Source organism: Mustela lutreola, chromosome 17 (genome assembly GCF_030435805.1).
Source record: "Mustela lutreola isolate mMusLut2 chromosome 17, mMusLut2.pri, whole genome shotgun sequence".
NCBI classification, from domain to species: Eukaryota; Metazoa; Chordata; class Mammalia; order Carnivora; family Mustelidae; genus Mustela; species Mustela lutreola.
In genome coordinates, this window is record NC_081306.1 from 41,497,751 (window position 1) to 41,741,543 (window position 243,793).

Consider the following 243,793-nt stretch of genomic DNA (forward strand, 5'->3'; position numbering starts at 1 on the left):
CCCACTCCCTTTGCAGGGGAGGGGGCTGTCAAGGAGCTGGACACCTCATTCTGACTTTGGGGGTGCCTGGAGATGTGTGGGAGCAGGGCAAGGGGTATGGCGTGTGGTTGTGCCGTTGATGGCTTACACGAAGCCCCTGGCCCAGAGCTGAGAGGGGCTGGTGTCCCCCAGCTCCCACTCTCCAGCCTTCTCCTTGGAGGAGCAGGGACTCTTTCCTCACCTAGATGGTGGCCTCTGCCTGCCTTCCCCCTGGAGGGACAGTCCTGAGGGCTGGATCTGCTCAGAAGGCCCGTCTTTCCACACCTCACAGGCGCACTGTAAGGGCTATCAGCCCTGGCCTGGGGAGGAAAGGACCGGGCATCCAGCAGCTTTGTTCTTGCATGGGGAGAGCTCAGGGGTGCCTGGGGAAACCCTCTGGTTAGTAACAGCTGAAAGGCTGAGGGGGAGACGCAGCCTCTTGTTGAACCTGTCACGGCCATTTCTCTGGGAAGCAACCAGTTACAAGCTGATTTCCTGTGGGTTCCCTCACTCGGAGCTGACTTTGTCATCCCCAGCGCTGGAGACCAGGAAAAACCGGAGGGAAGGTGTGGGCAGGACAGTCACTGGAGTGAGGGGTGCTAGGGGAGTGAGACCAAGGTCCCCGGTAGAAGAGGGGACCCTTGAAGGCCCCATAGGGTCGTGGGGGAGGGGGGTTGAGGGGGCAGGAGGGTGGGGAAGGGAGTTTTGGTGCCCTGCAGGGCGGCAGTGAGATGACCCACGCAGGGAGTTCTGAGACCCCAGTCATGAAGGCGGGTCCTCAGGTGCCACCTGAGCCCACCATCTTGCCCTCACGTACCGCCTTCTTCTCTACCCAGACACGTTCAAGGCCCAGCAGCGCAGCCCGAGAGGGGCTGATGGGAAAGGGTGAGGGGCTATGGGGGAACTATGTGGACTTAGGGCATGAAGAAAGAAATTCTAGATAATTTAGCTTTAAGGTCAAATACAGAGACTAGGAAGCTGTGGCTGGGTTCAGCCTTGGGGGGGTCCAGCCTGTCCCTGTCCCCAGGCAGACTCTGGGCCCCTCTCTGGTCAGGCTGTCACGGGAGAGGGAAGGGGGTTGTTGATGATGGGGATGAAGGGCCCCACTGACAGCCAAGTGTTGGCACCGTGCGCCTTGCTGTGAGGTAGACAGAACCGCCAGTACAAGCAGACACCCCTCTTCCTAAGGTGCTTGGTATTTTTGTGAAAAAGAACACTGACACCTGTGAGCCCATTAGCATGCCAGAGTCAGAAAGCATCTATCAGAAGTGGAGAGATCAGGCAAGTAGGGCAATTCTAGAAGACTCCAGAAGGTCTGATGGTACCCAGAGGGCCCCCCACCTTCTACCCACAGAGGGCTATGCTTTTCACAAACTCATTTCACAGCAGGTAGCTCACACTGTGTAAGGAGATGTAGGCAGACAGGAGATTGAGGTTCAGAGAGGGTGAGTGACATACCTGTGGCCACACAGCAAATAATTAATATGATGTCCCCCTTTGACAGAAGGTTTGAACTGCCCCATCCCTGCACTGGAGGACCTCACCCCTCTGCAACGCCCTCCCCCCATTTGTATTCTGGGTCTTCGGGGAGGGGTTCAGATGAAGGTTCAGGGACCCTGGGTGACATCTGTGATTTTCTTTCTAATTGGCACTCTTGTCTTGGTATTCTGTGAGGACTGATGAGGTTTTGGACAAGCAAACAGTAGGGGTAAAGAATGCCAACCTGAGGAGGTAGGAAATCACGGGCAGGGCTGTGTTGGGGAGATGACCTATAGGAATGCCCCAAAGGTCAGGGGTCATGTAAGGGAGCGCCCCTGGGAGACCAAGGCATTAGATCCAGGTGGAGGCTTGGAGACCTCAGAGGACCTTGGGGACTGAGCAGGGGTGGATTGACCTGCCAGGGCAGACCCTTATGTTGCCCTGGGAGCCATCCTGGTGTGTGGCTCTAGCCGGGAGCCCCACTTTCCTTGATGATGAGTTGTGTGGTCACCAGGATACACCATCCTAGACCATGTATGAGTGGTAGGGCAGGAACATCCTTCTGGTGGTTGATGGCGGCCTTCTGGGAGACCTGTTGCATTTGAGGGGACCATGGAGTTTCTGGGTGCAACAGTCCTGCAGGCCTGGGGCTTGGGGGTGGATGTGAATAGGGCACAGGCTTGAATTCTCCATTCTCCATGTGCTACAGGGGCCACAAAGACCAGACACTGCTGTGGGTCAACACAAGGACTGGGGCCTGTGTCCTGTTTTGTGTGCATGAAGTTCTAAAGAGTTCATGGGTGGGGAGGGGGAGGGGAGCTTCTCAGGATGGCAGGGCGACAGGGTAGCAGTGTCTGCCCCGGAGGGGCTGGTCCAGGGGCCCGAGGGTTCAGAGCTCTGGGGCTGAGCAAGGGGGAGGCGGAAGTGGAAAAGGCTCCAGCGCAAAATCAAGAAGAGTGTGGTGAAGACGAGAGTGATTTGTTCACAATAGACAAAGGGACAACCTTTGAAACTTGCAGAGTATAAATTTAGAGCAATTAAAAGGAAGTGCTGTTTTACACGGAAAGTAATAAACTTACTCATTCAGCAAACACGGCAGGCCTGACTCCTCCTGGGCAGGTGTTTGGTACTCTGGATGAAGAATGCTGAATAAATCAGTTGATAGTCAAGTTTACTGTGTGGAACCATGGGAACAGTACAGGAAGTACTAGAACCCAAGTGGGTGTTGGAGCTCTGAGAGGGGCCAATGATGGAGGAGAGAAGGCGGGGCCTCAGAGTCTGCTTCAGCCCCCCCCCCCCATCCTGCCTTTTGGGGAGGCCGCAGGGAGAGGTGGTGGCATTGCAGTTTGGTGGCTGTTGAGGAGTTGGGCCAGAAGGAAGTATTTCATTTCTTTTCTTTTCCTTTCTTTTTCTCTTCTTTCCTTCTTTCTTTTATTTTTAAAAAATATTTCATGTACATATTTGACAGAGAGAGAGCATAAGCAAGGGGAACAACAGGGAGCCCCAGTACGGGGCTCGAGCCCAGGATCCTGGGATCATGACCTGAGCTGGAGGCAGATGCCTAACAGCCTGAGCCACCCAGACACCCTAGAAGGAAGTATTAATAGATACTCAATGGCCTTAGATCAATTCTGAACCGAAAAAGTCATATATAACTATGGAGAGAATTGGAATATTGGTAGGTATGTGCAGCGGGGAAAGGGAGAGAGCCTGGCGTCAGCTCTGTGGCCACTCTCCCAGGTAGAAATGGCCTTACAGAAATGGAGACAGGCCCACACCACTGAGCTCTTGTGTGGCAGGGCTCAAAGTGCACCGGGGCCTGGGGGGCCGAAGCACATCCCAGTGGCCCCCACACTGCTTCTCTTACAGAATATTCTAGAGTGAGCAGTGTGGTCATGGCAAGCATCATTGGTCCCCATTTTCCAGGGAGAAATGGAACACACTAGATCCTTCGGTTGTGCGATGACTTGGAGGCGCTCTTGGGCCCCACTGACACCCCAGCATTCTGGGCCTTTCCCAGGGACCCCACTGACTGAGTTCACCACAAGCACAAATGTGTTTTGGAGGTGGCAGGAGGAAAGAGCCTCATCTCGCAGTGGTCGTCTTCAGACTTGCTTTCTAGAGCTTTTCCCCAAGGATGTCACCAAGTGAAAGCCTTGTCCAGCAAACTGGCTGCCTCACTCCAATTTAGATTTTAGAAAAAATATATACATTTTAGAAAAAATCTAAATACACGTTTTGTGAAGAAGCAGTAAAAACCATCAACAGGGCAGGAAAGTAGGGAATTTGGCTTGTTAGGCAGGAGAGCCTCTGTCTTTGATGATGAGTACGTGGCTATAACATAGGCAAATACAGTTGACCCTTGAACAACAGAGGGGTTAGGGGCGCTGACCTCCGTGCTGTCGAAAATCTGCATATAACTCTTGATTTCCCCAAAACATATCTACCCGTAGCCTTACTGTTGACTGGAAGGAAGTCTTACCAAGAATATAAACAGTCAATTGACACATATTTTGGCTGTCATCTGTATTATACAAAAAAGTAAGCCAGAGAAAGCACAGTGTGGTTAAGAAAAATCATAAGAGAAGATACATTTACAGTGCTGTCCTGAAAAAAAATATGCATGCAAGCGGACCCGCACAATTTAAACCTATGTTATTCAAGAGTCACCTTTAGATCATTTTTTAAAAAAGATTTTATTTATTTATTTGACAGAGAGAGATCACAAGCAGGCAGAGAGGCAGGCAGAGAGAGAGAGAGAGAGAGGAGGAAGCAGGCTCCCTGCTGAGCAGAGAGCCCGATGTGGGGCTTGATCCCAGGACCCTGAGATCATGACCTGAGCCGAAGGCAGCGGCTCAACCCACTGAGCCACCCAGGCTCCCCTAGATCATTTTTCTTGAGCATTTTGACGGCGAGGGTTTGGGGAATCCTAGCTTGGGAATCATTAGCCGTGAGTGATTTTCCCTGCATTTTCTAAGGCTTGGGCTACATCTAACCTTTGGCTTTTGTGGCTTGTATGTTTTACACATTAGAACACGGATACATTTTTGTTGAGAAACATTGAGAAAGTATTGGCAAACAAAAAGAAGAAAATTTCACTTAATCTTACTGGTCAGAGAAACACAAAATTTTTCTCTTATTTCTGAATACGTATTTAGATTTATTCTGTGGGCAATGTATTTTTTTTTATTAACGTATAGTGTATTCTTTGCCCCAGGGGTGCAGGTCTGTGAATCATCAGTCTTACACATTCCACCGCACTCACCAGAGCACATACCCTCCCCAGTGTCCATCACCCAGTCACCCTAACCCTACCCTGCCACTCCCTGGCAACCCTCAGTTTGTTTCCTGAGATTAAGAGTTTCTTATGGTTTGTTTCCCTCCCTGGTCCCATCTTATTTCATTTTTTCCCCCTCCCTTCCCCCAAGGGACACTCCCCCCCCCCTCGCCCTGACTCTCAAATTCCTTATATCAGAGAGAGCGTATGATAATTGTCTTCCTCTGATTGACTTACTTCACTTAGCATAATATCCTCTAGTTCCGTCCATGTCCTTGCACATGGCAAGATTTGGGGTTTTTTTTGATGGCTGCATAGTGGGGGCAATGTATTTTTAAAGGAAGATTTATTTATTTATTTTAGAGATTGAAAGAGAATGCTTGAGCCGGGGAGGGGTGGTGGTGGTCAGGGCAGAGGGAGAGAATCTCAAGCAGACTCCCCACTGAGCGTAGAGCCTGACTCAGGTCTTGGGCCCCTGAGGTCATGATCTGAGCCAAAGTCAAATGCCTAACGGACTGAGCCACCCACGTGCCCCTGCTTAGTTTATGTTCAGTATTCCGTTCTATGGAGGATCATAGTCCTAAGTCTTTTAATCAATTTCTTATTCTTCTATTCTTGGCCACCTTTAGCCTATTTTTTGTTATAATAAATAATGACATAATAAACATTCTTGTATAAAAGCTTAAAAAAAAGTCTGCCACAGGTTGCTTTATTTTAGAATCAGTGTCTAGAAATGAGATCATTGAGAATGGTATGCGTCTGCCCATGGTCCCTGGCGCGTGTTTTCAAATTCTCCTTTGGAAATCTGATACCGGGTGCAGTCCGTGGGCATCCTGTGCAAATGCCCCCAGCCAGCTGCTGCTATCATCATCATTTACTATTGGGGGGGGTGCAGTTTGGTAGGTAAAGATCAGTAGCATCTTGCTTTGTTTTGAATTTCTTTGCTTACTGGTGAAGGTTATTTACTTCTCTTACAGGCTTGTTGACCATTTGGGTTTCTTTCCTTGGAGAATGGCTGTGCTTTTCTTTTAAAAGCTCAGCTTCTCAAGACACAGTGAAGCAAATTAAAAAAAAAAAATCCCTGAAGACTGATTAGAGACATCATCACAAAAAACTACATTTATAAGCTAGGATTTGTTATATGCAAATATTTTCTGCCTCTTCTTTTGTTCTGTTTAAAACAGAACACTTGTCTCTCTACCCTCTTGGATTCTAGCCTACCAGCTGGTTGAACTTGGAGAGAGAGTTTACCCTGGGAACTCCAGGGTGTGTGTGAGACAGAAACAGTAACGCCTGCCTTGCAGGGTAACATTGAAACATTAGGAAAGAGTCTGGGGGACTTTTCACTACTCATTCACTCATTTGCTTCAGAAGTGCCCCCTGAGCACCTGCTCTGGGTCTCCGAGGTCGTGGAGACTCTGCTCTGAGTGGGGGAGGGGGCTGTTGGGATTGTGTGGGCTGTCCCCACAGAGCCCCTGGGTTACAGTTGTGATAAGGTTCGTATGGGACGCTGATAGGTGGCCAGTCAGTGCCAGCCGTCCCCACCCCTGTTCATTCGTTGTGATTCAGTTAGACACACGACCATAAACTGCCTTTTTGTGTCCGCTCGTTGTTTGACTTGTCAAAATAAACAGTCTACTTTTGTGAGTTTAAAAGTCCAATAAAATTTATAATGCCTAAATCCACAAAACCGTTTTTTTAAAGAGGGGGGAACGGCAGCTCAGATATTACTTCCTGGCTGTTCCCTCCCTCCCCACACCGCCCTCTGGGGTTGCTCCCACGTCCCGCCATGTGGACCTCGACCACCCCCACCTTGCCCTGGAGGGGCCGGGAGTCCCAGCAAGGGCAGAGGGCCGAGTGGTCAGCCATCCCAGGGCCCGGTATGGTCTCAGTAGTTACAAGGACAGGGGTGGGGCAGAGCTGAGAAGTGGCTCTCCCATGGGCACATGAAGGTAGGGAGGCTGAGGACTGTGGTCACCCCATACACAGAGGGCTTCAGAGAGGTGAGTGGAGGAGGCACCCTCTGAGACCAGGAGGGCAGAATGGCCCACCACTCAAGGGAAAGGTGAAAAAAAAAAGAGTAGGCAGCTCTGAGGTCCTACAGCCAGGCCTGGCTTTACTCTGAGCCCTGCCACCCTGTGCTTCGTGTCGACCAGAGCCCCTGAGCGCGGCCTCCCTCTGATCCTCCTCATACCCATGACTCAGGGATGCTCCCCGCCTCGGCAGCCTCCCCAGCTCAGCCTCTCTACTCCCACCATGCCCCATCAGACAAAACCGAATTCAGAGGCAAGACGATTGGATGAAGCAAACGTGTTTACTGACTTAAAAAAATCAGCCAAGCGAGCTTTTCCGTCTTTCTCATTAATGTAGAATTCCCAAAAGTCTTAGGGGTTTTTACACCTTTGACCTGAACTCATTGATCTGTGACTTGGTAGTGCTGTTCCTTAAGTGTTCCGACGGTGGTCTGCCAAACCAGAGATCTGGAACTGTTGGTGTGAATGATCTGCCTTGGCTCATTGTCCACTCCCTGTTTACCCTGGTTTCCAGTCCTTGTCCAACTCCTGGTCTTTCCCTGGGACTGTCTGTCAGGACCTTATGAAAAGGGAAGCGTCTGGAATGACAGAGGGTGACTCTGCTCTGAAGGCCTCCGTGGTACTTTCTGGCAGTGGCAAAGGTCCATCCTCATGAGAGCTGAGGAAGAGGCGGCTCCAGGCCTCTTTGGGGAGGGTTGGGGTCCTGGCAGGAGGGACAAGAAGCCGTGTGCCCTGCCCTTTCAAGGAAGTCCCCTTGTGCGATCCTGTAGAATTCCTAGTACTCCCTACCTTTACAGCACTGTTGTCACAAAGATTCTTTTCATCTTTGATCTTCATCTCATCGGCTGAAAAGAGGAGCCAGGATTAAAGTCCCACCTTACATAGGAGAATAGAGTCCTACACATGCAACCCCATGTTCTAAGTGGCGAGGGGATGACAGGAGGAGACCTCCAGGTGCAGGGCACCGTCCCAGCACTCTTCCCCTCCGACAGCTGTAGACTGTAGAGTTGGCTCTGGGGCCGAGGAGTAGGAGGAGCTCACTTGGGCCGCAGGATGGTGGCCGGGTAGAGGTGGTGGTGGGGCTAGCTCTCCAGTAAGTGTGTCTGGAGAGAAACGCAGGTGGCGAATTATCCACGGAAATGTCCCTTAGCTCCCCTGGGCCTCCTGGCTCTGTGAGAACTGCTAGGCCAGAGTGTGTGTGGGCATCGTCTCCCACCTGAGAGATGGCAAAGAGACTCTTGTCGGACTGAGTAACAGCCAGATGACTCAAGGTGACTGTGTGGCCTGCAAATCACAGAATGTGGGGAACAAAAGTCCATGCGTTATTTGCGTGAGTGCAAATGTCCTTTCAGATTTATGCCAGAGTGCCCAAGTAAATAAATACGTCCCAGAGTGCTAAGGGAGGATGGGGCAGGCAGTTTGGGGCGGCATCCCTGTGTTTCTGAGCGGCCATATGGATTTGTCAGCATCTGTAACCTTACAACCAACGATCTAAGTCATAAATCTCAGGCCACATCCAGAACCTTATCTAGCGACAAAGTAGTATATTCCAGAAGGGACAGAAGGCTAGATCGTTGCCCTCTAGACAAACTAGAGCGTTGCTGGAAAATTGTCCAAATACAGAGTTTCCTCTGATATTTCCAGTACCTCTGAAGGGAGAAGTTGTGCTCTAATATCGTAGGTTGACCAGCTATCCAGGACAGATTGTCACTAAATTCAGTGACAGATTCACAGACCACAGCATCATGTCTGATTTTATTCATTCATTTATTTATATTTTTTAAAATTTTTTATTTATTTATATTTTTAAAAGATTTTTATTTATTATTTGACAGAGAGAGACAGTGAGAGAGGGAACACAAGCAGGAGGAGTGGGAGAGAGAAGCAGGCTCCCCACTGAGCCGGGAGCCCAATGTGGGGCTCGATCCCAGGACTCCGGGACCATGACCCGAGCCGAAGGCAGCTGCTTAATGACTGAGCCACCCAGGCGCCCCAAGTGTCTGATTTTTTTTTTTTAAACCCACAGGGTCCTGTGCAACGACCTCTACCAACTATGCGTCCACATTGACTTCCAGTGACCCCTCAACCCATTCAGCCACATCTCCTTCTGTGGATCCCACTGTCCCCACTGACGGTGCAGTGTCACCAGATTCTACAGTCTCTGTTCATTCTACAAGTTCTTCTAATTCCTTGAGCCCCGCTGGATTTCCTACCACAACCATCAACACTGGTCACAGCATGACAGCTTTTACTGAACTGACCTCTGTCTTTGCAACCAGTCCTGAATTGTCCAAATCAGCCTTTACCTCCCCTCCCTGGGAAGACAGAAGTGCGTTCCATTCAAGGCCTGGCCATCCACCTACCCCCCTTGCAGACTCAGGCCTCACAGAAGGACCCACTGTGTGTGCAGGCACCAAGCCTACAATCCCCTCAGACAGCGCCCTGAGCACAGGGGGTGGGATGCCCACTTCCTCATTAGGGCCCCTGGACTCTGCCCACCCGCAGTGATCACGGGCAGATGACCCCATCTTTGTCTCAGGACGGGACCTCAGGGGTTTCCCCACTGACATTTCCTATGCACCGTTCCCATAGCACAGACAAGGCAGGTCCGGCTTCCCCGACAAGCCCCGGTGAAATCTACACGCTCACCACATATGGGGAACAGACGGCCACACCTCTCACAGAGGCGATAACCACCTCTACCACCATCTCTGATTTCACCCGTTTCATCTGAGCCTTCCCACACGGCAGACCTAGAGAGTTCTGCAGCCGCATTGAGGCCTGGAGACTTCTGTACCTGCCCCGTTGGTTCTGGACCAACTATGATCACTTGGAAATCCACAGACCACAGCCCCATCTCTGATTCCCTTCAGTCCCTGGACTCAGCGGTAACCGCTTGCTTATACCAGGGATGACGGAAGTCCCGGGTCTCCATCAGGTCCCACGGAACCTGTAGCCACCTCTCCAGGGTCGGGACCATCAGCCTCCCCCAGCGCTATGGAGTCCTCATGCATCTCAGAGTCACCCGAATACACAGTGTCTTCCTATACTCCCGGTTCTCCAAGTCCCTTACGCTAGGATGGATTTCCCACTACTTCCCTGACCACGGGACGCAGCGCCACAGCTTTCACGGATTTGCTCTCTGTCTCCCCAACTGTGTGTGATTAGGTCCCCAACGACTGTTACTTCTGGAACCTCCCATACCGAGGATGACGGAAGTGCTGGGCCCCCTTCAAGTACTGGCCTACTGTCTGCTGACCTCTCTGTCTCGGCACAGACAACCAAGGGCCTCTTGGGGGGATCCAGTGCTTATCTGGGCACCCCTCATTCATCAGATCCTACAGTTATGTCAGATGGCACCGTTAGCGGAGGAGATGGAATTTCTGCTCCCATGTCAGGGACCGCTGACTCCTGGAGTTCCCCGGCCAATGGCTGATGAACAGCCGCGTCCTTTGCTGCAAGGTCCACTCTCCACGGTGCCCCCTCAGCATCATCCTCACCAAGGTTCACCACCCAGTCCTCCCACGGCACAGATGGTGCGAGTCCTGCCTCCGCATTGAGCCCCCGTGAGCTCTCTACCCCCATGCTGGTCCCCCGCCAAGCGGACTCAACTCTCACGGGGGAGGTGACCTTCCTTGCCACCGTGCCAGCATCATCTGAGCCCCCAGGGTCATCCCTACTTTCGCATGCCACAGGCACTGGGAGCTCTGCGGCTCCGTGGAGCCCCGGGGAGGCATCCCGCAGCCCAGCTGTCTCAGGAACAACGGCCGCTGGTATCACCCAGAAACCCACAGACCACAGCACCGTCTCTGATTCCTCTACACCCACAGACTCACCTGTAGCCACCGTTACCGAAGAGGATAGCAGTTCCGTGTCCACATCACGGTCTGTTGAACCTTTTGCCACTTCCGGTGATGACCACACAACCTTTGCTCCAGGATCCACCTCGAACACAGTAATCTCACCAGCGTCCACAGCAACATCTTTCCACCCTTCCTGCAGCCCAGACGAGACTAGTCCTGGGTTCCCATCAAGCCCTAGTGACCTCTCACACCCAAGTCTACCCTTGGGACTAGCCATACTGATTCTCACAGAGGAGTCAGTTGTGTATACCGTGTTTCTGACTTGTCCAAACCTCCTGTTTCCCCTGAAACTTCCTTTATCAAATTTGAAAGACGTTCTCCATCCTTTTCAGGTTCTGGCCACCTTTTTACCACCATAGATGCCTCACAACATACATCCTTAAGTCTAAGTGATGGGGCTTCTGTCTGGCACCGCCGATATGCCCGTATCGACAGTGATTTTGGACAAGACTTTCCAAAGAGATCGCGGGTTCTGCTTCTCCTTCAAGTTCAGGTGAAACTTTCCCCACTACGGGTGGATAGCAGGAAACACCCACATCCTTCACTATGGAATCAACTGTCTCCACAGTCAGATGCATCAAATCCAACAGTCCCCAGATGCCTTCTATACCACTCGTAATGCAAGTCCTTCCTCGCAGCTGGTCCTGGCATGTTAACTTCCCCCACTCTGGTCTCGTACGGAGACTGTTGTGAGTATATGGGGGAAAGGTCAGATTTATAGACCGTGGGAAGCCCCCCTCTCTCTGCTGTCTTGTCTTCTCCAGTCTTGAATGAGTATCAGTACCTAGCTGGCCCAGAGGGGACCCCAGCCTATTCCTTTAGTCATTCATTTATCCTTTGAACAAGCTTGTACTGAAAGCCTGCCCTGTGCTAAGTGCAGGGTACACCGTGGTCCAGGTCTCCGTGGAGCAAAGAGTGGCAGAACACAGCAATATGGCTGTGCGATATGGTGAGAGTTGATGGTAAGAGACACACAGGGTCCCGGGGGAGAGGTTGAATGCAAGCTGGGCGAGGTAGGGGGAAATCTTTCTGGAAGAAATGACAACTAAGCTGAGGTTTGATTCCTGATGGGGAATAAGCGAGGTGGAGGGAATTGACGGGGAGCCTAGAGGTGCGAGAGAGGAGGCTGGATTCCAGGGACATACAGAACAGCTGGCAGCTTGAGGTCATGCTGGGAGAGGAGGTAGAAAGATGCCCCGTACCAAGTCACTCAGTCTTTAAACCTCAGTAGTTTGGCTCCCTGGGAAAGTGTCTGATTTTCACTTGAGACGGCTCAGTCTGGCTACAGGACTGGGAGTGGGCGGACAGGGGCTGGAGACTATAGTGACCTGGACCAGAGGGGCGACAGTGCAGAAGAAAAGTAGTCCAGTGTAAAAGGTCTTTAGAAAGCAAGACCAACGATCCTAGGGATTTGATGGGTGTTTGGAGAGAAGGAGGAATGACACCAGATTTCTGGGCCACTGGAGTGTGGAGTGCCCTTTGCTGTTACGAGGGAGGTTAAGAAGGTGGGGGATGGGAGAGAAGATTTAGGTGGGGGGTGTGGTTTCAAGTGCCCAGGGCCCGGCCACACTGAATGGTCGAGGAACGCAGCGACGTGTGGTAGAACGTGTAACAGACAGTGTCTGCGGCAGACACTGGTGCTGGTTTCCCTGGACGGAAGATGCTGGAAGCCCTGGGAGTAGACCAGATGGCTTGGGAATGGTCATAGCACAGGGGCAAACATTTCCCAGGAAAGACTCATGGGAGGCCCCAGCATCTAGGGCACAGGGAGGAGAAGCAGAGCCTCCAAAGGAGAGTGGCAAGAAGTAGACAGAAGCATGGCAGGAGAGCCTGAAGGGTGTCTTGTCCCAGCAGGGAAAGTGGGAGATCCAACCTGTCAAGGACCCATGGGGCTCCGTGGCTCAGCGTCCTCTACCCCACTGTCACCCCCTGCCCAGTACCCGTGGCACAAGGTTTTGGTTGTTTTTGTCCTTCTGTGTCCTGTTCCTGACTTCTCTGTCACAATGGCTGTGACTGGTGTTGCACCTTATCTTAAGATCTCTCAGTGCTCTGTTGGTTGTCTAACAAGGAGCTTCTGGGTTGGAATGTTATATTTCTCTCTCTCTCTCTCTCTCTTTTTAGATTTTATTTATTTGACACAGAGAGAGAGAGATCCCAAGTAGGCAGAGAGAGAGCAGGAAGCAGGAAGCAGGCTCCCTGCGGAGCAGAGAGCCCGATGCGGGACTCGATCCCAGGACCCTGAGATCTCATGACCTGAGCCGAAGGCAGCAGCTTAACCCACTGAGCCACCCAGGCGTCCCTGGAATATTATATTTCTAAAACGACCTCATGTTTCTTCATTTCTAAAAGCATGCTCATTTGGTCTTCAAAATATAATCCAACAGCCTCTATTTAAAAAATTTTAACTTAAAAATTTTTCTTGAAGATTTTATTTATTTATTTGACAGACAGAGATCACAAGTAGGCAGAGAGACAGGCAGAGAGAGAGAGGGGGAAGCAGGCTTCCTGCTGAGCAGAGAGCCTGATGAGGGACTCGATCCCAGGACCCCAAGACCATGACCTGAGCCCAAGGCAGACGCTTAACCCACTGAGCCACCCAGGCGCCCCTAAAATATTTTTTATTGTGGTAAAATACCTGTAACATTTGCCATTAACCATTGGATGAATCATTTTAAGTGTACAGTTCTGTAGCATTAAGTACATTCCCACTGTTCTGCAATCACACCGTCACAGTCCATCTCCAGAACCTTCTCATCTTCCCAAACCGAAGCTCTGTACCCTTTAGACAATAGCTCTCAAGTCCCCCCCCCTCAACCCACCTGGACAACTCCCATTCCACATTGTGTCTCTGTGCGCTGTGTATTTGGACTCATGTAAATACTCAATACAGTATTTGTCCGTTTGTGACTGGCTTATTTCACTTAGCACGGTGTCCTCAAGGTTCATCCACATCGTAGCACATGTCAAAATTTGCTGCTTTTGTAAGACGGAATAGCGTTGCACTGTACCGTGTACCACATTTGGTGCATCCATTCATCCATCCATGGACACTCACATCATTTGCTTCCGCGTTTTAGCGGTCTCGAAGCATCATGAAGGAACATGGGTGTACAGCGATGTCTCCAGATCCCTGCTGTCTGTCCTTTTGGGTGGATTCCAACAGGTGGAATTGCTGGGTCATAGGGTAATTCTATCTTTAATTTTGGGGGGAGCTGCGTACTGTCTTCCACGGTGGCTCTGCCCTTTGCCATTCCCACAGCGCCCAAGGGTTCAGTCTTGCCACGTCTTCACCCAGAAGACTTCCATTTTTATAAATGAACTTCCCCCAGTGGCATTTACTGCAATCACTGGTATTTTGGAACGTTCGGATCATTTGACCCTGCAGCTTCCCTCTAGGATGTTAACTGGTGGAGGGAAGAGTTTCGAGTCTGTCCTGCCTCTGGGTCACACAGCTCCGGGTCACACCCCTCTTGCTTTGTGGGCCCCACTTTCTGGGAGGGTGGGTGACCCAGGGTGACTGATGCATCACTGGGTCCTCGTTCTAGCCTCACTAAAGTCATAAAGGTCAAGATTATGAATGAGGGCGCCTGGGTGGCTCAGTGGGTTAAGCCGCTGCCTTCGGCTCAGGTCATGATCCCAGGGTCCTGGGATCGAGCCCCGCATCGGGCTCTCTGCTCAGCAGGGAGCCTGCTTCCTCCTCTCTCACTGCCTACTCGTGATTTCTGTCTGTCAAATAAATAAATCAAATCTTAAGAAAAAAAAAAAAAAGATTATGAATGAGACCAAAAGGCTCTCTGGTGATTCTGAAGCGGGCAGAGGCGGGCCCGCCCCAGGACCCCTTGATGGTGGCGGGGAAAGGATGGGAGGGGTCCCAGAGGGAGGTCTCAGCCTCTCCCTGCCCTCCATCTCTCCCCTTTTCTGGAACTCCAGAGGCCTCCCTGTAGGGATCCGGAAGCCAGGCCTGGGTGCCTTCTCCAGCCTGCAGCGGGCGCAGCAGCTGTTCCCAGTCTCGGCCTCAAGTGATCCCCTAGAGCCCGGGTCCAAGCCTGCTTACAGACCCAGCCGCATCTAGGGATGGGCCGAGCCCTGGCGGGGCAGAGGCCAGTGTCTGTTTCGTGTTTTCTACCATGCTCGGTGTCACCTCTGTGCCATGACGAGGAGGCCACCACCATCCTGAGCAAGACAGGGCAGGGCTTTGATCTGCAGGGTAAGCGGCTCCGAGGAGTGCTGGGCGTTGGGGGGGCAGAGTGTGGGCGTCGCATGGGGGCTGGGGGCACTTCAACCAGCCCGATGCTTGCTCCCCACCCTTCCCCCACAACCCAGAGCAGGGCTCTCAGAAGGAGATTATGCCCAGTTCTACTATGTGGACGAACTGGACGGGAAGCTGGTCTGAGCCACCGCAGGGACGAAGGTGCGACGGACCTGTCATGAGGGTGAATGCCAGCTGCCACCGCGTGGCCCCCGCTGCCTGTGAGTGTCCAGCCCCTCGGAGGCCCCCACCCTCTCCGGTGGTAGGGCGGCACTCTCCACCGCAGTCGTGGAGCAGGGGTGAGGAGGGGGAGGCAGAGGGGGTCAGGCTTCCTCCCCCACTGTCCCTCTTTCTCCCCCCTGGCCGTCCCTTCACCCCTCCGCCCCCACCGCGATAAGCACGTGCAGCTTACAGACGTGGGCATCCTAGGACTGAGCGAGCCGCTTCCCGAGACAGTTCTAGTTCCCCGGTTTCCAGATCTGTATCTGTAGATCTGTCTCTGCTTCCTTTTCCTCTCGATACCCTAGCACAGTGCTAGGGCATAGCACCTCTAGCTATAGCTGGGCACGAAGTTCAGGAGGTGCTAGCCAGAGCTTAGATGGGTGGACATCGAGGGTCTGGGACGAGGCATCCAACGCTGACTCTGAAGCCTGCTCTGTAGTAAGGGGACCCCCACCCCTCGCTGCCCCTTAAGTGCTGGGGAGCCTCCCTGCCTGGGTCCCTCCTAACTGGTGCCTGCCCTGGAAGGGAGAGCCAGTTTCCTATGCTTTGGCATTCATTTTTTTCTTTTGGGAGACTTTTGGGTATAAGGGACGCTAGTGGACTGGCTTGCTCTCATGTGTGTCCCCAGATGCCCGGCCTCAGGCACGCACTGGTACTGGGGAGAGACTTGTGCCTTGAGTACCAGCAAGAGCCTGGTGTCCGGGAGTGTGGGGGCTGTGGGAGCACGGCTGGTGGTCACGGTGGCGGTCCTCACCGTCTTCCTGTGCTGGTCCCAGAGAAGACTGCACAGGTGAGCTTCTGGGGCCAGGCCCAGGGATGGGGGACCACAGTTGGAACCTGCCAAGGCTCTGTCCCTTTCAGCTCCGCGTTCAGGGGCCTGATGGCGACCCAACCCCACTGAGCTCTAGGAAACAGCAAAAGGCAGTCTGCTGATCGGATCTGATCTGTTCCGCAGAGAAATACCTCCAAAACCTGGGGGTCTGAGATTGGATTCTTTAACGACAGTACCTGGGGTTAACCCTTCGGCGGCCACAGCGCCCCATTGTTGCACCAGGACACCGGGGATGAGCTGTCCTGTGTCGCTGTCCCAGCTGTAAAGTGGGGGAAAATCGATGGACACAGCCCCTCTGACCGTCAGAGGGAGTGGCTCTGGCTGGGTCTGGTGCTCCCAGCTCATTGATAAGGGAACGGAGGCCCACTGAGGGAAGGGCAGGCCGGGTCATGGTGACGCTGTTTTGTTTTCTGCTGCTGCTCTGGGGACAGGCCCGTCCCTGACCTAGGGCTTGGCTGTGATAGCCCTTTCTAGAAGCCAAGGGTCAGGGCCCTCTAGGCCCCCTCCTCCACCTCCCTGCTCCCAGCAGTTCCCCGTGTTTCTGTGGGCAGGCGGGAATACAATTTGTCTCGCCCAAGAGTGGCATGGAAATGTTCCTGGCAGCTTCCAGAACACAGGCATCTGGGAAGGTGCTTCTCACCAGGGGCAAGCTGGTGGGTGGAGAAAGGCCTAGAAGATGCTACGGCCAGCCCCAGCGTGGCTGTGGGCCGCCAGGCTCTGCCAGCCACTGCGCAGCCTCCTGACCCACAAGCCCCCACAGAGCCGCTGCCAGGCCTCACCTTTCCTCTCTATCCGTCCTGCCTGCGTGTGGCCCACGCTCAGTTTCCCTCCTCCGTGCCAGCCTGTACCACTGTCTGGAAGGTTCCCCTTGCTGGGGGCTCTGCATGTCCCAATCCTGCTCTGAGACCTGGTCTGTTGGCCTCATCCTCTCTCGGTCCGTTGCTGTAGGGAGCGTGTGCTGGTGACCCCAGAGCAGCGGCTTCCTCCCGTTTCTACCCTTCCCCAGGTCGCCAGGGCGCCTGCTTGGGGCCATGACTTTTGACCCCGAGGCAAATCAGGGGGCTGCCGTTCCCTCCTGTCCTCTTGTCACACTGGGCCAGCTCCCCGGGCGCGGGCACGCTGCGGAGTCCCGCCACAGACAATGAGTGGTAGGAGGTACTTCAGGGAAAATGCGGGGCCGCTCTTCAGAGCTGTCCCTTTATGGGACAGGGCCCCTCTCTGTGTCTCTCCAGCCTCCCCTCAGCCTCACTGAGCCCGGCCCCTCTCTCTGCAGGTGAGAATCTGAAGCGGGACCCAATCAGCCTTGAAAACATCTACAGCCACTTCCAGCCCTCCCTGGAGAACGTTGACCCTACCACAGAGGCGACTCGGGGGCCCATCCGCACTAGGAGCTGTGCCGTTCGTCCTACCCCTGCCACCCACCACCCCGGGGCTGCCTGGGGAGGGTGGGCACCCGTGGTCTAGGGACAGGTAACTGAAGGGCCCGCTGGCCTCCCCTCCAGTCTCCCACCCCCAGCTCCACATCCAGAGGCCCAGGGTGGTGACAGCGGCACGGGGAGTGAGCCGGGGCCCCCGCCCCAAATCCAGATTTGGACAACAAGACAGCGGCAGACGGAGCCCACCACAGTGCTACTCGCCCACCTCCCCCACTGCTCAAAAGGAAACAGGCATCAGGGCCCAAGGTGGTCCTGCTCAGAGCCGGTGGACTTGGCCCGGACCCCTGCTGTGGGCTCCCAGCTCCTTCCTTGCCCTCCGTCCAGGAGCCCCAGGGCTGCCCAGACACCCCAGCTTCTTTGTTTGCTCCAATGACTCTCCACTCTGGAATTTGCCTCCCAATGAAAGAGCAAAGCTTAAAGCAGAGAGCAGTGAGTAGTTTCCTTCTCTCCCTGCGGGGGGTCTGCATCCCCACCTGGGGCTCCAGGGGGCCCTTCCTGGGGAGAGTACTCCTGCTAGGATTAGAGACCAGATCTGCACAGGGGATACTCACCGCGCTCAGCCCCTTCCTGTGACCACGTGGTGAGCAGAGAGCGTGGTCCCCCTTTTCTGCTTCAGGCCGGGGCAGGATCAGGTCCACCTCTGCCTGAGGTCACTGTGGCAGAAGAGCCTGGGATCAGCCCTTGGGGGCTTAAGTCCCCGGGAGTGAGGCATGGCAGCCCACAGAACGCGAAGGAGTGAGCGCTTGGCTTTGCTGACCTTGGGTGGGGGCAAGGTCACTCCGGTTGGCCATGGAAACTTGTGCTCACCTGTGAACTCAGAGATCGATCTCTGGACCCGCACATCCGAGGATGCAGCCATCCCAGAGCTGGGCACTGGCCCAGGTGTGGCCATGATTTGCATCCTGGTGGGGTACACACAGGGCCAGTAAAGAGAGCTTGAGAAGAAGGGAGGAGTGTCTTTACTGGGAGTTGAACAACGGGCGCCCTTCTCCTCTGTGGTTCAGGCCCGGCATCTTCTCTTCCGCCCTGGTCTCCCTCCACAGGTCTTCCGGCCCCTGCGCCTGCCCCTCTGTTAGGATGAAAAATCTGACGGCTGATACGCTCGTGTGCTGCCCGGAGAGGGAAGGGCTCCCCGCCCTCTGCCCTTTGGCCTGAAATAAAATCCATGCCCACCACCCCCCCCACTCGTCATGGGAGAAACTCATACACTGACTCAGGTGGGCTGGCCCCAGTCTGCCAGTGTCTCAGGGATCAAAGGGCTCTGGGGCTCATTTATTACTGGGGTTCCTTGGCTGACAGTCATTTTGCCCGTTCTCCCAAGGGTGGATCGCAAGTGCGCTGCCCTCCGAGCTCCGATGTCAAGACCGGCAGCCTTAACGCTCTGCCTGCTGCCTCTCGTCCTCCACGTCCTGTCATACCAAGCTGCTACCGGCCATGGTGAGTGAACCCCGGCCTCCCCTCCTCTCCTGGATCTGCCTAGGCCCAAAGGAGGGCTTCTTCCTGGGGGGCACAGGTGGGGGCACCCTCTGCCTGGAGCTCAGCCTCATGCCCATTGCCCTCTCCTTTCTCCCCAACTACGTTTGGGAGAAGAGTTGAGACTTTGGGGTGCCTCCAAGTTAGTCTCTCGGAGCCTCCTTCCTCTCTAAGAAGAGGATAAGAGCTCAGACTGGCCAGGGACCCTGGCATATGGCAGATGCTTGGCCGACGTTGGGATCTGTCCTAACCCTGTGGATTTGCCCCTCCAACCCACCAAATGTCCAGGTTTTGTTGTCATGATGGGGACAAATGCCTGAAGTCTCCGCTCTCACATCCTAGCCTTTTTTGTGTCACCCCATCCTGAGGATATCCCAGGGATGTCAGGCCTCCCAGAACCAGGCAGGGGGCCACTGCTGTAGCCAGATGGGTACAAGATGGGGTTTCAGGAGCCCCAGATTCCAACCCTGCATTGAGACAGCTGTGCACCACGGGACAGCTCCATTCACCTCTGGCCTCAGGGTCTTCTCTTAAAGGATACGGGTTGGATGCCGGACGGGTTCCATGGCCATGGGGACGGGGCTCAGGTTGGCAGAGGTTGACGGGGGGTCCTGAGAAGACCCTGTACAGGTTCCCTCTGCCACTCGCCTGCCCCCAGAGAAAGAGGAAGGGCAAAAGGCAGGAACCAAACTGCCGGCCTCAGGCTCTCCCTCCCTTGAGATGTCCTCCTGGGATGGTCCGGGTGGGGTGAGAAGGGGACTTGGAGGCAAAAGCGGGGAGGCTGATTCTGGGCCGATAGATGGCATTCAGACTGCCGTAGCCTGGGCTCTTGTCCTGCGTGAGCTCCCTACACCGGGAGCAGTGGGGGCTCCTGGTCCCCTGACCCCAGAATTTGGGCAGCTCTTTTCGGAAGAAAGAGGTGGGAGCAGAGGAGAAGGTACCTGGCAGTGCAGTCCCGGAGCCTGAGGCCTCTTTGGACCCCCCTCCACCGCCCCCACAGGAGCAGGGCCTTCTCTGGGGACCAGCCTGAGGGCTGATGGGCCAAATGAGAAGGGTGACATTCCGGGGCAGGGTGGGGCAGTGCTTGGCTCGGTCTAAAGGGCTGGTTCACTGACCCGAACCCTGCCATCTCTTGGCACAGACTCCCAGTGTGACAGCACCCAGAGCTGTCACCTTATTAATTACAGGAACGACACCCTCAGAAGGATGAACACCTACCATTTACACTGACGTGACCGAACCGGAGGGGATGATGCTAGGGAAACGCACTGAGGGCTGCTGGAGGGGGGCGGGGGTACCTGGGTGCTGGGCGTTAAGGAGGGCCCGTGACGTCATGAGCACTGGGGGCTGTGTAACTAACGAACCCTTGACCACTACATCAAAAACTAATGATCTGCTATCTGTTGGCTAATTGAACTAAAAAGAAAAAAAAGAGTGACACCGTCTTCCCAGGCACTGTCTACGCTGTCCAGATTCTTAGTGACTTCCCTCTAACAAAGCCATTTGAGGCACCGTGATGTGCCTTAGCTGGGGAACATGTTTCTAGCTCCCTCTTCCTCCGCCCCTTTCTGCTCGGTTCCGGCTTTCTGGCCCGCCTGTCCCCTCCCTCTTCCTCTCTTTGCCGCCTTCTTTCCCTCCTCTTCCCTGCCCCCAGCCTCTCCCACAGGCTGCACAGCTGTGGCTCATTGCATCTCTAGCCTCAGTCTCCCCCTCAGTGAAATGGAGCCTTGCAGACTCTGCTCCTGCTCTCTGGGATCCCGGGGTCCCCATTCTGCATCTGGCATCAGCTGGTCTGTAAAGCTCTGGCCAGCTTTGAGCACACCTGACTCTCCCGTGTGCCCTCTCCGGGGACCCAGTGCCGCAACCCTTCTCAGGCTGCTGGGCTGGGGATGACTGAGTGGGGTGTGGACCGCAAGGAAGAGCCTCGTGGCCTTCAGCTGGCTCTTCCTGGCAGGCACACCCTCTCATGGCCACCTGGTCCCTCCTTCCAGCACGTTCTGGTTATATAGTGCTTATCAGCTAAACAACATCCTGCATCCAACTGTGGCAAGTGCCTCTCCCCTCCCACGGCCAGCACAAATATGTCCAGTGCTGGGTGCTCAGGCCTCTCCCCATGCCCTCTCCCCGACTGCCTGTCCTGAGTGTTTTGTCTACTCACGTCCTCAGCACCTGTCCCACTGTCAGCCTCCAGAGCGAGTCTAGAGGCTACCTTCCTCCTCCCCTCCAGCAACATGGTCCGCCTCCTCCAAGAAGGCTTCCTGGGTTTTCACCACGGACTTCTCTCCCCTTGAACCCACGGCTGCAGCCACAAGTGACCAGAAGGAGTCTCGCTCCCTTTGCTCCACCACAGCAAATTAGCACGACCTGAGTGGCTTAAACAACAGGGAAAATCCTGACTTACGGGTCTGGAGGTCAGAAGTCCAAAACCAAGATGTCAGCAGGACCGTGCTCCCTCTGAAGGTGGTGGGGAAGGAAGGATCTGTCCAGGCCTCTCCTCTGGCATCTGGTCGCTGCTGGCAAGCTTGGCGGTTCCGTGGCTCACAAGCACGTCGTTTCTGCTTTCATGCTTTGCCGGGGATCTCCCTGTGCGCATGTCCCTGTGTTCAAAATGCGGACACGGGTCCTTCTTAGAAGGATACCCCTTGTTTTGGATGAGGGCCCACTCTATTCCAGGGTGACCCCATCTTACGTAATTACATCGGCAACAATCCTAATTCCAGATGTAACGTTCTGTGGTCCTAGGGGTTAGGACTTCACCATACAGATCTGGGGAGGGGGCCACAGTGGGGGTTAAAGCACAGAAGTAACCCCACACGTGTGTCATGAAAGGAACCCTCTAGCGTCAGCGTGTAGGAGTCCTTAGCGTGGAGGCCTGGCTGGGAAGTGTGGAGACGGGGCAGGAGGCCAGGTGGGAGTCCACAGCAGTGCTGATCCAGTGGCTTCAGGAGCCATGGAAGGAAGTAGACACATCTGGGATATGCTCTGCAGGGAACACCAGCATGCCTGGGTGATGCTGCAGAGGTGGGAAGCGATGGGGTGGGGGAGAAGCGGTGCCCTTCAAGGGCTTCAACAGTCCATAGAAGAAGGCTGCTTGCTCCAAGGGATCTAGCAGAGAACTCAGCTGTTCTGTTTTGAATGAGTCTGGCATGTCTACTTAATGTCACCTGAATATGTCCGGTCAAAATGGGAATCAGCTTGCTGTTGGGGTGGGGAGGACAGAGCAAGAGGCACACACACGGTGTGTAGGGCTGTATTTCCTAGGACCGAAGTAAGATCTTCCTGAGTTCTCTGTCCCATCCCCTGAGAAGTACAGGTTTTTCCACTTTGGCTGGTGGGAACAGCACTGTGTCCCTACATGAGAACTGGTCAGCTTCCTTCTGATCTTTTCCAGTGGCACTTCCTGGATCTTGGGGAGTTGTTTCCTAAGCACGCTCTGGTCGGTAGTGCACGTGGCGGATATCCAGGGGCCCCTCTGTGCAAGTCTGCCTCCCCAGTCAGTCTGTTCTGTGAACTCCAGCTGCTTTGGTCTCTCAAGACACTGATGTGCATCTCCTCAGCCCAGGAGATGGGCTGGGCTCCAGCTGGTTGTCCCTCCGGGCCCTACTGTCTGCAAGCCTGGGCCATCACAGGGCTCCCCCTGTTGGTTTCCTTGTGTGCCTCTCGGGAACCGCTGTCCTCTGTTGCCTGACATCCTTCGTACTGACAGCCATCATTTCGTCTCTTGTATGGTGATGTGGTTATCTGGGGGCTGGGTGTGTTCTCAGGGAGGAGGGTGAATTCCAATCCCTGACACTCCTTCTTGGCCAGAAGCAGAAGTGTATCACTTTGAGAACGACCTTTGATTGGTGCGTAATCATTTTACATACTTGGCCGATTAAATCACTTTTCAACCTTTCAAGTTACACTTATAAAATGAATACATCACTTTTCCTATTGAAAGTCTTTCATGGTTTGATTAATAAGGAAACCTTTCCAAGTATTGAAGAAACTCCACAAATGTAGTACATTAAATATAGATTTTTTTAAAACTCCCCCCAAACCTTCAAGTCTAATACATTGTAATTATCTGTGTGGTAGTGTTGGGTCCGTTATCAAAGGAACGAGACTGAGACAAAGTTACGCAAAGCCTTATTCTATGCCAAACACTAGAAGTCAGACTGACCCGCCAGGGCCACCTCCGAAGAGAGTGACGCCCCTTGGTCTTACAGGCTAGTTTTTATAGGGCACAATCGCAGACATCTACATATGTGGCTTTGTCTGATTGGATATCTCCTACCTGTGTGTTTTAGTAACGGTTACCTGGAACCGATACTAGTAACTGTTGAGGCATTTATTAAACAACAAAATGGCCTTGTTTTAGGTGTGTGTTTTAGCAACAGTTACCTGGGACTGATACCAATAACTGTTGAGGCATTTATTAGACAACAAAATGTCTACAGGCAACAAGGAATCACTATGGCTAAGTAGGCCCAGGCAGGCCCTAGGAGTTTAACATGTTTTAACATGTTAAACATGTTAATTGACCCCAACAGTAGATATTAGCTTCTCTTAAATGTTTTCGTATTGTTTATAGTCTTAGTGAGATTTTAATGTAAAATGACAAGTCTAAATCAATCACTCAATTATGTTACAAATTGAAACTACAGGGTTGGCACTTTAGGCCAAATTCTCTTAACACTACAAGTATCTTAAATCACAAGGGTGAAGCATTATTTAATACAAAAGGCTTACATTTCTTTTTTTTTTAAAGATTTTATTTATTTATCAGAGAGGTGGGGGGGAGAGAGCGAGCACAGGCAGACAGAATGGCAGGCAGAGGCAGAGGGAGAAGCAGGCTCCCTGCTGAGCAAGGAGCCCGATGTGGGACTCGATCTCAGGATGTTGGGATCATGACCTGAGCCGAAGGCAGCTGCTTAACCAACTGAGCCACCCAGGCATCCCAAAAGGTTTACATTTCTTAAAGATAATGAGAGCAAGTATATCCATTCCTAGAGCTTAAATGAGGCTCTTTCTCATATTATTAGGATATTTTGTATTTTCTATAACAGATATGCCCCAAATATGTAATTGCACAACCAAAAAAGATTTTTTTCTTGCTCATTTAATAAAATGAGGCAGATGTTCGTGTATGGCAGGTAACATTCCTTCATGTGGTGACTCAGGGACCTAGGTTCCTTCTTCCTGAGGCTTCCTCTTCTCTTGGGCCTCCTTCCGATTGGCCTCCAGCTAGAAGAGTAATGAGGGCCACGATGAGAAGTTTCTGGACTGGCCTGGAAGCAGTATGCTCAGTTGTGCTCATGTTCCATTGGAAGGGCTCAGTCACATGGAAACACTTAATTTCTTGAAATCTGACTACTGAAATGGGCAAAAACTCCATTTCCTACTGCTCTACAACATGATGTCCCTTCGTCTCAAAATATTCCATCCCCTCAACCCCTATGCCTTGCCTGACCTCAAGATCTTGAAACAAGCAAGATGGTGCATTCCACAAGAGACAGGGCTGGAGTGTGTGTGGGGCGGCGGTCATAGAGGTTTGAGAGAAGGAAGGATCTCAAAAGGGAAGGAAAGTTATAGATCAAGGAGACTAATTTCCGGTTCTGTCATTCAGGTCTCCAAGGACAAAAGGCTGTATGGGATGGAGGAGGGTGTGAGTCACAGGAGAACCGCCGTGACCCTAAGTGCAAGCAGATAGAACAAATCAATGATACAGGAGAGGCACAGCAGCCCTGGAGCGCGGAGAAGGAGCACCTTCATGCAAAACGACTGGAAAAAGCCTCACAGGCCGTCAACCCCCTAGACTTTTCAATGCATGGATCCTATGAAGAAGCCAGAAGAAACATGTCTAAAACAAATGGACAATCCGAAAGGACTCCAACTCCCACTGCCACAGGAAAAAGGGAACAGAATAACACAGGAAGCATCATCGCTATGACTGCCAATGCCACTGCCAGTAAAATGAGGGGAACCAACACCACCACAAGAATCAACAACACTCCAAGTCCCAATGCCACTTGCACCACGGAAAATGCCACCATCACAGAAACCACCACCAATCAAACTACTACGGCCGGTTGCACCACGGGAATCACCACCTCCACCACAGGAACCACCAACACTACGACTCCCACTGACAGTAGCACCACAGATACCACCACCACTCTGACTCCCACTGAAAGTAGCACCACGGGAACCACCACCACCACAGGAACCACCACCACTCCAACTACCACTGCCAGTAGCACCACGGTTACCACCACCACATCAGGAAACACCACCACTCCGACTCCCACTCCCAGTAGCACCACGGTTACCACCACCACATCAGGAACCACCACCACTCCGACTCCCACTGCGAGTAGCACCACAGGAACCACCACCACTCCGACTACCACCGCCAGTAGCACCACGGGAACCACCGCCACCACAGGAACCACCACCAATCCGTCTCCCACCTCCAGTAGCACCACGGGAACCACCACCACCACAGAAACCACCACCACTCCGACTCCCATGGCGAGTAGCACCACGGGAACCACCACCTCCACCGGAAGCACCACCACTCCGACTCCCACTACCAGTAGCACCACAGAAACCACCACAACCACAGGAACCACCACCTCTCCGACTACCACCCCCAGTAGCACCACGGTAACAACTTCCACATCAGGAACCACCACCACTCCGACTACCACTGTCAGTAGCACCACGGGAACCACCACCACCACAGGAACCACCACCACTCCGTCTCCCACTGCCAGTAGCACCAGCGCAACCACCAGCACCACCACCACTCCGACTACCACCGCCAGTAGCACCACGGTGACCACCACCACATCAGAAACCACCACCACTCCGACTCCCACTGGAAGCACCACCACGACCACCGAAACGACCACCTCCCCGACTACCACTGCCAGTAGCACCACGGGAACCACCACAACCATCGAAACCACCACCACTCCGACTACAACTGCCAGTAGCACCACGGGAAAGACCACAACCACCGAAACCACCACCACTCCGACTACCACTGCCAGTAGCACCACAGAAACCACCACCACCACCGGAACCACCACCTCTCCGACTACCACTGCCAGTAGCACCACGGTAACCACCACCACATCAGGAACCACCACTACTCCGACTACCACTGCCAGTAGCACCATGGTAACCACCACCACCACAGGAACAAACACCACTCCGACTCCCATTGCCAGTAGCACCACGGGAACCACCACCACATCAGGAACCACCACCACTCAGACTACCACTGCCAGTAGCACCACAGAAACCACAACCACCACAGGAACCACCACCTCTCTGACTACCACTGCCAGTAGCACCACGGGAACCACCACATCTCCACCTCCGACATCCCGTAGCACCACAGGAACCACCACGAACACCAGAAGCACCACCACTCCGACTACCACTGCCAGTAGCACCACAGAAACCACCAGCATCACCACCACAGGAACCACCACCACTCTGACTCCCACTGCCAGTAGCACCACAGGAACCACCACCACTCCGACTACCACCGCCAGTAGCACCACGGGAACCACCGCCACCACAGGAACCACCACCAATCCGTCTCCCACCTCCAGTAGCACCACGGGAACCACCACCACCACAGGAACCACCACCACTCCGACTCCCATGGCGAGTAGCACCACGGGAACCACCACCTCCACCGGAAGCACCACCACTCCGACTCCCACTACCAGTAGCACCACAGAAACCACCACAACCACAGGAACCACCACCTCTCCGACTACCACCCCCAGTAGCACCACGGTAACAACTTCCACATCAGGAACCACCACCACTCCGACTACCACTGTCAGTAGCACCACGGGAACCACCACCACCACAGGAACCACCACCACTCCGTCTCCCACTGCCAGTAGCACCAGCGCAACCACCAGCACCACCACCACTCCGACTACCACTGCCAGTAGCACCACGGTAACCACCACCACATCAGAAACCACCACCACTCCGACTCCCACTGGAAGCACCACCACAACCACCGAAACCACCACCACTCCGACTACCACTGCCAGTAGCACCACGGGAAAGACCACAACCACCGAAACCACCACCACTCCGACTACCACTGCCAGTAGCACCACAGAAACCACCACCACCACCGGAACCACCACCTCTCCGACTACCACTGCCAGTAGCACCACGGTAACCACCACCACATCAGGAACCACCACTACTCCGACTACCACTGCCAGTAGCACCATGGTTACCACACCCACATCAGGAACCACCACTACTCCGACTACCACTGCCAGTAGCACCATGGTAACCACCACCACCACAGGAACAAACACCACTCCGACTCCCACTGCCAGTAGCACCACGGGAACCACCACCACATCAGGAACCACCACCACTCCGACTACCACTGCCAGTAGCACCATGGTAACCACCACCACCACAGGAACCACCACCTCTCCGACTACCACTGCCAGTAGCACCACGGTTACCACACCCACATCGGGAACCACCGCTACTCCGACTACCACTGCCAGTAGCACCACGGTTACCACACCCACATCGGGAACCACTGCTACTCCGACTACCACTGCCAGTAGCACCATGGTAACCACCACCACCACAGGAACAAACAACACTCCGACTCCCACTGCCATTAGCACCACGGGAACCACCACCACTCCGACACCCACTACCAGTAGCACCACAGAAACCACCAGCACCACCATCACAGGAACCACCACATCTCCGCCTCCGACATCCAGTAGCACCACAGGAACCACCACGAACACTGGAAGCACCACCACTCCGACTACCACTGCCAGTAGCACCACAGAAACCACCAGCATCACCACCACAGGAACCACCACCACTCTGACTCCCACTGCCAGTAGCACCACAGGAACCACCACCACTCCGACTACCACCGCCAGTAGCACCACGGGAACCACCGCCACCACAGGAACCACCACCAATCCGTCTCCCACCTCCAGTAGCACCACGGGAACCACCACCACCACAGAAACCACCACCACTCCGACTCCCATGGCGAGTAGCACCACGGGAACCACCACCTCCACCGGAAGCACCACCACTCCGACTCCCACTACCAGTAGCACCACAGAAACCACCACAACCACAGGAACCACCACCTCTCCGACTACCACCCCCAGTAGCACCACGGTAACAACTTCCACATCAGGAACCACCACCACTCCGACTACCACTGTCAGTAGCACCACGGGAACCACCACCACCACAGGAACCACCACCACTCCGTCTCCCACTGCCAGTAGCACCAGCGCAACCACCAGCACCACCACCACTCCGACTACCACCGCCAGTAGCACCACGGTAACCACCACCACATCAGAAACCACCACCACTCCGACTCCCACTGGAAGCACCACCACGACCACCGAAACGACCACCTCTCCGACTACCACTGCCAGTAGCACCATGGTAACCACCACCACATCAGGAACCACCACCACTCCGACTACCACTGCCAGTAGCACCACGGTTACCACACCCACATCGGGAACCACCGCTACTCCGACTACCACTGCCAGTAGCACCACGGTTACCACACCCACATCGGGAACCACCGCTACTCTGACTACCACCGCCAGTAGCACCACGGGAACCACCGCCACCACAGGAACCACCACCAATCCGTCTCCCACCTCCAGTAGCACCATGGGAACCACCACCACCACAGAAACCACCACCACTCCGACTCCCATGGCGAGTAGCACCACGGGAACCACCACCTCCACCGGAAGCACCACCACTCCGACTCCCACTACCAGTAGCACCACAGAAACCACCACCACCACAGGAACCACCACCACTCTGACTCCCATTGCCAGTAGCACCAGCGCAACCACCAGCACCACCACCACTCCGACTACCACCGCCAGTAGCACCACGGTAACCACCACCACATCAGAAACCACCACCACTCCGACTCCCACTGGAAGCACCACCACGACCACCGAAACGACCACCTCCCCGACTACCACTGCCAGTAGCACCACGGGAACCACCACAACCACAGGAACCACCACCTCTCCGACTACCACCCCCAGTAGCACCACGGTAAGCACTTCCACATCAGGAACCACCACCACTCCGACTACCACTGCCAGTAGCACCACGGTTACCGCATCCACATCGGGAACCACCGCTACTCCGACTACCACTGCCAGTAGCACCATGGTAACCACCACCACCACAGGAACAAACAACACTCCGACTCCCTCTGCCATTAGCACCACAGGAACCACCACCACTCTGACTACCACCGCCAGTAGCACTACGGGAACCACCGCCACCACAGGAACCACCACCAATCCGTCTCCCACCTCCAGTAGCACCACGGGAACCACCACCACCACAGGAACCACCACCACTCCGACTCCCATGGCGAGTAGCACCACGGGAACCACCACCTCCACCGGAAGCACCACCACTCCGACTCCCACTACCAGTAGCACCACAGAAACCACCACAACCACAGGAACCACCACCTCTCCGACTACCACCCCCAGTAGCACCGCGGTAACAACTTCCACATCAGGAACCACCACCACTCCGACTACCACTGTCAGTAGCACCACGGGAACCACCACCACCACAGGAACCACCACCACTCCATCTCCCACTGCCAGTAGCACCACGGGAACCACCACCACCACAGGAACCACCACCACTCTGACTCCCACTGCCAGTAGCACCAGCGCAACCACCAGCACCACCACCACTCTGACTTCCACCGCCAGTAGCACCACGGTAACCACCACCACATCAGAAACCACCACCACTCCGACTCCCACTGGAAGCACCACCACGACCACCGAAACGACCACCTCCCCGACTACCACTGCCAGTAGCACCACGGGAACCACCACAACCACCGAAACCACCACCACTCCGACTACCACTGCCAGTAGCACCATGGGAACGACCGCCACCACAGGAACCACCACATCTCCGACTACCACTGCCTGTAGCACCACGGGAACCACCACAACCACCGAAACCACCACCACTCCGACTACCACTGCCAGTAGCACCATGGGAACGACCACCACCACAGGAACCACCACATCTCCGACTACCACTGCCAGTAGCACCACGGGAACCACCACAACCACCGAAACCACCACCACTCCGACTACCACTGCCAGTAGCACCACAGAAACCACCACCACCACAGGAACCACCACCTCTCCGACTACCACTGCCAGTAGCACCACGGTAACCACCGCCACATCAGGAACCACCACCACTCCGACTACCACTGCCAGTAGCACCACAGGAACCACCACCTCCACCGGAAGCACCACCACTCCGACTCCCACTACCAGTAGCACCACAGAAGCCACCACCACCACAGGAACCACCACCTCTCCGACTACCACCCCCAGTAGCACCACGGTAAGCACTTCCACATCAGGAACCACCACCACTCCGACTACCACTGCCAGTAGCACCATGGTTACCACACCCACATCAGGAACCACCACTACTCCGACTACCACTGCCAGTAGCACCATGATAACCACCACCACCACAGGAACAAACACCACTCCGACTCCCACGGCCAGTAGCACCACAGGAACCACCACCACCACGGGAACGACCACCACCACCAGAAGCACCACCACTCCAACTACCACTGCCAGTAGCACCACAGAAACCACAACCACCACAGGAACCACCACCTCTCTGACTACCACTGCCAGTAGCACCACGGTAACCACCACCACATCAGGAACCACCACCACTCTGTCTCCCACTGCAAGTAGCACCACGGGAACCACCACCACCACAGGAACCACCACCACTCCGACTACCACCGCCAGTAGCACCACGGTAACCACCACCACATCGGAAACCACCAGCACTCCGACTCCCACTGGAAGAACCACCACGACCACCGAATCCACCACCTCCCCGACTACCACTGCCAGTAGCACCATGGGAACCACCACCACCTCAGGAACCACCACCACTCCGACTCCCACTGCCAGTAGCACCACGGGAACCACCATCACCTCTGGTAGCACCACCACTCCGACTCCCACTGCGAGTAGCACCACGGGAACCACCGCCACCACAGGAACCACCACCAATCCGTCTCCCACCTCCAGTAGCACCACGGGAACCACAACCACCACAGGAACCACCAACACTCCGACTCCCACGGCGAGTAGCACCACGGGAACCACCACCTCCACCGGAAGCACCACCACTCTGACTCCCACTACCAGTAGCACTACAGAAACCACCACCACCACAGGAACCACCACCTCTCCGACTACCACCCCCAGTAGCACCACGGTAACAACTTCCACATCAGGAACCACCACCACTCCGTCTCCCACTGCCAGTGGCACCACGGGAACCACCACCACCAGAGGAACCACAACCACTCCGTCTCCCACTGCCAGTAGCACCACAGAAACCACCAGCACCACCACCACAGGAACCACCACCACTCTGACTACCACCGCCAGTAGCACCACGGTAACCACCACCACATCGGAAACCACCACCACTCCGACTCCCACTGGAAGCACCACCACGACCACCGAAACCACCACCTCTCCGACTACCACTGCCAGTAGCACCACGGGAACCACCACCACCTCAGCAACCACCACCACTCCGACTCCCACTGCCAGTAGCACCACGGGAACCACCACCACCTCTGGTAGCACCACCACTCCGACTCCCACTGCGAGTAGCACCACGGGAACCACCGCCACCACAGGAACCAACACGACTCCGTCTCCCACCTCCAGCAGCACCACGGGAACCACCGCCACCACAGGAACCAACACGACTCCGTCTCCCACCTCCAGTAGCACCACGGGAACCACCACCTCCACCGGAAGCACCACCGCTCTGACTCCCACTACCAGTAGCACCACAGAAACCTCCACCACCACGGGAACCAACACCTCTCCGATTACCACCCCCATTAGCACCACAGGAACCACTTCCACATCAGGAACCACCACCACTCTGACTCCCACTGCCAGTAGCACCACGGGAACCACCACCACCACGGGAACCACCACCACCACAGGAACCACCACCACCTCAGGAACCACCACCTCTCCGACTCCCACTGCCGGTAGCACCACGGGAACCACCACCACCTCAGGAACCACCACCTCTCTGACTCCCACTGCCAGTAGCACCTCGGGAATCACCACCACCACAGGAACCACCACAACCACAGGAACCACCACCACTCCGACTCCCACTGCGAGTAGCACCACGGGAACCACCACCACCACGGGAACCACCACCACCACGGGAACCACCACCACCTCAGGAACCACCACCACTCCGACTCCCTCTGCCAGTGGCACCACGGGAACCACCACCACCACAGGAACCACCACCGCTCCGACTACCACTGCCAGTAGCACCACGTTTACCACCACCACATCAGTAACCACCACCACTCCGACTCCCACTGCCAGTAGCACCACAGAAACCACCAGCACCCCCATCACAGGAACCACCACCACTCCGACTACCACTGCCAGTAGCACCACAGAAACCACCACCACCACCGGAACCACCACCTCTCCGACTACCACTGCCAGTAGCACCACGGTAACCACCACCACATCAGGAACCACCACTACTCCGACTACCACTGCCAGTAGCACCATGGTAACCACCACCACCACAGGAACAAACACCACTCCGACTCCCATTGCCAGTAGCACCACGGGAACCACCACCACATCAGGAACCACCACCACTCAGACTACCACTGCCAGTAGCACCACAGAAACCACAACCACCACAGGAACCACCACCTCTCTGACTACCACTGCCAGTAGCACCACGGGAACCACCACATCTCCACCTCCGACATCCCGTAGCACCACAGGAACCACCACGAACACCAGAAGCACCACCACTCCGACTACCACTGCCAGTAGCACCACAGAAACCACCAGCATCACCACCACAGGAACCACCACCACTCTGACTCCCACTGCCAGTAGCACCACAGGAACCACCACCACTCCGACTACCACCGCCAGTAGCACCACGGGAACCACCGCCACCACAGGAACCACCACCAATCCGTCTCCCACCTCCAGTAGCACCACGGGAACCACCACCACCACAGGAACCACCACCACTCCGACTCCCATGGCGAGTAGCACCACGGGAACCACCACCTCCACCGGAAGCACCACCACTCCGACTCCCACTACCAGTAGCACCACAGAAACCACCACAACCACAGGAACCACCACCTCTCCGACTACCACCCCCAGTAGCACCACGGTAACAACTTCCACATCAGGAACCACCACCACTCCGACTACCACTGTCAGTAGCACCACGGGAACCACCACCACCACAGGAACCACCACCACTCCGTCTCCCACTGCCAGTAGCACCAGCGCAACCACCAGCACCACCACCACTCCGACTACCACTGCCAGTAGCACCACGGTAACCACCACCACATCAGAAACCACCACCACTCCGACTCCCACTGGAAGCACCACCACAACCACCGAAACCACCACCACTCCGACTACCACTGCCAGTAGCACCACGGGAAAGACCACAACCACCGAAACCACCACCACTCCGACTACCACTGCCAGTAGCACCACAGAAACCACCACCACCACCGGAACCACCACCTCTCCGACTACCACTGCCAGTAGCACCACGGTAACCACCACCACATCAGGAACCACCACTACTCCGACTACCACTGCCAGTAGCACCATGGTTACCACACCCACATCAGGAACCACCACTACTCCGACTACCACTGCCAGTAGCACCATGGTAACCACCACCACCACAGGAACAAACACCACTCCGACTCCCACTGCCAGTAGCACCACGGGAACCACCACCACATCAGGAACCACCACCACTCCGACTACCACTGCCAGTAGCACCATGGTAACCACCACCACCACAGGAACCACCACCTCTCCGACTACCACTGCCAGTAGCACCACGGTTACCACACCCACATCGGGAACCACCGCTACTCCGACTACCACTGCCAGTAGCACCACGGTTACCACACCCACATCGGGAACCACTGCTACTCCGACTACCACTGCCAGTAGCACCATGGTAACCACCACCACCACAGGAACAAACAACACTCCGACTCCCACTGCCATTAGCACCACGGGAACCACCACCACTCCGACACCCACTACCAGTAGCACCACAGAAACCACCAGCACCACCATCACAGGAACCACCACATCTCCGCCTCCGACATCCAGTAGCACCACAGGAACCACCACGAACACTGGAAGCACCACCACTCCGACTACCACTGCCAGTAGCACCACAGAAACCACCAGCATCACCACCACAGGAACCACCACCACTCTGACTCCCACTGCCAGTAGCACCACAGGAACCACCACCACTCCGACTACCACCGCCAGTAGCACCACGGGAACCACCGCCACCACAGGAACCACCACCAATCCGTCTCCCACCTCCAGTAGCACCACGGGAACCACCACCACCACAGAAACCACCACCACTCCGACTCCCATGGCGAGTAGCACCACGGGAACCACCACCTCCACCGGAAGCACCACCACTCCGACTCCCACTACCAGTAGCACCACAGAAACCACCACAACCACAGGAACCACCACCTCTCCGACTACCACCCCCAGTAGCACCACGGTAACAACTTCCACATCAGGAACCACCACCACTCCGACTACCACTGTCAGTAGCACCACGGGAACCACCACCACCACAGGAACCACCACCACTCCGTCTCCCACTGCCAGTAGCACCAGCGCAACCACCAGCACCACCACCACTCCGACTACCACCGCCAGTAGCACCACGGTAACCACCACCACATCAGAAACCACCACCACTCCGACTCCCACTGGAAGCACCACCACGACCACCGAAACGACCACCTCTCCGACTACCACTGCCAGTAGCACCATGGTAACCACCACCACATCAGGAACCACCACCACTCCGACTACCACTGCCAGTAGCACCACGGTTACCACACCCACATCGGGAACCACCGCTACTCCGACTACCACTGCCAGTAGCACCACGGTTACCACACCCACATCGGGAACCACCGCTACTCTGACTACCACCGCCAGTAGCACCACGGGAACCACCGCCACCACAGGAACCACCACCAATCCGTCTCCCACCTCCAGTAGCACCATGGGAACCACCACCACCACAGAAACCACCACCACTCCGACTCCCATGGCGAGTAGCACCACGGGAACCACCACCTCCACCGGAAGCACCACCACTCCGACTCCCACTACCAGTAGCACCACAGAAACCACCACCACCACAGGAACCACCACCACTCTGACTCCCATTGCCAGTAGCACCAGCGCAACCACCAGCACCACCACCACTCCGACTACCACCGCCAGTAGCACCACGGTAACCACCACCACATCAGAAACCACCACCACTCCGACTCCCACTGGAAGCACCACCACGACCACCGAAACGACCACCTCCCCGACTACCACTGCCAGTAGCACCACGGGAACCACCACAACCACAGGAACCACCACCTCTCCGACTACCACCCCCAGTAGCACCACGGTAAGCACTTCCACATCAGGAACCACCACCACTCCGACTACCACTGCCAGTAGCACCACGGTTACCGCATCCACATCGGGAACCACCGCTACTCCGACTACCACTGCCAGTAGCACCATGGTAACCACCACCACCACAGGAACAAACAACACTCCGACTCCCTCTGCCATTAGCACCACAGGAACCACCACCACTCTGACTACCACCGCCAGTAGCACTACGGGAACCACCGCCACCACAGGAACCACCACCAATCCGTCTCCCACCTCCAGTAGCACCACGGGAACCACCACCACCACAGGAACCACCACCACTCCGACTCCCATGGCGAGTAGCACCACGGGAACCACCACCTCCACCGGAAGCACCACCACTCCGACTCCCACTACCAGTAGCACCACAGAAACCACCACAACCACAGGAACCACCACCTCTCCGACTACCACCCCCAGTAGCACCGCGGTAACAACTTCCACATCAGGAACCACCACCACTCCGACTACCACTGTCAGTAGCACCACGGGAACCACCACCACCACAGGAACCACCACCACTCCATCTCCCACTGCCAGTAGCACCACGGGAACCACCACCACCACAGGAACCACCACCACTCTGACTCCCACTGCCAGTAGCACCAGCGCAACCACCAGCACCACCACCACTCTGACTTCCACCGCCAGTAGCACCACGGTAACCACCACCACATCAGAAACCACCACCACTCCGACTCCCACTGGAAGCACCACCACGACCACCGAAACGACCACCTCCCCGACTACCACTGCCAGTAGCACCACGGGAACCACCACAACCACCGAAACCACCACCACTCCGACTACCACTGCCAGTAGCACCATGGGAACGACCGCCACCACAGGAACCACCACATCTCCGACTACCACTGCCTGTAGCACCACGGGAACCACCACAACCACCGAAACCACCACCACTCCGACTACCACTGCCAGTAGCACCATGGGAACGACCACCACCACAGGAACCACCACATCTCCGACTACCACTGCCAGTAGCACCACGGGAACCACCACAACCACCGAAACCACCACCACTCCGACTACCACTGCCAGTAGCACCACAGAAACCACCACCACCACAGGAACCACCACCTCTCCGACTACCACTGCCAGTAGCACCACGGTAACCACCGCCACATCAGGAACCACCACCACTCCGACTACCACTGCCAGTAGCACCACAGGAACCACCACCTCCACCGGAAGCACCACCACTCCGACTCCCACTACCAGTAGCACCACAGAAGCCACCACCACCACAGGAACCACCACCTCTCCGACTACCACCCCCAGTAGCACCACGGTAAGCACTTCCACATCAGGAACCACCACCACTCCGACTACCACTGCCAGTAGCACCATGGTTACCACACCCACATCAGGAACCACCACTACTCCGACTACCACTGCCAGTAGCACCATGATAACCACCACCACCACAGGAACAAACACCACTCCGACTCCCACGGCCAGTAGCACCACAGGAACCACCACCACCACGGGAACGACCACCACCACCAGAAGCACCACCACTCCAACTACCACTGCCAGTAGCACCACAGAAACCACAACCACCACAGGAACCACCACCTCTCTGACTACCACTGCCAGTAGCACCACGGTAACCACCACCACATCAGGAACCACCACCACTCTGTCTCCCACTGCAAGTAGCACCACGGGAACCACCACCACCACAGGAACCACCACCACTCCGACTACCACCGCCAGTAGCACCACGGTAACCACCACCACATCGGAAACCACCAGCACTCCGACTCCCACTGGAAGAACCACCACGACCACCGAATCCACCACCTCCCCGACTACCACTGCCAGTAGCACCATGGGAACCACCACCACCTCAGGAACCACCACCACTCCGACTCCCACTGCCAGTAGCACCACGGGAACCACCATCACCTCTGGTAGCACCACCACTCCGACTCCCACTGCGAGTAGCACCACGGGAACCACCGCCACCACAGGAACCACCACCAATCCGTCTCCCACCTCCAGTAGCACCACGGGAACCACAACCACCACAGGAACCACCAACACTCCGACTCCCACGGCGAGTAGCACCACGGGAACCACCACCTCCACCGGAAGCACCACCACTCTGACTCCCACTACCAGTAGCACTACAGAAACCACCACCACCACAGGAACCACCACCTCTCCGACTACCACCCCCAGTAGCACCACGGTAACAACTTCCACATCAGGAACCACCACCACTCCGTCTCCCACTGCCAGTGGCACCACGGGAACCACCACCACCAGAGGAACCACAACCACTCCGTCTCCCACTGCCAGTAGCACCACAGAAACCACCAGCACCACCACCACAGGAACCACCACCACTCTGACTACCACCGCCAGTAGCACCACGGTAACCACCACCACATCGGAAACCACCACCACTCCGACTCCCACTGGAAGCACCACCACGACCACCGAAACCACCACCTCTCCGACTACCACTGCCAGTAGCACCACGGGAACCACCACCACCTCAGCAACCACCACCACTCCGACTCCCACTGCCAGTAGCACCACGGGAACCACCACCACCTCTGGTAGCACCACCACTCCGACTCCCACTGCGAGTAGCACCACGGGAACCACCGCCACCACAGGAACCAACACGACTCCGTCTCCCACCTCCAGCAGCACCACGGGAACCACCGCCACCACAGGAACCAACACGACTCCGTCTCCCACCTCCAGTAGCACCACGGGAACCACCACCTCCACCGGAAGCACCACCGCTCTGACTCCCACTACCAGTAGCACCACAGAAACCTCCACCACCACGGGAACCAACACCTCTCCGATTACCACCCCCATTAGCACCACAGGAACCACTTCCACATCAGGAACCACCACCACTCTGACTCCCACTGCCAGTAGCACCACGGGAACCACCACCACCACGGGAACCACCACCACCACAGGAACCACCACCACCTCAGGAACCACCACCTCTCCGACTCCCACTGCCGGTAGCACCACGGGAACCACCACCACCTCAGGAACCACCACCTCTCTGACTCCCACTGCCAGTAGCACCTCGGGAATCACCACCACCACAGGAACCACCACAACCACAGGAACCACCACCACTCCGACTCCCACTGCGAGTAGCACCACGGGAACCACCACCACCACGGGAACCACCACCACCACGGGAACCACCACCACCTCAGGAACCACCACCACTCCGACTCCCTCTGCCAGTGGCACCACGGGAACCACCACCACCACAGGAACCACCACCGCTCCGACTACCACTGCCAGTAGCACCACGTTTACCACCACCACATCAGTAACCACCACCACTCCGACTCCCACTGCCAGTAGCACCACAGAAACCACCAGCACCCCCATCACAGGAACCACCACCACTCCGACTCCCACTGCCAGTAGCACCACAGAAACCACCAGCACCACCACCACAGGAACCACCACCGGTTCGACTCCCACTGCCTGTAGCACCATAGTAACTACCACCACCACAGGAACAAAAACCACTCCTACTACCACGGCCAGTAGCACCACGGTAAAAACCACCACATCAGGAACCACCACCATTCCGACTCCCACTGCCAGTAGCACCACAGAAACCACCAGCACCACAATCACAGGAACCACCACCACTCCGCCTCCGACAGCCAGTAGCACCACGGGAACCACCACGACCACCAGAAGCCCCACAACTCCGACTCCCACTGCCAGTAGCACCACAGAAACCACCAGCACAACCTTCACAGGAACCACCACCGGTCCGACTCCCACTGCCAGTAGCACCACAGTAACTACCACCACCACAGGAACAAAAACCACTCTGACTACCACGGCCAGTAGCACCACGGTAAAAACCACCACATCAGGAACCACCACCACTCCAACTCCCTCTGCCAGTAGCACCACAGAAACCACCAGCACCACCACCACAGGAACCACCACCACTCTGACTACCACCACCAGTAGCACCACGGGAACCACCATGACCACTGGAAGCACCACCACTCCGACTCCCACTGCCAGTAGCACCACGGGAACCACCGCCACCACAGGAACCACCACCACTCCAACTACCACTGCCAGTAGCACCACGGTTACCACCACCACATCAGGAAACACCACCACTCCGACTCCCACTCCCAGTAGCACCACGGTTACCACCACCACATCAGGAACCACCACCACTCCGACTCCCACTGCGAGTAGCACCACGGGAACCACCACCACCACAGGAACCACCTCCACTCCGACTCCCACTGTTAGTAGCACCACGGGAACCACCACCTCCACTGGAAGCACCACCACTCCAACTCCCACTGCCAGTAGCACATCGGGAACCACCACCACCACGGGAACCACCACCACCACAGGAACCACCACCACTCTGACTCCCACTGCGAGTAGCACCACAGGAACCACCACCACATCAGGAACCACCACCACTCCGACTCCCACTGCCAGTAGCACCACGGTTACCACCACCACATCAGGAACCACCACCACTCCGACTCCCACTGCCAGTAGCACCACAGAAACCACCAGCACCACCACCACAGGAACCACCACCGGTCCGACTCCCACTGCCAGTAGCACCACAGTAACTACCACCACCACAGGAACAAAAACCACTCCGACTACCACGGCCAGTAGCACCACAGAAACCACCAGCACCACAATCACAGGAACCACCACCACTCCACCTCCGACAGCCAGTAGCACCACGGGATCCACCACGACCACCGGAAGCACCATGGCTCCAACTCCCACCTCCAGTAGCACCACTGGAACCACCACAACCACAGGAACCACCTCCACTCCGACTCCCACTGCGAGTAGCACCACTGGAACCACCACCTCCACCGGAAGCACAACCACTCTGACTCCCAGTGCCAGTAGCACCACGGGAACCACCACGATCACTGAAACCACCACCTCTCTGACTGCCACTGCCAGTAGCACCACGGGAGCCTCCACCACATCAGGAACCACCACCACTCCGACTCCCACTGCCAGTAGCACCACCGGAACCACCACCTCCACCGGAAGCACAACCACTCCGACACCCACTGCCAGTAGCACCACAGAAACCACCACCACCACAGGAACCACCACCTCTCCGACTACCACTGCCAGTAGCACCACGGTAACCACCACCACATCAGGAACCACCACCACTCCGACTACCACTTCCAGTAGCACCACGTTTACCACCACCACATCAGGAACCACCACCACTCCGACTCCCACTGCCAGTAGCACCACAGAAACCACCAGCACCACCACCACAGGAACCACCACCGGTCCGACTCCCACTGCCAGTAGCACCACGGGAACCACCACCACCGTAGGAACCACCACCACTCCGACTCCCACTGCCAGTAGCAGCACGGGAACCACCGCCACCACAGAAACCACCACCACTACGACTCCCACTGCCAGTAGCACCACGGGTACCACCACCACCACAGGAACCACCACCACTCTGACTCCCACTGCCAGTAGCACCACAAGAACCACCACCACCACAGGTACCCCCACCACTCCGACTCCCTCTAATGGGAGCACCTCCAGCCTTATATTCTCCGTCACCTCGACTGTATTCACTAGCTCATCCACTGGTACAATGAGAAGCACCCATACTTCAACATCTTCTGCAACCACTACCCGTAAACGGTCTCTTTTTACCCTTACAGCTGTCATTTCTTTTCAGTTTCCTGCTTGGGTTCTCAAATTTTCCCCTTCATACTCTTCTTTTGCCATTAATTGTTTACCATGAGATCCGATGTCTTCTGGGCTGTCACACTTTCTCTGTCTTCTCTGTCGTGTCCTCTGTCTCTTGAGCTAGGTTTTCTCTGTCATTTAACATGCTTACCTCTCTTTACCTGGACCCCATGAGTCCCCAATGAGGTGTGTGCACAGTCCATTTCTTTATTTTTTACTCTGGGAAACTGTCCCACTGTGTTTTAAATCCCATAATCTCATGAATTTTTATCTTCATTTCAATTTTGTTTCTTTTTAAGGGTTTTTCTCATATATTTTGCTCATGCTAAAGTCCCAAGTTTCTTTTATTTTTGTTTTGTTTTGTTTTGTTTTTTGGACGAGGGTGTACCAGTTGTACTCACCTGTGCTGTTAACCTCTATCTCTCTGCTGTCATTCACTTATTTTTTCTTATTTGCTGTTCATGCACTATAGAAACCACGTAGTTTCACTTTTATCAGCTCTGAGCTCTGCTCTGTGTCCTTGAGTGTTTTCATATCCTGAAGCCTCCCTGTCTATCTCTGTCTCTATAGCTTCAACTCAACTTCTTTGCTCTGGGTAGGATGATACCTGCCCCAGTCCATACCTACCATTAAAACATACTGTCACGGGGTGCCTGGGTGGCTCAGTGGGTTAAAGCCTCTGCCTTCGGCTCAGGCATGATCCTACGGTCCTAGGGTTGAGCCCCACGTCGGGCTCTCTGCTCAGCGGGGAGCCTGCTTCCTCCTCTCTCTCTCTCTCTGCCTGCCTCTCTGCCTACTTGTGATCTATTTGTGAAATAAATAAATAACATCTTTAAAAAAACATACTCTCATTATATAATATATAATATACCACATATATTATAGAATATTCTTTTGTATTTGTGAGATTTATTATCAAAGCGAGAGAGGAAATTTGCCATACATTAAGAAAAACACACTAGTTAAAACACTTGAAGACATTTACTTGTTTAGATGAACCATAGATATGCCCAGAGAGATCCGGTCTGTGTCTGTCTGGGGCACTTCGCAATCCTGTCTTGAATTAAGGAAGATGAATTTCTTCAGCATCTGGCTACTGCATTTTCTCAGCACTTGGGAATTTTTCCTCTGGCGAATTCTTTTCCTGGCCTTTATTTTATGTGGCTTCGTTCTTTGGTCTTTCCAGTGTGGCATCGTCATGTTAAACTCTCTGGTTGTCAGGGGGAGGTACTGAGCGTTCTCGGAGGGGAGGTCTGGACCTTGCATCCCTAGGAAGTCCCACAGGGGTTCAGTAGTGAATGCATGACCGCCAGGTCCACAGCTGGTGCTGATCACCTGTCTGAGGGCAGACAGTCTCCCTTCATCTTCCTCTTAATCCCTGGAGTTTGGCTTTCCCCGTAGACCCTTGGGCAACAAGTCACACACCCCAATAGTTGCTTTTGCTGCTGAGCACAAAAGATCCGGACATCTTCGGTATCACACAGCAGAGAGAGTGAGAGAGAGGCTGATTTGGATTCGTGGATTTTTATCGTGTCACCAGGAGGGCACTCTTGACTCGACTCTTTCATTCTTCCTCAGTGTCTTGGATCAAAGGCCTGTTCACTAGAGGCTGTGTGACCTGACGGTCATGGGTCATGGGTGTGGCCCACACACTCTGTATCTGGGAGGAGTGGAGTAGACCAGGAGGCCGAGGTGGGGCTGGTCTGCTAGAGTAGGTGCTTATCTCATGTGGCTCCCTAGATCAAACACACCTGGAACACTAGTTAGTGCAGGTATAGCTCTTTTCAAGAAAAGCCAAAGGGAGGGATGTCTGGGGGTGCTCAGCCAGTTGAGCATCTGCCTTCGCTCAGGTCATGATCCCTGAGTCCTGAGATGGAGTCCTGCCTCAGGCTCCTTGCTCAGCGGGGAACCTGCTTCTCCCCCTGCCTGTCCCGCCCCCTGCTTGTGCTCGCTCTCCCTCTCTGGCAAATAAGTAAATAAAATCTTTAAAAAAGAGAGAGAAAAAAAAGAAAAAGAAAAGGAAAAGCCAAAGGGAGCAGAGCTGTCACTTTTCCAGGCAGGTTGAGGGAGGTTACACCTCCTCCCTCAAACGCCACATCCCAGAAAATAAAGAGGAATCAGGAATAGTCAGGATGGCCAACAGTTTCCCGTATGAGCTCTTCTGAAGCAGGTGTTGGAGAGACGATGACGTACTCGTTCTCAGGCTTGCTGGGATCCAGACTGGTCAAGCCCCTCTGGGTACTCCGAGTTTCTGTTTCTTCTTTTCTATTCCTCAGCCTTGACTGTGTTGTCCCCTCACTCCTGACAACACTTGGTTTCCTGTCCCTTTCTTTCCGGGGCTAAAGGAAATCATACAGAAATTCTCCAAGACCAGGTGAAGTCTGGTCTCCACACGGAGCCTCGGGGAGGTGTCTAAGCTTCTCTCCACTTCACTTGTCCCATCTCTAAAGTGGGAATGGCCCTAACTGTCCCGTCCACCCCAGGGTCTCACGAGAGTATCAGACTAGGCGTTGCTTGGGAGAATGTGTTGCGAGCCTGAAGTGTTGTGCAAATACGTGTGGGTAACCGGGGCCTTGTCCCTTTCAGGGACCTGCTTAAATGGAGGGACATGGAACGGGCAGGCCTGTATTTGCCCCAACGGCTTCCAAGGAGACCAGTGCCAGACCAAGGTCCCAAAGTGCTATAATGGCGGCTCGTGGGACGGAATCAAGTGTGTGTGCACCAGCCTCTACCAGGGGCCGAAGTGCGAGGAGGTGGTCTCGAGCATTGAGATAAGTGAGTAAGACCACAGGGCCCCGCTCTCCCCGGCGCTGGGCCTCTCTTCCTGCCCTTCTACATGCCCAGGAACATGGCCTCTTCCGGGGGCAACCATTTTACTCAATGGTAGGAAAGGTGAAACGGGAAAAAAATGAATAAAGCAAGAAGAATGGGTTTGGAACCAAACACAACCTGATACAGAATATTACCATAAAATACACTTGAGACGAGTGAGCGAGTGATGGAGGAGAAAACAAAAAGTGTGTGGTGTTCTCATGGAGAATGTAGGACCCGAGATCCCCTGGGCTCAACCCCAAAGCCATGAGGAGTGCTGTGTGCTCCCCACCCTCCGGGGGCGCCCTGGTGGGACCTGAGTGGGGGTCGTGGGTGCTGGACCCAGGCCACTCCCCTGCCCAGGGCAGAATTGCTGGAGGTGTGGGTCTCCTTGGGAGGGCGCTCAAGGGCAGGAGGGGGCTCCATCCTCAGTAAGCGGTGCTTCTGTCCGACCCCCTTAGACTCTCCGCCGCAGACTGTCTCTGCCCAGATGGAAATGACCGTGACAGTGACAAGTATGGAGTACTCCAAAGATCTAGAAGACCGGGATTCTGAAAAATTCCAGAACTTCAGTGCGATATTCACAAAGGAGGTGAGCCTGGGAATGCAGGTCCCCGCGGGCCACTCAGCTCTCCCGGAGTCGTCTCTGGAGGTGAAGAAAGCCGGTGAGGGCTGTTCCCATGTTAGAGGTCTTTGAGTTTCTCAGCTCACTCCTTTCCTCAGGGCTTGCCAGAGAGCTTGTGGGAAGACAACGCAAGGTTCCATGAAAGGGCAGTGGGGGCCCCCCGCGGCGAGGCTGGTCTCTGAGGAGGGCCCAACCCACCGGGACCGTGTGCCACTGCCAGCATGGGACAGGGAGTGCGAGGTGCAGCACGTCCGCCCGCCGTCTGCTTTCCCGAGCTCCTGGGGAAAGACGGGCGGGCTCCAAGTTGGGACCTCTGCGATGACACGGTGATCTCTTTGCCTTTCAGATGGACAAAGTTTATTCCGGAATCCCTGAGTATCAAGGGGTCAACATCACAAAGCTGTCGTAAGTATCCAGGGCTCCCGGGAAGAAAGTCTTTGCAGTGGAAGCAGCAGTCACAGTCACAAAGACAGCTGTTCTCTGCCCCTAGGTTAGCTGACTAGGGCTCCCATAACAAAATGCCGCAGACTGGGTGGCTCAAGCATTGGAAATTTATTTCTCATGGTTCTGGAGGCTGGAAGTTTACGATCGAGGTGTTTGGTGGGTTGGGTTTCTTCTGAGTCTCTCTCTTGCCTGTAGACAACCGTCTTCTTGCTGGATCCTTACAGCTTTTTTTCTATTCAAGCATGTGCCTTGTGTGTCTTTGTGTGACTGAATTTCCGTGTCTTCTCCTTTTTTCTTTTAAGTTTTTTTGTTGTTGTTGTTTTTGTTTTTTTGACAATCTCTTCACTCAGCATGGGGCTCGAACTCATGACCTGAGATCAAGAGTCACACACTTTTCCAACTGATCCAGCCGGGCGCCCCCCACCCCAAATTTCCTCTTCTTACAAGGACACCACTCAGACTGGATTAAGACCTACCCCAACAGGCTCATTTTAACTTATTTTCATCTGTAAAGACCCTGTCCCCAAATACAGATGCGTCCTGAGGGACCGGGGATTAGGGCCTCAACACACGGATTTTGGGGGAACACAATTCAGCCCGTAACACACTCCAACAATTACGGTTTCATGTATATTTTCCAATTTGGAAGCTCCTAACCACCCTGTGGGAGAGGCCAGCAGATGAAGAGACAGAGACCCAGAGACGGGCACTGGGTTGCCTGGGGGGGGTCACTGATGGGGTGGGAGGGCGCGGCCTCACGCCCAGGTCCTCTTACGCTGAAGACGCTGATACACGAGAAGCCCTGCAGGCTACAGCTTGTGTGGTGGACACCGCACTTGTCTTCAGAGATGAAGCCCAGTAACTTAGCCTGGGAGGAAACCCCAGGGAAAATGTGTCGGAGACCACAGCTGGCCGGTGTTAACTTCCACCGCCCCACCGCCCCCCCGCCCACAGGATTCTGCCTCCCGCCCTGCAGAATTTCGGCCCGGTTATCAGCCTCGGCTTTTTTTTTTTTTTTTTAAGATTTTATTTATTTATTTGACAGACAGAGATCACACGTAGGTAGAGAGGCAGGCAGAGAGAGAGGGAGGGGAAGCAGGCTCCCCGCTGAGCAGAGAGCCCGATGCGGGGTTTGATCCCAGGACCCCGGGATCATGACCTGAGCCGAAGGCAGAGGCTTTAACCCACTGAGCCACCCAGGCACCCCCAACATGGCTTTCTTTCTTTTTTTTTTTTTTTAAATTTTATTTATTTATTTATTTGAGAGAGAGACGGTGAGAGAGAGCATGAGCAAAGAGGAGGTCAGAGGGAGAAGCAGACTCCCCATGGAGCTGGGAGCCCGATGCGGGACTCGATCCCGGGACTCCGGGATCATGACCTGAGCCGAAGGCAGTCGTGCAACCAACTGAGCCACCCAGGCGTCCCATCCAACATGGCTTTCTTGACCCCCTTGTCCTTCTAGGGAAAGATGGCCTTGAGCTCCACGTTGCCCTGGTCCCCTCTAACTCGTTACTCTACAGGCTATTTGAATTCCACAATCGTGTATGTTACATGAGTATCATCATTCTCTCGTTTAACTCTGTTATCCTGGATGGTCCTACCCCTCGCGTTGCTCAGGAGTATTGCCCCCTTCCCCCAGTCTTCTCTTTATGTTTGAGCCTCTGAATGTAGTGGAAAGGAGAAAGCAAAGGCAAAAGAGTGCTTTTGGCTTCCATGATTTAGGAATCTGGAATTATAAGCATGGGAAGCTGGACTTGTTGCTGTATTTTTAAAGGCAAACAGCTCATTCTTGGGGTGCCGTGGATCCCCACCCCCACACGCGCGCGCGCGAGGTGCGGTTGGCGTTCTAGAGTAGGGGCTAGACGTTCGTTGACTTCCCGGCATTCCCGACCCTGCTCTGCACGCACAGAAGATGGACCGCTCCAGGGATGTGGAGCGGGGGGACGAGAGAAAGAAGCCGCTGGAAGCTGTGAGCGTGTCTGAAGCCACGCTTTCTTGGTGGCCTTGCCTCCGGCTGCTCCTAGCTCCTAAGCAGAGAGTCGGAAGAGACTGCTGGCTAAAATTTTAACTTTCTAGGTGTCAGAGATTCGTTTTAGAATTGATGGAAGTGTTTATGAGTAGAAAATACGCACATATGAGCTTCCAATCTGTGCACCCTTTCCTTTTTTTTAATTTGTGCACTCTTAAGAGGCTCACAGACCTTCTGCAGCCCTCCCCCCAGCAACTCGTGACTCCTGTGAGTCCCCGGTGTCCTCCTACGTCTTAAGGACCCCTTGCCAGCAGCGGCCCAGTCCCCTGCTGGAACGCATCTGATGGCACCGTGAGGACCATCTCCTGTGGCCCTGTCCCTCTGTGCATCTTTGCCCTTGAGCCTTCCTGAGACTTCCACACGGGGCTGCCTAGACGCTAACCTTTGAGACAGTCCCCTTAGGCGCAAGTCGTGGTGTGAGGCCTATGGGGAAGTGCCTAGCACTGTGCCTGGAATGAGCCTTCACCCAGGGAACCCTGGGGGGTCATTTCAACCGCCCTCCCCCAGCTCTGCCTTCCCGTCGGGGCCTTCCCGTCGGGGCAAAGGGCATATCGTGCCCGGGACAAGGGGTCAGAGAAGCGAGCGTCTGTTATGACCTGGAAGGCTGCTCACGGACATCCTTTTCTCTCCTCAGGGCCGGCAGTATTGTGGTGGAACATGAAGTCCTCCTGAAGACCAACTTCACCCCAGAATACAAGGAAGTTTTCTCGAAGGTCACCGAGCAAGTGACGGAAAAAATCCAGAAAGTAACCACGGAGCAAATCAGCAGAAATAATAGCTGCTCAAGTAAATTCCTAGGGAGGGAGGGAGCGGCTGGGAGGGGTCCTGCGGGATCTTTCGGGGGCTCAGTGGTGTGGGGGCCCTTCGAGGGTCATTGTTCTGGGGAGCAGGGCTCGAGGCTGTCCTTCCCATGTGCGGGACTGTCCTAACAGCCTCACTCCTCGCTCCACTGCCCCCACTAAAGGAGTTTGCTTCAACGGGCTCTATGTTTTTCCTTCCACAGGTATACTGTGTTACAACAACACTGCCACCAAGGTGCAAAGTTTTATAGTTGATTACAACCCTGAAAGTAGGTGACCAGCGCGGGGGAGGGGCAGGGAGTGGGGGGTGGGGAGGTGGCGCTCCCGGGTGGGTCGGGGGAGGCACACAGGTGCCTGGCGGCCTGGTCACCGCAACTCCTCCGCGCCCCGCAGAGGAATGCCAGGAGAGGGCTGGGAAAGACTACGCCGCCTACTTCTTCCTGGCATACAAGGAGGAGAAGCCGTACTGCATCACCCGCTGCATGCCCGGCTTCAACACCTCCCTGGACTGCAACTTCGGGAAGTGCCAGCTGGAGCGCAGCGGCCCTCGGTGCTTGTGAGTGTCCCCGGCCCTCCGGGACCCCGCCTCCAGGCCCAGGGACCTAGTGGGTCCTGGCCTCCCTTGAGTGTCGCCGGAACCCCGAGGCCAGGTCCAGGACGGGGCCCTCCCCGGGGCTTGTGCAGTGGAGTCAGGACTGGGACCAGCTCTGGGGAAGCAGAAGGAAAGCCTCAGCTTCGGGAAACTCCCAGTCAGGTGGGGAGGATAGAGCCCGGTTTCCAGGGGGAGAGTCCGCGGCCAAAGCAATGAGAAGGCAGCCCATCCCCACGGGGAGGGCAGAAAGCCTGTAAAAGACCAGCCGCAGGCCCTGGCTACTCAAACAAAACCAGAGAGAGACCAGGGGGAAGGAGTGGCCCATGTGCAAAGGCTTGAGTTGCTGTTCAGGTCCTGGGCAGGTTTCCAGAAGGAGGATTTTTGCAGGTTGGTGTGGGGAGGAGAGGAACAGGGCTTAGGAAGGGTGTCTCCAGGGAGGGGAGGGCGGTTTCGGAGGCACAGTGTGTGCTGGGGATCCCGGAAGGGATTTGCTTTTCCCCGATGGAAAGGGAGAGGCTGAGAACATGACGGTTGGTGGCGGATAAGAAGGTTGCCATTGGGGTCTCCAGTTCCTGGGTACAGCCCAGGGCAACACGAGAGCGGGGCTGACTGCTCTAGATCCTGGGCTGCACAACCTAAAAGTACTGGGCTGAGTCCCAGGCCTCTCTGAGGCCTGCGCCGTGGAAGCTGGACTTGGCCTCTGCCCGCCCCCTCCGGGCTCTGCGCCCCAGCGAGGTCACCCTCACCTTCTCCTCATCAAGCTCCCACGGGCTCGGGGCCAGATCTGAGGCAGGGAGGCTGTGGCTGTCGGCTGCCTCTCACTCAGAATGCCCCTCCATCTGCCCCCTCTGTCCCTCTCAGCTGCTTGACCACGGACACCCACTGGTACAGTGGGGAAACCTGTGAGTTCAGCACCCAGAAGAGCCTGGTGTACGGGCTCGTGGGGGCAGCCGGCGCCGTCCTGCTCCTCGTGCTGGGTGTTCTCTCCATATTCATGTTCCGTTCCAAGAGGGAGCTGAGAAGGTGAGTCGCCGCTGCCGCCTCCTCCTCTGGCCTCCAGCTCCCGCTCCTTTTCTGGTCCCTCTGCCTTCACTCACTGGTCCTCGGGGTAGACACTGGGGGAGCTAAGAGGGACCCAACCAGGCCCCAAATCCCGGTTCCCTGATCATCGTGGAATCTCTCTGGTGTTTCTGTCAACAGGCAAAAGTCTAGAGTGTCTCAGTTGTACATGTGGCATGAAGAAGACGGACGGCCCACACCTGGAACCTTCCGAAACATTGGCTTTGACATCAATGAAGGTACTGGAAGTCCTCAGTGCGCTCAAAATGTCTCAAAGTGTGGAGACACACATGAGAGGACATGGGAAGACGTAAAAGAGCAGAGAGAACAGTATTTTCATCTCTAAAACAGTGGGTTCCACATCTGTACCCCTATTTCCACCCGTGGCTCCCGTTAGGCCCTGGATCACGACCACGGGGGGACGCGAGGTTGCCGATGGGCTAGATTTCTCCAGCACTCAAACCTGCCTGTGTGGACACGCACAGGCCCCACCTGGCAGTGGGGGGGCTCACCGAGCAGTGATTTCCCTCTCCGCCAAGTGGCGAACTGCACATTTTGTCAGGTTAAATGTCCGTGTTAAAATTCCTACAGATCGAGTCTTTACATTCCAAAGAAGCGAAATGTAGAATGAGGAGACCATTTTCGTGAACCCACCAAAAAGCAAGAAAGGGGGAACAGATGATCAGGAAAGGGGTGACAGACAAGAAGCATAAAATAAGGGAGACCATAATCTGCCCCATCAACAACGACAATTATACGTGGGTTAAACACTCCAGCTAAAAGAGGGAATTTAAAAAAAAAAAAACTGGCGGTTTCCTGTGCATGGAAGGCAGAGCCAGGACGAAGGCAAAAGCATGGGGAAGTACACAAAGAAATTCTGGCCCTGAGGCGGGTGACGTCAGAGGGAGAGACGGGGGCTTGTCTTCTAACCGGCCGCTTCCATGGGCTCCCTTCCCTCCAGATCGAGACGACTCCGTGCACTTGGACTCCATCTATAGCAACTTCCAGCCCTCCCTGGACCACATAGACTCGGAAACCCAGGTGAGACGCTCGCCTCCCTCTGCACTGAGGCCCCGTGTCCTCTCCTACCACGGGGGGCCCTTGAGGAAAGCAAAATTGTGTTTACGGTTTGCTCGTCCAGGTGACATCTAGGTGTGCCTTGCCGGGAAGTGAGCAGTAACTTGGGGTGGCAGCAGGGGGAGGAGAAGGAACTAAGCAGCAAGGTGGGGTCGACCTGCCCGAGACCCCTGGGGCTCTAGGTGCAGAAATTTCTTTCCATGTCAAGTAGGTCGTGATGGCCAACTTAGTTAATTAAAAAAAAAAAAAAAAAAAAGGAAAAGGAAAACAGTTTTTTTTTTTTTTTCCTCCCTTTTAAGATTTTTTTTTTTTTTTAAGATTTTATTTATTATTTATTTGACAGAGAGAGAGATCACAAGTAGATGGAGAGGCAGGCAGAGAGAGCGAGAGAGAGAGAGGGAAGCAGGCTCCCTGCTGAGCAGAGAGCCCGATGCGGGACTCGATCCCAGGACCCTGAGATCATGACCTGAGCCGAAGGCAGCGGCTTAACCCACTGAGCCACCCAGGCGCCCCAGGAAAACAGTTTAAAGATTTTATTCATTTATTTGACAGACAGCGATCACAAGTAGGCAGAGAGGCAGGCAGAGAGAGGGAAACAGGCTCCCAGCTGAGCAGAGAGCCCGATGTGGGGCTCGATCCCAGGACCCTGGGATCATGACCCGAGCCGAAGGCAGAGGCTTTAACCCACTGAGCCGCCCAGGCGCCCCTTAACTGTTTTACTTTTCAAACCCACATAAAAGTCAGAATAGTGGTGCACTGAACACCCCACCTAAATCCCCAGTGTTTAACGTGCTGCCACGTTTTCGTCTTACGGCACAGCGTGTACAACTATGATACACATTCTCATCAAACTTTGCTGGAACACCTGGCAGTCAGTTGCAAACATTATGACATTTGATAAAATGATAGAAGTCATAAAACACTTCGGTACACACCCCAAATACCATTAGCATTCCCAACAAGTTGATGATAATTACACAGTATCACCCCGTATCCATTTTTCCAATGAATCCAAGAGCGATTACTAGTTTTTGGAATATGAACAAATTTCACACACTGACTTTTGTTGCGTCACGTTGGTCTTTTTAATCTAGAACCGATTCCTACCTTTTACATTTATTGTTTTTTTTTTTTAAGAGTCTAGGATGATTGTCTTAAGGAACGTCCCACATTTTGAGTCTGATTATTTCCCCATGCTGTCCCTCAAGCCTCTGTTCTTCCTGTGAACTGGCAGTTAGGCCTAGAGGCTTGATTAGCCCCAGCTTAGACGTTTCTGTTAAACATCCGTCATGGAAAAATAAAGCTACTGCACCACCTCAGGAGGTACATAAAGTCAGGATGTCTCACTAGGACTGAGACCAAGATTGGTCACTTGGCAAGAGGTGACCACTCATTGTTGCGACCTTGATTTCATTCCAACTGGATGAATGTTCCAGGGCTGAAGAAATGAGCTCATAGTATTCCCACTTCGGAAGGAGTGTGTTGGCTTCAGGCACTGTACTCCCTAGGGAAAGCCTTGGGGCAAAGACACACTCCCTCACTAGAATGCCTTTAAAGCTGCCGAAGTTGAGAGTTAAGTTGGTGGTGGGGGGAGACAGTTGATTTGTTCTAGACTCTAAGCTGAGCACTTCCCCAGTCCCAACACTTATGTTTCCAAATCCCAGGTTCCTTATAAGCCTAGCCCTCACCTGGTTCTGTCTCTCTTTCCAGATCAGAATTCAGAGGCCTCAGGTGATGATGACGTCGATTTAAGGCAGCTCCCACATGGAGCTGTGGGGTGTGAGAGTGAGCAGAGCTCACTTTGGCCAAGCCTGGTGGAACTTTTCCCCATTGAGAGCATTCATGGAACTGGATGAAAAACAAAAGCCATACCAAGGAGGAAGAGGGGAGAGTATCGCGCTGGGAAACTCACAAACAGGAAACCATGGAAACTCCGATGGGCTTGTTATGATCTCAGGCGAGGCACCCCTCCTGCCCACCCCACTTCAGCACCAAGGACAGCGTCCAACCCACCCCTTACGTCAACGACAGCTCAAACACAGGACTCTACATTATACAGAATGTCTTGTAGGATTTATTGTACTTCATTTTCATGGAAAATGCTTTAAACCATTCAGTTTCTTTGCATATATAGGATTATAAGTATTTTTAAAGTTCTAATATTTATCTGTCCATTCTGATTTTTTATTAGTCAATATAATAATATATATTTCTAATAACTAAAAACAGTGAAAGCAAATTCATTAAATTTTGCATGGTTCCCAGTCCTTTCTGCAGTTGATACCCTACACTGGCCCCTGTTTTTCCCCTGCAAAGCTCTCTCACCTCCTCTCCCTCAGGATGCAGGGTGTGGTGAATTTGCTTCTTCTTCTGGAAATGGGCTTGTGTTTCTTCCCGTAGATTTGCAGAGATGGAGTCCTGGGTCTTATTTCCAGCTTTCTAATCCACGCGCTGTGTTAAATCTGGGGAAAAAGCATATTTGATCATTCAGACTCAAACTCGCCTTTTGCTGCAAAAGGACTAGGTTCTTCCTAAAGTCCCCTTACTGCTGTCCCACTTCACATGTTCAGGGTGCTTGATCATGATTCGGGCCACGCAGCTCAGGACTTAGTTTGTTCTGGATGGTGTCTCCCACAGGAGACCCCATTTAAACCTTAAGCTGAAAACAGAGCCTAGCCTCTGCTGCCCCCTCACGGTCACTCGGAGCAGCTGCAGGCACCAGTCGGCACCCCCCCCCCCAACCATCCCCCTCTTGGTTCCTCCCCACCCCCACCTCCCCCGACCCCCAATCAGAAAGCCATCGAAATCCCCAGCTCTTAAAACCGGGCTTAGTCCATTTGGCTCGGTGGCTTGTAAACAACACACATTTATTTCTCACAATTCTAGAGGCCAAGATCAAGGTGCTGACAGATTGGGTTCCTGATGCACAGACAGCTCTTTGTTGTGTCCTGGCAGGGCAAAAGGAGTGAGGGAGCTCTCTGGGGTCTTCCGTAAGGGCACTGATCCCACTCAGAAGGGCTCCGTCCTCACAACCTAATCAACTCCCAAGTGTCCCCCTCCCCCGCCCTCCTGCTAGCATCATCACCTTGGAGATTAGGTTTCAACCTATGAATTTGTGTGAGTGTGTTGGGTGGGGGCACAGACATTCATTTTATAGCCCGGGCAGAATCCAGCTGTCTTCCTTTTCAGACCTGCTTCCTGCTTCACACAGGCCAAGGCGTCCATGGTCATGGGAGGGACCGTTTAAAAGAACCGAGACCCTGTATCCCATCTAGAACCACATTATCCACCTCAACTCCTTCCTGCTCTTGTCACATCTGCTTCGTGGACAAGCAGGCTGGTCTGGGTCCAACTTACTGCCTAAGCGAACCTGGGAAAGTAACTTCTCTCTGGACCTCAGTTCTCTTATCTGAAAAAACTGACCACTCCCTTCGCGCCCGTCACCATGTCACCATTGTATACTCTTTTGAACGCATTTATTCCTAGGACCCTATGAAGTGGGAACGGTCATTATCCCCATTGTACAGAGGAAGGGGTCAAGGCCAGGTCACACCCCGTCACTTGCCCAAGGTCGTGTAGTCAGCGTGAAAGAGGAGTTACAGACCAGGGAGTCTGGCCATCAAGCCTGTGTTCTTGACCATGAGTTATGCGCCCTCCCTGCGGGGCCACTCTTGGAACTAACCAGATTAATGCCTGTAGAGTGCGTGGAACAAAGCCTGGCACATAGAAGTTTCTCGGCAGGCAGGAAGGAACGTTGGTTACGGCTCCATCAGCATCGCCCTCACAGTTCTCTCCCCAGTGCCCCTTCCCTCCCCTTCCTCTCGTCGTGCAGCCATAGGAGAGCCATCGGCTGGACTGGGGGCAAATGAAACGCAGGCTCTGTCATCTTGCAGAAACACAAGGGCACAGAGATGCATGAAAGAAGACTGGGGCTGGGAACACCGGGTGTGAAGAAGAGGGGCTGTTGGGGGCTTAAAGGCAAAAAGGAACTTGGGAACCAGCCCTCCAGGCTCATCTTTGGCCGCCGGCATTGCCCCCACAGTTACATGGTTCCACGTCCTACCACTACCCTTGGGGGCCACTCTTGCCCTGACTTGTGGGTCTTTAGGCATCACCTCTGGCCCAGTCCGTAGCCTGGTCGGCGCCATGGCTGATGCCCCTGGGCCTCCCCTCCTGCCAGTCCTTCCTCCCTCCTGCGCAGCCAGCGGCTCCTTCCCAGTTGTGCTGTTCACCTGCTCAAGAACCCGGATGCTCCCACCCTCGTAGTAAAACCAGATCCATGCTCCTCAGTGTCTTCAAGTTCCCTAGAACCATCCCTCCCTCACCTCCAGGAGCTCTACGACCTCACCGCATGGACAGATGAAATGCCACTCTGTCCCCTCGGCTGCTGCTTCAGCCTGCAATGCCCTTTCACACCTTCCTCTGTAGAACCTGACTCATCTTGCAACACCAACTTCACCTCCTCCGGGAAGCCCCCCGTGATAGAACCCTTCACAACCTCTCCCAGCTGTGCCTCCCTGTCTTCGTCCGTGTGGGTTGCCATAACAAAATGCCAACACTGGGTGCCTTAAAATGCAGATGCTAATTTTCTCACCATTCTAGAGGCTGGAAGTCCAAGATCCGGGTGCCAGCGAGATCATGTTCTGCTGAGGGAATCTCTTCTTGGTTTGCAGACCGGCCTACCTCTTGTGTGCTCACATGAGTGCTTTTCTGTTCACACACACACACACACAGTACACCGGGGAGGGAGCAGGTCACAAAAAAAGCAAGCTCTCTGGTGTCTCCTCTTAGGAGGGCACTAATCCCATCAGATCGGTGCCCCATCATCAAGGCCTCACCTAAATGCTACCTCCCAGACTCCCTGCCTCCAAACACTGTCACACGGTGGGGAAGGAGGGGGGGCTCCCACATACGCATTTCGAGGGGACACAGACACAGTCCATCGCACCTTCACACTGTTGTGCATACCTCCGTCATCCTCATAATTTTCCCGACATATCTGTCCCCAAAGGGGGAGGATGTGGCTTTGTTCCCCTCCATCCCCCCCACCCCCGAGTGCCTAACACAGTGCCTTGCACATCAAAGACGCTATTAATGCCCGTTAAACTTAACCGAATCAAGACTCATTTTCACAAAGCTGTCCTTCCGGCTTGGGTCAACATGACATAATGGGATTCATGTTCTCTGATTGCTTCGTACACGCTTATGTCTGTTGACAAAGGAAAAAAAAGAAAAGAAAAACAAGCCCCAAATGGAGTCACTTGTGCTAAGCCCCTGTCAAACGAAGACTTAGCGCCTACCATAATTGCGTAATTGCTGTGTTAGCCTCTCCCAGGACTGTGACCTTTAACTGGCCAATCTGGAACTCTCTGATCTGCACTGGGGAGGTGATCGGCCGGACAGACCCCTGTTCTTCCCGCAAGTGTGGGTGACCTTGCCTGAAACAATCCACTCTTTGTTAGAAACTTCCTTTTTCTGTCCCCTTCTGCCTACAGAAGCCTTCCATTTTGAATAGCTCCTCAGAAGCACCTTTCTGCTTGCCAGATGGGATGCAGCCCAGCTCTGAATCATTGACTTAAGTCAATTAGATCTTCAAATTTACTCAGCTGATTTTTTTTTTAAACATTTTCTAGTCCTATGGAAAGCACCTTTTTTTTTTTTTTTAAGAGACAATCTCTCCACCCAACGTGGGGCTCAAACTCGTGACCCCTGAGATCAAGGGCTGCATGCCTCTCAGACTGAGCAAGCCGGGTGCCCTGGAAAACCCACTCTAGAGCCGGAGAATTTAGCTCAGACTGTGCACACCACGGCCTCTCATACATCCTGGTTTTCTCCTTCCCTGTCATGGCTAACTAAGCCTTTCCCTCTCTGGAGGAGATCAAGACAGGAAGAAAGGCAGCAGAGGGCCCTGGGTTCTGGAATCTATAGGAGATCCCGGTCTCTCTCCGTGGCCTTCTCTGGGTCTTTCCGAGTCACTTCCAGCCACCCAAAGACCCTGGCGGTGGGGCAAGTGTGAAATGGGTCTGGACACTGGAAGGGCCATTCCCTGATGAGAAGCTAAGACTAATGCCACTATTCCACCCTTGGAAATAATTTTCCAAGGCATTCTCCAGGGCTCAGCTCTCTTGCAGGCAGATTCTAGTACAGACGTTTGGAAAACACTAAGGCATTTAGATCCGCAGAGATTTTACTGGCTTGGGAAGACGTGACAGTTGCATTTTGCTGCTGAGGGCTGTGTGACTCTGGCGCTTAGATCTCACCCCCGGGCTGGGCAGGCCTGGTTCATCTGTGAGGATACAGCAGGCGGGGGGAGCTGGCGGCTGCCTGACAAGAGGCAGGGCTCGCTGGGGAGCCAAGCAGTGAAGGAAATTTACTGCGTCTCGTAGCCAGAGAAAGTGGAATTGGACCTGGGTGATCATCAGCCTGATTAGCTCGGGGCCTCCTAGAGAGAGCCCAGGGTGGGGGTGGGGGGGGGGAGGCAGGGCGGGGGCGGGCAGGAAGGACGGGTCAGCCAGTGGGAAGGTGGAGGCCCAGAGGCTAGGGTTTGCTGAGGTCAAGAACCGGGGCCCAGAGAAGTGTGTAGGGCAGCGAACCCGGAGAAAATGAGTCTAACACCCAGTGATCAGGGTTAAATTTAAAAAAAAAGAGACAATAGGCCCAAAATGGAGTCACTTGTGCTAACTACACAGACTCACTAGCTCGCCGAACTACAGTTTCGGCTTCTTCCAGGAATATAACCTTTAAGCCGTCCATCTGGAACTGCCTGGTCAGCACTAGTGAGGTCCTCTGCCTGACGGACCCCTGGCCTTCCCCCAGCCCAGGGTGACCTTGCCAAAACAATCCACTCTTTGTTAGAAACTTCCTTTTTCTGCCCCTTTCTGCCTATAAAAAGGCAGAATTTCCCATTTTGTAGCTCCTCCGAGCACCTTTCTGCTTGCCAGCCGGGAGGCTGCCCGGACCATGAATTGCTGAATAAAGCCAATTAGATCTTTAAATCTATTCGGCTGAGCTTTGTGATTTATCAGACCTAGTGGCCGCGATGGGAACTTCCAAGGGCTTCGAGGACAACGGGAAACACAAGCCTGGCACGCACGAACCTTCCTGAGTTCTCTCCTTTTCTTGCCATTTCCAAGGGCCGGGCCAAGTTCCTCTCAGTTCTGAGCCCCACTCTCTTTGGTTTGGGCTCCTGAACTAATCGGCTCTGCGGTCACTTCCATGATGGAAGCTGCTAGAATTGAAGCGGCGATTACCTAGTATTTTACCTGCTTTGAGTGGAAAACCCCAGTCCTGGTTCTGTCCCCAGATTCCACACTGGGAATTGGTGGGGGCACACGCAGGCCCTTCTTTGGGCCTCCTTTGGGCCAGGACACAGCATCTCTTGGTTACCGCCGACATACTAAGGTGCACAAGTTTGTTTGTGTTGTTTTGTACAAAGTCTATTGATAATGGGGATCTTGGAAACAGCCACAAAATTGGTGAGGACTGGTTGAGCATTTCACAGCTGTTAGAGGGCTCATCACCTAACCCAAAGACTCCCGTTAGAGACACATGAAAAAGTGCTCCACATCACTCGGCATCAGGGAACTACAAATCAAAACCACAATGAGATACCACCTCACACCAGTCAGAAGGGCTAAAATTAACAAGTCAGGAAACGACAGATGCTGGCGAGGATGCGGAGAAAGGGGAACCCTCCTCCACTGTTGGTGGGATGCAAGCTGGTGCAATCACTCTGGAAAACAGCATGGAGGTTCCTCAAAAAGTTGAAAATAGAGCTACCCTACGACCCAGCAATCGCATTACTGGGTATTTACCCTAAAGATCTAAATACAGTGATCCGAAGAGACAGGTGCACCCGGATGCTTATAGCAGCAACGTCCACAATAGCCAAACTATGGAAAGAACCTAGATGTTCGTCCGCAGACAAATGGACAAAGAAGATGTGGTCTATGTATACAATGGGATACTATGCAGCCATCAAAAAACCAAAATCTTGCCATTTGCAACGACGTGGATGGAACTAGAGGGTATTATGCTGAGGGAAATAAGTAGAGAAAGACAATGATCGTGTGATCTCTCGGATATGAGGAATTTGAGAGGCAGGGCGGGGAGGGTGGTGGTGGGGGAATTAAAGAAGATAGGAGGGAAACCCAATCTCAGGAAACAAACTGAGGGTTGCTGGGGGTATGGGGGGGAGGGATGGGGTGGCTGGGGGACGGACATTGGGGATGGTGTGTGCCATGGTGAGCGCTATGAATTATGTAAGACTGATGATTCACAGACCCGTACCCCTGGGGCAAATAATACATTGTATGTTAATTTAAAAAAAAGACTCCTGTTAGGATAAGCGGATTATGAAATAGGTTACATGCACCCTAGGTTACCCACCAAACTCAGAAAAATTTCTGTGCGATGAGGTTCACTGTAAAACACCACAGAATCCCTAGCCCAGCCGCACAGCCCTTTCAGGTATCAGTTTGGCTCTGAGAGACCTGAAGGCTTAGCCTGAGTAAGTGAGTAAGTAAGTAATCCCCCAATTCCGAAGCGGAGCGCACACACTACCTTTGGCACACCTGCTTATTTTTTTGTCCAACGACTATGGTTCTGGAAGCTCTAAGTAGCTACAAAAGTGGCGAAATCTTACAAAAGTTAACTAGAATCATAATGGCCATTACGGGGAACGTTCAAGCGAGACAAGATCATTTAAGAAATGCACTTGAAAGGAAAGCAAGCATTGCCAAGTTCAACACCAGAATGGGATATTCGTTTTAACTGGCATGCACAAGCTTCCAGGAGCCTTCAAGATTCCAAAATTCCTCCATTTAAATAATTCATTGCCAAGGCTAGTGAAAAATTAAAGACACACGAGATACCTCAAACAACAGATGATAAAACTGGTCTGTCCCCACCATCAGTTACCGGAGGACTCACATTCTCCTCATCCTGTCTCTGAACTACCTTCCCATTCTGAAAAGACTGTTGATCAATTAATTACCTTATCAACTAAAACCATTGAGATTTCAGGAGACCCTCCTCAGGTATCTTTGCCTTCTTGGTCAAAGACCAAACTAACAGCCGGAGTTCAAGAATTTCCTAAACCCAGGGAAGATCCCCGAAAGTTTTCTGTAAACTTTATAGTCCTCGTCAGAGCCCCTGACCCCAGGCTGCCAGATCTCTACCAGCTTGTGCACGAGCTGGTGGGACCCAGTGAACCCCAAAAATGGTGCAAGGAAGTGGGTGGCCTAGCGGGTTGGGCCTCTGCTTTTGGCTCGGGTCATGATCTCAGGGTCCTGGGATCGAGTCCCCAATCCGGCTCTCTGCTCAGCAGGGAGCCTGCTTCCCCCCCTCCTACCTGCCTCTGCCTACTTGTGAGCTCTGTCTCTCAAATAAATAAACAAAATCTTTTTTTAAAAAAATGGTGCAAGGAAGCAGGCTGACATAACCCTGAGGAAGATATCCAAGATCGTCGACCTTCAACATGTCCCCTTGTGGATTAAAAAAAAAAAAGGCTTGCAAAATAGCAACTGATCTTCTAAAACCTCCTCCCAAACCTTTCCCTTCCCTTCCCTGACCCATCCGTATGGGTCTGTTATTCAAACACAGAACCACAAGAAAGATGTATTTGTGGCAAATAAACCCAACTGGAAATTGTCTTCCGAAAGCACGCAGGTCCCATACAATAAAAAAGGTCGCCGAACCTGCTCTAGCTGTTCTTCCTGTAAACTGATTATCTTCTGAGATTAGTGGATTGATAAAAAGGCAGAAAATAGAACAGAAAATCACCAGTCTGACTCAGCTTGTGACTGTCCCTGAGCACTTTGAAAGGACTTTGGAACAAGATTACAAACAAGCCTCTGCCAAGCTATTGGCCTTACGGCCCGACAGCTCCAAGTTCAGGCACCGAAAATAACTCCTGAGCACCCACATCGCACCCTCCTAGGGGGTCCACCATCAAAACATCGGCCCAAGGGTCAATATTTCATTTGTAATCCATTAGGATGCTGGGGGGGATGGGAAGTGTCCTCAAAGACCCTACCCAAATGTTTCAAGGTCAGCTAAGGTTACTATCTCTTTGGTCCAAAGCTGATAATCAGAACCTGATAAATTATTTTTAGACCTTCTCACCTAAGCTAAAATAAAACTGTGTACTTGGCGGGGGGCAAAAACAAATCTTTGGAAGCCCTTCAGAAAGGATTCGGAAAATAAAAAACCTTCGGAAGGATTTTTGGTGGGTCAGTTTATGAGGTCATGTAAGTTGCAACCCAATTTCTTGAGGAATTAAAATCAACTGTCCTTAACTTACAAATCCTTACAAGACCAAAAGTAGCTCCAGAAATAATTCAAAGTCCGCTTTCTTCTCCCCCCCCCCCACTCCCCAATCCCCAAACCTCCTCGATTTACCTCAAAAGTCTCATAAGTATGGTGAAAATTTTACCTTTAGGAAACCAGTGTCCTAACCGGAGAGACTTGCGTTCATTCTCAATGTCTTTGAATGTAAATGTTCTACTTCAACCTTGCTGGAACTCTTATCTAGACCATTCCTTTAAGATTCCGGCTTCTAGCACCTTCTTAGCTCAGTAGGCAGCGGGTCAGTCTCCTAAGATCCCGTCTTCCGGGGAAGAGGGGGAGGGGTATTTAAAAGTTTACGGGGCTGGGAAATGCGGGGCCCCTGGCTGGCTCAGTCGGTGCAGCGTGTGACCCTGGACTCATCTCAGGGTTGTAAGTTTAAGCCCCATGTTGGGTGTAGAGATCACTTAAAAATAAAATGTTGGGGCCCCACAATGGCTCTTAAGTGTATAACTCTCCATCTCAGCTCAGGTCATGATCTCAGGGTCCTGGGATCAAGCCCCGCATCAGGCTCTCTGCTCAACAGGGAGCCTGCTTCCCCCTCTCTCTCTCTCTCTGCCTGCCTCTCTGCCTACCTGTGATCTCTCTCTGTCAAATAAATAAATAAAATCTTTTTTTTAAAGAAAAGGTGGTTTTATTAAAGTTTGGGGACGGGACCCATGAGCCAAAGAGCGGCACGGGGCTGGTGATGGGTGACTGATTACATACTTTCAAGTTGGGAAGGGGTTAAGGAGAGCCTACGTCTCTAAGGAATTTTGGAAGCAAGGTCTCCAGGACCTCAAGGGGGCCTCGCTGTTATTAAGAAAAGGTCAGTAATAACTGTCTAATAGAACCTGAGTCATGAGACCCCTCAGATGTATCTCCGTGGGCCATATGCTTGGAGGTTGATTGCCAACCTGTATCTTGTGGGGGTACAAATAAAGGAAGTTTCTTTCTTTCTTTTTTTTTTTTTTTAAAGATTTTATTTATTTATTTGACAGAGAGAGATCACAAGTAGGCAGAGAGGCAGGCAGAGGGAGAGAGAGAGAGAGAGAGAGAGAGAAGCAGGCTCCCTGCTGAGCAGAGAGCCGGATGCGGGACTCCATCCCAGGACCCTGAGATCATGACCCGAGCCGAAGGCAGCTGCTTAACCCACTGAGCCACCCAGGCGCCCATAAAGGAAGTTTCCAAAGGATTTTTTTTAAAAGATTTTATTTATTTGAGACAGAGAGCAAGTGGGGGAGGAACAGAGGGACAGGGACAAGCAAACTCTGCCTGGAGCATGGAGCCTGACTCAGGGTTGGATCCGAGAACCGTGAGATCATGACCTGAGCCATAACCAAGAGTTGGACACTTAACTGATTGAATGACCCAGGCCTCCCCCCAAAGGAATTTTTATGTATTGCAGTTTCTAGAAGAATGTCACTCTGCCTGTTTCAAGGACTCGTCAATGGGCTGGGAGTGGTAAGGACATTTAATTTTTTTTTTTCTCCTGCCTTTGTTTCCCGTATCATAAGAGCTCGTCCATAGTTGTTTACTTCTTAATCTTCACTTGAAATTAAGATTTTTTAAAAGTGTTAAGAATTCTCATATAAGTAATGATGACGGCTAGGAATAACAAAGGAAAAGTCTCGGTATGCAGGACAAGTAGGCTGTGTGTGTTCAGTTAAGAGGAGGTATGACAAACAGAGACACATTTTTGTTGAGGGAAAAAGGAATAGTGTTGTCTGAAAGTGAGGCTGGTTTTTTCAGAATGGAAAGGAGGAAACACAGGACAAAAATCTGAATGTGAAAAATAAAACTATAGGAGGTCTCTGGAAAACAAATCTTGGGAGGAGGACTTTTTATTTTATTTTTTTAAAGATTTTACTTATTTATTTGAGAGAGACAGGGAGAGAGAGCATGACTGAGGAGACGGGCAGAGCGAGAAGCAGACTCCTCGTGGAGCTGGGAGCCCTATGCGGGACTCGATCCTGGGATCCCGGGATCATGACCTGAGCCGAAGGCAGTTGTCCAACCAACTGAGCCACCTAAGCGTCCCTGGAGAAGGACTTTTATGTGTAGTCAGGATGGCTAAGATTGGATTAAATTTAAGTAAAAAGAATGATGAGTTTTAATATCAAAAGTACATTAGCGCAAAATTAGAATTGCTTTCTCACGGTTGGAAAAAACAGTTTTCTTGGACTTTCAGTTTGCTTTTGGCAACAGCCTGTAAAGTTTCTTTACCTTTTAAGCAAATGTACACAGAAAGTAAAGATTCTGTGTCCACCAAAACAATTAACTGTTTCATGGCACCCTTCTTTTTTTTTTTTAATTGTTTATTTTTTATAAACATATATTTTAATCCCCAGGGGTACAGGTCTGTGAATCGCCAGGTTTACACACTTCACAGCACTCACCAAATCATGGCACCTTTCTCATCACATCTGTGATTACTTAAGAAAACTGAGTCTTCTCTATTAAAAGAGCTGAGTTTTTTTTTTTTTTTTTTTTTAAACCACAATTCAGGGCACCTGTGTGGTTCAGTCATTAAACACTGGCCTTCGGCTCAGGTCATGATCCCGGAGTCCTGGGATAGAGTCCCTCGGTGGGGAGCCTGCTTCTCCCTCTCCCACTCCCCCTGCTTGTGTTCCCTCTCTTGCTGTCTCTCTCTCTCTCTGTCAAATGAATAAGATCTTTTAAAAAAATTAAAAGACACAACTATTTAACTCTCTGTATTTGATTGCAAAGTCTTCAATTGTCACTATGGTTAAACAGGTAAATATTGGTTCAGAGTAATCCGGGATACTATTTGACCAAGTGTTTTTGTTTTGTTTTTTTTTTAAAGATTTTATTTATTTATTTGATAGACAGAGATCACAAGTGGGCAGAGAGGAAGGCGGGGGGGAGGGGGTGGGAAGCTCCCCGCTGAGCAGAGAACCTAGTGCAGGGCTCGATCCCAGGACCCTGAGATCATGACCTGAGCCAAAGGCAGAGGCTTTAACCCACTGAGCCACCCAGGCGCCCCCTCTGACCCCAAATTAACTCTGAGATTTTTAGGAAGGGTCCTGGAGCATCTCAAAAGATTTGTTTCCTCTCCTTGTAGAAAGAGATGTTACACTAGTAAGATGTATGCATCAAGTTAAATTACGTGGGAAGCACCATCAAATAAATAATACTAAGGGATCGAGCCCCGCTTCAGGCTCTCTGCCCAGTGGGGAGCCTGCTTCCTCCTCTCTCTCTCTCTGCCTGCCTCTCTGCCTACTTACGATTTGTCTGTCAAATAAATAAATAAAATCTTAAAAAAAAAAAAAAGTAATACTAAGCCTTCCTTACGTTGCATTTGTACAGGAATTTAAGTGTTCCAGAAATTATAAGAAATTCCTGAAGTCTGATACGTCCTGGTATAATGTTATCATCATAATTCCAGTTCATTTAAAAATGTCGTGTGCCCCAAGAATGACCAAGTTTCCTTGTCAATTTCACTATAAGGAGCTCTCATCCGATCTTCAGTAGTAGGCATTTTTTTGTCTTCGGTCATTTACGGATCGTTATTGTTTGACTCAAGCGCTTTTGCAATAATGTCCCTCCCGAAGTACGTCATCTTTAGGGAAATTTATAAAGAGGACTTTGATAAGTACAGGTTGACGATAACTTTAAAGTCATAAAACTGAACCGGATAAAAATTTCTACAACAAAAAAAAAAAAAAAAAAAAAAGGAAAGAAAAAAAAGAATTTCTCCAACTACTGGAAAACATGGGATTCAAGCCAAACATTAGTCACACAGAACTGAGCGAGTGGAGGACAACTTTTTGTTTGAAACATTGCTTGTTTTGGGATACTGTGGTTTCCATGATTTAAGAAAGCTTTTCTTCAGCTATGACCTGAGACAATTTGGTAAAGGATACCTCTGTTACAAGATGAAACATTTATCTTCTCTCCCGGCCTGATTCCTCCAGAATTCAAACTCTTGAGGAGTCTTTTCATGGCCATATAACTAGGTATTTGCATAAGTTCAATAAAAACGTGTTCTCCATGAAACAGGACACAACTGGAAACACTGGCTAGAGTCAAGGCTTTGGCTGGAAGGCGTTATTGGAGGGAGATGTGTACGGACTCAGAGAAGCCGGATAGCTTTCAGAAACTGCTTGGAAAGGTCAGCCTACTACTTTGCTTATAGGGTTTCCAGCAGCCTTACCAGGGGAATAAGGAAAGTCACTCCCTGGCAGGCCCACGAATGGCTCAGGATATTTGGGGGGAACCTCAAGAAGAGAGGAATTAACCCAAACTATAGTATTGCAGGTAAAAATCTCAAAGCGAGTCCTTGGTTTAGCTTCCTGGTCTCGGGGGTTTTAAGAGCTCGATCTGCGATTACTTATGAAAATCCCCAGCAAAGCATTCTTAGAGAAGAGTTTATATGACCAATCACTGATCTTGCTACACTTATGCAAATAAACAATCAGGCCAAGTTTAATGCAAACAAACTAGCTTTACTGTTGATTATCTGTGGTTAAAACAAAACAAAACAAAAAGAATGGGGCTAATAATAGAAAGAGAAATTACACTTGCACCTTCGGAGAGTTTAGATTTTAATCTTGTCTGTTGTCCTTGAGTTTCACATCAAGACTTGTTACTTGAACTAAACATAAAACCGTTTAGTCTTGGGGCACGTGGGTGGCTCAGTGGGTTAAAGCCTCCGCCTTTGGCTCAGGTCATGATCTCAGGGTCCTGGGATCGAGCCCCGCATCGGGCTCTCTGCTCAGCAGGGAGCCTGCTTCCCCCCCTCGGTCTCTGCCTGCCATCTTTAAAAAAATACATTAATATGTATAATGAATTGTCACTAGATCATGTTCAGCAATGGCTTGTTCAAATATTCCGTTTCAGGATTAGGCTGAAGATAGGTATTTCCTTGGGAGAAAGATACAAAAGGAAAATTGCGATCTGGAAGGCCAAAAAGACTTTAAGGCAGAAGCGTTATAATATAAAGGCTTGGCATGTGATGTTAGCATAATGGTAAAAATGGTCAATTAACTGGAAATATATAATAATTCTAAATGGGGGGAGCCTGGGTGGCTCAGTGGGTTAAAGCCTCTGCCTTCGGCTCAGGTCATGATCCCAGGGTCCTAGGACTGAGTCCCACATCGGGTTTTCTGCTTAGCAGGGAGCCTGCTTCCTTCTCTCTCTGCCTGCCTCTCTGCCTGCTTGTGATCTGTCTCTCTGTTAAATAAACAAAATCTTTTAAAAAAATTCTAAATGAGTATAGATTTAATATAGCTTAAAACATATAAATCACAAACTGGCAGAATTATGAAAAGGAATGGACAATTTCATAGCCTTCGTGAGATATTTACAAGAGCTTATATTGGTGATTAATAGCTCAGACAGAAGAAAATATTACACGGAGAATACAGAGGAGTTGAATAAGACAATTATAAGCTTGTTGTAATGGACAGAAAATAAAATTCTCGTCCCAGACATTTCAAGAACATACACACACTTTTCTCAAACACACACATGAGGCATTTGTAAAAACCTATGACCCTCTAGTCCGTAAAGCACATTTCTGCAAATACCAAAGGGAGGCAAGAATGAAAACAGGAGGCCAATGAGGAGATGGTGGTAGTAGCTCAGGCAAGTAGTAGGGAGAAGAGGTTGGATTCAGGCTAGACTTTGAAGGTAACACTGATGATGTTTGCTAATGCACTAGACGCACAATGCAACGGAAAAAGAACCAAGACGGTGACTATAGTTAACAATACTTTGAAAGTGAGTAAAGAGAGAGTAAATCTGGAAAGTTCTCATCATAAGAAAAAACACTGTAGCTATGTGAAGTGATGGACATTAAGTAAACTTATTGTGGTAATCATTTCACAGTATATACATGGACCAAATCATCATGTTGTACGTTGTCGGAAATCAGACCCAGGCCCAAAATGGAGTCTAAGACCCACGGCACCAAACCAAGACTTAATTGTGGTTTCGGCTTTCCCAGAAATAGGATCCTAATTAAGCCAGTCGATCAGGAATCACCTGATCAGGACTAGTTAGGTCATCTGCTTGACTAAAGGAAAGTAACTTTCCAATAGTCAGCCTACTTTTTTGCCCTTCGAGAACTTCCTTGTTTTCAATTGTTGAACAAAGTCAATAAGATCTCTGAAATCTACTCAGTTGAATTTTTTTTGAAGGGGGGGGGCGGATGCAGAGGGAGGAGGGGGAGGAACCTGACATAGGGCTGGATCTCACCACCCTGAGATCGTGACCTGAGCCAAAATTAAGAGTCGGGCACTTGGGGTACCTGGGTGGCTCAGTGGGTTGAGCCTCTGCCTTCGGCTCGGGTCATGATCCCAGGGTCCTGGGATCGAGCCCCGCATCAGGCTCTCTGCTCGGCGGGGAGCCTGCTTCCCTCCCCCTCTGTCTGCCTCTCTGCCTACTTGTGATCTCTGTCAAATAAATAAATAAAATCTTAAAAATTAAAAAAAAAAAGTAGGACATTTAACCAACTGAAGCACCCAGGTGCCCCTCAGCTTTGTTTTTTAACAACACCTAAATCTAATAGTATGTTCTATGTTAATTGTATCTCAATTTTTAAAAAAGAAAAGAAAAATGGAATCAAGGATGATTATAAGGTTCTTGGTCTCAACAATTAGAGGATGGATTCCTATTACAGAGGCGGAGATGCCGGGGGTGGAGGCAGCAGGCTGAGTTGGGGGGAGCATGTCAGGGACAGAAGTCTGTTCGATTGACAAGTGGAAATGTCCAGTGCGGCTGTCGGGCACGAGTCTGGAAGTGAGCGGAAAAGTCTCGTCTGGGGCCGAGGTTTGGAAATTGCCATCCTATCAAGGATCTCACATCATTGGGAGCCATGGCCCTGGGTGAGACCACCTCGGGAAGCTGTGTGGACAGAGAGGTGGTCTCAATGCGCTGTGATGTTTAGATTCCAGAATGACAGGAGAACCCAGAGTAGACGCAGGCATCGAGGTAGGAAGGCAACCAAAAGCGCTAGGGGACCAACCCGCCAAGAGGAAAGAGTTTCAGGGAGCGGGTGATCTCCTCTGCCCAATCTGAGAGGAGCACCAACAAGGTTCAGGTCGTTGGTGACCTTGGCCAGCCAGCTTCCAAGGGCGTGTTGGGAACAAAAGCCTAATTGTAGTCAGTTCAAGAGAAAGAGGAAAACAAAGCAGAGAAATGATAGTCGGGGCGTGTGAGGTCAAGCAGGGACTGATTTTCTTTTGTTTTAAGACAGGAAACACGCTAAAGAAAGACCCAGGGGGGGAGAGGAATAGGTGACCTTGCGGGACAGAGGCCAACACAGAAGACAAGTCCTTGAGTAGGTGCTAGGGGGTGAGCCCCGGCAGTGCAGGGCTGAGCCGCGCGGAAGCCAGAGGCCAGAGGAAAAATCAGCAGTACTCATTCAGTCCTTACTCAAAATGTTGGTATTTTGCTCATTATGGATTTTTTTCGCATTGATTTTGATTTTTAAATATTGCACGAAAATATTATTTATGTTGATTATTGTGTTCTTTGGTGCTTTTTAAGATTTTGCACCTGAAGCAGGATGGAGGGGAACCTTTGGCGAGATTTCCTAGTAGGAGAAGGAGGTTTGAGTGGGGGCGGGTGTATCAGAAGAGAGGGCACAGGGCCTCTCTCAGGATAGGCAGGAGCAGCCCCCAAAGCAGAGCCCAGTAGCCCTGGTTTGTGTGGGCGGCTTGGTAATGGGCCGTGGCCCAGACTTCAGCGGGGACAGAGCTCCCTCTGGTGGGCCTGGGTGGCAAAGACAGCTCCGAGAGGATGGTGCGGGAGGGTCTGGGGTGTGCAGGGGTGCGGCTGACCCAGGAGGGGGCAGAGGTACAGAAGCTCTGGCACAGACCAGAGTGGTCAGAGGAGGAGGCCAGGCTGCCACCGCCGGCAGAGGAGGGTGTTTTGAGAAGGGAGCGACTGATCCATGGTTTCAGATGTCCGAGAGGCCTCGTTTAACTCTGGCCAGGTTATTGGCCACAAGAGGCGTGAATCAACCCGTGTACGTCTCTCCAGACATACGGTATTTTCCAAACTAAGAACGAAAAAATGATCTCTATGTGGAAATTTCCTAAAGGAGTTAAGGCTTGAAGTTTTAAAAGCCTCTATTATTGTTCTTCTACCCTGAGTATAGGGCCAAGGCCAAGAAACTCCCTTGGTGCAATTTCACCTGTAGAGCCTGTAAGGCAGGGGAATTCTCATCTTGGGGATAGTCCTGACGTTCTGAAGGTTCTGACGATCAAGAAGTGCCCTTCTTTACAGCTGCGAGGCTGGGACCTTAAAAAAAATAATAAACAGCGCGTCCAAGAGGCTGGGGCCTGTAAACGGTAAAAAGAAGCTTATGTCAACCCTGGGCCACAGGGCAAGCTTTTCTGTCACTGGGGTCCTGATCCTGGGGCCTTTGTCTCCGGGCCATGAGGGCTGGCTGGCTGGCCGGTGACAGGATGGATTTTTTGAGTGACTCAGAGCAACTTTGGTTCCTACTAAGACGGACTGAATTCCAGCTTTGTGCCAACAAAAACATCAGGACTGAGTTCTCCAGCTCTGTTATCCAGAAGGTGGGCCGGAAGTTGGACGCCGCCGCTCCCGGTCTCATCCGGACAGCCGGAGGTAGGAACGATTTCTCTAGAGCAGGAGCTGTGGACAGTCATGCTTCTCATCGGAAGTGAGCACATCCAGCCTGAAGGGTTCTGGAGACACATAGACCTGAAGCAGACATCAAACCCACATTGTCTGCTCTGCTGAGTAGCAGAAGCACAAAAGCCAGGGCTGCAGGCAGGATCTAGCCCTATAATTTTGCCTTTAAGTGAGTGTCACACAACCACTTCATTTTAAACTATTTTGCAGCATAGCTGCCTTTAGAATTGAATGGTTCTTTTTTTTTTTTTTTAAGATTTTATTTATTTATTTGAAAGACAGAGAGTGAGTGTGCCAGAGAGAGAGCATGAGCAGGGGGGAGGGGCACAGGGAGAGGGAGAAGCAGTCTCCCTGCAGAGCGGGGAACCCAACCCTGGGGCTCCATCAGATGACCCCTGGATCATGACCTGAGCCAAAGGCAGACACTTAATCGACTGAGCCACCCAGGTGCCCCTTTAGTGGTTCTTTTTAATGACCCTTGTCTGGGATATAAAGATTGCTGAGAATCCCGTGATGCCAGCATGTTGGTTTCCTCCAGGAAACTGAGGCATCCCAGCAGAATATAAAAGCGGAGGAAGACGACAGTACAGCCTACAGTCTGGCGATTTGGCAGAAGGTAGAAGCCTTACAGGGTCTGGATACATGAACGAAACCTCTGCCCAAATCTCTGACCGACTGACAACTGAGCTATGCAGACACCAGGAGATCCCAAAGTTAGACGAGAGAGAATAGGAATGGAAGAACCAAGTAGAGACCACACACGTCTGGAGACACGAAGTCCAGTTTAAGTCAGCTAAGTTGCTAAGGAAACAACCCTCAGCATCGAATGCTCCGGGATGCACAAAGGGATAGGAAAGCGTGCCCCCCCGCTCAGGAGAAAAGAGTGGTCAACAGAAACCGATTCTGCGGGGGCCCAGGTATGGCACTTAGCAGATACTTCAAAACTGCTCTTAGGAATATTTGCAAAAAATTCAAGGGATTGCACTGATGAGAGTGACTCAAAAATTAGAAAATCTCAGCAGGAAAACAGAAACTATTAAAAAGAAGAAGAAGAAGAACCAGATGGAAATGCTACCGTTGGAAATTCTAACTGGAATGAAAATTTCGTTAGAAGGGTTTGACGGACAATTTGAGATGGCAGGAGCAAGAATCTGTCAATTCCAAGGTAGATGGATTGAAATAAATGATCCAATCCCAAGAAGAGAGGGAAAAGGTTAAAGAAAAATGTACAGGGGCACCTGGGTGGCTCAGTGGGTTAAAGCCTCTGCCTTTGGCTCGGGTCATGATCCCGGGGTCCTGGGATTGAGCCCCGCATCGGGCTCTCTCCTCGACGAGGAGCCTGCTTCCCTTCCTCGCTCTCTCTGCCTGCCTCTCTGCCTACTTGTGATCTCTATCAAATAAATAAATAAAATCTTTAAAAAAAAAAAAGAAAGAAAAATGTGCAGAGCCCCAGAGACTAAGGGACAGCGGTAAGTTTACCAACATACGTCTAACAAGGAACGCAGAGGAAGAAGAGACAGAGAAGCAGAAACAAAATATCCTTTAAAATGCAAATGACTTCCCTTGTCATTTACCAGTCCTGGTACTGCTTGTGTGCCCAGGTGGAGATCCTGGAAGTAGCTCGTCCTAGCGCTGATGAAAAGCCCAAGAAAGAAGTCGAGACTGAGAACGGTGGGGGTAACATGAAGGCAATGGGCAGGGTGGTTGAAGATTGAGAAGCATATACCACTTGGTAAACTGATGGAAACCTATTGTGGATGACTAGGTTTGCCAAGGAGGCAGATCGGATTTTGATCTGATGGGCAGCCCATCAATGAGATAGATGCACCTGCCTGGTTGGAAACAGAGGACAAAGGTACAATTGGCGTGTTCCATCATGGCCAGGAAGTATCTGCTAACTGCTCCTTTAGTCCAGAATTCTGTTCCTGCAGGCCAAGAACATGTTCTCAACTAGAAATCTGCAGTTTGGCTGCACATCTTTTCTTTTTTTTTTTTTTTAAAGATTTTATTTATTTACTTGACAGACAGAGATCCCAAGTAGACAGAGAGGCAGGCAGAGAGAGAGAGAGGAGGAAGCAGGCTCCCCGAGGAGCAGAGAGCCCGATGCGGGGCTCGATCCCAGGACTCTGGGATCATAACCTGAGCCAAAGCAGAGGCTTTAACCCACTGAGCCACCCAGGCACCCCGTTCATTTGTTTTGTTTCTTAAGTTCCGCAGGTGAGTGAAATCATATGATATTTTTCTTTCTCTGACTGATTATTTCACTTAGCGTAATACCCTCTAGGTCCATTCATGTTGTTGCCAACGGCAAGATTCCGTCCCTTTTTTTTTTAAATAACTGAGTAATATTCCTTTGTGTGTGTGTGTGTGTGTATAACAGTGATAAATTACTTTTAGAGGATGTGAGGTAATTTTTTAACTTCAAGTATATTATTGTTTAAATCAACTTCTTACTAAAATTTTTTAAAATTAAAGCAAAAATAAGGGCAAAGAAGAACATTTCATAATTATATGAAGAAGCTATAAAAACTGTAAATGTAGGGGGACCTGGGTGGCTCAGTCGGTTGGATGTCTGCCTTCGGCTCAGGTCACGATCCCGGGAGCCTGGAATCAAGTCCTGCATTGGTCTCCCTACTCAGCGCGGAGTCTGCTTCTCCCTCTGCCTGCCGCTCCCCCTGCTTGTGCGCTCTCTCTCTCTCTGACCAAAAAAAACAACAAAACAAAACAACAAAAAAAGTTAAAAAAAAAAAAAGACTTGAATAACACTATCAACCAATTTGATCTAACAAATATATATTTTTAAAATTTTTTATATGTTTTAAAGATTTTATTTATTTATTTGACAAAGACACAGCGAGAAAGGGAACATAAGCAGGGGGAGTGGGAGAGGGAGAAGCAGGCTTCCTGCACAGCAGGGAGCCTGATGCAGGGCTCAATCCCAGGACCCTGGGATCATGACCTGAGCAGAAGGCAGACACTTAATGACTGAACCACCCAGGCGCCCTGATCTAACAAATACATATACACAACACTCTACCCAGCAACAGCAAAGCATCAGTTCTTTTCAAGCACACATGAAACATTGCCCAAAGTAAACCACATGCTAGGCCATCAATCAAGTCTGAGTAAATTTAAAAGGAATGAAATCATACAATGTATTTTCTTTAACAACAACAGAACTAAATTAGTCATCTACAAAAGGAAGAAATCTGGGAATTCCCAAATATTTGGGAATTAAACAATGTACTTCTAAAGAACCTGCAGGTCAAAGAAGATAGGGAAATTAGAAAATATCTGGAATTGAATGAAGACACAAACACAAAAATCACAATTGCTAAGAGACAGAGAGTGGTGTTACTGGAGCCAGCCGGTAGCTCCAATGGTAGCTGTCTCTCCCCAGCTTTGCGTTCCGGGGCCTCACATCTATAGCCTGAAATCAATCATGGTGGGAGTATTTTTTAAAAAGATTTTATTTATTTATTTGAGAGAGAGAGAGCGCATGAGCGAGAGACAGCACAAAAGGAGGGAGAGGCGGAGAGAGAAGCAGGCTCCCCGCTGAACAGGGAGCCCAATGCGGGGCTCGATCCCAGGACCCTGAGATCATGACCTGAGCCGAAGGCAGATGCTTAACCGACTGAGCCACCCAGGCACTTCTCTATCAAACTTCTAGGGAAGAAATAATATCAGCTCTATATAAACCCTTTCAAGAAACACACGAGAAGGGGACATTTCCCAACCTGTTTCATAAGGTTCATATTACCCTGATATCAAAGTCAGACGAAGACCTGACAAGAAAATAAAATAGTAAACCAGTATGACCCAGGAACATAGATACAAACATTTTCTTTAGTTTTTACTTATTTATTTTTAGTGATCTCTACACCCGATGTGGGGCTCAAACTCATGACCCAAGATCCAAGACTCACATGCCCTTCTGACTGAGCCAGGCAGATGCCCCCAGACACAAATCTTTTTTTTAAAGATTTTATTTATATGATAGACGGAGATCACAAGCAGGCAGAGAAGCAGGCAGAGAGAGAGGAGGAAGCAGGCTCCCTGCCGAGCAGAGAGCCCGATTTGGGGCTCGATCCCAGGACCCTGAGATCATGACCTGAGCCGAAGGCAGAGGCTTTAACCTACTGAGCCACCCAGGCGCCCCTGGACACAAAAATTAAAAAAAAAAATATTTTGAAACCGTATCCAGCAGCACATAAACAGGATTTTATACTATGACTAAATGGAGTTTATTCTAGGACTGCAACATCGCTAGCACTCTAAAAATAAAGTAATGTATCACATTAATAGAACAAAGGAAAATGTGTGATTATTATCTCAACAGATGCAGAAAAAGAATTTGGAAAATTCAATTCTCACGATTTTTTAAAACTTCAAAACTCTCAACAAAGCAGGAAAAGAGGGGATTTCCTCAATCTGATAAAAGACATCTGCAAAAAACATACAGCTAACAGCAAAGCTAATGGTGAAGACTGACTACTTTTTGCCTCTGACCAAGAACAAGACGAGGATGTCTGCTCGTACCACTCTTATCCAACATTTTCTGTAGATTCTAGCCAGTACAAAAAGGAAAGAAAAAAAATAAAAGTGGACAGATTACTTTTAAAGAAACTGATCCTAGGAAGAAATTAAACTGTCTTTATTCATAAATGGCATCGTCTTATATGTGGAAAATCCTAAGGAACTTATAAAAAGGAAAAAAAAAACTTATTGGAACTAATAAGTGAATTTAGCAAGGCTGTATGATCTTACATCAAAATATAAAAGCCAGTTAGAGTTTCCTAAACTAGCAAGAAGCAGTCAAAAATGAGATTTTAAAAAATAATTCCACTCACAAAAGCATCAAAAAGAATAAAATACTTAAGAACAAATTTAGCAAAAGAAGTTCAAGACCTCGGGGCACCTGGGTGGTTCAGGGGTTTAAAGCCTCTGCCTTCAGCTCAGGTCATGATCTCAGGGTCCTGGGATTGAGTCCCGCATCGGGCTCTCTGCTCATCAGGGAGCCTGCTTCCAACTGCCCCCCCACCCCCGCCTGCCTCTCTGCCTACTTGTGATCTCTGCAAAAAAAAAAAAAAAAAAAAACTTAAAAAAAGAAAAATAAAAGAATACTGTCTCACAGTTAAAAAAAAAAAAGTTCAAGAGCTGCACAATGAAAACTGGAAAAGATTGCTGAGAAATCTGCTAGGAAATTGCTGAGTTAGTTAAGCATCTGATTCTCGATTTCAGCTCAGGCCATGATCTCAGAGTGGTGAGATCGAGCCCCATGTCGGGCTCTGTGCTGGGCATGGAGCCTACTTTTTTTTTTTTTTAAAGATTTTATTTATTTATTTGACTGACAGAGATCACAAGTAGGCAGAGAGGCAGGCAGAGAGAGGGAGAGGAGGAAGCAGGCTCCCTGCCGAGCAGAGAGCCTGACTCGGGGCTCGATCCCAGGACCCTGGGATCATGACCTGAGCCGAAGGCAGAGGCTTTAACCCACTGAGCCACCCAGGTGCCCCGGCATGGAGCCTGCTTAAGATTCTTTCTCTCCCTCTCCCTCTGCCCAGGCCCTCCTCCCCTCCATCTTCCTCTTAAAAAAAAAAAAAAAAAAATCCAATTAAAAAACTGGCAAAAGAACAGACATTTCACCAAAGAGGATACACGAATGGTTACATCAGCACGTGAAAAGACGGTCAACATCATTAGCTATTAGGGAAATGCAAACAAAAACCATAAATGAGATATCACTCCTTTTAGAACTAAAAATAAAGAAATCTGACAACATTTAATGCTGGTGATGATGTGGAGAAACGGAATCTCTCATTCATTCCTGATGTGAAGGTAAAATGGTATAATCACTCTGGAAAATAGTTGAGTAGTTTCTTATAAAATTAAACGGATACTTATCTCACCACTGAGAAATGCTTCTAAGCATTTATCCCAGAGACACGAAAAGTTAGGTTCCCACAAAAACCTGGTTTTTAGAGAAGTGGTTATAGTAGCTATCTTTGTGATAAGCCAATAGAGAAAGGGTTATAGTAGCTATCTAATAACCCAAACGAAAAGCAATTTGAATGTCTTCCAAACAAGAGAATGAATAGACAAACCAGGGAACTCCCAAACAATGGAATATTACCCTAAAATAAAAGGAATGAACTATTGCCATGTGTATAAAAACTTGGCTGGATCTCCAAAGGTTTCATAGATTATGTTTTTATTTATGTAACATTCTTGAAATGGTAAAATTATAGAGCCGGGGACAGGCTCACCTGCTGCCAGGGGTTAGGGGTGAGGGAAGGGAGTTTCTTAGTGTTTATGGGACAGTTCCGTCTGTTGATTACGCTGGTGGTTACATGCGTCTGTCTTTGTAATAAAACTGTATGTAACTATACACAGCACACGCACACGAACACACACACACACACAGTGAAAAATGAATAAGCTCTACAGTCCGGTTAATGCGCTTTTGTCCCAATGTCAATTTACTTATTTCCATATTGTACTACATATGATTTTGTTGATAATTATTAACGACATACATTTGTCAAAACTCACGGAACCATACACTTAAATAGGTGATTTTGACTGTGTGCCAATTATACCTCAGAATGCTAATTTTGAAATATAAAATAATAAATAGTACAGTCACCAAAAAGGGGAGGAAGGCAGGCAGGGAGGAGCAGGGAGGGAAAGGTGGCGAGGGAAGGAGAGAAGAAACAGTAACTTGGGGGTAAACAGAAACCATCCAAAGTGAAGGAAACACACACACACACACACACACACACACATGCACGAGTGACAATACATTCATGTGCTCAGAAAGGTAGGAGAAGATACTAGATCAGTGCAATAAAGATCAGATATATAAAAAAAAAAAGCTAGGATACTCATGAATTAAAACTGACAGCGGATTTGAAAAACACAATAGTTAGAAGGCTTAAGTTGAAGCCATCTCCCAGAACGCAGTACAAAAAGACAGAAATGGAAAATGAGGGAAAAGATAAAATTGGATGACCTCTCTGGGAGGTCCAGGATCGGAATGGTGGAAGTTCCAGAGGGGGGAAACGGAGGAGAAATCGGAGGGCAGAGAATCCTCAACAACACAGGAGAATTTCCCAGACTGGAAGGGAAGCGTGCTTTGAGACCGAAAAAGCCCAATAAATGCACGAACGGTACTCATTGTGAAAACCAGAACACTGGGGACTGAGAGAAGATTCTAAAAGCTTCCAAAGACGACTGGCTCCTGAAAGCTCATTGTTAAATTTTGGGAATTTTGCAGCCAGTTGTTAAATTACTGGTAGCATGAAATCCGCCCCGATGGGAATATTTACACCGTTATTTACATCAGGAACATTGCTAAGTGGGGGGAAGCTTGCTTACTGGCATATTTCTAAATAGTTAAGTAAATTACAGCATAAAACTTATGCAGATGTTAACAATAATAACTACGAAGAATGTATAGAAACAGCAAATGTTGGGGCGCCTGGGTGGCTCAGTCGGTTAAGTGTCCAACTCTTAGTTTCACCTTATGTCATGATCTCCGGGTCCCGAGATAGAGCCCTGTATCTGTCCTCTGCTCCACCAACCCCTCGCAAAATAAGTAAGTAAATCTTAAAAAAAAAAAAAAAAAAAGGAACACAGAAAATGTTGACATAACATTGAGTTAGGTAAGTAAACAAAAAGTAGAAGCACACTGTAGATACAATTATGGTAAAATTTGTAGGCATAGAGACCAAAGGAAATACACAAAGAAAAAAAGTTATTTTGTTACGGTGAATGCTAGGAGGGTTTTACAGTTTACTTTAAAGGATCCTTATTATTTGTATTCATTAAGATTAAAAACTTTTGCTCAGCTCAGCCTCCCCAAATTCCTACAGAACAAAGGTCAAACTCGCTTAACGAAAATCCTATAAACGGTGACTTGTTCCGTTAAGGCCTTCTAGGAATCTAGGCAGGTTAATTTTTCATTTTGTTCTGCCTGCCCATCCCTGGGCTTATCTTGAGGAACCACGAGCGTCTGGGTAGAATCTGCACACCCCACTCCTACGTGTGTCTCTGTGGTTAACATTTATCACTTGGGCTGGAGGTGAGTTAACCCTTAGCTTAGGAGTCTGTTCTCTGGGGGAAGAAACCGTCTTATTGGGTATACATTGTTCAACAACTGTTCAGCGTTTGGGGAGGCAGGGTAGGATGGCCATGTTCATGCCGCCTCTTCCATGAAGCCCTCCGGATTGCCACACCGCCACCACCCTTCTGGGAGAAATCCCACTCTCCCTCTCTCGTGCTGGCCTAGCACTTGCCGTGACCTGGGGCAGATGGACTTATTCTCTCTGTAACTCCACTTCCTCATCTGTAAAGCGGAGGCGATAACCGCACCTATGTCAGCAGGTTCCTGTGAGGATTAAACCAGGCTGTGTTTTTGACGCCCCCACACCAAGCTCACGGTAAACGCCCAACAAAAAGAAGCCACCGCGATGATTATTTTGGCATTGCCTTGCTGTCTCCTATTGCCACACGTAACACTCTCACCTCCCCTGTTTGATTGAAAACTCCTCTTGGGCGGGGAACATTTCCTGTTTATTTCCTGTCTGTTCCATAGCCCACCGCATGCTGTCTGGCCACAGCACACATGAGGTGAATCGCTCGTGAGTGTGCACAAAGAAGCACACACGGGGTCATAGGTATGTGCAGGTGTGTGCACACGTTTGGGGACACACCTGCACCCATATGTCCTTCTGTTGGCTGGCCTGTCTGGTCTGTGGCATTCGACAGCATTGACCACCTCCACCTTCTGGAAGGCAGCGGCTCCTGGGATGGCTCTCTCTCTTGGATCTTCCCCTACTTCTCTCACCACTACTGCTCAGCCTCCTACACACACCCCCAGCCCCTCCCCCACTGGCCCTTAAGTGTCTGGTCCCCAGAGGGCCATCTCAGTCCTGTTCTTCTCACTTTGGGCACTGTTGAGTGCCTTCATCAGAACCACAGCAGAGGCCAGAAAGTTTGCAAGCCTGGGTGTCCTCAACCTCACCCTCCAGACCTACAAAGCCTGCCAGAGCCGTGGCTTCGAGGTCTTCCCCCAGATAAAAATCCACCCTCCACCCTCCTCTCTGACCCGTGGCCATGGTGTCGGCTCAGACCCCTCCACCTTTTCTCTGGATCTTGTTGCCACAGGGAGCCCTCCTTGGGTCCCTGTGAACAGAGGGGGGCCTACACAGACAGATAGCTAATAAATCCGCTATCCGGTCTTAACTGTGGAATCAAAGTGGTAGGGATATGAGTATTTGTGGCAATTCCTTTCACGTTTTCTTTGCTTCAAAATTTTCATGAGATACCGGGGAAAACTCAGACTCCTTCACGGAGACAGGAAGGTCCCCTACCATCTGGCCACTGCCTCCCTCTATAACGGTGGAAGGTCCCCTACCATCTGGCCACTGCCTCCCTCTATAACGGCATCTGCCACCACTCCCATGTCCCCTTCCCCAAAACCATCCAAAATTTCGAAGCCACTGGGAAGAGTTGGGGTATTTCATTCCTCTGCACCCACGATCTTGCTGTTCCCCATTCCCAGAACGTTTTTCCCTGTGTTCTTCCTCTCAAACCCCTGTGTGCCGCTCAAACTCCTCTCAAGCGATGCCTCCTCCAGGAAGCCTTCCCTAAGCGAGTTCCCAAAGCTCCTTATCTGGTTCCCTTGCCTCTCTCCCAGCTCACCAAAGGTCTGAGGGGCCCCCCCGCGGAGAACTGGTTTTGTAGCTATGCTGCCTCACCGGAGACCTGGCCCCAGGACTCTGGATCACAGAGGATCACTAATTTCTCCCCTAAGAAGACGTGTCCTCAGGCTGTTCCTCTGCGTGTGCGTGAAAAACACACTTAGCTGGCTGAGCGGATCCCGGTGCTAGATCGGACAGACCAACCTGAGGAGGCCGGTGGAGCCCCAGGGCCTGCAGGAGGGGTCCCGCAGCCAGGAGTGGCGGCCCCCCTCCCGAGGAAGAGGTCCAGGCTAGGGTAGGGAAGAAGGCGGGGCCTGAGGCTGTGCTCGTCGGTGTCCCGGGCTGGGGACGGAAGTTGCTGAAGTACCATTAGTTTCAGTTTTGTTTCTCTCTCAGGCACCCAGCCACAGCAGCGTCCAGACCTCGGGGGTACCCCCACTCCCCATCCTGGAGGCCAAGGTCAGCTCAGGCTTGGTAAGGAGGGCCGGGGAGGGCACCTGAAGGAGGAGCTGAGCTGGAGGGAGTGGGGGGAAGGGAACGGGAGGAAGAAGAGGGGGGAGGGGGGAGGGGAGGGACCCGGAAGGCGGGAGGAGAGGAGTGGGTGGGCGGGAGCACCCCACCAGCTCCCCACTCTGGGACCAGAGGCCTCACACCCATGTGGGAAAGACCCCCTCTCTGTGGCCTGTCCTCCCGGCCCTCACCCCCAGAAGTTTGGGGGTGACCCCTCCCCCCCACCATCGGCAGTCCCTTCCTGGAGGATTTCGCCACTGTGCTGGCATCTGGGCAGGGGGGGTCACAGATGCACCCACACAATTCAGAGGCTTCTAGGAAAGCAGACAGGCAGCAAGGCCTCTGGGAGATGAAACTCTGGCCCTGGAGAGCCCGAGGTCTAACAGCTGGAAGGAGAGAGGGGCAGCCCCCTCCCCACAGCCTGCCTTCCTTCTGCTCCAGAACCCCTACCAAGTTAGTTCGGCAGGCAGTGGGGCCCCCACAGCCCCTGATGCTGCTCCCTGGGTCTAGAAGACCAGTGTGTGGGGCTGCAGGAACCGGGGCCCCTTATCCTGCCCCAGCTGCCGGGAGTCAAGGCCTGTGTCCCTTTTCTGCCCCCCCCCCCCCGCCCCACCTCAGCATTCTGCACACGGGGTGGGGGTGGGGGCGGTTAGGCCACACTTGCTCCAGGCCTGTCCGCCCAGTGCTGAGCATTACCCTGTCCTTCCCCCAGGCTGGGCTTCCTGATCTCATTTCTCACGGCCCTAGGCACCAGGCAAGCAGGTGGTTCCTCTTGCGTACCTCCGACTGCATAGCTCAAAAGCAAGTGGCCACACGCCCTGGGAAACCAGAAGATTTCCTGGCCATTCAGGTGAGACCCCCAGACCTGGCAGAGTTTGAGGATGTTGGCGGGGGAGGCAGAACAGTAGGCTGGAGGGACCGTGGAGGCACCCTCTGCCCTCTGACCCTGAGCCCTCTCTTGCAGCATGGTTTCCCAGGGATCCTCACCCTCCCTCCTGGAAGCCCTGAGCAGCGATTTCCTAGCCTGTAAAATATGCCTGGAGCAGCTGCGCGCTCCCAAGACATTGCCCTGCCTGCACACCTACTGCCAGGACTGCCTGGCCCAGCTGGCCGATGGCGGCCACCTGCGCTGCCCTGAGTGCCGCGAGACCGTGCCCGTGCCGCCTGCGGGTGTGGCCGCCTTCAAGACCAACTTCTTCGTCAACGGGCTCTTGGATCTGGTGAGGGCCCGAGCTGGCGGAGACCTGCGCGCGGGGAAGCCTGCCTGTGCGCTGTGTCCCCTGATGGGGGGGGCTGGCACCGGGGGGCCGGCCACGGCCCGGTGCTTGGACTGTGCGGACGACCTATGCCAGGCGTGTGCCGACGGCCACCGTTGCACCCGGCAGACCCACACCCACCGGGTAGTGGACCTGGTGGGCTACAGGGCAGGCTGGTATGACGAGGAGGCCCGGGAGCGCCAGGCGGCCCAGTGCCCCCAGCATCCTGGGGAAGCCCTGCGCTTCCTGTGCCAGCCCTGCTCCCAGCTGCTGTGCCGCGAGTGCCGCCTGGACCCCCACCTGGACCACCCCTGCCTCCCCCTGGCCGAGGCCGTGCGCGCCCGGAAGCCCGGCCTGGAGGAGCTGCTGGCGGGTGTGGACAACAACCTGTCGGAGCTCGAATCCGCCCGGATGGTGGAAAAGGAAGCCTTGGCCCGGCTGCGGGAGCAGGCCGCGAGGGTGGGGACCCAGGTGGAGGAGGTGGCCGAGGGGGTGCTCCGGGCCCTCCTGGCCCAGAAGCAAGAGGTGCTGGGGCAGCTACGCGCCCACGTGGAGGCTGCGGAGGAGGCCGCTCGGGAGAGACTGGGGGAGCTGGAGGGCCGGGAGCAGGTGGCCAGGGCCGCGGCCGCCTTCGCCCGGCGGGTCCTCAGCCTGGGCCGCGAGGCTGAGATCCTCTCGCTGGAAGGGGCGATTGCCCAGAGGCTCCGGCAGCTGCAGGGCTGCCCCTGGATGCCTGCGCCGGCCCCCGGCCTGCTGCCCCGGCTGGAGCTCCATCCTGGGCTCCTGGACAAGAATTGCCACCTGCTACGGCTCTGCTTTGAGGAGCAGCAGCCCCAGAAGGACAGTGGGAAAGACGAAGCTGGAGGCCAAGGAGGGGATGAAGCTCAGAGCCAGACAGAGGGGGGAGCCAAGTCGGAGAGACAAGGTGGAATCCAGCCCCAGAGCAGGGATGGTGCTAACACCCCAAAGGAGAACAGAGCCCAGACGCCCCAGGAAGAGGGAGCCCAGACCCCAAAGGAGGAGAGAGCCAAGACGCCCCAGGAAGATGGAGCCCACACCCCAAACGAGGGCAGAGCCCAGACACCCCTAGAAGATGAAGGAGCCCAGACCCCAAGGGGCAGCAGATCCAACAAGAAGAGGAAGTTCAAAGGCAGGCTCAAGTCCATTTCCCGGGAGCCCAGCCCAGCACCTGGGCTAAACCTGGAGGGCTCCGGCCTCCTCCCCAGGCCCATTTTTTCCTGCAGCTTCCCCACACGCATGCCTGGAGACAAGCGGTCTCCTCGGATCACAGGGCTCTGTCCCTTCGGCCCCCGGGAGATCCTGGTGGCCGATGAGCAGAACAGGGCACTGAAGCGCTTCTCCCTCAGTGGTGACTACAGGGGCGCGGTGCCCGTCCCTGAGGGCTGCTCCCCGTGCAGCGTGGCCGCCCTGCAGGGGGCAGTGGCCTTCTCGGCCGGCGCGCGGCTCTACCTCATCAGCCCCGACGGCGAGGTGCAGTGGCGCCGGGCCTTGAGCCTCTCCCAGGCCAGCCATGCCGTGGCCGCGATGCCGAGCGGGGACCGGGTGGCCGTCAGCGTGTCGGGCCACGTGGAGGTGTACAACATGGAAGGCAGCCTGGCCACCCGGTTTATCCCGGGGGGCAAGGCCAACAGAGGCCTGCGGGCTCTGGTGTTCCTGACCACCAGCCCCCAGGGCAATTTTGTGGGGTCCGACTGGCAGCAGAACAGCGTGTTGGTCTGTGACGGGCTGGGTCAGGTGATCGGGGAGTACCGGGGGCCAGGCCTGCACGGCTGCCAGCCAGGCTCTGTGTCTGTGGATAAGAAGGGCTACATCTTTCTGACCCTTCGCGAGGTCAACAAAGTGGTGATCCTGGATCCGAAGGGGTCACTGCTCGGTGACTTCCTGACGGCCTATCACGGCCTGGAAAAGCCCAGGGTGACCACCATGGTGGATGGCAGGCACCTGGTTGTGTCCCTCAGTAATGGGACCATCCACGTCTTTCGGGTCCGCCCTCCTGATAGTTAAAGGGCTAGGACTGGGGAGGGCCTGGGGTGGGGGAGGGGTGGGGGGAGGACTGTGGGGAGGGGTGAGGGAGGCGAAGTTGCCTGGGATGTGGTGGCGGAGGGCATTTTTCCGGAAGGCAGGGGCTAGCAACCTTTCCGTGTGACGTGCCAAACTGCTAATCCGTCTTCGGGTGCGCAGGGATGAGACCAAGGGCGGTGGTGTGACCACGACTCTCAGAAACAGGGGTGGGGGGGTGCGCCAGGAGCTAGCTGTGCCTCCTGCTTTTTGTGGGGGCCTGTCTGCCTCCACCACAGGTTTCTGAAATTTGTAAGCTTGGGCTGATTTGCATTCTTCGAGACCATTCCTCATGGAATGGCCCGGGGAAAGTCTGTGTGTGTTGGGGGGGGTTGCGGGGGGGTGCGCTGGCAGAAGGATGCCTCCGAGCCAAGAAAGGCTCAGAGGATGTCAGGCATGTGCCAGATTCTGGAAGAGAGCTGAGAACCCAGCTTCCCCTGAGACTATAACAGGGGCCGGGCCAGATCACAAGAGGCCAGGGATTTTGATACAGCTGCAGCCAGGAAGTAGAGATCCTTGGGTCAGAGTGGCCCCCAGCTCAGTACAGAAAAAAATCTGGCCTTCGTCTGGCTGAACTTGAGGGGAAGGGATGGGCCCTTAGATGTGCCATTATTGCTGAGGAGAACAGCCTCCCCCGAACCCTGGAGGCCAGGTGTGGGACTGTGGGACCAAAAAAGCAGCTGGAAAACCTGAGAAGTCAATAGTAGGGCCGGGCCGGGAGGAGGAATGAAATCCACAGGGGAGGATTTTGCATGGCACAGGGCAGCGCCAGAACCAAGGTGGTCGTGTCAAGCCAGGAGCTGTCACGAGATTAGCAAAGGGAATTTAATGTAGGGATAGTGGATGATGGAATGTTCATGAGAACAAGAGGGATTTGGGGCAAGTCCAGAGGGAAAGTGCAGGGCATTCAGAGTGGGGGAAAGAAACCCCTTTTCTGGGGAGGTCATTGTTTGTTCATTGAGGGGATACGGGAAATCGTCAAGTTCAAGCAGACAGATTCAATTACATAAAAATTTCAAACGTTTGCATGGAAAGAGTAATGAGAAATGAAAGGAGGCCAGTCAAGAGGAGGAAACTATGTCGAATTGGGCTGAGTAAGAGCTGAGCCTCCAGTAGAAACAGTGACCGAGAGATGTACTTGGTTCCAAAGACCAAACGGGCTGGCACGGCACCCAGGAGGAAACGCACGCAGGCCAGCGCCAGGAAGCCAGCAAATAAAGTCAACCCCTTGCATTCGCCAAAAATACATTGAGAAATTATGTCGTGGAGTGATAGACTCCCGGCGCCACGGAGAGACGCGTTTTGGAGAGCCGTTTGGTAATCCTCGACCAAGGTAGAAAGAAATGACGATAAGACTAAGTTATCTCACTTTGGGGAATACGTTCTGGGAAAATAATTCAAAAGAAAGAAAGTATTTGCACAGAGATATTTGTGGCCACTTCTATGTCAAGTCATTGGCTGGAAACTGCTCGGCTGTGGGGGACAGCCAAGTAGACTGTGGTCTGTTAGGACCGTGAGCTGTTGCCTTCACATATAACAACTATGAAAACTATTTTGAAGAACGTGGTGCTGTGTGATGCAATTATAGCCAAGTAGGGAGAGAGAGAGAATTTGGAATTATGATCACGTAATGGCAGGAACAAGGTAAAAGTACATCTGAACAGTTATTGAGTGGAAATAGGTTCAACATTTGTAAATAGTGATTTGGGACACTGGGTTCTGGTCCTTCCGTGCTGCTACCCATATAGGCACATTTCTATTTCAGTTATAACTGACCATCAGATAACACATAGGCTTGAATAGTTACTTCGAAAGCATAACCTCTAGAGATGATATTGGAGAAGAGCTACTGGGTTTGCAAGTGAATGTATCCGTGCAAACGAGACTGGCCGCAAACGAGACTGGCCGGCGGAAGGAAGAGGCAGAGAGGCGGGGGTCAGGATGAGAATTCCAGGCTGGCCGGAGCCCCAGCAGGGAGGAAGGGCCACGGGAGCAGAGACCTGTTTGGTGACTGACCGAGGAACCTGCCCGGGGGAGGTATGCAGAGGTCGGGGAGTCTTCCGGCGTGATCAGATCATTGTGGGGTGTGCACAAGGCAAGGGAAGGTGCTGTTGAGTTCGCCCACTAATTCAGAGCAGAGTGGTGTTTCTAGGGGACCAACTAGTAATCGGGTTGTTGTGTGGGGGTGGGGCGGGGGCAGTGTCTTCTCTTTGCAGTTCTTTTGGCAGAGAGCATAGTGATGGCTCATAGCAGGTGCTCATTGAACGTCTGCGAAATGAATTAATAGCTAGAAGAAGCACAGGAGGGTGGGAAGACTCTTTCCAGAGGTTTCCCACCTCAGATGTCTAAGCCCGGGCCAACCAAGTGGTCCAAAACCTTGGCTTGTGGGAAATCTCTGGTAGGGGACACTGTGGACACAGGCCACCATCTGCCTCCCAGGGGGTGGCCCAGCTGGGTCACAACAGAGATGAGACAGGGGTGTCTTGCTTGTTTGTGAAGGGGGACCCGGTGAGTCATAGGCTCTGAGAGATCGTATACCTTCAGGTTAGAAAAACCGTTTTTGCAGAATGGCATGGGAACCGTGGGAACGTCACCTGAGAGAATCCCACAGATACGTCAGGGCTGCAGGGACCATGTGACTTTCCAGGAAGCTGTAGGAATCCTGGAAGGCCTGGCACTGGAGGACTGACGGAAGTACTAACTTTTCTTCACTAAAGGGCAGAGGTAGCAAGGCACAGAACACTGGCAAAAGGTGAAACGGAAGGAAAGTGCAGCATTGTGTGTAATTTGGGGGGTAAAATCCCCAGCACCTTAACCGTGACCTAGGGATCCTACTTGGCACCACGAGGAAGTTCTTGGTTAAACTACAGATGTTAAGAAATCAGGAACATCCTGAAAGATACACACACACCCCCAACGCACGCACACAGCCCCCGCATTCGACTATGACCATTAACTTGATCAATCCTTCCATTTCGTGTTTGGAACTTTCCAGGTTGTGCTTATACTGGTGAAAGAAGCATGCCGTTCAGGTAGAGAGAGAGGGAGTAGAAAACCTCTTCCATAGTCTTTGTGTCTAATAAAGGAAGGGAATGAGGTTGCAGAGACCTGGGCTCCTCCACGAAATAGCGGTGTGATCTTAGCTAGCTTCCTAACTTCCCTGAACGTCAGTTAGGACCTCAGTGAAACGACCACAACAGGCCTCATGCCCACCTCACAGGGTTGTTCGTGAGTCCTGGGGGAGGAGCACGGGGAAGTGCTTTGTGCACCATGAAGTTCAAGGCCGAGGTACGGGTTAGGCACAGGCTCAACCGATCTGTCCTGACCTAACACAGACTCTTCCATCGGCGTAAGTCTGCACGGGGGTGTAAGTTGAGGTCAAAGCTCAAGAAGGTCCGTGTAGAGCTGTTTCCTGCTTCTCCTTTGGAGGAGGTGTTTTGTTTTGCTTTGTAGCAATTATTTGCAGAAGCCATCTGTGTAAGACACAGCAGTAACTGTAGGAGCAGAAGGGACCAATGGCCAGCTTGCTAAGACTCAGTCCTGTTCCTAAAAGCCAGCTGGGACCCAGCCTGTGCCAAGGAAGGACTGATAACCATAGACACTTAGGAAAAGTTCAAAACGGCAAGCATGGCCCGATCTTTGGATAATTTAGAGGAAATATAATTTGGGAGGGACTAGCTCTCCTGTCATTGTAATCTTGTTATTACTGTACCTATAAATCCATTTCATTCTAACACAAGCTACAGAGATAGAGCTAGAGGTCTGAGAGGGAAGTCAGAAATCTTCCATGGAAATCGGTGAGGTTGGTGATCTGGGCTGGGCAGGATCCGATAGGTGGGTGCCAAGAGTGAGGTGTTTGACCATCTGTCCGCAGCAGGGTAGCTGATGGCTACGGCTCTCCTGCAAATGAAGCGGGAGATTGGACAGGGCACAGAGGTCTGCTTTGGCGTGGACAGCAATTTTGGACCTGTTGGGGCAGAGAGCGGCCGGGACCTACTTGGGAAGATGTTCCTAGCAGAGAAGGACCAAATTCAAACGCAGGCTTAGGGACACAGGTAGCTTGACTGAAGATAGCAGAACCGGCCTGCCCAGCTGGTTCGTGAATATTGTTTAATGAAATGGATCAGGACAGGAGCAAAAATAGGTTTTCCAGGGACCACGGATGGCCTTCGGTAAGAGAGTGGGGTAGGTACGGTGGGGTCAGGGCAGGACCTCACCTGAAGCCCGAGGTGAGGAGCCTTCGGGACCAGGTAGAGAAGGGCCTGTATATAAAGATGCGATTAGGAAGGAGCTTTGGGGAGATTTGGGAAGCAACCTGACTTGTCTCCAAGAGAGTCTGAACTGGTTGGCTTAGCAGCCAAGAGAGATGGGTTTGAAAACAGAATTGGGACCTCAGTACCCATGGCGTCAGCCCAGCAGATTTGTCTTAGTTGCCATGGGCTGAAGAGTCTATGTGGGACGCTTTCTTTCCTTTGTGTAATTCCTATCTTTATTCTGTTTCTTAATAAATTCTTTTGAAAAAAAAAAACGTGAACCTTCTCTCAGATGGATTCATGGCCATGGGGAACAGTCAACACTAGAACCCGGAGGGCGAAAGGCCCCGGATGTCATGATTGTCCTGCTATAGCTCCAGAGATGCCAACACACAGTCCTTGGGGGACGCTGCAGGAGCAGGGTGATCGCCACAGTCACCGTGTGTGGTCTCCTACTCCCCACCACTCCCTCCTATAGAGGGAGGGGCCCTCTGGGCAGAGACATGGACAGATCTTCCAGGCTGACCCCTGGAGGGAGCCAGCAGGTGACCTGGCTCGGCGGGACTGCATGTGGGCACACACAGGTGGGGTACGATTGCATGAAGGGGTGGGGTGGGGGGAGGCGGGCGAGGGGCCCAGGTCAGGGTGGCTGTGCCCGCCTACCACTGGTCTCTGCTTGTTTTCTGGTTTGGAGGAACCAAACAGGCAGCTCTGGGCACCTTCTAGCATGCACGGTGGGCCCGGCAGGGCTGGGAGGCATCGGGGCTCTAGGGATGTCTGCCTACTGGCCAGCCCAGCCGCTCTGACCTTGTCTCCAGAGCCTTGGCACCAGCTGTGCCAAGCCAGGAGGGAAAGGCACTTCACCCGCACAACCTCAGGCCTCCCCATGGAAGACAGAATAGCAGTTACAGAGCACCCGTCTACCTGTGCTTCCTCCCCATCGGCTTCCAGAAGCCCCAACTCCTACAAAGTAGACATCATTAACGTGATTGGACAGGGACCCCGAAGGTGGGGACGCTTGCTCGGTTGGGATTCTGACTCCAACCCGCTCCGACTCCCAAGCCCGTGTCCCTCTTCCTGCATCCGTCAATGACAGCTGAATGGAAGGCGATGAGAGGTTCTTTCCTAAGCTCACAGACCAGGCCCTTGTCCCTATAATAGGTCTGGAATCTAGACACAGGAAGGGAAACTCAGAGATGCTTCTGAGCATCCCACCGTCTACAGCTGACCGGCGGGGGTGGGGACGGGGCGCCGGGCTGGGGGTGGAGGCAAGATGGAGAATTAGAGAGAACTGAGAATGTTTTGAGTGGCTTGGTGGGGAAGTAGGGGGTGGCGGTCAGGGCCCACCACTGCTGCAGTGACAGCCTGAATAAGAATTCCACAATTCATCATCGAATGACTCAGCCCGGGCTTTGGACCGGCGCCTCTCTGAACCCCGGGGAGCGTGACTCAGCAGCTGAGGGGGCCGGGCGCAGGAGACACAGCCGCAGTCCATGTGAGCGGTGACTGTGGGGAGAACGGCCTGTTCCCAGCTCCAGACCCCAAGGCGGAGCGTCTGCCTCTGTGGTCAGACACACACACACACACACACACACACACACACACACACACACGGCCTGGGGTTCCTAACCATGCGGCCGAGTCTCCTCCCTCAGACCTGGGTTTCTCCTAGTCCGCCGTTGAGAAAGCAGCCCCAGAGATCGTGGGGCTGTCCCCTTTCCTCCCTGGCCTTGGGTCTGCAGCAGGATGCCAGGGTCACAGATGCTAGGGGCGTCCCTCCCCTGCACTGTGCTGCCGGGGTGAGGCCAGCCTCCCTCTAAGGGCAGCAGAGGCCTCACTGTACGGCAGGGGGAGATGGGCACATGGCCCAGGCTGGGCACACGACTGGACAGATGGTCACAGCATCCTGCCTCACTGCTAAGGGCAGGGGAATGGGGCTCTCTGGCCTTGATTTCGCTCAAGGGTCAACTCAGAAAATGTCTCTTCCCCTCAGACACAGAGAACCATCTCCCCTTAACACTAAGGTAGGGACAGACCGTCCCTACCGCGTTTTGGCAGAAAACAGCCAAAGCAAGGCAAGATGGACCAGCCCCCCCCCCCCCCCCCGAATCCAGTGGCGGGGGTAGGACACCGAGGCTGTAGGACGCCACGCAGGACACACAGACCCGCTTGTCCCTGCCAGCGACCCCGATCGCTCTCTCACCTTGGTTACTCACACGCAGCCCTCTCCTCCCCAGGACAAGAAGTCCTGATTCACACGCAGCATTCCGCGATCCGGCGTTCGGTAAATATTTGTTGGGTGAAAGAACAAAGGAGCGAATCAGGGCTGGAAACTAGTCACTGTTCCTCACTTGGGACGCAGTGGCGGGAGGAGCAGGTGACACCGCGGCCGGCCGGCCCTGGGGCTAAAGAGGTTTATCCCTCCTCCTTAGAAGGGAGGCACACAGAAGTGCGAAGTTACCCAAATTCTGGGGGAAAAGTAACCCCACTCTACTGTCCTTCCCCCCACCCCCCAGTCCTACCAACTTCTACGGGACTGTTTCATTTCATCGCTTATCCTGGTCACTGACTGCTTGTTTCCTCTCCAGTTTCCACCTGGGAAGGAGGCAAGCCCAAGAAGGACAGGGCATTTTGCCTGTTTTGTGCGCTGTTCTATCCAAGCCCACAGTACAGTGCCTGGGATATAGTAGATCCTGAACAATGAAGGAAAGAACGAACGCTACCTTTCGAGCGTTTCCTCTGAGCCGGGTCTCTTCCTACCTGCTTTGCATTGTGCCTGTATGACCTCATTTCGTGCCCTCAAAGCTTCTAGGAGGCAGCTATTACTATCATCCCTGGTTCAAAGATGGGGAAGTTGAGGTTGGAGATGATGTAACACGGACAAGATCGCTGAGAGCTGGGCAACGGCCCGGGTAGAGGCCAAGGCCAGCTGTGGCTTGTCTGGGGTCAGCTCTCAATCACCCCCTCCCCGGCCTGGGGGGACGCTGCCCACAAGGCCTTCCAGGAAAGCCAAACCCTGCTCATCTAATCCTTTTGGTTGATGTTTTTCCCTATCACTCTTCCTACTGACTTCCCCATCACCCTGTCCCACCCCCAAAAGATATTTCTGCCCTGAGATGCATGCATCACTCCAGCTTCCAGGCTTTTCCTGGCAGAAGCACACAGACCTCCTGACGGCAGAGAAGGGGACTAGGAAACCTCGAGCCAGCCAGGCCCTACAGAGATGGGCAGGACTGTTTCCACAGCCCGCACCCTAACACCGCCCCTCTTGCTCTCTCTGAGATCATGTGGGATGCTCCCGGCCCCAAGCTCAGGGGAGGCAGAACCCTCCCCCCCCCCCCCCGCCCCAGATCAGTTTCTAGGGGTTTCCTACTGCTGGGAACTGAGCTAGAATGCAGGGAGGCCCCTGCCTACTCCAGAGTTCCAGCATTCCCGGGCACTGTCTCCTCACCCGGGGCAGCTCGGCAGGGCCCAGACAGAGGTGCCAGACCCCTCACCTCCTGCCTCACCCCCCTAGTCCTATTCTCTGCCCCCAGGCCTCTGTGGTTCTCCAGCCAGGAAGAGTCTGGAAACTGAGGAAATGCTGTGCTTCAGGGCAGAGATATCTTTTAGGGGTGGCATGGGGATGGGGGAAGTCGGTAGAAGAGTGATAAAGAAAAGCATCAACCAGAAGGAATGGAGGAAGCGGCGTGGGCTTCCCTGGAAGGCCCCAAAGACAGCGCCTCCCTGGGGGAGTGACGGAGAGCTGGCCACTGGCGTTGGCCTCTGCTCAGCTCCTTGTTCCCCGGAGACCCAGGAACATCAGGAGGGGCAGGAAGCCTGCAGAGACCTGAGGACACACATGCTCAGGGAGACACAGCGCCTGTGTCACCATCCAGGGGCTCAGGGAGACAGCGGGAGAGGAAGGGAAAGAGGCTGGGGCGTCTGAGCAACATCGCCAAGTGGGTCGGCCGGGGAGGGGGAAGCTGGATTGGGGGTTGTTGGGGGAGAATCTGAGTCCAGATGTTAGAGAGCAGGACCACGCCTCACATATGGGCTTCTGCATGTGGCTGGAGCCGAGCATCCTCGCCAGTGTTGTGGGAGAGAGGGGGTTGTAAACACATGGGGGGAGGCTTGCTGGGAGGGTGTTCCCAGGCAGGCTCCCTGCCAGCTTGAGCCTCATCAAAGAATCAAGTCTGGAATTTCCCTGAAGCTCATTTCCTATCATTAAACCCTCAGTCGAGGACCACAGCTGCTGGATCTGCCCCTCAAGGGCAAGTGCGGGGGGCGGGGGGCGGCAAGGAGCAGAGCCCTCCAGGAGCACCCCCGAGACCTGTCCACCTCTCCACCCAGAAGCCCCTCTCCTACCACAGGAGGTTTTATGCCTCCCCTCTGGGGTCCTTCCTCCTTTCCTCCAAGAACGGGATTCCGGATGATGAGAGCCACAATTCACCCCAGCTCTAGCGCTTATTAATGGGTGACCTCTGCATAGTTTTCTTTCTTCCCCCCTTTTTTTTTTTTTAAGATTCCATTCATTCATTTGAGAAAGACAGAGAGAAGATGAGAGGGGCGGGCCAGAGGGAGAGGGAGAAGCAGACTCCCCATTGAGCAGGGAGCCCAACTCGCGGCTCTATCCCAGGACCCCGGGATCATGACCTGAGCTCACACTTAACTGCTCAAGCCAGCCAGGAGCCGCCACCCATCTCCCACCCCCACATAGGTTTTTTTTAGCCTCTCTGGACTCTGTTTCTTCATCTGTATAACGGATGCAGTGGGAGGTCGTGGGGCCCCCACATGAAGAAACGAGATACAGAATGTAAATGTACCCCAGCCAGCGCCTGGCACAAAGATGTGCAAATTCATCGTTCCTTCCTACCCTCACCCCTCAGGACCATGTGCCTTTCCCCACACCTTCTGGGGACAAAGCTCTGGGGCTGACCTGTTTTCCTCCCCTGCCCCTCCATGCACCCATCCATCAGTCCACCATACAGAAGGCATTTCCTGGGCCCTTCCTCTAAGGGACCAAGGCAAACAGCCAGGGCAAAATTGTCGAGGAAAGACACGGCCAGTTGGGCAAAGAGGCGGGTGACTTTACTGGGGACGTCCATCGCGGCCCCTCTGGTTCCCTGCTAACGTGTGCACACCGTAGACAAAGCCAGCTCAGGGCCAACTGACGGCAACAGGGGCATAAAGACCAGTGCTAGGAACCAAACGTCCGCGTATTAATTCACTGATAGAGACACGGACCCCAGGCACCTGGACGCGTCTCTCCCGGCAGCATCAGAATCGAATGGCCGAGTATGGGGTCAGAACAAGGCCTGGGCATGGGATGATTTCAAAGACTGGACGATAGCCGGAGGCATCCACACCATCTCGGGACAACCCAACCCCACGGCCTGATCCCTGAGGTTTTTGGGACAGAGCACCAACTGTCCCACATTACCTAGAGAGCGGGCCCCAAGTTGGATCTCCCTGGAAGCCCCATTCATAATGAGGGGGAGTCTCCCCTCTGTTGGCATCCCTCCGCCAACCCACGCAGAAGACAATGCAGTTAGGTCCCTAAAATCATTTGCAATCTTATCTGTCCTGAGATTTTCCCAGGTCTCCTTAATTGAATTTGGGATATTTACAGACAGACAGTTTCCTAGGTAATTTCTACATAGGGCTAATATCCTCTCCTAACCCGTGTTTCTTCCTAATTGAATTCTCAGAAGGCAATGTTAACTTCAAGGTACTTGGCTGTCAGGCCCAAAGTACCACCCCCGTGGGGCAGTATTAAGGCCCAGAGGAGGAATGTGTAGATCCAAACAGTTCCTACAACTACACGGTGCACCACCCAGTAGGGAAAACAAAATCAACACGGGTGGTACAGTTGAAGAATGAGCCAGGGCTGAGCGGTGTGTCTGACTGTGGGTCTGATCTTAAGAGCGTTCAAGTTCACAGGAGAGCAGCTTAGGGTGGCCTGGAGGAGGCTGGGAAGGCTTTGGGGGAAAGGGAGGATCCAAGCTCCCTTGAGAGGCTCTGTGAAGGGCTGATACACATAAGAACGGCAGGGGAGATGGGTGAGAAAGTGGGAAATCAGGTGACAGAGATGGTGGGGACAGATAGAGCAGAAGATCCTGTCCCCATCATGAATGCCTTCCCACTTGCCTTCTTTCTCCCACTGTTCCTTGTATCTTCCCCAGACAGGAACGGGGTTTGTGGAGAAGCCCAGCAGACCTAGGGAGGCCCCGCAGTTAACACAGACCTGGCAGGTGCCCATCCCCCCAACCGCCACTCCCCCCCCCCCCACACACACACTTCCTTTTCCCCCACCTGCCTGCCCTGCCCTGCCACAGAGCTAACATCCACCAGCCGGAAACCGTACAGAGGGCAGGCAGGGGAGCCTCTGCCCCGGACTAGAAGCGGCAGCCCCTCGTCTTCCACCTGCTGCCCTGATTCAGCCCGGAAGCCAGCTCAGTGTGCCAGACACAACAGGACCTCCTCCCCTTACCTACCGTCCCTTGGGCTTCGCAGAAATGATAACGGGGAGTTTCCGAGTCAGGGGCTTTCCATCCGGGATCCTCTGCTGCCACCCACCTCAGCCACTGCCACAGAGTGCGTGGCAGGCCACTTCCTGAAAGGATAAACACTTGAGGACCCGGGTCCCCTGAGGCTGTCCTAAGAGTCCAGCCTTCTTGATACCTCCAGAGCCTAACGGGTTCCGTCAGCGCTGGTCTAAAGCAGGAGCTCAGAATGAGACGGCCTCCCGCTACATTTCCTAGACCCCAAAGCTCTCCTCTTGGTCTCTCTGTCATTCCACTGGTGTCCCTTCTGAAGGAGCAAGACCTTGGACTTGAGACAATTGCCCTTCTGCTTTCCCAGACCGCCGATCTTTGACAGGGCTGGCCTGTGCAGGGTGGAGGGCGCGGGAAGAGGGAGCGGTCTCCAGCCGCAGGGCCCGAGCTCCCGCCGACCCTGGCATGACCCACGGAGGCCGTCTGGGTCTGGGTCCAGCCCTCTAGGGTGGTGAGCTGTACTCTGGGAAACACGGAGTGCGCCTCAGGGAGCCAGCTGTCGGTTCGGGCTGTGAATAACGGGGGCCTCATCACCACCCCAGAGCTGCAGGGCAGGAGTACCCAGCACCGGGACTGACTAAGAGAGCAGGTCCGGACGGGTGGGTGACAGGTACGGCTCAGGGAGGCTCCGCCAGGCACCTACACGCAGGGCAAATCCGTCGGCCTGCTCTCTGGTCTTCTCCCTGCCCAGGCCCTTCCTTCTCCCCACATGACTCTTGTTTCTCCAGACTGACACCTCCTCCCCGGTGGGCCTCTCCACCGTGTGCCTCTGCCTTAGCCCAAAGGTCGGGTCCCTGGACCTTTCACTGTCTGCCCCAGGCCTCAGATATCCCTTGGCTGGATGCCTGAGCTCCCGGATCACTCAAGAAGCATTTGGCACACCTCTCCTTGGAATTTATAACTGCCTTTCTCCAGAACAGGGTCGTAAATCCCTCCAGGGCCAGAGCCCTGGCTCCAGCCCCAGCACCTCTACCTGCCCCATGGGCAGAAAAGGCAGTAAAAGCTTGCAGGCGACAGCGAGGATCTCGGATAGAGGCATCCTACAGATCCAGCTCTCAAGCTGGAGCTCACAGGGGCCTTCCTGAGTGTTTCACGTGTCCCTCTTTGAGGTATTTGAGGCCCGTTCTGGCTCCTCTGGCCCTGAGGTTGAAGATGGTCCCTCCATGCCTGGGACCGGCCAGCTTTTTATCTCCTCTCTAGCCTTTCCAGCCCATCTCCAAGTCCAGCCTGAAGTCCAAGGTCAACAGATAACCAGACCACAAACAGGAATGGCGCCCAGAAACTGCTAACAGGGCAGACGGGTCAAAGGGCAGCAAGGCACGCCCTCCTCCCCAGCCCTCTCCTGAGGCTACAGCTCCCTGTTCCCAGGTGGCCCAGGCTCAAGGCCTTGGGGAAGAATGTCAGGCGGATTCTTCCTAATGCGATGAGATCCCTTGCCTTCCAAAAGCCACCTCAGAGCCACAAGGGTCTGAAATTGCACACCATTCACAGGGGGGTGAGGCAGGGAGGCGTGTCTCAGGTTATAATCTCAGTCCCAGAGAGCCTCTGCACCGAGATCCAGAACATCACCATTCCCAAGCAAGCATGGCCGGAGAGAGTGTGACGTCATCACAGGGACAGTGATGTCTTTGCAGCTAGCCTGGAGACCAGTTTCTTGCACAGCAGCAGCTCTGGGGGGAAGGAAGGAGTCAGGTGTGGGAAGGGGAGCCGTGGCACCTAGTAAAGGAGAAGCCTGGGCCCATCCTGGGTTGGGGGTTCAGCGGAACAGGTGGGCAGGGGACCCCAGGGGGACAGCTGAGGCACTAAAAAACAGAATGGAGGCGGGTTGGGAGCTGGGGGTGCTGGAGCCATCTCCTCTCATGAGCTGGGTGTCCTCGAGCAAGAGCTCCAGCTCCCCTGTGGGTCCAGACAGTGCCACTCCCGGTCTCTGAGCTGGCTGAGAATGAACGCAGGTACTGAGCATACAATAGGACCACGCAGACAGCCACCTTTCTGCACAACCTAGCCATCAGTACTGCTGCAGCTTGGGGAAGGGAGCCCTAAGCCGCCCTCCACCCTGGCCTCCTTCATCCCAATAGAGCCCCCATGGGCTCTGAGCTCTGCAAATCCTGCCCTAGAACCTCGAGTTGTCTCGCTTGGTTCCTGGCAGTCCACTGGCCATTTGGGGCGGGGGCTAGCCCAGCCTCTGCAGGGCTGGCCTTCTTTTGCCAAATGCTCCTTTAGTCCTGCCTTTGGCCTCCCTCTGATCCTCCTGACCTTGGCAGGAGATCCTGTTTTTCCCCTATAGACGCTCATCGGCCTCAGAAGGCCAGAAAGGGGGCCAGGGACCATTTCTCCCAGTTGTCACAAAGCAGGACCCAGACCTCTCGCTTTCCACGCCAGCACCCGTACCTGGCAGACAGCTCACGAGGGGGCTTCCCCAGGCTGTGGGTTGTTTACCTGCTTGGGGCAGGAAGGCCCTGTCTTGTTCCTGCCCCTTGCTCTCTGGAGGGTGACTCTGTCTCCCGTGAATTGTTTTCTTTCCGGTGGAATTTTGTTCTTGAGGACTCAGTGTTCTGTCTTAACCACTCCGCTGCTGCCACCACCGCCAGGCCTCACATCTCGGTTTCCTCCTGTCCAGACAGTGCTGGCCACCGGCCAGGACCTCGACCATTCGTGGCGAGGACAGGGGTTGAGGACAGCGGAGGGGGAAGCAGGAAGTGGGAAGCTGAATTCCTCCTTGGTCAGGGCTTCGGGCCTCTTCTGCGGGGCCTGCGGCGTGTCCGCCGTGGGTGGGCGAGCCCTCCCCCTGCAGGGGTCTGTGTGAGCCCAGCCAGCAAGCCTGGGGTGGACACACGGAGAGGTTTCACACAGATCGGGACACACCCTCCAACCTGGGACTTCATAATCCCCAACTGGTTTCCCCTGAGATTTGTTGCAAGAGCCCCCGGCCCCAAAGGAGTCAGGGAAGACTGATGGGCCAAGACTGAAGCCGGTCTCTAATGGGATCGCAGGGCAGGGGGTGGGAGGCGAGGTGACAGGCAGGACTGCCCAGCCTACGCCAACTCCCCTGCCCTTGGCACTTCCTGTGGGGTTGCACAAAGTCAGAAGACGGGGCAGGTGTGGGTGCGGGTAGCTCATGCCTCCCTCTTTCCTGCCCTAGACGTTGGCCCACATGGCAGCCCCAGGAAAGAGCCCAAGTCCGATTTCCGGGGAGTTAAAGGCAACCCGGGTCAGCCTGCCCCGCCAGGTCCGGAGCCCTTGTCAGGTCTGAACTGCTTCACCTTGCCACCCTGGCTCCCCTCCCCTCTGCAGCTCCAGCTCCTTCCCCCAGCACCCCTACCCCGAAGGCAGAGCTGATGTAAGTTACCGCTATTTCCCAACACACTTGGAGGGGGGGTGTGCATACCAAGACCCCCCAGGCAAGGGACTCAGGAGGAGGGTGTCATGTATTTCTGGGTCCTGGACGACGAGGGATGGCAGGCACTACCAGCCCTAAGCACCCGCTTCAGATCCAAGTTCTTAACACATTGACCTTGCTTTCATCACGCATCCACGGGAAGCCTGGTCCCCTCCTGCCCGCGCTAGACATGGGCCAGAACCCTTGATGGTCCTCCTTGCGCCAGTGGGGCTTTTGTCCAATCCCATCAGCTGAGCTTCTGGGGTTCCTGAGGGCCTGATTCACTGGCCCCCCTCTGGCACAGGGGTCCCAGCCTCTGCTTGAGAGCCAAGTGGCTCAGGAGAGGACACACAGGGAGAAAATTTAAGAATACAAGTTGTTTTTATTTAAAGTAGGCTCCATGCTCATCATGGAGCCCAACGCAGGGCTCGAACCCACGCTCCTGAGATCAAGACCTGAGCTGAGGTCGAGTGGGACACTTAACCGATGGAGCCACCCAGGCGCCCCAGGAAGGCAGGATTTAAAGTCAGCTGAAACCTATGGGGCACTTTCTCCGTATGGACAGAGACACTTGATCACTTCACCATGCTATCCTTTGAAATGCTAACAGCGCTGTCATGAAAACGGCATCCCCCTCCCCACTCTGCAGAAGAGAAAAGTGGAGGCTCAGAGGGACCAAGGAAGCTGCCCAGATGCTCCTGCTGGTCCTCGGGCCACATCTGCCTCTTTCTACAGAAGGCGTCTGGTTCTGAGTCGTGGCGCCTGTCTTAGGGAGAAGGAGGCTCTAGGAAGGAAGTGTGATAACCAGAGCCCGCAGCATCTGGTTGCACGGCTGAGCATCAGAGAACCCTGTGTTGAGAGCAAGCGTGCTGTGCCCATTCTCCCGGACCCAGCTGCAAATCCTGGGAAGGTTAGGAGGAGGGTCGTGGGCCCTGGAATAGCCAAGCACGCCAGCAGCCCGAGTGCATCACAGCTCATCAAGTCAGCTGCTCACTGAGCAGCCCGGGGTGACTCAGGGGGAAAGACATGCAGAGAGCGCCTGCTTCCATATGGCAAGGAAGCAAGGGAGAGGAATGGCCAGTGACTCGGGAGGTCCCTGACTCTCCAGTGGCAAATTCCATCTGGGCGATATCACGCAGGCTGCTTCATCCCTGGGGCCTCTGCCACCCCCAGGTTCCCCCTACTGACCTGGGGTCACCGTCTCTCTGGGCATTCACTCAGGGGAGCTGTGGTGTCCGGAGCTCGGAACCAAACCAGACTAGAACAAGTACATCTATTTCAAGGATCTAGAAGGCGGGTGCTGAAAGAGCAGAGGCCTGCTCCTTTCTGGGAGGACAAGAGAGAGAGGCAAGAAGCCTCAGCCAGAAGAGAAAAAAACTGGTCCCTGGAGAGGAAGGCGCGGAGAGAGGGTGGGGGCATTTTCTTCCCTTTGCCCAAGCAGCTCTGTGCCTCCTGCGCACATCCCATCCCTCTGGACCTCCCTGCTTCCCCGCTGCCGAGGCCAGGCTGCTTCTCCCTCGTAAACCAGCACCAGTCCCTCTGCCTCCGGGGAGCCTTCCCCCCACATTCGAGCCTGCACCCTGACACCTTGGCCCACAGCTTGGTATAGAGACAGTTGTAGCTTTTAATCTAATGATCGTGTACACATTAAATCTGTCCCAGCGTGGCCGTTCCTTCAGGGAGCGAAGTGTCTCTTTCTCGAAATCACACTAGCTAACACTTGTTGTCAATAAGTATCTGGCCATCTCAGAGGAGCCAAGATTCACACAACAGGCCGGGTGAAATAAAACAGGATGTGTCCAGAGAAAGTTACAAAGGGAGTTTCAGGAATTCAGAGAACGAGGAACAAGTTCTGGTAAGGAGGAGAGAAGTGAATCAGAGCTGGACAATCTACATACGTGAGTAAAGAAAAATGGAAGGTGGCCCTAGGGTGTCCCTGGGGTGCCCCACAGGCCTGCACGGCTTCGTTCTCGCTGACACCAGCAGACCCTGCGGTCACAACTACCCCGGCCACTGTACACCCCACCCTTCCCTGTTCATCAGACTTCCTCTTGGGGCCCCACTGGGCCCCACTGGCTCCCTCTGCTGCTTTCCCCCAAGAGAGGAGGCTCACTTTTGCCTGAGGGATGTGGGGGTCTCGGTGCTCATTGAACAGCGACATTATGAGAGAGCCCCCAACAGGATACGGCCCCTCGGGGCCCTCCCAGGACATAAAAATCAATGAAACATGGCGACAGCACAGTAGGCTTGCTGAGTACAGACATGACCGTGGGACAGGGGAAGTGTGCCCAAGGGATGAAGAGTATGGGAACCTGACAAGGGACCGGGGACGTGGGTGGCAGAGAATGGGTCAAGAGGGCCTTCTAGAAGAGTTGGTCAAGCTCTGTTGGATTTTTTTTTTAATACAGATTTTTAAAAAGATTTTATTTGTTTTTTATTTATTATTAATTTAATTAATTAATTTATTATACCGATCACAAGTAGGCAGAGAGGCAGGCAGAGAGAGAGAGGAGGAAACAGGTTCCCTGCTGAGCAGAGAGCCCGATGCGGGACTCGATCCCAGGACCCTGAGATCATGACCCGAGCCGAAGGCAGAGGCTGTAACCCACTGAGCCCCACAGGCGCCCCAAGTTCTGTTGGATTTTTACCTTCTGCTAAAACAAGCTCCCCTCCTTCCTTGCATGCCTCAGGGGTCAGGACAAGCGTCGAATGTCAGGAAGATCCACATGTGACCCCATAGGCCAGAGAGCAACATTTTCCTAAGATCTAAAATCGGCAAAACCAGCCAGAGGTTCCCCATCAGGCCGGGGGCGGCAGTGGGAAGATGTGACCCAGAGTACACGAGGGCATTTGACATTTGATGCCAACACTTGCCCCAGGCCAAGGGAGGCGAACAGAACATCTAACGTCAAGGAGCTCAAGTTGTATCAAGATTAACAGCTTAAGCTGTCTAGGTTCCTGTTCTGGTCCCAACCAAGCATGGCCGGCTGCCACTTAGTGAGAGCCTCGTACACGCCGCATGCTCACAGGCAATATTTAGAAAGGTGGGAGTCGTTCTCAGCTTCTCTATAAACTGTCATCTACGCACCTATCTAGGAAAAATAAGACTGACGGGCACCTGGGTGGCTCTGTGGTTTAAGCCTCTGCCTTCGGCTCAGGTCGTGATCCCAGGGTTCTGGGATGGAGCCCTGCACCTGGCTCTCTGCTTAGTAGGGAGTCTGCTTCCCCCACGCCCCCGCCTGCCTCTCTGCCTACTTGTGATCATTGTTTGTCAAATAAATAAATAAAATCTTAAAAACAAAAAAAAAAAAAAAAGAAAAAGGAGACCGAAGCATCTGTAGGTTAAGTTGTACCTGAGGACACATAGCCAGCAAGGCGTCAGATCCACGTGTCTGGGTGGGTCTGTCCTTGGCCGTGACTGCTTTTCTCCTCCACTGGATGGTGCCCTGTGGCCTCACACACTTCACGCCCCCTTTGTAGACCACAGGGCCCATGCCTGCAAATTTGAAGGACCAGACTAAATGGTTCCCAGTGTCCCCTGCTCTGAAATACTGGGATAGAATTGCGGAAAAAAGCAGCCGCGGACAAGCAGGGCTGGGGCTAGGTGGCGGGTTGGGGCTTCTGCCTTCTTCAGGCCGTAGGTTTATCGGAGTGTGAGGAAAGAAAGCCAGCAGTGGCCAGAGAAGGGGAGGGGGCTGCGGAGGCAGAGGAGGGGACATCGGGCATGGCACCTGTGTGAGAACGGACCCTGGACACGCCAAGAAGGCACGTGCCTGTCGGGGTCCCAGGGGCATGATCTTAAGTGAGGAGAGGCCTGGAGACAGGCCACTCACCCCAGCTCACTCCGAGGAGAGGGGCAGCGCCAGGCTAGCCCAAACACAGGCTATTTTTGGCTTTGTGTTGTTTGGAAAGCAACCAGGCCAGAAATAGTGCTGTGAGTTAGAAGGACCCTGTCTTTCTCCCACCCCCGGCTCTCCCAGTGCAATCACCAAGAATCGGCAGGGCAGGCCCCAGCATTCCAGGGAGCCTGTGTAACTGATAGGGGGCAGGGCTCTCCTCCCCACAGGAAGACTCGGAGCAGAGCATTTGACTGTAAAAGGGCTTCTGCAAGAGGAGAAGCCAGAGAAGGGGGGACTGAGTCAGAGCGGAAGAGAAAGAAAGGGGGAAAGTGGGAGAGAGTTCCCGTGGCTAGAGCAGGAGTGGAAACCTGTTGAGAAAGGGTTGAACAGGGAAGTCAAGAAGAGGTAGAAAGGGAAAGTGGAAAAGCCAGTGGAGGGCAGGTGTTGGGAGAGCAAAGGGGAAGCAAAGAGGAAGAGAGGAGAGCAGGCCCCGGGACAGCTGGAAGGCAGGGGTGAGGGGTGCGGGGAAGACCCGCTGCTCTGAGGCCAGAAGCGAACTGGGGCTTGCTGGGGTCTGTGGGTGGGGGCGTGGGGGACAGTCATGGAAAATGTGACTCTGGTCTAGTCACGAACCACCTGCTGGTGGACAGATGGCTCCATCTTTCCCAGTTGGCTGGAACTGAAACTTCCCCAGAAATTCACAGTCTTATAACTCACCCTCTTATCTCTGACCCTCTGGGAATCAGAGATCAAGCAATTTCAAAAGCAGGGACTTTTCTCCTTTTGTCTGTTTGATCCCTTACAAAAGAGCTATGGCTTGAGCAAGGTCAAGGCTGTCCGCTTGGAGTTCAGGGAAAGGGGGGAAAGTGACAGCCCCTTGACTCAGGATGGATTCTGAGAAGGGTGTCACATGAATGTCTGCTGGGGGACCGCGGGGGGACCTAGCTGCACCGAGACATGTGGAAGGTCTCCAGAGAGCAGACAGGGAGGAAGCAAGGCCTGACCACACAGAGGAGTGACAGTGACCTAGGTCAAGTCTGGGTTTGGTCATCTAGCAGCCCTAGCTCCTCAGAAAGTCAAAGGAAGAGTCAGAAACCCTAGCATAGGACCTGGTGACACTGGGCCTTGCCTCAGTTTCTAATTCACACCCATTCACACCCATGACTGCCTTCGTAAAGTCAGCCCTCGTGGGGCACCTGGGTGGCTCAGTGGGTTAAGCCTCTGCCTTCAGCTCGGGTCATGATCTCAGGGTCCTGGGATCGAGTCCCGCATCGGGCTCTCTGCTCAGCGGGGAGCCTGCTTCCTCCTCTCTCTCTCTCTCTCTGCCTGCCTCTCTGCCTCCTTGTGGTCTCTGTCTGTCAAATGAATAAATAAAATCTTAAAAAAAAAAAAAAAAGTCAGCCGTCGTAAACTGCATCCCCGCTCTTCCCAACGGGACACAGAGCTGCTCCCCTCCAGGCCTGGGAACAGAGGGTCTTTGCTGGAATGCCATCAGGATCATCCGTCAGGTCCAGGAGCAGGGGTGGAATCAGTCACTGCCCTGGCAGGACGCAAGCTGTCCGCAGAAAACAGCAGGGACTTGTAGGCTAAGGCCTGGCTGGGCGAGGCCAGGCGAGGGGCGACGGTTCCCAGTACGGCCAACGGAAGAAGGGAAGGAGGCTCGGCTCCAGGAGGCTCCAGAGGACGGGCAGCAGGGTGCCCCCAGGGACCCCTTCCAGTCGCATCTCCAACCACTGCCCCGCTAGCTTGGGGCTTGGCCCTCCCACCCCTGACGCCCGCGGCCCTGTCCCCCTCACCCTTATGCCCCCAGGGGTGGGGGGCAGGGCACTGGGGGCATTTCCTGGGGGTAGGAGATGGGTTGGGGGCTGCGCTTCTGTCTTCTCCCCTCGAGAGAGGTCAGGAGCAACCGCCCCCTCGTGCTTCACCCCTCTCTCGGGGACTGCAAACCAGACCAGCGGAGGAGGATGTGAACAAGAAGTGACATGGGAACGGGCCTGTACTGGAAAAGGGGGGGTGATCCTAGCTTTCCGACCGAGGCTTGCCCTTCTCTCCTGCCACCCCCTCCCCACCTGACTCCCAGGGGCAACGGAGAAAACAAACGAGGCGGAGGCCGAGTACAAGTGGGGAAAGCCGTCCAGCTGCGGTTGCCCTTGGCATCTGCTTACTGAAAAGATCCAAAACAAATACCCCGATGCTTCCACCCACTCAAACTTCCTGTGATTCTGCTATCGGATGTCTCCATGGATACTTCCAGTTGAACCCCACCACCTACACCCAGCAAGACAGTGTCAAGGGCTTCGTGTCCCACCCAGCCACCCCATAACAGCCTGGGCACGTGGCCTGACCCCACTAAGCTCCCAGATGCCCGAGTTCGGTCCCACACACCAGCCTCTGGCCAACTCCCATCCTCTCTAGGATTGTTGGGTCACTCCTCCACCTCCAAGCCCAGTGGCCTAAAGGCGCACCCCACAAACAAAAGGCCACACATGTTCTCTCTCACTAGCCGCTCCGGCCCTGCAGTGTCTGCGTCTCGAGGAAAGGATAAGATGTAATTCTCCCCAGGCTCCAAATTGCTTGCCAAGGCTTTACCCCGTTTACCCCTGGTCCCTCTCACCTTCCATCACCCCACCCAGCACACTCAAACCCCCTCCAGACACAGCTGTTGGCACACAAGAGAGCCCAGGGGGCACCTCGAGAGTCTGGAGACGTGGGAGAGTCAGCTGTGTATCATCGACGGGCTGGCGGGCCCCCGGCAGGGAAGAGGGAAAAAAACGGAAGGGAGTCCTCTGTGTGCTCCTGTCCTAGACAATCATAACCCAGACAATCAGAGGGCACGCTCTGTGCCCTCTGGCCGCTGGGATGAAGCCAAGAGGAGGGAGGCAACCCGTTTCTCCGAAAGAAAAGGAAGGGATGTAAACTGCTTCCCCCGTGCAGTTCATTGCAAACACAGGGTATCTGGGGCCGTCTGGCCCTGCCAGGGGTCAAGCTCGCAGATCATCTCCAAAAAGAAGGGCACAGGCAGGGGGGGCAAGTCCAGGGAAGCCCTTGGGCCAAGGCCAGTAGGGTTTGCTCAGTTGTTCCCGACCCCCCTCACCCACGTACACACACAGAGCAGCACGCACACACATGCCTCAGCGAGTTTGGCAGAGGGAGGTGCAGAGGGGGCCTGGACGGACTTCCAGATCCAGAAAGTGGGTGGGGCTGAGATGAGTTCATCTATTTCCTGCCCACAGTGGTATAAAGGGAGGTAGCAGGCTGCCGAGGAACACAGCTGCGTCTGGCTGCAGGGCCAAGAGCACTGTCAAGGGAGCCACACCCCCTCTGGGGCAGCAGAATCGCCACCGTCAGCAGCAGCAGCAGCAGCAGCAGCAGGACAGACCAGCAATCACAAGGCACCTTTGAGAACTTCAGGTAAGAGAGAAAAAAACCAGACCTCTCCGTCTCTTCCTCGGATTGAGGACAAGAAGGCTCCTCTGCGCAACACCTCCCACGACGTGCCCTCCATCCACAATCCCCGCTTTTCCTCTTTTCCCTCCACTGGAGACCTGCAGATCTGAGTGCATGTAAGCCGGCGGGGCCCGACCCACAGCCCCACCGCCCAGAAACAAGGGCCTGGATTCTCTGTCCTTCTGCATTAGGACTCCCCGCCCTCCTCTGGGAAGGGGCCTTTCATGCCTGCAAACTTGAATGAATGAATAGTGGTGAACATTAGAAGAGAACTAAAAGCATTATGGAAATCAAAGGCAGTATTATAATTTAGCCTTCTGCCCTCCCCGCCCCTCCAAAGGGAGAGACACTGCAGGGCGCTGCTAGGGGGCTGCTGGAGTCCCACAGGTAGAACCGCACCTAGGGCTCCGTGGGGCTGATTCGGAGGGGAAAGGCTCAGAATCGGGGCCCTCAGGGTCTCTTCCTTGTGTTCACGCATCACCCGCCCACGGCAAACACAGGGAGCCTGGCCCCTGGCAGGGGGGCCCGTCTCCCCGCCCCACCCACGCCTCTTCCAGAGCTCTCGCCTCACCAGATTCTTTTCCGCTTGCTCTAGGATGCAGATGTCTACAGTCTGCCTTGCCCTGGGCCTGGCCCTTGTCTTTGGTGAAGCATCGGCCTCCTACCTCCACGACACTCGGGCAGCGGAACTGGCCACAGACTTCGGAGTGAAAGTGTTTAAGCAGGTGGCACAGGCCTCCAAGGACCGCAACATGGTTTTTTCCCCCTATGGGGTAGCCTCTGTCCTGGCCATGTTGCAGCTGACCACAGCAGGAGAGACCCGGCAGCAGATCCAAGAGGCCATGCGGTTCCAGATTGATGGTGAGAGATGGGGCAGAGCGCGGGGTGGGCGGGTGCTCACCCTGTCTTCTTGGGACAGGGGCATCACCAACCAGAAGCAGGGGGAAGGCCAGCCCCGGCTGAGCCAAGTCACCTCCTGTGTCCCACCTTCCCTGCACACCTTCATCCCCCGTGGACCTGTTTCCTCATCTGCAGAATAGGGACAATAAAATTATCTCCCACACAGAGCTGCCGTGAGGGTTCCATCGAATTCTGCGGGTGAAATGTTTCTCATCGCTATTGTGCCGATAAGAAAAAAAAAAGTAGCGTTCATGACTTAAAAGGAGAGAAAAATCTTCGAACCCACAAAAGGGTGGGGACCTGAGATTTTTTGAGGAAAAGAGGGAGATGGAGAAGAGGTTAAGATTCGGAAGGGCATCTCCGTCCAGAGGTCCCCAGGAAGCAGAAGAGCCCCATTCAGACCGGCAGGATTGGGCCTCTCTCGTGGGGGAAGTTGGCCCAAAGGGGCGCCCTTGGCTTAACATAAGCTAACGTGTCCTCTCTGTCGTGTCCGCGCACAGAGAAGGGCATGGCACCTGCCCTCCGCCAGCTGTACAAGGAGCTCATGGGGCCGTGGAACAAGGGCGAAATCAGCACGGCGGACGCCATCTTCGTCCAGCGGGATTTGAAGCTGGTTCACGGCTTCATGCCCTACTTCTTCAGGCTGTTCCGAACCACAGTCAAGCAGGTGGACTTCTCAGAGGTGGAGAGAGCCAGGTTCATCATCAACGACTGGGTGAAGCAACACACAAAAGGTGAGCCGGCAGGGACAGGAGGCCCGAGGGCCCGCAGAGGAAACAAACCCCCAGCACCCCAGGGTCTCCTTGCCAGCGTGCTCCTCTCTGTAGACGGGTCAGGCGCTCTAGGGATCAGAGCATCTCTGTTTTCATAAGTAGGCCCTCCCGTGGGCTATCTCTAAGGGTGCTCAAAAGGGCTGTGAGATGAACAAGAACACAGCTCTCCCAGACTACAGCTTAGGGAGCAAAGCAAGAGAAGAGCCAAAGTTAGGGAAGACTTCTCTCTGCGTCTGATCCCAGACGGGATCCCAGCAGCAGAGCGTGTGCTGGGCGGGAAGCTCTCCCGAGATCCCTAGGAAGACAGAACAGGTTGAACACAGCTAGCCCCACTCACTTACACCCCCAGTCTGCCTCAAAGACACACATCCAATCTGAGAACTGAGGGAAACCTGCTAATAGCACTGAAACCTATCTGACCCCGTCACCGCTCACCTGGCTTTCTCGCAGGCATGATTGGCGACCTGCTGGGCAGAGGGACTGTGGACCAGCTGACGCGTCTGATGCTGGTGAATGCGCTCTACTTCAACGGTCAGTGGAAGACCCCTTTCCCCAAGTCGGACACCCACCACCGCCTCTTCCACAAATCTGATGGCAGCACCGTCTCCGTGCCCATGATGGCTCAGACCAACAAGTTCAACTACAGTAAGTTCAAGACCTTTTTCCAAAAGTCCCAGCACGACTATACCTCATCCCCCTGGGGGCAGGGGAATCTCCTCCCAGGGAGGAGAAAGTCCCGAATATAGCCCAGCTTTGCCAAAGACTCCTCAAGCAGGAGCTGTTTAGCTGGAGCAGCCAAATGTAGCTTTAGCTTATGCATGACAAAGCGGACATCCAGAAAGTTCCTCCAGCCCACATATGACCCCCCGACCTCTGTCTCCAGTCGAGTGTTTCCAGTATGATTACAAAGGGGGGCTCACAAAGCCTACAGGGGGAAGGCCTGTACAGGTGGACGTTGAGTTGAAGGAGGAAAGAATGCGGATGAATTAGTGGTTGGGTGTGGGGGACGCGGGAGTGAAGGCCGAGAAGCCCTAAAGGAGACAGGGTAACCAGACGACACTGAATTGGCCGAAGAGGAGGGAAATGGGGATTAAAAGCTTTGACTGGGGGAGCCTCCCAAGCCCGGGGAGAAGGCTGGCTTCCAGAAAGGGCAGAGGAGACCAAACTCGTTGAAAACCCAGTGCTGGGTGAGGACCAACAAAAGCAGAAGCCATCAACAGTGCGCCAATCCGGTGTCTTCGCAGCCGAGTTTTCTACCCCCGACGGCCATTATTACGACATCCTGGAACTGCCCTATCACGGAGACACGCTCAGCATGTTCATTGCTGCTCCCTATGAAAAAGACGTACCTCTTTCTGCCCTCACCAACATCCTGGATGCCCAGCTCATCAGCCAGTGGAAAGGGAATATGACCAGACGGCTCCGCCTCCTGGTTCTGCCCAAGTAAGTCACCCCTGGCTCTCACCACTCTTGCCAATCCCTCCCCCAAACCCCCTCTATCTGCCCCCTCCCTTCCCCCAGGGCTCCCTGCAAGGCCCACCTCCAGTTTCCCAGATGTGACATTTGCAGGGCAGGGACATGTGTGGGAAGCTGATGGGAAACACTCCGGCCTGGGTTTGATTAAGATTCCGCTCATCCTCCCTCCTCCTGTTTCCACTGGAGGGCGGCGGGGAGTCTTTCTAGACTGTGCCCCCACCCTGGCCACCCTCAGCATACCGGGTCAAAGCCAGCCGAAGAGAAATGGTGGAGGTGGGGAGCCAGACCGGCCTTTGAAAGACCCTTTCCCACCCCCCTCGGCTCAAGTCAACATCCAAACAATGGAGACAAAAGGAGCCCGAGCAGCTTCTAGCTGGCTTCCAACAAAGGAGATTTTAAAAATCCTTCTGCAGAAGCACAGAAGGCGGAGAAAGCCGAGGCTGGGTCATTCCAGAATTATAGGGAAGCCTCCCACTGCGCTGACCCCAAATTTCCAGATGCTGTAATGCCAGGCTTGGGGAAAGGGGAGAATTTCACTGGTTTGAATGCTCTTGCCCCGCCCCCACCCCCATCCCTATAAAGTGAAACCCGGAGGGAATAAGAGCCCTGATGGGAAGCAAGGGGAACCCAGAGCTGGAGTCCTCTTCAGAATGAGCTCCCCGGAACACAGCCTGCAGACCAGGTTCCGGCAGAGGAGGCGGGGGCCGGCCGGGAGAAGGCAGACAATGTTCATTTCTGGTAGACCTTCCACACAGATTTGAAAAGACCAGCGCCCCTCCACTTCCACATCTGTCCCCATCCTGTTGGGCCGCCAGCCAGGCCCGGAGGGGGCTACACTGGCAGGGACTGGGAGAAGCTACAAGGGGAGGCCCGAGCGTGAGATGTTTCCTGCTCCTGTGTCCAGGTTCTCCCTAGAGAGCGAAGTCAACCTCCGGGGACCCCTGGAGAACTTGGGGATGACGGACATGTTCAGGCCAAACCAGGCGGACTTCTCCAGTCTTTCAGGTAGGAGATTTTCCTTCGGCTTTCTTCTGCTGGCAGACTGGGGGGGCCCCAAGGGGACAGAGGGGGTGTGTCTCTGAGAACCCCAGCTGATCTGCCCTGGGATGCGCTTGGGTTTCAGATCAAGAGGCCCTGTACGTGTCGCAGGCGCTGCAGAAAGTGAAGATCGAGGTGAATGAGAGTGGCACGGTGGCCTCCTCCTCTACAGGTGAGTCGGGCTCAGGTGAGGCCTGGGGGGGTTCCTCCGCCCAAGGCTTCCAGGAGGGGCCTACATCTGGGATGAACCTCGTGGTCCTGCTCTACCAGGCTCCCCTCACGGAGTGGCACCCCCTCCTCGCCCTGATGCCAAGGGCATCGCCCCGACCCCAACAGAGTTTCTCAGCCTAGAAAGTGGGTTCACTTGGCCTCGGAGCCCAGTCCCTCACCCGACGGCTCCAGAGGTCCCCTGAAGGTGAAAAGCACATCCCCCCACCCCGCAAAGGAAGCCTGGCTTCTTCTCCCAGTGGCTGGTCAGCTTAAGGAACTTGCTCACCAAGACGCTCTACAAAGGCTTACATAAATGGCTGTTTGTGAGGAGCTGACAGGTCTCGGCGAAACTCCTGGAAGCAACCAGGCCTCTGAGGATTTCCCTCAACTGTTAAGGCTCACAGCCAAGCCTCCTAGATACCCCCCCAAGGGCTACCACCAGAAGGCCGGTGTCCGGGCATCCCTGCTGATCAGTCCAGGCGCCAGTGCCCAGTCCCTCTGTTCTAGAACCTTGTTCCTTCTCTCTTAGCCATCATCGTCTCAGCCCGAATGGCCCCCGAGGAGATCATCATGGACAGACCCTTCCTCTTCGTGGTGCGGCACAACCCCACAGGTGAGCCGAGGCCGCGATGCTCCCCTGCCCTCTCCCCCGGGCCCCTCGCCCCCGCCCCATCTTCTTGCCTCAGGCACCAGTCTAGACAGGTGTAGACACTCCCTCCTACCCCGGGAGGACTCCAGACAAAGAATCCAGAGCTCTGGTTCACCTCCTCCACTCAGGGACAACGCTCTGTCACCAACAGAGCACCGTGCCAGGACCCCAGCCCTAGCTTAGTCACAACAGCAGCTGTGACTCCTAACAGCTCACTCACGTTCTCACATCTCGGTTCATCCATAAACATGGGGCTGCGAGAGCTGTGCCTTTTCTTCCTGTTCTCATCTCCCACGCATTTCCATCCTCAGGAACGGTCCTTTTCATGGGCCAAGTGATGGAACCCTGACCGCAAGAACAGCAGCCCTCATCTGGGACAGAACTGGAGATACATCCAAGAAGAAGGAACTCTAAAGGATAAAATATATATATATTTTCATTAATTTTTCTGGAGAAAAAGAAGGCATTTGCCCTTTAGGGAAAAACAAAACAAAACAAAACAAAAACCAAAAAAAGGTAAATCTTTCGAATCTGCATGCCAGACCTCAGCCTCTCCCAGGAATGGCAAAGAGGACCTTTCAGTAAAACTCCACGGTGGAGCCTCCCGGAGAGACCTCCGAAGCACAGCTCGGTCTCCACACCAGACTGTAAACCTCAGACAACCACTGGCGCAGCTGCTCTGCCCATCCGGGTCTGCAGACCTGGACCCCGCCGAGACCCCGGCAGGATGGCACCCCAAGGCTTGCGGGAGCTTTTGTGTGCTTGGTGGAAACGATTTGTGTTCCAGGCACGTAGCTGTCACTCTTGCACTGTCTGCCACTGCTGAGGAGGCTGGCGGCGGGCCAAAGAAGGCCAGTGGGAGAGGCACCCTTTCTGTTCCAGGTCTGCGCCGCCCCAGATCGGAGGGTCTCGTGGCCCTGGGCAGAGACCCGCCCTGACCTGGCCGTCGCCCTCCCCAGAAACAGTGTGCATATATTATTTTGGAGTGTAGGTGACTTGTTTACTCATAGGAGCAGGTTTCTGCTTCCCACTAACTTTATTTTGCAGGAATGGAGGAAGAGAAGTGAGATGCGTGCCTGGTTCTTGGCTCTAATCTCCCGGTGGGGACGGTGGGATGCCAGGGGTGTGCTTGGGTATTTAATCACATCCTTGTCCTTGTGTGCTTGTGAGAGAGAAAGAGAACTCTCAAGAAAATCGTAGTCTATGTATTTGCTTGTCATGTTCCCTGGTGGTTTGTGTCTTGCCTCTCAGGAGTCTGGCCCCTTGACTAGCTGCCCCTCTGGGCGGCAAGCGTGGTGGGGCCCACACTGCCCCCTTGTGGCTTCCTGAGCCCCGTGGTTCCTCTCCCGTCCTGGCCCTTCCACACCATGGCGAAGACCCCTGCCAAGATGATCTAACTTTAGGGACCAAAAGGATGTGGTGGGTCAGAGAGACTACAGCGAGGACAGCGTGCTTTCAAAATTTTCCAATATATTTAGGAACAGGAGAGCAAGGGGCTGCACGACCTAACAGGACAGAACTTTCCCCAATTACAGGGTGATTCACAGCCGCATTGGTGACTCACTTCGATGTGTCATTTCCGGCTGCTGTGTGCGAGCAGTGGACACGTGAGAGAGGGGGAGAGAGATTGAGAGAGAGAGAGGAGAATGAGAGAGACCACGAGCTCGGACTTAACTACCCTCGCTAGATAATCTTTCTGAAAGCCAACGAGCCAGGCGGCATGGTATGAAGACCCAGTTTGTTGAAGAATTGCGCATAGATGTTGAATGAATGAATGTAACCCAAACAGGACCCTGACCGCCTCCCCCCCAACCCCCCCATCCCTCTTCAGTGAAAAATCTTTGTTCTTTGTTTGTTTGTTTCTCTTAATGCACTGGACAGTGACAGCTACACACAGTCCCCATAAGGATACCCAAGTGTGGGGTCCAACATTCTTGAAGTTGTGTTGAATCATATGCTTTTTCACTTTTGATATATAAACAAGCAAAATATTTTTTAAAAATAATAAAATAAGTTAATTAAAATATTCCAAAAGAGTCCCTGTCTTTACTCCCCACGTTTCACGCAGTAGAAAATCAGAATCCCATCAGTCCACAGACTTCTCCAGTAAAGGGGATCTTTATGAAACGTATGCCCACAAGCTCAAGGCACAAAGACCTGCCCTGGGCAAGTCCACGGGGCTGACCACCGGGCCTCTGCAAGAAGGCGCACAGGCCATGTTGTGTAGGGCATAATCCTCCCCCTGGGCGTCACCCTCTAAAAGGAAAGAGGGGTCCCCCCAACACCTGCTCGTGCGCACTGTCCCTGGGGGTTCCCATCTCAGTTCATGCCATTCCCTTCCCTGCCAAAAGCCCTCACCCCTGCACCCACCTCACTCCCCACTTCTCAAAACCCAGACCAAGCCCGGTTCCTTGACCTGGCGCTCCCCACGGGTGACCTGGTCCAGACCATTACTCTCTACCTGCCACTTAGCAAGACTTCTTTTTCCAGCCGTGTAACAGTGCTTGTATTCACGCGTGCTCTTTAGCTCTAAGTGTACCATCCCCATGTACAGATCGGGTTCCTCTGGAAACAAGGCTCTTTTGTGATATAGACTCTTAATATCCTCCTTAAAACGACATCCTGGAAAGTCTTTTATTCTGTTCCTCTAGTCTCTTGAAGGCTCTTGCCAGGGGACGTACCTCCCCCAATTAGTTTCTGTTCATATATTCAAAAAAATAATCTTTTAAGCTGAAAAAAAATACCAAGAACTAGCTGTCGGAATTGTATGCTGTCCAGCTCCAGAACCCGAAAGACAGGCATGATAGATCAGCCCCCGGGAAACCTAGGTCTTCTCTCTCTCTCTTTTTAATTTTTATTTAAGGAATCTCTGTGCCCAGTGTGGGACTCAAACTCATGAACTCATGATCGAGAGTGGGTTCAGACTGAGCCAATCCCTAGGTCTTGTCTTTTTTTTTTTTTTTTTTTTAAGATTTTTTAGAGTTTATTTGACAGGCAGAGATCACAAGCAAGCAGAGAGGCAGGCAGAGAGAGAGGGAGGAAGTAGGCTCCCTGCTGAGCAGAAAGCCCGGTGCGGGACTGGATCCCAGGACCCTGAAATCATGACCTGAGCTGAAGGCAGAGGCTTTAACCCATTGAGCCACCCAGGCGCCCCCCCTAGGTCTTGTCTTAATAAGAACTGATTACCACCTGCGGTCTTGTTCAAAATGCCTTCTAACAGTTAATAGGCCGTAAGTTCTCCCTCACTGGGAGGGTTTAAGGACAGCCAGGATGACCTCCTGGTGGCGCTAGCTTCTGCAGACAGGGTATACTTTTTAAAACGTATGTTTTAATCGAAATTTAATTTTAGATGTCAGGTGACTTTTGTAAGGGATATCAAACACAAGCTCATAGGAAGACACTCAGTTTGAAAGGTAAAAATAGGAACTTAATTGGCCCCCAGTTTCTTCGGTGTTCTTTTAGAACTGCGCTAAGCATTTATAAGCATATTTAAAATATTCTTCTCTTTCACACAAATGAGATCATTATACACACACACACACACACACACACACACACACACAGTGTTTGGCAACTTGCTTTATTTACCCAATGATACAGCCTACACACCTGTCCCTCATTCTCTTTACCAGTTGCATATATGGACGCACTTCAATTCCTAAACCCCCATTGATGGATTTTGGTGGTTCCACGGTTTTATTCTTATTTCTGTTACCAGCAAGGCTGCGATGCACATGCATCCCAGTGCACGTGTGTTCATGTGTCCATAGGATAGTTTCCTAGCAGCGGGACTAAGGATCTTTCAAGAACCTCTCAACCCTGCAGTCATGTGACTCTGGTAATACAAACGTTCTCAAAAGGCACAGACAGTCAAAAGTGATCATTCTGCCTAGTTAGAATCTTACTTCTTCTCAAGCTTAAATAAGCCTTCACAACTTTGCTAAATAAGCCCACTGGTGTGAATAAAGATAGATTTCAGGCCTTGAACTAAAGGAACCTTCACATTATAATTTTCGCTAAATTGTGTCAGACTTCCTTGGAACGAGTTTAGATTATGATGTTAATCCAGAAAGGGCGTTCATTCAGCCTACTCATTCCCCAGTCATTCAACATTTGCTAAAGGGCTTCTCCCTGACCCTATCATTCCTGTTTCCCTCTAGAGGGACAGTTAGGGACCTCCTTGGGTGCCTCCAACATGGTGCTCTAAGATGTTCAAGGGGATGTGGTTGTTTGGCACCTTCTCCTTATGGATTCTTGTCTTTGGTTTTTTGTTTTGTTTTTTAAGGTTTTATTTATTTATTTGACAGAGATCACAAGTAGGCAAGAAGCAGGCAGAGAGAGCGGGGGAAGCAGGCTCCCCGCTGAGCAGAGAGCTGGATGCGGGGCTCAATCCCAGAACCCCGTGATCATGATCTGAGCTGAAGGCAGAGGCTTTAACCCACTGAGCCAGCCAGGCACCCCAGATTCTTGTCTTTGGATTCATCTTTTTTTTTTTTTTTCAGGCTTTCTCTTCTCCTCAAGGGTCCCTAGAGTATGAGGGGCCCCAAAGCCCAATCAAGCCTGGTCTTCCTCTCTCCTTAGAAAGCCAATGGATTAACTATACTGGAATTAAAATGTAAATTTTGGAAGGAGGGAAGGAAGGAAGGAAGATGGAGGAAGGATGGGAAAGGAAAGGAAGCCCACCGAAGCTACTTTTAGCTTCCGAAAGATGCTCTCAACCCCACTGAGTGCTCCTTCTTTCCTTTCCAATTCTCTGGCAAGCTCTGTGGGACCAAGATGGACCAGAAACTCATCACAGAACTAGAGAAAGGGAGCCATAGAGGCCACTTGGCCTGCTTCTAACTGGCTCAGACCAGAGATGCCCAAACTAGACGTGGCGTGGTCCAGTTCATGAGATCACTGAGATCTGTAGCCAGAACTTAAACTGGTGCTAAAGTACTCCTTTTCCTGCAAGCATACTTCCTTCCCTTTGGGGCTGTAGCGGGGAGCTGGAGTCCTGTCGGTAATGGCCCAAGAATGCAAGGGTACAGGGACTCAGACAGACCTTCTGTCCTCCTTACCTCCTGAAAATAAGACCGATTCCATGCACTGGCCTGATTGTGGAGGATTTACCCATCGGTAACAGCTTTGCTCAGAAACCGAGAGCATCTCAAAAAGCAGAGCAAGTTAGCCTGGTTTGACAGGGTACAGTTCAAAAAACCATCCATCCCTGCTGAGAAGTCTCAGAAGAGAAGGGTTCATCAGAAGGCCTCACCCCCGCAGAAAGAGTTTGCTCCGGGAGGTGCCCTATTTAACTGTGCCCTCTGCTTTTCTCAGATATTTTGGGGACAGAGATGATGATGCGGCCCTCACAGTACAAAGCCTGCCCGCCCCTGCCTGGCTTCACCCGGGGCCCCCCTCCTCCACCCCTCCACATCTCTCTTCCTCCCTCTCTTTAGAAATGAAAAGCCAACAAGATCTGCTTCCAGCCATCATTACTGCACATTTCTTATAAACCTCACACAGTGGAATTATTCATCTGCCCACGTGTGGGCAATGAGTATGACTCATTCTGTAAATCCCTCCATGGTAAAAATATTCCATCAGAATGAAACTTGTCAAGGAGACACCATCTGTTTTCCAAGCCACTCTTTTTTGGTTTTTTTTTTTTTTTTAGGTGGTTCCTCAAGTAAGTTTCGTTGTAATAGTAGCAAATGCTTATGTCGAGATGAGGAAACCAGGCAGTGGGGTGGAGAAACTTGTCATTGTTATTATTATTATTACTATTATTATTATTATTACTATGATTACATAACAGCCCAGATGTCTCTGTGCTCTTTGTTACAACTGTGCTGTCCCTCTCAGTGGCATTTGTGAACACAGGTCTCCCTGCCTGCCACCAGCATGCCCTTACACCTTGGCCTTCAACCTGCACACCCCTGTCCTACCACCACAGAGCCGGTTCCTTTACTCCCCAGCCACCAGATGTCGCTTTGACTCCAGTGGAAAGCTCTTCTTCTTGAAGCAAAGCAGCTGTAGCTTCTGCCCAAATCTGGCCAAGTTTGAACTCCGTACAATTTAACAAGTATTTATTCAAAAGCTTAACTTGATACTGGATATTGTGAAGCCCTTTTAAAAAAGCATAAGTGATCTTTCTTCCTATCTTACCCCAGGAGAGTAGACGCCAAAAAGCTGGAATGTTACGTGAGTCCCTGCCAAAGATGGTTGAAGGGAACACTGTCGAAATGATCACTGGGGCCTACATCGGAGGATAAGCCTCACTCACCAGGAGTGGGCGTGGGATGGAAACTTACAGGATGGATAAGGTGGGCTTGGGTCTGCGGGGCAGGAATGGTGCATTTCAGAAAACAGCGTGAACGAAATGACAAAGGAACAGTGTTATCAAGTCACGTTCAAGGCACACACCTGAGGAGGAAGTCCCAAGTCACCAGGCTGGCCTTCAGACTGCTGCCTCTCTCCTCTGATAACCCAGCCAGCCAACTCTCCCCCTCTTTGAAACACCTTCTCCTGATCTAGTCAGGCAAGTCTGGCCTCTGTCTTTTGAAACAACCATGCTTTCTTCTTCTTCTTTTTTTTTTTTTTTAAAGATTTTATTTATTTATTTGACAGACAGAGATCACAAGTAGGCAGAGAGACAGGCAGAGAGAGAGGAAGGGAAGCAGGCTCCCCGCTGAGCAGAGAGCCCCGATGCGGAGCTGGATCCCAAGGACCCTGGGATCATGACCCGAGCCGAAGGCAGAGGCTTTAACCCACTGAGCCACCCAGGCGCCCCACAACCATGCTTTCTTGTTATCCTTCATGTCACAGGATTAGAGTCTGCAAGACTACAAATAGGTTGTGACATTGACCAGGATGGGAAGCCAAAAGATGGGAAACCAAAAGTTCCCACCTTCAGAGGAACGCAAAGGAAGGACATCAGTGAAGCTTGATAAGGTCAGAGATGACGATGGAATTTTCTTTTTTTAAAAAAATTTTTATTGGGGCACCTGGGTGGCTCAGTGGGTTAAAGCCTCTGCCTTCAGCTCGGGTCATGATCCCAGGGTCCTGGGATCGGGCCCTGCATCAGGCTCTCTGATCAGGAGGGAGCCTGCTTCCCCACCCTCTCTGCCTGCCTCTCTGCCTACTTGTGATCTGTCTGTCAAATAAATAAATAAAATCTTTTTTAAAATTTTATTTATTTATTTGAGAGAGAGAGAGCAAGAGAGCACAAGCAGGGGAAGCTATAGAGGGACAAGGAGAAGCAGGCTTCCTGCTGAAGGAAGCCCAAAGTGGGGCTCGATCTCAGAACTCCGGGATCATAACCTGAGCCAGAGGCAGATATTCAGCCAACTGAGCCACGCAGGCGCCCCAACAATGGAATTTTTGAATGGGGGATCCCGTGTACATTTATTCAACCAATGTTGGGTATCTGCTGCTTGTCAGGCATCGTGCTGGGCACAGTAGAAACAGCAAAAGAAGTAACCACTATATTGGACATGCTACCACCATATACAAAATGAGATTGTAGCATATGTTGGATCAGAAGATGGAAACATCTGGATTTGAGGACCATTGGGTACCAATCATAATGGATGCCAGTCCACAAGTCTTATGCGGGAGGATGCCGGGAAGAAAGAAGAGATGAGTAAGATTCCATCCTTGAGGGAGCTTCCAGTCTGGTGGGAGACACAAGGTGGCTTACAGGTGCAGCCAGTGGACGATATGGCATGCTTAACAAGGTTACCAGAGTCCTTAGTTCCCAGGAATGGAAACCAACTCTAGCTAAGGGGAGCACCAAAGGAAACTGGGGACCTCAGGGAGTGCCCGGGAGAGCCAGAGAACCAGAGAGATCTCGAACTATAGATAGCGCCCCCCAAATCACACCGGTGCCCGTGCCCTGACCGTGTGGGCACTGGACACGGTCATTGGTGCCACTGCACTGGCACCCTAAGTTTCGATCCTCTGTCCCTCTGCCAGAGTCTTACTTCCCCTCCATCACCTCATTCCTTCCCAGTCCATAGTCTGGGCAGATGTGTGGACTGGCCGAATCCAATGGGCATGCCAAGGGTGTGGTCCCAAAGAAGGCTGCAAAAGCGAATGTCAGGAAGCTTCCCACGCTTCTGTAGACCGCCACACATGCCACTGGGAGGTTGTTCTGTGTCCCCCTAGACTCTGAGGTGGGATTCCTAAACCTTCGGAGTGGGCTTAGAGCCTGGAAGGCAAAAGAGAATGGCCAACATCTACCACAGAAGGTATTCTGACTGTCCAAACTCTTAGAACAGTACATGGTAAGGTCCAAGCTGCTCAGTTAAAAAAACAAGCAAGTTGGAGTGCCTGGGTGGCTCAGTGGGTTGAGCCTCTGCCTTCTGCTCAGGTCATGGTCTCAGGGTCCCGGGATCAGGCCTGCATCGGGCTCTGCTCAGCAGGAAGCCTGCTTCCCTCTCTCTCTCTCTGCCTGCCTCTGCCTACTTGTGATCTCTCTCTCTCTGTGTCAAATAAAATAAATAAATAAATAATCTAAAAACAAACAAAAATCAAAGATGGCTATAAATAACATCACTGGGGAACTATGGACTACTCAAAGAATGTGCAAAAAAATGGGTGTGGAGGCACCTGGGTGGCTCAGTTGGTTAAGCATCCAACTCTTGATTTTGGCTCTGGTCATGATCTCAGGGTCATGGGATTGAGGCCCACCTTGGGGTCTGCGCTCAGCATAGAGTTTGCTTGTCCCTCTCCCTCTGTTGCTCCTCCTCCTCTCTCTCTCTCTCTCTCTCTCAAATAAAAATATGTGTTTTTTAAAAAATGGGTGCAGAGGGCATCACAACAGGGAGAAATACAGAGCATAAACTCACAGAGAGGAAAGACTTCAGGCCACCCCTCCAACCACCCCAGGAACCACCGCCTACAACCAGAAGAGGACAGACTTGGGGAGGTGTCAGTATGGTTTGTAGGGTGACAATACAAACGTCATCACTTATGAAGGTCAATCTCCCCTTTAACCCTCCAGACTTATCTTTGACTCTTCCTCTTTGTGCCTGGATTCCCAAAGATGATCTTCCAACCCTCCATTTATCCTTTCAAATTGTCCCCTGTTTTGCTATAAGATTAACTTTCTTTTTTTTTTTTTTTTAAGATTTTATTTATTTATTTATTTGACAGAGAGAGAGAGAAAGGGAGAGCACAAGCAGGGGTAGCACAGAGAGAGGGAGAAGAAGACTCCCCACCAAGATGGGAGCCCAACCTGGGGCTCGATCCCAGGACCCTGAGATCATGACCTGAGCTGAAGGCAGATGCGCTTAACCACTGAGCCACCCAGGTGCCCTAAGATTAACTTCCTTAAAAACCGTTCTCACCAAGTTATCCACCAACTCAGGCAACCATAACAACTCCCAACTGCCCACTGCCTCAAATCTGAACTCCTCTGCAGACACAAGCCCAATCGGATCACCAGCTCAGATTTTCTACGTTTAGCAAAGAGATCCAGTCCACCGTCTTCAGACTGGTTTGAACCACCTGAAGTGTAGGACTCGGCAAGAGCAAATCCCATATTTCTAACAATTCTCTCCTGAATCCTCTTTTCTGCAGTGAGGCATACCGCACGGAGACAAGGAATTCTAGAAAGTATCAGCTTTCCAAGGAGTGTAGGAGTTCACATCTCTAGAGCTTCCAAATTTCCAAGAGCTGTTGCTCAGCTCACTGCTTTACCTCTCTGCTTCACGGCTCTTTAATTCCTTATCTACAACCTTCCTCTCCCCCGACACCCCAGGCACACATATCCTTTCATTCCTTATGCCATCTCCTTTCCTTCTTTTCACTCTGTGATGCTTTACCCTTCCTGATGCCAACAGCTGGCTTTATTGATCTTATTTTTGACCTAAACAAATTTAAAAAAGAAAAGAAAAGAAAAGAAAAAACAAGACTGTCCAATCAATGTCTACGTCATTCGTAAGCTGAAGGTCTACACAGAGGAGAACGGGAATTGACAAAGAGGAAAAAGAAAGAGTAGAAGCAAGAAGTTGAGAAAGGGAGAAAGTAAGCAAGGATACCGACGAGTGTTGGCCATGTGCCGGATACTTTCTGTACAGCCTCAAAACAACCCTGCAAAGCAGGTATGGCCATCCTCAGTTTTCCAATAAGGATACTGAGGGCTAAATGACTCATCTGAAGCCACACATCCAGTAAGGGTCAGAGACGAGACCGTATCCCAGGCGAATTAGGCCCCCTGTTCTTGCAACGAGAGCATATTAATTCATATCCAAGGGTAAGAAAAAAAAAAAGAGCATAAAATGGAGACGGGTGAGACCTTAGCAACAATTGCTTCAAGTGCTATTCAGAAATAATAACATCATTTTCGACCTGACAAAAGGGAAGGGGTTCTCTTACCCCGACCTGCCAATTGCTTCACTCGACCGCGAGGAAGCACGCAGGCACAGGTGCGCATGCTCACTCGCGCACGCCGCCGGCCCGAAAGCCTCATCTAATTCACTAATTCACAGCCTCATCTTTGCCCTGGCGTCCCGGTTACATCTGTCCTTTTTCAGTTTCGACCCGTGCTGCCCTTTTAGGAGGCTCTGTATTTCTTCCCGTTTTGCCTTCATTCATGCCCGCTCCCTTCTCCGCACATCCCTTTCCTATCAGCACCCCCCCCTTTTTTTTTTAAATCTCCCATCTCCCTCATGACCTACACACTTCCCTCACTTCAGGTGGGCGCCGCATCGAGCAGGTTCTCGGTACATCTCTCTTTGGGCTCCATATTTATGTCAACCCCCGCCGCCCCCCACCACCACCACCACGCTTCGTCTGGTCTTCCTCAAGCCCTCAAGTCAGGACTCCTTCCCCACGTCCGGTTCCCGCCCTGCGCCCTCTCCATCGCCCCCGCGCCCCCCTCAGTCGTCCCTGTTTCCCCACAAACTCCACCAGTCGTCCCCTCCACCTCTCACCCCCTTTCCCGCCTTTTCCCCGCAAGGTTCCGAAGCGCGAGGACCTCATTGTCCTCCTCCCCCATCTTCCAACCTGCCCACCAGACGGCCTTGTTACCATGACGACAGAGCTACTCACAGCTGAAGTCGAGGACCTGGTTGCCATGGCTTCCGCATCTCCGCCTCCAGCCCCGCCCGCGCGCGCCGCAGAGCTGGCGCCTGCGCCGTACGCCTCTGGAAGGGCCTCGGAGCCGGGGCGGGACGGGGCGGGGCTTCAAACGAGAGGGAGGGAAGGAGGAGATAGGTTAAGAAAGGGAGGGGAGCTGGCGCGTACGGTGGCCGAAGAGGGACGCGCCGAGCCGGAGGCTGCAGGATGGTAGGCTGTGTGGAGAGGGAGGGGAGGGGGAACCGAGGGGCGTGGGCTGCACCTGCGGGGGTCCTTGGGGGCCGCCCTCTGTGGGGCCGCCCTCTCTTCCTCCCGTCCTCGGAGGCCCCGCTTACCCGGGCGGGTGGGCCAGACGGCCTCGCAAGGAAGAGCAGCTGGAAACGGCTTTAGGGAGAAGGGACGGGGAATGGGCGCATTTGGGGGGCAAGAGGGGACTGACTAGGGGGCGGCGGAAGCGTCCCGAGCCGGGGGGTAACGCGTGGGTGGCGGTCCAGGGGGTCCCGACCCCTGCCGCAGGAAGTCGCCGGAGGAAAAGGGGCGCGGGGGCCTGCCGGCGAAGGGAGGCGGCGGGGTTGGCGGGTCACCAAGACCCTCTGTTCCCGTGTAGCCCAGCGAAACGGCGGGCCCGGGGAGAGCGGTGTGTGGGAAGGGAGAGTTTCCGGGTCCGAGGAGTGGATGTCCTGCCTCGGTTTATGGCTCTGCTCGCCTGCAGGCTGGGTGAGGTGGGAAAGCCAAGTGGGCTCGAGGTCTTGCCCTCCGGGACCCGGGCTTCAGATCCCCGGCTCCCGTGCTCTTGGCTCTCCGCCCCCCACCCCCATCCCATTCTCTTTCCGGAGCCCAGGCCTTCCGTCTTCCTCCTGGCTTCCAGCTCCCCTGCCCCCCAGTCTCAGGCGAAGGGCTTCCTTGCGCCCCTCTGTTGCCCTCCTGCCACGCTAGCAGCCTGTCCCCTTCCCCACCACCAAACCCCCCTTGATTTCTCATTTAATCTCCTAAACAAGTCCAGTTTCAAACACCCACGGATCCCAGCCCTTGGTAATGCCCAGGGAGAGGAGAACTACAGGGAGAAGGAGCTAACTCCAGGGTGTAGACTGGACCCCCTGGAACTGGGAAACTGGGGGTCCATGGGGTAGTGAGGGCTGTGTACTCCTCCCCACTCTACTCAGCATGCACTTTGTTCCACAAAGCTCCAGGAACCACCCAGGATGGCAGTGTCCTAACCCAGGAACTGAGAAGGAAATAATTTCGGTCACCTGGTATCTGGAAAAGAGTGGGTGCAGGTGCATAGCTGGAGGCACCCTAAAAGGAAGAAAGACAGGACTGAGGGTGGCCAGAGGCCTGGCTGGCTGAGGAGAGAAAAGGGTGGAATTTACCCCTGGGCATACGACTGGCACTGGAGGGCAGTGCACTGGGGACATCCGCAAGGGTGTATGGCTAGGAATAGGGTGGAGAATTAAGGTAGCGTCTGCAGAGACAAAATATCCCATTTCAGCATGGTGGTGGGTAGGGGGACTACAGAAGAAAGCAGACATCTCTGTGGTTTCAGCTATGAGCTGCTTGTCACCTTACTAGGCATTTTACTGACCTTTGGAAGACAGAAGTAGGAAACAGGAGGGGAAGGAGTAATAATAGTGACACTTAAGGTATTACTGTCCTTACCATGTGACAGGCACAATTGTGTATAGCAACTCATTTAATCCCTCCAAACAGGTAGGTAGTTTTATTACATCCATCTTACAGACCAGGAAACTGAGGCCCTGAGACATAGAATAATCGCCCGAGGCAAATTTCTCCACTACCGGAGCTGGGATTTGAACCCAAATGAGAGACTCTGAAGCTCTGACATGCCCCAGAAGGAAAGGCACCTGCTGTTGGGCATACCCAGAGTTGACTCCCAAGGGCTGCTGTTTGAACCCCTTGGGAGCTGTGAATAGAGAAGAGTTAGAGACATTTGTGGGACGCATCCGTAGCTGTGTTTCTGGAGTAAACAAATTCAGAGAACCAGATCTCTGACCCTCAGCTCTGCCCCTTGCCCCTAGATGCGATTCATGCTGCTGTTCAGCCGGCAGGGGAAGCTGCGGCTGCAGAAATGGTACCTGGCCACATCAGACAAGGAGCGGAAGAAAATGGTCCGGGAGCTTATGCAGGTTGTTCTGGCTCGCAAGCCCAAGATGTGCAGCTTCCTGGAGTGGAGGGATCTCAAAGTCGTCTATAAGAGGTGACTCGCCATCTCCTTTCCATAGCTGTCCGGATCCTGCCAGAGGGGGGTCTGGCAGTGGGTTCAAACGGCTGAGCAATGAGGTCAGGGAGAACTGGGAGCTAAGGCCATCTGGAGGGCAGTGAGGAACTCTAGCTTCCTTTACTCTCCAAACTTACCTGGAAGAAATTCTGGTTCCCCACTTGTTTCGCTCATGCCTGACACCTGCCTCTGTCACCAAGGCCTTATCCTGTCCATCACACGTGTCCCTTGCAGCCTCATTCAACAATAATAGATCCTGCACCGCCTCTCCCCAAACACATGCACGCGCGCGCACACACACACACACACACACACACTCTGTCCAGTTCCTTCTCTGAGCAGGTGGATTAGTTGGCTCAGGTTTTTGCTGAGTCAAACTGAACAGGTCAGAGGGTAAGAGGGAAAGAGCTTGCATGTTTGTCTCTATCTTGTGAGAGCCCCCAAGAGGCAGAGTGAGTTGTTACTATTTGCATACCCTGGGGCCACCCCGCCTGTGTCCAGTAGGGACACAGACCCAGCCTGTGTCCAGAAGGGACACGGACCCTGTGCTGGGAATAAATAAGGAGAAAGGGAGGTTTGGGCGCACAGAGCCTGCGTCCTAAAGCAGGCCCAGCAGCCCCTCCAGCAACCCTGCTTGTGCCCCTGCCTGCAGATACGCCAGCCTCTACTTCTGTTGCGCCATTGAAGGCCAAGACAATGAGCTCATCACGCTGGAGCTGATCCACCGGTACGTGGAGCTCCTGGACAAGTACTTCGGCAGCGTAAGTCCCCCCACCCGCCCTGTCTGTACCCAGCAGTCCTCTCTTTCTACCAAACCCAGTCTCTGCCTGGAAGGTTTGGGAGAGGCCAAGTTGGAACAGTGAGAACAGTAATTAATTCCCCTCTTTAAGCCTTAAGCCTATTAGCCATATCCCTTAATCAGCCTGGGGGGGGGGGTGTTAGGTATGCACCAGATTCTGCCACTCAGTATATCTAGAGCTGAGCTCCGAGGTCTCACAGAAGGACAGACCCCACATTTCAGATTTTATCAGTGGCTCCTGACCTTGACTTTGCATTGGAATTTTCTGGAGAGTTGATTTTTTCTTTTTTTAAATTAGTGATGTCCAGGTCCCATGCCCAGCAAGTCTGGATTTACTGATCGGCAGGGGAAAGAGGGAATAGGCCAGGCATGGACTGTCAGCTCAGACCTTAGACGGGGAGAAGGAACAATTTCCTCATTTGTATTCCAAATTAACAGTTTACAAAGCGCTTTCAGGCTCTCGTGTCTGCTCCTCATTTTATCTTGTGAGTAGGTGGTGTTATCTCAATTTTGCGATGAGAAACCAGACGCAGAGAAATGAAATGTCATGTCCATCTAGCGGCGTAGTGGCAGAGCCCTGCTTGGCGCTCAAGTCTTTCCGCCCGTGATCCAGAATCTCCTCCTTCCCAGCCCCGTAGCGCCCAGGGAGGGAGGCTAGCCTGGCCCCAGGTGGGAAACAATGACACAGATTTTGGGGGGAAGGCAACAGGACTCACAGTAGGGTAGATTAGGGCAACTCGTTTTTCATGTTCACAGAGAAAGAGACTAGACAAGGAGAAGAAAAAATTAAACCGAGTACTAAGGCTTTGGGGTTCGGGGGTTCATAGGCCTGGGGCAGGAGCATGAGGTGGGAGCAGTGGTCACAAAGAAGACTGTGTTGCTGTGAGAAGAAAAGAGGGTGGGCGGCTAGGCTACCGGTGGGGTGGGAATGCACCTTGACATTCAACTCTGCCTTCTCCCCGTCCCCCCCAGGTGTGCGAGCTGGACATCATCTTCAACTTTGAGAAGGCCTACTTCATCTTGGATGAGTTTCTCATGGGGGGTGATGTCCAGGACACTTCCAAAAAGAGTGTGCTGAAGGCCATCGAGCAGGCCGACCTGCTGCAGGAGGTATGGGCCCAGGACAGTGAGGAGGAGGAAGAGTGCCATGGCACAGGGGGCCCTTCCTTCCCTGGACACCTCGCCTGCCAGCCGCAGCTGCCGCCTTCCGGCTGCCAAGGGAGCCCCCCTCTCTGTGGCGTCTGGCCCCCATGGCGCCGGGTTGGCCAGCTTGCCCTCAAGCGCTGACTGACTGCTCAGGGTGGGAAGTCAGGGTGGCCGGCAGCCCTCCTGTGCCCGCTCTTCCTCCTTCTCCCGAGACCCAGGGTGTCTCGTCCCAGCCAGATCTCCTTGGTCCCATACTTCTCTTGGCATTTGGGGTTGCTTAGGGAACCGGAGAGGGGCCCATGATAGGTAATTCTTCTTTCCTGGTGTCTCATGGAGGTGGGGGGCCCCTCCCCCCTTTTTTTGGTAACAGCACACACACACCCAAAAGCCTCTGCTCCTCAGAAGCAAGGGGCTGTGGGGATTTGGGGGTTGGGGTAGAGGGTGCCTGGCTGTTGGTTCTCTGCTCTCTGATGCCCCCGCCCTCACCCCATTACTGCCTGCCCCCTCTCTGCTGTGCCACTGCTGAGACTTGGTGCAGGGAGATGAGTCACCAGAATCTGCAATGACAAGCAAGCTGGCCTGGGCTGGCTCTGAGGAGGGGGAGAGATGGGGGCTCATCTCTGCAGTAGGAGAAAGGGCAGGATTGAACTTGGCACCTCACTGGTCCAGCGTCCCCTTCACACACACACACACACACACACATGCACGTGCCCTGGCACACACACCCACCCCTGTTACTAGTGTGCTGCTCAGACCCTAATGACTCATTTCTCTGCAGTCTGGTTCACCTTCCCTCAGGGACCTGATGCCAATTTATTACTCCCTGCCCCCACTCTGAATCAAAGGACCCAACCATCTGGCACCCCCAGCCTCCAGAAAGCAGGGTTCCCACCCCTCAGTCCCATCTTCACTCCCTTCTGCCTCAGAGACGGAGCGCCCCCTGCTCCCCAAGCTTCTGGTTTGGGGTTCTCTGGGTGGCAGCAGACCCCACCTGGAACCCCTCCTTGCCACAGTTGGCTCTAGGGGGCGGGACCCTGGAGACTGGGGACTGGAGACTGTCCCAGCTTTGAGCTCACATTGGCTTTTCTCTCCCCCCCTCCCCCTGTCTCTCTGTGTCCCCCCCCCCCCCCGCCGTGATTGTCATTGTCTTGCCCACCCCGCTCTCCCTCATTCCCTGTCTGCCTCTCCTGGTGTCTCTGCGTCACCCTCTGTCTGTCTCTGCCTCAGGAAGATGAGTCGCCCCGCAGTGTGCTGGAGGAGATGGGGCTGGCATAGCCCCCCACCCCGCCTGGGCCCGTGGAGCTGTGGGGAGCTGGTGGAGAGGCAGGGCACGAGGGCCCCCTTTCTTGGTGGGACCCAGCCACCCCTCCTCTGCTGCCTCACCTTCTTCTGGAGTGAGCCGTGGGCTCAGGACCCTCAAACATTCCTTCCCTCACCTCTGTCTCCTCTTTCCCCTTTCCCCAACGAAGGTTTTAGGAGCTAGGAGGTAGGAAAATGTGACCAAAATGGGGGTGCTATTTGGCTTTCTTTCCCTGCCTTTGAAGAACTAATGTTACCCCAGACTTTCTCCCCTCTGTTAAAACTGTAAATATATAAATACGTCAGGTTAAAGGGAAAAGGTTTTCAGGGCTCTTCTCTTCTCCCTTGCCCCATAACCTACCTCCACCGTGCCCCAGTAGCCAGCTAGGGCAGCCCCTCTGCCTGGGATGGGGTGGGGGGATTTCTGAATACTGAGAGGGAAGACCTTTCCCCTCATCTACCCTCCTCCTCCTCGGCCACCGCGGGGACTCTGTCCAGTGCCAGGGGAGGAACAACATGGTTAATTTTTTTCTAACCTTGCCACTTTGCGGGAAGTGAGGGCTGGGGGAAGGGCAGGCTCTATGGAGACTGTCCCTCCTTCACTCCATGTTTTGGGTGAGGCAGGAGCTAAGCTCCAGAGAGGAGCTAAGGGGTGGGGTGTGGGAAGCGTCTGACTTTGTTTCCTTTCCTCTGAAATAAAAGGAAAAGCGTTTCTGGACTTTGTCTGCTTGGGCTCTGTGAAGGAAGGAAAGGCCTCTGGGATCAGTCAGAAGGGGACGGGAGCTAGGACTGCTGGTGTTAAAGGGAAAAAAACAAACACATAGAGGACCTCCGGTTCAATTTGAATGATAATGAATATTTTTAGGATTCGTGTCCTATGAAAATACATCCGTCATTTATCCAAAGTGGAAATTTAACCCGTGCTGAGCGCCCTTATTCCAATCGGATTTGTGAGCTCAGTGCCTCTCCGAACTTGGTACCTCCAGCTCCCTGGCCACCTTCAGCCAGGGACGAGCAACTCCTAGGGACACGGTTTCACTCCTGGAAGGGTTCCTTTGTGGAAGATTTCATTCAGCTGCTTTAGTTTTATTTGGAGAGAGGAATCAGGGGGTCAAGGGTATAGCCAACCCTGTATGCTTACCAAAGGGTTGAGGAGTGGCTGAAAGCAGGGTGTTTCTGTAGCTGGAGGCCCCTCCTCCCTGTATGTTGTAAAATACACAAGACCAGGGAATTTAGGTGTCCGGGGAAGGAGGCGAATGGTGAGGTTGGAATTGGGCTGTGGAGCCACCGGCCAAAGAGGCTGGAGGGTCATGGCTAGAAGAAGCTTCTAAGTGGCCTAGGGACCCACCCTAGGGACCCTCCACCACGGCCACCGGCCACCACCACCACCCCTGCTAGGCTGGAAGTGCAATTTGGGCTTTCTTCGTAGATATGGGCCATATTCTACTCTGAAATGCGGCTGAAAGCGGTTCCACCACCCTGGCTTTTGAACAGGAGGCGAGGGGTGTTGTGGCCGGCGCTTCCCTCACCGCCCCTTGGGAAGGACCACGGAGGCCCAAGGGGACGGGTGAATAACGGAGAACAAAGTCCTAATAAAATAGTCACTTTTATTTCTTAGCAAAACTATTTCCTCCGTGAGGGGTATTTACAACAGAGAAGGGAAAGAATAGGTAAATTCACAGCGATCTGGAGAGGGTGGAGAGGCTCCTTGGAGGCCCAAAGGGCAGGAGACAGACACTTCTTCACACAATTAACTGGAACAGCTTTTTCCGGTTTTGGACGGGGACGTCCCGAGAGGGACTAGGTGGGGACAGAGGCCCGGTGGGGTGGGGTGGGGGATTCGCACAAACCACCCGCCGCCTGGGGTGGCCCCGGGGGGCCTCCTTGAGTGAGTCTAGGGTGTTCGGGCTTGGAATCCGGGAAGCGGTCTGACGGGTCCCGGCGCAGCCCGGGGGCGGGGCGACCCGAGGGCGGGGGCGGGGCCGGGAGGCGGCCAGGGGCGGGGCTGGGGTGCATGCAAACACCGAGAAGGGAGAGGAGAAACACGGAGGGGGGTGGCAGCGCACGCGGTAGCGGCGCACGGGGGCGGAGCCAGGGCAGGTCACGGGCGCCGGAGCAGCACGTGCTCGATATAATTCTCCAGCTCCTCCTGCTCCTGCATCCGGCGCTCCTCCGCCTCCGCCTCCTCCTGCGCGCGCCGCGCCTGGGCCTCCCGGTCAGGATAGTGGTGCGAAGGCGGCAGGGCGTGGTGGTAGTGGCGGCGGCGCGAGGCAGCGGGCGGCTGCAGTGTCCGCGGCCGGATATAATTGGGAAAAGGGTGGTAGGGCCCGGGGGGAAACAACTCGTCCTCCTCGCGATCCCAGGGCGGGAGCACCTCGTTCCAGTCGGGCAGCTCCTCGCGGGCGGGGGCGGGGACAGGGGGCGGGGGCTGCGGGGAACGGACGTGGGTGGGGGCGGGGGCGGCCCGGGGGTGCGGCACGGGCTCGGGAGGGGCGTTCTTCTTCCGCTTCCGCTTCTCCTCCACCTCCTCGATGATGCTGACCACGTCGTCCGCTGGCAGGTGGAGTTTGGTGGACAGCTCAATGAGGCTGTCGATCGTCTGAGGGTCCATCTCTTCGTCGTCGTCGTCGTCCTCCCCGCCCTCCTCTGCCCCCTCAGCCTCCTTCCGACGGTGGCCGGGCATCTCTTCCTGGGAGCGCTTGTCTTCGGCTCCGGCTTCCCCGTCCTCCTCCTCGGCGAACAGCAGCGCGTTCTGCCGCGCCCTCTCAGCCTCCTCCGCCTCTGCCTCCGCCTCCGCCGCCTCCTCATCCTCTTCCCCCACCCTCTCTGCCCCGCCGCGTCTCTCCTGCTCCGCCTCCGCATCCTCCCTCTCGCTCTCTCGCTCCTCCTCCTTCTCCTGCAGCCCCCGACCCCCAAGGCCTCGCTGCCGGGCCCCGCCCTGCAGCAAATACTGGAGCAGCAGGTCGGAGGCGAGGTCTGCCAGCCGCTCTTCCTGCGCCGCGGCCTGCCGTGTGGCCTCTGCCTGCCGCCGCCCGGCCTCTACCTGCGCCAGCCCTTGCTGTAGGAGGCGCTCCCCCGCCTCAGAGCCGCCCAGGAGTGAGCTCTCCGGACGGCGCGCCTTGGGGAAAGGGGCACCCAGGCTTTGGTACGCCTTGGATAGGGGTGCCAATGCCTCACCTAGATGTGTTTTGGGGGAGGACACTCCTTCCCCGAACTGGTGGGCTTCAGGAAGGGGCCCACTCTCCGGCATACGCGCCTGGAATTGAGGGGGAGCAGGGGGTGGCAGGGGCGCGCGCTCCGGGACTCGCGCCTGGAACTCTCCCCACGAAGCGCGCCACACGCGCTCCGGCCCGGGGCTCTCCAGGTTGACTCGGGTCAGCGTGTGCGTGCGAGTTTCCGTCTCTGCTGCCGCTGTCTCTTGCTGGCGCTTGGCGTTGCTCGGACTGAAATCTCGCAGTTCCTGGAGCAGGGAAGCTAGCGCCTCGAGCTCTTCGGAGGGGTCGCCAGCCTCGGGACCATTCTCCTGAGTCTGAGCGCGAGGCGGGGCCGCAGGTGCCTGGGTCTCTGGCGCCGGGAGGCTGTGGGTCTGGCTGCGCACGGTCTCGGTCAGCAGAGCTTCTGCTGCTTCTTCCTTTGGCTCCTGCTGGGAGCCGCCGGGCGCCGGAGGCGAGCCCGGGCGGTCAAGTGCCTGCAGCAGCACTGCGGCCAGCGCCCGGGGATCCACGCCCTGGAAGAGCTCTCCCTCGTCCTGAGGCTCAGAATTTCGAGCGGCTCGGACCTCTGGGGCGCTAACATCCTTCGGCCCGGGCACTGCGTCCCCAGCTACCGGCTCTTTATGTTCAGAGCTGAGGGGAGGTGGCTGCGCCTCAGGGTGCCCCGGGGGCGCTGCTCCCAACCCCTTGATCAGTAGAAGGAAGCAGAAGAGGGTGGAAGCCGGCAACCTGAGCGATTTCATGACCAAAGGACTGCCGGAGACTGTGAAAAATAGAAGGGACCAAAGAAAGAGAGGGTTTCTGTAAGAATTTTCCGCTCTCTGATTCTATATCCCCTTCCCCCACCTTTAATCAGGAAATCCAGGGCTTCCCTCATCCCCCTAACCTTACCCAGAAGAGGGACCTTTAGGTGCAAAGGAGAGAGATGTTGTGCCGATCTCTGGAGTCGTGTAAATGGGAAAACGCCCGCAACCCTCGCTCCCCCCAGTGCCTCCTCGCCCCCTTGCCTAAGCCATCTCACTGCCAGCGCCCACGTACTAAGCAGCTAAGATAAGGGGGGGAAAATCTCTGCTCCCTCCCCACAGGACTCCCCGGATGGTGCGTGGGCGACTTCAGCAGCAAGAGAAAAGCGGCGACTCCCCCATTTACCAGGGACCCTTACCGGGGGCTCCCCGCTGTGTTTTTAACACCCCCATCCGGGAGGAGAGAGAACCCTCCCTCACGCCCACGGCTGCCGAGGGTTTGAGGGATGGACAGCGGAGTATTTACCAGCTGGTGTCACGATGCGGGAGGTGGAGAGGAGGGTCGGGTCGGGGCGGGGTGGGGACAGGGGAAGATCGGGACGCGTCCGCCTCGGCTCCGAGCAGTGGCTGGGATAGGAGCGACGGTCGATTTCTGGCGTCCAGTGGGTTGGGCTCAGCTGGGTCCGCGCGGCTCTGGGAGACTCGCTCGTTCCGGCTTCAGCACGCTGGACAGCGCCCGCGCCGCTGCCGCCTTATAAAGGGGAGAGCGCAGGGTCACGTGGGATCGCCCCGCCCCATTGACGTCAATGTTCATTCATGGGGAAGCGGGCGGGCGCCTCGAGGTGGGGGGCAGCCCAGTGATTGGAGAAGGTGTTCTTCTCCCGGCCTGCGCCTGCGCGCCGGGAGCCTCGGCTGGAGGGGCGTGCGCTAGCTTAGCACCGGGGAAATGAATGAATGAATGAATGAATGAAATCGCCGGGGCGGGCGGGGCAGGGGGCTATGAATGAATGAAGGAGGGACGAGGAGAAAAGGATGAATGAATGAATGTGAGAATGAATGGAAGGGTGAATGCTGAGATGCTCCAAGGCGGGAGGGTGGGTTACAGAGCAACTTGCAGCTGCGGGAGCCCGCGTCGCTGAGCCGAACAGAATGGGGGCACTCCCAGGGTCTGACTGGGCATCAGTAGGTGATCCATACTGGGGAGGGGGAGGGTAAAGATTCCAAAGCCGAGGAAGGGGCTGGACTACCCACCCCCCGACAGCACGCACGGTTCACGGGGAACACACCCAAGGACGGCGTGAACCCGAGAGAGGAGGGACGGATCTGGGCGCCTGCTGGCGCTGTTCGCGGATCTGCGGTGCGGGGTGCCGGCCCTGGGCCGGGGCAGATGGGTGGATCTTGCGGTTTTGGTAATCCCGTTGGAAAGGGTCCGAGTCGGAAGAAAGGGGAAAGACTGAGGATGTGTGCCTCTATGTCGTGTCTGTTCACAGTCGGTGCGTGTTTGGAGAAAAAGGTGTGTCTGTCCTTCAGTCCAGCTCACTCTGTAGCTTATGTTGGCGGCCCGGCTTGCCCCTTGTCAGCCCACCTCTCCCCCACCCTCCTCCTGCTTCTTTCCCTCCCTCTGCTTCCCCCCAAAGGACGTTTGGAGGGCGAGAGCAAACCAGGTGGGGAGGGGGTTGTGCAGGTTGGGGGGGTGACTCAACTCCAGCTCTCTTCATTGCTTAAAGGGAAGGTTTGAAGCGTTGCAGAGGGGTGGGGGGGTGAGTGTGCAACGTCAGAGATAGCCCCTCTCTAACCATCAGACCCCTCGTCCGTATCTCCTGCCAGAGGCGTTGGGGTTGGGGGCTTGGACAGCTAGAGGTTGGGGGGGCGATGACGCACAGATTGCGCAAAGAGAATCCATCAGCGAGCCGGGTCCACTGAAGGGAGACCAGCCCGTGGGCGGGGGTGGAGGGAGGGCGGAAATGGGGAGGGGGCAGGGGAGAAGCGAGGGGAGCAGCCACTGCAGGAATGAAGGGGAGGAGGGAGGCTGGAGGGGGCTGCGGTGCAGGCGAGCTGTGCGGGGGTGTGGGCAGGGAAAGGGGGGAGTGACAATGACACATGCCAGACACACAAGAACTGCGGACACAGGGGTGCCTGTGGGCACACGCAGGGCACCCACACCCTAAGACTCGGGAAACCGAGATCAGGGCTGTCTCTCAGGGGCTCAGAGACTCTTTCAGAGCCAGTCCTCAACCCCCTCCTCATCTGTTCCTAGCACTGACCCATCTCTCTCTCTCTCTCTCTCTCTCTCTCTCTCTGACACACACACACACACACACACACACACACACACTCACGTGCTTTCCTCTATAGCCAGCAGTGGCTTCTTGGTTCCATCAGTGGCTTGACTTTCCCAGAAGAAAGCCCATCAGCTCTGCAGGGAAAGAGGTGGGGAGGAGTAGAGAGAGAGGAAAGAGAGAAGAGATGGGAGCAGGAGAGGGAGGGAGGAAGGAAGGAATCTGGAACAGGTAGAAGGAACAGGCTAAAGGAGGAAAAAAAAAAAAAACCACAGCACTGAGAACCAAGGTGACTGTGGAGATACCACAGAAAGCAGAGAGGAGGAGGCAGCAGACCCCAAGGCTGTGCCTCGCCCCCTCATCCCCAACACACGCAACTATCGAGGAGCACTTCCTAACCTGGGGGCTCCCCACATTCCTCTTTCTCCTCCTCTTCTTCTCCCCTTTATCTTCCCAGCCTGGTTACTGTGAGCAGTGGAATGGGGAGGGGGTCACGTTACCTTCCCGAGGAGGATGAATCAGAGAGATGGCTCAGACATCTGGAGGGGGGAGGGGTAGCCATCCAAGAGAGAAGGAAGAGGGGAGGGAAAGAGCCAAGGGGGGCAGACTGAGAGGCTGATGGGGCTAAGAACTAAGTGTGAGATGAGGGGAGACAGGCACCTGGAGAAGCAGTTTGTGTTCCTGTGGGCTTGTGTATGTGCGCACGCACCTGTGTGTGCATATGTGTTTGTGTTGTGTGCAGAGTTTAATGAAACATGGGGAGGGGGGGTGGAGAAAGGGAATTGGAAGACCAGTTGTGTATTTAATCAGATAGAGTGGATAGGCATGATAGTGTTGCACTTTAAATATGAAATCTCTTGCAATCTATGTGGCCATGTTTGTGCCTGTTTCCAGATGTCATTGTATGAGTGCATGTGGGTTCCAATCCTTCTGAGTGTCTGTATACCTGTGTGGTTGGAAAGCTTTGAGTGTGTCCAGTCTGGGCATCTGCTGCTGTCTGAAAAGTGAGCCTGGTTTGGTGTGTCGTGTGTGTGTGTGTGTGTGTGTGTGTGTGTACATATGCGTCTTTGTTTATTTCTCTGAGTCTTTCCATGCTTTCTGATTTATGTTAGAAGTTATACAGATATCTCTGTGTCTTTGATCTTGCCTGCCCCTCCCCCACACTTGCCATCTCTAGATTTCTGCGCTGTAAAGCCACTCATCCGCAGTCCCCAAGTTCGGGTCTTTGCCCCCTTGTTTTCAGAGCGTTCCTTTATTCTTCCATTCTTCCCCCAGTTTTTCACCCCTTCCTTCCTCCACTCAGCCCAGAGCCCAGGGGAGCTTCTCAGACACTGACATCCCAAGGATCTCAGCCACCATGGGGTGCGGGAGGGGGGCAGCAAGGTGGAAGCCAGGGGCCCCCACCCCACAATAGGGTTGGTGATTCCACAATCTGGATCCTGTCTGTATGGACTCTGAATCTCTGAGTCTATCTCTGGGTCTATTTCTCTTCATCTCAGTTTCCTACCTGGGTGTGCTCATTTACACACACCCCACCTCTCAGAGATATGCTGTGCCCTTCATACCCTGCTGACTCCAGGGGCTTCTGGAAAAGAGCTGGACCTGGGGACAGTTGGCTGGAATCGGTAGAGGAAGGAGAAGGAAGGAAAGATAATGGAGAGGCAGAGCTGGAAAAGACAATGCTGAGATGGAGAGCTGGAGGGGATCCCTGGTGTTTGCTCTGAGTTATTTGTATAAATCCCTCTCTCTGTCTTTGTTTCTGAATCTCTCATACTCTCCAAGAGGGCAGCAGAAGAAGATGGGGTCCAATGGAGTAGTGATCCAAACTGTAGATTTGGAAAGCGAGGGGAGTGGGGGTGGACAGACCCCTGTGTCTTTTCCCTGGGAAGGTTTGGAAGAGAAAAAGAGGGCAGGGGCTTGGGGACCCGCAGCTCCTTGTCCCCCCATCCCGCCCTTCCCCCCAACCGGTGACTCACCTCTGCAGCCTTTCATTGCGTCAGCGATGGGGGGACAGGCAGAGAGGGGGGCACTTTATGAGAGGGGCAGGGGTCTCCAGTTTGAACTGAAAGAAGGTGCTGAAGGTCCCCCCTGAGAATCATTACCCTATCCCCTGCCCAGCCCAGTTCAGTATAGTGGGGAGTACTGGGGAGGGGACTGAGAGGGGGCTGGGGGCCACTGGTGGGTGTGGGAATGATGAGTAATAGGAAGGGGGTGCTCATCCTGATTTTCAGTTCCAGGGTCCCATTCTCTCATACCCCCACCCACTCCTGAGTGGGGGATGGGAGACCCAGAAAGCCGGGGGAGGGCAAAGCCGCAGAGATGAGTCACCAAGAGAATGAGAGAGAGAGAGAGAGAGAGAGAGAAAGAGACAGAGATGGGGGAGACACAAAGAGAGACAGCTTCTGGAGAGACTGAGAAGGAAAAACACACACGCCATGAAGATGATATCCACAAACTAACCAGAGATAGCAAATTGTGTACTTTCATAATTCTGCCCCAGCATCCTCCAACATCCACCTGTCACACACAGACATACTGTTACTCAAAGTTACACTGATGTTCTGAGACACACCCACCTACACAAACACAATATCACACCTAGCATGGCAGTGTCACTCAGACACTTGCTGAAGATGTGACCAGGGTAATGGAGATTTGCATTGAGAGCCCTCATTCCTTTTACATGGGATGGTGGGAGGGGATAAAAACCCTAAGGGAATGTGACTTCAAAAATCCAAGATGCGGTTTCAGGGACTCACAGGCTACGCCTTGCACACACGACGATACAGTTGCCTACCTCCCCATCCACACATACATAGTGACATATCAAATATCCTCCTCATCAAAAAGCCACTTGGAGTACCTGAGTCTGGGGCACACCAGGCACGTTGTCCCGAATACATCCCACCCGGACACCCTGTGACTCGCACACACATGTACAGAAACGCAGACACACAAAGACGCCCATGGACACACTCACACGGACGGAAACCACCTTGCGCTGCCTCGCCGGCGTCCGCGCGTCCTGGCGCCCCCGCGTGTTACTTTTCGGAATCGCAGTCTCCGGCGCTCCGGAGCTCGGCTCCCGGGGGGGCGGTGCCCAAGCTCCCTCTACCTCCTCCCCATTCCGTGGGGTGCCCACCCAGGAATCCGGGAAGCGAGAGCTCGGGCCAAGAGAGCCGCGAGCCGCGAGTTAGACGCCTGGATTGTGGGGCTGAGGGAGGCCGGTCCTGGATGCCAAGGGGAACTTGGGAGAGAAACCCATAGAATTTGGATAGCAGCGGACTCCAAGGTCCAGGGGAAAGAGGGACCCGGGGTTGTCAGGGCTCCGCGCAGCTGCCCTCCTCGCTCCAGAGCAACCGCTTCTTTCTGCCGCTGGGCTGGGGTGGGGGTGGGGGCGCGCAGCGGCCAGCAGCCCTCTCCAGCTCCAGGAAGTCATTAGCCCCATTGCCACAGGGCTTAGAGATCCTCTCTAATACAGGCTGCTGGGGAAGGGGGGGGGGGATAATGCGTCTCATCCTTCCCCCACCGAGAAGTGAAACAGACACAGAGGGTGGGCCAAGGGTCCGTTTTATTGCAATACAGCCACGGTTGAAGTGACAGGGAGGGTGGCAGCATGGCCAGACGCCGAAGGCAGCAACAGCAGAACCGGAACTGGGGGAAGTGATGAAGCAGCGGTTGTCCTCTTGGCTCACCTTCTCCCACCTCCAGGAGCCCTTCTCTGCCCACGTCTTTGATTCCATCCCCAGCGACGCCTGTGCTTGCTGTCAACAAATCCCCACCAACTGTCCACCGTCCAGCAAGAAGTTCCAGCACTCCCGGTCCCACGGAGTGAGGTTCTGAGGCATGCTCAGGGCTTGGGACTCCGGAATTCTAGGCCCTGCCTGGCTCCAAGCTACTTTGAATGACTCGGAAGTCACTTTGATCTTTGTGAACCTGTTTCCTCCCTCCGTGGTAGATATGAGCATCCAGTGTAGGAGACAGCGCTGTGTACTTCCAGCTGTTACTACTTGGACTCAAATAGAAAACTGCCAAAGTCCAAAAAGCCTAAAGAACCCAGAGGAAGGGAGGGATGTCCGGAAATAACTGGAGGTGGGGGTTCCAGTGGCGCTAGAAGGCAGCCCGGTCAGAACCACGCCAGACTCCCACGCCAGACTCCCACGCCAGACTCTCCACTCCCCCCCCCCCAGCCCCCGGTCCATGGCCTGGTTCAGGCCACTGTTTGGGGGCATGGGAAGGGGGCCTCTGGCATAGCAACATGGTGCAAAGTTGGAGGAAACCCGTCAGAGGCGGGAGGCTTGGAAAGATGCGTCCCTGGAGGGTCAACAGGGCATTATAATTCCAGTTCATTGACAGGCTCCGTATTGCAAACGGGGTGAGTGATGAAAAGGTCATGGGGAAGAGGGATGGAGGAGCAGACAAATGGGCCACGGGGAGCTAAGTGTCTAGGAGGGTGGGGGCACAGAGGGAAGGAGGGAGAGGATAGTGATGGAGAAGCGCAGGAGGCCGAGAGGGAGGCAAGGAGGAGAGTGCTGGGCAAGCTCTGCGAGCTTGAGAAAGGGCGGGGGGGAAGAAAAGTAATGCGCGTTGAGCAGCTGGGCATCGCACATCCTTCTGTCCGCTCCCATCCGCGAGGGGGCAGAAGGGAGAAGCCAAGAAGGGCCGAATTCACTGTCAGGCCAAGGCGGCGGACAAGGAAAGGCTCTGAAGTCTGGGATGGAACCCATTCTTCGGCTAGTAAGGGGGAAAGGGTGGACAATCGCAGCGCAAGGGCCTCCCCCAAACCCGGCGGTTCGGATCAAGGCGTGGGCAACAGCTTCGGGGCGCGCCAGAGAAGTCAGGGTAAAATGTTAGGGCGCTGCGAGTAAGGCGAGGCTTCAGAGCCGACCGCGGAGAGCAGGGGCAGAGGGCGGAGCTTGCGAACAGAGGGGGTCGGGGCTTTCGGCAGATCTAAAGTGCTGCTTCTGTCCGCTCGGATAGGACACACCCTAGATGGCGGCCTCCAGCAGATGCTGCTCCGTATCACCCTTGACCAGCTCGAGCCCCCGGCCGGCCTGGCAGAAGTCAGCCAGCTGTGAGCATAACTGGGGCGCTAGGAAAAGCCGGCACATGACGATGAGGCCGGCGAGGTGCGGGGCCTGGGGCTGCAGATGCCGCAAAAGCTGGCTCTGCACCTGCGCGTCATCGCTGCCGAAGGCGCTGATGTTGAGGTAGCGCCACGTGCCGTCACCGCCATGCGAGATGGGAAAGGGGCGCGTGCACAGCGTGAGCACGCGGGGCTGTCCACGCGCCACTCCAGGCCTTGGCCGCCAGCGGGCGCGGGCTGCTTTCCCTCGGCCGGTAGGGCTGCCAGTCCTGGATAATGGTCCCTCTGGAAGCTCGTCGCGCTGTGCGGAGGGCGACAGCAGGAGGCGTGCCTCTGAATATGTGCCTGGATCCCCAAGGAGGGGCGAGGTCGGTGTGGGGTCCTGGGTCTCCGAGGGGAGGGGAAGGGTGGGAAGCAGATTAGTCGGTAGGATAAGGGAGGCGCAGGGAAAGGACAAAGGCCCAGATCAGGATCTTTGGGTCCCTAAAGAGAAGCAGGAGCAATAGAGGGGAAGCAGGGTCACGGAACTCCGGACGCCGGGGCTCGACAGCCATCTGGAGTAAGGACTGAGAGTTGGACGGCTGGGGGTCGGGAGCTTTTTGACTGCCACTAGGCTAAAGGGCCTGGGTCAGGTCTGCGAGTCCCGGTGCAGGGTTCACGGGCGCTCCCACTCGGCAGACTCAGCAGAGAAAGCAAGCCGGTGACTGCGCGAGGCGGGAGGACGCCTGGTTATGCGAGCTCCCGGGTCCTTCTCACCTGCTGCGTGACTGGGCGGTATTTCTTCAGCTCACCGGGGCCCAGCTGGTTGTCCCGCGTGAGCTGTGCCACCCTGACCCCCAGGTGCTGTCGCGCTACGCCTTTGCCGCGCTCCCTGGGCGCCACGCGCAGCCCCTCCACCAGCACGGTCTCCCTGGCGTCGATCAAGGGCACCGACTCCAGAACGATCTGCGGACCGACGCCGTTAGGGGGCCCTCCGCCCCACCCGGGTCTCTCGGCTTACGGGACTCGCCTCTTCCCACACGCTGAGTACTCCGTCGTCCCCACCCCGGGCGCCAGGCCAGGCCCAGACCTGCCCGGGGAGATCTCCTCAGCCCTCGGGTCTCGAATTCCAGAGCCGGCCCTTCCATCCCGGTCTCCTCCACCTCTAGAGAGGATCCAGCTCCGCTTATACCGGGTCGCTGGGCATCGCCACACCCCTTTTCCTTGGCCCCACCCCCAGGAACTTGCTACGCCCCCTAGTCCCTGCCACGCCCCCCTGTTCTTCTTAGCTCCGCCCCGACCCCCCTCTAGCAGTCCGGCCCGCTCGCAGTTTCCAGATGCTTTCTGAGCGTGAGTTCAGTCCATTCAGGGGTCCTGACCCCGCTCTTGGTCTCACCTCCAGTCTACCTTCTTTTGCCTGCTCTCCTCTTGTTATGCTCCTGACCCCCAAAACTACTCAAACGAATCTTCAAACACCGAAGCTCTCACCAGTCCCTCCCTCTGGTTCCTCCACTCTTCCCAGTACTGCGCTCATTGCTGGGCCCCTGCATCCGCACGCCTGACTCTTTGGTTCCAGAGCGGACTGGCTCCTCAGGCCTCCTCTCCTTCCTAAGATCCCAGTCACCAAACGTAGCTTCACCCCGCTTTCACCTGGGCCCCGACTCTCACCACTCCTTTACGCTTGGCCAGCACCATGGTGCCATCGGGATCCAGGAGCCGGCTGTGGTAGTGGCTGGGAACGTAGTCGTCGAGGCCTACTGGAGATGCCCCCCGAGATGGCCAGCACCTCCTCAAACTCCCGTTCTGTGCCACCACGAAGACCAAAGGCTTGGCCTTGGCGTCAGGCCCCAATCTGGACCTGGGGTTGGCCCCCAAGGGCTTGGCCTTGGCCTCAGGCCCTGACTCAGCCCCTGGGGTCTCGCTCTCAGCCTCGGGCCGTGATCCGGATCTGGACGTGGCAGCCTCCCCCTCCAGGCGTCTGAATGTGGCTGGGCATCTGACTTGGCCTTGTTTTCAGGCTTAGGGACCTCTGAGCTGGCTGCACCACACCTGGCTTCCAACTTCATTTCCCTGCAGAAAATAGACAACCCAGTGTTGTAGTCAGAGCCCCTGTTTCCACATGTGGCCCCCTATACCTCCAGCCCCCACAGTCCTTTCCTACACAAATACCCCATTCTCTTCTGCTCTCCACACAGACCCCAGGAATACAGGACCTCTGGCTCTGGCAAGCTCCCAGAGCTCCCAAACCTACCAGGGAGTTCTTCAACAGTCACAAATCGGGAACCCCATGAGCTCCTCAGAGACTGTCCCGAGATCCCCTTCACATCCAGCTGCCCCTAAGGGACTCAGACAAGGGGCAAAAGGCCCTTGAAGGGGTAAAGGATTGAAAAGGTCCCACCACTTCTCCAAGACTTCTGCAAGAACATGAGAAACCATCATCTCCACTCTCCCTACAAAAGGGGTCCCTGGGGAAAACAGAGGGTCCTACCATTGCCAGTCACAATCCCAGAGCAAAGGTGGGGGGGGTATAAACTCCAGATCTTCCCCTCTTGCCAGTCCAGTACCCTCCACTCCCACCTCTGACACATACATTCAAACATTAACCAGAGTGGACAGTTGGATAGGTCCATTAGAAAATTTCAAGTCATTCCTCCCAGGCTGATCAAAACGCCTTTCCCTTCCTCCTGCTGGAGTCTGTTCCCTCCTTCTCCATAGGGAGACCTGGCTCCCCTCTAGGGCTAGATGATCATTTGGGAAAAGGCTCTGTTGGAGCTCCGGCAAACAGAATGTCCACGAAGATCACCTATGCCCCTCTTCCAGTTACCTTCCCTCCAGAGAGTCTCTTCTGATTTTCTCTCTCCCTCTGTTCTTCTTTCTAATTTCTTCCTATAATTCTTACCCTATCTCCTACTCAAGATTTTCTGTGTCCTTCCTATTCTCATTTTTGGGTCAGCTCCCCTGGATCTGTCACCATTCAGCCTCTTCTGTTTTCCCTGCCAGAAATAGGGCCAAGAGAAAGCCCCCTCCCCAAGTCCTAATGGCTCTTCATTTGCAGACCTCTCCCCTCCAGACCAACCAAATCAATCAATTAAACCCCCCTCCTCTCTTTCAGCTAGTTATAACAGTCCCTTCCTACAATCGACCTCAAGCCTCATTAACCAACATCCCAGGAGACACATCTACTAGCTACTTTGTGGGGGATGGTCTTAGCTCCCACACCATAAACAGCTTACATAACTACAGCATGCTTGCTATACAGATGAAACTTCAAAACAAAAGCCCCATGTCTAAGGTCCTCCTGGGTAATCCTTACCTGGCTGAGGTAAGACAGCATCAGGTCAGTATCATCAGAGAGAGGGGAAGCAAAGACTCAGAGGATCTTATAGCCCTTGCTAGAGCACCTGAGACCATCAAGTTCAACCCACTTCTTTAACAGTGAGGAAACAGACACCCAAAGGAGGCTCAGATCTGGCCTAAGGTGACTCCACTTGGATAGAGCCAGGCTTGAGGTCAAGGTTAAGTTTTCCTGGCTCCCAGGCCAGTGGGGGAGTGTATTTTTTGGTGTATTTGGGCCTCCAAACCCAGGCAGAAGAGCAAGGACAGGAATTACTGGGTCCTTCCTTGGAAGGAGTCAAAGGTCCCAAGAACTAAAAGCTCAGAACCAGAGATGGAGTCCTTGGGAGCAATCCCTAGTGCCCTCCCCCCCACTGTCAGCCCTTCCATGCCAACAAGCCTGGGACCAGCTCAAGCATCAGATTCCTTGTGGCAGGCTCTGGCAATGATGGGTCTCAGAAATGAGCAAGTTAACTTGTGGCTTCCGTCTACATTCCCAGGCAACCTCACCTGTCGTTCACGGGTCCCTGAAAAATATCAGCTGGTAGTTCCATGCTGAGCTCGGCAATTTCCTACAACCCCCCAAAGGGGACAGAACGTGAGCAACTTGGAGACAGGGACCCATCCAACTGATTCAAGACACGAGGCTTCAGTTACCCTCCTTTGCTTTCAAGTTGGGGGAGACTCTTTCCAAAGGGTGTGTCTTCATCTTGAATAAGGTTGTTTGTAAGGAGGTCTCAGGAAAGAAACAAGAGCTTGCAAATTCTTCTCTCTCATTTTCTTCCCAGGCACTCCTCTGTACCTATTCCCTTTTTGGGGGACGGGACACAAATGTTCCAAGTTCCTTAAACCCTGGGGGAGGTGGGTGCTGGGAACAAAGCAAGCCAGAGGCTCCAGGCCAAGCCAAAGCTGCTGGCTGGCCCCACAACCCTGGCTCCACACTCTGGTTCCTTTCCATCCCTCAGGACAGTGCCCTCCAACCTGGCTCCTTGAACTGTCATTCCCATAAGGTATCTAGGCAGAGGGAGCCCGTGCCCCCAGGGCACTGTGGGAGATGTAGTTCAGGCATCTCCTGGACTGAGCTCCAGGAAGAGGGGCAGCGTTTCCCTTGCCCTCCATATCTTGTTCCATTGTTTCAGTCTTATAAATAGGAATGCGCACTCTGGGAGGGGATGATTAAAGTCCTCGCTGGGCATGCCGGGAGGCCCCCCACCCCACCTCCCCTGCACCCCACACACCTGAAATATTGATGCCCTTGAGGTCGTCGACAGCTTCTCGGAGCTGGAAGAGGGAGTGGAGGGAGCAGACAGCGGAGAGGCGGAGACAAAGAGACGGCAGCAACACAAAGCCCCCAAAGAAGAGAGCAAAAAGGACAGGAAGGGAGGCAGGAAGGAGACAAAGACGGCCAGGGAGGTGCGGGGCAGGAGAGGATGGGAGAGGGGAGTGGGAGGAGGCACGGATACCAGACACAGACATGACACCTCGAGACTCTGGGCCAAGCAGATGAAAAAAAAAAAAAAAAAAGTCCTAGCAATGCGCCCCCTCCCCAGGGAGACCATAAATAGAAAGCAGCGACACTCGCCCTTCTCCCCACGGTGCGCGATGGGGGAAGGGGTCAAGCGGAGGAGAGAGCCAGAAAAAGAGTCAGGAAGAGAATAGAGACCTCGGGAACAGAGGCGGGGGAGACAAGATAAAATGGGGGCACAGGCAGGGGATGAGGAAGATAGACCAATGAGCCATGGGGGGGTGCCCCAGAGCCACAGCCATGGATTAGGGGCTGTCCTGGAGGGTTTTCCCCAGTCTTTCCTCTGCGCCTTTCCAGGAGTGGGGAGTGGGGGGGGGGGCAGGCGGGACAGAGCTTCCGAAGGAAGCTACTTGGCAGGGGTCCCCGTGGGCGCCAGGCTCAGGCGACAGGTTGGAGCGCAATGACGACGGGATGGGGGAGGGATGACGGACGGGAAAGTGCCTCTGAACATCTAGGCAAAGTCCGGGTCCCAGTTATCTAGGTCACCGGACCGGGAGGGGGCACAGCGGCTGTCTTCCCCTGGGGGGTGGCGGTGGCCTGCTGCTACCCCCGTTCCGCGGAGGAGGAGCACGCCAGCCCCCAGCCCCCGGCCCCCTACCTCGCCGGAGCCGGAGCCCGGGCCGGGATACCGAGACACGGAGCGGGGCAGGCCACGCGGACAGCGAACCAGGTGTCGGGAGTGGGGTCCCTTCGGAGCCCCGAGGGTCGAGTTCGGACGGCGCGGGGGGACCGGAGCAGTCCCAACGCGGAGTTGGAGCGCGGATGTGGGGTCTGCGCCGCGGCTCAGTGCCGCACGCGGGCGGGAGGTTCGGGGTTCGGGTGCTGCGGGCGCCTCCCGCAGCGATGCTCTGCTGGGCCCGCGCGGCGGCTCCGAGGGGCGGAGACCCTGGCGACGCGGAGGAAACCCGGCCCGGATCTGGAGTGGACTCAGGTGCCGGGGAAGGTGGGGGGCGGGGGGGGGGGCGTGCGGGCCCCGGGGCCGGCGCAGCTGGGTGGCCTCAAGTCCGGCCGACGAGACTTCGCCCCTTGTCCTGGCTGGGCAGCGGGACTAAGGGTGGGAGGTGCCTAGGGTTTTGGCCAAGGGGTTGACTGCGGGCTTAGTTACCACCCCACACCCCAGCACCTTTACACTCTGCCCCGCCCCCACACACACCACTTTCCCAGTCCTCCCTCCTCCGGGCGACACCCCCTCAAACTAATCCCAGTGCCAGGTAAGTCAGAGCCACTGGAGAGGGCACGCAGAGAGCCCTGGGGACCAGGTCGGAGAAACCGATGGAGGAAATTGGAAACGCTTGCAGATGGGGTGCGAGACACCGGGAGACAGATGGGGATGGGAGCCCCTCTCCCTGCTCCAGGGTCTGCCCAGCTCTCCTGCTCCCTCTTCTCACCAAAGCTGATTCCCCACCTATCTTTTCCCACTTTTAAAAATACTTTCCAAGGTGATAACTCAGCGATCCAATAGGCTGTGCTAATGTGATCAGGTGGAGGGGGGGGGTTCGTGTCCTCTTCCGGGGCTCCCAGACACATGGCCACGCGGAGGGTTAAACAGACGAGAGTCATCCTTGGAATTCCAGGCCCAGGTAGGCCAATAAATAACTGACAAGTCATTAAACTTTCTTACTTTTCTTTATTTTTTTTTTAAGTTTTTATTTCTGTAATCGCCGCACCCAACGTGGGGCTCGAACTCATGACCCCGAGATCAAGAGTTGCATGCTCCACCGACTAAGCCGGCTGGGCGCCCCTCTTCCTTCTTTTTTCTTAATATGACTTCTCCCCATTTCTGATTTAAAAAAAAAAAAAAACTGCTAACACCCTGCCCATCTCCCAAAGCGCGGGTAAGGTAGAACGTGCTCGGGGCGCCTGGGTGGCTCAGTGGGTTAAGCCGCTGCCTTCGGCTCAGGTCGTGATCTCAGAGTCCTGGGATCGAGTCCCGCATCGGGCTCTCTGCTCAGCCCTTTCTCTCTCTCTGCCTGCCTCTCCATCTACTTGTGATTTCTCTCTGTCAAATAAATAAATAAAATCTTAAAAAAAAAAAAAAAAAAAAGAAGAAGAAGGTGGAACGTGCTCCACGGTGGGACAGCTCCTCAAAAAGTTGGCGGAAAAAGTCACTGGCGGCAGGAGGGAGACGCAACCAGGCTCTAATCCCTCCCTTTTCGCCAGAAGCCCCGCCTTCTGCCACCAGAAGCTCTGGGATTGGCTCAACGTTCACCACTTCCAGTTCCCTCAGCCAATGAGAAGAGAAAGTTTCCCGAAGTTGCTAACGCTTCATGTCTGAGCTTCTCAGAAGGGAGAAGTCGCCGCTCATTGGTCTAATCAAAAGCCACGTGGTTCCAAAATCACCACGCGCAGGCTGCTTCTGTCCCGACACCCCTGGGAGTTTAGGGGGGGGGGCGGTGGTGATAAGAGGATGGAAGGTGACGAATCCCCTGGCTGCCCCTCCCAGCAAGAGGGAACAAGAGGCTTTCGGCATCCGTAAGTGCTTTGAGGATGCGGGGTGGTGGGGGAGAGGGGATGGGGTGGGGAGGGAGGTAGGGGTGCATCACCTTGTGCCTCTGGACGTTAAAATCCGCCAAGGTTAAGACCCGTGGGGGTGGAAGCATGATTTGCTTTGCGACAGAGGCGTGAGAGTCCTGGCTTCACAGGTCTGGGTACCAGGTCACCCCGCCTCTCCCCCCGACTTCACCCCTGCACCCCTTCCTGGTGGTGAGCCGCAGAACCACCCAGAATGTTTGCACAGCACTTCGGTTTGATTCTCATAACACTGTAGGATGGGTGAGGCTTGTTTAGTCACTTCCACAAAGGAAGAAAGTGGGTTCTGAGAAGTCCCGCCACGTGGGCTAGATCCCGCAGCTGGCAAGGGACACTATGAAGGCCTTGGCTGCAAAAGGAGACCCCCACCGATCACTGACCCCCTCAGAGGGCAGAGGTACTTGGTGAAAATGCTTTTGAAAACGGCAGCGCAGGAAGCAGATGTCAGGGTAGTTAAAGCTGGAGGTTTCCCTTAGCTGCCCTGAATTTTGTAAATGCTGTCTCGGACCCTGGGGACCCATACTGGCTTTGACCCTTATGCCGGGCTTATTTCTTTGGGCCTTTTATTTGGAAGACCAAGGCTGAGACCCCTGGCCTCTCCCTGATCCAGTGACCCTTCTTCCTGGGCAAGTCCCCATTCTATGAGTCAAGTCTATCGGCACTTGGCTGATCGCAGAGAAATATAAAAGATGCTTTACTGAGCATCTTACGGGCACCGCATGTGCTTTTTGTTGATTAGGCAAAGGACCAGCTGATCTGCAGATAAGGCAGGAGGCCAAAGATCAAAGGGTTAAGTAATTGCCTCAGAATCACAGAGCCAGTGAATGCCTAAAAGTCTTCCTTAGAATTATGGCATTGGAAGGAACTTTCCAGATCACCTCAGAAGGCAAGGTATCACAGATCCCACATACTGGTGACTCACGGCTTCTTCATCTGTAAGGAGGGCATAGCTCCCACCTTCCAGTAAGGATTAAGTAAGATAATGTAAGAAAAGTGCTTGGCAGAGCATAGAGGTTCGATTAAAAGTAGGTATTACGATCTAGCCAACTAGAACAACAATTCTCCCCTGCGGTGCATTGCAGCTTGTACACTGAAATGCAGACGGAAGCAGAGGCCTGCCTTATTCATTCTTCCTTTGGGACTCTCAGACTCTAGGAACTTCATGAATCAGGGGATAGAAAGCTGGGAAGCCACTGAGCTTGACAGTGAACTCTTTTTTAGAACAGGGTTGATGTTACAGCTATCTTTTTGTTGTTGTTGTTTTAAGATTTTATTTATTTGGGGTACCTGGGTGGCTCAGTGGGTTAAAGCCTCTGCCTTCGGCTCAGGTCAGGGTCTCCGGGTCCTGGGATCAAGCCCGAATCCGGCTCTCTGCTCAGCAGGGAGCCTGCTTCCCCCACCCCCCCCACCTGCCTCGCTGCTTACTTGTGATCTCTCTCTCTCTCTGTGTCAAATAAATAAATAAAATCTTTTTTAAAAAGATTTTATTTATTTATTGGTGGGGGGAGAGAGAAGGAGCGGGGCAGAGGGAGAGGGAGAGGGAGGAGCAGACTCCCTGTCGAGCAGGGAGCCAGACGTGGGGCTCAATCCCAGAACCCTGAGATCATGACTCAAGCAGAAAGCAGACGCCTAACTGACTGAACCACCCAGGCCCCCTGATGTTAAAGCTATCTTTATACCTCTGGTGCTTTGTTCAGCTCTTGGCACATAGTAAATGCTTAATAAGCATATTATGAAAGAAGGAATGACTTCAACCTAGATCTAGAGTAGGGGAAGTTGAGACCACCTTTGATCGTTTTTATCGAAAGTCATCCACTGGGTAGAGATAAAACCAGAGTCCCGGTATCCTAACCCCAAGCCAATGCACAACCCAGCCTCACACTGCATTTCTTTTTTTTCTTTCTTTTTCTTTTCTTTTTAAAAAGATTTTATTTATTTATTTGAAAGAGAGATCGAGATCATGGGATCATGGGATCATGACCTGAGCCGAAGGCAGAGGCTCAACCCACTGAGCCACCCAGGTGTCCCTCACACTGCGTTTCTAAAAGCTCAGGATAACGGCTTGTGCCTAGAAGTCCTTGAAATTCCACATCTTCTCTCCCCATCCATCAGCAGGTCCCTCTCTCCAGGTCCATATGAACCAACATTGTCTGTAATGTCTGTCATTTATTCACAAACATTAACATCATCTTCGATGGGTCTGATTGACTCCATTTCTGTTCTCAAAAAGCACAATCATTAGCTAGCCGTCAGAAAAAAACCCATCACTTTTACTCTGGAGACTATCTAACACACGCAGAAAATAGAACAGTATAACGAAGCCTCACTGGCCTACCGTCAGCTTCAACAATTATCAGCTCATAACCACTATCATTGGACACTGCAAGCACCCTGATATTTTGAAAAAAATTTCAGACATCATATTGTTTCTGGTATTTCAGTAGATCTTTATCATAGGGAGAGATAGAATTGTGTCTCCCTCCCCAATTCATATATTGAAACCCTAACCTCCAGTGTGACTGTATTTGGAGACAGGGGCCTTTACACAGGGAATAAAAGCTAAATGAGATCATAAGAGTGGGGCTAGAATCCATAGGATTATAAGAGGCAGAGACCAGGAGCCCCCTCTCTACCCTCGCATTTGCAGAAAAAAGACCTTGAGACAGAAAGAAAGTGACTCGAAAAGCCAGGAAGAGAGCTTTCACCAGAAACGGAATCTGCCAGAACCTTGATCATGGACTTGTAGCCTCCAGACCCATGAGAAATAAATGTGGGCGACATCTTGGGTGGCTTAGTCCATTAAGTGACCGACTCTTGATTTAGGCTGAGGTCATGAGTCATTTAAATGCTTTAAATTGTTCTTTTCATTTGTTGGTCTTCAAAATAACAAGTTTTTAATTTTTTTAAATCTTCATGATTTTTATTTATTTAGTATGCAACGGAGAGAAACCATGAGAGCAGGAACACAAGCAGGGGGAGTGGGAGAGGGAGAAGCAGGCTCCCTGCTGAGCAGGAAGCCAGATGTGGAACTCGATGCCACCATCCCAGGACCTTGGGATCATGACCTTAGCCGACGGCAGTCGCTTAACAGACTGAGTCACCCAGGCACCCCTAAAAAATAACAGGCTGGGGCACCTGGGTGACTCAGTGGGTTGAGCCTCTGCCATCGGCTCAGGTCGTGATCTCAGGGTCCTGATGAGGATCGAGCCCTGCATGGGGCTCTCTGCTCAAGGACAAGGTCCCGCCAGGAGGAGGAGGCAGCCTGAGCAAAACCCAGAGCAACAGCACCCTTTGCAAGAACTGGCAGTTCTGGGTTGTACCGGTCTTGTAGGCAGGGGCTGGCCCGCGGGGAGTGGGGTGGGGAGGGGGTTTAAGCAGGAGTGACATCTTTGCCTTGTGAGTAGAGACCGCCCTCTGGTGCCCACATGGGGGAATGACGGGGAAGAAAAAAGCCAGAGGAGGCATCAAGTTGAGCTTTTAAGTTTCCTCAGTTCAGTTTAGAAGTTAGACTCTTCCAGATCAGGACGAGAAATCACAATGTTGGGGCTTTTCATTCAGCTACACAGGAGGAGGAATGGCATGAGGAAACTCATTAACGGTTTTGTCCTGTGGGCCACAGGCCTCTTGAAAATACATTAGGCCCTTCAGGATGGTCTAGTGACCCATGTTCTTCTCTATGTACACCTGTCATGCACAGTCCTCCAAGAAAAGATCCCGTGGCGAATGCTCGCCACCACCTAACATCATTTGCACAAAAGACCATCTCTGGGTGGGTGCGGCCCCCAGGCATAAGCAGAGAAGATTTTTGTGCGAATTTTTAAAGGACACCTGTTGGGGCACTTGTGTGCTCGGTGGGGTTAAGCCTCTGCCTTCGGCTCAGGTCATGATCTCAGGGTCCTGGGATCCAGCCCCGCATCAGGCTCTCTGCTCAGCAGGGAGCCTGATTCCTCCTCTCTCGCTGCCTGCCTCTCTGCCTACTTGTGATCTCTCTCTCTCAAATAAATAAATAAAATCTTTTAAAAATTAAAAAAGGGTACCTGTCGAGAGCTGAATGTGCACCGCCCCCCCCAACTCAAAAAGACATATTGATGTCCTTACCCTTAGTGCCTGCAAAAGAGACCTTATTGGAAGATGGGTTCTTTGCAGACGTAATCACATTAAGATGAGGTCATACGGAATAAGAGTGGGCCCTAATTGAATCTAGAAGTGGGCATCTAGAAGAAGAGGGAGATTTGTGAGACAATCCATTTGGTTGTTTTAAATCACCAAGTGTGGGGCCCCTTGTTAGGGAAACTAGTGGCGCTCCCTTCCTTCCCACGATGGGTGCAACCCCCCCCCAACTTCTGGCTCTGTGAAGGGAACCCCCATGCACTCCTGCCCCCAGCCGGTCTTCCTGGGCACAATCTACAAATGATGCAGCTGGTTCCCTCTGCACAGGTCTCTTGGACATGCTTCCTTCGCTCATGCCTGGTGCATGGCCATCACAGAACGCAGTCAAAATGCAAAAACACCCAGGACGCACTTCCTGCCCTTAACAGCTGCATTTAATAATAGGAGATAAAAGATCATGGATGAGTCGTATGTTCGGGTAACAGAAGACCAGTCTGCCTAATGCGATGGTATACGTGATGGGATCCTATGGTGTGAGGCTTGGGATGTGGCTGTGGCTAGGAAAAGATTTTCCGTAAAGACGTGGGCAAGATAAGAGTGCCGGTAACTAACGTCTGCTGAGCACCCTGCCGGGTCCCATTTCTGTGCATACCTCATTTCGAGCTCATCAGGAACCCTGTGGTATAGATAGGAGGCTTAGAGGTGGTGCGCGAGCCTGCCAAGGTCCGCTCATAGTGAGGGTTGAGCCCCGGGAGCTGAACTGGGACTCGTTGGTAGGGGTTCCATCCGCTCTCCGCTCAGGAAGGAGAGCCGAGTCAGAGACAGGCTGGGAAGATGGGCTGGGCTGTTTGGAGGCTTCCTCGAATGTGGTGCTGAGGATTTCACACCTTCGAACAAGGACCCCGTGACAGTGAGGATCCACTAGGGAGACTTACACGCAGAAAGCAGTGCGTTACAAAGAGCATCTGGACAGCGGGAGAAGGGGTTGGATGGGAGAAGAGGAGCAAGACGTCTCTGATCGCAGAGGAGCCGTCCCAGAGGCTGTTCACGGAGGGATGGGGGTGGGGAGCGAGAGGAGAAGCTGAAAACCGTTTAGCAGGAAGACTGAAGAGGCCACGGGTCTTGAGTGGGGTTCTGGAAGGTGTGGGGAGAAGCAGGAGCTGAGGACCATTCTGGCATGTCCAGCATCGGCCCCAGGAACCCTGGGGATGGCAGGCGGCTCAGGACCTAGGGCTCCCCGGGTACACAGAGCCCCTTCAGAGCTTGCCCTTTCCACAAGCAGGTGGGGAGGACCATAGGGGCTGGAGCTCAGGTGGAAGAACCAGCAGTCGGGCTGGAGGAGAGCTCATCTATGGGAGGTGACTGCCAGATCCCCAAAGCATACTGGGGTTGGCCTTGGTGACAGGGGAATGGAGACAGGACTAGCCGTGGGGCTCGGGTCAGACCCTAGCAAGACTCTCCCTGTCTGGGTCTGGAACTTCCAGACCAGCCGTGGTTATGCCCGGACCTCCCCTGGGCTGCTGGGTAGACTCTGCTACACCGTGAAGGCTTCTCCCCGCCTCGGCCCTCCTCAGTGCCACCTCCCCCTTCTTTCTCCGCAAAGGCTTCCAGATGTTTCCTCCCAGCTCCACTGTGGCTGAGGAGGCACCCACCCAAACGAGAGAAAGCCAAGGGTGAAGAAAAAAGGCTGGGTCACCAGTGGGTGGACTGTTTGCCTCAACCACAGCACAGAGACATCGGTGCGGCTGTCCCGTGAACTTGGACGGCATCTCACGTCCGTTGCAGAGAAACCCTGTGTATGTTCGGTTGATGAGAATCTGAGCCATACCCTTGTGATTTGTGTGCTTGTCTGTGTTGTATTTCAATTAGGAGTTTTAAAACCTCACAACTTGGAAGTAGGTAGTCCTGTGTTACCAGGGGAAGCTGTGGCTTGTGTGCTTTGACCAAGGTCATGACCAGTGACTGCTAGAGCTGGACCCCTGTGGTTCAGAGATGGCCCTTGGACCACGTTGGGTCCTCAAATTCAAGTTCAGGCTCAAGCGTTCCCTTGAACTACCTGCCTTCCAACTCTGTGCTATTTCTGTTTCCAGTCAGTGACTATTGTCACCCTGCCAGCAGTGTGGCATCTTTCTCTGTGAGGACCCAGGACGTGCAGGCCAGAACAGGAAGGGACAGGCCTTGTGCTCTGAAGCTCAAGCATAATCTCTCTAGAATCTTGATTCCTGTCAGGGCCTCCGGCTTTGATCATGGTCTGGGCCTGAGTGGCCTCAGCTGAACTAAGCCCGTTGGCCAAGGTGACAGTTGCGCTGGGGAGATTTAGGTCCAGGTTAGAGCCCATGTGACAGCAGCCTCTGGGAAGCAGGGGACTGACGTCGCACAAGGCCCTTTGATTGTCTCACCTGGAGTCTCAGTCCAGCCAGGGACACTTGTCATTGTCCAGGGGTGTCATTTTCTTTTCTCTCCTTTTTTCCCTTGAAGATTTTTATTTGTTTATTTGACAGAGAGTGACACAGTGAGAGAGGGAACACAAGCAGGGGCGTGGGTGAGGGAGAAGCAGGCTTCCTGCTGAGCGGGGAGCCTGATGTGGGGCTCGATCCCAGGACCCTGAGACCATGACCTGAGCCGAAGGCAGAGGCCCAACCCACTGAGCCACCCAGGCGACACCCCTGCCCTGCAAGTCTTGCCACATCTCTCGGCATTGAGGACACATTCTGTTTGCTCAACCCCATCCCCAACACACACCTATGGGTACGGGAGCCGAGGCTCTCTCCCAGAGACAGAAGCCTGATCTTGACCTTCCTGTACCTTTCTGGTTTGTGTCTAACCCACCCGGATGTTTCCACATGAAGGATAATGTTCCCTCTCAGCTGTCCGTCTCTCCACCAAGATGAGACATGACTACTTCCCTGAGAAGCTTGCCCAATTAGATTTATGAGTCCTGGGAAGACTTTGTTTCTCCTGACCATATGTCTGCCTCTAGGGCCAACCCAGTCCTAACTGCTTGCTGGCTTCTGTTTCTCTCCAGCCTCAGGCTAACCCCTCCCCTCTCCTGACTTACTGGTCTTGGATTTCAGATAGGAGTAATGAGTGATGGGGAGTAAGTCCCTGCCTTCCTCTCCTCCAGTCCCCCAAATTCCCATTCCTCACCAACCACCCAGCCCAAACTCCCCTCCCCAGAGACAGGCATCTACCACTCACAGAGGAGAAGGGCAGGGGGCTTTTTGGAGGAAGGCCCACAGCGATCCAATCGCCATACCCCCCGCCGTTGGTGGCCAGTTCTCACTAGAAGATGGTGCCTTTGTCCCTCAGGGGAAGAATCCAGAGAAAAACACGTGATGCGATCCTTAAACCCCACGCAACAAGCAAGACCACATTTTCTAAGCCAGTGATCGAGAAGTGACCCTTGAGTCCCCAATATCCATGACAAGGATCAGAACTTGGACACCAAGGAGAGAGGTGTCAGGGAAGGACTTCAGAGCTCTGTAAGCCCCCCCCCCCCCCGGCGGAGGACCAGGCTTCCCTCCACAAGATCAGTGACAAAGGTTGCAAAACTCAAAGAGTGCCGCCTACCCCAGCATTCTCGGAGTATGTCCACCAGAGGAGTCCAACAGCCAGACGGTAGCTGACCGGATGTTCCCATCCAGGAAGGACAAGTGGCTGCATTGAACCTGTATTCTGATGGTCTCCAGGCTAAGCGTGTTCCAGCCTCCGACTGTTTAGTTTCCATCCCTCTCAACCTCTCAGCCTGGAAGAGCAGTGGGATTCCTAAGGAGAAATCCTGTGTCAAGTGCATGAGCAGAAAACCAAGGACAGACGAAGTGGCAGAGAAAGCTAAAAGGGGATACTCCAGAAAATCCAGGAGAGCCCCCCTGAGGACAAGGAATCAGCTTGGAAGGTCTGGAGGCCCAGAGAACATGAAGCTATCTTAGGACAGTGTTGTCTAAAATGTCGGGGATCGGGGCGCCTGGGTGGCTCAGTGGGTTAAGCCGCTGCCTTCGGCTCAGGTCATGATCTCAGGGTCCTGGGATCGAGTCCCGCATCGGGCTCTCTGCTCAGCAGGGAGCCTGCTTCCCTCTATCTCTCTCTGCCTGCCTCTCCATCTACTTGCGATCTCTCTCTGTCAAATAAATAAATAAAATCTTTAAAAAAAAAAATGCCGGGGATCCTCCTTCCCCTCCTCTGCCCCTACCCTCCATCCCAAGGGGTCAGTAACAGTGTCTAGCAAGGGAGGGGGACCCTAGGGAGGGGGAGAGGAGGAGGAAAAAGGGCAACCCCACCCCATTTCCACTGTCCCTAGCTGCCCCTGCTGTTTAGGAAGGCAGCCTGGAGATGGAGGAGTCCCGCCCTTGGACGGAGATCCAAGGGCCGATTACTTCTCAAGCTATAGGTCTGTGTACCAACTAAAGGTGAATGAAGAACTTACCACCCCCGCCCCCCGCTCCCAGAATGACCCAGATAAGCCACAGGGCCACTCAGATTTTCCTCCAGGAACAAGAAAAAAATTCTTCCACTGAATGAATGTATTTTATAGGACAGTGGGAGACTAGTGTAGGTGCATTCCGATTACATTCCAGCAAGTTCTTCTGAATTCTGGGATACAGACGCAGAGCCAGGCAGCAAAGGGGGCAGATGCAGTCAGGGAACACTGTGACCACGCGAGGACCCTTAGACGGGGCGGTCTTACCTCCCCCCCGCCCCCGGGACTGACGACGTGTCTGTGATAAGGGTGATGGTAGTTTGCCAATCTCCGTTCTGAGCCCTTATATTTTAATTCTTCGATCATCACAAGAGTCCTGCGCTTTCTGAGCGGATGGGCTCATGTGGACGTGACGCTGGGCAAGGAGCTGATGTGATGCTGGTCAAACAGGTTCCTGTTTCATTCACTGCCCACCCACAGGGAAACCTAACGGACAGACAGGGGCGTAGTACGGACCAGCATCCTCAGTTCTCCCATCAGAGATCACGGCGTTCCCCATACGGCCAGGAACCCTTCACGAAACTCAGCTTTCCCTCGGGCTGGCTGTTCCACCCTCCGTCCTGTCTTCTCCAGCTCATCCCGCAAAGCCGACTCCCCCCTAGAGCCGCCCTCCGCAACTCAGTCCTGAGGCCCTCCAGCTCTCGGGGAAGCAGAGGCCTTCATTCCCAGAGGGAGAAAGGGCTCCGCAAAGGAAAGAGGTGGTGCAGCCGGATTAAGGCTTGTTGGGATGAGAATTCAGGGTTCCGATCCCCACAGTCCTGGAGGATGAAGGCGGTTCATTCCCGGACCAGCTCAGCCCCCCAGAGCTGGAGGGCGAGCTCTGTAGAAATCCGATTCTACAACATCATGGTGGGAGAGAAGGAGCTTTTATTGGAGCAGTACAGAGAGGCAGTAGGTATAGCTCTCAGTGCCCTGGGGGGAGGGGCTCAGGGCTGGGGGGAGGGGAGGGGGGCAGCAAGTGCTAGATGAAGGTGAGGTGAGTAGAAGCGGGGACCCCGCAGCTTTCCTTGTGGTCCTCAAAGAGTTGCTCCAGAGCCTCCATAAAAAGCATGTGATAATGGTCCACTTCCTCCTCGGTGGGGTCCAGGCGCTGGGGCACTGGGATGGGGCGGCCCACTGCAGGGAGAGGGGAGACAGAGGTTGGGGGTAGGGGAGGTCCTGCTGCCCGCGCAGCGGACAGCAGTTTTCTTGCCCGGAGAGGGGTACTCACCCACAGTGGTGATGGGCCTGGCGAAGGGGAGCAGGCCCCAGGAGTTGGCCGAGAAGAGCCCCTGGCCCCAGAAGATGCAAGGAGAAAAGCCCATGATCCTCTTAAAGGTGATCTGACACAGATACTGCCAGGAATTTGTGGCAAAGGCCTTACATTTGAAGATGTCATTCTCCCCAAAGGAGTACACAGGTACCAGGGAGGCTCTGGGAAGGGGCAGAGAGAGAGAGAGAGAGAGAGAGAGGAGGGTGGTCAGGCCCGTGGCTTTTGGAGAGAATCACAAGTTCCTCTCCACACCTCTGGATTCCAATGGCCAAGGCCATTTCAAGCAGATGACCAAGATCTGCAGAGAAGGGACTCATGGTTCTTGAGAAATGAGTGTGTACTGGGCCTTCCTATGTTGACCCTTGAACAACATGGGGTAAGGGGCACTGACCCCCACCCCCAAAATCCTCATATAACTTAATACTCCCCCCAAACTTAACCCCTATAGCATGTCCAATAACATAAATAGTCAATTAAGACATAATTTGTGTATGTACTATATACTGTATTCTTATACTAAAGTAAGCTGGGGGGCCTCTGGGTGGCTCAGTCAGTGAGGCATCTGCATTGGGCTCAGGTCATGATCCTAGGGTCCAGAGATCGAATCCCAGGTCCAGCTCTGCACTCAGCAGGGAGTCTGCTTAAGATTCTCTCTCCCTCTGCCCCTCCCCCAGCTCATGCTCTTACCCACCCCCACCCCCCGCCTTCAAATAAATACAATCTTAAAAAAATCATCAGGGAGTGCCGGGGGGGCTCAGTTGGCTGAGCGGCTAACCCTCGGTTTTGGCTTAGGTCATGATCTCAGGGTCTTGGAACTGAAACCCAAGTTGGATTCTGCAGTCAGGGTGGTATCTGTTTGAGGGTCTCTGCCCCTCCCTCTGCTCCCCTCCCTCATGCCTCTCTCTCTCTCTTTCTCTCAAATAAATGCATCAAATCTCTAAAAAATGAAAATCATCAGGAAGAGAAAATACATTTACAGTACTATATTGTAAAAAAAAAAAAAATCCATGTATAAGGGACTGGTGCTGTTCAAACCCATGTTGTTTAAGGGTCAACTGTATACATTTTGTCCTTGAGCCTTTGCAACTACAGCAACTCCTACAACTCCTAGCACAGTAGTGTTAGTCCTATCCCACGGGCAGAGATACATGTCCAGGGTCTTGCCTTTGAGGCAGTGTCAGAAAGGGCTTTGAACTCAGGATTTTGGAGCACAAGGTCCTACTACTTATGCTATGATCCTGCCTCTCTCTCTCTCTCTCTTTTAGATTTTATTTATTTATTTGAGAGAGAGAGAATGAGAGCCAGCGAGCCCAGGAGGCGGAGGGTCAGAGGGAGAAGCAGACCCCCCTCCCCCCTCCGCCAAGCAGGGAGCCCAATGCGGGACCACGACCTGAGCCAAAGGCAGTCACGCAACCAACCAAGCCCCCCACACTCCCCCTGCTCCTGACTCCTTCGGACGGCCCCCTGCCACTGTCTCTGCTGCCAGAAGCCTGGCAGAAGTGGTCATGGTGCTTGGCACAGAGAAAGTGCCCAAGTGTTGATGCGTGCCAGAGGGCACAGAGTGGGCTCTGGGGACACAGAGGCCCAACTACAGGGACCAGGATGGGTGGGGACAAAAGAGTGTGGACCCCCAGACACAATGTCAAGTTCTGACCTCCAGCAGCAGCCCCGGGCTGGGCGCCTGTACCCCACTCACCCGTGCCTCAGTGCCAGGCGCACAAAGCCTTTGCGATTGCGGAGAATGAGGCAGTGCTTCCCCGGGACGGCATACAGGGACTCCTGGGCACCCCCAACCATAATGATGACAGCCTGCCCACGCTGGGGCTGTGACAGGATAAAGTCCAGGCTCTGCCGGCTCACAGGACGCAGTCCTGCACAGGAGAGGAGGTGGGGAGCCGTCACCACCCCCTCCCAGGCTGCCTGGCCCTCAGCTGCCCTTTAGTGAGCCTCACACCCCATTCCCTCCAAACCTGCCATCCCCGTGCCCATGTCAGTGTGCCCGAGAGTGCCTTTCCTTGCAAAGATGAGGGTCATTTGCTCTGGAGCTCTTCACTGATGCCCGCTGTGAAGCAGGCCAATGTTCAGGCTGGGTCCCTGCACTGGGTGCCTGGGAGGCAGTCGGGGGTGGGGGCGGGGGTGGGGGTGGGAGTGGGGGTTGGGAGGGAATGGCTGCCTCCTCCTGCTCAGCTCCAGGCTCACCATAGGACATGAGGTATTCACGATAGACGGGAAGGTGGAAGAGGACGCCCAGCCCTGTCATTGAGGTCTGAATCCCGGGGAACTTCTTGGAGAAGCCGGTGACGTCGGTGGAGAAATTGCAGAAGGCTCCCACGCACATGATCCCGTGTGGGTGGACACTCAGCACATAGTTGCGGTCCGGGGGCAACTCTGCGGTTTTCACCAGCTTCAGGGCGGGGGTGGTGGTGAGGGGATGCAGAGAAACAGGTATGGAGGAGGGACACCGGCTGAAAAGAGCTGCCCTCCGCCCTGCCCGACTTCAGAGTCCAAGGTCCTCGAATGCGCTGGGCAGCACAGAGAGCCTACTGTGCAACGCCACTCTGCACCGCCCACCCCGTCTGAGGTTAGGGGGCCCAGGGTGCACAGGCAGGGGTGAGTAAGTGTGGGGGATTGGGAGAGGGAGGAGGAAGAGAGTGGATGACCCGGTACCTTGACAGGATAATAATCCCTGACATGTCTCCACATGGCCGAGTTCCTTATCCACTCAAAGCGCCTTCCACCTTGGGGCAGAGAGATGCGTGGCAGGAACCCCTGGACGGCCCCCTGCCACTGTCTTTGCTTCCTGGGCACAGGTCCTGCAGCACTTACCTTGCTTGGGTGTGTCCCAGTCCAGGCAGAGCCACACCAGGTACAGAACAGAGACCCACCAGAAGGACGTGAAGAGGAGGAAGAAAATGAGAAGAGAGAAGAAAGGGCCTGGGGGAAAGATGAGAAAGATGAGTGCGTTAGCTTTTGAAGAATCATTCCATGCCACCTGCTCTCTCCTACCCCTCACAGATGGCAGATGTGCCTCCAGCCATGGCCCTGACCTCTGGCCGCCTCCTTCTTCCTTTGTCCTCCGGCGCACAAGCGAATGGAGCCCCAGGCTTTCTCCCTGATGCCCCTCCTCCCCTTGGGGACCCCAGAGCACCAGCCTCTCACCCAGGAAGAGGAAAGTGAGCACGTATTGGTAGGCGCCCACTACTTCTAGCCACTGTTTCTGCACGGACTTCATGGTGGGGCCACGGCTGGTCTGTGCAAATGCCTGTCGCAGTCGCTGCCCTCTGCCAACGGGGGCTCCAGGACCCCCGAGCACAAAAGAGGAAGGTTTGGGCGCTGCAGGAAGTCTTTCTTGCCGGAGGCACCAAACCCTCGGGGCCTCCCGGTGCTGCGGGTCTGTTGCGTGTGTGTGTGGAGAGGGAGATCCCTGGATCCGGAGCGCAAGAAGCCTCCAGAATGATCTTTGAACTGACAGTGTTAGTCGGTTTGGGCTGGCCCCTGGCCGCTGGGCGGAGCTGGGAGGTTGCAGGGAATGCATATGCATAGGCGGTTCCGGGACTGATGTGGGGAGGAGGAGGAGGCTCCGAAGAAGTCGGAAAGCCCATCCACCGGGTCCCAGCCGCTGGCCTGGGCAAGAAGCCCGGCTGAGACTGTGGGATCTCCAGGGCGACCGGGCAGGCCCCCGCTGCTGGGTGGTCAAGATCACCCGGAGGCACGGCCGCGTACAAACACGCACACACCGCAGCTCTGTTCCCACGTTTAATTTCCCTGCCCGCACGCAGCCGAGGCGAGCACCGCGGGGGTCGAGGGTCGGGCCGCGCGCCTAGGTGAGGAGGGGGTGCGGGTGGGCCGCGATGCCGGAGCGCGCCTCGTGCGCTTCGAGCCCCTGCGGGAGCGGCTCCACGTCGAGCTCGTGCAGCGTCCACCTGCGCCCCGCTGGGCCGCGCGCTTCGCTGCACCGGGATCCGCCCCCCCCCCCCACACCCCCGGCGGGCAGAACGGGACGCCCGAGGGGCGGTGGTTGGGATCCCCAGCCGGCGCCCTTCCTGCCCAGCCGTTCAGGCCCTGGGCGGTTGCCAAAGAGGGCGAGGCCGGCGTGGCCAAGGCGTAGCCAGCAGCCAGGGACCTTCACCGCCCGGCGCCTCCTGCGCGCTCCGCAGGTTCGGGAACTGCTGGAAGCACTCGTCGTCCCCGAAAGAGAGGACAGGCACCAGGCCTGCCCTCGAGGGTAGCCCGCGAGCGTCCCGCCGGGCCACTGCGGCATCCTCACCGGTGTTCCAGGGCCAATTCGACAAAGCCCTTCTGATTCCGGATCTGCAAATCGGCTCGCTGGGTTTTGCCTCCAGCGCTTCCAGGGCACCTCCCACGGCGAGGACCGTCACCTGGCCGCCCCCAGGCTGGGACAACAGATAGGCTGCGCCGGCCTTGTCTTAGGACTCCAAACCTGGGGAAGGGGACAAGGGCCCGGATGCCTGGGTCTTTGAGAAAAGAGGGAGGAGGGCACCGTGCAGGTAGAGAGGGGACCAGAGAGGTGGGGGGGGGGGGGTGACACAGCAGGGACTGGGGGAATCTCCCCTCTTCTCATCACTGCAGGGGAAGAGGGGGAGGCGGAACCGACGAGGCAGCATGAGGAGGTGTGGCGGGAGGCGGGGTGGGGGGGGGCAGGCTGGAGAAGCCGGTGGCCTCCCTGCGGATGCTGCTGAACGCCCTGGTAAAGGACCCGGGCCCCCTGGGAGTGGAAGCCAAAGAGAAAGTTGCGAGAGGAATCAGTTCTGGGGTTTTAACCAGCTGGGGCCCCCACTCTGGCCAGATTAGACTCTGGGGGCAGAGGTGGTAACCAGAGAAGAGCCTATTCCAAAGCCTTCCCCCCCCCACCACCACCACCCCACGACCCCCGGTCTCCTCTCCTCCCCCCACAGCACACCATTCTTGGATGGCCTCACTGACACAGGGAAGTAATCTCAGAAATGTCTCCAGATGGCCCAGCTATGGCCCCAGGGAGAGGGGTGGCCTCCTGCCCATGGTGTGTTCCTGTCTCTAGAGCCAGACCAGGTAGAGGGTGGCTAGGATCCAGGCTTGGCTTAGAAGAGCAAGGGGCGACAGGGCCAGGCACACCTGGGCTGGAGGATGAAGTGGGGGTTACTCAGGGCCCAGGCATTTCGTTCCCAGTTACCCGCCTCTGCCCCCGCATCCCTGTTCCATGGTTTCAGGCCCTCCCGCCCAGGCTAATTCCTTCCCATTCCTTCATTGGGCTCCGGAGAGCCCTGTCCTGCTTCCCTCCTGGTAATAGGGAAGCAGAGTGCAAGGTGCTAAGCCTCACTGAGCCCCAAGAAGGAGAAGACCTGTTGAAGGACAGCAACCAGTCAAGGAGCCCAGAGGAGGTGGCTGGAGGGGGCCGGCATACTGTGGAGGGACATCCCATAGGGGCCACTATGAGTTCTTTTGTGGAGGGGTTCTTAAGTACACTCCTTGTGGTCCAACACACTGGCCCTGACCCTTGGCCCTGGTTCAGCTCCTGTGTCCACCCCTGCTTGCTGGCCTGAACCTTGCACCCTCGTGAGCCCTGGCAAGAAAGGGTTAACCACTACTGAGCTCACAGAGTTGTGACCAATGGGACCAAACAGAAATGCCCAGGGGTGTGGCCAGGAACCTGAGAGCTAGGGTATGTGGACATGACCTTGGGCCTCTGGGGGGGGGGGGTGTGGCTTTGAGGAGCTTGCTGGCAGAGGTCTGGGAAAGTGGGGTATCATCAGGGTGGTGTGTGCCATGAATGGCAGGGCTCCCCACATGACTGAGAGCATCTAGACACCCCTTTAGTTGCCACAGTCCAGCCCCTAAGGACTCTGTGGGAGACATTCCAGAAAGAAGGGCTTTTTGGAAAGGGCCAGTGATGGGCCAGCCCAAAAGAGCACGCCCTCCATGTGGGCAGGGACCAGTCCTCACATGGCCAGGGTCCTCCCCAACACTGGCCAGGGCTGTGGAACTGGCACCGTCTCGGTTCCCTCTCTGGGTGGGGAAATGTCACTTGTGGGTCATAGGACACACGTTGAGCAAGCCACTGTTCAAACTGGCACACCCTTTCTGCCTGTCCCCTGCTTGTGCCCCCTCCCCCACTCCCCGCCTGGAGGTATTTTCTCCTGTCCCTGCTCAACCCACTTCCATCCACAGGGAGACCGGGTGAGACGCACTAAAAAGTCTGGCCAGAGAGATGATCAGTCCGCTCGGCAGGGGGACTGGCCCTACCTGTCAGGAAGGCCGGTTTCACCGGGGGGTTTTCCTGGGAGTCCAGGCAATAGGAAGGAAGGGCTGGGTGGCAGGTAAGGTGTTCGAGGCTAGAAATGCCCAAGGACCCGCAAATATTTGGTTTTCAAAAGGCGGTCCGTAGGGCTTCTCCAGGGGTCTTGCTTGCTTGGCAAGGGCTTGATGGGTGCCCCCCAGAGGCTGGAAGACATAAGCTCTCAGGAGGTCTCGCCTCTTTTGAAGGCTACTTCCCATTCCCCTCTTCCAGGAAGCTTTCTTGGGATGATCTTCCAAGCCTTCCCTTTTTCTGATCTTTCCTACCCAAAAGCTTGGGTCCCATAAGCCTCCTGTGTCTTCCCTTGAAACGCATGCTTGCCTTGGCATTGTCCCCAAAGCCCAGCCCTGGGGATCTCCCACCCCCACACTTCACGCAAGGAAGAAAATGCCCTCAAGTGACGAAGCTCAAGAGCTTTAGAGAAGAGGTTGCAGGGGTGGTGGGGGTGGTGCTGAGGTCTTTGGGCCTGGCCCTTCTCAGGCTTCCCCACCCACGCCCCAGTCAACACAGGGGAGTTAGAGATGGCATCCGGGGAAGCTTCTCGGTTCTCACACTGCTCCACAATCTGCTTCTGCCTCCTTTTTTCCTCTCTGTTCTTTTTCTTTGGAGTAACTAACTCCAGGTCTCCCCTCTGCTCTGGGGGCAGGAAGGATTCGGGGTCAGTAGCGAGGGGAAAGACAGACACAGACTCAAGAGTTACAAATCCTCCTTTATTGGGAGGGAGGCTGAGAAACAATAATTTATTGTATGGGGAGCCCCCAGAAGTCTTCTCCCCATGAACGTTTGGGGAACGAGGGGTGGGGCAAGGGGGCTCCCAGGAGCTTCCTGAGAGGGCTGTGTGTTGGGGGGGGCACATTCAGTCCCAGGCACACCCAGCATCCACTCAGGAAGGGAGGCGCCAGACACAACCCCCGCTCCAAGGCTGTGGGGCGGGGGCGCGCACGTGCGGAAAGGCACAATGGTAGGGAGAGTGTGGCAGAGTGGTTGAATGTCAGGGGTCGACAAAGGACACCATGATATAGCGGGTGCCCCGAGTCGTGGGCAGCCCCTCGTGGTAGTGGGTGAGGCGGCCGGGGTGCAGGAGCCCCCAGCCCTTCCGCGGGGACGAGACTATGCAGTCATAACGCAGGAAGCGACAGCCACCTCCCTGCAAGAGGATAGGAGATCGGAGGTGGACAGTGAGCGGACAGGGTGCCGGGGGTCAGGCCGCCACAGCGGGGGGGGGAGGTGAGAGGCAGGCACGGGGGCTTGGAGGGTTGGCACACAAGGGAGGCACAGGAGGGACAGGCACACAGCCCGGAAGAGGCCCAGGAGATGGCACCTGCGAAGGAACTGGACACGGGAAGAGGGCAGGCCGCGGGGCAGGGCGGGTGACAGAAGGGGGTGTGGGGGTCCTCGGGGGTGGAGGGCAGGCCAGCAAGGTCCCCGGGGCTCACGTGAGCGCGTGCACGTGTGTGGAGGAGCCCTGCTGGTGTCCTGACGCGGGCGGGCGCTAGGGGCTCACCTCATAATCCAGGCCCTTGTGGTTGAGGGCCACGTTGAGGGTGAAGGTGGACGAGTCGTGATGGGGCCGCAGAGAGGGCTGCTCGTCCGGCCGGTAGCGGACCACGAAGTTCATCACCGCCCGGGTCTGTGGGGACACGAGAGAGGACACCGGAAGGATGGCCGCGAGGTCCTGGGGGCCTTCCGAGGAGGGTGGCAGGGGTAGGGCCGCAGGGGTCTCACTGCTAACTGGTGGGACCCCTTTCCACAGGGCTCCGGGTGCTACAGGGGCTGAAGGGGCGCCGTGTGGAGACTTCCAGCAAGGACCGGGCTGTGTGGGGTCGGCAGGGGCGGCGGCCCACCTTGGTGTGGTAGCCTGGGAACAGGCTCTCTGTCATGGGTCCCACGTACGTCCTCAGCAGCTGTAGCCACTCGTCCTCATAGCCCACCTGCTTCATGTGGATGTCCACGGTGGGCACGTTCTCGTAACCTCCGGCCAGCCTCGAGTCCTGCGGGCGGCGGGCACTGAGCCCCGACAGGGCCACGCCAGCCTCCCCCCTCCTCTCGCTCTCAGCCCTGAAAGCTTGCGTGACCTGCGTCTGGGAGCCTCGACCGTTTAGCCTGACCACCCCTACTGGCCCTGAAGATGTCACCTCTTCCGTGAAGCCCCTCGGTCCCCCCACGTCTGGGCCAAGGGCCCCTCCGGTGACTCCCGCAGTGTCTACACTGCCCGTCACAGCCTTCAGGAGCTGAGACTGTGACGGACGCTAGAAGCTGAAGCGCACGAGGGCAGGGCGTGACCAAGTGTGGCTCAACGTGTCACACCCCCTAGGTCAGTGGCCAGCGTCTGGGACCTGCCAGCACTGGGTAAGGAGTTCCTAAACGAATGCATGCACACAGGCACGCAGTTGTGCCCCCTGTGGGTCCCCCCCACCTCTCCTCCCCTCCCCCGGGGTCCCCTTCTCCGGGCACCCCCCCTCCCCTGCCCCGGCCCCTCTCACCTCATGCCGGCCCCCTGACCACTGGCCGTAGTGCTCCATTTCCTCCACCAGCTCGTCGCACATCTGCTCGGACAGCAGCGGGAACCAGTACACGTCTGGGCACGGCTGAGGACAGGCAGGGGACGAACAATGGGGCCGGGGGACCCTTGCAGACCTCTCGGGAGGAGACAGGCAGCCAACCCAGGGGGCGAAAGCCGCAGCAGAAAGGGAAGCCAGGAGTTGGGAGAAGCTGGGGGCACGGGGATCAGAGCACGGGGATGGGCCGGGAAAGGCGGGGCTGGAGAAGGTAGGAGCGGCGCAGGGAACCCAGCGCAGGGAACCCGGCGCAGGGAGCCCGGTGCAGACGGCGGGGGCATGCCAGAGCCCCAGGTGGGCCTTCTTTACAAAACTGTCACTTCACCCACAACACCAATAGGCCCAACAGATAAGAGAGAATCGCTCTGATGAGTGGCGGGGTGGGGAGCCGAAGGCCTTTCTGCTTGGCCTTTGCCTCTGTCTGCCCGAGGGCAGTCGGTTTGGGAAGCACCCATCCACCCAGCAGCAGCGGACTCAGGGCGGTGTCCACCGGGGCAGTCGGGGTCCTGCATGGGGCTCACCTGCTCCACAAGTCCCTCCCCTTCGAGGGCCCGGCTGTAGTTCTCATGAATGTACTGTTCCTTCCAGTCCTGCGGGAGAAGGGGGTGGGGTGCGCACCTTGACGTGTGCCCACTTCACTCCCCGTGGTCCCACCGAGGGACCCCCAGGGCCACGACCGCGACGGCCTCTCCCCAGGCAGGAGCAGGACCTGGGAGTGAGCGTGTGTGTGCACCCATGCCTGTGCCCTCCTGTAGCCAAGGGCACGTCCCGCGATCTGAGCAAGACGGCTGGCACTTACCAGGGGGTTGTCGAAGATCTGCCAGAGGTCAGGGTGCAGATGATCGGTGTCGTACCGGGAAGTGGCCAGGAGGCGGCCGAATTCGTGCTGATTGCTCAGGTGGAGAAAGATGCCCTGGAGTGGGGCAGGGGGAGGGTGTGAGGAGACACCGGTGGCTTCTGGCCAGCACCCCGCCTTCGGGCACGCAGGCCGCACTCACCTTGTCCCGCAGGCTCTTACAGAAGGCCATGTCGGGGTCAGTGTCGCTGCCCGAGAACACCTCCCTCTGGGGCAGCTCTGTCCTCAGGGTCTCACCACGGATCACGTATGCCTGGGATATATAGGGCACATTCCACACGCCCCTGGAGGCACCCACACGGGGGTCAGTGAGGTGGGGAACCCTTCCCCAAGGCTGCCCAGGTCAACCCCAGAGCCCCTTCCCTTGGGGCACCCCACTCTCCGAGCTGGAAGGTCCACCGGCTTCCCGGTCACAACACCTCAGGCCGGCTGCCCCGTGAGCCCGGCCCCAAAGCTGGGGCCCTTTGCGACGGGTGAGGCTTTGGGGGAGTGCGCAGGGGTGTGTGGGCCCCGACGGATGGGAGGGGCCTTGGCAGAACTCACACTCGCTTCCGCTGTACCAGCTCTACGTAGTCCTCCGAGCGCGCATAGTACTCGTCGGGGCTCAGGGCTCCCCAGAAGTTGGACCACAGCTTCCCGTGACGGGACAGCATGGGCGCTATCACCTTCCTGCGGACAGGCGGAGCGGAGGGCCGGGCACAGGTGAGCCCCGGGTCCCAGGACGGAGGGGGGACAGGGACTTCCTGGGGACTCTCTGGGGACCCTCTGGCTGAGCCGGGCAAGCGACCTGTTCTCTTCGATGAGGATGCGCAGGGTCTGCTGGTTGGTGAGGACGGCGTCGGCATCCAGGCTGAAGTAGAATTCGCACTCCGGGTCCTGCCGACAAGTGTCCCTGGAGGGGCCAGGTCGGTGAGCAGAGGGGTAAAACGGAAGCGGGTGGGGGAGGAGGAAGGACTGTGTGGTGGGTGGGAGAAACCCCCCACTACCCGCTGACGAGGGGAAGAAGAAAGTGGGTAGAAACATCAGCAAGAGAACAGAAGGAAGACTATGGGGGGAGGCTTTGGCTCCCCGCACTGCCACTCATTAGAGTGATTCTCTCTTGTCTCTTGGGCCTATTGGTGTAGGGGGGTTTGCATGCTTCCCCAGGACTCCTAGGTTCTCCTGGTTGCGAAGGTGCCCCCATGAAGGCTGAGCACAGGCTGCACAGTGTGTGGACGGGAAAGGGCGGGTGCGGTGGCCGGCAGACCCCCTTGGCTCTCACCCGTGCTCCCCGCCCAGTGCTCACTCACATGGCTATGTCCCTGGCCTCGCCTGGCGTCAGGGCCTCCTCTGGCCCCACCAGCTTCACAGCTGAGAAGTGGTCCTGGAGCTGGGGCCAGGAGTCTGCGATGTGGGGTTCATGGTACACCTCCTGGAGAAGCGGGGGGTAGAGAGGGCAGAGAAGATGGGGTCTGAGGGAGAGGAGGGGGCAGGTGGTGAGCAGGAAGGGTGCAGGAAGGAGTCTGGGTGGGCGGGAGTTCCAATCCAGGCAGGGGCAAAGCCCCTTGGGAGGGCGCACAAGGGAGAAGCCGCCTGCAGGGGTGTCTCACGTTGTTATGCAGGAAGAGGGTGATCCTGTCCGGGGGATAGTCCAGGAGCAGCAGCCGCTGCAGGAAGCGGGGCAGGAACGGGGTAGGTTGTTCCACAAACACAGCCAGAAGCACCCGGGGGGGAGGCTAGAAGGTACAAGATGGTGCTCAGAGGAGAGCCCGGGCCCCCACACCGGTGTGTCCTCCACCACCCTGGCAGGCTGGGAGTCCCCAGGAGCTCCGGCCTGTGCCCCGGCCCTCAGCACACTCTCCCTGCACCCCTCCTCACCTGCCCCCCCGGGAGTGTCCTCCGGTCCCGGCCGCAGAACCCACAGCCTCCCTGGGGGGTCCAGCCGTTAGGGACATAGTTTCCCAGGTAATTCAGCTGGAGCTGTTGGGAGAGGCAGTGAGAGCAGGAAGCAAAGGGGTCCAGCAGCGGAGCTGGGGACGGTCAGGTGGATGGACAGGGGACAGGGCAGGGAGGGGAGAGATGGACACTCAGAACCTCTCCCAGTACCTCTGCCGCTGGGGCTGGGGAGGACTGGCTGCTTGGAAGGGCTGGAGGTACGCAGGGGTGGGGGCTAGGTCTGACTGGGGCAGGGGTTGGGGGCTGAGGGTATGAACCACTGGAGCACCTTAGTGGGACCGTTCCCATGGACCACGACAGGAAGTGTGTCATAGGCCACATTCCGGATACGCACACGGTTCCGATCAAACTTTAAAACCACCTCATCTGGGGAAGAAAAGCCCAGCTTTATACTCTTTTCCTCTCAAAGCTGCCAAGCAACAGATGCTTCTAAATATGGAGGGGGGGCGGGGAGCCCAGCTGCTCTAGAGAGAGGATGGACTGTGGCTCCAGGGGCGTGGGGGGAGCAGCCACTGTCTCTCTCCTGAGGGTACTGACCAGACTCCGGCCACCGTGGGGAGCACCACCCTCCTCCCTGGGTGACCCGGGCAAGTCACCTTCACAAAGGCAATTTCCTCCCCTGTAACGGGTGGTAACCATAGGTCCTCCTTTCGTAGGGCTGTGGTATTAAATAAAATCACAGAAGCGGTGCCCTTTCTCCTCACCTAAAGCCCCATTGAGGTTCTGAAAGATCCGGGATTTATGATCCAGATTGAGGCTGAGTTTCTCCTGGATGGGATGAAATGGGGTGGGCCATCATTACCCACTCTTTCTAGAACCTCCCTAAAGCCCTAGCCCCCTCATCTCCCCTTCAGGCTGCACCCAGAGCCACAGGTGGCCGCCCTCCACCATCCCTCCCTACCCTGAGCCCCGGGTCCAGGTAGAGTCGTGTATAGAACAGCTGGTCGTCGTCATCGTCTTTGTACTTCCACTGGCGGACGACTTGGTGGATGGTGGGGGCAAAGCCAATGAATCCTGTAGGGGTGGGCGGGCGCTGACCCCAAGACTCTCAGAGTCCCAGGGACCCATCCCCACTCCCTCTCTAGGCTGGGGGCCCCTGGAATGCTCCAGGCCCCAGCACCCCCCCCCCCACGCTCCATGCCCTAGTACCCCCACTCCCATGCCTTGGGCACTCTGCCACTCACCACCAGAGTTGAGGAAGCGCTTCCCCGTGCCCACCTCAGGGTACTGCTCTGCCAGCCCCCACTCGGGCCAGCAGAAGCCCTCCGCAGAGAAGAGCAGGCGGCTGCCGGTCTGGACAAACTTCTTCAGCAGCTCCGAGGGGCTGCCAGCCAGAATCACGTCGTAACTGGGTGAGGAAGACTGGGTGTAAGCGGGGCAACCACGGGAACCTCGGCTCCTTACCCCCTCCTCCTGCTTGCCCCCCCCCCCCCCCCCCGCCTCCCCGTCAGCGGCCCCTTTACCTGTCCACAAACATGATGACCATGTCCTCGCGGTCTGCGTATTTCTCCATCTCCTTCTTGAGCCACCTGACCTTCTGTCCTCCACCAACTGTTCGGGCCACATCACCCCCTCGCCACTCCTCTCCCAGGCCCAGGGTCTGTGGGGGGGGGGGGGACCCGCCAAGCCAGGGAGGGGCTCAGTCGGCCAGAGGGGCCCTCCTGACCAGGCTCACCGCCGGGCCCCAAGCATGCAGCCCTCAGCCCACTCCTCGCGCCCCTCCTCCCCTCCTAGGGACCAGCAGGCTTTCCTCTCCTCACCCGCACTGTGTAGTTGAAGAACTCCGCGGACCGCAGGAAACGCCGGTATCCTTCCGTCTCGGCTGTGGCCACCGTGATCACCAGCAGCTTCTCTGTCACCAGCCGGGAATTGGCGCTCGGGACCCACTCACCCAGCTCACCCCCCGCCCCCCGCAACGCGCTCCGCTCACCGCAGACCCCCTTGCCCTCCCTCCGACGCTGCTCCTGTCCTGTTTTTTTCCGATTCCCTCTTAAACTCTTCCCAACCTGGGAAACTTTGGTGTCCGTGGAGAGCTGGATGGGAGTAACACCCAGGAATTCGGTGTCAGTTCACAGGCGAGGCTGGAAATCCCAGCCCAGGGTGGGCAGTGGGCGAGGGGCCGCGTGGTTCACCCTGTGCAGGGCGCACGGCGTGGAGAGGCCGGCCACCCCCTCCCGGCCTTGACCCTTCCCCGGCGCCGCGGGCAGGCACGCCAACCCGGCGCCCGCTCGGCTCGGCGCTCCCGGGGTTCTCACCTGGGTTGACCGGGTCGCTGCCCCGCGGACGGTCGGAGGCCGAGGTTGCAGGAGGCGGCGGCAGCAGCAGCAGCAGCAGGAGCCCCGGCAGGAGCCGGAGTCCCGGGCCGGAGGAGGCCATGGCGTGGGAGCGGGCGGAGACCGCACAGCGGCTCGCAGGGCGCTGGGGCAGTGCGCCCGGATCCCAACTCCGGGGAGGGGCTCTGGGAAGAGGGACCGGGGCTGCCGTGCGGCCAGCCGCGAGGAGGAGCAGGGCTGGGGCGCCGCCCTGGAAAAAAGGCGTAGCCCGAGGCTACTGAAAACTCGAGAAGCCGGCGCCGCGGACAAGGGGAGGATTGTACCCGGGCGTGAGCGCGCGGGTGGCGCGGAACCAGCAGAGGGGGCGCCCGGCCGCGGAGCGGGGGAGGGGCGGGGGCTCGGGCCGGCGATCCGGAGCCGAGGACTGAGGTGAGAGGCAGGCCGGCCCAGTGCCTCCCGACACACGAGGAAACTGAAACCCGGAGAGGGGAAGTGACCCCCTGCAGGTCGGGCGGGATGCGGAGGCGGGTCTTTGCCGCAGCCCAGCCCGGAGCCGTGGGGCGGAAGGCTGGGAGAGCACGGCGGTGGGAGCGCGGGGAGCTTGGGCGAGCGGAGGAGCCGTCGGCAAGGAGGGAGAAGGTCCAGCAGTCTGCGGCCCCAGGGGCAATGGGGGTTGAGCTTTCGGCAGAGGGTCCCGGGGGGCCTCTCGGATTGCCCACTCAAGCCTGCCCACTTTCTTCGGTAGTCCAGCCCATCATCTCTACCGCCCCCAGGAGAAGCTCCAGGGGTTGCCTTTGCGATGATGGCATCTTCAGAAGAACCGGAGGAAAATGACATTTCTCAAAAGACCACTGGCATCGCCTCTTTAAAGTGATACATTTCGGGAAGTCCCACAAAATACACAACCACGCAGACCGGAAGTAGTTTTGCCCCTATAAAATATGGCGGCAAGCTTGTTCGTCTCCTAGGCAACACCACCTCCTGCGTAGGCACGTAGGGATGACTCTGCGCACGCGCAGTAGGACGCGCCGCCGGAAGTGATGGCACCGGGGGTGGTTTATAGCGCGCCGGCGCAGTATGCCCTTCCGGCAGCTGTGTTGTGGAAATGGTGGAGAAGAAAACTTCGGGTATGTGAGCCCCCGCGGTTGACCCCCTACCTCTTCCTGTCCCAGACCGACCCTGGCCTAGGGTGTTCTGACTCAGTTATTAGTCTCAAATCCCTTCCCCGGCCGTCGGGTCCTGGCGTTCCGGTAGAGCCCTTCAGACCATCCATTCGTGTTTTATTGATGCCGGCTCCATGCCCGCGCTGGGGATGCAGAGAGGAAAAAGGTCCCTGTCATCCAGAAGCTGGCTCTCCGGGAGGCGGACAGACACGCGAGCCTACCGTTGCGTTTCAGAGCGAGACGTGCGACGGCAGAGGGGTGTATAGCTCGGGGGCGCGGGCAGCGGTGGCACGTAACCTCGCTTCTGGGACGGAGGGGACTGGGAAGGCTTGGAGGGAGAAAAAACGCTTGGTCTGAATCTGGAAAGTCGAGTCACGGTTTCGCCCAGTGCAGGGGCGCCGAGGCTCATTCCCAGCAGCGTGAACCGCACGTGCAAAGGCAGGAAAGCGAGAATAAGCAAGTCGCTTAGGAAGCCACGTTCATAGTTCGGGGCTTTCGGAGGAATAGTGAGAGTTTGGAGGGTTGGGGAAAGGAGCATTTGAAAGGCATTCTGTACGGCGCCGGGGAGCTTCAGTTCTCTCCGGAGGGCCGTGGAGAACCGTCAGTGGCTCTTTTAAGGCAGAGGCGTGACCCGGATTTATCTTTTAGAGAGGCAGTTCTGGCTTCAGTGCCGCACTGTACGGAGGAACTTTCTAGAATGGTGGGAATGGTCGTAATCAGCACTGTTTAGCTTGGCAGCCTTTAGCCACATGTGGCTTTTGAGCACGTGAAATGCGCCTGGTGCCACCGAGAAAATGAATTTTAAATTTTATTTAATCTTACTTGATCTGCGTTTGAATTTGGGGCGCTGGGTGGCTCAGTTGGTTGGGCGACTGCCTCTGCCTTTGGCAGGGCCCTGGGATCTAGCCCACATTGGGCTCCCTGCTCAGCGGGGAGCCTGTTTTTCCCTCTGTCACTCCCCCTTCTGTAGCCTCCTGCTCTCTCTGTCAAATAAATAAATAAAATCTTTTTTAAAAAAATCTACATTGAATATGTTTTTGTTTTGTTTTGACAGAGAAAGAGAGCACAAGTAGGCAGAGAGGCAGGCGGGGGGTGGGGGGCAGGCTCCCCGCTGAGCAGAGAGCTGGATTCTGGGCTGGATCCCAAGACCCTGAGATCATGACCTGAGCCGAAGGCAGAGGCTTAACCCACTGAGCCACCCAGGCACCCCTCTACATTGAATTTGAATAACCACGTGTGAGTAGTGTCTACCTATATTATATAGAACCTTATTATTATATATATAGAGGCTGGAAGGCCAGTTAGGGAGTGATGGAGTTTAGTCCCCATAAAAAGATAGGGAGGGCGCCTATCTGGAGGCTCCCCATGGAGCAGGGAGCCCAATGCAGGGCTCCATCCCAAGACCCTGGGATCATGACCTGAGCCGAAGGCAGCCACTTAAGCAACTGAACCACCCAGGCGCCCCCATGTCAGTCCTTTCTTAAAACTCCTTGCTGGATCTCCTTTATTCTCATTGTAAATCTCCAGATCCAAATTCCTTTAGATGTGTAAAGGCAAGACTTTTAATGGTCTGCCTGACTTTATATCCACACAGTCTCCCAGACACTGCAACAGACTTGATGTAGGAGCCCTACTGAGCTTCCTTCAATTTACTGAAGGCACTTTGGTCTCCCATTCAAGCTTTCTCTCATGCTGATAGGAAAGCCTGACACACCCATCCCTCTCCCGGAACCAAGCTAACTTCTGTCCCTCAGTCAGATCTCAACCTAGACATTCCGTCCTCTGAAAAATCTTCTACCTCAAGGCCGAGTTAGGTGTTTCTGGCATGTGCTCCATAGTTCTTTGTACTTCTTGTGTGATCATATACTATGCTCTACTCTTCTTGCTTATTTCATTGTTTGTATGCCCCTCCCCTCAACCCCGACTGTAAGCTCATGTATTCCTATGGCCTAGCACACCCCTGGGGACTTGGGGCGGAGGCAGTGTGCAGGGATCCAGAGCTGGGCAGTTCTGGGTCTGAATTCTGACCTAGCCACATACTAGCTATGTGAGCTTTGGACATACTTCTTAACCTTTGTACTTCAGTAAGCGGTATGATGGTAATGATAACTCTCTCATAAGGCTGATAAAGGGTTAAAGCTCTTGCACAAAGAGCCTAGTGAGCCTGGCTCACAGTGCATGCCCGGTAAGCATTAGCCACTGGGCCATCGCTATTATTATGGTTACAGGCACTCCATAAATACTTGTTGAATGAATAAAGAGATATTTTGTGTGGAATTATCAGGCCCTGATAGATTTAAAATAACTCCTGGGTTTCTTGTTTCGCATGTCTGTGTAGATGATTCCATTTACGTAAAGAGTATACAGGAGGAGAAGCAGACTTTGGGAAGATTTTGAATTTAGAGCTACAGCGACAGTGGGGCCATCTCTGGCTAGTCTCAAACCTCTCATGTGGCCTACTCTCTCCCCACTAAGGAGAGGGCTGGCCCCATCCCTTTCTCAATCTTTTCACTCTTCCTGGGATTTCAAACCCAAACGTGGGGCTCTCTCACCCAAAAGCGAATGACTCCAAAAGTGGTTCTCTCGATTGTGAACTTTCTCCTGAGCCCCAAGGCTGTTGACTGTTCTGTCAGCTGGAAAAATCACCTGCTGACCTCACCATTTTATTTTATTTGTTTGTTTATTCTTAACATACAATGTATTATTTGCCCCAGGGGTACAGGTCTGTGAATCATCAGACTTAAACACATTTCACAGCACTCACCGTAGCACATACCCTCCCCAGTGTCCATCACCCAGCCACCCTATCCCTACCCCCTCAACCCCCAGCAACCCTCAGTTTGTTTCCTGAGATTTGTAGTCTCTTATGGTTTGTTTCTCCCAATCCCATCTTGTTTCATTTTTTTCCCTCCCTATCCTCCACGAACCCCGACTCTGCCTCTCAGATTCCTCATATCAGAGAGATCATATGATAATTGTCCTTTTCTGATTGACTTATTTCACTTAGCATAATACCTTCTAGTTCCATCCACATCATTGCAAATGGCCAGATTTCGTTTCTTTTGATCTGCTGCATAGTATTCCCGTGTGTGTGTGTGTGTGTGTGTGTGTATACACACATACCACATCCTCTTTATGCATTCATCTGTTGATGGACATCTAGGTTCTTTCCATAGTTTGGCTATTGTGGACATTGCTGCTATAAACATTCGGGGGCACATACCCATTTGCATGACTGCATTTGTATCTTTAAGGTAAATACCCGGTAGTGCGATTGCTGGGTCATAGGGTAGCTCTTATTTTAAACTTTTGAGGAACCTCCATGCTGTTTTCCAGAGTGGCTGTACCAGCTTGCATTCCCACCAACAGAGTAGGAGGGTTCCCCTTTCTCCGCATCCTCGCCAACATCTGTCGTTTCCTGACTGGTTCATTTTCGTCATTCTGACTGGTGTAAGGTGGTATCTCACTGTGGTTTTGATTTGTATTTCCCTGATGGTGAGTGATGTTGAGCACTTTTTCATGTGTCTGTTGGCCATTTGGATGTTTTTTTGCTGAAATGTCTGTTCGGGTCTTCTGCACATTTCTTGATTGGATTATTTATTCTAAGGAACTTATCAACTCTACACTACACTTTATCAAACTCTTTTGGACACTAGCCCTTTATCTGATACATCATGTGCAAATATCTTCTCCCATTCTGTCACTTGTCTTTTGGTTTTGTTGACTGTTTCCTTTGCTGTGCAGAAGCTTTTGATCTTGATGAAATCCCAATAATTCATTTGTGCCCTTGCTTCCCTTGTCTTTGGTGATGTTTCTAGGAAGAAGTTGCTGCGGCTGAGGTCGAAGAGGTTGCTGCCTGTGTTCTCCTCAAGGATTTTGATGGATTCCTGTCTCACATTGAGGTCTTTCATCCATTTTGAGTCTGTTTTTGTGTGTGGTCTAAGGAAATGGTCCACTTCCATTCTTTTGCATGTGGCTGTCCGATTTTCCCAACACCATTTGTTGGAAGAGACTGTCTTTTTTCCATTGGACATTCTTTTCCTGCTTTATCAAAGATTAGTTGACCATAGAGTTGAAGGTCCATTTCTGGGCCCTCTGTTCTGTTCCACTGATCTATGTGTCTGTTTTTGTGCCAGTACCATACTGTCTTGATGATTACAGCTTTGTAATAGAGCTTTAAGTCTGGAATTGTGATGCCGCCAACTTTGCTTTTCTTTTTTCAACATTCCTCTGGCTGTTCGGGGTCTTTTCTGGTTCCATATAAATTTTAGGATTATTTGTTCCATTTCTTTGAAAAAAATTGATAGTATTTTGATGGAGATTGCATTAAATGTGTAGATTGCTTTAGGTAGCACAGACATTTTGACAATATTTGTTCTTCCAATCCATGAGCATGGGATGTTTTTCTATTTCTTTGTGTCTTCCTCAGTTTCTTTCATGAGTACTTTATAGTTTTCTAAGTACAGATTCTTTGCCTCTTTGGTTAGGTTTATTTCTGGGTATCTTACTCTTCCATGAGGTTCATTTCTGGGTATATTACTGGTATTTTGGGTGCGACTGTAAATGGAACCGACTCGGTAATTTCTCTTTCTCTGTCTTGCTGTTGGTGTATAGAAATGCAACTGATTTCTGGTCATTGATTTTATATCCTGCCACTTTAATGAATTTCTGTGTAAGTTTGGGCAGTTTTGGAATGGAGTCTTTTGGGTTTTCCACATAAAGAATCATATCACCTGCAAAGAGAGAGTTTGAATTCTTTGCTCATTCCAATGCCTTTCATTTCTTTTTGTTGTCTAATTGCTGAGGCTAGGACTTCAAGTACTAAATTGAATAGCAGTGGTGATAGTGGACAGCCCTGCTGTGTTCCTGACCTTAGCAGAAAAGCTCTCAGTTTTTCCCCTTTGAGAATGATACTCGCTGTGGGTTTTCATAGATGGCTTTGATGATATTGAGGTACATACCCTCTGTCCCTACACTGTGAAGAGTTTTGATCAAGAAAGGATGCTGTACTTTGTCAAATGCTTTTGCAGAATCTATTGAGAGTATCATATGGTTCTAGTTCTTTGTTTTATTAATGTTTTGTATCACACTGATTTGTAGATGTTGAACCAGCCTTGCAGCCCAGGAATAAATCCCACTTGGTTGTGGTGAATAATCCTTTTACTGTACTGTTGGATCCTATTGGTGAATATTTTGGTGAGAGTTTTTGCATCCGTATTCATGAAGGATATTGGCCTGTAATTTTCCCTTTTGATGGGGTCTTTGGTTTTGGGATCAAGGTAATGCTGGCCTCATAAAATGAGTTTGGAAGTTTTCCTTCCGTTCCTGTTTTTTGGAATAATTTCAGGAGAATAGGTATTAATTCTTTAAATGTTTGGTAGAATTCCCTTGGAAAGCCATCTAGAGCTGGGCTCTTGTTGGAGGTTTTTAATAACTGCTTCAATCTTCTTACTGGTTATGGGTCTCTTCAGGTTTTCTATTTCTTCCTGGTTCAGTTTTGGTAGTTTAACCCACTGAGCCACCCAGGCGTCCCACAGTTTTGGTAGTTTATTTGTCTCTAGGAATGCATCCATTTCTTCTAGATTCAGATTTGCTGGTGTATAGTTGCTCATAATATGTTCTTATAATTGTATTTTTTTGGTGTTGGTTGTGATCTCTCCTCTTTCATTCATGATTTTATTAATTTGAGTCCTTTCTTTTTTCTTTTTGATAAATTTGGCCAGGGGTTTATCATTCTTATTAACGCTTTCAAAGAAACAGTTCCCAGTTTCATTGATTTGTTCTTCTGTCCTTTTTGTTTCAATTTCATTGATTTCTGCTCTGATCTTTATTATTTCTCTTCTCCTGCTGGGTTTAGGCTTTCTTTGCTGTTCTTTCTCCAGCTCCTTTAGGTGTAGGGTTAGGTTGTGTACTTGAGACCTTCCTTGTTTCTTGAGAAAGGCTTGTGTTGCTATATACTTTCCTCTCAGGACTTCCTTTCTGTGTCCCAAAGACTTTTGAACAGTTGTGTTTTCATTTTCATTTGTTTCCATGAGTTTTTAAAAATTTCTTTAATTTCCTGGTTGAGCCATTCATTCTTTAGTAGGATGCTCTTTAGTCTCCATGCATTTGAGTTCTTTCCAAGTTTCATCTTGTGGTTGAGTTCTAGTTTCAGAGCATTGTGGTTTGAAAATATGCAGGGAATGATTCCAGTCTTTTGGTATCGATTGAGACCTGATTTGTGGCCCAGAATGTTCCATGTGCACTAGAGAAGAATGTGTATTCTGTTGTTTTGGAATAGAATGTTCTAAATATATCTGTGATGTCCATCTGATCCAGTGTGTCATTTAAAGCCTTTATTTCCTTGTTGATCTTTTGCTTAGATGATCTGTCCATTTCAGTGAGAGGAGTGTTCAAGTCCCCTACTATTATTGTATTATTGTCAATGTGTTTCTTTGATTTTGTTATTAATTGGCTGCTCCCATGTTAGGGCTGTAGATATTTAAAATTGTTCAAGGGTCTGTCCAACAAGAAGATCTAAGTATGGTATAGTGTCCTTCCTCATCTCTTATTATAGTCTTTGGCTTAAAATCTAATTTATCTGATAGAAGGATTGCCACCTCAGCTTTCTTTTGATGTCCCTTAGTGTAGTAAATTGTTTTCCACACCCTCACTTTAAATCTGGAGGTGTTTTGGGGTTTAAAATGAGTTTCTTGAAGACTGCATATCGATGGGTCTTGTTTTTTTAATCCATTCTGATACTGTGTGGTTTTTGATTGGGGCATTTTTAGCCCATTTACATTCACGCTAAGTATCAAAAGATATGAATTTACTGCCATTGTATTGCCTGTAAGGTGTCTGTTACTTTATATTGTCTCTATTCCTTTCTGGTCTGTTATTTTGAGGCTCTGTCTCTGCTTAGAGGACCCTTTTCAGTATTCCTGTAGGGCTGGTTTGATATTTGCAAATTCTTTTAGTTTTTGTTTGTCCTGGAAGTTTTTCTCTGTCCTGTTTTCAGTGAGAGCCTAGCTGGATATAGTATTCTTGGCTGCATATTTTTCTCATTTAGTGCTCTGAATATATCATGCCAGTCCTTTCTGGCCTAACAGGTAGGTCTCTGTGAATAGGTTTGCTGCCAATCTAATATTTCTACCTTTGTATGTTACAGACCTCTTGTCCCAAGCTGCTTTCAGGATTTTCTCTTTGTCACTGAGACTTGAAAGTTTTACTCTTAGATCACAGGGTGTGGACCTATTTTTATTGATTTTGATGGGGGTTCTCTGTGCCTCCAGGATTTTGATGCTTGTTCCCTTTGCCAAATTAGGGAAATTCTCTGGTGTAATTTGCTCCAGTATACCTTCTGCCGTCCTCTCTCCTTCTTCTTCTGGGATTCCAATTATTCTAACATTGTTTCATCTTATGGTATCATTTATCTCTCGAATTCTCCCGTTGTGGTCCAGTAGCTGTCTCTCTTTTCCTTAGCTTCTTTATTCTCCATCATTTGGTCTTCTGTATCACTAATTCTCTCTTCTGCCTCATTTATCCTAGCAGTAAAAGCCTCCATTTTTTTATTGCACTTCCTTAATATCGTTTTTTATTTCAACTTGGTTAGATTTTAGTTCTTTTATTTCTCCAGAAAGGGATTCTCTGCTATCTTCCATGCTTTTTTGGAGCCCAGTTAGCACCTGTTTTTTGGTATTCCGGTACATGAGCATGACATTCTGAACTGTAGTTCTGACATATTACTAAGTTCTGTATTGATTAGGTTCCTAGCCATTGGTACTGCCTCTTGTTCTTTTATTTTTGAGGCGAGTTTTTCCACCTTATCATTTTATCCAGATAAGAATAGATGAATGAGCGAACAAAATACTACCAAAGGTAGCAATGACCCCAGAAAAATATACACTAACCAAATCAGAAGAGACCTGATACTGGCGGGAGAAGAAAGGATGGGGGAAAAAAAAAGAAAAAAAGCATATAAGACTGGTGAACAGAACAGAGCCACACACTTGATTTTGGGTGTATTTTGGTCTGTCAAAAGAAACTGTCTCCCAAAATTTTAAAGAAAAACATATATATACACAAAAGTAAGGGTAAACATGATGAAGGGATCGAATTTGACTATAAAGATGAAAATTTTTAGGGGCGCCTGGGTGGCTCAGTGGGTTAAAGCCTCTGCTTTTGGCTCAGGTCATGGTCCCAGAGTCCTGGGATCGAGCCCCGTATCGGGCTCTCTGCTTAGCAGGGAGCCTGCTTCCCTCTCTCTCTGCCTGCCTCTCTGCTTACTTGTGATCTCTGTCTGTCAAATAAAATCTTTAAAAAATAATAATAAAGATTAAAATTTAAAAAAATTTTTTTAAAAGGTATCGATAATACAAGAAGTTGGTTGAAAAAAAGAGGAGAAAATAATGTGATTAGGCTGGAGACTAGAACAAAGCCATGCGTTTGATTTAGGGTATATTTTGATCTATTAGAAGAAACTGGGAGTGCCTCGGTGGCTCAGTGGGTTAAGCCTCTGCCTTTGGCTCAGGTCATGATCTCAGGGTCCTGGGTTGGAGCCCCGTGTCGGGCTCTCTGCTCAGCAGGGAGCCTACTTCTCCCTCTCCTTCTCCCTCTCTCTCTGCCTGCCTCTCTGCCTACTTGTGATCTCTGTCAAATAAATAAATAAATCTTAAAAAAAAAAAAAACCTGTATCCCATAATTTTAAAAGATGAAAAACCTATATGTATACAAAAAGTAAGGTCAAATACATAGAAGGGATAGACTATGACTATAACAATAGAAATTTTAAAATATTTTTTAAAAAGGTATTGGTAAGATAGAATAGTTAAAAGTGTTAAAATAGTAAAGAGGAAAAATTGTTTAAAAAAGAACAAAATATTTAAAAAATTTAGCTTTGGGGGCACCGGGTGGCTCAGTGGGTTGGGCCTTTGCCTTTGGCTCAGATTGTGGTCTTGGGGTCCTGGGATCAGGCCCTGCATCAAGCTCTCTGCTCAGCAGGGAAGACTGCTTCCCCCACTCTCTCTGCCTGCTGCTCTGCCTACTTGTGATCTCTGTCAAATAAATAAATAAAATCTTAAAAAAAAAAAAACTTTAAAGAAATTTAGCTTTGGAAGACTAAAAAATCATGGGGCAAAGCCATGAATTATATGGGCTGTATTCCCATAGCTCTGAAGTTTTTCAGTTCTCATCAATAGGTGAGCTTGGGCTTGGATGGATGTTCTTGTTGATCTTCTGGGGGAGGGGCCTGTTGTATTGATTCTCAAATATTTTTGCTGGAGGCAGAATTACGCCGCTCTTGCGGGGGACCAGGCTAAGTGGCCTGGTTTGGAGAGCGAATCTGCTCGGGTTCACTTTTGGGAGCTTTTGTTCCCTGAACACTTTCCGTAGAGCTCTGGGGGATGGGAATGAAGATGGCGGCCTCCCTGTCTCTGGCCCGTAGGTGCTGAGAGCTCGGGGACCCCCTCCTCAGCGCGCCCTCAGAGAACAGCAGCAGTCCCTCCTGTCTCCCTGGTCTCTGGCCGTACTCCAAGCTCACCCGGCCTGTGACCAAACGTTTCTGCCTCTGGCGCACAGCCCTGTTTGGAGTCTGCAAACCCAGCAGATTCCTGCCGTTTGCTCCTCCCGGAGTAGGAACCGGGTGGCTTCCTGGATCTGGCACTTGCAGGGTCTTTGCTCGAAGAGCAGTGGCCCGACTGTGCCTCGGATCCTGGTCTCAGGTAACCCTGAGCTGAGAGCTGCCCCCCACCCCAGCTTGGTCTCTGCATCCAGCTCCCCTGCTCCGATTACCTGGGGACTCTGCTGCACTCAGACACCCCCGATCCTTCTGTGACCCCCACGGGACCTGAGCCCACACTGTCCCCGCGAGGGCTCCACCCCCGCTTAGCCTCTGGAGCGATGTCCCTCCATGAAGCAGACTTCTAAAAAGTTCGGATTTTGTGCTCTGCTGCTCCACCCACTTGTCGGGAGCTGGCCCCTCCCCCTGCGGTCTGTCTTCTAGATGTTGCTTCAGATTCACTTCTCTGCGTGTCCTACTTTCTGGAAAGTGGTCGCTTTTCTGTTCCTAGAATTGCTGCCCTTCTTCTTGATCTCCTGTTGGGTTTGCAGGTGTTCGGGATGGTTTGGTAACTGTCTAGCCGAACGCCTCGGACCTGTGATAATTAGGTCTCGCTCCCACTCCAACGCCATCTTGCTCGTTCCCCTGGAAGCTTCCTTCTGACTTCACCATTTTAAACCTCCCTCTCGTTATCATTCCAGCTGTTCACTGGGCTCTGTTAATTCTATACAAAATATCTTTCTTCATTAAACGTATGTCCATCGAGGGCCTGTAGCCATAAGGAAGAGCTGAAGTCATGTCAAGAAAGCAGATGAGGGGTACTTTCCACCCAAGGGGTCACAGGGGGCCATACAAGGAGGATTGTAGAAATACACACTGGATTTGGCCCTAGGAGATCACTGGGGTCTTGAACGTGCGTGGTTGCCTCTGAATGGGAGTCAGTTCACGGGGGGTTGAGGATTGGGTGGGACGTGCAGAAATGGAACATCCCGTGGACCGTTGTGTCAAAGATAAGTCACTGTGATGCCGGGTTGACCTGGGAGAGTTTGGCAGGTTTTTCTAGTGAAGGGAAAGTTCTGTGGGGGACGAGGGGTTGAAGACGCAGGAGGGAGGGAAGGACTGGAGTCCGAGGTGGTGGTCAGGTTTAACAGTGGGCCCCGGAAGGGGTGCGCATACACTTCTGTTTGAGGGTGGGCTGAAAGACGAGTGTCTGCCCATGTGGCCGGCCTGTGTCCTTTGTGGCAGGAAATGGGGCTGCTGAGCGTGAAGGCGGGGTGCATTAAGGTCCCGGTGGAGGTGGGAAGCCCAGAGTGCATGGTTGTGTGCTTTCTGCCAGCAGTGAGCGGTCTCCAGGAAGCGTTTCACGGGTTGGGTCTGGGGGTTGGGAGGAAATGCTGGGGCCACCCCAACTTCTCTCTTCCTGTGTCCCCATGATTCTGGCTCTGCCCCATCCAGTTCGCTCCCAGGACCCTGGACAGCGGCGGGTCCTAGACCGGGCTGCCCGGCAGCGCCGCATCAACAGGCAGCTCGAGGCCTTGGAGAATGACAACTTCCAGGACGACCCCCACGCAGGACTCCCCCAGCTTGGCAAGAGGCTGCCTCAGTTCGATGATGATGCAGATACCGGTAAGGCGGGTGGGGGAGGAGGGAGGAGTCAACCTGGCTCAGGACCGTAGAAGGACCTGGGCTGTGGGGCAGGCAGATGACGGAAGCTCCTCTGGCTCCGCTGGGACTGGCTCCCGCCACAGCTTCCTCTAGCGGGTGGAGAAGACAGAACGTATGGGAACTGAACTCCCAGAGCCCCTCCAGCTCTGACAGTAACTACAGTTGACCTTGAGCGTCACCGGTTTGAACTGAGCAGTTCTGCTCCCTCATGGGTTTTTTTACAGTCCGGTCCTGTAAATGTTCTTTCTCTACCTTGCGATTTTTCTACATATTTTGTTTTCTCTACCTTCGTTGCAAGAATATGGTATATAACACATAGAACATATAAAATTTGTGTTAACTGCCTGTTTCCGTTATCAGTAAGGCTTCTGGTCTACAGAAGGCTATTTGGGGGGTTGGGGAGTTGAAAGGTCCCCACAGATTTCTCACTACGTGGAGGAGGTCGGTGCCACTGAGCCCCTCGTCAGTCAAGAGGTAAACTGTAACTGCCCTTCCTCTGTAGGAAAGAAAAAGAAGAAAACCCGAGGGGATCATTTTAAACTTCGCTTCCGAAAGAACTTTCAGGCCTTGCTGGAGGAGCAGGTGAGGGGGCGCTGGCCCAGCAGCTGGGAGGCTCCACCCCACAGGGAAGGAACGAGCCCGCCGAGGTCCTGGTCCTGGTGGGTGTTTTCCGCGTGGGTGGGCGAGGAGCTGTGGACCCTTCCCCTTGTCTCAGCAGAACCTGAGTGTGGCCGAGGGCCCCAACTACCTGACGGCCTGTGCGGGACCCCCGTCCCGGCCCCAGCGCCCCTTCTGTGCGGTCTGTGGCTTCCCCTCCCCCTACACGTGTGTCAGCTGCGGCGCCCGCTACTGTACCGTGCGCTGTCTGGGCACCCACCAGGAGACCAGGTGAGCTCGGCACGCCCCGCCCCGAGTCCACGGCTTCTCCCTCGGACCCCCTCCTCTCCTCACCCTGGGCTTCCTCTGCGTGCAGGTGCCTGAAGTGGACCGTGTGAGCCTGGGCGTCCCCGGAGGAGAAGGCCTTCGCGCATCACCCCAACCTCAGAGAGGGCTCGGCCAAAGGGGGAGCTGCTCTTCTGGACCTCGCGAGCAGCCGCTCACTCGCCCAGCAGAGCCGTGTCCTTCCCGCCGGAGCAGAGCGGTCTTCCCGCGGACTGTGTGCAGGGATGCGGGCTGGGCCGTCAGCGGGCTGGGCCGTCAGCGTGCTGCTGTGCGGAATAAAAGGTTTCTTGCGACGAGGAGCCTCCTGTTCGGTCCCAGGGTGTTCTGGGGGTGAGGGTCACAGGTCTGTTGTCCTACTCACAGCTCTGTGGCTTTGCCTTCTATCTGTCAATCACCGCTCCCACATCTGCCTCTCTGACCCTGGAAGATTCCCTTCCATTCTCCTGCCACGCTCCGCCTCCGCATCTCTCGGCTGCTGCTTGGTGTTTTGGGGGGATTTCTGGAGGCACTTGCTTTTGCTTTTTGTTCCTCTCGTTTTTCTGAGGATCATTTGAGTGTCGCCAGGACCGGGTGACAGGGAAGTAGAGTGAGCGCTGGGGACAGGGTGCAGAATGATACTGCGGAAGGAGCCAGCCCTGCTTCATCCTCTGGTCCTTAACCCAATGGAGAGATCAGCCCTTGACCTTGGTGCGGCCGGTCTGAGGAGCATTTGTCTTGAGGAGGCGGTTGTTAACCGGGAGCTGCAGTGTGTGAAGTTATCAGTATCCGAGAAAACGCGGAAATTCCTGGGAAGCATGAGAAGCATGGGGGAATTCGTCATATAGAGGCCTCTGTTCTTGGTGGCCCTGGATGCTGTAATTTTTTTTTTAAGATTTTATTTATTTATTTGAGAGAGAGAGAGGGCTAGCGCACAAGCAGGGGCAGAGGGAGAAGAAGACTCCTCACTGAGCGTGGAACCTGATGTGGGGCTCGATTCCAAGACCCAGGTGACGATGATCTAGCAGAAGTCAGACGCTTAACCCACTGAGCCACCCGGGGGCCCCGAGATGCCATAATTTTTAATGCGGTATTAAAGCTTCTTATACCCATGCCGCCTCTAAGTGGATTGCAAGCTGTGAGCTAATAAGCTCCTTGGAGTTGCTGTCTTAAGGTCCTGTACCCCGTTAGGACACAGCATAGCAGATGCTTAGGATGTAAATGTTGTATTTGGTGAACAGATGACCTCGAGATATTAACGGGAGCCAGCAAATCCTGGGTTAGGCACCTTCGTAGGCTCTTCTCTCCCCTTTTGGGTCTTGACAACAGCTGGCCCAAATGCTCGCCGCGTCTTCCTTGCCTTTTCTCTGGAGACATGAGTTTGGGTCCGTGGTGTTGGGAACAGCTCCGAGTCTGATGGTGAGGACATGGTTTGGGGACAGTTCTGGCTGGTGGTTTTAAAAGACGACTGGACATTCTCTGACTGTCCTTTCATCAAGACGTAGAGTCTTTGCTCCCTTCCCCAGGGATCAGGGCAGAATTACGACTTTCAGCCAGGGTGGCAGAAGTGAGACCATGCGACGTAGAAGGATAAGGTAGTAAAAGGCAGAGAAGCTTCTGCTTTGTCAACTAGGACGCTTGTCGTTTTGGATCCCTACGTCACCATGTGAGAAATCCAGCCATCCTGAAGCCGCCGTGCTGTGAGGAACCCCGACTGCACGGGGAGGCCACACGCAGGTGCCCCCGTGCCGGGCGCAGCCGAGTCCGGCCTTCACACCAGCCCAGCCGAGGCTTCCTTCGTGAGAGTGAAGACGCTTCCAGATGGTTCTGGCCACCAGGCATCAAATCACCCTCAGCTGTTTGAGGCTTCCTGGCCATGTGCTCGACATCACAGAGCAGACACAGACGTCTCTACAATGGCCCAGACGCCTCGCCTGCGGAATCCGTGTGTATGACCCGGTGGGCTATGCCGCTGAGGCTCGGGGGCGGCGGGGAGGGGTTGTTCCGTGGCAGTGGTAACCGGGACACCAGGAGTCATTTGCTGGCTTCTGACTTCCGGCCTGAGTTTACTGTCTGTCCCATGCAGGGAAACTTCCCTAGATCCTAACCTTTCAGTCTTCCTCTCCATCAGGGAAGAAAATGGAGGGAAAAAAAGAGGAAAGAAGGGAGAAAGGGGAGGGGGGAATGAAAGACTCTGTCTTGGCTGAGAAACGCCTCGTCACCTCGGTGTGATCACCTGCATCGGACTTGCTTTCAGAACACGGTCTCCTTGGCTTAGTTCCTAAATTCACTGGCATTGTTCCATATTTCGCTATTACGAAAAGAATCACATAGATTCTGCCTGGTGTAATTCTGCCTGGTGTAAGATTTGTCTCCTCAGTGACACACTTAGCCTTCCCAGGGGACTGATAGGACAGAGCCAGACCCAAGGGCTCCGCATAGCTCTGATGCCAGGGGGCTCCAGGAGGACGTTCTGTATCTAGGAAGGGTCTCTGGACCCCCACTTAAACCCACACTCCCCCAAGGAAAGGCCTGGAACAATTCTCGCCAGCTTCCTACATGCTGGGGAGATCAGTCTCTACTTTGGGAGACACCCCGGTCTCCGGGAAATCAGGGTGCCCAAAGCTTGTAGAGGGTCGTCCCCGTGTCCAGTGCCCCGTGTCCAGTGCCCCCTCCTGGGCGCACAAAGGGTGGGAGACATTAATGCTAGAGCCCGGGGGCTCACTCCTACAGGCCTCTGTGAGAGTTGAATTCAGTTAACATGAATTGGTTGGGAAAGGCCAAAATTCCAGGAAGCAGGCCAGCTGTGTCTTCAGTCTTGGACAAATCCTGGTCCTACTGTTTCCCAACTGTGTGGCTCAGCCAAGTCACAGGTCCCCCTCTCTTAACAGCCTGGTAGTGGGAGGATTAAACAGGACGGCCTGCCCAGCCCAGGGCCTGGCATCTGGAGACTTCTGTCAGTGATAGACGTGCACATGATTACCAAGACCTCCAGCAGTTTACTGTCCAGCCCGTTCCACAGACCGGACATTCCTCGCCGTGGCCCTCACACCTTGCCCACCACGCGGCAACCAGCCGTCTACACTTCGCTCCGCTCCTAGCTCGAGGGCGGGAAGCCATGTCTTGGCACCACACTACTTGTAGCAAAAAAGAAAAGTATTGTTTAAAAGGGTCAGTCTGTCGGTAGCTCCTAATAGCCACGTGACTATGCAGGAGGGACAGACGATACCAAAACTTCACCCAGTGCCAGTGTTCAGGGCACGTACTTAGATGCGCAAGTGCTGGAGCTGGCTCACGTGAGCCTTCCTGAGAGCGGGAAGCGCTGAGAAGAGGCAGGCTGGGCTCTGGAAAGGAGGTAGAAGCTGTGGGGCGGGGGACGGGGTGGAAGATTGGGTTGGAAATGTCCCCGGGGATGTCAGGAGATGCACTTAGCTTTTGTCCTTTACTGGGGGGGGGGGGCACCCACGCAGGATACCAGCCTCCCCGAGGCGCCTCAGAGTTGTAAGAACCTTCGTGAGGTGTAGGTTCTCATTTTTGAGAGAAACCCACTCCCGGTTTGCTAATAAAGCCAACCCTGTGGGTCTGTCCTTGGCACAGCAGACGGGTACATCATGACGCCGGCACCCACGCGCTCGTGCAGTCCCTTACACACGGACTCTCGACTTGGCCATGTAACTGGCTCCACCAGTGGGACAGCCACAAATTTTCTGGAAGCAGAGAATTGGGAGGCAAGAGGGTATACAGACTTCTGCAAACTTCTTGACCAGGAACCCCCTTAACAGCTGAAAAGGCACCTGTGCTTCTGCGTAGACCCATAGGAAACCGCAAGGCCAGTGAGCCATCCAGTTCGCTAGGAGAGCGCCGCTGTACCAAGGAGTAGGGACCCCACACAGAAAGGTGGGCTAGGGCCCGGCAGTGTGTGGGGCCTTAATGGTCTTGGGCTTTATCCCCCCCACCCCAGGCGCTAGGGAGCTGCTAAGGCAGCACAATGCTTGGCGCTCCACGGAGGAAGGGGGGGAAGGGGGAGAGAATTAGCCAGATGAGAAACTCCACCAGGGGAATCCTAGGATGAGGGTCTGACCCAGCAAAGGCAGCAAAGGGAGCCAGTAAGTGGATGTGAGAACCACTGAGGAGGGGGAATCCATGGGATCTGGGGGAGGTGGCAGAGGGGAAGTGAAGGGAGAGCCCGAGGTGACTGACAGTGTCAAGCTGTGTGTGACTCAGGGGTCGACTGTGCTGGTCACAGCAGTCCCGGGAACTGGCTGGGGGAGTGATGAAGTCAGCGAATTCGCCAGCCTGGGGAAGACGCACGGGGGTGCGCGCACTTCGGAGGCTGCGGAGAGAGGGCCCGGTTAGGATGCACATGGCGGGGCGCGGGGGGGGGGGGCTCTACATCGCAGGGGACCAGCAGTGCAGGGGAATAAATAGGATGAAAGAGAAAGTTCAAGGGCGAGATCAGAACCCAGGGCACCCCAGTGACTGGTGGTCAGGGGCCCCCGCGGCCGAGGACAGGTACCGGGCTAGGGCCCTTGACCCCCGCCTTGCATTGGATGCCAGGCTTCTCTCTTGTGGCCTTATTTTCCTGTCTCTCCCCAGCCCTGGTCCAGGCCAGCCCATGACCCACTGCCGTGTCTGAGTTGGACACCGTCAAGTCACACACACACACACCACCGAGGTGCAAGCCTCTGGGAAGAGCCCTTGAGAGCCTTTTCTGGAAATCGTTGAAACTTTCCCCCAGAAAACTCTAGGCCCCAGGCCTGCAGGAGATCTGGTTGATTTGACAACTTCAAAGGGCCATTGATCTGTGAGGTCCACCCAGGCACCGCTAAAGGAACTCTGCTCAGGTCAGCTGTCTCCTGGAGAAAGGTCGAGAGTCAAGAGCGGCTTAGCTCTGGCTGGCCAGGGGGATCCCCGCGCCCCTTTCAGTTTCCTAGAGGTGGGTCTTCCCCTGTCCACGCCTTGAGGACTCATGCGTGCCACACGCGTGAAATTATTTGCAACCCCTCCTCTCCTTTTCGGATGAGACAGTCCAAAGGTGATAAAGAGGGACAAGTGTCCCTTGGGTCCGAGAACTGAGACGGCTCTGGGGGCCACCCCAGCCACCCGTCGCTTGGACAGCCACTTCATCCCTGAACAGTTCACAGTACAAATTTATTCATTCATGTATTTATACACAATACAAACGGTAGGGGACGCCTCCACCCCCTTAGCCAACCAGCGCCCAGACCCAGGTCCTGCCCCAGGAGTCCGCGGTGAGTTCTAAGGAGGCAGGTTCCCGGCCGGATGGAGGAGGCGTGGCCGGGGTGGGAGGCGGGGCCAGAGGAGCGGTCAGAGCTGGGCGTGGCTTCTGGCCATGGGGTGGAGTGGGAGCACGGCCTGCCGCCCGAGGTTCAGGAGGCCTTTCTCCGCTGGGGCATTGGGAGGGGAATGGGGTCCATCGGCGTCCTACACGTAGGCGTTCTTCCCGTATTTGCCAAAGGTGCTGTCCCCTTCGTCCGAGGCCGCGGGGCGCAGGCCGCCAGTGAGGACAGGGGACCGCATTACGGAGGCCTTGTAGGGGAGCCTGGTTCAGAGGGGCCTAGGTCAGTGGAGGAGCACCCCTCCATCCCTCCTGCCCCGCCGACGCACGCAACCGCCCTTACCTGGGGGCCTGGTCCGCGTCGGGAGCGCGGCAGCAGCCAGAGCCAAGGCAGAAGCCCCCCAGGATGGCGAGCAGGGAGGCGCTCCAGCCCAGGTAGAGGGCGGGGCCCAGCTCGTACCTGGGGAGAGGAGAGGTGCGGGGCAGCGCTAGCTCTGGCCGGCTGAGGCCCACCCGCAGCCCCCCAGGGTGGGGCTCCCACACTCACTTGGTCCCAGGATACAAGGGGTCAAAGAATTCCTGGGTGATGTTGAAGGCGTACCAGGAGATGGCCACCATCCCACAGAGACCTGCGGAGGGAGAAGAGGGCCGCGCTCGAGCCCGAGGCCTGGCGGAGGGGGTGGCAAGTTTCACTCCCTCCCTAGCTCCTGACCTGTCTCCTAGGGTCCCCAAGCACAGCCCCGCTTTCATGTCTAGTCTCCCACACTCTGCCCTTGGCCCCTTCTTTACCTGGCTCTGCCCCACATCTTGATCACCTAGTCACCTCACTGGGAATCTGCCGTCCAAATCCGACCCATCCTGGGAAATGCAGCCGCCCCAGCAGTGGTCCTGCACAGCTGCCCTGAAGCCCCTTCCTCCTGCCTTCCGAAGCCCCCAGAGCCCATGACACGCCTTTACCACTAGTGCAGTGAAGGCCCGAGGCCAGTGAGACCCTGGACTACAGGCCCAGCCTCACCCCTCTCTGGGGGCTCCTCCAGTTGGTCACCAGAGTTTTCTGAGCCTGTTTCCGCAGCTGGAGAAGAGGGCGAGACCCAGCCTACTCCACAGGTGCGGTGAGTCTGCCCTGGCTGGTCTTCCCGGCCGGGCTGTAAGGTCACTCACCTTGGGGTCTCTCTCATCCCTCACTCATGCCTCTTGAGGCTCCTAGTGGGGCCTCAAGAAACACTGCTGATGGGCGGATTTGTAACTGAGGGACGGGGACAGCAGGAGTGAGGCTGGGTGGGCAGGGGGAGAGGGTAGAGCTGAGCAGGGAGGGCAGGGGTCAGTGTGATGGGAAAGGGGAGACCCTTTTCTCCGGGTGAGCCGGAGAAGACAGGGAACCCCGGGTGCACTGCCACCACAACCCCCCTCCACGACGCAGGGCACACCCGTCCCCTTCCCCCAATTACCAGCCAGTATGTGTAGGGCCCCTGCAGTGGCCGCCAGCTTGGCCTTCCTGGAGAGCTCCATACTCCCAATGTTTACGCAGCGCAGCCCCACTATGCCTAGGAAGAGGCCCAGGAAGCCCAGGAAGATGGCGGTGATCATGAGCGCCCGGCAGGCCTGGATGTACCCTGGGGAGGTGGGGCGCAGCCATGGGTCCCTCAGCTGGCCCCTTGCCCCTCCACGACCGAGCCAGCCCCTGCTCGGGTCTCAGCCCATAAGGGCCCTCAAGTCCTCTCCTTCCCCATCAGGCCCTGTTCAGCTGAAGGGGTCCCACGGGCTCCTTCCCAGGAGCTTACCTCGGTCCCCAGGAGTCCCGGCCTCTGCTCCCCACCCCCTGACAGGCTTGTTCCTTGACACTACCGACACGTTGGCCCTCTGTTCTGGGGGTGGGGGGCGTTCTGTGCCCTTGGGATGTCCAGCAGCATCCCTCGCCTTTAGTCATTAGATGTCACTACCAGTCCGTCCCAAGAGGGACAATCAACAGGTCTAGACGCTATCGAAGGATCCCTGAGGGACAAAACCACCCCAGTTGAGAACCTCTGGCCTGTCAGGTCCGCACCATGCCCTGTTGTGAGTTACAGAAATCGCACTGACTATTCCCTCTACGCTGCAGCGGCTTCTCTCTAGGTCCCACCGGGTGCCTGGCACAGCCCGAGTCAGCCCGAACTGAGCGTTCTCCTGAAGCGACCGGCAGGGGGCAGCAGTGGCCCACAGTCGCTGGACAAGGGCAGTTTCTCCCCGGGAAAGTGGGATACCCGGGCGCAGGACCCAGCCCAGCCCATCTAGCTCAGGGATGTTGGGTGCCTCGGTTTCCCCTTCTTCAAAGCTGAAGGAAATGGCCACTTTCCTTCCGGGTCCCCATCCCCCTACTCTGTCTTTGATAGTTGCCAAGCGCTCCACGGACCTTGCTCCCCTTTCCCGGGTGGGGCAGTGCCATTGGTGCTGAAGGAAAAGCTGGGCCTCTGCCAGGAGCGTGCGGAGTGGCCCGGGGTTGGCGGGCAGGAGGAGGACCAAAGTTCTCGCTCGCGGCTACTCCCTCGGGAGTTCCCACCCTCTCCCGTACCCCGAATCCTCTACGCACCCATGTTCATCCACACGCCCCTACCTGGGACTGAACCGGCCCAGGCTTCCCAGGTGGCCCTGGGGGTCAAGGGGGAGATTACCGATGGGTCCCGAGGCAGCGCGGGCTGGACGGGATTAAATGATAGTCAGGAACCCCCTGGGGACCAGAATGGCCTCAGAGGGACTCACCGGCCTGGGTTCCAGCCCCCTTACCACCTGTGGGACTCTGGGCCGGTTCACACTTGTCCCTGGGGCTTCCCGGCTTTGGTACAATGAGGCCACTAAGAGGCGGCAGAGCCAGGCGACGCGCGATGCCAGGCAGAGCTCCCCTGCCCTTCCCCGCCGGCATGCTCGTGCCCCTCCGTCAGCAGATCCATGTGGGGCCCTGCTTGGGTGGACGAGCTCACAGCCAAGGCCCCCGCCCAAGCCACAGGTGTGGTTGGGGTGGGTGCGGGGGCAGTGGCCGCGGCTGCCGAGCAGGCTGCCTCCAGCATTCCTTCAGGCCCCCCAAGCACTCTGAGCTTCTGGCCCAGAGAACACAGCTTTTATACGGAGCTTGGGGCGGGGCGGGTGGGGGGCACTTGCTTGCACACAGAAAGCCCTGGAGAGAGTGAAGGCATGAGGCCCCCGCTGCTGTCTCAGAAGATTCTGGACATAGTGGGGACACAGAGACCCACCCAGATACCCTAACTCCTCAGAGCATCTCTGGCATTCCTGGGGGATTTTGAGGAGCCACGTTCCACACCCAGCGCTGGCTTTGGTTCCATCCCCTACCCCGCACCCGCAGCAGGGGACCCGAAAGAGCGAGATGGCTCCAAGGAAGGCGTGGGAGCGACACCGAATAGGGTACCTGGTCCCCTACTCTTGGTCTCTGGCTTGGGGCCAACTGACGGGAGACTCCCCTGGGGGGGCTCTGGGGAGCTACTCATAGGGTGAACAGGAAGCAAGAAGGAGCGACAGCCACCAGGGAGAACCTTCTGGGCCAAAAGAGCGGGAGACTCCAAGCCACCAAGAACTTCAAAAAACACACTGCCCGGGACCGCGGAGCACACACATGCACGCACACCCCCCGACCTGCTTCCAGCGGACGCTCGGGAGGGGCAGGAGGCTCCCTTTCAAAGGGCCCTTTAGAACTCGCCAAGGCAGTGGGACTAGTGGCCCAGTGGGACCCTGAAGGTCTTATGTGTCTCAACCCCAAGAACCCAAGATGGGGCATCCTCTTCACCCCGCAGATCCCAGCGCTCCCACACCAGAGCTAAGAGGCAGAAACTGGCTGCGTGCGTACACACGCTGACGTCTCCCGCTAACGCTCGGTGTGCTTGATCCCGACCCGGGAGCATCCATAAGCCCGTGCTGTGAGGACGAGGGTCCTACAGACGGGACCGACGAAGCTCCCGTTCTGACCTGCCTGGGGCACGCAGGTGGTAAACCGAGCCCGGCAGGTGGATCCTGCTGCTCCTGTAACCACTAGGAGTGTCCCGTCAGGGCCGGGGGACACGTGGGACGAAGTCTCTCCCGCACTTCCAGACGCTGCCCCCCCACAGCCCGCTGAGCCCGATCCAGACCCCCTTTACGGTCTGGTGCCGGAGGCCCGACCACGGGCAGCGCCCACCGTCCCCGGGGGCCTCTCCCTCCTCCAGCCTCCCGCCAGCGTCTGCCCCCTGGCGCTGTCCCCAGCGCATACCGGAGAGGGCCAGCAACGACGGAAACTCGCGGCAGTTGTAGACGCCCATGGAGTCCGTGGCACAGCTGAACCAGAGGTTCTCGAAGATGGTGTTGGTGGTGATGACGCTCCCGTGCACGGTGGACACGCGCCAGGAGCTGTGGGACAGGGTCACCCCCAGCATCAGCAGCCCCAGGGCTCCCATGAAGAAGCCGAAGGTCTCCACAGCCAGCGACATGGTGGGACGCAGGGCCCCGAGGGGCGCTGGGGGCCCCAGAGAAGGGGAGGGGCTGAGCCCCGCGAGACCTTGAGGGGCTTCGGCTAAGGTGGGGTGCTAAGGCAGGCTGCGGCGCGAGAAAGGGAGGTCAGCTGCGGTCTGGGCCTCGGCTCTGTCTCCCGGTTTCCGCCCCGGCCCTCTCTCCGGGTTCTCTGCTTCCTGGAAGGTCTGGGCAGAGGAATGAGCCTCCAGCACCAGGCAGCTGTTGACGAAGAGATGGAGGGAATAAAAGAAACAGGCCAAAAGTCCACCCCCTCCCCCAGCCTCCGGGCTCCCCGCCCCAGGAGGGGGGCGGAGAGGACTTATGGGAGTGACTGAACAAACGGATACGGTCAAGGAGCCCCCCCCCCCCCCCCGGAGGCGGTGGGAGCCAAGGGGAAGTGTCTCTGACTCAGCCTTCATCGGGGGGCCAGAGAATGGGCAGAGAGGGACGTGACAGAGGTGACCGAGAGACCGTGCGTGCTCCCAGACGTACCTTCGGTGTGGCAGAATCCGCGGCACAGAACCACTCTCCTGGATGTTGGTGAGAACAATTTAGGAGACGCAAAAGACCTAATGTTTGGGCCCCATCTTTCCAAGGTAGGTTAAGGCTGCATAAGGGAACAGGGCATAGGCACCGTACCCAGCGCTCTGGAGTCCAGCCAACCCAGACTCAAACCAGACCCAGCGTCTCCCAGAGCCCTGCGAGCTTGCTTCTGCTTCTGTGAACCAGAACTAGCTTCCTCACCTGTGACCCCAGATCAGAAGCTCCCCGAAAGTGTGAACTGCTCCCTCCTTGGTACCCCCCCCAGGCTGGGGTGAGGCCACCAGGGGGCTGCCTTCCTCCAAACTTCAACTTCCTGAACTTAAACCTCCCCTCTTGTTGGGCTGATCTTCTGCCTCTCGGCACCAAGCTTGATCTTGCTGCCAAGGGCCGTCGAGGGGGATAAATCGCAGGCCCAGAAAGTGATCCCGTCGCTAATCTAAGCAGCTCAGTTATCAGAACTGTCACCAGCTCTATTAATTATGACGGATTAGAAACCTCCGGGTCCCCACTCCACACCAACGCTGAGCACCTGTCCTAGCGCATTTCCTGCCCCGAGGCTGTGGCCAGGACAGCTCGGGTTCTCCTCCTGCAAACGCCACAGGGGCCCAGTCTCCGGGGGCCAGGGGCCGGATGCTACCCCCAGGCAGTCACCCGGGACATGGCTGAGCCAGAGTGGGTCCCCCTCTGCCCCCCTCACGGTATCAGGTTCCCGTGTGCTCCCCTCAGCTGCCGCCTCCCCAGTCCCCCCCAACCAGGCTGGCTGGGCTGCGGAACGAGAGGTATGCAGTGAAGCAAGACAGGCCCGGGCTGAGCCTGGCACCGGGCGGGTGTGGGGCAAAGCCGGCTGGGTGGGGACTGGGCTCCGACCTTCCGTCTCTGAGCCGACAGTCGGGATGTCCTGAGTTTGTACCTTCTCTCAAGAACTCTGACAGACTCCGTGCCAAACCCCCAGGCCTGCCCCTGGGCAGCGGCCCATCCCCCGAGGAGGATGGGGAGTGGGGAAGGCAGGAGGACAAAGAGAGGGAAGGGCGGAGGTTTCGGAGGAAACTGAATGGGGGGGGCCCTGGTGTGGAAAACTCCACGTGCTGCGACGCAGCTGTGCGGGTCAGAGGAGACCGGAGACATAAATCCTGGCCTGTCCCCCCCAGCTCTGCCCTTCCCGTCTCTAGTCAGATTTCTCCCAGGACTCTTACGCCACGCAAAGGCCTCGCCCCCGTCCCCTGTGCCCGAACTGCTTTGGGGGTGGGGGAGGAAGGAAGGGCGTGGGGTCTGGGCAGCTCGGCGGACAAAGGCGCACCCCGCGGCGCACCCCGGCGCACCCCACACCAGCCGTGGGGCACAGGAGTAGGAAAGTGAGCAGGAAAGGACGGCGCATGACCACCACCTTTGGGCCCAAAAGAGCCCACCCCTTCCTCACCACGGACACAGCAGTTCCCAAGCCAAGGCTGTTTTATTCACACTCCTCCTGGAGCACATGGTTTGGGGCTACCGGACACATCTCTGGGGAAGGAGGCTGAGCGCCAGAGGGCGGTGATGGGGCGCAGAGGACCGGGACAGCCAGGACGGACGGGTCCCCCCCTCTCCGAGTGTCCTCCACAGGCTCCCACTATCCTCGGGCAGAGGCGCGGTTTCATTCAGGATTTGGACTTGGACACGGCAAGTCCGATGAGTCCAGCCAGGCCTGCCACGCCCAGGGCCATGCCTCCAACAATGGCCATGCCCACTAGGCCATCTGCGGAAGGGAAAAGGGGGACTGTCAGGAGCCCGGCCCCCCCAGGGACGCTGCCCAGCACCTTCTTTCTCCCCGCCCGATGCGCCTCAACAGACGTGCCTCCTCCCCCGGAGTCATGAGGTGAGGGCCTCGGGCTTGGAGAAGGGCCTGTGAGGCACTGAGCAGCTGCCTGGAGAGGAGGGCGTCATTCAAAGGGAGACCAGAGAGCCCAGGCCTGGGGAAGGAAGAGGCACGAGGGGGCCCGCGAGCAAGGGGAGTGGGCGGGGGAGGGCAGAGGGGAAGGGTTCACCTTTCTTCATGGCCTTGTCAATGAGCCGTTCCAGTTCCTTGGCCTGGTTGTTCTGGGGCTCCGTCTGCAGCAGCCCCCGCACGTACTTCAACGCCTTCTCGTATTCCTGCTCTCGGGGAAAACACACCACGCACGCCCCCGCCTCAGCATCTATCGCTTCTCCTGCTCATCAGAGGGGCCTTCCCTTCACCGGCCCCCGGGGCTCCTCCCTCCACCTCCTCCCCGACTCCAGCCCCACCCAGCGGAGTAGAGTCCACAAACAACCCCAACTGTGTGGGGGTGATAAGCTGGGGGAGATAACAACCCGAGGCTTGGGGCTGCACCCCAACCTGAGGTCACCTTGCTCCCCACGACCTCAGCAGCTGGAATCTGTCTCTTGCCTTCCGCCAGCCGACTTTCACCCTGCACCTCTGTACCCCCCACCCCCGCACAGCCCTCCTCAGCCTTCCTGGCGGCCAGGGCTCTGGAGGGCCCCCGGAGGAGCAGCGAGCTGGCGCTGCAGCCCACCCCGGCAGGGTGCCGTGGGAGAAGGCACGCTCCGCCTTACCTTGAGCCGGTAGTTGCCCACGGCCAGGTAGAAGACATAATCCCGCTGTTCCTCTTTACTCCCTTTGGGCAGCAGCTCTGCAGAGGGCGGAGGCAGAAGGGTGAACACCGCGTCTCTCCTTCTCTAGCGCTGGTGTCCCAGACACCCCTTCCACTCTCCGAATCCCTGTCTGGTCCTGGCTGGAAGGCACCGTCCTGCGCTTCTGTTTCAGCTCCGGTCCCTCCCGGCGTCCCAGTCAGACCTCGGGGGCGGTACGGGCGCAGGCTGCCAGACACCCGGCCGCTGCTGTGCACCCTGGTCTCAATGCTGCCGTCTGCTCGGGCTCATCCAAGGGAACCGAGGGGAAACCGAGGCGCCGGAGAAGCCAAAGACCGCTCTCCTCACCGCTGGTCCCTGCTGTGCGTTCTCACTGCAGCCGTCCGCGGCCCAGACTAGTGTTCGAGGAAGTCTGCCCACCCTCCCCCTTTAAATAAAAGATCAGCTCGAAACCCATCTTCTTAAATGACTTAACCTGATTTTTTTTTTTTTTTAGATTTATTTATTCATTTGACAGACAGAGATCACAAGTACGCAGAGAGGCAGGCAGAGAGGGGGAAGCAGGCTCCCTGCTGAGCAGAGACCCCCTGATGAAGGGCTTGATCCCAGGACCCTGAGATCATGACCTGAGCCGAAGGCAGAGGCTTTAACCCACTGAGCCACCCAGGCGCCCCCACCCGATTCTTTCTCAATTTAGTGACTTCCCAGGGGCCTATGTGCTGAGCTGTACACTATGCAGTAGAATTTGTGGCTAAATAGTTTCGCAGGTGTTTATAAATCTCCCCACGTGTCTGTTCAGTCTCCTCCACTGGAACTGGCAACGCTTAGAGACCCCATCTACAGCTGCGCCGAGCTGCAGAGGGAAGCTGAAAAATCTGAAAGAGCCAAACGGGCAAATGCAGGGTGAGGTTATTTGCATTAGAAAAGATTCTTATTTTTATCGACTGACAATGGCCATCCTTTGCTAGCACGCTGTTTGCCTGCACATGATTACCTGGCCAAGAAAAGGGGGTAGAGGGAACAGAGGAATTTAAAAGTCAGGTATTATGGCCTCTGACAAACGGTGACCCATCCAAAACCAACAGGAAATAGGATTCCAGTGAAAACAGTCCCATCTGCCCCCAGGATCCGGGGCCCGTCTTCCGCACTTCTTCCACACCGCCCTCATGGAAGCTTTTCAAGAGCTGCTGAATAAGCAACATGGTGAGGCCAAAGAGCAAGACAGGAGCTTCCAGTCCTCACTCAGCCGCTAATTCACGAGCTGTGTGACCTCAGACTAAGTCACTCTCCCGGTCAGGCTACCAGATCGCCAGAGGCCAGCGGGACTGACATACGCTGGCAAAACAAGGATGAGGTGGTAATTAGCCAAAAGCACACTGGGAGAAGCCAGGTGAAGGGGCAGCCCTTTGTTGCAGGTGTTTACAGGAAAATAATTGCCATGTCGAGAAAGAATCCTGGGGCACCTGGGTGGCTCAGCGGGTTAAGCCTCTGCTTTCGGCTTGGGTCATGATCTCGGGGTCCTGGGATCGAGCCCCACATCGGGCTCTCTGCTCCGTGGGGAACCTGCTTCTCCCTCTCTCTCTGCCTGCCTCTCTGCCTGCTTGTGATCTCCGTCTGTCTCTCTGTCAAATAAATAAATAAATAATATTTTTTTTTTTAAAAAGAGAAATCCCAGCACTGGAGATGGAGGGAGTGAACGAGGCCATGGCAGCAGCTGGGAAGGGGAGGGTGGGGTAGCCTAGAAACTCACCCTTGGGCGCCTGGGTGGCTCAGTGGGTTAAGCCGCTGCCTTCGGCTCAGGTCATGATCTCAGGGTCCTGGGATCGAGTCCCGCATCGGGCTCTCTGCTCGGCAGGGAGCCTGCTTCCCTCTCTCTCTCTCTCTCTCTCTGCCTACTTGTAATCTCTCTCTGTCAAATAAATAAAATCTTAAAAAAAAAAAAAAAAGAAACTCACCCTCCAGCAGTGCGATGCCTTTACGGATGTCATCGTTGTACTTGCTTCGCACCAGGCACCAGGCATACTCAAACTGCGTGCTCTTGGACACAGAGCCTGCTGCCTTCTCAGACTGAAATTTCTTTTCAAACTTCTGCCAAGGAGAGGAGAGGAGTCATTTAGAAATGAAGGGGCACACTGTTCTCTACCAGGGCCTACGGGTTAATTCCTAGTTACACCCCATCTCTGCCTCATTTTCCTGGCGGGTCTTGGCATCTGGCATCCCAGGTTCCTCTAGCTTCATCCCTGGGACCCAGACCCTGCGATTCTGCTGCTTAGCGACGGGCTGTCTCCTTGGACAGTAACCCCGTCCGCTTCCCTCCCCCTAGTGGTGCCGAGCGGAGATGCCACCTGGTGGCGGCTCCAGGCACCGCTCCCGAAGCAGCTGACCCCAGAGGCTAAACAGTAAACACGCTGTCAGAACTTCTCAACAACCCACGCAGCTGCTTCCCCCAACCAGCCCCACCCTGTTGGGCCTGGACCTTTTCTTAACTGCAAATTGGGAGTAAAAACAGTGCCCACACTAGCCCACAGAGCTACAAAGACTGAGATATGGCCTGCAATGCAATTAGCACCGTGCTGCATTCAGTGAGTAATATAAGAAACTTCATGGTAGTTGCTATATTCCCCCCCACACACACTGAAGGAACAGAAAGTGTCCGCACCCTGACCTCCTAACTCCTCCACGCACCCAGCACCTGTCAGTCTTTCAACGCCAGACCGCAGGCCCCGAGTCTGGGGCGTGTCGGCGCAGAAAACTACAACTCCCATTAGGCTACTGGACAAAGTAGAGCCTCTGGGCAGGGGCCGGACGCTGCAGAGGATGCCGGGAGCCGTAGTTCGGCTTCCCTAGGCAAAACTGATGCTGGGTAGAGGGTCTGGCCCCAACCGGACGCTCCTCGGGACCCGCCCGTCGAATGTCTCCTTTCCCTCCCTCGAGGCCAGGCCTCACCAGCAAGTCATCCACAGACACCAGGTCGTTCAGTACGGCCTCCATGGCCGCCGCCCCTGCAATCTTCACACCTAGCTCGCTACAGTGCCACCGTCTCCATGGCCTACTGGCAGAGCTGGAGAGCCGCTTCCGTCGTCCGGCGGAAACCGGCCCCCTCCCCGTCGCGGAGCCAATCACCTCACACAGCTGATGCCGAACCCGCCCCCCCGCTGCCGGTAGCGCCCCGCGCCGCCCGCGCGCACGTTGAGGCACTAATGCGCACGCTCCGAACGGCCCCCCTTTCAGCCCCCACCGGCGGATAGCCACAGTGCAACTTCAAGTTCCACGTTCGTCCTCGCGAGTGACCCGACCCGCGTGTGCCTTCCTCCACCGAGGCTGCCTTAATAGAGTTTGGACCTATCTTGGTGGTTAGCCCTTGGGCTGAAAAACAGCAGAAAGAGGACTGGGGACCAATCCAAACCTACCTCCCCTCGAGCCCCACCCCGTCTGTGTCTGGGAAACCCGAGGCTACGAGACCTTTCGGTGCCTGTAACAAAATCATAACTGGTACCAAGGGGTTTGGGGCCTCCGCTGATTTACAAGAGGATTGACAACAGGACCTGTTAACCATACACGCAGGGACTGGGGTACATACGAATAGGGGATACTATATAGATCTTTAAATGGGAATTTAAAGAGAAGCTGTGACCCCAGTAGTGGCAGAGGGGGTCCAGTCTTTTAATACTTAGGTAAAGGCTTCCTCTGCGTGTGTCCAAGGGGGGAAGATCTGCTGTGGGTCATGGGCAGGAGTAGTCAAAAGATGGGAAAGGTAAATGTTCACTCCTCTGGCACCGGAGCTGTGCAGTGGAAGGACTGGGTAGGTAGCGACTCTCCGATTCTTTTCACCTTGACCCACAGTGCTCCAGCGCACATCACAATGTAAGTTCCATGAGGGCAGAGCCTGCATCCCCAGCGCCGGACACAAGATCAATGTCCAGTAAGTATTTGTTGAATAGACACGAAATAAACAGCAGTAAAGCGGGCAGTGCAAATGCAAGGGATTATCATGCGAAAACCTTTCACGTTTGCAGAGTCCCTTTAATTTTTTTTTTTTTAAAATTCCCACAATAGTCTTGTGAGTTAGGGAAGAGACGTCTTTCCTACTTAGTTCGAACAGCTGAAATGACTTTGATATAGGGAGTCTGTTAAAGAATAAAGGGAGGACAGAACAAGTTCTTAAGTACACTCTAACTATTCATCTTGAAACAATTCAGGTCTAAATTTGTATTTTTTTTTTTTTTTTTTGCTGGTTTAGAACGGAGGACTTACCTTAAGCAGCAGGATGAGCCAGGGAGGAACAACGCGGGTTAATTTAAAACCTAGAAGGCAAAGCAATCCCGTGAAACCATTTGTTTCAAGTACAGCAGGAAAATTTTAAATGAAGGCAGTTCAGTAGGAAAACTAAAAATGAAACCCTGCAAACTACCACCAGGGCTGAGATTGTAATACTAGTCTTCATGCTACTTGTCGGTTTGTAATTATACGCTTGTGTGATAACTTGATGAATGAGACCCTCTCGTACAAGAGTGGAGGCCGCATGAGAACGGGGTCTGTATTAAATTGTTCATATTATGCTCCTAGAGCCCAGCTCAGAGCCTACCACCAGCAAATACTCAATTTATAAGGATTGCGTAAATAGACATTGCTGTTGCCATTATTAACTTTTTGGAAAGCAGTGAGGGAATATGAGTAAGAGCAAAACGATATACCATTATCTGACTAGTGATCCGTGGAAACATTCAACAAAAGCCAAACCAAAAAAAAAAAAAAAAAAAAAAAGGAAAAGCAAGACATGAAGACATTCGTTCCTGCATTATTTGTGGCGGTAAACAAAAGCGCCAGGGAATGGTTTCATTAAACGAGGACACGGCAATATAATGAAATAACAAACAGCCTTCAAGGCACAGTCCTATGGATTCTTTGGGCTGTGGATGGTAGTAGTCAAAACAAAACAAAAAAGCAGGCACTTGTCAAATTTGGTCCTGAGAGTGGGCAGAAAGGAAACTGCCATTTTTGGGCTGGTGGCCCAGGAAGCCCTTCAGGGTCATCCCCTCCTACCTTCCCAACTTCCTCTCCAGGCACCCTCCAGTCCTGCACGGCCAGACGCCTTCCGGGCAACCAGCTTGCTTCCAGCCGGAATGCTCTCCACTCACGCGGCAAACCCCCGAGCGCCTACAGGGCGGGCGACCGCCAGCCCCGGGCCGTTACCGCTCCGGGACAGCTTCCTTCGATCCGGTCCCCGCGGTACAGAGCTTATCCCCCCATCCTGCCGTCCTTGATGTGGACGGGGACGGGGCCTCCTTCATCTCTCTGCCAAAGACCAGGAGTCCAGGCATCGTTTGTGGCGTGAATGGAACAGTAACGACAGGAGCTCTCAAGACGACTCTAGAAACTGCGGGGCCGTCTGCACTTCCGGGTGCCGGTTAAATTGGCACGGGAGGAAGCGACGAGTCGGCCGGGGGTCTCCTCCCGGGCTGCTCTAGGAAGAGGGCTCGATGGTCCGGAGGACCCTGGGAGCGGCGGGCGTGTTGCGTGGGTGGGAGCCGCACGCCGCGTGGGCGCCGCGCGCCGCGCCAGCCCCCTCCTCGGGGAGGCGGGGCCGAGCGGAATCCGGGGCGGGGCACGGGGGGGGCGGTCCGAGGACTCTGATGGCCAATTAAAGGGCTGGGCTCGGTGAGAGAGGCGGGGCGGGGCGGGGCGCGACTTGGAGGCGGAGCGGGGGACGCCGAGGCCTGGGAGTCTCCAACCTCCGATGGGTGTCCGAAGTGCTCCCGGCTCAGTCTTGCCCAAGAGACGCTCTCTGTAAATTCAGTTACTTGTCCACTTTAGAGTCTGTCTCGGTACAAAAGTGTGCTATGGATACACACCAACTACGGGCTCGTGAATCACTTGGAATCGTTAAAAATGCAGAGTCTGAGTAGGGCTTAGGGTGAAGCCCGAGATGCTTCATTTCTAAGAAACTCCCAGGAGATGCTGCTGCTGTGCATTCTCTAAGACGCTTTCAGGAGCAAAAGTGTGAAACAGTGGTTCTCCAAGTGCAGTCCCGGGACTGGCAGCAGAGGCATCCCCCTGGGAATTGTTTGGAAATGAAGATTATTGGACCCCACTCCTGCACCTGCTGAATCAAAAAGTCCGGGAGTGGGGTGGGCAGGCAGTCCATGTTCCTGCAATCCCAATGGGTAATTTTGATGCGGGCTGGAATCTGGGAACCAGCGGACAGTGGAAAAGTCAAATAGCCTCGACTGTCTATAACTTGTGACCATGGTCAGTTTGCCTTAATCTGCCTTAGTCTAGCTAAACTTCAGCTGAAAAATCAGGATGAAAATGCTAATGCCTTCCTAGTGCATCTCTTATAATGAGGAAATGTGAGATGACAGTAAAGAACTTGGCACACCTAACAAGCATTCTAGAAATTTAAGCTGTCATTTCCGTTCAAATGGATTGCCAAAGGGCAATTCAAGAAGGGGTAACTCACCTGGCTGGAGGTGTTAGGAAATTCCTTGGCTAAGAAATGTGAGCTGACGTTTGAACCAGGATCTTGAAGGATAGGAACCCCCGGTGAAGGTGAGAAAAGGCATTCCGGGAGCAGGGAGCACCCTAGGCAGTCTTAAGAAAGGACCCGCGGTGGGAGGGAAAATGTTGTGGGAGAACTGGTTGACAGGTGATTGCAGAATAAATCACAGAGACCTTGCAAGCCATCCAGTGATGCTTACACTCGTTTCTTAGGCAGAGAAAATGCCTTTACAAGAAGGGCAGGATCTGCCCTATTTCTTAGAACAGCAGATCTTGTGACTATAGTGGGGAGGCTGTTCTGAAGGGCAGAGAAACCGGTTTAATACAGATGATGACAGGTCAGGCTAGAATCAGCAAAGCTTTAATCGAAGGCGCTGGTCCTGAAAGTAACGGGAAGATACTAGGAGGAGGAAAGGCTTCTCTGATAAAATGGGCAGAACTTGGTGGCCCAAATGAATATGGAAGATGAGGGGGTGAGAGGACTCCCTGACCGTGTCTAGGTTTCTACCAGTCTCTAAACAGTAGAACATGTAAGTGGAGGTTGTACAAATAGAAGCCTCAACTCCAGGGACCAGAAAAACCTTTTAGAAGTAGGCAGGAGAGAAAACAGACAAGGAGCATAAGAAGTGGACCTAAGAGCTGCCAAGAGGAAGTCCAGGAAGGCTGGTGTCCTGAGAGCCAAGAGAGATTTCAGTCAATACTGGTGGATAATTTTTTTTTTATATTTTATTTATTTGTCCGAGAGAGAGAGAGTGCACACAAGCAAGCAGTGAGGCAGGCAGAGGCAGAGAGAGAAGCAGGCTCCCCGCTGAGCAAGGAGCCTGATGTGGGACTCAATCCTAGGACCCTGGGATCATGGTGTTCCCAGTGGACAATTATTTTAAAAGTTGCAAAGACCTTAAATAGGATGAGGACCCAAAATAGGCCACTAGATTGGGCAGACACCGGTTGGTTATTTGTGGAGAGCTTAGAGTCATTTCGCTACTGCAAGAAGGATGGAAGAGATTTTTTGAAGGATGAGGCATAGGCAGGGACAAGGGGAACAAGCATATGGAAAATAACTTTAAACTATTTTGCTGGAAAGTGGAAAAGATGGGGTTCCAATGGTAGTGACTCCAACAATTTTACCTTTCAATGATGGTGATTATTTATCTACAAAGTCATTCATTTGGGGACGATGACTAATTTCATTTATTTCAGGCACCTCTTGCAAATGACTGAATTTTGGAGAGCCATAAAACAGACAAAGAGGGTTTTTTTTTGTTTTTTGGTTTTTTTTTTTTTTTGGTTTTTCCAACAACGGATGTACCTTAAATTAAACTATGTAGGTGTGATTTTCCTGCTTGTCTATTCTGGGAAGAACATCACCTTTGCCATTTGCCACTTTGGTTTTAGAATTTGAGAAAGAGAAGAAGGAGGACAAATCAAAAAGAGGCGAGAGAAGTTTCTGGGTCAGTGAGTTTTCATTCATTTCATTCAACAATGAATTCAAGGGGCCAAAAAAAGAACCGGAGCATATTTAACCCCAACCTTATACACTGCCCTCGTCCAGCTCTGAGCTACTGACTCTAGGATTCTTTCAGGATTCACTGACCTTCCAGAAGGGTTGTATACATCATCAAAGATGAATGGGGTTGCTTGGATCAGGGTCAGGGACCTTTTTCCAGAATGTCATGCTGAAGAATTATAGGAATACCAGCTTATTGGGTAAAGATTCTGTCACATAGATGGGAAGCTTTTGAAGGTTTTTTGTTTTGTTGTTTTTTAGTGTTTTTTGTTTTGTTTGTTTTTTTTTTTTTTGAGAGAGAGAGAGAAAGAGCACACAAGCAGGGGGAGAGAGAGAGGGAGAATCTTGGGTGGGAAGCCCTGACGTGGGGCTAGATCTCACAACCCTGAGATCATGACCTGAAATGAAATCAAGAGTCAGATGCTTAACTGCCTGAGCCACCCTGGTGCCCCAGCTTTTGAGTTTTTGTTGTAATTAACATGCATTGCTTCCATAATCACAAATCCTCATTGAGCCATGAGTCGCCCAAGTTCCATTTTGTTGATGTCAGCTGAGATCATGGAGCATGTACTGGGCTGCAAAGGAAAAGGAGAGGTTGTGAGGGACTGTCTGTGCCTTTCAACCAAAAAGTTGCCCCAACAAGTAATGTTGTCATTAACTGAGCAGATTTGGAGAGGAGCCAGTCAGTTGGCCTAAGGCTCTCCTGACTAATAATCAAGCCAAACAGTGACGTGTTGACTTTTAATTTTTTAAAAAAAATTTTATTTACTTGAGAGAGGGAGATAGAGATATAACATGAGAGAGCATGAGTGGGGAGGAGAGGGTGAAGCAGGCTCCCCGCGGAGCAAGGAGCCCAATGCGGGGCTTGATTCCAGGACCCTGGTGTAAGGAAGACATGGGCCAAAAGAAACAGCTTAACCGACTGAGCCACCCAGGTGCCCCTGACCTTTTAATTTTAGTCCAATGTGAAATATTTATTTTGCAATAGATTTTGTAAGTGATTTTGTTGTCGTTGTTGTTATGACTTTTTGGCTTTACTGTGTTTTTAAATGTCTTTGTATTTTAGTGACTGTTATGTTTTTTGTTTGTTTGTTTGTTTGTTTGTTTTACTTTGTTAAAGATTTTCTGCAAAGAACTAGAAAAAAATCCTTGGATATTCAAATGGAGGCAAAACCAAAAAAGATTCCTAAATCCATAATTAATTTCATATATCCTATATGAAATGCATTTAGTCTATTAAGTGCCTCCATAAATTAAAATTTAACATGGAAATACACTTAATGAATTGACTGAAAACCCCATGAAATACTCAAAACTAAGTGAAAGATTTAAAAAGCATGCATGTAAAAACATAAACATTCTCAAATGAGGAGGAATCATTGTATTTCACAAATGTTGGGAGAAAGCTTCTTGACATTGGCCTTGGCAATGATTTTTTTGGATAGGACACCCAAAGGACAAGCAATAAAAGCAAAAATAAACAAGTGGGCTGACATCAAACCAAAAGGCTTTGGAGCCACAAAAGAAACAATCAACAAAATGAAAAGGCAACCTATGGAATGGGAAAGAAATATTCGCAAATCATGTATCTGAGAAGGGTTAATCTCCAAAATATATAAAGAACTCCTATAACTCAATAGCAAGCCCACAAATGATTCAATTTAAAAACGGCCAAGGACCTGAAAAGATATTTTTCTAAAGAAGACATCCAAATGGCCAAGAGGTACATGAAAAGGTGCTCAACATTGTTAATCATCCGAGAAATGAAAATTGAAACCACCATGAACTATCACCTTGCACCTGTTAAAATGGCTATTATTCAAAAGACCAGTGATAACGAGCCCTGTGCAATGTTGGTGGAATGTAACTTGGTGCAGCGGCTATGGAAAAACAGTATGAAAATTCCTCAAAATATTAAAAATAGAACTACCAGACTATCTGGCAATCCCACTTCTGGGTATATACCCAAAGGAAATAAAATCACTACATGGAAGAGAGATCTGTAGCCCCATGTTCTTGTAGCATTATTCCCAACAGCCAAGACAGGGAAACAACCTAAGTGTCCCTTCATGAATGAATAGATAAAATGTGATACACACAGACACACACACACATACACTGGATTATTAATTATTTAGCCTTAAAAAGAAGGAAATCCTGCCATCTGGCGACAACATGGATGGAACTTGAGGGCACTATGCTAAGTGAAATTAGCAGAAAAAGAAAATGCTGTATGATCTCACTTATATATGGGATCTAAAAAAAACAGAATTCATAGAAACAGGAGAATGGTGGTTGCCAGCGGCAGGAGCTGGGGGACGTGGGGAAATGTTGGCCAAAGGGCACAAGCTTCCAGGTATGAGATGAATAAGTTCCAAGAGTCTACTGCGAAGCATTCAGACTATAGTTCGCAACACTGTATGGTTTGTTCGAAGTTACTCAAGAGTAAACCTAAAACGTTCTCGCTACAAACACAGGAGTTGGTAATTATGTGAGATGGATGGATTAACTAACTTTGCTGTGATCATTTCACATATATACGTCTACTGAATCATCACGTCGTACACCTTAAGCTTACACAACGGTGTATTTCTTTCTTTCTTTCTTTAAAGATTTTATTTATTTATTTGAGAGGGAGAGAGAGCATGAGAGGAGAGATGTCATCGGGAAAAGCAGGCTCCCCGCTGAGCAGAGAGCCCGATGTGGGACTTGATCCCAGGACTCCAGGATCACGACCTGAGCCAAAGGAGTCGCTTAACCAACCGAGCCACCCAGGCGCCCCCACAATGGTGTATTTCAATTATATCTCCACAAAGCTGGGCGAAACTTGATAAGCGAGACATGTAAGACTTTTAAAGTGTTCTTTTGTAAGTAAATGTATCAATAGATTGACTAAACCATTGGCTAGAAATGGCTTGAAGTGAATTATCTTTAGGCAGCTGACTTTAAGCTAGCTGGCCTAGAGTTACTTAGATTGTGTTGCATTTCAGTAGATTTTGTTACTTAAATAGTTGGTAGATTAAGAGAGATCAGAGTCATTGACCATTTAATGATGTAAATTGATCAGAAGTCACAAACACCAATTCTTTTAGAGTCTGTGGGTAATAAGACTGCATCAAGGGGCACCTGGGTGGCTCAGTGGGTTAAGCCTCTGCTTTCGGCTCATGATCTCAGGGTCCTGGGATGGAGCCCTGCGTTGGGCTCCCGGCTCAGTGGGGGATCTGCTTCTCCCTCTTCTTCTGTTCCTCCCCCCAGGGAGTGCACACTCTCTCTCTCTCTCTCTCACATAAATAGATAAAATCTTTAAAAAAAAAAAAAAAAAAAAAAGGACTGCACTGGGAGAACTTTTTAGGTGCAAGATGGAGCCCTTCCTGTCCATGCTGCTCCGTCAGCACACCGAAACTAAGACAGTTTTTATGTCCCTGTAAATGCTCAGGAACACAGCTGATGCAGTTAGCCAATCCCCAAACGCTGGGCCAACTCACCCCAAGCCAGGCTGACTGATGGCCCCAGCCAATCAACTATTTTCTATCTTGTCTTCCTCGTTCTTTAATCTTTATCTTATCAAAGCTTCCCGCCTTCTTTTTTTTTTTTTTAAAGATTTTATTTATTTATTTGACAGACAGAGATCACAAGTAGGCAGAGAGGCAGGCAGAGAGAGAGGGGAAGCAGGCTCCCCGCTGAGCAGAGAGCCCGATGCGGGGCTCAATCCCAGGACCCTGGGATCATGACCTGAGCTGAAGGCAGAGGCCCTAACCCACTGAGCCACCCAGGCGCCCATTTTGCAGTTTACGTCTTCAAGTGTTAAATAAAGTTTGTATCACTTCAATGGTCTCCTTCTTTTATTTTTTAATAATTGTTCATCCGTAGGATCAGAGTTAATAAGCGAGGAGCGGGGGAGCTCATGGGGTTCTCGAGGGCATGTGTGTAGCCTCTGCGCTTAGAATTCGGATTTTAGGATAACACCACGGTAAGGTCCACAAGACAAGTCTAAGGTCAGGTCGGTATGTTGAAGTCCAGTACCTGACCTCTGCCCTTTGTGAATTGGTTTTTCACATGCTGATTATCCCTAATTTACTGTGAAGTACAGTTTCTTTTTGTGGATTTCTCCTTGGGACAGCGATTTAATTTTAAAACCTTAAGTAATTCCTGGGGTGCCTGAGTGGCTCAGTGGGTTAAGCCGCTGCCTTCGGCTCAGGTCATGATCTCAGAGTCCTGGGATCGAGCCCCGGAGCCCCGTATCGGGCTCTCTACTCAACAGGGAGCCTGCTTCCCTCTCTCTCTCTGCCTGCCTCTCTGCCTGCTTGTGATCTCTCTCTGTCAAATAAATAAATAAAATCTTAAAAACAAAACAAAAAAACCTTAAGTAATTCCTTATTTATTTATTTTTTCCAAAGATTTTATTCATTTGAGAGAGATACAGAGACAGAGACTGTGAAAGCACAAGCAGGGAGAGAGACAGAGGGAAAGGGAGAAGCAGATTCCCCACTGAGCTGGGAGCGGGACATGGGGCTTGATCCCAGGATCCTGAGATCATGACCTAAGCCGAAGGCAAATGCTTAACAACTGAACCACCCAGGCGCCCCTAATCCCTTATTTAAAATAAGAAACCTATGGCGGGGGGGGGGGGGGGGGGGGGGGGGGAGTGGCTGGATTGGACAGTGGCAACCTTTAGTTCAGAGGTCATTTTCTTTCCCGACTCTCTAAAATATGAAGATAGTTACTTTTTTTTTTTTTTTTAAGGTTTGGTTTTATTTATTTATTTGAGAGACAGAGATCACAAATAGGCAGAGAGGCAGGCAGAGAGAGAAAGGAGAAAGCAGGCTCCCAAGGAGTGGAGAGCCCAATGCGGGGCTCGATCCCAGGACCCTGGGACCATGACCTGAGCCGAAGGCAGAGGCCTTAACCCAGTGAGCCACCCAGGTGCCCCAAGATAGTTACTCTTTAAAAACATCTGAGTGTGTGATGCGTGCAATCATGACTGCCCTCTTATCATTTGGGAGCTGATTTCTTTCTGCCCCAGACTCTTTCTTGGACCATCCGAGCAGTTCATCATTATGTCTTCTCTTTGAAAAATGGCACCCTACACCTGGGGATGGCCCACAGTTTGCAGGTGAGGCGGAGACAGCCATACTCTTGGGACTTAATCGTAGTTAGTCTCTGGACAAGCCTCTGGCCGTAGCTGGGCCGGAGGTAGATACAAACTCAGCAACCGTGGGGAGCCCGTATCCTGCAACAGAGAAGCAGGTAGGGGCCCTCTCACTACAAAAAGACAAGAATGAAATGGATGTGCAGAGAAAAGCAGGGGCAGGAGTACCCAAGGACCCAAACAAGAAAGATCCTGAGCTGCCCTGGTGGGGCTGTTGCCTTTTCAGATTCTGGTTTTAGTCCCTCCCGAAGGCAGCTACAACCTTCTGGGTAGATTCTGGGAACTGGGAAAAGGTTCCTACTCTTTTTTTCTTAAGCTAACTCCCGCTGGTTTCCAGTATTTGCTATAAATATATAATAGGGAGTTCCCTTCTGATCCCCACGGTGGAAAATTACAAAATGAAGCCTAGCATCGAGCCTGCCAGCAGACTTGGAGTGCTCTCAGACAGACCCCGGATGTAGAGCCAGCTGGTACTAATCACAGGTTTTCACATTTTTAGGCAATATTATGAATTCCCAGGGTAACCAAACCTCTATTATGGATTAGAGTCATACCACTTAGCTAAGCACGTTTAAAACCTTTTTGTTGTGAAGTGTAGCACATGCAAACAAAAGGGTGCATAGAAGAATGGACAGCTAAATGACTTTATAGAATGAACCACTATGTAACCACCACCGAGTGGAGAAATAGGACATTGCCTATCTTCCAAAAACCCCTCTCCCTGACTTGGACCCACTGCCAAAATTATAAACCCCTACTTTTCTAAGAGTGACCAATATCCTGATTTTTGTGGCCACAACCACCCCCCCCCCCATCTAAGCATGCATCTATAATGCTATAGTTTACCTTTGTCTGGGTTTCTTTGTGACCCCTACTTTCAGGGTCCGTCTTATCTCACTGAATGTCATGTTTGTGCGATTCGTTCACACTGCCGTAGATAACTTCAGTTTGTTCCTTTTTCATCACTGCAGACTCTTCCATTGTTTGGATGTACGAAAGCAACTATACGTTGCACAAGCGCATTTCAATAGAATGCAAAATCAAACCAAAGGCATCTCTATTTTAGAAACTGTGTTAGTGGTCCTTCTTTGTGGGGAGCAGGTGGAGATGGGAAAGGACAGTGAGGGGGCTTCTGGGATGGTGTTCTAGTCTCTGTTGGGGGTGCCCACATTTAACTGAGCTGTGATAAATGAATTCAGTAAAGCCCCCAATACAAAATTAATATAGAGAAATCTGTTGCATTTCCATATGCTAATAATGAAGTGGCAGAAAGGCAAATTAAGAAAATAATCTCACCAAAACCAATAAAATACCTAGAAATAAACCTAACCAAGGAGGTTCTGTACTCCAAAACCATAAAACACGGATGAAAGAAATTGAAGAAGGCGTAAACAAACGGGGAGAGATTCTGTGCTGTGGACTGGAAGAGCCAACATTGTTAAAATGTCCCTATTATCCAAAGCAATCTAAAGGATTAATGCAATCCATATTAAAATACCAAGAGGGTTTTGAAGGGGTGGGGGGTGGGAGGTCGGGGTACCAGGTGGTGGGTATTATAGAGGGCACGAATTGCATGGAGCACTGGGTGTGGTGCAAAAATAAGGAATACTGTTATGCTGAAAATAAAAAATAAATTTAAAAAAATACCAAGAGCATTTTTTTTTCACAGAACTAGAAAACTACTGAAATTTGGATGGAACCACAAAAGACCACGAAGAGTTAAAACAATCTTGAGAAAGAAGAACAAAGCTGGAGGAATCACAATCCCAGATTTCAAGATAAACCTCCAAGCTGCAGTGATAGAAACAGTATAGTAGCGGCACAAAAATAGACATGTAGGTCAGTGACATGGAATAGGGAGCCCCAAAATAATAATAACCCACACTTATCTGGCCAATTAACCTTTGACAAAGGAGGCAAGAATATGTAATGGGGGAAAGACAGTTTCTCGAACAAATGGTGCTGGGAAAACTGGACAAGCTACATGCAGAAGAATGACACTGGACCACTTTCTTACACCGTACACAAAAATAAACTCAAAAGGGATTAAAGACCTACAGGAGACACCTGAAGCCATAAAATTCCTAGAAGAAAACATGGGCAGTAATTCCTTTGACATTGGCTGCAGGAAACATTTTTCTAGAGATGTCTCCTCCGGCAAGGGAAACACAAAGCAAAGATCCACCACTGAGATGACACCAAAACAAAAAGCTTTCACACAGTGAAGGAAATCAACAAAAGGGCAAGGTAACCTGTTGAATGGGAGAAGATATTTGCAAATGACCTATCCAATAAGGGATTAGTATCCAAAATATATAAAGAAGTCATACAACTCAACACCAATGAAACAATCTGATTCAAATGGGCAGAGGACCTGAATATATATTTTATTTATTTATTTGACAGACAGAGATCACAAGTAGGCAGAGAGGCAGGTAGAGAGAAAGAGGTGGGGAAAGCAGGCTCCCTGTTGAGCAGAGAGCCCGATGCGGGGCTTGATCCCAGGACCCTGTGACCATGACCTGAGCTGAGGGCAGAGGCTTTAACCTACTGAGCCACCCAGGCACCCTGAATAGACATTTTTCTAAAGAAGACACACACATGGCTAGCATAGGCAAAAAGATACTCAACATCCCTCATCATCAGGGAAATGCGAATCAAAACCATTCTGACACTAGAATGGCCAGAATAAAAAAGATAAGAAAATAGAAGAAAGTCAAATGTCAGGAAGGATGTGGAGAAAGAGGAACCCTCATGCACTGGTGTTGGAAATGCACACTGCTGCAACCGCTGTGGAAAACAGTATGGAGGTTCCTCAAAAAATTAAAAATAGAGACACCCTATGATCCAGTAATTCTATGACTGAGTATAGACCCAAAGTAAATGAAAACACTAATTCAAAAAGATAGATGCTTCCCTATGTTTATTCCAGCATTGTTTATAATAGCTAAGATATGGAAACAGCCCAGGGGTCCATCAGGAGAAGGACAGATAAAGAATATGTCTTATATACACACAATGGAATGTTAAGCATAGAAAAGAGCGAGATCTTGCCACTTGCAACCACATGGATGGACCTAGAGGGTATAATGCTAAGTGAAATGAGTCGAAGGCAAGTACTGTATGATTTCATTCATATGTGGAATTTACGAAACAGAATAAACAAAGACCCTTAAATACAGAGAATCATTTGGCGGTTGCCAGATGGGAGGTGGGTAGGAGGATGGGTAAAACAGATAAATGGGATTAAGGAGTACAGACTTCCAGTTACCAAAATAAGTAAGTCATGGTGGCGAAGAGTACAGCATAGGGAAAGTGGCTGTAAGATGGTAATAATGCTGCTTGGTGACATTGTGACTACTCTTACCACAATGAGCACTGAATAATGTAGGATTGTGGAATCACTATGTTGTATGCCTGAAACTCATGTGACACTGTATGTTAATTATACTTCCATTTAGGGGCACCTCGGTGGCTCAGTGGGTTAAAGCCTCTGCCTTCCGCTCGGGTCATGATCTCAGGGTTCTGGGATCGAGCCCCGCATCGGGCTCTCTGCTCAGCGGGGAGCCTGCTTCCACCTGCTCTCTCTCTCTGCCTGCCTCTCTGCCTACTTGTGATCTCTGTCTGTCAAATAAAGAAGTAAAATCTGGGACGCCTGGGTGGCTCAGTTGGTTAAGCAGCTGCCTTCGGCTCAGGTCATGATCCCAGGGACCTGGGATCGAGCCCCGCATCAGGCTCTCTGCTCAGCAGGGAGCCTGCTTCCTCCTCTCTCTCTGCCTGCCTCTCTGCCTGTTTGTGATCTCTCTCTGTCAAATAAATAAATACAATCTTAAAAAAAAAAAAAAAGAAGTAAAATCTTTAAAAATAAACAAATAAATAAAAAAATAAAGAATTGGTTAAGCTGTAGAGTTATGATCTGTGCGCCTTGCAGAATGTATAATTCCCTTCAATATAATTAATGTTAAAAAAAAAAAAAAGAAAAAGAAAGTTGAAGGACATCCCAGCCAACAATGGCTCTGGAACTGGGGGATGTCCCCAGAAGAAAGGCAGCCCTCCCGGACAGGCTCCCATTGCAGAACCTCTGTCCTTTTCTTGGACTTGGAACTGGTGATTCTTCAGTCATTTGCTAGCTCTCTGGTGCCTTCAAGTGGATTTTTTTATATTCTGTTTTTTTTTTTTTTCCCCCCTAATCTCCTCGGGAGGAAAGATGGGCTGAATCACCTAGCCTACCTTTATCAGAAGCAGAAGTTAGCACAGTAGTTCTCTCTGGCTTTCAAATGAAATTGAAACCCTGGAAAATGGTAGAGTCACACCTGTTAAATTTGGGGGGAAATCTTCATGTTATTGGTGATTGCTACTCAATGCCATTTCCGAGAAGAAAATGTCTCTTATTGGTCACTGAAACATTTATGTTGTAAAGTCAGATTTTGCTTAAGAATTTACTTAATCATGTTTATCGGAGGAGACGTATTTTGTTTGTTTGTTTGTTTGTTTGTTTTACTGAAGTACAATACTTCCAAAATTTTCCATTTAAACATTTCCCTAGTCTGGTCAACAATCTTAAACGCAGCAAGACTTTATCCTATAAATATAAACCAACCATCAACACAAACCAATAATGAAATGTGACTCTAGGCTTTGGCAACAACAGGAACTTCTGTAAGCTTTATGGTACATTTTAAACTTTAGAAATCCCAGGTGCCTGGGTGGCTCAGTGGGTTAAAACCTCTGCCTTCAGCTCAGGTCATGATCCCAGGGCCCTGGGACTGAGTCCTGCATCGGGCTCTCTGCTCAGTGGGGAGCCTGCTTCCTTCTCTCTCTCTGCCTGCCACTCTGCCTACTTGTGATCTCTATCTATCAAATAAATAAAACCTTTAAAAAAAAAAAAAAAACACTTCAGAAATCTCCATGGAGGGGTGCCCAGGTGGCTCAGTGGGTTAAGAGTCTGCCTTTGGCTCGGGTCATGATCTCAGGATCCTGGGATCGAGTCCCGCGTCAGGCTCTCTGCTTAGCAGGGAACCTGCTTCCCTTCCTCTCTCTCTGCCTGCCTCTCTGCCTGCTTGTGGTCTCTGTCTGTTAAATAAATAAAATCTTTTAAAAAATTAAAATTAAAGGGACTCCTGGGTGGCTCAGTGGGTTAGGCCACTGCCTTCGGCTCAGGTCATGATCCCAGGGTCCTGGGATTGAGTCCTGCATCGGGCTCCTTGCTTGGCAAAGAGCCTGCTTCTCTCTCCACCTCTGCCTGCCTCTCTGACTACTTGTGTGCTCTCTCTCTCTCTTTCTGACAAATAAATAAATTAATTAAATATTTTTTTTTTTTTTATTATGTATCTCCCCATTTTTTTTTTTTATTTTATTTTTTATATACATATATTTTTATCCCCAGGTCTGTGAATCACCAGGTTTACACACTTCACAGCACTCACCAAATCACATACCCTCCCCAATGTCCATAATCCCACCCCCTTCTCCCCAACCCCCTCCCCCCGGCAACCCTCAGTTTGTTTTGTGAGATTAAGAGTCACTTATGGTTTGTCTCCCTCCCAATCCCATCTCCCTGATATGAGGAAGTGGTGATGCAACATGGAGGCTTAAGTGGGTAGAAGAATAAATTAAATATTTTTTAAAAATTAAAATTAAAATCCATGGAAGGTGCTTTTCCTTTCTCTCAGCCCTTTAATTTGGATATACTTACTTGAGAACCAATCGATTAATTGTCCTTGAAGTTCAGATTATTTGACCTACTTTTCTTTGTAAATTAAAAAAATGATTTTATTTATTCATTTGAGAAAGAGAGAAAGAATGAATTGAGGGGGCAGAGGGAGAGAGAGAAGAGGACTCCCCACTGAGCAGGGAGCCCAATGCCAGGCTCGATTCCAGGACTCCGAGATCATGACCTGAGCTGAAGGCAGATGCCACCCAAGTACCCCTATTTTGTCTACCTTCTTAAAGGAACTTCCTGAGAAGCATCACCTCCGAGTCCTCTTTGACTAACTCATGGCCACCCTTCTGGTCATTTCTTTTTCCACTCTATTCAAGACCTAAGATCGACCTTGGATGGCCCCAGCTGCATGTCCCATTATGAAGCACATCTTCCCACTTCCTTTGTCAACATGAGAACTGGCAGTTAACAAATCTGCTCTGACCTTCCAGCTAGAGCAAGAACAGGACCACAGAGGGGACATGAAAGGGTCCATCACAGGTAAGTGAAGGGAACAGGACAAAGCAGATGGGAAAGATAGAAAGAATCAGAAGTCTTAAGGACTTGGTTGTTGGGCTTGCACATAAGGGATGGACAGGTCTTCTCAGTGATGCTCTCCTTCCCACATGTCTACTAAAATGAAGCATCATGGTGGCAGCCATATAATTTATTATCCAAACGGGGACACTTTTGAAGGTGACACAGTGATGATATCAATCATTGCATGAGAATAGTAAAAGTAGACTGGCACATTTTGGCAAACCGGCTGTCTGATCACCCTAGTCATATAGGACTAGCTTGGGACGGGCTCCTTATGTCATGACCCCTTTCCCGAACCCTACATGGCAAGTTCACACAGATGTTACCGTTAGCTTCATTTTTAGACTTGATTTTAGCTGACACAGAGCCTCAGGGTTTTACTTGAGTTCTAGAACAGGGGTTTTCAAATCTGAGATGTACCAGAAGAGCTGGTACAGATGCACCTGGATAGCTTATTAAAATCGAGTGCTAGATCATACTCCCCAGTCTCTGATTCCATAAGCCTGGGGTAGGGTCCAAGAATCTGTATTTTTTTTAAAGATTTTATTTATTTGACACACAGAGAGAGATCACAAGTAGGCAGAGCAGCAGACAGAGAGAGAGAGGGAAACAGGCTCCCTGCTGAGCAGAGAGCCCGATGTGGGGCTCGATCCCAGGACCCTGAGACCATGACCCAAGCCGAAGGCAGCGGCTTAACTCACTGAGCCCTCCAGGTGTCCCTAGAATCTGTGTTTCTTAACAAGTTCCAAGGGGGTACTCATGCATCTGGGGACTGGTTTTTGTTTTTGTTGTTGTTGTAGTTTATTGTTGTTTTGTTTCGTTTTCTTGGTTTGTTTGTTTTGTTCTCAAGGCTCTAGAGCTTGTTTCATGCAACTCAGTATTGGTCCATGTTCTGACTGAACCTTAACTGATGTATACCAATCTAATTTGAAGGAGACTGTTACTGCAGAGTCCCGATTTATAGGAGTTAATTGTGAAAAGTGTTGGACTTTTATATCCCCCACAAATGAGGCCTTCTGATTTTTGTAGGATGTTGATGTGGAGATATTTCATACCATGTGAAATACCGTAAGGTATACTATCCATACAATCGCATCAGCAGGGCCCTTTATGGCCATCCCAAGGCTTTACTGGTCAATTTCCAAGCTCAGTGCCTTTTCTTTTCCTTTTTCTTTTCTTTCCCTTTCTTTTTCTTTCTTTCTTTTCTTTCTTTCTTCTTTCCCCTTTCTTTCTAAGACATTTGCTTACTTATTTACTGACACGCACACACACACACACACACACACACACACTCAGAGGATGTCAGAGTGGCAAGGGGTAGAGGGGGAGGGAGGGTGAAAGGCTCAGGCGTGGGGCTCGATCTCGCGACCCTACGATCGTGACCTGAGCCAAAACCAAGAGTCAGACGCTTAACTGACTGAGCCACCCAGGCATCCCTGAAATGCTTTTGTCTGTGTAGTTTGCCAGGATTATCTGAACAGCAAGGGCATCATGACCCATTATGGGACTGAAAATGTTTTCAACATGTTTATTTTTTATTTTTTTTATTATTTATTTACTTATTTGACAGAGATCACAAGTAGGCAGAGAGGAAGGGAAGCAGGCTCCCTGTTGAGCAGAGAGCTTGATGTGGGGCTCGATCCCAGGACCCCGGGATCATGACCTGAGCTGAAAAGGCAGAGGCTTTGACCCACTGAGCCACCCAGGCACCCCTGTATTCAACATTTGAATCACTAAACCCTTAGTTCTATTCTCTTGAACTTGACCAGCAATAGGCCAGTGGGCCACAGGGCTGTAGGGAGAATAAAAGGAACTGCACCTATTTTTTTTTTTTTTTTTGGTGCAGCATTTACATATGGGAGGAAGAAGGGGGTCCAGAGTTTTGATAGGATCTTTAAAGTTATATAGGAAAGCAAGGACCTTTCTGAGTTATGGGGGTGGGACTCCATGAGACACAGAGGGAACACGAGGGCCGATCTGAAGAATCTTCTGGCATGAGATGGGGGATCCGGTGGCACAATTGTAGCTGCTGGTTAATATCACTGGTTACTATCACCGTTCACTGTTGAGCCCTCCAGGCGGCTCACCGCCCCCCACCCACTGTGAGCTCCCTCTTTGCGTTGCTATGGAGTATATGAGATGGGTAATAACTGAGTAACAAGGCATAAGGTCTAAATGTAATGGAATAAACTATTTTAAGCATGAATTAGGAGGATGCCAGGGTGACAAAGCCTGCATGGTTGTGTTACACTGAACTTTTAGATTTTATAGCCAAAAGGACAAGAAGGCGTCTAATTCACCCACTCATGTTTCATGTGAATAAAACAGGATTAGGGAGGCGAAGCGACTTTCTCAAAATCCCTAGGTCTCCTGACTCACAGTCCAAGGCAGTTTTTCTAGGCACCATTGTCTCTTCCAAAACGTGGTAGAACAACTTAAAAAAAAAAAAAAAAGGAATTCTGATGCAAAATCATCTGTTTCTGGTAAAAAGGCAGGTAGCTCAGTCGTGCAGAACGTTTGCAGGAGTTGGATTACTTAAAATGTTCCAGGCTAAAAAACAACCCCTCCCACCACTTCAGATGGTAAGGATGTTCCAGAAGGCCAGCTGTGACTAAGCGCTGAAGAGATGTGGCTTCCTTTGAAACAGGAGGTCATATCAAGCTGGGCAAATCTAAGAGCTCGAGGTGGCACTGAACCTTCCTGGTTGTCAAAATGGTTCAGCTATTTTTAAAACGCTGCGATTTGTATTGATTTGACAGCCAGGATGAGATAAAAGGAGTAGAAAAAGCCTGAAGAAATGTGTAACTTGGCTAACTTTTTCTATACTCGGGAGACTTCTCTTTCATGTGGAATTGTCCGAGACTTGTGTGTGTGTGTGTGTGTGTGTGTGTGTGACGGGGCTGAACTGTGGCCCCTGTCCCACTTCCTGTCGTCTCCAGTATCTCCGAATGGCTGTCCTTGGAGATAAGGTCTTTACAGAGATAATTAAGTTAAAATGAGGTCATTAAGGTAGCCCGTAATCCAGTATGACTGGTGCCCTTAGCAGAAGAAATTAGGACACACACACACATACACACACATACACACACATACACACACAAAAGAGGGAAGACCCTTGGGGACACAGGGAGAAGGAGTCCATCTACATAAACCAAGGAGAGACCCTCAGCAGGAGCAAGCCTGTCAAAGCGATATTGGGCTTTCAGTCTCTGGAAGTCCAAGTCCAGTGCAGAGGAAAATACATCTCTGTTTGGGAAGCTACCCAGCCTGTGTGTTTTGTGACAGCAGTCCCAGCAAGCTAACCCAACACGCCAACGCCATTTTGCACGAGAAGACTCATTTCTTTTTGCAATTCTACAGAGATGTTCTCCACAGAGTCTTGGTGAGGGCACGACATGCTTCTTCTCCCTTGGTTGAGTTTTGCTGTTCCAGAGCTTTCTGGATCTGATTCCCACACAAGCCTTGTGTGTTCTGGGCCTTTCTGCTTCTGCCGTTCACCCTGAGTGTGGAATGCAGGGATGCTTTTCCAGACACTGGCTCTTAACTGCAAAAGGCTCTAAGATGAAGCTCTTTGTCTGTCTCTTGTGATTGCTGAGGCTCTGAACAGCGCTCTTGTGGCCCCTTGCCATTCTGGAAACCCTACTGAGTGTTCTGCCACAGGGAGTTGTGGGGCTCCCTCCCTTGGTGAGGTTGGAAGAGCTGGAGAGAGAGGCGCAGAGCCAGGCTTCAGAGGCCTGTGGGGTGGTAGGTCTTGTGCTCAGTGAGGGGCAAGACTGGAGACCTAGGATTCCCTATCACACCTTCCTCCCTGCTCTGGCCAGGCTGGAGTGTGTCTTTTTTTTTTTTTTTTTAAAGATTTTATTTATTTATCTGACATAGAGAGATCACAAATAGGCAGAGAGGCAGGCAGAGTGAGAGAGGAGGAAGCAGGCTCCCCGCTGAGCAGAGAACCCAATGCGGGGCTCGATCCTGGGACCCTGGGATCATGACCGGAGCTGAAGGCAGAGGCTTTAACCCACTGAGCCACCCGGGTGCTCCTGGGGTGTGTGTTATTGAGCACTTACTGTATGCCTGCCTGGAGACGAACTCTTCCTTCGTCCTTACAGTGACATTCCATAGTGACTACTGTTATACCCATTTTACAGATAAGGACACGAGTTCAGATGAGAACACTGAGGCACAAAGACTTGACATAAGTTGCCCAAGTTTACGCACGCTAGCAAGTAGCAGAGCCAGAAATTCCACCCAGCAACTGTTGACTCAGGACCCACTGCATGCCCGCTGCTATGTTAAGTGTGAGAACTACAAGGATAAAGTAAAACCCAGGCCCTTCTCAACACAAACTGGCCATCAGGTGAGGCAGAGTGGTGCAGAACAGTGATTACTCTATGACGGGCAAAGTGTTCTTATTCGGTCATGCCTGTGATCAGGGCGCCAGGGGGAAGGGTCTCGAATGCAAGACTGGGAAGTTCCTTAAAGTTCTGAAGGGGTGATCGCAGAGCTGAGTTGGGAAAGCTGGCCTGACGTAGGAGGGGAACAAGCACAGTTTACTGCAAAGGCTAAGAATGGGACCTTGGAGTCGTGTCTGGGCTGGATCCAGGTCCAGCACCCAAGAGCTGAATGACCTTGAGCAAGTGTCCCAACCTCTGTCGGCCTCGGTTTTATCATCTCTAAAATGGAAATAATCATCTCATACTATTTTGAGGATCAAATGAGATAATGCGCATTGCCTGGGGGGCAAAGTAGGTGCTCAGTAAATCATAAAGCATTTCCCAAAAAATGAAAGTGAAGGACTCGTTATATGATAAACAGGGGAGTAGCAGGAATGAGGCAGAAGAGGCAGCAGGGTCCAGATGATGGGGTGGGGGCCATGCCAGGACCCGGGAGATCATGGCCTGAGCAATCAAGTGTCATACACTCAACCCACTGAGCCACCCAGGAGCCCCTCCTCAGGCTCTTCTGCCCCCAGCTTTTGAAGCTCACATCGCACTCACTCACAAATAGCCGTTTCTTCTTTAGAACAATGACTTCCTTGAGGTGTCAGGGACTGAAGTTCACATTCCTAAGGCCAATGCCCGATCCGTGTAGACACTACAAAATAACATAGTGCTTCTTGGCGCTCATCCCAACAACACAGAAGGAGAAAGCCCGTGATGGAGCAGTGCACACAGTGCTTGGGCAAGCCTTCTTAGAAGAGATGGGAAACTTTTCCCAGAGGTCCTGTTTGGGCTGAGTCTTGAAGGAAAAGCACCTCAGATGGAGAAAGTTCTTTTTTATGGCTGAAAAATATTCCTGTGTGTGTGTGTATCTCACATCTTCTTTATCTGTTCATCCATCAGTGGACACTTGGACTGTTTCCATGCCTTAGTTACTGTACACAGTGCTGCAGTGAACTTGGCCACGCGGGTAGCTTTTCGAATTAGTGCTTTCGTTTCCTTCAGATAAATATCCAGAAGTGGAATTGCTAGATCATATGGTAGTTTCATTTTTAATTTTTTTTTAAGATTTTTATTTGTCAGAGAGAGAGAGGGAGAGAGAGCGAGCACAGGCAGACGGAATGGCAGGCAGAGGCAGAGGGAGAAGCAGACTCCCTGCTGAGCAAGGAGCCCAATGCGGGACTCGATCCCAGGATGCTGGGATCATGACCTGAGCTGAAGGCAGCCGCTTAACCAACTGAGCCACCCAGGCGTCCCTCATTTTTAATTTTTTTGAGGAGCTCCCATACTGTTTTGCATAGTGGCTGCATCAGTTTCCGATCCCACCAAGAGTATGATGGTTCCCTTTTTCCATAGTCTTGCTAAGCTTGTTATCTCTTGTCTTTTTTGTAATAGCCACTCTTTTTATTTTGTGGGGGGAGGGGGAGAGAGGGAGCGGGAGAATCTCAAGCAGGCTCCACACCTCCTAGCACGAGCCTGATGCAGGGCTTGATCTAATGGCCCCGAGATCATGACCTGAGCCAAAATCAAGCGTCAGATGCTTAACTGACTTAACCACCCAATAGTAGCCATTCTAACAGGTGTGAGGTGACGTCTCACTTTGGTTTGGGTTTGTATTTCCCTGATAATGATGTTGAGCACCTTTTCATTGTATGTCCTGTTGGAAGAAGGTCTATTCAGGTCCTTTGCCATTTTTCACTGGATCATTTTTTTTTTTTTTCTATTGAGTTTTAGGAGTTCCCTATATATTTTGGAGACTAACCCCTTACCAGAAATGAGATTTGCAAATCTTTTCCCCCATTCCATAGGCTGCCTTTTCATCTTGTTGATGGTTTCCCTCCTCATGGTGTGGAAGCTTTTTAGTTGGATGTAGGCCTACTTGTTTCTGTTTGCTTTTGAGTTGCCTTTGTGTTTGGTGTATAAATGAACTCTTAGAACTGCTTTTGCCCTGAAGGCATCTGCCAACTCTGCAGGGAGCTGCCATGAAACTGAGTTGCATTTCTGCTCACTGAGAAGTGAGCACTGCTCGCTGGAGAAGTCCAAGGGACACCACCCCCTCATCCCCGACACATGCTCAGGGTAAGGCGACACCAGACATAAATCTATGTTCTTTTGGCACAAGGGGCAAGATTCCTGCGGGACAGTAAACCGGGCCCAGGCATCCTGAGGAACAGTAGACTCAATTTGCGTCTCAGAGGTGGTGGTACAAGACAGCTCAAGTAGGAATTTAGCTGAAAGCCGTTCTGGTTTTGATGGTCCAGGCATCTGCAGATGAAAACATAGAGGAGATCCAATTTTCGTTTAAGCCACCTAATAGATGATTAAGTGCTAGTCTTCATTTGCATTTCCTTAATGCCTAAGGATGTTGGACATTTTATAAATTCTGGTGAAGCGTCTGCTCCTATATTTCATCTATTTTCTTTTTTTTAAAATTTATTTATTTATTTGACATACAGAGATCACAAGTAGGCAGAGAGGCAGGCAGAGGGAGAGAAAAGGGGAAGCAGGCTCGCCGCTGAGCGGAGAGCCCGATGTGGGGTCGATCCCAGGACCCTGAGATCATGACCTGAGCCAAAGGCAGAGGCTTCAACCCACTGAGCCATCCGGGCTCCCTTATTTCATCCATTTTCTAATTGGATTATCTGGGGGGGGGGATTTGTTTGCTTGTCTGTTGACTACTGAGTTCTTGTTTTCTAGATAAGTCCTTCGACAGACATACAGCTTACAAATATTTTATCTCAGTCTGTAACTAGTCTTTTCATCCTCTTAATGGGGTCTTTGGCAGAACAAAAATTTTAATTTTGATAAAAATTAAATTTAATATATATATTTTTTCCTTTCATGGGGCCTGCTTTCTGGGTCAGGTCTGAGAACTGTTTGTCCAGATCAGGGTTTCTCAAAACTTAATATTCTCAGTTTGGAGAATGTGGAGCTAAAAGCAAACACAGCAGCTCTGTGTCGCCCATTTCTCACTTATCTGTGTATCCATGGTGATGACCCTTCGGGCAGACTCTCGGAACGCCTGGAACATTCGCACAGCTGCAGGGGGAGATGATATTCTAGATGCCCAAAGCAGGGGGTTGAGAAGAGCAGGATGTCAGTGTGTTTAAAGCAAACATAAGGACACTGGCCCAGTCAGAGCACAGGACTCTTGATCTCAGGGGTTGCGAGTTGAGCCACACGTTGGGTGTGGAGACTACTAAAAAAAAAAAAAAAAAAAAAAAAAAAAAAAAAAAAAGCAAACATAAGAGTTTCATGATGCTTCCCTGGTGCGTGGTTGGGGGCCATGCTTGCTCACGTGGCAGGTATCTAAGTAGTTCTGTTTGAGAACTTTGGACCCTAAAGACTCAAGTGGTCTTTCCTGGGCCAGGACATCTTGGATTCGCTCCTGCTGTTTGCAGAGTAGGTGTGTCTGTGCTATCCCCACGGAGAGATAAGAAAGCCTGCATTTGACCTCTCCAGGTTTTGCTTATAAATATCTTTTTCCTGCTGTTCCTGCGTTCTATTCTTTGCTCTACTGAATCTTAACCTTGAGTATAACTTTATGTGGGGTCCTGTGAGCCCTTATCGTGAATTATCAAACCAGTTGTGGGACAAGGGGTTTTTGTTTTAAAATGAATTCAGTTTTTCAAATTGTTACAAGACTTCAAAAATCAACTGTTTTATATTGAGTGAGTCTGGAGAGCTGGTAGCTTTTGAGGAATTGGCCCATTTTGTCGAAGTTGCTGCATTTATATGCATGGAGTGATTTACAGTGTTCCCTTTCTCCTGTTAAGGTCTTTGGAGTCTGCGGGAATGGCCAATATTTTGCTCTTTCTGGCTTTTTGTTTTCAGAGCATCTTTATGGAAATTATCTGACATGATTTCTAACTACAACCCCGTGTGGCAGGCAGGACAGGCATATTTATGGGCATTTAGCTGCCAGAGAAACATGCCTGCTCAGAGGTGCCTGTTTTAGGACCACATGGACAGAAGATCACAGACCTGATATCAGACCCCAGGGCGTCCCACTCCAAGCTTCTCCGCTGGTAATAAGGTCCCAACTATCCCTCCCACGAAGTTCTGTTGCCTTCCATAACCACCTCTTGGGTCTTTCTTAACTGGCACCTTTACTCTCTACCTAACCTTCCGGTGTCATGCTTTTCCTTGAGTGAATCCTCTCTTACAGATTTTCCCCGTACTGTGCTCCTGGCCTTCTCACACTCGGCCTCTCTCCTTTCTCTAGGCCTTGACTTTGCCCGATCATACTTCCTCTTCTTGGAGACTCCCCAGCATACCAAGGTCTAAGCCTGTGGTTCCCAGCAGGGAGCAATTTTGTCCCCCAAACGACATTTGGCAAGGTCTAGAGACATCTTTGAGAGTCAGAACTGGTGAGATGCTACTGGCATCTAGTAGGAAGAGGCCAGAGATGCGGCTGAATATCCTGCTGTCACGACAGCCCTGCCCAGAACAAAGAATTATCTGGTCCAAATGTCAGTGGTGCTGAGATGGAGAAACTCTGCTCTCATCCCATGCCTGGGGAGGCCTTGTCTGACTCCTGAATGGCTCTTCGTACGTGTGCCAGGCCACCAGGGCTGGGATGCTTTGAATTTGTGGTGGATGACTAGACAATTGTGGCTTCGTCGGCTACAAGGAGGCAGAGTGGCTTCCTACCACACGGCCACAAGATAGGACTCCAGACCCCTTTGGACTTCCATATCGAATCCATGGAGATGGAATTATTTTGCTGATGTCTCGGTGTCACCTGTCAAGCCCCAAAGCCTGGCTGGGTTATGGCTCCTGGTGGTCCCTTACATTACTGATTTGAGCTCAACGTGAACATGTAGTGCTGTGATTTTCCCTCGCAGACTCTTCCGGCTGTGTCCCACACATTTTGATACGCTCCATTTTTATTCAATTCCATGTGACTTAGTCCTCTGAGACTTCCTCAGAATTATTTCCTCAGGATTACTGTGCGTGTGTCCATGTGTTTAGAGAATTTCTTGTTATCCTTCCATTACCGATTTCTAGTCTGATTCCACTGTGGTCAAAGTTCACACTCGGTATGATTTAAATTCTTTTGAAATTGCTGAAATTTGTTTTATGACCCAGGAAATAGTCTACGTGAGGAGTGCCCCACACTCACTTGAAAAGAAGTATCCTGTTCTATAAATGTCTGTTAGGTCCTGTTGGACGACAGAGTTCTGTGTCCTTGATGATTTTCTAACTAGTCATTCCACTTACTGTTTAGACAGTGGTGTTAAAAGTCCTCAACTGTAATTGTGCATTGGTCTATTTCTCTCTTCAGTTCTACAATTTTGCTTCATGTATCTTGGAATTCTGTTGTTTGGTCCATACACTTTTAGGACCACTGTGCCTTCTTGGCGGCCAAATCCTTGAATCAGGATGTAATGTCCTTCTTTATCCTTGGCAATTTTCATTGAAGTTGACTTCCTCTGATATTAACAAAGCCATTCCTGCTTCCCACTGACTAATGTGTGAATGGTGCATTTTTCTCTATGCATTTACTTTCAATCTACATATATTTTTATATTTGAATTTCTTATATACCATATATAGTTGGATCCTGTTTTTAAATTCACTCTACCAATCTTTGTGTGTGTGTGTGTGTGTGTGTTTAAGTGAGCAAATGGCCACCAGGAATGCCTCTCTTTGACTTTCTTGGTTTAGCAATTCCAGACAGAACATGCCTCTCTTCTGGTAGCTCCAAGAGCTTTCCCAAGGAGGCCTCTCATTGGCCTGGCCCTATTCCTTGTTCTTAACGAGTGGATGTATACCACCTACATTTACTGTAATTTTGGTATTTAGGGTGGAAGACTGCCATTTTATTACTTGTTTACTTTCATTCCTCTCTTTCCTTTTTCATGCTTTTCTCTGGGTTGCCTGAACATTTTTTATAATTCCACTTTCATTTATCTATACTGGCTTTGAGGGCATCTCTGTAGACTTAAGTGCTTGACATCAACTTTCGATTGCTGCGGCATCCACTTCAACGACCTCCATCTTCAATTAACATACGGCTGGGCAGATGGCCCAGGTGCCAGTAAAACAACTAGTCAGGAACAAGGCCAACCGGACCCATGGAGTTGCCCTCACAGAGAGCCCCGAGTAACCTAGATTAACTGACCACTTGGTCTCATCTCTCCCTTCCCGTGCTGATTCCTGCTCTTACGCCTTGAATTTGCTAATAGTGTACCTGTGACGCTCTAGGTACCCCACCCTCAGTCCCTAATACATGCAGAGCCCTAGGTCCCTTTTCTCTCCCTCTTTCTCTCTCTCTCTCTTGACCCAGGACTCCATGTGTGGCTCTGGGGTGTGTAGTAAACCATGTTCTTCAAAGTTCCCCAATGGTTTTGCTGAGGTGCATCCTGAAATCATAGTAAGACCCACAAGGGCTGGTCCAGCCACAGAACTGGCCCTGGTGCTGGTGGAAGCAGGGAATGTCTGGGGGGGTGTGGTGTGTGCTCAGGCATTCCTAAACAAGAATGTCACTATCAACAGACTGGAACTGACACAACAAGCTCGTTGGATAGTTCCCCAGCCCCCGGCCCCAGTGGATGCCCTACATGTTATACATGTAAAAATTACTCCAACAACCTCCTGGTGTCAATATTTTTAACCATATCATCTCCATCTAGGTCTCTGTACCCATCTAGGTCTCTGTACCCACGCACACCCATTTATAATTGCCTCACATATTTCTTTTTCATATAACGAACACCACGTCAGGCAATATCAGACATTATTTCAAAAACTCAAGAGGGGCTCCTGGGTGGCTTAGTGGGTTAGTCCTCTGTCTTCGGCTCAGGTCATGATCCCAGGGTCCTGGGATTGAGTCCCGCATCGGGCTCCCTGCTCAGCAGGAAGCCTGCTTCCTCCTCTCTCTGCCTGCCTCTCTGCCTACTTGTGATCTCTATGTGTCCAATAAATAAATAAATAATCTTAAAAAAAAAAAAAAGAAAAACCTCAAGAAGATAGTCTAATGTGTTCGCCCAGAATTTTACCATTATTGTTCTTTCTTAATTCCCAGTGTTCTCTCCACCATCCAGAGTTGTCCTCTGTCCATATTGGACATTATGTCCGGGGTTCATGCTGCACTTTAGTGGGAAGGAGAGAGAACCGCAACTGTGTCATCTTACCTGTAACCACCATCAACCTCTTCTAACGCTTTGATATTTTAGGCTTATTTTTATTTTATTTTTTTTTTAAAGATTTTATTTATTTGACAGAGTACAGGCCCCATGCGGAACTCGATCCCAGGATCCTGAGATCATGACCTGAGCTGAAAGCAGCGGCCTAACCCACTGAGCCACCCAGGGGCCCCTAGGCTTATTTTTAAATAAAATTTTTACTTCCGAATAGTTCGGTTTTACAGAAACGTGGCGAAGATACTGCAGAGTTCCCATACACGCCTGTTTCCCCCATTAACCCGTCTGATGGTATCTTTGTTAGAACAAATGAACATAAAGAACCAATGTTAATACGTTACTAAATAAAGCTCACCCCTGATCTAGATTTCCTTAACATTTACTTAATGTCTTTTTCAAAATGTTCCAAGAGCCCATCCAGGATAGAGCAACCTGTTCAGCTGTCATTTCTTCTCAGGCTCCTCCTGGATGTGACAGCTTTTCTCAGACTTGCCTGGTTTTTGATGACCCTGAGAGTTTGGAGGAATCGGGCATTTTGCACAAGGTCCTCAAGTGGGATTTTCTGATGTTTTCACTTCATTAGTCTGGAGTAGTGGCTTTTGGGGACAAAGACCACAGCGGTGGTAAAGGGCCACCGTCATCACATCATATCAAGCGTATGTACATCAACAAGCCTGATCACTGTTGAAACTGACCTTTATTGCGTGGCTGGGATGGGGACTGTCGGGTGTTACCGTGTAAAGTGGCTACTTTTCACCCCCAGCCCATGCTGTACTCTTAGGAAGGAAGTCACCATGTGCGGCCATATTGTTTCTTTTCTTTCTTTTTTTTTTTAATTTTACACTTACATCATAATCATTTTGCACAAATTCTGACTTATTGGAGGAATTAATCTTCCCTGGACCTGTGTTTTTCCAAACATTTCATTTTGTTCCTTATGCCAACATGAAGCATTTACGCAACAAAGAAAAGATCAAAGGCCTGTTTCCGGAGACTATTTCTCTCAATACTTCCATGCACTTAAAACTCACATCCTCATGAGGCCTTTAAATACGATCATAGCCATTTCCAGGAGAAACCCCCCAAATCCTATGCTGCTGTAAGGCGAATGCAATTCTTCTGAATGCTTTGTTTCAGGGAAATTTATCAGAAGAAACATTCTCTGGAAGTTTACCTTAAGAAGAAACTCAGATCTTACAAATCATTTCCTCATGAATTTCCTAAATTCCCCAAAGGGAAGCACACTTGTGAACGCCATTATCTCTCCTTCTGACATAGATGAGGCTATTTTTAGGCGAGGCGGACAAAACAGCGGAATGGTTCACGCTTTGTCTAGACTCCATGGCACACTGAGGCCTGGGACATTATCATCCTGAGTTTCCTTATGCCCACATCACAGCACCTGAAGCATCATGTTACCCTTTTATATTACTAAAGACCATCGTGAGTCGTACGGCTTTGCTTTTATGACGTATTTTTCAAAACCGGAACTTGTTTGATGTTGAGTGTTTGGATATGAGTAATTATGAGAAAATAGGACTCCTGCCTACCAAACTGCTGCAGGAATACACTGCAGAGGAAAAGGGGAGAATGCTCGAAGTAAGGATATTGTCAGAATGTTCTCTGTATGCAGGAGGCTCTGTGCAGTCTGACAATCATGGCAATCTCTAAGTGATTACCACCATCCTCCACTTATCCACCTTAAAGGATAAGAGAGTTCCAGAAATGTACAATGAGGCAGTAGCCTTATCAGAAGGGAGAACAATTTATAAAGAGCAAGGGTTAAAATAACTATGTATCAGACAAGGTACAGACAGGAAACAGAAATTCAAGACCCACATTCAAATGGGAACCGAACCCATCCTCACGGCAGCATTTCACAACGGCTGGGGAAGGGGAGGTGATGGGGGAGAGGAGGAGCTGGACCCTCACCCCCCCTCCCGCCCCCCGCCTCCCCTCAAGGTGAATTAATTTCATGGGGATCCAAGATTTTGACATAAAACAACAGAACTAAGAAAGTACCTGCAGAAAGGGTGAACATTTTAACAGCTCTGGAGTGGGGAAAAGTGTACATATGCAACATTCAGAAGCCATACGATAAACATGGGGTAATTTGTTTGGCTTAAAAAAACAAAAAACAAAAACACCCACAACCTCAAGAGACAAATGACAAATTTGGGAGGAAGGCCACAACGCATGTGACATGCAGAGGGACAAGACCTTCAACGAACACAGAACTTCTGCAAAAGGATGAAAGAGAAAAGCGAACAGGAAACGTAAGGGGTAACGAGCACAGGGAAAGAGGGCTGACCTACGCGTCAGTCACTTCTCATTGCCTAGACTAAACCAAGTGAAAATTCTGGAGGTGAGAAGTTCAGAGCCACAGGGCAGGGGCACCTTCCTCAGGTTCACCTGGCCGGCTTCTAGAAGCGTGTGTTCCTCCTTCACGCGCTCCCAGGAGCTGCACCTTCAGGCGTCACCACCGGGATTCGGGAGAAGAAGGGGTGCAGGCAGGGAAAAGGCAAAAGGTTTCTGCTCTGCCGGCCCCCACTTCAGTAAGTTCTCGTGGAGACCCAGTTCTGTTTACATCTCATTTGCTGGCTGCGCGGCGGCAATACGGGGAACTAATTCATTTTTAACCTTGCCTCCTGGAAAGCGCAGAAATCCTAAACATACCACTTAGGGATCTTCACAAAGTGAACACATCCACTTGACCAGCATCCAAATCAAGGAACAGAGGGGGAACAGCCTCCTTTCAAGATCCCGTGTGCTCCCTCCCAGTCACTAGAGAAGGTGTTATCTTAAGAAAGGTATTCGTTAAGAAAAAAAGAATATAAGGAACCGGCCATCTGCCACACCCCTCATTTTCTAGATTCACCCCAAAGCACTCTGATTCCTAAGTTTTCTCCCCAAATTTTCTATTCTCCGCCCAAGACACGTTCCGGTTATTTGAGAGAGAATGGCCGGGGCTTTTTATTTGCTGGGATTTTATATTATGAGGCTGGGACCCAGAGAAAGTGGGACCCCAAGCAGGAACTTTCTGCAGGAGCAGACTCACAAGTTAACGCACGTGACTAGGGGGACGTTCCAGAGAACCATCAAGGACCCCATCCCACGAATGGGACAATGATAGGGATAATTTGCAATTCCGTCTGCATCTTTTAGAAGTGAGAAGACCCTAGAGTAAATGTGGCCACATCTTAGAAGTTAGAATTTACTCAGGATTACAGTACTCCTATTAGAGACCTCCTTACGGATACGGGCGACTTCCGCGGGGGCTCCCATCCTACTGAACACTGAAACATTCATCTTAGAGAAAGCCCGCTCTGTGGAGGCCCCTGCCAGCACTCTAGAAACTTCGCAATCCACAAGAACTCTACAAATGCAATAAATGTGAGGGCTTTCGGAAAAGCAGAGCTCATTCAACGTCAGAGAATTCACACTGGAGAAAAACCACATGCACGTAATGGATGTGGAAATGCTTTTAGAGCCCGTTCACGGCTGATCAGACATCCGGGACTTCAGGGCAAGGGAGGAGGTCTGTAAGCCTAATGGCTGAGGGGGACTCGGACAATGCCAGCTAATTTAGTGGGGACTTGAGCCAGTCCGATGTCATGAATGCGGACAACCGTCTAGGGGAAGCGTGCAGCGGATAGAACCTGACACCATTCATCCTCGAGAGAAGCCTGGGGGCCTCATCGATGGGGAAAACCGTGTGGGGACAGGGTAGCCCTTTCTCATCGTTGACAAGTTCATGGGAAAAACTCTCATGTTGTACAGACTGTGGGAGGCTGTTTAATCCGTAATCACGCTAATTCATACTGGAGATAATTCATACTTGATTGCCAAGGGGGACGAGAAGCCTTCAAGATCTTTTCCTTATTTTACTTCAGAGAAACCTTCGCGGTATAGGGCCCCACTGTGGGGGTGGGGGAATTCACCATGTATTAAGCATCACAATGAAACAAACATGCATCACATCAGAGGAGGAGATCACCCTTTTTTTTCCCCCGTCCATCCCAAAGCTTTCATTCTTTTCTCTGATGAGATCTGGAATTTTTGTGTGTGTGTCTTCAGTGACTGCTTTTCCTAATATCTCATTGCTTTTATAACCTTAGCTTGTAATTCTAGGTGTTCAGTACTTCTCCGGAGGGAGTGAAGGAGACAGTAGGCAAATGTCAGGGTTGGCCTGGTTTTGGCCTTTGGGGGCAGGACTTCTAAGATACGCAGGGTCATAAGGGCTGTGCCCAGAGGGGCGAGGCTTAGGGACGGAGTCTGCTGCCCATGTTCGGGCCCTGTTCGTTTGATGAACTTCTACAGGCCACACGTCTCTTCTACTGATGATGTGGGGACGGGAAATGGGTGGGTGAGACTTTTCTCAAGTTCTGAGCGCAATGACATATTGGTAGGATGCCTGAGGAGGGTTCCAGGTTATCTGTCACGTACCTAAAACTAGAAATGGAAAGAGGAGGGCTTCGAGTGCTCGGGATCAACGTCTCCTTGCACAAGGGAAGGCAGGACCACACAATTTCCTATGTTGGGTTGAAGAAGCCCCCCCAACCCCCCGACCCCACTGCTTGGTCAAAGTTGGGGCAGAAGAAAGCTTAATCTAGTCCTTACCAGCGGACGGCTTTCCCGCCTCCCAAGCAAACCAGGATGATCCCCAGACAAGGACTCCCTAAGACATCCCTGCCTCCCGCGATCTTTACTCTCCAGCTGAGGTAGAAGAGATTCAGATCTTGCGCATTTCTGGCTCCTGGCTTTGCGGAGAAAACAGGAAGAAATAGCGGTGCGAGAGGGAGAGGAGGAGAAACAAAGGATGAAGAAACGTGGGAGCACCCGCACCCAGGCAAAGGCCACGATTCAAGCTCTGTTCCCAAGAGGATCTGAAATGTCAGAAAGGCTGGCTGGAGAGCTGACGGAAAGGCCTCGTTTTCCACCAGTTTAGTTCCAGTTGCCATAAACTCCTCCCAGCCAGTACTTGGCCCCTGTGAAATCCCGCTGTGGAGCCTGGCCTCCCGCAGAAGTGATCCCACCCACCCGCCATCTGTCCATCGCAGCTTGCTGCCCCTACCACGTGCTTTCCATGGCTTTCTGCCCATGCTTAGGCTCTCTCCCTCTCCCCTCCCTGCACTTGTGGCCCCCAAAGTCATCACTGAGCTCCATTTTAGAAGACTCACGCTCATGCACATAGAACTTTCCTGAATCTGTCTTTCCTCATTTGAGTCCAACAGACCCCAGGGAGATGGGACTATGTGCTGAATTGCTCCGTAGGCTGTGAGAAATCTTGACTTGTATCTCCTACCACGTGAGTTAAGATTTCCACTGTCCAAACGTGCAGTGATTTCCCATTTGGATCTAAACCAAGAGCCATGGGGGCTTCAAGGAGTTCATGACGGACAGGTTCCGAGGACTGCAATACCAGCTAAGAACGTCTTAGGCCTCAAATAGCAGAAATCTGCTTAGAAGACAACGACATTTGATTAATGTATCAAGACTGGTAGTAGCTGATTCCAGGATAGGTATAGTGGCTCAACGATGTCATCTAGGACCAGGCTCTTTTTGTCTGACTGCTGGGCCAACTTTGTGTGCTGGCTTTTTCCCTTGGTCTTGTTGCCTCATGGTCCCAAGATGGCTGCTACAGCTCTAAGTGTCACATCCTCAAACATCCATGTCCGAAGCAGGAAGAAGGGCCAGGCTTCTTCACCACCCTTCCTTTAATCCTAAAGCAAAATTCTTCCCAGACGTTCCTCCAGCCCACTTCCTCCTAATTTTTATTGGCAGAATGAAGGCACGTGTTCCCCTCTAAGCCAGCTGACCGCGGAGGGAATAAGGAACAAGCCTGTCACAGTGACTCACACGCCACTGAAGAGAGACCATGAAAGCACCAGGCACGCAAGAGGAGACACCATTTTGGGCACTTCCGCCCCACTTCAGGGGATGCCACGTGAAGAAGAGGGGACAGATCCCACTGGCAGACAGAACCAAAGCCCCCACCCTACAGCCACAAGCAGACAGTAGCCAAATCCAGCCATCTGGGCCTCTTGGGGTGAGGCCCAGACACAGTGGAACAGAAAGAAATTGTTCCCGCCTTGTTCTGCCTGAGGGTCCCACTCAGAACGGAGAGCAGAAATCACAGATTCTTGCGTCTGCCACGACCCAAGGCTGTCCCCAAATGCCCACAACAGAACTTCCAGTAAATGCGGGAGAGCGAGGGTGGGGGCGGTAGTCGCCCGTGAACCTGGCGGCCATGGGGGTCATCGGGAGGAGGTTCAGCACCCACGCGACGTGGTCTCTCAGAAACCACAGGCGGGCCGAGAAGGGGCTGAGCCAGCAGGACCACTTCGACGTGACCCCACATCGAGACGCCGCGCGGATTGGGGATTCCAGCGACGCAAGGGAAAGTCCAAGCGGAGAAGCAGCGCCTCACCGCCGCCGCCGGAGGGACGGGCAGACGCGGAGGTGAAGCCCTGACCCTCCCCCAGCTCGCTGCCCGCCCTTGGGCAAGTTATTTAACCTCTCTAAACCTCATTTTCTTCATGTGAACACGAGGACAGGAACACGCGACTTCCCGCGGCTGCTGGGGATTCGGCGGGGTGCTGCGCGCGAGGCCCTTGACCGTGGCCACCGAGTGCCGGCTGGGCCGGTCCGAACCTGACGCATGCGCCCACCAGAACCCGCGGCTCCGCGAGCATCTCCTCCCCCACCACCACCCCAGTTCCCCGGGAGTGCCCAGCTGAGAGCCGCCGGCCCCTCCAGCGTCCTGTTCCCCCTCCAGCCCGCACGGGATCATCTCTTTCGATCACTACCCGTGTGCCTTCATTTCTGTTCAGTGGGGTCTCCGGGTGGTCACTAGGGGAATCATGTGAGAGAGCATTCTGGTGACCCACTGCGACACTCCAGCCACAAACTTCCAAAGCCCGAGCACGCACACCTGGTGGCCAGCTGTGCTCCTGCCCAGACACACTGGGGTGAGCAGGAAAGCCCCTGGCAAGCAGACAAAGAGGAAGCTGGCAAGGGCCCTCCCTTTCTCTCTTTAACCGCTGGTGACCTGCTCACATCTCCACCAGCTTCCAGGTTCTGCTGTTCGCAAGCAGCCCCGGGCTCCCAGGAGATGTGGTTCTATGGGCGACGCCAGCTCTCGGGACCAGCACCTACTATCCGGCCTAGACATTTTTAACTCACCAGCTTTAAAAGAAAGCAGCAGAGAGCTCTGAGGCTCTGTAAAAGCCTGGATATATACACAGGATCGCCCCCCACTGCCCAAGGAGACAGGGAGTCCACAGCTCACAAACACAAGGGGGCACCGTCTGTTTTGTGCTGAGGACCCAGGACTTCGCCATAAAGCAAAGGCAGGACACACTCACTGGGGGCTGGGGGGCGCAGTAGGACACTTGAGGACAGTCACCACTAGCAACTGTTCTCCTTGGGCCCTCCGCGAACTCCCTGGCCGCAGGGAACTATGGGAGCATGCCCCTACTCCAGCCGGGCGCTAAGCCAGGCACGGCTTCAGACACAGGCTGGGCCCTCAAAGAGCTGTGGGTTCCTGCTGAGGATGGCCCGTACGTCAGCCAGACCTAACCAGGACACTGCATGGCCAGTTCCGCAACAATCCCGATCGCTCGCTTGCTCCCCGCCTCCCCTGCCCCGAAGTTACTCAGGCATCAGGCGTGGTGGGCCACAGGGAGAATCTGCTCGGCCCGCCCGGCGTGAGCAGGTACCAGGGGCAAGCGCTGGCAACAGGGAGGAGATCACCTTCCTCCTGCGTGACCTGGGAGAGTGCGACGACAACTGTCCCAGAAGGCAGGCCACATCTTGGGTCACCCAGGGCATCTCCGCCCACAACCGTGCTGAACCACAAGTCCATGGGCTTTGCCTGCAGTGGCCACAGCCGTACCCGGTCTCCAGGCCAAGTCCCGCGGTGCTCAGAGGGGCCGTGGAGAACAGCATGGACAGGTTGTGGTTCTTCCTCGAAGAGCTTCCTTGAAGTCTGTTGGGAGGAGAAGAAGATGTAGTAGATAGGTCAGGATGGCCTAGAGCCTCTCCTGAGTGCTAAGGGGTTTGTGGGCCATGAACTCTCAAAGGACGCGGCCGGGGGAGTCCAACTGTAGCCTACAGAGTCCCAGGAAGGCTTTGGGGGGGGAGATGGGCTTCAGGACAGGCTGGGGGAGTGGGCAACTTTGGAGCCATAGGCTCTCTTCGTTCCTGGAGCACCTATGACATGGGCAATGACCCCAGGCGCTCAAACACAGCTTCCTCCTCACCCCCCAGGAAAGTAGAGCCTTTTTTGTTTTTTTTTTAAGGATTTTATTTATTTATTTGACAGAGGGATCACAAGTAGGCAGAGAGGCAGGCAGAGAGAAAGGGGGAAGCAGGCTCCCCGCTGAGCAGAGCGCCCAATGCGGGGCTCGATCCCAGGACCCTGAGATCATGACCTGAGCTTAAGGCAGAGGCTTAACCCAGTGAGCCACCCAGGCGCCCCGAGCCTTCTCCTTTTGCTGGGCCATCACAGGAGGACACAGCCAGCGGCGGGCATGTTGGTACCACTGCAGAGCTCGGTTCCTTGGAAATGGGACTTGTGACACTCTCATTCCTATGATGTCATCACAGTGTGAGGCCAGGACTGGGACATCCTGACTGAGGCCAAAGCTTAGCCTTCGGGCCAGAGCAGAACCCCTCCTGGGGGGGGCGGGGCTGCTGCTTCCAAGAGGCTGGGACCCGGAGACTTGATGCTGGTAAAGGCATTGCTTCAGAAAGCCTGACTCTAAACCCCAACCTCACTCCACCGGTGTGATACACGTGGCCACGCATTTGGGCAGAATTCTGGCAGGATACCAAACAATTCATACAGAGGAAATCTCTGAATATTATGAATTGGGGAAAATTTCCTTCATTTCCGAATTCATCCTAGAGAGAGAACCATGAATGGCACTGATGCGGGAACGTCGTCGGGAGGAGGCGAGCAGCTCTGAAGAGATGGGGAGGACACAGAGCAGTAGCGTGGGCCCCATAAAAACCAAGCCACGTCAGCCCCACCTTCCGAGCGCCACGCAGGAGAAAGTGCCATTCTCTGTGGGCTGAGGCAGGGACCTCGCCCAACAGCAGATAAGTCATTCCGCAGCCAAGTCTTTCAGATGCCATGAATTGAGGGCGGCGATCATTTGAGCAGAAATCAGCCCTTATTCATCTCCCCAAGATCCTGACTAGGGAGAGGGCTGCGGCTCCTCGGGAATGAGGGAGCTCGTGGGGGCTCGAGGGGGGCCGCCGCACCGGCCTCCGCATGCTCGGACCAGAACATGTTCCTATCGGAGAAAAACACGACGAACGCAGTCTAGAGAAGGATTTTGTTGGAACTTGGAACGTTTAGCACCAGCGGTGTAACGGCCTGGCTGTGAGAACCCAGACAGCCCGTGGGACTGTTTGTTCGGGGGACGGTTGAGCCAGTACCGTCTGTGTGGGTCACAGCGCTGAGCGGAAGAGAGGAATGGGGACATCGCCCTTCCTCTTCGTCAGACTTCAGGAAAGTCTGGTGTCACCTTTCCTGTTCCTTGCCTTGGCCTTGTGAGGATGCCGTCACATAGTCCCGGCCCGTGTGGGCCTGGGCTCCGGAGGGCAGGAGGTCGCCTGTCCGTGAACAGGCTGGTGACCACTGTGACACAGTCCACGCTGGCGAACACAGCCCAGGGGAGGCGGCTGGGCCTGGCTCGTTCAAGCGCTCAGCTGTCCAACAAGTGCCTTTTCAGCATCTCTTCTGCTCTGGCCCTGGCACTAGTATTTGCGTGTTAGGGGGTGCGGATAAAGCACAGGGGAGGAGGAGGGGCCGGCGGCAAGTGGCCCGGGGGACCGAGGGGACAGAAGGGACTTGGGAAAACAGCGGCACCTCTGAGATTGCGGGCAGTGTGTCCGCGTCCCCAGTCTCAGGGGGGGCTCGGGAGAGAGCGCAGGGGAGACAGGGAGGAAGAAGTCTGTTCTCCTGTCTGCCATGCGTTAGGTGCCAAAGCACTCTGCCAAGGGACCCTGCGAGCCGGGTGCCTCTTAGCTCCACTTTGTGAATAAAACAAGCGACAGGCTCGCCTATTAAGTGGCCGAGCCAGGACCCGGGGCGACCTCTGTCTCACTCAAGCCACGGCCTTTGCGGGCCACGTTTCCAGAGACGCAGGGGATGATGAGAGGGAGTGTGTGGACTGGGGGGAGGGGAGGAAGCAGGGAAGGGGCTGGCTTCTGCAGACCCCACTGTCAGGGGACAGGCAAGGGCTCGAGCCCCGCTTCATCTGTGTGGCAAGTCTAAACCGAGCCCCACGGCATGCCAGGCGCTGTACTTTGGCCCTGGGGATGTGAGTCAGACCGACACGGCCCTGCCCCCATGGAACTGCCATTCTAGAAGGAAGCAGACAACCAACCCCGCATGCTGTGCGGTTTGAAAGGGGAAGCACAGAGAATTACGGAACCCAGACTCACAGGCGTGAGGGCAACTTTGGGGAAAAAGTAACACGTTGGCTAAGACCCAGAAGAGGAAGCCTCAGCCTGGTTGGTGCAGAGGGGAACGTGCGGGAAGGTCGTCTGGTGACGGAGCAGAGTGACAGGGGCCCAAAGACCGACCGTCTCGTGTGTGTGTGAGGAAACAGCGCAGGTGGGGAGGCATGCAGCTCAGAACGGACCCCGAGAGCCATGGGAAACCGTGAAGAGGGTCACATGTAGGGGTGACTGGGGCAGGTGTGTGGTTTATCCCTTCGCCGGGAAGCCCACCGCTGCCAGAGAGAGGACAGAGCTGTCCAAGGATTCCGCAAATTCAGGCAGCCATGGTGGAAGAGGGAGGCCGGCAGCTCTTTTTTGCCCCTCGCGGAACAAGAAGGGTTTCCAAGAGATGCAGTGAGCAGAAGGAGCGAGGACTCGTGTTACTGGGGGCCCTGGACGGGAGCTGCGGGTTCCAGACCCCGGGCAGGGCAGGGAGTGCAGGCCGCTTGCAGACCCACGTGCGAGAGCAAACACCCCCCTCTTGTGGCCAAAATGGGTATTGCCGTTGCGTTCACAAACAGGCCTGCGGGCGGGGCCTTCTGGCTTCCCACCCTGAAGAGCGGGGCAGGTAAGTCCCGGCTCCAAGTGGCGGTCCACCCGAGGGGGTCTCCCACCTGTTTTTTCCTGTTTTGTTTTGTTTGTTTGTTTTTAATTTATTTGACAGAGAGATCACAAGCAGGCAGAGAGGCAGGCAGAGAGAGGAAGGAAAGCAGGCTCCCTGCCAAGCAGAGAGCCTTCGCGGGGCTCCATCCCAGGACCCCGGGACCATGACCCAAGCCGAAAGCAGAGGCTTTAACCCACTGAGCCACCCAGGCGCCCCTGTTTTTTTTGTTTTTAAGATTAATCTGAATAATGGGGAAAATGTGTATATATGCTCAGAAACTGATGCTAGAGAGACGGTCAATGTTACCCATGACTTCAAAACAGATGACTGCTTTTTTTTTTCATTTTGTTTCGACTTATTTTAAAATTTTCTGTTCTAGACACCTATTCCTTTTGTTAATAGGAGAATAAATGTATCATTACTATTTTTTTTTTTAAGGCTGAACTGACATAACAGTGGCCCAAGAGGGGACTAAAGGGGAGACCGGGGGCTACGGAGAGAGCAGAACGGCTGTGTGAGGACCCACTCCTCAGGCCCTTCCACACCCCGGGAGCAGAGAGCCCGGCCAGCTGCAGGGCGCGCGGCCTGGAGGACGAGGCCTCCTGAAGGAGCCCTCCGTGCTGTCACTCTGTGTCCTGCTTCGGCTCACACCCCCTGCTCCCTCCTGCCTCTCCCGCTCATGTGATCGCTTGTTCTCATCCGTCTGCCGCCCTCCTGACCTGGTCACACAGGGAGGGGTCTGACCACCCGGTTCTGAGTGATGTGGAGTGTATTCCCTACGCCCACATGGAGGGTCCTCTCTTTTGCAGGCTGATGCTAAATGAGGGCTGGGTTTGCCCACAAACTGTGGCCATGCAAGCTGTGTATATGGGGTCTCTATCTGGACAACTTCGAATGAAGCACTCACCTGGTCTAGAGTTCTGGTCAATTCTGTCACCGTCGTGGCTGCTTCTTCCCTCTCCTGCTTGCAACTCTTCTCTTGGGCAGGGCAGCAGCTTGGCCTCCCATGTGGAGGCTCCCCAGTGCTGGCCCAAGGTTCTGGAACATTCTGAGGTGTCTCCCAGGTCTGATACCGGTGAAGAGTCACTCTTGGGATCTTCTTTCAGCAAGCTCCTTGATTTAAGGTGAAAGCCTAGTCCTTACTCCTGAAGTCACCATCTGCAATCATATGTTGAAAAGCCAAATGTTACCTGTTTGCTCTGCAAAGAAAAGCCATGGAAATAAAACGCACGCCTACTGCTGGGGATAGATGCAATAAACCAGGACGTATATCACAGCAGTGAGAAATGAAGTTATAGCGAAGTAATTAGTGATCACACTGTTTTTAAAAAAGAAAAGCAGGGGGCACCTGGGTGGCTCAGTGGGTTAAGCCTCTGCCTTCGGCTCAGGTCAAGATCTCAGGGTCCTGGGATTGAGCCCCGCATCAGGCTCTCTGCTCAGCAGGTAGCCTGCTTCCCCCCTCTCTCTCTGTCTGCCTCCCTACCTACTTGTAATCTGTCAAATAAATAAATAAATAATAAATAAATAAAAGAAAAGCAGGTTATGCAGGGCGCCTGGGTCATACGGCTGGTTAGGCAGCTGACTTTGGTTTCAGCTCAGGTCATGATCTCAGGGTCCTAGGATCGAGCCCCATGTTGGGCTTCATGCTCAGTGGGGAGCCTGCTAGAGACTGTTTCCCACTCCCTATGCCCCCCGGCCCCCTCGCATGCTCTTTTTCTCACTCTCTAAAGAAATCGTTTTTTGTTTTTTTTTTTAAAAAAAAGCAGGTTTTGGGTGCCTGGATGGTCCAGTTAAGCGTCTGCTCAGGTCATGATCCCAGGGTCCTGGGCATTGGGCTCCCTGCTCCTCGGGAGGCCTGCTTTCCCCTCCCACTCTCCCTGCTTGTGTTTCCTCTCTCACTGTCTCTCTCTCTCTCTCTCTGTCAAATAAATAAATAAATTATTATTTTTAAAAAAGATTTTATTTATTTGACAGAGATCATAAGTCATCAGAGAGGCAGGCAGAGAGAGAGAGGAGGAAGCAGGCTCCTTGCAGAGCACAGAGGCTGATGTGGGGGCTCGATCCCAGGACCCTGGGACCATGACCTGAGCCGAAGGCAGAGGCTTTAACCCACTGAGCCACCCAGGTGCCCCTTTTTTTCTTTTTTAAAAAGCAGGTCATGAAATAGAGTGAGATTCTGAAGGAGCACACCACCCCCCGCCCGCCAAGTTATGTTACAAAGCTGGAGAGAGGATGAGGGAAAAGCAGGCTCTGAAGGGGTGCGGGAAGGGGATTCTGGTGTGGGAGGTGGAAGGCTGATGAAGCTGCCCCCAGGGGCAAGGTTAGTGACCTCCAAGGAGGGGCATCGTGGGGGTCAAAGCTTGAGGTAACTGCAGAAACAGGGGGGCCCAGGCAAAGGGAAGGAAAGCTGGATTTGAGGGTGTGGTCCTGTGTTGGTCAAAGAACTCCCATAATCATCATTAGAAAAACAGGCACTTTATGGGCGCCTGGGTGGCTCAGTGAGTTAAGCCACTGCCTTCGGCTCAGGTCATGATCTCAGGGTCCTGGGATCGAGTCCCGCATCGGGCTCTCTGCTCAGCAGGGAGCCTGCTTCCCTCTCTCTCTCTCTCTCTCTGCCTGCTTCTCCATCTACTTGTGATTTCTCTCTGTCAAATAAATAAATAAAATAAAATCTTTAAAAAAAAAAAAAAGAAAGAAAAATAGGCACTTTATAGTTTACAAAGCACTTTCTCCTCCTTGAGGCTTACAGACGAGGAAACAGAGGCACAGCACGGCTAGCACGCAGCGGAGCCAGGAGCTGAATCCAGCTGGTTCCAGCTCTCTCCAGCTGGTTCTATGCTGCTCAGCTGCCCTTTACGAGCATGGCCACTGAGGAGGTTCTAGCTTAAGGCCAAGAAAGAGCTTACGCTTTATGACTGGAAGGGCCCAAACACAGAGCTGGTCTCAGCTGGAGATCCAGAAGCCCCTTGTAAGACCAGGCGATAGCCATACATGCTGGACCCTAGGAAGGCCGTGAAGGTCAGGGGGCTCGCTGGGGTGGCCACAGAGGCCGGCAGGGCACTCGGGGACACAGAGCGACAGCTGCTTCCCAGCCAGTCCAGAAGCATTTCAATACTTTTAACAATCCATCCATCCCTCCATTCTGGTGGGCACCAGAGGAATGCCATGCCGGCCTCTGGCCTCCCCTAATTCTGTGTCCCACAGATCCCACTGGTGACAGGGGACTCTAGAAGTTGTACAAAGTGTACTTATTTCAGTCAAACCACACTTCCACAGAAAGGGACGTCATGTTCTCCGGATGTAAGTGATCATGGCTGTATCCAAGTTTGTGAAGTCTGTTATTGGCCTCTTCCGCTCCTGCAAAGATCAGGGGCCCTGCCAGGCTAAAGCAGCCGCCCCCTAGTGGTGTTACTTGGCTTTGCAATGAGCACTTACAGTCCTATTACCAAAAAATAAGAGATAAAAAGTCTGATAAGAGGGGTGCCTGGGTGGCTCAGTCGTTAAGCGTCTGCCTTCTGCTCAGGTCATGATCTCAGAGTCCTGGGATTCAGCCCTGCATCGGGCTTCCTGCTCGGCGGGAAGCCTGCTTCTCCCTCTCCCACTCCCCCTGCTTGTGTTCCCTCTCTCGCTGTCTCTATGTCAAATAAATAAATAAAATCTTGGGAAAAAAAAAAAGAAGTCTGCTAAGAAGAGTCATGGCTAGTCTTTCTGCAAAATGGTATCCAGAAGAGGTATGGTGAAACCCTTACTTTGAAGTTTTAAGAACACAGTGGATAAGAGAACTCCAGGAGTGGAAAACTCAGCCAGAAAGGAAACCCCCATGTGACTGTGGGTCATGACAAACGAACACATATTACAGTTTCTGTAAACAATGATGCAGATTTGAGCAGGTTCAATAATGACTTAATTGAAGTACTTCCCTGTAAGAAGAATGAGAATGTCAGAAAAGGAAAAATTAAAAAGCCTAGGAAATGATCCAAAATCTAATTCAATCCCCAAAGGCACCAGGGGAGAGGGAAGAGGAACATGACATGACATGGTGCTGGGTCAAAACAGACATGGCCTTCGTTCTCCTAGGAAGACCCACCCCTCCCTATCCTCACACTTAGTTCTCTCTTCTGCCTGCTGGCTTGGTTCATTTTCTCACTCCCGCCCTCCAGCACGACCCCCAGGGCCCCTCCATTGCCCAGCGGTGCACTCCTAGCCCCAGCCTGACTGCCTCCTCTGGGCAGGATGGCCATGAGCTGCTTCAGCTCCAGCAGCTCAGGATGGGCAACTTGCACACCATCCCTGTGCCCTCAGCCACTGGCAGAAGAGCTCCCAGGGCATCGCAGAACCTTGCAGGGCCATGAGCCTCCTGGTCTTAAACTCTCTGAAGCCAGGACAGGCCTGCGCTCAGCTGGGAGGCTGATCACCAGGCAGCCTGGTCCTCTGCTTCTGTCTTCAAGGTCAGAATTCTGTCCTGCTTTTGAAGGACCTGGGGGCACTGGGACACAGCGCCCCTCACTGCGGTGCTCATTCTTGCCAGAAGACCCCAGGGAGGCTCACAATTCAGAGGAGCTCTATTTCAGACACGTTCTGAAGCACAATAACATGAAATAAAACCCCTTGATTATGGTCCTTTTCAACACCACCAAAGACAGTAAAATAGTACAACGCCCTCTCCCCTCACTGGCCACGCTGGGTATTTTTTCCAGCGAATCTCAGACATCATTCGACCTTAAAACCTGCAGTATGTGTCTCTAAGACTCTTTTCCTTTTTAATGCACAACCCCAACAGCCTTTTCACAACTAAAAGTTTTAAACAGCGGCTCTGCCATATTGCCAATGTTCACATGTACCAGATTTTTAAAAAACTGCACGATCGTTAGACTCATGGTCCTTATAAAGTTTACAGGTAGCATCTGGCTGATAAGTCTCCTTAGGGAGGAAAGTCCACTTCCCTCTTTAAAAAATGTTTTTTAAATCTTGTAGTTTGTTAAGAAGTACTTCAGGTGGGAGCGCCTGGCTAGCTCAGTGGGTTAAAGCCTCTGCCTTCGGCTCAGGTCATGATCCCAGGGTCCTGGGATCAAGCCCCGAGTTGGGCTCTTTGCTCAGCAGGGAGCCTGCTTCCTCCTCTCTCTCCCTGCCTGCCTCTCTGACTACTTGTGATCTCTGTCTGTCAAATAAATAAATAAAATCTTAAAAAGGAAAAAAAAATAAAAAAAGAAAGAAGTACTTCAGGTGGCTGTCGTTAGAACAAAATGACATTTAACCAACGTCTGGGCGCCTGCTCTTTGCCAGGCACGGCGCTCAGTGGGGAAAGAAAGGCGTGAGCGGACAGACTAGGTTCTGGCCTTGCTCTGGGGCAAACCCTGCACTCTCTCTGGCCTTGGGGATCCCTTCTCTAGGAGAAAAGACTGGACCAAGCGTTCCCTCGAGGCCACGCTCTGATGTGGCTTTCATCACTGTGACCCACTGTCCGAGCCTCTGCAAAACGCCTGCCAGATACCTTCCCTGGAGCCCGGGCCCACACCCTGCCTTTCCGGGCGGCCGCCCGTCTGCCGGGGCTCCCGGAGGCCGAGGAATCGCGGAAGAGCTCCCCCCGACACCGCCCAGCTCCGACCGACCGCAGTGGCGAGCAGTAACCGCCACCGCTCGGAACTCGGCGCACGGGCGCTGCTCCGGCCCAACTACAATTCCCAGAGGCCTCTGCGGCGAGCCGGTCACCATGGAGACCGGCCGAGTTCGTGGGCTCCGCAACGGTCGGTGGCCTGGGTTTGCGAGGGGCCCGTGCGCGGAACATCCCCCAAGCTTTCAGATGAGCTGGTCACGTGTCCCCACCACCCAGGCTTTGGCTCTGGGGCCCGAGGAGACGGAGCCCTAACGCCACACCGAGGGCGTGGGAAGACGGACCTACATTTCCCAGAAGGCCCCAGGTGCACCCCACTTCCGGTCGCTCGGCACTGAAGCGGTAACAACCGAGCTGTCGCCAAAGGAGTCAAGTTCTGGGTGTTTGGGCTCCTGAAGCCAGGAAACAGAGGAGCGGGAGACGGAGAAAGAGGATAGGGGAGGAAAGCAGAATGGAAAATTTGGTTATAAAGCAACGTTAAAGAGCGCATCCTCGCCTGCTTACCTTTTCCACGGACGCTCAGGGCCGGCGTGGGCGTCGCACAGCCTTCTGGGAAATGCGGGCGACGCTGCCCTAAGGCCTATGGGAAGTGTAGTCATTAACTGTCACTACATTGAGCACCTGCGATAAACCAGGCACGCTGTAGATAGGGGATTAAACTCGCCTTCTTCCTTCTTGTCCACTCAAACACAAATTTTACGTCTTAATTACCTACGGAACCGGTCCCGGTTATTTATTTATTTATTCATTTGATAGAGCTCACAAGTAGGCAGAGAAGCAGGCAGAGAGAGGAAGAAGCAGGCTCCCTGCTGAGCAGAGAGTCCAATGCAGGGCTTGATCCCAGAACCCTGGGATCATGATGGGAGCCGAAGGCAGAGGCTTAACCCACTAAGCCACCCAGGCGCCCACCTGTCCCGTTTTCTTCATGCCAGTCGCTAGTGCTGTGTTTCAGACACTCTGGATTTCCTTGTCAGCCTGCTCCCAGTCATATTACCCTTAAGTCATCTCTCCATGGGGTCGCCAAAGTGATCGTCCCTGCTCTGCTTAGGGCTTTTCAGCAGCTAATCTAATCAAGTTCACGCTCCTTGGCTATTATTTGGCCTTACTGTCTCGGACTAGTAACCTCATACAAAAGAACGGTTT

At 53.2% G+C, this 243,793-nt stretch overlaps 13 protein-coding genes and 3 long non-coding RNA genes across 22 annotated transcripts in view; 7 read left to right on the forward strand and 9 right to left on the reverse strand.

Annotated features, from left to right (window-relative positions):
• Positions 1–2,686, reverse strand: part of LOC131819618 (uncharacterized) — a 6,310-nt gene extending 3,624 nt beyond the window's left edge. The window contains exon 1 of the mRNA XM_059154844.1: positions 2,577–2,686. Within this exon, the coding sequence (XP_059010827.1) occupies positions 2,577–2,580 (4 nt within the window). The 5' untranslated portion in view covers positions 2,581–2,686. The remainder of the gene's footprint in view (positions 1–2,576) is intronic.
• A 10,472-nt stretch (positions 2,687–13,158) lies between these two features.
• Positions 13,159–18,611, reverse strand: LOC131820125 (uncharacterized). The gene is made up of 3 exons (XR_009349467.1): positions 18,217–18,611; positions 17,961–18,062; positions 13,159–16,232 (listed from the first exon to the last, which is right to left on the reverse strand). It is a non-coding gene; the product is annotated as an uncharacterized LOC131820125 (long non-coding RNA).
• A 126-nt stretch (positions 18,612–18,737) lies between these two features.
• Positions 18,738–29,105, forward strand: LOC131819401 (mucin-2-like). The gene is made up of 5 exons (XM_059154460.1): positions 18,738–18,846; positions 24,491–25,057; positions 26,912–28,342; positions 28,553–28,638; positions 29,046–29,105. Exons 1-5 carry the CDS (start codon positions 18,765–18,767, stop codon positions 29,103–29,105), a joined length of 2,226 nt encoding a protein of 741 aa, XP_059010443.1. The 5' UTR covers positions 18,738–18,764.
• Positions 29,106–30,724: 1,619 nt separating this feature from the next.
• On the forward strand, positions 30,725–52,920 carry LOC131819402 (mucin-2-like). Its single transcript, XM_059154461.1, has 19 exons — positions 30,725–31,881; positions 31,981–32,518; positions 32,813–35,178; positions 35,482–35,592; positions 36,142–37,194; positions 37,240–38,421; positions 38,521–39,499; positions 39,713–39,753; positions 39,835–41,128; positions 43,908–44,096; positions 44,594–44,724; positions 45,104–45,162; positions 47,865–48,016; positions 48,234–48,299; positions 48,424–48,586; positions 49,484–49,645; positions 49,823–49,920; positions 50,643–50,722; positions 52,469–52,920. Exons 1-19 carry the CDS (start codon positions 30,877–30,879, stop codon positions 52,508–52,510), a joined length of 9,711 nt encoding a protein of 3,236 aa, XP_059010444.1. The 5' UTR covers positions 30,725–30,876; the 3' UTR covers positions 52,511–52,920.
• A 26,698-nt stretch (positions 52,921–79,618) lies between these two features.
• Positions 79,619–87,789, forward strand: TRIM56 (tripartite motif containing 56). Of its 4 annotated transcripts, none has more exons than XM_059155681.1 (3): positions 79,619–79,890; positions 80,639–80,776; positions 80,891–87,789. In XM_059155681.1, the coding sequence occupies exon 3, from the start codon at positions 80,892–80,894 to the stop codon at positions 83,205–83,207; it is 2,316 nt and encodes a 771-aa protein (XP_059011664.1). In that variant the 5' UTR covers positions 79,619–79,890; positions 80,639–80,776; position 80,891; the 3' UTR covers positions 83,208–87,789. The 4 variants fall into 4 exon arrangements, with proteins under 4 accessions (XP_059011664.1, XP_059011665.1, XP_059011666.1 ...); XM_059155682.1 differs by having other exon boundaries at positions 80,674–80,776; XM_059155683.1 differs by having other exon boundaries at positions 79,619–79,875.
• A 16,733-nt stretch (positions 87,790–104,522) lies between these two features.
• SERPINE1 (serpin family E member 1) lies at positions 104,523–111,795 on the forward strand. The gene is made up of 9 exons (XM_059155685.1): positions 104,523–104,679; positions 105,311–105,576; positions 106,116–106,349; positions 106,839–107,033; positions 107,633–107,831; positions 108,769–108,869; positions 108,988–109,074; positions 109,642–109,725; positions 110,073–111,795. The coding sequence occupies exons 2-9, from the start codon at positions 105,312–105,314 to the stop codon at positions 110,108–110,110; spliced, it is 1,203 nt and encodes a 400-aa protein (XP_059011668.1). The 5' UTR covers positions 104,523–104,679; position 105,311; the 3' UTR covers positions 110,111–111,795.
• A 9,117-nt stretch (positions 111,796–120,912) lies between these two features.
• AP1S1 (adaptor related protein complex 1 subunit sigma 1) lies at positions 120,913–127,023 on the forward strand. Its single transcript, XM_059155686.1, has 5 exons — positions 120,913–121,035; positions 122,862–123,040; positions 123,714–123,822; positions 124,833–124,970; positions 126,234–127,023. Exons 1-5 carry the CDS (start codon positions 121,033–121,035, stop codon positions 126,279–126,281), a joined length of 477 nt encoding a protein of 158 aa, XP_059011669.1. The 5' UTR covers positions 120,913–121,032; the 3' UTR covers positions 126,282–127,023.
• Positions 127,024–127,892: 869 nt separating this feature from the next.
• Positions 127,893–131,003, reverse strand: VGF (VGF nerve growth factor inducible). The gene is made up of 2 exons (XM_059155243.1): positions 130,787–131,003; positions 127,893–130,280 (listed from the first exon to the last, which is right to left on the reverse strand). Exon 2 carries the CDS (start codon positions 130,258–130,260, stop codon positions 128,407–128,409), a length of 1,854 nt encoding a protein of 617 aa, XP_059011226.1. The 5' UTR covers positions 130,261–130,280; positions 130,787–131,003; the 3' UTR covers positions 127,893–128,406.
• Positions 131,004–136,699: 5,696 nt separating this feature from the next.
• Positions 136,700–141,572, reverse strand: NAT16 (N-acetyltransferase 16 (putative)). The gene is given in 9 exon segments (XM_059155249.1): positions 136,700–137,831; positions 137,833–137,911; positions 137,914–138,013; positions 138,382–138,570; positions 139,273–139,359; positions 139,361–139,413; positions 139,416–139,494; positions 139,581–139,674; positions 141,448–141,572. Coding segments are annotated over 9 exon segments (1,029 nt in total). The 5' UTR covers positions 141,492–141,572; the 3' UTR covers positions 136,700–137,527.
• A 12,856-nt stretch (positions 141,573–154,428) lies between these two features.
• Positions 154,429–158,290, reverse strand: MOGAT3 (monoacylglycerol O-acyltransferase 3). The gene is made up of 7 exons (XM_059155339.1): positions 157,990–158,290; positions 157,657–157,764; positions 157,498–157,568; positions 157,030–157,234; positions 156,527–156,701; positions 154,789–154,991; positions 154,429–154,694 (listed from the first exon to the last, which is right to left on the reverse strand). The coding sequence occupies exons 1-7, from the start codon at positions 158,060–158,062 to the stop codon at positions 154,540–154,542; spliced, it is 990 nt and encodes a 329-aa protein (XP_059011322.1). The 5' UTR covers positions 158,063–158,290; the 3' UTR covers positions 154,429–154,539.
• A 3,528-nt stretch (positions 158,291–161,818) lies between these two features.
• PLOD3 (procollagen-lysine,2-oxoglutarate 5-dioxygenase 3) lies at positions 161,819–169,191 on the reverse strand. Of its 2 annotated transcripts, XM_059153904.1 has the most exons (20): positions 168,727–169,191; positions 168,478–168,504; positions 168,232–168,323; positions 167,935–168,071; positions 167,656–167,819; positions 167,373–167,485; positions 167,176–167,239; positions 166,740–166,837; positions 166,394–166,495; positions 166,126–166,251; positions 165,826–165,947; positions 165,324–165,428; positions 165,080–165,205; positions 164,679–164,820; positions 164,480–164,593; positions 164,202–164,270; positions 163,606–163,710; positions 162,967–163,113; positions 162,627–162,752; positions 161,819–162,269 (listed from the first exon to the last, which is right to left on the reverse strand). In XM_059153904.1, the coding sequence occupies exons 1-20, from the start codon at positions 168,845–168,847 to the stop codon at positions 162,114–162,116; spliced, it is 2,256 nt and encodes a 751-aa protein (XP_059009887.1). In that variant the 5' UTR covers positions 168,848–169,191; the 3' UTR covers positions 161,819–162,113. The 2 variants fall into 2 exon arrangements, with proteins under 2 accessions (XP_059009887.1, XP_059009888.1); XM_059153905.1 differs by lacking the exon at positions 168,478–168,504.
• A 573-nt stretch (positions 169,192–169,764) lies between these two features.
• Positions 169,765–182,293, forward strand: ZNHIT1 (zinc finger HIT-type containing 1). Its single transcript, XM_059153908.1, has 5 exons — positions 169,765–169,871; positions 180,898–181,068; positions 181,610–181,689; positions 181,826–181,995; positions 182,081–182,293. The coding sequence occupies exons 1-5, from the start codon at positions 169,850–169,852 to the stop codon at positions 182,100–182,102; spliced, it is 465 nt and encodes a 154-aa protein (XP_059009891.1). The 5' UTR covers positions 169,765–169,849; the 3' UTR covers positions 182,103–182,293.
• Positions 182,294–187,157: 4,864 nt separating this feature from the next.
• CLDN15 (claudin 15) lies at positions 187,158–191,772 on the reverse strand. 2 transcript variants are annotated; one of them, XM_059153907.1, is made up of 5 exons: positions 191,556–191,772; positions 188,773–188,868; positions 187,872–187,953; positions 187,668–187,784; positions 187,158–187,588 (listed from the first exon to the last, which is right to left on the reverse strand). In XM_059153907.1, exons 1-5 carry the CDS (start codon positions 191,770–191,772, stop codon positions 187,471–187,473), a joined length of 630 nt encoding a protein of 209 aa, XP_059009890.1. In that variant the 3' UTR covers positions 187,158–187,470. The 2 variants fall into 2 exon arrangements, with proteins under 2 accessions (XP_059009890.1, XP_059009889.1); XM_059153906.1 differs by having other exon boundaries at positions 188,773–188,937.
• A 240-nt stretch (positions 191,773–192,012) lies between these two features.
• On the forward strand, positions 192,013–195,397 carry LOC131819151 (uncharacterized). Its single transcript, XR_009349074.1, has 2 exons — positions 192,013–192,334; positions 195,033–195,397. It is a non-coding gene; the product is annotated as an uncharacterized LOC131819151 (long non-coding RNA).
• On the reverse strand, positions 193,769–198,046 carry FIS1 (fission, mitochondrial 1). Its single transcript, XM_059153909.1, has 5 exons — positions 197,888–198,046; positions 196,897–197,029; positions 194,906–194,982; positions 194,359–194,464; positions 193,769–194,069 (listed from the first exon to the last, which is right to left on the reverse strand). Exons 1-5 carry the CDS (start codon positions 197,930–197,932, stop codon positions 193,972–193,974), a joined length of 459 nt encoding a protein of 152 aa, XP_059009892.1. The 5' UTR covers positions 197,933–198,046; the 3' UTR covers positions 193,769–193,971.
• Positions 198,047–217,261: 19,215 nt separating this feature from the next.
• LOC131819522 (uncharacterized) lies at positions 217,262–242,829 on the reverse strand. Of its 2 annotated transcripts, XR_009349218.1 has the most exons (4): positions 242,531–242,829; positions 237,947–238,197; positions 233,818–233,910; positions 217,262–221,037 (listed from the first exon to the last, which is right to left on the reverse strand). It is a non-coding gene; the product is annotated as an uncharacterized LOC131819522 (long non-coding RNA). The 2 variants fall into 2 exon arrangements; XR_009349217.1 differs by lacking the exon at positions 217,262–221,037 and having other exon boundaries at positions 226,731–233,910; positions 242,531–242,824.
• Positions 242,830–243,793: the final 964 nt, after the last annotated feature.

Bases quoted from the DNA above. Each gene is read 5' to 3' on its own strand.
- LOC131819401 (XM_059154460.1), top strand. From the start codon at position 18,765: ATGTCAAGACCGGCAGCCTTAACGCTCTGCCTGCTGCCTCTCGTCCTC. The intron at 25,058-26,911 runs GTAGCACCACGG...GCACCACCACAA, and splicing joins CACTCTGACTCCCACTGAAA to CCACCGAAACCACCACCACT. The intron at 28,343-28,552 runs GTAGCACCATGG...CCGCCACCACAG, and splicing joins CTCTCCGACTACCACTGCCA to GAACCACCACCAATCCGTCT.
- LOC131819402 (XM_059154461.1), top strand. From the start codon at position 30,877: ATGGGAACCACCACCACCTCAGGAACCACCACCACTCCGACTCCCACT. The intron at 38,422-38,520 runs ATTAGCACCACA...ACGGGAACCACC, and splicing joins CCTCTCCGATTACCACCCCC to ACCACCACAGGAACCACCAC. The intron at 48,587-49,483 runs GTGAGTGTCCCC...TGTCCCTCTCAG, and splicing joins CGCAGCGGCCCTCGGTGCTT to CTGCTTGACCACGGACACCC.
- TRIM56 (XM_059155681.1), top strand. From the start codon at position 80,892: ATGGTTTCCCAGGGATCCTCACCCTCCCTCCTGGAAGCCCTGAGCAGC.
- SERPINE1 (XM_059155685.1), top strand. From the start codon at position 105,312: ATGCAGATGTCTACAGTCTGCCTTGCCCTGGGCCTGGCCCTTGTCTTT. The intron at 105,577-106,115 runs GTGAGAGATGGG...GTCCGCGCACAG, and splicing joins CATGCGGTTCCAGATTGATG to AGAAGGGCATGGCACCTGCC. The intron at 109,075-109,641 runs GTGAGTCGGGCT...CTTCTCTCTTAG, and splicing joins GGTGGCCTCCTCCTCTACAG to CCATCATCGTCTCAGCCCGA.
- AP1S1 (XM_059155686.1), top strand. The intron at 123,041-123,713 runs GTGACTCGCCAT...CCCTGCCTGCAG, and splicing joins CTCAAAGTCGTCTATAAGAG to ATACGCCAGCCTCTACTTCT. The intron at 123,823-124,832 runs GTAAGTCCCCCC...CGTCCCCCCCAG, and splicing joins TGGACAAGTACTTCGGCAGC to GTGTGCGAGCTGGACATCAT.
- VGF (XM_059155243.1), bottom strand. From the start codon at position 130,260: ATGAAATCGCTCAGGTTGCCGGCTTCCACCCTCTTCTGCTTCCTTCTA.
- MOGAT3 (XM_059155339.1), bottom strand. From the start codon at position 158,062: ATGAAGTCCGTGCAGAAACAGTGGCTAGAAGTAGTGGGCGCCTACCAA. The intron at 157,569-157,656 runs GTAAGTGCTGCA...CTCTGCCCCAAG, and splicing joins CTGGGACACACCCAAGCAAG to GTGGAAGGCGCTTTGAGTGG. The intron at 154,695-154,788 runs GTGAGTACCCCT...CTCTCCCTGCAG, and splicing joins CAGGCCCATCACCACTGTGG to TGGGCCGCCCCATCCCAGTG.
- PLOD3 (XM_059153904.1), bottom strand. From the start codon at position 168,847: ATGGCCTCCTCCGGCCCGGGACTCCGGCTCCTGCCGGGGCTCCTGCTG. The intron at 168,505-168,726 runs GTGAGAACCCCG...ACTCCCATCCAG, and splicing joins CAGCGACCCGGTCAACCCAG to CTCTCCACGGACACCAAAGT. The intron at 163,711-164,201 runs GTGAGCCCCATG...GCCTGTCCTCAG, and splicing joins GGGAGGGACTTGTGGAGCAG to CCGTGCCCAGACGTGTACTG.
- ZNHIT1 (XM_059153908.1), top strand. From the start codon at position 169,850: ATGGTGGAGAAGAAAACTTCGG. The intron at 169,872-180,897 runs GTATGTGAGCCC...TGCCCCATCCAG, and splicing joins GGTGGAGAAGAAAACTTCGG to TTCGCTCCCAGGACCCTGGA. The intron at 181,069-181,609 runs GTAAGGCGGGTG...CTTCCTCTGTAG, and splicing joins CGATGATGATGCAGATACCG to GAAAGAAAAAGAAGAAAACC.
- CLDN15 (XM_059153906.1), bottom strand. From the start codon at position 191,772: ATGTCGCTGGCTGTGGAGACCTTCGGCTTCTTCATGGGAGCCCTGGGG. The intron at 187,954-188,772 runs GTAATTGGGGGA...CTCCCTCCGCAG, and splicing joins GGCCCTACACATACTGGCTG to GTCTCTGTGGGATGGTGGCC. The intron at 187,785-187,871 runs GTGAGTGTGGGA...TCCTCTCCCCAG, and splicing joins CCCTTGTATCCTGGGACCAA to GTACGAGCTGGGCCCCGCCC.
- FIS1 (XM_059153909.1), bottom strand. From the start codon at position 197,932: ATGGAGGCCGTACTGAACGACCTGGTGTCTGTGGATGACTTGCTG. The intron at 197,030-197,887 runs GTGAGGCCTGGC...TCTCCTTGGCAG, and splicing joins TGTCTGTGGATGACTTGCTG to AAGTTTGAAAAGAAATTTCA. The intron at 194,070-194,358 runs GTGAACCCTTCC...TCCCTTCCGCAG, and splicing joins TGACAAGGCCATGAAGAAAG to ATGGCCTAGTGGGCATGGCC.